General features: G+C 41.9%; 12 protein-coding genes and 1 long non-coding RNA gene across 17 annotated transcripts; 3 read left to right on the forward strand and 10 right to left on the reverse strand.

The window, feature by feature from the left end:
• Positions 1-2343: 2343 nt before the first annotated feature.
• On the forward strand, positions 2344-42323 carry LOC310988296 (sphingosine kinase 1-like; the record flags this gene model as incomplete). Its single annotated transcript, XM_083974841.1, has 5 exons — positions 2344-2770; positions 22107-22256; positions 36188-36282; positions 37113-37228; positions 41435-42323. 5 exons carry the CDS (start codon positions 2344-2346, stop codon positions 42321-42323), a joined length of 1677 nt encoding a protein of 558 aa, XP_083830967.1.
• Positions 42324-49346: 7023 nt separating this feature from the next.
• On the reverse strand, positions 49347-82906 carry ube2o (ubiquitin-conjugating enzyme E2O). The gene is made up of 23 exons (XM_084001405.1): positions 82386-82906; positions 65669-65728; positions 65138-65248; positions 64312-64409; positions 64099-64162; positions 63671-63814; positions 62867-62976; positions 62514-62664; positions 61724-61781; positions 60679-60841; positions 59446-59601; positions 58010-58164; positions 57511-57623; positions 57197-57325; positions 56571-56660; positions 56151-56478; positions 54937-55304; positions 54607-54787; positions 54125-54261; positions 53068-53271; positions 52512-52569; positions 50863-51700; positions 49347-50482 (listed from the first exon to the last, which is right to left on the reverse strand). The coding sequence occupies exons 1-23, from the start codon at positions 82827-82829 to the stop codon at positions 50455-50457; spliced, it is 4188 nt and encodes a 1395-aa protein (XP_083857531.1). The 5' UTR covers positions 82830-82906; the 3' UTR covers positions 49347-50454.
• Positions 82907-86179: 3273 nt separating this feature from the next.
• On the forward strand, positions 86180-88759 carry aanat1 (arylalkylamine N-acetyltransferase 1; the record flags this gene model as incomplete). The annotated part of the gene is made up of 3 exons (XM_084001614.1): positions 86180-86327; positions 86801-86955; positions 88454-88759. The coding sequence occupies 3 exons, from the start codon at positions 86180-86182 to the stop codon at positions 88757-88759; spliced, it is 609 nt and encodes a 202-aa protein (XP_083857740.1).
• Positions 88760-90131: 1372 nt separating this feature from the next.
• On the reverse strand, positions 90132-119841 carry LOC310989735 (inactive rhomboid protein 2-like). Its single transcript, XM_083976882.1, has 19 exons — positions 119717-119841; positions 114327-114399; positions 108866-109012; positions 106272-106423; positions 104680-104863; positions 103843-104061; positions 103265-103393; positions 101388-101497; positions 100862-101080; positions 100513-100624; positions 100032-100106; positions 99589-99750; positions 99032-99117; positions 98843-98906; positions 98617-98711; positions 98193-98268; positions 98008-98108; positions 97223-97376; positions 90132-92655 (listed from the first exon to the last, which is right to left on the reverse strand). The coding sequence occupies exons 3-19, from the start codon at positions 108998-109000 to the stop codon at positions 92224-92226; spliced, it is 2505 nt and encodes an 834-aa protein (XP_083833008.1). The 5' UTR covers positions 109001-109012; positions 114327-114399; positions 119717-119841; the 3' UTR covers positions 90132-92223.
• A 2054-nt stretch (positions 119842-121895) lies between these two features.
• On the reverse strand, positions 121896-137834 carry acox1 (acyl-CoA oxidase 1, palmitoyl). 2 transcript variants are annotated; one of them, XM_083976792.1, is made up of 14 exons: positions 137598-137834; positions 134888-135047; positions 131973-132133; positions 130712-130819; positions 130405-130524; positions 130157-130272; positions 129620-129789; positions 128525-128687; positions 127576-127766; positions 126402-126581; positions 125649-125754; positions 125204-125347; positions 124363-124569; positions 121896-123873 (listed from the first exon to the last, which is right to left on the reverse strand). In XM_083976792.1, the coding sequence occupies exons 1-14, from the start codon at positions 137704-137706 to the stop codon at positions 123823-123825; spliced, it is 1986 nt and encodes a 661-aa protein (XP_083832918.1). In that variant the 5' UTR covers positions 137707-137834; the 3' UTR covers positions 121896-123822. The 2 variants fall into 2 exon arrangements, with proteins under 2 accessions (XP_083832918.1, XP_083832917.1); XM_083976791.1 differs by lacking the exon at positions 131973-132133 and adding an exon at positions 133927-134087.
• Positions 135904-139256, forward strand: ten1 (TEN1 subunit of CST complex). The gene is made up of 4 exons (XM_083976809.1): positions 135904-135948; positions 138018-138115; positions 138459-138616; positions 138779-139256. The coding sequence occupies exons 1-4, from the start codon at positions 135937-135939 to the stop codon at positions 138928-138930; spliced, it is 420 nt and encodes a 139-aa protein (XP_083832935.1). The 5' UTR covers positions 135904-135936; the 3' UTR covers positions 138931-139256.
• A 1437-nt stretch (positions 139257-140693) lies between these two features.
• Positions 140694-155347, reverse strand: evpla (envoplakin a; the record flags this gene model as incomplete). The annotated part of the gene is made up of 22 exons (XM_083983144.1): positions 155212-155347; positions 150343-150442; positions 150086-150240; positions 149802-149925; positions 148850-148981; positions 148701-148742; positions 148275-148436; positions 148028-148135; positions 147848-147943; positions 147642-147752; positions 147140-147286; positions 146873-147024; positions 146685-146782; positions 146368-146540; positions 145835-146010; positions 145571-145709; positions 145265-145458; positions 144838-144988; positions 144596-144679; positions 144373-144480; positions 144196-144288; positions 140694-144083 (listed from the first exon to the last, which is right to left on the reverse strand). Exons 1-22 carry the CDS (start codon positions 155265-155267, stop codon positions 140694-140696), a joined length of 5991 nt encoding a protein of 1996 aa, XP_083839270.1. The 5' UTR covers positions 155268-155347.
• A 5141-nt stretch (positions 155348-160488) lies between these two features.
• srp68 (signal recognition particle 68) lies at positions 160489-168752 on the reverse strand. The gene is made up of 16 exons (XM_083984577.1): positions 168617-168752; positions 168136-168202; positions 167526-167639; positions 166674-166869; positions 166493-166575; positions 166282-166391; positions 166109-166188; positions 165853-165993; positions 163261-163359; positions 162997-163061; positions 162730-162883; positions 162189-162283; positions 161709-161838; positions 161524-161599; positions 161378-161430; positions 160489-161279 (listed from the first exon to the last, which is right to left on the reverse strand). The coding sequence occupies exons 1-16, from the start codon at positions 168690-168692 to the stop codon at positions 161052-161054; spliced, it is 1767 nt and encodes a 588-aa protein (XP_083840703.1). The 5' UTR covers positions 168693-168752; the 3' UTR covers positions 160489-161051.
• Positions 168753-169482: 730 nt separating this feature from the next.
• polg2 (polymerase (DNA directed), gamma 2, accessory subunit) lies at positions 169483-173637 on the reverse strand. Its single transcript, XM_084001775.1, has 8 exons — positions 172819-173637; positions 172394-172499; positions 171845-171950; positions 171202-171381; positions 170397-170534; positions 170220-170300; positions 169969-170069; positions 169483-169857 (listed from the first exon to the last, which is right to left on the reverse strand). The coding sequence occupies exons 1-8, from the start codon at positions 173291-173293 to the stop codon at positions 169692-169694; spliced, it is 1353 nt and encodes a 450-aa protein (XP_083857901.1). The 5' UTR covers positions 173294-173637; the 3' UTR covers positions 169483-169691.
• Positions 173638-173996: 359 nt separating this feature from the next.
• Positions 173997-183029, reverse strand: LOC311005521 (putative ATP-dependent RNA helicase DDX5). Of its 2 annotated transcripts, none has more exons than XM_083997952.1 (13): positions 182793-183029; positions 181316-181496; positions 180928-181024; positions 180688-180821; positions 178826-178891; positions 178113-178254; positions 177792-177952; positions 177328-177500; positions 177123-177233; positions 176910-176971; positions 176743-176802; positions 175075-175296; positions 173997-174805 (listed from the first exon to the last, which is right to left on the reverse strand). In XM_083997952.1, exons 1-13 carry the CDS (start codon positions 182831-182833, stop codon positions 174348-174350), a joined length of 1908 nt encoding a protein of 635 aa, XP_083854078.1. In that variant the 5' UTR covers positions 182834-183029; the 3' UTR covers positions 173997-174347. The 2 variants fall into 2 exon arrangements, with proteins under 2 accessions (XP_083854078.1, XP_083854079.1); XM_083997953.1 differs by having other exon boundaries at positions 182740-183017.
• Positions 183030-192244: 9215 nt separating this feature from the next.
• LOC310990559 lies at positions 192245-193268 on the reverse strand. Its single transcript, XR_014595590.1, has 3 exons — positions 193158-193268; positions 192692-192789; positions 192245-192440 (listed from the first exon to the last, which is right to left on the reverse strand). It is a non-coding gene; the product is annotated as an uncharacterized lncRNA (long non-coding RNA).
• Positions 193269-196768: 3500 nt separating this feature from the next.
• On the reverse strand, positions 196769-205717 carry LOC310991742 (mitochondrial glycine transporter B-like). 3 transcript variants are annotated; one of them, XM_083979637.1, is made up of 8 exons: positions 205306-205717; positions 204369-204464; positions 202378-202502; positions 201791-201875; positions 201198-201377; positions 200214-200382; positions 199886-200049; positions 196771-199774 (listed from the first exon to the last, which is right to left on the reverse strand). In XM_083979637.1, exons 2-8 carry the CDS (start codon positions 204381-204383, stop codon positions 199652-199654), a joined length of 861 nt encoding a protein of 286 aa, XP_083835763.1. In that variant the 5' UTR covers positions 204384-204464; positions 205306-205717; the 3' UTR covers positions 196771-199651. The 3 variants fall into 3 exon arrangements, with proteins under 3 accessions (XP_083835764.1, XP_083835763.1, XP_083835762.1); XM_083979636.1 differs by having other exon boundaries at positions 204369-204467; XM_083979638.1 differs by lacking the exons at positions 204369-204464; positions 205306-205717 and adding an exon at positions 203345-203425 and having other exon boundaries at positions 196769-199774.
• Positions 205718-206969: 1252 nt separating this feature from the next.
• On the reverse strand, positions 206970-230252 carry LOC310994452 (myosin-9-like). Its single transcript, XM_083983155.1, has 43 exons — positions 230054-230252; positions 225217-225407; positions 224860-225000; positions 224542-224698; positions 224147-224174; positions 223789-223882; positions 223288-223308; positions 222033-222125; positions 221646-221709; positions 221155-221253; positions 220669-220812; positions 220017-220112; positions 219806-219882; positions 219415-219609; positions 218465-218638; positions 218070-218243; positions 217549-217663; positions 216995-217185; positions 216748-216869; positions 216403-216472; positions 216148-216308; positions 215854-215962; positions 215300-215431; positions 214703-214909; positions 214485-214622; positions 214231-214354; positions 213969-214140; positions 213584-213796; positions 213184-213328; positions 212883-213089; positions 212655-212759; positions 212356-212508; positions 211971-212219; positions 211131-211343; positions 210749-210961; positions 210476-210637; positions 210149-210277; positions 209368-209456; positions 209036-209159; positions 208636-208844; positions 208333-208441; positions 208059-208231; positions 206970-207807 (listed from the first exon to the last, which is right to left on the reverse strand). The coding sequence occupies exons 2-43, from the start codon at positions 225400-225402 to the stop codon at positions 207699-207701; spliced, it is 5886 nt and encodes a 1961-aa protein (XP_083839281.1). The 5' UTR covers positions 225403-225407; positions 230054-230252; the 3' UTR covers positions 206970-207698.
• Between the last annotated feature and the right edge of the window lie 976 nt (positions 230253-231228).

The raw sequence follows: 231228 nt of genomic DNA on the forward strand, positions 1-231228 counted from the left end.
GTCATCCCTCCACAAATGAATGATTTCCATCCTGCCATTTTCTCCACTTACTGGCGCCCTGTTCTGATTTTCAATGACATATTAAAGGATACTTAAGAAATTATACATATTTTTTTTTTTTAAACCAAAAACCTTTCTTTTCTTTATCACCCCAGTTCACACAAATCAAACTGCATTTGTACATGTAGGTAACTTAATTAAACACTGAGCCACATTCTGTGAGGTCATTTTTTGCTGTAGTTTCTGATAAGATTTTTCATGAATATTCAACGATGATGAAGGGCAAACTCTACCATGTAAGAATCAGAAAAAATCCATTTCTTACTTGTGATATTCCATTTCATCTCAAAAATACATTATCATTTTTCTTCTTTTCTTCTGTCCTTTCAGTTCCAGCAACTGAACACAATGGACAGACTTCATTTTCTCTCAGACCAGCCTAACAAAACACAGATAAATGTGGCAGCACAATAAAATACTAAGGTGCTTAACAGCTGAACATGAGAGCAAGAGTAACCACCAATGCCATGCTTCTCAAAACTCAGGCCAAGTTCCCAAACTTTCTTTATTCTTTATTCGGGGGGGACAAAAACAAGGATCAAGTCTCTTATCGCTTGATTCAAGCCCACTGCACGAGTCAGCGACAGGAAAATGAATGCTGACTTGGGACTTATACTTTCAAGTGGTCTGTCCAGGAAGCTGTGGAGGTGGGATTCAACCACAGAGGCTAGTGGTTCTTAACCTTTTTTGGCTCATGACCCCATTTTGACATCACAAATTTCTGGTGACCCCGGGCCGCCAGCTCAGATATTTTTATATGCTTCATTTTATTTGAACTTGATTTATATTCGAGAAAGTGAAAGTATAGAATACAGTTGTTTAAGATTGTGTGTGGTGTTTTTAATCATAATATTAAAAAGAATAATAATTAGGCTAGTTATTTTTTTTTTTTTTTAATGAATAGACATTTCAGGCAACCCCATTTGAATTCCAGGTGACCCCACGTGGGGTCCCGGCCCCAAGGTTGAAAAACACTGGACACTGACCTGGCAGCAGAAGCTATGGAGACAGGCTCAAAGGATGAAGATTGTCAAGTGGTGGTGGGTTGCAGATGCTTCATTGTGAGTTCAACCCCAAGAGCCAGAGCAACTCAATCAAAGCCCTGGGCAAACACATAAGAAAAGAGCAGTCACTGGCTGAGGATGAAGAGGAAGCCACCTGTGAGACAAACTCAGGGCTGATCATCCTGCAGTGGGCTGCAGTGTTACTGTATTTCACCCGGAGAGACACAACTGCTGGCGTGTGGCAATGGCAGCGCCATCTGGTGGTCATTCAACAAGTAAACTGATGACTACTGAGGGATAGTAATAAATGCTACTTAGTAAATGTTGCAGAAAAAGGAATCTATGTAGCACTCACAGCCACAGCCGTTCTGCCTCTACATTAACCCATGCTATGAACTTCTCAGGCCTAATCAACAGCTACCTCAGGTCTCACTTCAAGAAGACAAGACAGTTTACATCCACATATACATAAATGTTACATGCCTTCATTTCATGATCTTCTGTGGTAATTTCCAATGCAGTAAAAAAAAAAAAAAAAAGTGTAGTTGAGTTGTAGTTGTAGTTAGTTTTTAAATAATATGACGATTCTTATTATATATGCAATGGTCGGATGTGACCATCAGGGGGCAGCACACTACCTCTTTTGGGAAGGCAGTTTAACGTGCAGCAGTAAAGTTCCCCGTAAACTGCAGCGCGGTGGAAATGCGTCAAGCTACAAAGAGACACACAATAACCCAGTGAATATGTACGCCCTTAGAAATAAATGCGTGGAATGCTCTTAACATGACTTCAGAGTAAAACCATAGCAACAATCACAAACAAAAATTTACAAAGTTTACAACGGTCGGACAAACAGTAGGCCAGGTGCTGCTGGTTTTCTATAACTTTGTTAATTTCATAATTAGCCTAACTGAATCCAGCTGCTGTCCTGTGTGACACAGGCTGATTATAGGCTATGCCAGAATACAGACGAATTAGTAGGATGGGTTGTGCCATTAATTAAATGCCTAACCCTGCATACACGTGACAAAAAATACATTGAGTCACGTAAAATACAAACCTAGTGTCAGCTCGGAGTAACTAATGCGCGGGTCTTGTGGCTCTTATTTTGAAACGTCACCGGATGTGGTGTGTTACATTTCGTGTCTTCTGACACCGGTCCGAGCAGCAGAGTGTCAGTCGCAGTCTCACCCTCTCCACTTTACTCGCATCATTGAGGCGGGCAGCGATGTGAGAGTGTGGCTGCGTCCCGGTCTCTCCAATCCGGCTCCCGCTCAGGATGGATCAGAGGAGAGCAGAACCGGACAGTAACACCGGCAACAGCCCGGTTACACTATACGGGGAGTTCACGTTCACTGGTAACCGCAAAGTGAGGTGCGCCGTGAGCCTGACCGAAAGGGAGCTCGTTATCCAGAGGCTCACGTCCGCACCTGTCGGGCGGAGCAAGGTGGTGCTCAGCCTGCGGGACTGTGTCGGCTGCCGGGCGTACTACCGGGAGGATGACACCGCGGACCCGGCGGCGTACTTATCGGTCTACTTCTACCCGCTGAAGCGCCGGTGGATGAGCTCCGGGGTGTCGCGGCAGAGAGCGGAGCACTGCTTCCGACTCGGCGCGCTGCAGGACCCGCGCGCCAACCTGGAGGAGGCGGAGAAGTGGGCTCGCGCTGTCCGAGAGCGCGCTGGTCGGCAACCGTATCTAAGAGACGGTGAGTGTTCGTTAGCAACGGGATGCAAAGTTTACTGTCCTTGAACAAACACAGGTGTGATCCATGTTGAGTTCAGTGAGAGAACAGCCTTTAAGTTTTCACAGTGATGATGATGATGATGATGATGACACAACTGTTTCCTGGACACAGATCATGGCACGATGGAGCACGTGCTATCACATCTGTTCACATCTGTTCAGTGTGAACGTGAAAAAGAAACAAATATGAGTTAAGATCAGCCCAATTTCATTGGGAAAATGCTGCTAAACCGAGCTGTTTTCTCAACTCTCTGTTCAGTGCTGATCACCAGAAAATTAAAGTTTCGAATTGGTTTGCAACTAACCCCAAACTCAGATATTCAGTTGGTCTTTTAAGCCTATTAGCTACTCCAGTGTATAATGTGTTTTAAAACTAATAAGCCCATCAAAATCGTTGTCAATTATCTGTGGGTGAACTTATTTTCAGTACATTTCAGTTGCAGTTTCATAGCCTATACTGACTTGAGGAAATGACCTGGCATCCCCCCTTAATCTGAATAAGTACATAGCCTACAGTAACTGTATTAGGCCCTACAAAGTAACCTATACACTGTAGCTACTCAAACTACAGGTGCCAACGGGTGTTTAGATGTAAACATGATTGGACTCATGCAGGGAAAGGGGGGATACACAACAAGTCACATTGAGCATTTCATGTTTCTGCCATCTCATTGCTATTTGCAGGTCTACTCGTAATGAAAAAGACAAGTGAGTTTAAGGTCATTACTTAGTCATTTGATACTATAACATTTAGTTTGCCTTAGTCAGGTGATTTAAACACCTGTCAACCGTTCCTAGCCTACATCATTTAATAATTGAAACCATAATGGTTGGGATGGTGATATTTTCTTGTCAAGTTTTCCTGAAGTTAATTTTACCTCATTACTATTTAAATAACTAATATTACCCCTTGCTTTTCTCTGTGCAGAACTAGTTTCTTCTCACAGTATCGACTGTGCCTTTGCTGGAGGCTTACTGTTACATTACCTACCCCTACTGATATACTACCGAAATAAATAAAACAGGTGGGCAGGTCTGATATCCAGTCACATTTTTTATTTATCCCTTATTTAACCAGGAGGTCTCTTGAGATATAGTATCTCTTTTACCAAGGGTGTCACTTATTAATAAGAACATTCATCATTAATTTGCAATATCTGAGATCTCAGAGGCATTAAATAGATTAAACTCAGCTACCATAAGGAATCTTATTTTTGAATGTAATGTTAGAGTGATGGATATCAAGGCAGTGTTTCCAGATGAAGTTTATCCTAACTCCAGGGTGGATAACAAGACACTGCATTACAGCAGGTTCTCAGCAGATTCTGAGGACATGAGGGATAATCCTTCTAGATGATCTGGCCTACTAGCTGTGAGAAAAAGGAGAAAGAATTTAACTAAAGTAAACAGGAAGTTTACCAAGAGCGGCTTTAAAGATGAAAAAGGTGCATTTTTGGTCCAGTCCATTCAGTTATTTTATATAAATGACAGTAGCCTACTTCTTTTTCCAACATTCATGATGATGGCAAGAGGACGATTTGCTGCAAACTGAAAGCATTTCTTCAAATATTTACAAAACTTATCAGTGTGAGTAAGGAAAAAAATATTAATCATCGAGCCAGATGTGCATAGTTTCTGGATGAAATCATAAAGGTGAAGTTTCAGCTGGGGTGTGTAAATCAGTAACATCCTGATTTAAACAAGGATGGACTAAATACCTGTACAGTGAACACAGATGCATGATAAACCTGAGGTAATATTCCTGCTTCCCAGAGTTCATATCACATCAAGAGGTATGTGCTGTATAGAGCTGTATCCTTGTCTCTTATCAGCTCTGCTTTGTCATAGGATATTTTATCTTTTCACACGCTGCCTATATGAATAAAACAATAGGACTGACGTGGTGTGGAGAGTCACATTTCAGTAACTCCAGTCTGGAAATAAACCGTGTTAGCATACAAGACACCTGAGAAACATGGGACAGTATTACCGCTATTGAGTTCATGTAATGCTAAGGGGTACAACCACTCCACTGGGAAATGTCCTGTAACTGGAGATTTCTAAAGATAAGAAATCTCATTATTTGTCGTCCTCACCAAGCTGTCCTGGCTGAATGAAAAAACCAAAACGCAATTCTTCGCCTGACACAAACTTTCTCCCCCACACAGCAATGGTTTCACTGGTACACTGTGACCCAGATAGCATTTCCTCATTTGCACAAAATTATTTTTAACAAGACAAAATATGCTGTGATTCTATCCACCCTGTCATTGTCAGAAGAAGAAACAGCAGACATTTGGTAACCCTAGACGGTATTATCTGCTTTGAAACATATTGTGATTCAGCTGCCTGGAGCTTAACCTGAGACAATGAACAAATAAGTTTTCCACAAGAACACAGGTGTCTCCGTGGCTTCACCTGTTCTGTAGTCAGGAATGTAGTGCACCTCTACCTCCGTCCAGCTACTCAGACTGAAACCAACTTTTTTGCTTTGGAAAACCTGCTGTATCTGGAGTCTTTTTTGCATCCACATCTTTTTTTTTTAAATTTAATCCTCATAGGAATGCAAAGAGGAACATTGGAAACAGGAGCTGAGGCAATCTTCATTAAAACTGGGCTTAGACCACGGCAATTTTGATCCAACATAAGGCCTGCTCACCCCTCCAATATTTAGAGAAGTCTGCTCCTGCTCCTTGGTCAGTAACAATATTCATCCCAGATCACGGTGCACAGATTCAGTTTTAAACTGACAAACTGCTCTCAGACTCATAGTTATGAGTTAAAATCAAGATAATTATGATTTTCTTGATGTTTAATAAATCCTTGAGAGTGTTGCCAAGTAACAATAAATATTCTAGTCCCATAGGCTAACTTCAGCTAGCATATCACGGTTGTGTGTGACGTAAGGTTAGCACATTAATTCTTGGACTCTGGAAATGCTGGGCAAAAATACATATACTGTAGGCGTGGCTGCCGAAATATCACATTCATGCTGCAGAGGTCTGTGGTATCTCTGGAATGTGGCAGCATGATTTCTGTCTAAAAAGCAGTCTTCAGTAAGTTACTCATTATGCCAGAGGCCTTGGGAACCATACTAAATCATGTTCAGGGGCTCTGCATCCCAAACCATTAGTCTAAATGAGGTCAGTGCTGCCTATCTGACCTCCCCATCAATACTGGTTGGTGTGTCATTTACTCACAGAATTATTCAGAGAGCCTCAATTTTCTCCAGATCCATTTACCTCTGACAGGTTGAGGCCTGCTGAGTGACAACAGTGTCCAGGTCTAAACAGTGCCTGAATGAAAACCCTTATTCCTAAAGAAATATTCCTAAATGTATATAGACCAATACCATCCTCCTAATCGTTCCTTGAATATTTGGTTGCCAGAAACAGGTGTCGGCCATGTTGGCGCATTATCTAATAGATAACATAACAATGTCAAGCTGTAAGATAAAAGCTTCTCTGCTTCTCTGTTGATAGCATCAGTTCTAGTTTGCATGATAATGATAATTTATCCAAGCATCTGTTGTGGCTCTATCAGACAGGCTGTCAGTTGGCCTCATGGTTTGCTAGCGCAAAGCATGAAAACATTTTACTGTAGCAGTTTTCATCAACCCTGTACATGCTTTATTCCTGAGTTATTGGGCTATTTTTTTTTTATCTTCAATGATGTGAAAATGGTTTGTGTTTTGTCATTAGCTGTCTGTTCTGGCTCTGCTGTTTTAGGTGTGCTCATGTGAAACTGAAGACATAAAATGACCGGAGGTTACACTTCAACCCTGCAGGTCCGTTATCTGCCTGATCTGCCTTATGTGTCACAGCTCTCATTCAGGTTCCACATACATTTCATCCCTCCTCTGATAATTACAATTGACAATTCAGATACATGGTCAAGTATTTCCTAAACAGTATTGATCTGAGGCTGTCAATGAATGGATTCAATGCAGCTGTGGACATATCATTATCTTGAGTGATGAGGTGAGAGTTGCAAGTACTGATTAAATCAGTCACTCTCTAGGTTGTCATCTGGCTTGAGCACTTGGTTGGCTGCCACTTCCCAGTGACTGTATGTTGAAGCCGTTACCTGATAATGAGAATCAATGACTTGTGGTTATCTAAACCATCGGATTAGTGTTTCACTTTGTTACAAAGTGTATCTGGGTCAAGTGCAGTGACATTTTCATAGCCTATGATATTACCATTCAGATGAGTATCCACTGTGACATTTTGAGTAAATTTGTGGCTGTCTAATAGGTTAATGAATTCAGCACCAGTATGAGCAGTATCAGTACCACTATGAATTTGAATGACCAGCCCAGAGGGGGGAAGGACATTCAGGAAGGGCCACTCGATGCGAGATTCGAACCAGGGCCGCCTGCAGTGAGGACTGTAGCCTCAACACATGGGGCGGCTGCTCTACCAACTGAGCTAAACACCACCCCAACCAGGCCCCTTTTCTAAAATCATTCTCTAACATGTGTTAGCCTGAGTTGATTTTAGGAGCCCCAGGGTCTTATAAAACACATAATATAAACTATTAAGCACAATCCAATCCCCTCTATTGTTGTGTCTATTTGAATTGTAAGTTATATTGTACCGAAGCCACAATTATTTCAAACCAAGGTTTTCTCAGTCACCACAGCACTCGTTGCTGCTGTTTGCTTTTAGGCAGTGGACACTAAGTAAAATTGGGTTTGGCCTAATTGAGTGAAATCATGCTGATTGGCTTTTATTGGTACACTGGGCTGAAGTTGAGTTTTTTTTTTTTTCCAAGCAGGGCTCCTATTTCCCACCAGACACGGTGTAAATGGCAGATTCTTGGAGGAGAGACTGGTCCGTGCTCCATCTCTCTTCTATGACAGTTCTGGCTCCATGGCAGTCTTGCTGCATATTTTAAATACAGCAAGCTGGAAGTGTGTTTTACAACCTACAGTGTTTTTTAATTTTTATCTAAATAGTAATGATAATATGTTTTCTTTTTTAAAAATAATAAAAGCGCCCAAGGTCACAAATACAAATCAAACATTTAGAACATTAAACAAGAAGAGAAGCAGCAGCAATGAATAAATGAATAAATACAATGTGTTGTGATCTCGAGGGAGAACAGTCCAGTGGTTATGGACAGCTGCACTAAAGGCCCTGTCACCCAAAGTGCTGAGCCTGGAGAGTAAAGAGTAGATGGTTATCAGAGGAATGTAGCGACTGAGTAGGTTAAAAGGGATGAAGAAGACTGGAAAGGAAGGGAAGTGCTGAGCCACAGAGAGATTTGTAAATGAGAAGTACTTTAAAATGAATGCAGGATACATCTGGGAGCCAGTGAAGTGCTGAGGGGTGGAGGGTGATGAGCTTCCAGGAGTGACAGAGCTCCTGCAGCAGATTTCAAGACAAGTCCTTTTAACCCCTGAGTGGAAACGCCAAGAAAAGTAGCATTGCAGTGGTCAAATTTGGCAGGTAATGAAGACATGGGTGAGAGTCTCTGCAACAGGTGAGGCATCTGAGGCATTGGATAATCGTAATGGTTTAAACAGTCTGGATGGTGTCAAAATGTCATTGGGTTTGGTGTGAATAAATGGTTGTGTGTCGTCAGCATAGCAGTGGAAGTTGAGGCCATGTTGTTGAATTGTGGATGATATTAGGCCCAGTCCCCTTGTCCACCCACAGACTCAGAATTTGTGGCACATTCCTGGTAAGTCCATATGTCAGCATTTCTGCAAACTTTGCTTGAGGGAATTACCCAAAGTTCAAGGATATCACCGCAGGATGCCTGGAGGAATAAAATATGTTAAATAACTACTAAAATCATATTAAATAAGATAGAAGAAGAATGGTTACAAACAAGCAGAAAACTGTTGTTCCAAAAGCCACTACAGGATAAATACAGGAGTACCAGGAGTAGATTAGACTATACAGGTAGATAGAAGTAGATTATTAGTATTTTGGTAGGTACATCTCTGTGCTGTTTTAGTCTAAACGCAGATTGAACCTTTTCCCATACGTCAGTTACACACTGATCATTAACTGAGGATGAAGCTGGAAAACAGAGGGGAGATGTTGCGCTAAATACTCGCCGTGTCCCAGGCGAAAGCAACTGGATTTAGTTATTTGTCTATTTGTCTCATCCAAGAGGCTTCATCAGTTCATATACGGTACGCATCTGACCAGGCTGGGACTGGTCCAACTATCTGGTGTGGAGACTCACTATTTAACCTCTCAGACACCACCTATCTCCAATTTACAATGCTGCCCTTTCATCCCTTCCCAGGAGACTCAACCATCTAGCCTCAAAGAATACAAGAGGTTAAATAGTGAGTCTCCACACCAGATAGTTGGACCAGTCCCAGCCTGGTCAGATGCGTACATGAACTGATGAAGCCTCTTGGATGAGAGGTGAAACGTCTTCCTAGACAAATAACTAAATCCAGTTGCTTTCGATTTAACCTCCTTTGAAAAAAAAAAAAAAGTCCCAGGCTAAGAATTTTCGTAGTCGAAGCTGATTGCCTTTAGTCGACTAATCGTCAAATCATGTTGTTTATCCATCATTGATTCATGATCTCATCAAAACTTGTAAGTCCCATCGTTGTGTGGGTGTCACATGTGCATCAGTGCTCGTAGCTGGTTCAGGGGTCGAGTGTCACAGCACCATGGACAGCGCTGTTTATTGTGTGTAGTAGGTGTATGCAAGGGGGTGGATCTGACTACACGCAGGCGTAGCTCACAGTCGGCCATATGAGGACGGGCAACTTGCTCTGACTCTGGCTGCAGAACAGTGCAGTAGATGTGATCCAGTCATCTGCACTAAAAAAACGATTCATAACTCTGTGAAAAATAAATCAATATGTAGCTATTACTTTAACTATTTGCATAATGTCACTAAAATGTTACTTTTACAAAAAAATATATATTATTAAAATTATCCGTGATTCTAAATATGCTGCATCATAACTGCATAAACGTTCATAAAAATCAAACCGTTTTGAAATCGGACAAAAACTGAGTAAGTTGTGGTCATTATAGCAGAACATGCACCATAGGCTTAATGCTCTGAGGGAGAGAGTTGCCCGTTCCAAGATGGCCGCCGTACTGGCTACGCCGTGTCTTTGGGAAACAGCTGGGGGTGAGTCATCTAGTTCTTATATATATCTATGGGTGTATGTGCATGTGCGTGGATACAGGTGCTCCACAATCGATAGACAGAGAACATGTCGCTCAGTTTAATCTTGTAGCCTAAATAAAACCTGAGGCCCAAATTCAATTTTCCCTCTATTGAAGGGAAATTACCTGAAGTGAAACAGGCAGAGAGAGACATAGGTGGTTCCCTCCCGACCCAGAAACTTCTCTCTCCCTCTGACCCTCTCAGTGTTCCTGGACCTCCTCTTGGATGTTTGTATCAAATAGTTTATATTTATATTTATTTTATATATTTTATTTTAAGAAATCCTTTGTAAAATCAGATGTTCAGCAGCAGTGAGCACCCCCAGATAGGCACAATGTTACGGTCTTTTTTGCGTCGATTCGACAGTGAGATTGGCAGTCGAATCAGACAGAATCAGTTGAATCCACTTTAACGAATTGCCGACTATTCGGCATCACCCCTCCTGATTCACAGCAGAGCTTTCTAGTGTCAGCTACTGGAAATTGTTAAACTTGTTTAAGTATTGTATAGACAGTGAGAGATAAATTAGATTATTTATTATCTTTAAAGGGACAACGAGGAGTTTCTATTTGGTTATAAAAAAGTCTCATGTTAATGTGGATGAATCTACGCTACCCACACTTGTTAATGGCTCCATTTTCAATAAATATATCGTTTTGTCTCTATAGTTATTTTATTATTTTAATTAGTGGCCGAAACGCTGGTCGGCTCGCCCAGCGTTTCCTTACTTTGGGTTTCGTGGACGCTGCCCGGCGAGTCATGGGAATAACGCCGCCGAATCGCCATTTATGGTCGGAACTACGACGGTATGTGATCGTCTTCGAACCTCCGACTTTCATTGTTGATGAATGAAAACATTCTCGGCAAGACGTCCATCTTGCGCCGGTCCAAGAATTTCACCGTGCGCGCGGAGGCTCATGGTAAATGTAGTATGAAAACACTTCCCTTTCCAAAACTCCTCGTTGTCCCTTTAACCTTCTGGCAATAATGGCAGTGGCCCAGTTTAGAGCTTCCTTTTGGCTTGATGATCTCTCAAGGGTAGGTGTGTGCATAGTTTAGCAGGTTTCCTGACGATGGAGTGATATGGCAGAAGGACGGACTGTGTGATCTGTATGGATTCAGGTACCTGAGAGGAGGTCACTATATTTAGAGACCAGGTCATCGGTTGATGAGTTTGCATCGAGCATGACTAATCATTTTGTGGCACCATGGTCCTGACTTGTATCTCCATTATCTGTAGGACAGAGAAATGAGTCACAGATTGATGACACAAGGTCTTTATCAGTTTATTTCATATCGTGAGTGGGTGAAGGACAGATATTCCTGACTTTTCTGTTTTCTCTGTCACTCACTGTAGTCAAAGTTGTGTTTGTGTTTAAGGTGGGGACAGGTGGGGGGTAGTCCCTGGAAGGCGGTAGTGTTGTTATCAGTCGTCCTCAGTTCAGGGTGTTTAGTGTGTGGAGACATAGCAGGTGCCACTTGTTCCATTTCATAAGTTTGTTTTCGCAGTCAGAGCACGGTCAGACTTTTCATCATCTCAGCATGGGATTGTGTTTGTAGTTTTCTCATCCTCCATTATCCAGCACATGATGGAGATTCAGCTACAGCTGTTAGCTTCCTTCTAAATTACTTTCCTGTGGGACCTTGATTATCATTATTATGTAATTGCACTGTAAGTGTAGACCAAACAGAGATTCTTATCCTCTGTAACTCAACCAAGATGTGGCTGTTTGAGGTTGTCCTGCAGTGACACCGTGAGTTTAATATTTGTTGTAAATAGTTTCTGGATCATGTCCCGTGCCAAAGCACTAGAACTGAATAAGGCTGTTATTAAAAATGTGAAACCATGGAAACGGCAGTGATGGTAAGTCAGAAACAAAGCACCTTATGCAGCGTCCTCAGGGGGACAGGCTCCTTTTGGCAGCAAAATCCAGGCTCCTCTCACAGTCAGTGCTATTACTAAGACATTATCTCTGGCCTAGACAGAGTTGAAACTGGGACGATGATCGGGAGCTACTGTATGTTACACACACATTTAAAAAGTGGAAGCAAAAAAATATCAGTTGAATTATGTGATCATCTCTTTTACAGATCTAGAGCCCCTGTTCACATGTTTTTATATCCATGCATTACATCAATATATCAGTAAGTTTTGACCAATACGTTTTTTTATTCAGTTTTGCCACACCACTGAGACTGAGTGACCATGAGTGAAAATGTTAAAGCCCCTGTACAGACTTTTCATTTAGTGTTGATTTTGGTGGCCCCTGTGGACGAAAGTGGCGGAATGAAGACTGCATTTCCCACTGTCCTGAAGACGTTTGTCTGGTCGGCGCGTGTAGATTTGTTTTGGAAACGTCCGAAAGAACTTTTTTTTTTTTTTTTTAGCAGCGTAATGTATCTATTCGTATCGTTTCGTCAGTAGTCCGACCCAACCATGCCTTCCAAAGTAGACTACTTAGAAATAGCGTATCTTCACACTGATGGGCTCATTTGCTGTTGTAGGTAACAGAGACACATCAGCAGAAACCACAGACTTTTGCATATCCAGTTAAAAGCTCCGTACAGGGGCTTTAAATATTTGGGTCAATTTGGTTTTTAATTTTTACCAGTTTCTCACTGTCACTGTCCTCGACAAAATAGAATCTTCAAACTTCACCCCACGAGACGTCTTTAGCAATTGTGATATTTTGAAGCTTGACCTCACTGATATGAAAAAGTGCAACACTTCAATAGCAGAGGAAAATACGACCAGAATACCTTGATTGGCTGTTTGAGATTGTGGTGAGATTTGATTGGTGAACACCTTAAAGCAGAAGTGAGTGATATATTTGTGTTAATATAAGTCTTAAATAGTTATATCTTCCGACAGCAATCACTTACATAGAGTGTTTGGTCTGAAACACGGGTCTCTCAGTCCCTCTGCTCTGCTCTGAGCCGAAGAGAAAACATTTATCGTATCCTACAGTTTTTATCCAATGAGGAGAGAGAACGGCATGCAGGGCTGTGTGTGCAGCCAAGGAACGCCGTGAATGTGGTGACGTAGCGACGAGGACTGTTATGGTGCGTTCAAGGAAACTCGTATTTTTCCGACCGTGAAGTGGTACCAGTTCAATCTGGTACGAGTTCACCGATCGGAAGTTACGAGTGGCCGTTATAGTGACTTTCACCGGTAAAACAGGTCGGAAAAACACGAGTGGGTTGCCTGGAACGCTACAAAGTCGTAAGTTGTGACTTGAAGCTGTAATTTACGATTTCAAAAGCCTGCCTGGAACGCAGCATTAGCGAAAACGACCGGATCACTCACTTCTGCTTTAAGTGATCTGATTACGAGGGATGAGGTGAGAAAACGAGAGTGTAGTGAATCGAAGCAGAATTGAGATCATCATCCTAAATTAAACTTATGCTGCTAAGTTTCATGACAAAGCGCACGCAGCAAAGTGTCGGTCTGTGCGTCTCTGGAATTTGCTGCAGAGGATCCGGGAGCTCAGGTTGGATGAGGTCCTGGTGAAATTGTTAGCTGGTGGTTGAGATGCTGTTATTATAACAAAGGGTGACCTGTGGAATTCAAGTCCTAGAAACTGTTTTCAGCTCTTATACCCAGTTTCATGGATATAAGAGCGCTAAAATCCAGTACATGTACTCTGACTTATAAACCTGCCTGCGGTTGTGTGACAGTGATAAACAGGAGTTTGGCTTAATGGCTGCAACTGTTCCCATAAAGGATCACGCCCATGTGATTTCATCATCCTGATTTTAAGCAGATGAGAATGATGATGAAACTTCCTGTTTGTTCATAATGATGGGTTAGGCTGCTATAGAAGTAAATGAAAAAGGGAATGTGACATTTCACACTCGCAGCCCCATACATATTTTTGTCTGGAATACTACTGTAAAGATGTGTGTGTAGCTGCAGCCGTGTCCCTGAGGACTCCTCCTTATTGGACATGCGCTGTGATGGAGCGTGATGTGCTGTCGAGACATACTCAGGAGCTCTCTCTTCCTCCGGGGGCTCCCAGCAGCTCCATGTCTGTGCTGACAGTGTCCGGCCCTGTCTGTCTTACCGAGAACAAAAATACAAACGATGGAGGATGCCATAGAAGTTTTTCAAAAATACAGTTCAAGTAATACACTATTGGTGTTTTTCAGATCCTGTTTGTTGGAACACAGTATGTCCATCTCAAACTGGAGGAGGTACATTATAGCACAAAAGGACTCACCCACTTTGCTATTCTCAGAAACGGCCTCGAAAGTCATTCTGTGACACGCCGACAACAACAACAACCACAAATTGACCATTCAGCCTACAGTGCAGCTGGTTCAGCTCAGAGAAAGTCAGTCTTTGCCTGGTAGAAGAACATGTGGTTGTGGTTTTTTTTATGGTGGGAAGTCCATTTCCTCCATACGCCTGCAGTTATTGCATTTTTTAATGTATATGACTGTATAAACGTTTTCTCCAGAGTTTGCAGGAAATCCATGTTTTCCTCTATTTTTTTTGTTAAGAAGCGACTAATAGCTGCAGGATAAACATATAGTCAAACCTAATGCCATCTGAGGTGATGTTAATGAAGAATAAAGTTCCAGTTCTGCTTAAAAGAAAACGTACAGCAAACCTTGCATTAGTGGAAATGTTAAGTGGCGCACTTTTGGAAAGTTTTTGCTTTGGAGTTTGTTTTCATGCAGCAGCTCAACCTCCCCTCCCTAATCTGACCCTGCAGCCCAAAATACCCGTACGCACATCGTTGCACAGAGTGACAGGCGGTGGTTAGATCCTCTCCCATCTCAAGCACAAAGCTGAGGATACTGTAGCGACAGCTCCATGACAGACAGCACAGGAAGATTTTAATAAAAACCTCAATGTTGTAAACTCTACCTTTCTTTATATAGATCCACAGCAGGCTAACCACTAGCACCTCCTTCTCCTCCCCCCCTTCCACACCCTTTGTGGTTCTGGCTCAGCAAAAAATTTGCTGCTGTGCTCGAGCAGCTTCCACTCTTTGATTTACAGACAACATTACGGACAAGAGTTATCACCTCGCTGCACCGTGAATGTTACTGCAGCGAGGAGCTGTGAGAGGAGGCAAGGTTTCTTTAGAGGTAAAATCTGTGGTTAGACCATCGCTCCCTAATAAAAACAAAACTTAACGCCTTAATTGATAGATGGTCCTTTCAGAGATTTCAGTGTTTTTTGACACATGTGGAAACTGGCAAAACAGAGATACATGACTTATGATCAGATGAGAAACTAAATTGTTGTTCTCTGAAAATAAAACAAAACAATAAGAACAAAACAAGAAAAAAAGCAGTGAGAGAAACATTTCTCAAGCTCACTTAATCTGACTTTTTTTTTTTTTATGTAAATTTTTTTGGCTTTTTTGCCTTTATTCGATACACAGTATACTGTAGATAGACAGGAAAGGGGGAATGACATGCAGGAAAGGTCTGCCCGACGTGGGATTCGAACCAGGGACGCCTGCGTTGAGGATTGTAGCCTCTACATGGGGCAGCTGCTTTAACCACTGCGCCACGCACCGCCCCAAGACTTTTTTTATGTCATTGTTTTTCATACTTTGTACTGTAAATGGTCTCTGAGTATAGAAAAATATACATGAGCAGCCTGTCATCCCGAATTTTACCTAAAACTACAAGCTACGTGTGCATAGACTTACAAGAATTTGTGCATGTTTAATCAAACTAACAACATTCAAACATGATAAAAATTTGTGTTTACATCCAGTCTAATGCACGTTGATTCAAATTTGGATTTGGATCCGAGCCTTGTGATGCTCCAAATAAAGCATGTTACTTTGAATGACATGACATTAGAGCTTAAGATCATCCTGAAGGGAACCTCTAATCATGACGGATACACCCCAGACTTTGTGCTGTATCTCTAAATTGCTGTCGTGAGGTTACAGCTGGTATGTGGTTAACTACAGTATGCTCTCAGAGCTCGGTTTAGAGGCAAAGCATTGTGCTGCTACCAAATGACAATCACATATCTGCTTGAAGAGACATTTTCAGGAAATCAGCACAGCTGGCTGGATGCAGAAGCTTAAAGATAAAAGATGACGAATGAAGAAAAACACCCAGTAGTTTAAGTTGTATCCTGCAGTATTTAAACAGACTTTGTGGTTTCAGTCTCTAAGTTTACACATTTTATTTCACTCAGACATCAGTTCTCAGCTTTAGCCACTGATCTGAGTTAAGATGTCTTGTTTTGTGATGATATCCTAGTTTTGTTTGGTGCAATGCATCAGACTACATGAGGCACAACCATGGCATGCCAGAGAGTATGCAGCTTTTGCCGTCAGCTGGGCTGTGACAAAAACTAACATTCAGTAGATGGTGATTGAATTTATCTGTCATATTACATGAGACAGGGAGAGTATGAGTACCAGGTCAAATACATGTTAATCCATTTAATCCCTTTAATGTGGAAACTGGATTCTCTCCTAATGGGTGTTTGTCAAGGCTTAGAGCCCACACCACCACTGCAGAAATAGTGGGACTCAGACCTGTTGGTGGTTAGGTTAGACTTCTGTCACCATGATTTGTTAATAAAAAATAATAAAAAGAATTAAGTTTCATTCGAGAAGGATGAAATTTCAGTCTTGTGCCCGTGTCCTGTACAGACTCAAGGAAGCAAACAGCACGAAACCACAAGGTGCCATGAATGTGCCACAAACAGTGCCAAACCCTGTACGCTGCACACATCCGTTCACAGGTGCCAGCTGTGACCATATGTGATTTCTGACTCATTACAAACAGGTATTCTGGTTTGGTTCTCACTGTCTCCCCCTCCTCAGTGATGAAACAGCAAAACAACCTGTTTTCAATGGCAGTAAGAAGCAGTAGGTTTCTGCTGTTTCTATGTTGAAACATCCATCTACAGTGCGTCTTCCTAGTTGAATGTGAGTGTGAAGGAAGACGCGTCATGGTGCTGCATTTGAGCAATGTTGGCAAAATGACAAATCTGTTTTCCAAGATTGTGCAAGTAGTCCTGCCCACTGTTATGTACATAGTGTGACCTTTGACCTCTGTGTTTCTCCTTAAACATCACTGAGTGTTCTCATGTCAGGATTATTGTCTAGTCATCGACATTTCACCCTCGTTTACGTTTATCGCTTGATCGTGATTAATGCTTTGTCATGTTTACTGGTGAAAAGAGGCAGATTTTAAGGAAGTGGAGCCAGACACCAGTGTGACAGACTGACGTACACACAGGTCATCACAATGAGTCAGCGTGAGTCGTCAAGCGGTGATTGTGCTGTAGATAGAAGGGGGCACCATGTAAGGTCATGGAGGGATAAGAGTGACTGCATTTTACTCTTGTAAAACCTAAGAGGTATTGACCTCAATTAATAAAAAATATTTTTTGTGTAAATAGAAGTTCATAATTAAACCTTCATCTCTGCCTGTTTATAAAAGCTCTCATTCTCGTTGAATGTACTGGCAAATCGTCATAGAAAGCTAAGAAGGTTGACTACTCTCAAAAGTCAGACTCAGACAACTTTATTAATCCCACCAGGGGCAATTGGCTTCAGCAGCTTGCATATTGGCACAGTACACACAATAAATACATAGGGAACAAGTTAGAGTAAATAAATAGAATAGAATGCCAAAGAATACAGTGTCTTTATTCAACTTGATCAAGGATTAAGTTGAACAAAGTGAATAAATACATAGGTTGCACATAAGTCTGCACAAATTAATGAATGCAGAAATAAAAAAAAGTCAAAGTAAAAAGATTTAATAGACAGTAGATGTGACTACAAGAGTGTCGAGAGTGCCGATTCGTCCAGGAGCAACTCTGAGATTGGTTGCAGACAAAGCACCTGTGAACCAGTCAAGGCAGTAACAGCAGATCTACACAATCCACCACACTGGTACAACCAATCTGTTTTTAGACTGAGGACGGTCCGCCTACATGGTCACAGAAATAGAAATTAAAAGATAATTACCTAACCAAAAGATAATGAATCACTAAAATGTTTTCATTTTTGCATTTATTTGTGTTTTTATACCTCTGTTGTTTTTTTTGTCATTCATAATAAGCTATTCTAAGCTGAAAAATGTGTTTTTTCCTGCTCTTGGGTTTCTCCCTTTCATTTAAGTTGTCATTTCCTACGTCGAGTACCTCAGTAGTAATTATTCCATTGAGATCTGGGACGGTCCCCTGCTTTTGGTTTGAAGCGAACAGATGAGACGTCTCGCTGTCACGGATCAAGTGGAAGTGGTTGCAATGAGGGGCAGAGCTTTGTTGCTGTAGCTTTGCTGTTGTTTTGTGTTGATGTGCCTCGGCTGATGTACTAGGTGAGGATGGTGATTCAGTGATCTAATCTCCAGCAGTGTCATCAGCTTTATCACTCAATCCAAGACCTTCATTGACGTTTTTTCCAGAATTGTTTTGTCTAGGTAATCATGCTGTTTGTCTCTCTGTCATCCTTGTTTGTCATAATCTTTGGTTCAATTAACACACTGATAACGTAACCAACCAGAAACAGAGTGTTGTCACCAGACTGAAGTGTCCGTGACCTTATATGTTCATCATCAGCAACTTGACTATCAGAAAATAAATAAAATTGGAAAATATAGCAGCATGCTGGGAGATGTGTGCATGGAGATCGGAGAGAATTGTAACAGGAGCTTTATCTTTGTTCCTGTTGATTTTTAGTGTCCCTAATTAGACATGTGTCATAGTTTGGCTCAGTGCCATGACGCTGCTGCAGCCGAGCTAATGATAGAGGAGGAAACCCAGAGCGCGGAGAGGCGAGAGACGAGGGATGAAAGATAGTGCCCTCTGGAATGTTTTGAGAAGGGGAGGGGTGGCACACAGGAAATGGCATGGAGTTGAAATTAGACAATGTCGGTCTGTTGTGTGGGTGGTGGGGGCACACGGAGACAGCAACAGCAAGGTCAGGGCCCTCGGTGCCAGCCGTCATGCCAGTTGATTCATGAGGGGTCCTCGCTGGCTTTCCCTCGGGAGCACAGTCGTTATGGTTTTGAGATGACTCCTTGGAAAGTGGCTGCAACTCTATAAACCTGTCTGAGTCATATACAAGGAAATGTGAAGCTCTATTTATGCAATGTAAAAAGTATACATTATGCACATTGGGGAGCCTACCATTGCTCTTTTTAATTTAGTACTTAATTTCTGCAATTTCTGGAAGCAAAACTATTGAACTTTTCAAGTGACCGGAGACCTTAGAGGTGCACTGGATCAAAAACTGTTGGCTCTGTCCCATCCACTATTGTGCACTTGTACAGAGATTTATTAATGTTTCATTCTCAGATCTTCAGCATTTTCTCAAGACCAAACTGTTTACAAAATGAGTATAAATGACCGACAGTGTGTGTGTGTGTATATATATATATATATATATATATATATATATGCAGCACCATGAGATAAGCCACACACCCACATGGTCGTGTCTGTGTTTTTATTGGACACTGATGTGAACAACATGATGTCATGTCAGACCACACCCATTTAGTTCCTTTTCCAACTTCCCCCAGAGATTAGGAGCTCCTGTCACCCTGAAACAGAAAGTGATCGAAAGAATTGATACAAAGTGATAAAAGAAAGTTGAGTAACTGTGTCGAGTCAAATCTGCTGGTTGTGTGATTATTTTCTCCAAACTTCACCTTTTAAAGAATGTAAAGAAACTTAATAAGAGGAAAAAAGAATAAGGTTGCTACATATCTCAGTGTAATTCATTACACCTACACTTAAACAGGCTTAACACCTGCAAGACTGAGGAGGAGGTTTCCTCAGGTCACACACATGAAAGGAGTTTGAGGTTCATTGATGCGTGTGAACATATTTCTGACCTGACTCACTTCATTCCAGCAGCATCACCTCAACCAGAGTGAATTAAAAGGAAACCTGACAATTAGATTTTGAACCAGTTAGAAATTCTTATCCCAGGAGCGTCTGTACGTCAGTTCTCCCTGCCCGTCGTTACTCATTTAGCAGCTGTCAGACTTGTTTGGATGGTTCGCCTCCCTCCTCTACCCGCGCAACGTTTTGATCTCTGAAAAGATCCAGCAGACTGCAACACAAAATGAGATCAGTCTCCAAGAGGAATATCACTGCAGGATTTTTGCTTATGGGGTCGTAGTTTGTTTTGTTTTGCATGTGCACGTGTGTGTTTATGTACCCTGTATATATGTGTGTGTGTGTGTGTGTGTGTGTGTGTGTGTGTTGTGACAAGGTGTGAAAAAAATGTGTTTGGTGGAGCATGTCGTTTCTACAACAGAGAGGACTTTGTGTACCTACCTGTGAAATCGTCCCTCAGCTGCAGTGTGTCTAATACAGCTGACGGCTTCTTGTCACACTTCTGTCCTCTTTGGTTTTACTTGTTTCCCAGCTGAACTTCTAGAAAATCATTCTATTAGAGGAAAGGGGGATAAGAGAAGACTAATAAGTTCTTTGCTCCTCCAGGAGTCTGACATGGAGTCATTTTCCCTTTACCTTTCTCCTCCTCTGGAGCACATTGTGATCGTCATCCTCTTACTATATCGATGTCTGTTTAGAAAACCTCCCATTCGTCAAATATCGTTAAATATCAAATTATTTAATATTTTGGACTTCGTACACTTGAAGCGATAGATTAATCCTTTACAGATGCTGTGGGAGATAAGGCCAAAACCACTTCCTCTCTTCTCCAGCCCCATGCTGTGCCTCCTAGAGTGGTTTTAAAAGACAGATGATCTTAGTTTGTAAGATCTCTATAACCTCATTTAAACCCTATGAAATCTGTTTGATCCCTAACATATTTTGAACACTAGTTAGCATCAGCCCTGCTGCTTCTGTTCTCGTCCATTTTAGATGCAAGTTAAGTTTAGAGCCCACTGAGCTCTGTTTTTTGTGTGAACCCACAAATCTCCTGTCAATTCTATGTGCGTTACATGTGTGCATTATTTTACACCACATGAAAGTGCATGTGGATTCTTGCAGCAGCAAATATGATATGATGATGAGTGTGCAAGATATGATTGAAAACTTAAATACATTCAACACATCAACTATGCACTAAATACAAAAAACAACAACTTGTTTTCATGAACAGGTTCAAATGATTACGCAATCAGAGAGCAAACTGTGACATGCAGATCCCTCCCAATAAATAATTCACACATGTGCAGAACACCTAAATCTACAATCTAAGCTGCATTCCCTCTAAAACCTAAATGCATGGGTTTACATTGCAGTACAGCATCATCATAACCTCATGTGCCCCTTGTGTGTCCCTGTGTTGGACCGCAGTGGTTTATTTCTTTTTCAGAACCAATAATCCCTCCCTCCTCCTTTACAGGAGCCTTGCCAAAGCCTGTGAGTCCAATGTGTCTGTCCATCATGATATATCCCAGGTCACAGATTCCCCCACCTCGTCTGTAGAAATGTTCAGCGCTGCAGCTCAGTCCTCAGTGTCCATCATCAACCTACTCCCAAAGTGTTTTAGAAAACCAAGCTGTGTTTTCTGATTTATTTCTTACATAATGTAAATGAGAACTGGTTTCTGTAACTTGGGCTGGGAATCAAGCAAAAGGCAAAGATTGTGACGGAGCGGCTCTGTCATGCACAGCGCAGAGAGACACGTTCATTCTCTGTTGTTAATCAGTTCCTCTTGTGCAACCAAGGGTACACACTTGGTAGACTACCTTCATTCATCTGGACTCATCTCATGTTGTGCGTTTTTGTTTTTTGTTTTTTGGTCACCTTGGGACAGTAATTCACAAGAAAAAACTTTTGCCAACTATGCCTTAAACATTTTTTTCCTCACAGTTTGAAACTGAACGTCCCCGTGACACAGGGGAAGCACTGCATTGCAGGACTGTACAAAAGTCAAGATAAAAAAGAAAATTAATCATTGGTTCATATTTTTGGTTTCTATGAATGAATCCAAAATCATGTCAAAACAATATTGAAGTTTGAGGATTGAAAGTTTCCAAAACGGAACAATCATCTGGTGCAATAGTCATATCCCACGCTGCATTTTCATTTCTTCCTGTTGTTCCTGCTGAGATTTGAGTGGTTGTTCAGAAATAAGACTCGTTCAAGAGCTCATAGAGTAACTCAGACAACATTTAGGTACCTTTGTCCTCTCATCTCATCTTTGTCTTTTCTGTCACAGGCGTGTTGATGGACGAGTTGTCACGGCCGTGTCACATGATGCTGCTGGTGAATCCACAGAGCGGGAAAGGACAGGCGCTCACCCTCTACAACAACCACATCCAACGGATGCTCAACGAGGCCGGTGTCCCGCACACTCTGGTTATCACTGGTGAGTTGAAGGCACAAGTCCACACCACACACAGATACACAGGCTAAGAATATCAACATAATTACACAACTTGCAATGGGGAGTAAATAATAATTTATTCAAGAGAGATTAGCTGAACCTCTTCATTTTTTTTTTTTTACACGTAGGGCCTATCTTTATTGATTTTTTGACTTGGTACTGTACATCATTCGTCCAAAAAATATTTTGTTACATCTTTCTAGTCTTTAAACAACTTCCCTCCCTCCCCCCAACCCTGAACTTGGAGCCATCAGTTATGTACAGTACACCTGCATGTCAGTAAAAGTGAATACATAATCAACTAAAATAAATAGGTGAGAGTGAGAGAAAAAAAAGGAAAAAAGAAAGAAACATACATACACTGAACTGAATTTTAAGATTTAAAAGAGGTGCAATTGTTATGATAGTAGTAGTGTAATAATGGGCTCTATGCACAGCTTCACCACTTCTTGAATTTAAGGCAGGTCCTTCATTTCCTGTCTTACATTATTGGACAAACTGATTAATCCAGGTGTGTCCGACCATTGTGACTACTCAGACACACCTGGATTAATCAGGGTGTCCAATAATGTAAGACAGGAAATGAAGGACCTGCCTTACATTCAGGAAGTGGTGGAGCTGTGCATAGAGCCCATTTGCCAATAATCATTGCGCAGTTATATGTTGTTATCAAATTTGTTTGGAAAGTGTGATGAATGTTAAGATGTAGTTTTGCCCTCCAACTATGACGAACCGAAGATTTGTTTTCAACAAAACAAAGTGATCATTTGGTCATGAGTGTGTCTGCAAATAATCCAGTAGTTTATCACTACTGCTAAAAATCCCCAGTGCCCCTACCTGAACCACAGGGTGGAAAGAAACTTAATAACAGCAAAGATGATCAGAGTTTCCTGGGAGTTTTGCTGGTTTTGCCCAATGAAACATACAGAACAGATGTATTATGGATTCCACATAACACAACACATTTGACACTCAGCTCTCACAGATCAGTTTCCCACTTGTAACATGTTTTGAAGTAAATGGTCGTACAAACGGCTTCTCTCACTGTCGTACACACAGCCACAGCAAAGGCCACGATCACAACAGCAACACCTCCCTCCATGTCCTGCAGAATTCCTCTCTATCCCGGTACCCTCCTCTGATTTAAATCCTCTTCGTGTTTTCCTGCTGTCACCATCATTATGCTGATCAGCTGCCTCTGACCCATATGCATGAAGAGATGTTATATAATAAATATGTGTATACAGAGTCGGACGCACATATGGATGAGGACACATCAGCAATGAACACACACAAAATCCCCATTTGCCATGATTTGTTTGGATATAATCTTGAGCTGCCCCATGTTGACGTTATTATCTTATGTTTTATTTTTCATATTTATCATCAGTGTAATCTACATACACTGGGCAAGATTACACAGCGCAGTAGTGGTCACACTCTCTCATCCTATGGTGTTTCAGGGCAGATACAGTGCAGTCTCTCTAGTCTTTCTACATTTTGTTATGTTGTAGCCTTTTGCTAAAAAAGAAAAAAAAAGAAAAAAAAGAAAATCCCACAAAAGCTTGCAGCCAATGACAGTGTTTGTGCAACTTTATTTAAAAATCAAGAACTTGAATATTACACTGAGTTAAGTGTTTACATTTTTGTTATGATTATTGTCATTTGGCTCATTAACGTCTTTCCCATGTTTCTACACTTTGATTCAAGTTCAAATGTGGTTAATTCATCTTATTGGACAGATTTGGAAAGACACTCGTTTATGTGTCCTTTAGCTGCTGATCTGAATCCATCTGGCTTCTGCACAGCTCAGATCGATGTGGTACCTTAGTGATGGTTATAGTCAAAAGAAATGCAAGCAGGTGCAGAACAGCAACTCTCAGACAAGATTTGCATGTCTGATGAAATGAAACTAGATCAAACTGTTTGGCCTCACTTCTAAGCAGCAGAAGTAGAAGAAACACTCAGGCCCTCTGGGTTTCTTTTATTCCTACTCAGGATCTCTAGAGCTCAGAGTGACCGTCAGTCCAACCATGGTGGCTCTGTATGGCCATGAGGACAGTTCAAGGAAGAGTCCAGATGATTGTTCAACATTTCTTCCATTGAAGAGTTACAGAGGCCACTGTGCTCTTGGGAACATTCAATGCAGCAGAATATATTTTTCAAAGCCTCGACACAATCCTGTCTCTGAGCTCGGCAGGCGGCTCCCTCCACCCGTGGCTTGTTTTTGCTCTAATATGTATTGTCAGCTGTGAGACAAATCACATCTAGTCAACTGAATTTTCTAGAGGTGGACTCAATACGGTGTCAAAACACCTCAAAGATCAAGAGAAATGTGAGAAACCTGAACTAAACTGTGTCAAACGGTCTGAGCTGTTGATATTTCAGTTTTACCTTTTTAATACATTTCCAAAAAGAAATTAAATTCTGATTATGTTTTTCCATTATTATATTGATGGATGATGATGATGAATATTGATGTTGGGGAGGAAAACACTCCCTGAACACTCTCTGAATGCACAGTAGATAACTGATCAGCATGCAATGTAATCCTAATCCTGTGAGTTATTCACAGGCGTCTTTTTCTTTCCTCGTCTTCTATTTTTGACTTTCATCCTCTGTCTGGGTTTGTCCATAAATCAATGCAGTGTCAGATAACAGAGAAAAAAACGCAGCTTTCATGGCAGTGGGAAATGCGCAGACAGAGAAAAGAGGGCAGAAAAAGAGAGAAAATCACAGTGAGGAAGAGAAATCCTCTAACCTACACTGTGCTATAAATGTGGAACAAATGTACAAGGGAATGAGCTCTTTGTGACTTCCAAGATTAACTTTTTGATGAGTTAATCCCAGACAACATATTAGAATAGATTGAACCCCCAGATCTACATATGTGATAGAGCATGCATGACCATAGTCAATCTCTGACTGACAGACTTAAAATAAATCTTTCACTATAATCCCTCCCAAATGTCTAAAGCCATGAATGATGTCTCAGTAGAGGAACTTTTTCTCCTGACATGCCATTGAATAACTCTGCAACAATAATGATTATGATTCACAGTATAAGAACACTTACATAATTCATCTTAAATCAAATAATCTCTAATTAAGCTCAATTAGCCTAATATTGTTAAAGCTAAGAAGTGTAACGTTTTTAATTGACTAGACATTATTAATACGTCCTGTGTGGAAAGTCACAGCCAACACAAAGCAACAAAGTTCATCATAAATATTTTGTATTTATAAGTTATAATAACTAATGATTTTGTTGTTAATGATTCAGTTGTAAACCATTAATAATACAATAAGTCTGGTGACTCAGCTTTAAGACACAGTGAAATCAATTTATATTACACAATTTATAGTATTTATACAGGGAACTGAAAGATGATTATTCAGTAAACACTTAGTTCAATATACAGTTGTTTGAAACAGTTCTTGACACCAGTACATGAGTATTTAGTGTCACACAGTGAAAATCTAATTAATAAACTTATTTTGTGAGAGTCTAACTGATGAAACACACCGTGCAAGGGGACAGATGGAGAGGTGCTAGCTGCTGTCTGTGTTGAGCTGATTAAATTAGTGAATATAAAATGAGATTTTAAATTGCTGGAAACCTGCACCCATATGAACTTTGCCATTAATGAGCTTCAATGTTGTGCAGACCGCATTGCTCATGTTTGATTAATTAATGCACATCTGATGACATGTTGCTGTTTTATTCTTCATCTGTGTCACAGTAACATGCTTGGTTTTAAATACAACACAGTTTTACTGAGTAATGCCAACCATGAGAGTGAGATAAAAGAAAATTAGAAAGCAGCCGTCCTGATTTAGATGTTGTATATTGACCCCCTACCCAAATTAACTCCTGGTGACATATTGAAGCTGTATATCAACCACATGAAGCATAACAAAGACAAACACCAACTGTTTTCCTACACAGCAGAGAGTGAGAGCTGGTTTAAGGGCACTCGTGAGAACAATCTTCACTGAAATAAAATCACCATACTCCATTTTGGAGCAGCCAGCATGCAGAGCTCAGATTTAAACTGGCTATTTGCACACCGCTTTCTTCTCAAGTTTAGTTTAGTTGAACTTTATTGTCCACCCAAGTGGAAATCTGTCTTTGACTTCCCACATAAAATCACCATCAAACAGAATTGTTATTGACCCTTTGCTAAGTTACTACTACTAAGACATCAAGCTTACCTCTGTAGCATTGCACACAAGCAGTTTTACATTTACAACAGTGACACTCAGCAGTCAAAATGTGTGGTAAGCTTTTAAACTACAGGATCTTGATTTCAAGCTAAAGTTGTTGTGGTACAGTAGTTGCAGTATGACATTGTTTGCTATGACAACTGTCAATGTACAGAACACCATTCAAATGTGTAATAGGCCTACTGATAATAGTGTGGAAGACGTACTTGGTAGAAGTAAAAGAAGCAAAACATAAGACAATATGTGTAATATTCAGAGTTGAAGCTAATTAAAAATTGTAAGTATTGTTGGTACCATTTATTAAAAAATACATAATTTTTATTAATAGGTTTGGAATAAAAAAAAATCTCAATATGCAAAGAACCAAGTAAATGTAGCTGTGAAATAAATGAAACAAAGTAAGAAATTCAGCTATAAAAAGCTGAATAAAATAGGCTAAAGCTCTGACTGGGCTTCTTTATAAGCAGCAAAGAAAGGGTTATGTTACATGTTTGTTTTATTGTCATCAGTTTTTAACTACGACAAAAAAAGTTGTTGAATATGAGTTGAAACAATGAGTTTACCAACCATATCTCAACTTCTACAAATCCCAAAAATGCAATTCTCAACACGGATAAATTAGCATCAGAACGTGTCTTTTTCCAGCAGTTCCTGTGACAGCCACGTACAGTAATAGCATAAACAGCTAAGAACATGCTAATCCTTGGCCTGAGCTGAGCTGTTGGCTAGTTAGCCAGACATGACTCACTTAAAAGTAGGCTATTTATCTACTGTATTTATTTAAACTTTATTTAAAAAAAAAATTCAGTAAGGACAAGTTCTTATTTACAACAGTGACCTGGCAAAACGAAAGGCAAGGCCCTTTGAGGGAGAGAGGGAAGGGGCTAAAAACATTAAAGGAAATAAAGAGGAAACAGCTCTCTAAACCCTCCACGTGCACCACTTAATTTCGACCAACTGCTGCTCTGTTTCTATTGAAAAATGTGTTTTATAATTACATGTTTGGCCCAAACACTTGGAAAGCAGCATGTCTATTGGCTCTCGCTGGCATCTGCGCCGGCCGTGTGTAAGTCTCCGATTGTGGATGCTAACAGAAGTAGACAGACTCATTATGGGATCCTGCGCTGTGGCAGCTGTGGGCATTGCCATGGGTGGAGGATAGATGAAGGATGACTGCCCTGCTGTGGGGATCCAGCGCAGGAACAGAGAGTGTGTGTTTTTGTGTTTGTTAGTGAGCTTGTGCTCGTGTCTGTGTGTTCCTGAAGCTGACACACACTGATTCCTCCCACGCAGCCCAGTATTGATTTAAACGTCGGCAAAATGATCATTGTCCTGTCTTGCTCATACTCATCTGCTAAATACAAATGACAAATGTTTACTGGGAGGGACAGATATCCCCTCAAACACTTCTTTTTTTCTACATTTTTCTCCTTTTTTATGACAACAAATCACGTGGTCTCTTCTTGCAAAAGTCTTGTGAGCCACGCTGTGCTGGAGCTCCTTTCTGTGTCATGGCCCATGTGACGATGTTAAGACAGTTATTGTAACTGTGGCACAGAGGGCAAGAAGAGGACACGGATCCTGGAAACATCTGAGATCTTACAACCTGAGGAAAAGAATAATGTGATACATTTATCAAAGGAAGTCTCACTGGAGCAACAGAGTTATACAAGACGTCTGATATTTATGTTCAGGTCTGGGCGCTCTCTGAGACAGATTTTACATTCACATTTTACTCACTTCTGGTCTCCTGCTGCAATGATTTGATTTTGCTGTAAAAGTTACAGCCACTCAGTTTCTGTGGGTGGATGCAGGATAAAAAGTGGACTGTGCCACAGTGGTCTCTAACTGCCGGCCCGACGGCCAAATATGGCCCACGAGACAACTTTAGCAGACCTCCCACGGACTGTTAGATCTGGGCTATTTTTTTTCTCATTTTAATTTTAAGAGTTATTTAATATTTGAGCAAGGCCACAGGATCAGTATGTAATCTCTGCTTCTGTATTTCACATTTAACCTCTAACAGCTGTGCTCAGCTACGTGATTTGACAAAATGAATCCTTCAGCTATGACCAGCAGCACAATGATTTCCCACGTTGCATCTGGCAGCAAAATCTCTCTTCCTTATAAATTTAAGACCTAAAGCACAGACCATTTGAAGAGAGACGGACAATCGATCATTTCTTTATGGAGTCTGGTACAACTGCCTCGTGGGCAAAGGGAACACTTGAGTTCTGTACAAATTTCTGCCTGAAAGATTTTAGAAATATATGATGTATATGTAACGGATGTGCACTCACTCCACCCATAAAAGACGTGCTAACCAACCCGCCAAGTGGTTGTCAACCTCTTGGCGAAGAGGTTAGCATCGTCGCCTCCGGTGCGGGAGGTCGTGGGATCGAACCCCACCTAGGGCAGGCCGTGAGAAACACAACGCAGAGGGCCAGATCGACATCGGCTACATATATACACACACACATACATGCATACATACATACTGTACTATACTGACAGACAAAAGGTGTCAAAATATCAATTTAAAAAGTCAGTGTTATAGAAATATCTCCATACATCAGTCTGGCTATATTTTAGTGGTAGTGGACCTGCTGCTGCAGCTGCACTTGTTGCTGCTGTTCCACATGTTGTTGTTATTGTTTATTCAGTCTGCCTCAATCATATCTCAATTTTTGTTTCAGAGTTTTAGCATCACCCTGGTTCTGAAGGACATTATTTAGTCACAGATGTATTTCATTATAATTTACTCAATTTTAAATATTTTTCAATTCAGCTTTTAAAAAGAAAATTGCTTTTTGACAGCAGCTCCCTGTACGGGCACAGGGTTTGTGAAATGCGACGAGTCTTTCCACCGCTGCCACCACTCTGTGACCCAAAAGTATCATCATTTCCAGGATTTTCTTGTTTAATGCGGTTGTTACCACTTTGTATAATTGTAAGTTTGTGTAAATATACTGTCTAAAGTTTAACCATATCTTGATTATAGGTACTTTTTCCACTCTCAGACAGCAAAACATTGCCCATGTTAAAACTCTTACTAGCAGATATTTCCAGAGTTCAGGCCTGGCTGTGGGCAGTGTCAGGACAGGATGTGTCTCTCAGCGCCTGTAGCCATCAACACAACCTACTGGAGTCTCTGTGGATCTGGGACGAGGCGTGTTTCTATTACTGCACTCTGGGAAAAAATATGTCTCATAAAGTCCTACATCTCTACAGTGAAACTAGGTCTTCTTTGGTTTTAATTGATTCGATTTGATTTAAGGAAGATTCGTCTTCACTGACTGTGCGTTACAATGGAGGACAACGTTGTACATCACAAGACAGACAACAACAGTAATTATATACACAACAACAGTGACAACATACGTGACGACACAGTGCAATAGCGGACAGACAGATCAACGGGGCCTGCTGTTCAGGGCAGCTATGGCTGCAGGGATCAGACTTCTCCCAAGGCGAGCCCTCCTAAACTTGAGGTTCTGTACCTTTGCCCTGAGGGTAGTGGGATGATGTATTGGTGCAGTGGGTGAGTGATGTCTTGTGCTATGGTGTTTGCTAAGCGAGTGATGGACTTTCTGTTTAGTTCTGTGAGGTTGGGTGTGGGGAGACCAATGATTGTAGCAGCTGTGTTTGTGATGCGTGTGAGTTTGGCCCGGTTGGTGACGGAAAGCATAGTGAAGAAACATGTGGACAGAAGGATGGGTTGGATGATGCTTTGATAGAGTATAACAGGAGGTGAATTGCGTAAAGTTTGCGAATGGCTGACTGTCTTTGTTGGCTTCTTTTTTTTAATTTCTTTTTTTAATTTTTGCTGATCCAGGCAGCAAAAAGGAGAGAGATGTGTAGAGGAAGAGGAAGACAGAGGAGCTGAGAGGAACAGAGAGGGCAAAGAGGAAGATGTGTGATTTTTTCTTTTTTTAATTGAGTGGCATGAATTTACATTTAAGAAGATACTGACATATAGTGAGACTGGGAAAAGACTCAATAATTGTGTTGCACACTCCAGAAAGTCTAATCACACATGTCACATGTGACTATGATAAAACCAACTTAGCCCATGCAAACTTGCCAGTCTGAATTTGTTTAATTGCATCAGACGTTCATGTCGATGTACTTATGTCATCCTCAGTGGTATTTGAACTTTATTTACAGTTAGAGGTGGTGACCACACATGAAAATCATCATAAACTGCAATGCCACAGCGTCACACCTCAGACACTCCCTGTTGTGTGTGTGAGAGAGACACTGCAAGGTATTTGTTAGTCAGTGTGTGTGTGTGTGTGCATGCAACGTTTTGTGTTTATCTGTGTGGCCACGCCCCTCAGGCACCTCCAGGCAGCTGAGTAAGCTGTCACAGTGTTTGTAGTGTTTCCTGCTGTATTACAACACACACATATATTTAAGAGGTGGTGCTGTTGAACTGTCATCACCCGCTGTCACTGTCGGTGGATGAGCGCCGCAGCTATTAGACTGTGCCGCTTGCACGAGAGCTGCAGCCAGCATGTGCGAGACGGCAGGGTGGAGGTTCGTGTGGAGCTGTCGTTAATGGGATGATACAAGGTCAGCAGGAGGACAAAGCTTCTCATTACCTGTGTACACTCAACCTTTATCCATGTGAACAAACCGGTCGAGGCAGACAGCCGCCCACCCAGAGTCAGGATCTGCTCAAAGTGTTGAGAGGAACCTTTTTTTTTCTCTCCTGTCCCTACAGTATGTGCTTGCTCATAGGGACATGTTGAGTGTCAGTCTTGTATAAAGTACTTGAGTATCCTACCAGAAAATAACTTTGGCACAAGTTAAACTCACTCTTTAGAATATTATATCTATAAGGCATCTGATACTTACTGTACTCAAGTATCAAAAGTACATTTCCAACATTAAAGGTACTGAAGTGTTGAAGTTCTGCATAATATTCAGAGTTTCCACAGTGTCCGAAACATCAAATTCAAATAATTTTTTGGGACTTTCAAGGCACTAGTCCCTTAACTTAAAGGACCAGACTTATTTACATACGTTCAGTTGGCATAAGAGTTGCTTCATCCAATGTATGAAAAGTTCTCCTGTAAATACGGGCGACTGTAGTTCATCACTGTACACTTATTCTGTTTGGTGCATTTACTTGCAGTCTAGGAGCATGGATTCACCAACCTTTATTTTGTAGAAACGAGTAGCAAAGAAGATGCATGATGACAAAATGTGTCTCTCTGTCAGTGTTGTTTGCTTTCATTGCCTGCACACAATGGATCTTGGGACAAGTTCGCCCACAAGGGATCAACTTGTTGTAACCTTAGTCACTCAGGAGAAGAAGGCAGTATTTCTCAGTGGCATTTGAAGGAGCCTCTGAAATGGGATAGTCTTGTCACGCCACTCTGATGCAATAGGTCTCCGAATGTGGACTCTGAGTTGGAGCCCTAAGATAACTTCTGTTGCGATTTGGTGCTATATAAATAAAATTACTGCAGCTTAAGAAAAAGTCATTCATAGACAATTCATCCCCAATATCTGTATATCCGATATTGTATATAAATACAAGGGTAATGCTACATTTTGGTATCATAAACTTTGACAGCTAACACATCTAACACTGACCTGTAGATTTACTAGAGTAAGTAACGATCACACCCTCTTCCCCGTTACAGTAGTTATGCATATTGGATGGTGCAGAGGTTTAGTCATCTCTGCATCCTTCTTAGGAGAACAACTAATTTGGAAACACCAAAGTCCTGTAGCTGCGACCAGAGGCCAGTAATGAAGCAGAGCTCTGCATGACTGTAATGAGTTAGTCACAGTCCACTGCATCTACCCACAGGGAGAAAACTCAGCTGGACAAAACTCTTCTCCTCTCCTCTCCTCTCCTCTCCTCTCCTCTCCTCTCCTCTCCTCTGTCCAGACATCCCTGCTATTTGTTTTCCCACATTGCTCCGTTTTGCCATCATCAATCTGACTGATGAGGGGAGTTGCATACCAAATCTGCTCTCAGCTCTCCTTCCTCCACACTGCAGTGCTCCTGCTTTGTTGCTGATTGGGGCCCTTCAATCCTTTTTAGTGTACAGCCTTTGCATAGATAAGGGAACGTGATGTGACTGGACTGATAAGGAAGAATTGATTCTTTTATTCTGCAGAGTTTAGGGAAGGTAAAGTAAGAAGAGAGGCAGAGAAATCAGATCCTTCCCTAGAGGACTGTGTGCGTGCGTGCCTGTGTGTGTGTGTGTGTGTGTGTGTGTGTGTGTGTGTGTGCGTGCGTGCGTGCGTGCGTGCGTGCGTGCGTGCGTGCGTGCGTGTGTGCGTGCCTGTGTGCCTGTGTGTGTGTGTGTCTGTGCCTGTGTGTGTGTGTGCCTGTGTGTGTGTGTGTGCCTGTGTGCCTGTGTGCATGTGGCTCAGACATTGACACAATGACAACACTTCAAAATGTAGCTACATCAATACACAAAAGAGAACAAGTCATTTTCAGGTCTGCAAAAGATGAAAATGTTTCTGGGCCCTGAAAAGAAACTTGAATTTTTTTTCTCCATATAATTCATATAATAAACAGTTATGAAACAACACTTTGCTTTCTGTTGACATTCAGTGATTGAATTGGTCTCTAGCAGCTATACTCAGGCATAAAATTAAATATGGAATATCAAATAACAGGCTTGACAGCACCTACAGCAAGGTGCAACAAGGAAGCCAACTCCAATATAAAGAGGAAGAGAAAAAAAAGAGAAAGTCAAAACCAAAAAGTCAAACAAGCGACACATTATGCTTTTCTGTACAGATTACAAAAAGAGATAAACCTACAGGGAGTTTCGTGTATCATCCAAGTCTCAGCACAAAAGCAAATCTGCAAAAAAAAGAAAAACAGTTTAGGACCAACTTTATTATCAGTGATGATAAAATTGGAAAAGTATTTCACCGTCCTGACTCCTGCAGATGGTCATTGTTAAAGGACAAACAAATACAGTCCAGTTTTAAAACCCTGTGTTTTGATGAACTCTGATGAGCTGCCTTCAAAACCCAACTCAATTTGATGAAGCGAAGTCAACTTCAAGATAATACATTCAGAGGTCATCAATGAGCAAAAATTGAGCGTAGCGTTAGTTCTGGCAGGCCACGACGTCAAGCTCTTAATCAGCACAGCCTAACTGTCTTCACCTGTGCAGATCAGCTGATGGCTCAGCTGACTCTCCGTGGCTGCTTCCTATTGGGGAACTGCATTCAGAGCGCGCTGTTTAAACTACTCTAGCCCGACATCACCTCCCTTGCTGCTGCTGCTTCCTCTGCCGGCTTTTTGCAACCCACCTCCACCCCAGCTCCTCCTGTCATTGTATCTTGTTGGTTGCTCTGTCTGGTTTTCTTTGCTGCTGCGCTCCCTGCTTATGCCGTTCATGATGGCTCGTGAAGGGCAGGAAGGTGCTCTTCCTGCCTCAGGCTTTCCACGCAAGCGCGTGGAAGAGCAGGGGGTCCCAGAACAGTACCATACCGCCAAACTAAACTGTGCAAGTAAATAAATATTATTTTGACATAGTGGTCCTGACAGAAGTACAGTTTCATACAGAAATTACTCTGCCTGTCTCTACAGCTTCACTACCAGCACCATCAGCAGGTTCCTTAGGTCTCATCCATTCTCTGTGTTTTGTGTCCTGTTCATGTCATCCATCTCCGATTTTATTTTGATTTTTTTTTTTACATCAAAACTTAAGTTGAAAGGATATAACACGAGAAAAAAAGGTCTTTTTCTTCTTTTGTTTTAAAAGTGAAGGAAAAGTAAGTTGGGAGTAGTCGTTATGGACAGGTGGTGTGAATGGTGACTTTGACTGAGCCTCAGCAGGAAAAACAGTGGAGAGTTGTGACTGAAGTTGTGATGCTCCAGTGCACTCGACTGGATTTTCTTCACACCTCACAGCCCTCCTGCTGTCCTTTAACCTTCACACAGAGGACACAGACACTGAGAGACAGACAGAGACGGAGAGAGAGAGAGAGAGAGATGTCCCTGAGGCTCACACTGAACAGGAATATTGAAAAACCAGAGGAACAAACACGTGGCTGGTGCAACAAAAGCTAGATGTTAAAGTAAGACAAGTGACAGTTTGTCCACAACACAGTTATAAACCAGTGCAAACTGAGCTGATCATAAGAATAGAAAGACTTTATCATGACTGTGCATCAAGATGTACACAGTGAGATTTGAAGAGCTAACAGTAAAAAAAATTAGGCCAAAATCAAGAATGGGTTTGTATCACAGTGTTTTGTTCAATTTGTTATTGAACAATTACAATAATTCTACCCAATGGGATGATTCATATTCATATCCACAGTGTCATAGCACAAGGTTTTCACATGGTGCAAGTACAATAGGAGCTCACATCATCTCACCCATAGGCGTCCTTGGGGAGTTTACATGATGATGATAAAAATATAAAGGTTGTAACTTCTCCACACGTCAACAGAAGCTTCGCTAGACTGGAAATTACTGTTCAATTAGGTTCAGCAATCTCACTGCCGATATCCCCCCACAGACCGTGGTCAGCAGGTACAGATTTTAGTGTGAACTGCAAAATAATAAAAATCTGGAGTATATTTCCATTCATCCATCCATCCATCCATCCATCTGTCATGTCCCTACCAGCGGTTTCCAGCTGCTCATGGGGGATCCCCCAGGCGTTCTCAGGCCAGATGAGACGTGTAATTTCTTGAAAATAGATCGACTGGTTAATAGCTCCCTCTTCATCACTGTGGTCTGGTAAATCACCCGCTTTACTGCTGACGTTGCACCGTCTCGCCTGTCACTCTCCCACCCCATCCTCTACACATAAACAAGACCCAAGATACTTTCTACTCTTTATTCTTTGGGTTTTTAATTTCCAAGGAAGGCTCCCGAAGAGACCTGTAATTATAAGGAAAACTGGCCTTTCCTTGAAGAAGCAGTTTAACTTTAACCCAAAGAAATGCTCATGAATGTATTTTATCGTGCTTACTTGTGTCTCCATCTGATCTGCCACTGGATTGAAGTTATACTTAATTAGAATTAAATAATTGAAGTGTACTAATTAAAAGGGCTGTCTACACTTTCCCTATAATTAGGTCAAATCATCTAAATTCTCTCCAGGAAATGAAACATTACTCGAAAAGTCTTGACTCTAATGTGAAGTAAAAAAAGTTGTTTTTGTATTGAACACCTGAGAGCAGCCGGCCTCGACACCAAAGTCCCACTTCATCAGATTACACAGCCCCAGATTAATCTGACAAAGTGCTACTGGGTAATTTAGTTGTTCCGATTTAATCTGCAGTGTGGCAGACACTTCATTTAAGACCATAGACCATAGATAGCTTTCCCTCCCACGGTGATACTTAAATTTGGGAATTGAAGGGGAAAGGAGAAAGAGGATTAGCAGTAAGGAGGACCAGGACTCTTCTGTTACCTCTGATCTGATATTTGTTAACTTCATTTCTAAATGAACCCACACTCACAGGTCAGGTTGTTGGTGCCAAGAGCAAACACCTGCAGTCGGTCACGCCTCCATTAGAGCTGACCGTGACCTCTGACCTCTCTGAGGAGGGAGGAAGCTGACAGGACAAATTTCTCTTTTAGCAATAGTACAAGAGAAATATGGAGCGAGTATCCCTCATTTCTCGGACAGGAAAGACACACCTCCGCAAACACACTCACCATTTCTGTGTCTGTTTTGCAGAGCGGCAGAATCATGCCCGAGAGCTGGTGAAAGAGGCCGACCTGTCTCAGTGGGACGCGTTAGTCATCATGTCTGGAGACGGCCTTCTGCACGAGGTAAAGAGAGACGCACGTACACACACACTTCATATAGTCGCATTCAAACTCAAAGCTCTGACGGTCAGTGAAAGTCAACATCATCACTTCTCAAAGGTTTTTGAATAAAAATATGACAGAGATGAATTCATATCCCATCACTCACCTGGACGTGTCCTTATTACGTAACTCAGACACTGTTATTCCTCCTGACATCACTGATTAATCTGTTGAGTCTATAAACACATCTGCATGCACATTGTCCAAGTGTGTATTTCAGTTTGTATGACTACTGGTTTTATTCTCACCAGGTTTAGACGGTACATAGACCAGAGTTGTTAATGTCACATCATCATTCACCTAAAAGGAGAGAAAATCATCATTCATGCAGCATCGCTTGTCTGTGTCTGGGTTTGAGTGTGACATTAACATAAAGCTGAAGGGCGATGTTACTAATAAGGCTGAAGAAATTGTTCAATTAAATCATAGACAGAAAATTAAACTGCAGCTCTTTTAATAATTCATTCATACTTCTCATTCTAATCAGATTTTTGCTACTAGCGAAATCTCTTTGTGTTTGAGACAGCTGGTTTCATACATCAAACAAAGAAACTTTCAGATGCAGTGCTATACATAATGTGTGTGATGTATTGTGTTATATTTATGAATTAGCCTTTTGTTATTATAGTTCTGGTGATTAGTCGAGTGTTGTTACTTTACTTTCTACAGACACAAAGTATTAAGACTAAACACTCAGTCCTGCCTGCTGTGTAATACTCTTTAAGTCTGATTTCCCTTATAGGGAATATTCATATATATCTGTATCCGTCTGTTTTCTCTGTGTCTGTCAGGTGATAAATGGTCTGCTGGAGAGACCGGACTGGGAGGAGGCCATCCGGACCCCACTGGGAATCCTTCCTGGTGGATCAGGCAATGCTTTGGCTGCATCCATACATAACTACTCTAGGTGAATAAAACCAAACATCAGCGCATTATGTTTTGTCTTAAATGTACAGGTGTGCTTCTGACGTTGTACAGTATGACTCAGGGCTGCACAGACGGTAGATTTACCGGATTAGTTTCAGTCAAATTTAAGGGAGTAGTCGACTAGGAGAGAATGAATTATTGGATGATTAATTAATCGAAAAATTGCCAAACAATGGTTGATTCCTACCTCTAAACTCTGAGGAATTTAATGATAAATGTGAATTTTTTCACTTAATTTCAGAGCAAATCTTCACAATTTTCCTTTTTTTTTCCTAGACCAAACCATAACTTGAGTAATCATTTATGTACCGTAACTGGTGTAAATGTAACAGTGAAAGTTGTTGTTATTTACTGTAGATAATGGTTTTAAAAAATCTCATTTGCATTGTACTATCACTATTCTGACAAGACTAACCCTCCACAGAGCTGCAGAGAAACCAGTCCGACCAGTCAGGTGACATACAGTACTTGTTAGATTATCCAGTGGATAGTTTCAGTCTAAGATTCGCTCCAAAGCTTTCATTTTATCCCCCATCAGACAGGTTTCTGTGCTGCAGGACAGACTGGACCAGAAACAAGAAACTGATGTAAATGTCAGTGAACACACAGTTGGAGCTTTGCTGACAATGACGGGCTGTGTGTGTGTAATGGCCACAGTCCCCTTGCGTCAGCTGTACCTCAGTACCTCAGTGTGGTACCAATGGTGCACTGTATCTCACCTGTCTTAATATAAGAACAGGTATTTTGCTGCTTCAGCTCCAGACAGACCTACTCCTAAAAAAAAGCATCACTATTAATCTAAAATAATCCGATACAGCCTGTTACCAAACCTCAGACACACACAGTTTCTGCTCCCTGGTGCTCCTTAGAGTAAAATGCACTTATCTCATCTGTATTAATTATTGATGATTTGCTCATTTGAGTGACTGTTTGCAGATCATTCAGCCAGAACAAAGAACAGAGAGAAGAAGCTGAAGGCCTGAGAGAAAGGTGGGGAGAGTAAAATGAATGAATGAACAATATCTAATCTGATCAGATTCAGAGGGAGATAAATTGATACCATACAACTAATCATGTTATTATCGCTTACTAAGTAGATTATTTTCTTAGTGAAGTATCTGTAAAATGGTTTGTTATAATTCAATTTGTCAGTCTACTGAAAACTATACCTTCTATAATCTAAGGGTTAGGCCTTCACTCTGGAACAAGTCAGGACAGAGACCTCGTCGTCCTCGTTTCCTGTCCCCTTCTACTATTTTTGCAATAAAGACCTAAAAGTACAAACACATAAACCCGTCAAAAAATAAATAAACCTCAGTTAACCTGCATGATAATCTGAAGTTTAAACAGAATTTAATCGTAAAAAGGTGCTTTACGGTGGCGAGGAGTCTCAGTTAAACACCCTGTGTGGACTCACTGTTTTACCAGGATACATGAAGTCATCAATTCACTGGCTTCTTATATTGTTCCCAACTGGTTGCCCTGACGTGGGCAAGTACAGGGCTGTGTGACATTTGCAATTCGATTTGGAAAAAGAGTTGACGATATACTGTATTTAGGCCCTCAGAAGCTTTTTATTAAACCTGAGTTTTTCTTCGTCACGACCTGTGATGACCAGTGATTTTGATCTGAAGTGGGCCGTCAGTCCATCTGTCAGCAGCGGACTCTGCTTCTGGCTGTGTCCTGTGACCTTCTACTCTAAAGCTGACCCCTGACTAGATCAAGGCTTAGTTGAATAAATTAACAATAAAATGAAATGAAAGAAAACATCTCACAACGACGGTTCTGTCTTCACCAAAGAGCCAGATTCATTCATCCCTTCTACTGCATCTGCCAATCAGCTTCTCGTCACACAATGGTCTTCCAGCCGGAGCGGCAGCAACAATGGGAGGAAGAGACCAGACTCTGTATTGTTTACTCTCCTCTCACTCTCCCGGGGCATCCAGAAAACATCTCTCTCGCTCTCTGTGTGTGGTTGCTGCAGGCTGTCCTGCAGTGGCCCTGGCCAGAGTGTATTTGGTATTATTCCCAGCTGAATGTAGGGTTCACCGGGGCTACGTGGATCAAACGAGTGGCAGCTAGAACGTATCTGGTATTATGCAATGCAGTGAACAAGTTCGCTGAGTGAGGGTTTAATGTGTTTCCGTACACAAACATAATGAGCACGAGCTGGAACATCATCTGTGAGGCTTGAATGCTGATGGTTTCTGAAGTGACAGAGGTGACACTTGGGGGTGAGGGACAGTCTCCCTCCTCTGGCTGTTTACAGGCACCGCAGGAAAAGCTTCAAGTACATAGAGAGGATCTAGAAAAATACGGAGATTATCTCTTTAAACTTTGTGTTCAGACAGAACCTGAAGCTAATTTTGGAGCTGGAGTAATTTCCCAGGGCGGTGTGACCTGAAGCAAAGTCTGCATGAGTTTAGAAAGGTTACAGTCTCAGCAAAAAATCAAGCCTGGAAATAACACACACACACACACACACACACACACACACACACTGGCTCCATCGTGTCTAACAACTTACCAGTTTGTAGATATTTTCAGTAATATGTGGTAATGTGGGCAAAAATTAACTTTGTTTTCAGTTAGAACACACACAGAAGATAAATCTGAGATAATTAGAATAATAATTTCATTTTTCAGATTTGTTTATAATCTTTTCTCTAATCTCTATTTTTTTTTTTTAATAATTCATAATTGGACCTCCACAGACTGTATTTTAATTAAACCATCTGTGATTTTGCGAGGTTCTTGGTAGACCTTTGGACAACTCACTTGATACTTGACAAGATGCTATAAACAAACACTTTTATGAGAGCTCAGTCCAAGACAGTTTGAAACCACTGATTTAATCTTGAACCATTTTAGAAACATATAAAAACAAAGTGGAAACACTTAGGTAAATGAAACGTATATCCTGTCCTTCTAGTACCTTATTACAAGATGATGATTAGACAGAATCGGAGCAGAGGAAATGAGGATGAGGTTGTTTGGACGTCCAGACTGGTGAATTCATTCAGGATGATGAATATGGAGATATCTGCAGGGCCGCAGCCAGAACTCCACCGAGACGTCCAGTCATCACTGTAATTGGCCGTGGGTGGTAACAGCAGGCAACATCTCTCTGTGTGTGTGTTGGCTGTGTTTGTGTGTGTGTGTGTGTGTGTGTGTGTATTGTGGGTGTGCGTGGGGAGGGGTAATCTTGACCTTCCACCCCTGTCTCCGTTCTTCCAGATGGGGTTGTCTTTGTTGTCTGACTGGCCTGTCATGTCTGAAGGCCCATGAGCTGATTCTGTCCCACCTCTGAGATTTGTCCCTGAGCCTCCTGGTTTATTGAACCCAGCCCCCGGTTGACCCCCCCCCCCAAACCAAACCACCCACCCTCGCCCGTGTCACTTCACAGCTCGATGGGGCTCCACCCTCCTGATCTACCTCCTCTCCACCCTCTGTATTTTTATGGTTACATAATAAGGTCACCGTTACTCTGATATTGTATAACACTCCTCTTATAGCTCTCTCCCCAAAACACACACGAGCCTTGACCCACTTCCTAACCCAAAAATATTAAGTGCACCTTCTTGTTTTTATTTTTGAAGCTGGATTTATAACTGTGTCTGCTCCTGGAGGACTGGTGTATGGCTGTAACCATTAGGCAATTAGTTGTTTATGAAGGGAAAGGGCAAAAACTTCCAGCTTCTCAAAATGTGAGAATTACATCCGAACAACATTTGTTTCAGTTTTGAACTGTTGTTTTGACAAAATTGTTCAATGAAAGACACCAGCTTCACCTTTGAGGGGTTGTGATGGACTTTTTTTTTTTTTAACTGTTGTCTGACGAACAACCAGGCAGACCCTGGAGCATTAGAGCTAGAGTCCAGCTCCTATGTCTAATTATAGAGGCTCTAAACACAACCTGTCACACACTCAAGTGCATTTGGTCAGAAATGTGGACTAAATATACCCTGGGATAGAAGTAATTCTGTGGTGCCTGTTGTTTTCTGTTTAATCTGAAGTGTCCTAGCTGCTCAGACACCTCAACACCTCAGTGTCTCCATGAAGTTCATGAGGTGTTTGTGTTGTTTTTCACACCATGGATGTACTGTTACTTCTCTTTGTTTAAACGTTGAAAACATAACTTTTTATTCTTACATAACATATGTATATATAATCTCTGCTCCTCCAGAGCGTCTCCGGTGTCCAGTGAGGACCTCCTGCTCAGCTGTGGCTTCCTGCTCTGCAAAGGACTGGTGTCCCCCATGGACCTGGTGTCCGTCCATCTCTCCTCCAGCCCTCGTCTCTTCTCCTTCCTCTCTCTGGCCTGGGGCTTCGTTGCCGACGTGGACGTGGAGAGCGAGAAGTACCGTCACGTAGGAGCTGCCAGGTTCACCGTGGGCACGCTGGTGAGGCTGGCTTCTCTCCGCGTCTACAAGGGCAAGCTGTCCTACCTGCCCGCCACCAAGGAATACAGCAACCACGGAGGTGTGAAGAACAACAAGACATCGCACTGCAACAATCAGGCTTCCTCCAAGAGTCCAGTTTCTCTGCTGCGCCGTCAGTCCAGAGACTCTCCCTGCCAGAACACCCTTCGCAACTCCTGCCACTCCAACAACTCCCTCAAAGTGCGGCGGACGGAGAGCACGCCCTCCAGGAGCGCCACTAAGGCTCTCCCTGGCCCGTCCGACTCCCTGCTGCTGCCCCTGGAGCAGCCGCTGCCCAGCGACTGGGTGGTGGTCCAGGAGGAAGACTTTGTCCTCATGCTGGCCATGTACCAGTCCCACCTGGCCGAGGACCTGCTGGCAGCGCCGGACGCCACCTCGGACGACGGCGTCATCCATCTCTTCTTTGTCAGAGCAGGAATTTCACGCACCGCTCTGCTGAGGCTGTTCCTTGCTATGGAGAAAGGCACACATCTGGCTACTAACTGCCAACATCTGGTGTACGCTAAGGTGCGGGCACTCAGGCTGGAGCCGTATTCACCCAAAGGGATAATAACAGTAGACGGAGAAGTGGTGGAGTATGGGCCGGTGCAAGCAGAGGTGCACAGAGGTCTGGCAAGGTTAATCTCTGGATAAACAAAACAGCTTTCGTATTTTCTTTCAAAGGCTAATGGCATTTTTTTTTTTTTAAACAACAACAACTCATTTTAGCATTTCAAATCAGGGGTGAACAGGTACAGGAGCAAAGCAATGGATGTAAGATTCATTCACCTTTAACCTCTCAGCGCTGAAGAGGACCCACGTTTTTTATTGAAGATGCTGTGATGTTCAATGAGACATTTCAGCAAATAAGTGCCGTGTGTGGAGGCCCAAAGTGTCTAATATTAGATAAATTAATTAAAAAAAAAAAGATTATAAATCATTTAAAGAAATACTGAAAAAATATTTAATATACTGGAAAATTGTGACACAAACAAATATATTTTTAATTTATTCAATGCCATTTCTTTTCACAATGAGATGATTTATTGCAGGTATGTATTGTCTTTAATTCATCCTTTGTCCAATATTTATTTTTATTTTCCACCATTTCATTTCAATGAAGACAGATAGAACCCACTATGTTCATTACAGGTTTAAAAGACATAAATAAACGCTGACAATGACCTGCATAATACTCTGTCCCTTTGAAAAGAACCAATTCAATTTTATAATGTTTAACTTAAAGATAATTTAAAAACCTCCCTTTATTTAATATTTAACACTTTGGTGACTCCATAGCCACAATGAGCGTACTGTAGTAGATACTGTTAGTCTCTCCTTACAGACACAAACACACACAGAGTCACATTTCATCATCTCATGATGAAGTGTTGAACCTCCATGGAAAATAAACCCATCACCATCTTTAGCCTCCAGTATCTCATCGTGTTTATCGCTGCATGGAGAGCACGTCTCCTCTGTCCTGAATCTGACATATCAGCTTGAATTACTGCAGCTTATGCAACTGCAAAAGGGTTGGATTTATGCTTTCGCTGCTCCTCTGCAGTACGACAGAGACTGTGTGTGTGTGTGAGTGTGTGTGTCAGTCATTGCCCTGGTGCCCTGGTGTTACAGTAACAGAGGCTCTGTGACTGTTTCTTTAAAACACAGGTTTATTGGAGGAAGAGTCAGGGTCGATGATGCTTGTCCACATAGAGGCATTGGCAGGTTATTAGGAACACCAAGCTAAACCTAATGCAGCCTGATACAGGTCTGTACTGATCCGATACAGGTCTGTACTGGTCTGTACTGATCCGATACAGGTCTGTACAGGTCTGTACTGGTCTGATACAGGTCTGTACTGGCCCGATACAGGTCTGTACTGGTCTGTCCTGGTCTGATACAGGTCTGTACATGACAAGTCTGCAGTAAATCTTTGATGAAGGATGATTATATTTATGTTCAGTTTGGAGGCCGTGGTTTGTGCTGCTGTTGACAGGCAGATGTGTCTGTTTTTTAACATTCCCTAGTGTAGTTGGGCCAGAGTTATAGAAACACCTGTGTTTCTTCAGCTCAACAGCAGCACAAGTAGCAGCCCACTGTCATAAAAAACTGTCTCATCTTCTCATCACTTACTGCTGATTATAATTTCAACAACCATCACATGAAGCAGTGGAGGTAAACTGAGACACTAGTTCTTCTGAACAAAGTAGTTTGAGTATAGTGTAGTGTTCACAGTGAGGTCAGTAAATACAACTCTGTTGTTTCTTAATTTATTGAATGTAAATAATTTAGTGCAGCACCAAAAAATAAGACAAAAACATACAGTATATATACCACTGACCGACCTGAGTGGAGTCAGGGCAGAAACCTGCTCAAATAAAACCAAAACTGTCTTCACCAGTGGTTAAAGAAAATACTGACCTTTTAATCCAGCTAGTCATCCCACTCTGTGTAAGCACAGGGTTCGTTTACCAGTTTCTCCTCCCCCTGTGGATCACTGGCCGATTCAGTTACCACTTAATTGGCACTTAAAGAGGAGGAGAAGAAGATAAATCATTGAGGTAGATGCAGCCGTGACAGTGCAGTGTGGTGCGCTAAAACAGGACAAGCTGAACGTCACAGATTGATAACTACTGTGAGAAAGTGTTCTTCTTGCTCTTCTTCTTCCCTCTCTCCTGCTTTTATCCATTTAGCTGCTGCCCTAAGTGCTGCAGTGCTCTGCAGAGCCCAGTCCTGCGTTTCTGGCCTCAGCTGCTTTTCAGACACACACACACACTCACTCACTCACTCACTCACTCACTCATACCGTCTCTGTCTCTAGGGATTTAATAATAAACATCACCTAGGTGTCCTTACCATTAAGCTTAAAGTCACATGGAGGAAGTAATGACTAAGTTTTCTGGCCTAGATGTGTTTTTTTTTTTTATCCAAATTGGAATTTTCCATATAATTAAATTCATAAAAACATGAACACAAATTGTCATTACATTTGTAAACGTCAGCGTAATATGAACTATAGGTACTGCTTTAAACTGTGGGCGTGAAGCTGGTTGAAACAGCACATTTGTGACTTGTTAAATGCTGCATGAGGGAGGCGGGAGGCGTTGTGTTTGTGACAGGTTGCCCTCATTCTTCCTCCCCCACCACAACACACCATCATTTGGGAGCATTAGTGAACTGTTGTGATTCTGTGAGCAAAAAGAGGAGGTGTTTCAGACCAGTGAACAAACACACACAAACAACAACAAAATGTGTAACTCTGTCACAAACCATTTTCTGGTTGTGAAGACATTATTAAACGATGTGTACGTATGTCATTCTAAACACAAAGAAGGAAGGTGAGCTTGTAAAGCCTCGATGTGCCTGTTTTTATCAACACGCCACGACTACATTTGACACTGTAAAGAGAATTTATGAAAGACCAACATTTATTTCTTTTATAGATTTTTTTATATTCTTTTTTTTGCACAATGTATGTTTGTTGACAATGACACTGAGGTCATTACAACAGCTGTTAATTTTTGTTAAATTATGTTTACTTATGATGACATGTATTCACCTGGAAACTGAGAAGCACAGAAGATGGAAACTGTACTTGAAAACTCGCTTGTTGCGCTTTGCTTTTGCTGTCGCTTTATGGAACAAATGTGGTCTGTGGCAACAAAAACTTTGCTTTTTCCTGCTGAGAAAAAAACGTCCAAATATAATTATTGTTATGAAATGATTAAAGAGGCAGTTAAGTAAAATGATCCTTTAATTCAAAAGAAAAAAAAAAACATAATGTGTTGTTTTCAGTTGTTTTCCTCTTGTTTGGGAATCACATACATTTTTTCCTATTTTTACACCACTGGGAGCTACAGACCACTTTCATCTGTTTTCATTTTCTATGCAAAGACAGATTTGTTGAGTGCTGCAGGTCCATTGAACTGTTTGATGTGCCTTGACTGCGCTGCCTCCTGGTGGCTTGAACGCTGCGGTGCATTCACCGGTTTCTCATTTGCAACTGGCTGAATTTCAAAGTGAACTAATTTTGTTGCAACAGAATAGATGAATTGGCTTCCCTCAGAGGAAAATATCAAAAACTAAAGTCTGAGTCAAAAGAAACTGACTCAGACTCAACCTGCCCCATCACTGACAACTGCTGGAGAGACCTGGGAGATATTTTGTTTTGTTTTTTCCATCAAGGAGAAGAAAGTCCAGCTTCTCTCTGCAGCTCAGTGTGACAGGCCGTTCCAGTTAAACCAGACTGAGGAGACAAACGAGGATGAAGGACCTGATGCTGAGTCAGAAAGAAACTCACTCACTTCTTCCGACTGTTAATTTTACTGATTGTCTTCATCTGCTGCTTCTGCACTGTTGTCATCTTGTGTGTTGTTTATGTTTATGGTGAAGGGAAAACCGTTTATTTTTTTCTTGCACACTGAAGATTGAATGATTCTTTACTGAAAGAGAGATCTATTTTTCCATTTAGACAAATGTCTGTAATTTTCTATCATCAAATTAAACATTCTGCTGGAGTGTTTTTCATCAAAGAGTTAAATAAATGATGACAAATAATCTGTCTCCGATTTAGTCGATAAAGCTGTTGCTGCGAATGATTTTGGAAAACAAATGTATTTGTTAAAATTGTTGCTGACACGTTGTTGGCCTCGACATCCTCACTGAATTTTAGAGTCACTCACTGTGGCCGTCAGACGAGGGTGAAGCTCTTCTAACACGTTGTTGGAGCAAAGTCACAAACTCATTACTGCCCTTGAGAAGCTTTTCATTTTCAAGTCCAAAGATGTTCCAAAATAAGAGCTTAAAGGTCCAGAAAGGTATTTGTTTGCATATAAGGTGAACAGATTCAATGCACTAGAAAATCAATGAAAATACTTACATAAAGTTTTCTGCTCATTTTTCCTGCATCAGACAAGAGAGGTGTGTATATTATATTACATTCCTGCATCAACTTCAGGGAAAAAGCTTCAAGGATCATTAATTATTCAATTTAAGTCAAAGTAAACACCTGATGTCCTGTATGTTTGTTGCTGCCAACAAATCCAATGAAAACATCACAACCAAAAGTCTTGGTTTATTTACTGTGGCATTCAAAGCTCATTCATCCCTACTGCAGACATACAATAAATATTAAGTAACATTTTTATTTTGAAAAGGCCAAATTTCATTAAAAAAAAATAGCTGCACTGCTTTTGCATGTTACTAAAAAGACAGTAGATACTGCATTTGTTGGTGAATATTTTCAGCTGTTGTTTACCTCACATTTTGTGCTTTAGCACCAACTTCCAGAGGGGGAGTGCACGTGGGATTCGAGTTAAAGAGACAGTTTGTGTTCATTGCTGACAGACCACCATCAGCCTGAAAACAACAAGCGAGACCCACTGCTGCATTTTTCATTTTTTTTTAATATTTCAGGCTTTGGCTGCACTAACATCTGTCAGTAGGATGGATCAATTGCTCGATTTAGTGTTTTCTTCGGATTTGTTGACAGAATAAACAGAAAGATACAAACTAGCATCAGTTCATACTTTAATATCACTTTGAAGAAAAGCTGCTGACGACACAAAAGCTAACTAGCATCCAAATGAAAAAATAAAGCCAGAGTTATGGTACTGCTTGCAAAGTTTAATACATCACTATACAGTTATCTTAACTCAACAAAAGTAAACCATTAAAAAATGGAAAATCATAAGTACAACACACACTCAGCATTTTGTACATATATGCCCCAAGCATCCACGTGACTTGTTAGAACTCAAGTTTGTGTTAAATATATACTGTATGTATTTATATATTTTTAATATTGTCATGACATCTGTACAGAGGGAATCAGGCTACAAATCATAACTTTATTAGTTCTTTTTTTTTAATATATCAATAACAGGCCACTGTGGAAACGTAGACATCGTACAGTCAAGTCTTGTGTGTAGCCCAATCAAAAGGCTTAAAGCAACATGTTACATGCTTTGGCTGTAAAACAAACTTCTCGCAGGAATAATAATAATGGTAATAATAATAATAATAATAATAATAATAATAATAATAATAATAATAATAATGGTTTCAATCTGAATAATATACACACATACACAGAAAAATGTACAAAGCATCATGTGCTTGATATCCTGTTGGATTTTTGCTTCGAGATCTTGCGAGATAGTTTCACATTTTCTGTTTCTGCGAATGTTGACAAATGAGAGAGAGGGTGACAGACTGAAGAATAATGTCACCTTTAAGTTCTTGGTGGAGCTGCATGTTCGACCTTTCTGAAACACCGTAAGCACGGGTTTTCACTTTCTACGTCCTCAGGTGCAGCGCTGAGCTCTGGGAACAAACTCCTCCAAGAACTGTGAAGGTGACATTTTACAAACAGCAGCGTGTGTGTGTGTATGTTTAGGGGAAAGGGGGTAGTAAAGCAAACAAGGCTACTTGCTACAGCAGCCAGTGAAAGAGACAAAACCTCCTCCCTCTGTAGCATTAAAGGCAGCAAAATAATGACAACGGTGAAGTAAAATCTAGGAAGAGGACAAAATGTCATGGATGCCCGATTGCCACATCTGATACAGGCAATACCAATTTTAAGAGTAGAAAGGAGAAAAGAAATGGAAGACAAAGCAAAACAAGATAACCCTCATTCACCTCTTTTTTCCTCAAATGTTTTTCTTTTTTTTTTCCTTTTTAAAACGCAGCAACTCTTGGCTCATGGTTTTTATCCTCTCCCACCTCTCACTGTTTCACGATGGCACTGTGTGCCCGTTCATTCAGAAACACTCTTCAGCATCAAAGTTCTTTGTTCAAGTAAAATACCAGACAGCCAAGGCTCTCTTATTTATTTCACAGATTATAGCAAGCACAAGGGGTTCATCTGACCTGTATTATTATTATAATAATGATAAGAAAAAGAATGATCATCACAATACGAATCATAATTTCATGAACGGGAAAAGAAGAACATTATGTTAAGAGGTGAGATGCAGTTATTAAATAGATGTAAACAAAGACTGTTCTGGTTTTCCCAGGAAGCACGATTAGACCCAAAGGTGAGTTTCACTTTGTTTCACAGTAAATTACAGCACAATCTGTGGCAAAGCAAGAGCTTTGTGTTAACTTAAATTAAACCATTGTTGTTTTTTTTCCAAGCAGATCTAATATTTGCAGTATATGTAGAGAGAAGAGAAGATAGCGGACAGTCAGTCAGTTTTGCCTGTGTTGCTGTAATTTGTGTCGTTTCCCTCCCGTCGGTGGGGTCGGCAGTCGCCTTCGTAAGGTCAAACATGGAATAAGAGAAAATAATACTCAAGCAGATTAATTTATAATATCAACAAACCTTCAGCATCACACGTACTGCAGTTTGTATTCTGATGTCATTAAACTCTGCACATGCAATTTGGAGAGGAAACTCAGAATACAGCGATGGCTGCAGAGTGACAGACTTATGTTAAGGAACTGATAAAAGGGGGAAACTGATCAGAAATCTGCACTTTGAAAGGAGGAAAACACTCAAACAGGGTTTTGGTGGATTTTAGTTTGTGTCTATGTCTGTGTGGGTTAATGTCTAAAGCAGGATACGAGCAGCTCCGAACACAATGGTCTGAGATCAATAAGAACAATTCAAGTAAGGCAACATGTTGACATGAGATGACGGAATGGACGCTGAATGTGGTTGGTTTTTTTTTTGGTTTTTTTCTCTATTTATTCTTTAACTTGTGTCATTTGCAGTGATGTGGTTCACCTCATGAAGTGGAGCATCGTGGGCAAAGCTCCACTCTGAGAGAGTTTGGCCTCTGTGAGCGTAGCAACCTTTAACACGCCGAAACACCGAAGCACGAGTTCCACTCTCAGTGATCATCTGCTAAATCCTACGGAAAGTGAACGGGGGCTTTCGTACGTCGAGGCAGCAGCTGTGTTAAGCTTTGACTGGAGCACAAACTCCTTCACATACAGCCTCCTCCGCTCGCGTCCTGTGCCTGGCCGGCTCTCTACACACCGAACAGCTCGACCTCCGGAGGTGATTCGTACAGTATGTAAACTTTGTCACTCGATGTTTTGCTGCGTGGTTCAGTGCGAGTGATTGGCGAAGGAAAATACCAGCAAGTATAGTGGACGAAGTGGCGAAGCTGTTGTGGTTGGCAGTTTTACTGACATTCAGTACATTCTACTTGAATATTCATGTGTGAATGTGCGTGTGTGTGTGTGCGTTTGTGAATAGAGAGAAATTTGGCAGAAAGCGTACAACCAGTGACTTCTACTTTTTAAAAAAAGACTCCTCCTGGTCAGTGTGTATTTTTACGTCACCTCTTTCAGACCAGATTGTCCACTCGTTTGTTGTAGTGCAGGATGGTACAGCGATAATATCAGTAGTGCTACAAATAGCCGCAGTTAGCCCGACAGCCGCGAGAGCTGGGGGTTTGCAGTTTTTCAGTGGAACCCGGCCAATCACCAGTCTGCTTTACATTTTCAGGCTGATTGACATGGCAGAGGTCTTCCAGCAAGTCCCCACCCTGGTGGTGGAAGCTTGCTGGAGAATAGGTGGATGAGGGGAGGGGGCAGGTGGGCAGAGGGTTCATGGCACTGATTCTTCATCTCATTTAGTCCGTTTTGCTTCCACATCGCTGCCACTGAAGTCACAGTCCTCGACCGAGAGGGTGGGAACGAACCTCTGCCTCCAGTAAAAGCTCCGTGTTTTTACCTGTGTCCATGAAAAGATGAGGGGTTTCACTGTGACGGGGTCGCTGCCCTACGTTTGTGTAACTGGGTGATCGCATGTGAGCTCCACCCCTCTTTATCCGTCACACTCATCTGAAGAGACACTGAAGGAAAACAGAGACATCGTCAAGTTGCATCCAAATCAGAACTTGCTCACTCTCCTGAATAAAGATGCAGTTCTCCAGGTCGCAGCTTGATCGAGAGGGATTATGGGTGGGGAAAAAAACACAAAAAACAGGCAGAACGTCGTGGAGCAGGAGCAGTACAGACTTGGAGATGAAGGACAAAAATGTGGGCAGTGCTGGGGGCACAGTGCAGCTCTGAACTGTAGTACAGAAGATTGAAAATCGTAGCCCCCTCCCTCCTAATGACAAGGAATGGATCCTCCGCTACAGCTTTAGGCAGATGAGAAGGTAGAAGAGACGGAGGGAAAGAGCGGGAAGCAGTGCAGAGGAGTGTCGGGGAAGGGTGAGGAGGCACTTACTTGTCCTCTGTGTGCTCAGGGACGCCAGCGGCGGCCAGCGCAGCTCGGTACTGCAGCAGCACACCTCGGACGCTCTTCACGAACCCCTTGGAGAGCGGAAAAAGTGGAAAGCCGATGTCCGGGTAGCCGCTGCCCTCTGGGAGGAAGCTCCGGTAGCTCTTTCTCCGTTTCTTTGGTCGCACCACTGGTTGGCTTCCCGCAGAGGCCACGCCTCCTCCGCTGATCGCAGCAGAGCCCGATTCTGACGTCCCGCCGCGGACTACGGCGCCTGGAAGTGTAGAGCCGGCCCTGCTCTCAGCACCCAGAGGGGCGACGCCCTGCGTGCTGTCATAGTCTGAGTTCTGGCTGAGCTCCTGCTGGGAGGCAGCTGTCGTGGAGGGACTCAGCCCTGAATCCTCCAGCTCCTCCTCCATAATACTGGTGACTCCTGCTCCCGTGACTCCCTCCTCGCCAGGCTTACTGGGGCTACTGTGGGCCACCGCCACGGGGCCCGAGCCCAGGGGCAGCTGCTCGTCCAGCGGCTCCGCTGATGAAGGCCGCTCCTTAGAGTGTGAAGCCCTGCAGGACATGTGCGCTGCCTGGCCCCTCTCCGCGGAGTCGTGCAGCTCCAGCCACACCTCCAGACGATGGACGAGCCGCCAGCCGCTGGAGCCGAAGTGCTCCTGGATCTCCTGCTTGAAGACGTCCACGGGATTCTGCAGCAGCTGCGTCATGGACTGGACCATCTTGATCAGGGCCATCTCGTTGTAACAGCGGCTGTTCTCGTATCCCTCCTGGAGGCCCCGGTCGCTGTCGAAGCCAGCCTCGTTATAGTAAGGCTCGTTGACGAGGATAAGGCCTGAGGAAAAAATACACGTGTGCTAAAATGTGAGATCAAGAACTGAACTGCAGATTAATATTTCAAAAAAGTGCAAAGTTGAGAGTCCAGTCAAGCTTTTTTTTCTTTTTTTTTTGGAATGCCATTCTTCGCCTACACCAAGCACGATGAATGGCCTTTTAACTGCGCATAATGTTTTATTTGTTAGGATCCCCATTAGCTGCACTCTAGAGCACCGCTAGTCTTTGTTTGTGTATAATTAAAGCTGCTTTGATTTGCCTATATAGATTGCATAGATTTAAATGCTTCTAAACTATGATGTTATAAAAACACATATTAAACTTTTAAAAAGCCGAACTGATGCTATCATACACATATTATACAAGCTGGGAAGGCAAGTTATTCAAACCCTCAAAAGCAAATTATTTTTAGTCTATTTTGTTAATAATATTAAGTCTATTTCAATTTCACTTAGATTTCAATGAGATTGAGAGCCAACTCAAAATAAACCATGGCAGGAAACAGGTCCAACAGGTTCAGTGGCTATTTCAATGTGTGTTGGAGGGAGAACATGCTCTTCTATGAATATGCACTGTGTTGTTGAAGTCTCATCAGTGACAGCAAAAAGTGAATTAAAATCTGGACTTTCTGTCAGTTCAGACACGTTTCATAGAGGCGGTGTCATGTCTTTGTGCGAGAGTGACATGTTTGGTGGAATGACTGTGCGCGATGCTGCACTCACAGCTTTAAGCAAATTAACACATGAATAAAACATTTATGCGCTGCAGATAAGAGGGAGGAAACAGAGTGGGGTGTGTGTGTGTTTACTGACCTTGTATGGAGATGAGGACCTGCAGCAGACTGGACTTGCTGGTCCACCTCTCGGTGCCCTGTGGATCACATCGGTAACAGAAATCAACAACAAAGTGAGACAGACATGCAGCATCGTTGTGCCCTGTCCTGTAGAAAAGTGCAGCTGTCTGTAAGGTGCATGTTGTACGTATAAGGAGCAGAGAAGCAAACCAACAAGTCCATATTTATGACCAGTCAAGCTCTGTGGTCTCTCGTTACTACATACTGTACAGCGCTCATCAAAATCCAGACATGGCTCCAAAGTAGAGCTGCAGCTAATTATTATTTTCATTATTTATGAATATTTTAGTTCAAGTGAATCAATTAATGTGATTTTAACCCAAAGATATCCAGTAAACAATGACAGAATCTGAAAGGAGAGCCATATTGATCAATTTATACATCAATGAAAAAAGATCGAGAAGTTAAATATCTGAACAGTGAATATTAATAACTGTGATAAAAATCTGTCAAATTAGCCAAACAAAGACAAAATGTGGTCAAATAAAATCAGGGTCACTTGAGTCACCACTCACTTTGCCAATCCAGGTGCCCAGCAGACTGACGCAGACTTTGCCGTTGTCATAGAGATTGGGGTTGAGGCGGCCGCTGCACTGCGACAGGTAGCGGAACAGCGGTGGCACAGCTGGATAGATGTTTGGCAGCTGGATGTCAAACAGGAAGACACCGTCCTCATAGGGCGTACGAGTCGGCCCTTTGATCAGAGCGGAGAACAGGTCCTGTGTCGAGAGAGCAAAGCAGCTTGTGACAGGGTTTCTGGTGCTGGCTGTCAGCGGAGAGACGGTTTGATGTTCATGGAGAATATGATGAGACAAAAGAATAAAACTGCACAACATACTCAAGCACATTACCTTGAACCTTTCACTTTCATTTTTATGCATCACTGTAAATACTAATGTCTTGTTGTTGCTCATAAACAGACAAGATGTAGCTTCGATCCTTCGTTTATTCTTCAACTTTTACTAACCCGCTACAGTACCTCTCATTTGTCCTCCTACTTATTGCTGCTGTGCTGTCCATCAAAACGTTCATAATTTATCATATGAGCTTATGGCATTATTTCACAGTCACAATCTTTTAAAAAAAAGAAGCTTTTTAGCTTTTTTTTTTTTTTTTAATTGTGACTCTGAAATAATGTATGTTAAGTATTACGTGTATGATTATGTATCATCTGTGGAAAAATGCTGCTAGAGAAATTTGTGCGCACAAATATTTGAGTAGAATAACAAGTATGGATAACGAATTATGGCCCCTCTATTCACCTGTACAAGCAGGGCTGAAGCAGTTTTGTGCAAAATCTTATAACTGTTCATTAACCTTATTTGAATCTGTATAATTAGTTCAATAACAACCCAGCAGCAAATTCTGAAATTATAATGTGTAGTTACTTATTAAATCAGGTTCTTTGATTTCATGTCCTACAGAGACAGTGCAGATTCACCACCAAAGATCCACCTTTACTGACTGCCAGTCAGTAAAGGTGTTGTTTTTGTTTTTTTACAGAGAAAAGGACACGAATCATTCAAAATTAACCAGGTGACAATATTGACATGAGACTTGACCAAAACCCACCATGCGATCTTCAAAAGTTTTGACCATGATGCCATCTGGCAGTGACGTCGCTAGGAGAGCCATCTCCTTCCTCACTGTGCTGAAGAACTTCTTCGCCTCTGCCGGCTGAAACTCCATTTTCTTGAACGAGTGAGTGTCTGCGTCAAAGAGAGGAGACACCAGGTGATTGAACAGCTAAACGGGAAGAACAGAAAAGTACAACTCGGCCATCTCCAGCTAAAAGATGAGTGTGCTTGTCTGTCACGGACAAGTATGATTACAGAATGGAGATGGGAGATGGCAACTGTCACTCATAGTAATAAAGAAATGTGGGGTCTTCTCTGTGTGTGCATCTGAATGCACACATGGCAGGTTCACTTGCTGAGACATGAGTTTAACATAAACACAATGAAATTTGAAGCCCAAACAAAGGGAGAGACAGAAAGAAAACGAGGAAGAGCAAGAGCCGCTAACCAGGAATCAAATCCTCAGTCATTTCTCACCTGGTGCCCACTCCAGCACGGAGAACACCTCTCCTTTGGCACTGGTGAAGGTGACGCCAGGTTTGCCACCACTCTGCTGGCACAGGACTGGGGTGTCGCTGAGAAACTCACTGGGCCACTCTTGTCCACCCACCGGTGTCTGAGGCTCCTGCTGAGGCTTTTCCTCTCCAGCTCTCTCCACCTTAAAAGTAACACACCAGCAGGTTAAAACACAACCACAGGAGGTGTCACAATGTCATGCTCGTTTAATTTTATTTAGACTGGACGGGAGAATCTGCGCTGCACAGGATGAATCGACTCTGCAGCGTTACAGATCCATGTAACACCAACCTCTGGCCCTGCTCCCGCGCTCCCCCCCGCCTCCACCACGGCCTCCATCTTCTCCTCCTCCACGATGGCCACGTTATCCAGCGTCTTCCTCAGATTCTCCTGCAGCTTCTTGATGTCGTCCAGGAAGCGTTTCTCCTTGGTGGGCTTCTCGGGGGCTGTGGGCGTCACCGAACTGACTACATGAGCTGTGGATGACGGCTCGGCGGAGGTCGGAGAGGTCGGAGAGCCACCGGTCCACAGCTGCTCCACAGTCATGTTCTTCAGGCTCTCCAGGATCTTCAGCGCCTCCTTCAGCTCCCTGAAGCCCCGAGAGGCTCCGTCTTTACTGCTCTTCTCGGCTCCGTTGACAGCCCCTCCTGGAGTGGTTCCTACGCAGGCAAAAGTAAAAAGCTTAAATTAAAATACTGCACTAGTAATGAGACACGTCAAACATTACAAAGGTGGAACATTTCCTGTTGACAATCCCCATTAAAAGACCAAAATCAGTGTTATAGTATGTCCTGATACTTTCTGAATATTACTACCATTTAAAACCTGAAACCTGGGATTTACATATTTTAGTAAAAGGTTTTAGTAATTTCTTAAAACAACTGGGCAAGGAGAAAATGTTGCATATCATGGGACTATTCAGCAGTGGATTAAGACACTTGATTAACTAATGAATATTTACAACAGCAGGATAGTGAACGTGGGTCTGACTATAAATACACGCTATAATAATAAATGTCCATCAGTGCAATGACGTGTCTCATGGACGTGCTTTTAAATGGCTTTGATTATACAGACAAAACTTGTTAATAGGATCAATTAATTTTTGATATCGGCCTTTTAAATTGTTGACAAGAAGACAACCCGTTTCATAACACAATAAATTAGTGTGATACTGGTAAGTAGATACATACAATAGGAGGCTGATTCACAGTGAGACACCATGCCTACACAGAAATACAAACTAAATACTATATGACGTGTGCAAAAACTTCATTGATTTATCCAGTTCATATTTTTGTAGAAAGATTTTTTCTCATGTTTTATTTTCTTGTACGTTTTATTACATTCATTTATTTCCATCGTCATTTATACTGCATGCAAGTTAATAGCGCGTTGAGTTTTCTTTAATAACGCACATAAATAACACAGTAAAGTTTTATTAGTACTGTGCAGGTAGACGTGACATTATTTATAGTAAATGCTCTAAAAAAAAAAAGGCTCACCTCCTGCAGAGACAGGACTGGCTACAGCCACAGATGCCTCTCCCTCCTCTCCTGGGACTCCTTTAGTGGGGCTGGTGACCCCAGCTTTACTCCCCTCCTGTGGGGTGATGATGAAGGCTGAGAAGCCAGTGGGCGTGGAGGCTGGGGTCGCGGTGTCGATGACGAGCGTTGTATTGTTGACGTGGCTGTCGTCCTCGGTGGTGAGACCGTTATCTGTCTCCCAGCTGTCGCTCTCATCCTCCCACTCCTCAGTGGACAGGACGCTGCTGGTCTCCTCCACGGAGTCGTAGTCCGTCTCTTCGATCTCAGACTCCACATTGTAGAGGTGCTGTGCAGGAGATTTTTTTTAGGAGGAGACCGTCAGCGACACACGTCTCGCAATAATTTCAAAATGTGCAGTGAATGTCATCAAACATTTACCTGTGGCAGGACGATGGTCATGGAGTTGTCGGCCCACACCACCTCCACTTTGCTGCTCACATCCACCCTGGACACCTGACCCACTGAAGTCTGACGGAGGGGAGAGGAAAACATTATACAGTATATCAAAAAACATATTGCATGACAACAAGACCAATAGAACTAAGACAACGATGTTTATAGTCTGACAATATTGTTGGATATTGTCCTCTAGCTACCTCACTGCCGCACTGTAGTTGCACTATACGATATTTTCACAATTGTTATGTTTGCACTTTTGTTGACTGTTTTTATTCTGTTTTTGTACAGCCTTTTGGATAAAATGTTTTTTTTAATTATTAAAAACAACATACTGATTAGTTCAACTGAATATTCTTACAGCCGACACAAGCACAACTTTGACATCTCAGTCTGAGCAAGATTATTGTTATTGCTTATTTACATTTATTGTTATTGCTTATTTGTTGATGAGTTATAATGTTACAGTATGTTTTGTGTCAAAACTGTTAACCTTACTTCATATGTTGTGTCTTACATTTGCTCACAGGCTAGTGATGGCAGGTTAAAAACATGACCACGTTCAGTGCAGTTCATGTGAAAAAAGGATTTTTTAAAGTTGTTCTCACCTCGTTTTCACAGTCGTTCTGTCCGTTCTCAGAGTTCCATATCCTGATGACGATGTCAGTGGTGCGGAAATGAAAATCTGGGTGATCTGCGATGTCGTACACGCTGACGTCCTCCTCCATACCAATAACCTTAATTAAAAATAAAACCACCCAGGTATCAAGACATGAAGACAACTAACGGCACATGATTATATGTAGTGAAGTTACCATGGTTACCACGGACAATTTAATCCCCCCCCCCCCCTCCCTCTCTAACACACTCACAAACACTCAGACCATTAAGCATAAACACTTGTCTTGTTCTCCTGACTCACCTCCACGTCGTCACTGGAGGAGTTGAGTTTGATCCACTTGACGACACATGTTCTGCCCTTGTGATCGCCAGACTGGATGACACCGTACACCCCTGGGTCCTGGAGGGCTTGGGCTGAGGCAGGCAGACAACCACAAAGCACAGCGTCAAGAACAAAGCCAGGCACCGCTTTCATGTATTTCATTCATTGCATGTTTTTGTCTGGAAGAAAATGGAAACTGGCTCTAAATAATTTCTCCAGTCCAATTCTCAGACACACAAGCTCGGCATTGTTTCAGCAAGTACTGTAACCTAGATAGGGAAGGTGCTGCTGTAGGTGGTGGAGTGGCCTCTATATATAAATATATACTGTATATAAAAATATCATCACCGTCCACAAGGACAAAAATCTGACACATGCTGCTGCTTCACTCGTCCAAAAAGTCAAACTGAAGAACTAAATCAACAAATCATCAAAGTCATCATTATGAAAATATTGAATTAAATTTGATTTTCCTTACGTCGTTTGTCTACTACAAAGTCCCCGGGACAAAATTCATGGCTGTCGAGGTGCTGGATGGGGATGAGGTCGTTTGATCGGATCCCCTCCTCCACTCGCCCGTCCTTCCACATCACATCAGCCGTGGTCTTTGTGGACACGACTTCCACTGCCACTCTGCACACACACACACACGGATAAATCAGACTTGTATATTGTGTTTAGTGGCTCAGATGTGAATGTGTATGATTATAAAAACTAGGCCTTGCTTTTTTTGTTATATCAAGGACTGTTCGCCCATCACAAAAGAAAGAAAAGCTACAGTGTAATAGGTCATTCCTGCTGCTATTTTCCCCTCCACTTACAGTCTTCTTATCTACTGAGCCATTTACAGTATCTTCACCCGGCCACTACATTTGTCTCTCTCCTTGGCGTGTGTGCTTCCTCTATCTACCTCACTGCCAGCCTGCTCTGCTCTTTAAATCGCTTGTTTCTGGGTCATTAAATTTCAGCTTGTGGAAAATTAAACTATCAAAAAGGATGTCTGATTCATTCATGCTTGCACCTTAGCCAATGTGATTCTTAGCCAGACAGACACTGACTGTCTCTATCTTGCTCAATGGAGGTGAAACACAATGACAATTGAAAAAAAATATTTTACTTAGGTCTCCTGTTGAGCCTCCTTTCAATTACTCAATGCAAAAAACATATAATTAAATTATGCACTCGCAATCAAGTGACAGTGATGACTACAAACTGTTTGACTGGTAATACACCTAAAATGATCTAGCTCTAGTACTGCCGTCATATTTATTTTGTCTGACATCTTTTCATTTACGGTGAAAACTGAATCATGCCAACTGAAACTGTTGCCATCAACCGACACTGAAGACTTACAACTTCCTGCTTTGGAAAACGTATAAAACATTGCTTTTGAAAAAAAAAATCTAACCTACATGGCAAAGAGCAGAAAACCTGCAGTGTCATGGTGCCTTTGGTTGAGTACAACAGTGTGTGTGACGCAGTGTAGTTGAGGAAATGACACAGTCAGGAGTCTGCTGTGAAAGTCTTGATGTGCGTGTTGTCAAGCTCCAGTGTCACTGTCAGACAGATTGAGACATGAGCCACCTGACAAACAAGAGAGAGCCTGAACAAACAAGACAGGCTCAGCGTTTTCTCCAGGAAAAGCAGCTATTGGCTGCTTTCACAGTCGGTAACAGATGATGTCACTGGTCTAATTTTTACTCCAACTTCCTGACACAGAAGCAGGAGAGGAGGTCACTAAATGTAAGGGAGTGTTGGGAGCACAGGCACTAAACCATCAGTCTTAAAGATCTGCCAAATGTCAAGACACTGAAGTTGTTCTTCAGACTTTTAATTTAACAGGCACTGGTGAGAAAGAAAAGAAAAGAAAGAAAGAAAGAAAGAAAGAAAGAAAGAAAGAAAGAATCTTCCCACCGGTCTCCAGGCTTGAACTCGCGGGAGAACTTGGTCCTCTTCTTCTTGTGCTTCCTCTTCAGGTTGCGGATGGAGAGAGGGATGCTCTTCTTACGGTTTGTTCCCAGACCTCCGCTCTGAGAAGAGGCTGTGGAGCTCGCCGATGATGTCAGAGAGCTGCAGACACAGTCACAGTCACAGGATGATTATTCAGACAACATCACACAGGATGTGTTTTGTGCTACAGGTTAAGAACCGTTAGACTAAAGTAAAAAGTGTTTTGGATCAAATATGCAGCAACATGTGGATCCTTTCCAGGATCAACTGATGAATGTACCTCAAAAGTGTCTTCAAATGATAAGCTTTGTCCAAACAGCAGTCCAAAACCAGTAACAGACAGATATAACAGCCAACATTCACCGCACAGAAATAATTTCTGCTGAAAAATATGATTTTTAACTTTTTCTCTTACAAGTTATAAAGTGTCTTGTTGAGGCGATGTTTAAGAGACGATGATTCAGCTCTTATTTTTTATGCTGATTTTTCTTTTATGCTGAACACACTCACACTGTAACTTTTAGAGATGTGGGTGAGGCACCCAGCCAGGCATCTGCCTTCAGCTGCCAAAGTGGCAAACACATTTTCATCACTCATATTTAAACTTGTCCTGTTTAACTGAATCCAACATTTCAGTAATGAAAAGGTGATAAAGTATAATCAAATATAAACCTAATTAAAGTGTGTGCCGCGTGTTAGTGTCTGTCTCCCTCTGTCTGCATCACACACAAACACCCTCATGAGAAGGATTTCATTAGCAAGTAGCTTGACTTCAATAGTACAAATTAAATTTAACAAAGCATAATTGACATTGAGAGACTAATGTTATTAGATTCCCACCATGCACCTGCAAAGTAACACACAGAATAATGAGCTATCATTCCTGCCAGAGTGGGTCATTTGACTTTAAATAAACCGCTGTGACAGATACACCGGAGACAACTACAGTAAGATTTTAGCCATTGACACTGCAGGTGAAACCTCAAATGGTTACCAGCCTTGGGTCGACTCCCCTCAGAGACAGAAAGGAGAACATTTAATCTTCAAACTTTTTGTTGCTGCACTTTTGCATCAGTTCACATCAAACTTTACAAAATCTCACATCAATAAACTCTTAACTTAATAAACTCTTAATGGCCAAAACCTGTTTCTCATTCGGTGCCTCTCACATTTCCACACAAACAAACACCAACAGACCTGGTGTCATCAGTGTCCTCTGCAGCCTCGTCGTCAGCGTCCTGCTCCGCGTGCTCAGCGGAGGTGTCGTTGGTGTGCTGAGGGTCTGGGGGGTTCTGGATGGCCACCACAGGTCCGTTGTTGTTGGAGTGAGATGAGTCCGTCTGCTCTGATTTGTGTTCACCTGGTGAGAGACAGTGAAAGACGCATTTTAATTTAAGGTGTGGAGGGAAAAAAAAAAAAACGCATGATGATCATAAAGGCGAGGTCATGTAGAACAGCTTTACTGATGTTCACACAGCTGGAAAGGAAAATTTCACATTTAACAATAGAGACACAGTCATCCTCTATTTTCCTGAGTCATGCAGCTAATGTACAGTTGAAGTGCGCTGAAGTTGAAATGAGTCTGCTCCCTCTGTGCTGAGCTCCATTTATGAGAAGGACTGGCCGACGTCTCACAGGAGCTTTGCATGGAGAGATTTAGTTTTCAGCTACTTAAGAGAGGACACAAGCAAAAAGTAATGGTCATTTCACTGACAATGATAAGTGATGAAGTGCTTTGTGTGTGCATGGTGAGAAATGTATTTTAGGTCCTTTTTATACTGATTGTTTGACATTCAAGTGTTCACTTTAACTCCACGTCATCTGCACTTGCTCTTATTTCTGTGTAACTGATGTAATGAGAGATTGAAGGCTCCGACTAAGGACCATGTGTCAGGTGTAATGACCAGGGCGACAGTGTTCACAGAGACAGGCAGGTTCATAACATTCAGCTTTAACAACCCAAATGGTAACAGGATTTCTGAGGCAGAAACTGACGGTTCAACATTTAAGAACAAAAAATACAAACTTATGGGTACAAACTTATACTGTATGTAATAAGTTAGTAAGCAGTCTAACTCTACATTTTTGCACATCTATTTCTGGTTGAGAAACTCTTCAGTCTTGCCGAGTTCATGACAGAGGCAAAACAGAGATGCCGTCAACATTAGAGAGCAGGAGTGTGTCTGTGTGTGTACTATACTATATGTTCCTCTGGTGTTTTCTGCAATGTGTCGCTTGGTACCTTGTGTGTCGGCGCTCTCCGTCTTCTTCCCCAATTCCTTTTTGAACATCCTTTTCAACTGCAGGAAAACACACACACACACACAGAGTGACAGACTGAAGATGATCAAAAAGACAAGTACTGAGAGCCTCTGTAACCAACATTCAAGGAGACTTTCTTAAAATATAACCGACACCATAACCTCTGCTGTTGTGTACAACAGGTGATTTTCAGTTTTAATATTCTCATTGGCTGAGTAGATCGACATTTTTTGAAACAGTTTACAACTTCTTAATGCACAATAACACAAATAAACTAGAAAATTTCCTCTGGGGAAATTTTGAAAGGCCCACGGGGCTACTGCCGGTTTTGCCATCTCTGTCAACATGGGAATCAAACCCACGATCTTAAGGTCAAGACAGAGCTGATCAGACAGACACATGATCATCTTTCTATAAGCACTGATATGGAGGAGCTGTAACCATATTAGGTTAACTGTGTGTGTGTGTGTGTGTGTGTGTGTGTGTGTGTGTGTGTGTGTGTGTGTGTGTGTGTGTGTGTGTGTGTGTGTGTGTGTGTGTGTGTGTGTGTGTGTGTGTGTGTGTGTGTGTGTGTGTGTGTGTTTTGATATATAAATTCTGACTAGTAGCGAATCGAAAATCGTCCGGAAGATGAAGGAGAATAATAAAAAGAAGAAGAAAAAATCCACACAATAACAGTAGTCCCTGCAGCTATTTCATAGCTGTTGGGACCAGTGCCCGGTGCGATTGCCCGTGGCCCTAATTAATCTACAAAGACGCGGTAGCCACACCTTTCTGGCCACAGGGTCTTCTGGCAGGACAGTTGCACCCTCGGGTCCCTCACAGGTGATGCGAGTGGCGTCTCCCTTAGCAGGAAAGACATAGAGAGCCCTCTCTCCCAGCTGCCTCTGGGTGTGGTCGTAGTAGCCCAGACGTCTGACCCTAAACACAACCAGGAGAGTAATGTAGCAAAATACATTTGTATGTTTTCTGTATTTACACTGTGATTCATTGACATCCAGTCAATAAAAACTGATATCTAGGAAGTGCTGAAATGTATATGTATATTTTATATAAATTGTAAGAGCTGCAGGAAAATAAAATGAAAAGCAATTGTTAAAAAGTCCCAAGGACCCCCCCTGACCTGCAGAGGTTCTCCTGTGTGATGGTGGAGGGAGGCGGGTAGACGCTGTCAGAGCCTTTTGGGGAGTAGCTCTTAGTGATCCACGTCACCTTCAGTTCAACCACCTTCACCTGAGGAAAACACAGTGACACCACAGAGATCGATTAGACAATTTAAGATTAATGACTAATGACATCTCCAATTTATTCAACTTTTGATTACAGTGTTGCCCTCACTGGTGTCAATAACAATTCTCTCTACTACAGAGTTGGATATTAGGCGTGGGCTTTGGGATCTGTAAGTAATGTTGCAATATTTTAAGCTATATCGTGATATAGCCTTTGACCCTGTGTGATCTAGAGATTTGGCATTGATTGATCGCACAGGGTAAAAAAAAGTGAAACTGTACGTAGAAACACAGAACTCCAGCAGCAGCAACACAGCTGCCGTGTACACTTCATGTAGTGTTGGATTTGTCTTCCTTCCGTCTCTAAACTTGCTTCGGCACTTCACTTGTTTCACTCTCTCTCCACTTCCCTCCTCTCCAGATACAATCGTACACACCTCCTCACCCACATCACACATGGGGAGAGTCTCGGAGAGGGAGACCAAAGGAGAGAGCACGAGGAATGACACTTCAGACTGTGTCTGAAAACAATGATGTGCCAATTTATACTCAATGTTTCTGATGTTGTTGCTCTACACACAATCTACGTGGACCAAGCTGCGACACATCCAGCATAACAAATTAATTCCCCATAACATGTACGATACAGACGGTAAGTACAATATAAGGGAAAGAGAGGACCACAGTCGTCGTCTTACCTCTTCTACCACCACTCTGAACTTGCACTTCCTGCTGAGGACAGGCTTGACCCCTGACAACCACTGTACATTAGAGAAGACTTTGGCTGGACCAATCAGGACCTGCCCTGGGTAGAAACCATACGCCTCGTCGAAGAACAGACCCTGAAAAACGACACAGTAACAACAATTTAACAAAAACAAATCAAGAGTGCAGAATATTTTATGTATACTTAGAAAAAGTAACTCTGAAACGAATATCTGCATGATACTTGAATAATTGTTTCTAGGAATGGCTGTACTCGCAGTACCGTCTTTTACAGCCAGTATCAGCATTTCCAAAAGTGACCCGACCCCAATTAACAGCTGTTCTGTTTGACTTGCAGCAGCAGTGAACTTATGGAAGTGAATACACCTGAAGTGACAGATGAGCGCTGGTGGCTACGTACCGAGTCGCTGACATGTGGACAGACGTCGTAAAGCTTGGCGCCGTCTTCCACACTCATGGAGCACCTGGAGCGGGGCGAAGACAGACACAGTGGGCCGACGTTCACTGGATTTGGCATTGATGAACGTGTGCCAGCATGCAGACACACTGACAGGCTACGACATGGTCGCAGTACATGCTGGATAATCACAACAGACACACACACACACACTACCTGGCTCCGTTGGAGAGCTTGAGGATGATGTGATTAGTCAGGTCGTACACTTTCCCCAGCCAGAAGTCGTAGGCAATGTAGTCACCGTACATGAAAGACTGAAGAACACAATCAGGAAACAGTATTACATTTTATACATTTATGATGTTCAACATAATAATGAGGAAGTAGATGACAGTTTCCTCTACATGACTATGACATAATAGTGAATAGTCCTGTGAGTGTGGCCGATGTTGTTCTGGCCTGCCCTGAGTGGGTTTCGAACCCGGGTCTCCCGCACTTGGCAAGTGGATTAGCACGTCTTTTTTTTAAATGGGTGAGTGTGTTTAACTTCAGTACCGCTAGCCGCCACACACTGTCACTTCTCCTTACTGGTACCTCGTGACTGTGACTATACCCGCGGACCTCCATTACATGAGGAGCTTGAATCATTATATAACACCTCTTTATACCATGTGATTCATCAATCAAATAGGTAATCGATTACGATTTCCAATGTACTTCGTGATCGTAAAGGTAACAACATAATGTGACACATTTCCTGCCTGTTCTGCTCAAGAACAGACACACAACCTCAATTTTTAAAAATAATTTGCAGGTAATGGTGTAATGAGGGGTACCGTGTAGGTGTTTCTTTAAAATATCCTGGTATTAAGGGTAATGGCAGGTAATTTTAGGAAACCAGGAGACATGTTCGCAGGAAAATTGCAGGAAAAGATGGAGCCTGTTGCAGTAATTTCCTGGAAATCATTTGGTAATTTACTCACTTGAAAGTTTCACATGTGTAAAGTGAACACAGTTAACTGAGATCAATTGTTCGCCTTACCCAGATGTGCTGCAGGTCTTGGCTGTTAACTGGATACATGATACAATTTGTCCCCACGAGTTTCACTGCGCACTCGATGTCAATGTTGGTCACAATACCACACTGGTTGTCCTGGAACGCAACAAACACAGGTTCAGCACATCTCTCACCAGAGGAATTTACATGACAGTATCCTGTCTAGCAACTTGCTCGTATGGTGGTTAATGAAGACAACAACATTTAAAGTTTAATGCTGTGTTAATATTCAGATTGAGCTGTTGCACTGCACTGACACAAAGAGCCTCCTTTCAGTCCTGCGTTAGAAGTCGACCTGCAGTAATATTCCAGTCATGTCTGATGCAGCAAGTAGCACGGAGCGGTGAACAGTGACATGACTGACAATGGGAGAGCTGATTGAAAAAGAGCTGGAAGTAACAAGACAAAATGAAAGAGGTGAAGTGAAAAGCAAGAGAGGGATAGAGAGCCAGAGAGAGAGAGAGAGAGAGAGAGAGAGACGCAACAAAAAAGATAGAGGCTGGGGATTTCACTTACATTTGAGTTGTTTCGTCGCACAATGTCTCTGATGACAATGGAACGATCTTCAAGTTTCAGCTGTAAAAGGAGGAGGAAAAAAGAGGAGTTAGAGAAAATGGAGGCTGACACAGCTGGATGCCCTCACCTTTAAGACACCTTACACCAACACCCACTGAAACTGGATCATGATACACATACACAAAATGCACATCGGTGACCACGTGATGGACCATTCACACTTGGACCATGACAATATAACTGATATGATTTGTCACACCCTCTTTGTGTCCCAGCTCACAGCCATGACGACTGCAACATGCGCAGTCAGCAGAGCCCCAACGCCCCCTGAGAGCAGATAAAACGGTTTTGTCGTCTAAACAGAAAGACACATTTTGCTGAGCTGGCCAGCGTGAGCCTCTTGTGTGAGAATCCAGCAGCCTGATCAACGCTGAAGGTGTCGGTGCACACATTATCACCATCAATTATTTAATCAACACGGGCATAAAAATAGAATCTGGTGAAACAATATGGTTTACAACAACACAACAGACAGATTAATGTACAGATGAAACCAAAACCTGTATTGATCAAGAGCTACACGCCCAGAGAGAGACAGAGGGCACAAAACAGCAGCTGTTGGGCTAAACTTGGCATGAGCCAAACTCCCGGAGGGAAACCTTGTTCCTGACAACAAGCTAGGTTTTGCTGTGTCACACTGTTAGCAAGCATCCACACCTTAAAACAGGCCTCAGTTTTCAAAAAAATAAAAAAGGGGAGAGAGGAAAAATTTGCACGAGGCTACATTATTGGGTTCTTGTTGTTTGCCACTGAGACAATGAAATATAATCCAGGAAATCCAGTTATAGTGACACATGTGAGTTTGAGGGCTTATCAGACACGAAACAGTGCACAGCACTTTATAATACGACCGGATTTTACAACAACCAGGAGGTAAAAAAGCAGAATACAACATCATCATCCTGCAGGATTGTGCACTTGCATGTATTCGATTGGCCACAGCTGCGTCTACCTGGATGCATCGCACTGCGCACCGCTCTGGCAAAATCCTGACAAATCTGTGTTTTTCTGCCAGAACCTGGAGCCTTGTGTTCTCATTGAAAATAACGAAGAGGATATGGGGCTGGATGTGGGTCAAAATAGGGCATCTGTGAGACTAGCAAAGACTGTGTGACAAAATATCTTTAACATTACTTCTGCTGGTCTCAGGTCTGTATCCGAGCATCTTCAAAAACTTTCAGCTCCATCTCACAATCTTAATATGGGGATGGACTTTTCTCAAGACACGTTATGAGATTTATATTCTCCGTTCCCCAGGTCAAAAATGATGTTATATAATAATACTACTATCCTCCTGTGTTCATCCAAATCCATCAAGAGTATAAACCAGCACACTGAGCACAGTGATCGTGCGTATTTGCATTAGGCCTATCTCTTAAGAAAACAATCAGTATATTAAATTCCACCAGCAACACATTTACTCTACTTATCGTACTTGAAATTACAACTGAATTTCACAACACAGCATTTCTTCTTCAGCACCGAGCCAGGAACCAAATTGGACAACGCGTCCAAGCCCTTCAGGTCTCAACAGACAAAATGTAGTGATGTATATTTCTGTTGTGAGGTTTCCCCTCTCCAAAATCCTGCCCAAAGTTTCATGAAGCAGTTATCATCCATTTACCACTCAGGACAAGAAGCTGCTGCTCTTTTTACCTTATAGTGTCTCCAGGATTCAGTCCTTGGTATCAACACTGCTAATCACAAGATAAACATAACCATACCAGTGGGTTTATTGACCAAAACACTGATAGCAGATCACTCATTGAACAGGAATGTAAAATGGTTCATCGTTACAGTCAATATCAGCATTAACAGCTGGAACTTAGAAGTTGAAAGAAATCTTGCAATGTCAACATTAAACCTCTGACAGGGGTAAGAAACGTTTTACTTCCATTTCTATCTCTTCTTTCCTCTTGTCAGTGAAGTTAGCATGTTCATCAGCTAGCCAGCAGGACGATCTTGTCACTATCCATCACTGTAGCATCCTATTTTCTTGTTATATAGAAAGACTAAATCGTTCCATGTTTTCCCATATCCCATTTTGTAAACTGTTTTCTAGTCTGTATACATCATCTACTGTATTCCACTGGGTGAGGGATCCTTCCTCTGTTGCTCACGTTGAGCTTTCTCCAGTTTTCTTGGGAGTTTTTCCTCAGTTGATGTGACGGTCCAAGGGAAGAGGATGTTGTAATGATGCTATGTAAAGCCCTTTGAGACAAACTGTTGGTAAAAATGGGCTATACAAATAAACTTGCCTTGCTTTGCCTTACAGTCTGACAAGTATGACAACCATTAGTCAGATGATATTTTAGTTTTTCTGATTATTCCTCCTTGCATATATTGTGTTTATGTTGTGCTTGGTCTTATACCTACTGAAAGTCCTACAGGCAGAAACACTGTAAAATCAACAGGCCAGCAGAAAGCAAGAGAGTGCTTTTCACATCTAATTCTCCAACCCTCTCTTCCGTCTGACCTAAAACTAATTCTAAACCCTTAAAAACAAACTGGATCTGTGGGGACGGAGGGTTTTAACCTTAACCACCAAAAACTGCTTCATCCCAACTGGACCAACCATCCCCAATGAATTAGTGTTTTATTTTTTCAGTCAGACTCATACAGTACACACATACAGTGTATACACTCCTGGGTCCTTGGCAGTGCTTTTTGCTGTGTCTCACTGTAACCCTACTCCACTGAATTCTGGGAGAGGAAGAGCCATTGAGTGTGTGTGAGAGTGTGTGTGTGAGTGTGTGTGTGTGTGTGTGTGTGTGTGTGTGTGTGTGTGTGTGTGTGTGTGTGTGTGTGTGTGTGTGTGTGTGTGTGTGTGTGTGTGTGTGTGTATGAATGTGTGTACACTGTACAATCGATGGGTCGTCATGTTGCCTTGTAATCTATTAAACAGCAGTCTGTCTGCTCCTCGTGTCTCTACTGCTGGGTTAGAGTCTCACTCACATACACACAAACACACTCCTGTCTATTTCTCTGCATCTAAACCTTTTTGCTAAGAGAAGCTGAGAAGTACAAAACATTTTGAAATTAATTCACACACACACGTAGCTCATCTCATTAATATTCTTTCAGTGCCTCATGCTGCAGGGCACTAGTGTAACGGTAGATTTCCTCACCAGTTCAAAAACGCTACCTTTACAATGTCTTTTCCCTGGGATTAGGAAAGAGCAGACAGATCATAACACCACCTTAGACACACTGCTGCGCAGCACATACACCGACAACCACAACAGAACCTTTACTCTCGGTATAGATTATGACCAATATGTGAATCTGCTCTGCTTCAGCTATTATGTAATGGCTGGTTGTGGTTGGCAGTGATATAACCCTTACACTCATTATGTACAATTTTTGATTCAAATTTAATGATGCATATCTTGTAACTGTATCATCTAGATATGTGTTTTTTAAATTCTGTCAGGGCAGCATGTCCCTGCAGCAGGAGTGATTCCTCTCCGGGAAGAGACAACAAGCAGCCGAGGGGGAATATTCATCTCAGAAATGATAGGGATATGAGGTAGAAAAAAAACTAGAATTACACCACCTAGTAGAGTTTCTTCATGGTACAGATGGAGGAATTTCTCGGGGATCAGTCAGTGAGTGACCTCAAAAGGTAAAGTTCAAGTTATTTTACGCCAGTTTGTGTGAGGTAGTCATCTCTAATTCAGGTTCAATACCTGCTGTAGACACCACTTGGAGTGCTCTCAGTTAAAAGAGCCGACCAGGAGCACCAGCGGAGTAGCAGCTGAGCTCTGCCTATGTGTTGCTATGCACAGGGACATGAGAAAAACATGTTTGAAAAGGCCCACAGAATAAAATCCAATAGGTAATTTAAACTGTGATATCATGGGAGAGAGGTGAAGTCATCACTTTGTACAATCTACAAAAGAAGCAGATGCCCATTGTCCCGCAGGACATTTCAGGCTTCTCCAAGTTCCTCATGCACCTGAATGTGTGTCTCTATAAAACACCTTGAAACCAAAAATCTTCTAAAGCACACAGTCTCTCCCAAACAGCACATGCTCAGACTGCGTAGCTGCAGAGATTTATGTATCTCTTTACCGACACCTTCAGTTTCAGACACAGGGATATTCTACAGAGCAGAGCCCTCATTAAAACAAGACTTAAATCCTCATTTGCCATGCATCCTCAGTCACACATACTGCATAAATGCTAATGCACACTGCAAACTGAACCGATATCTAGGCAGCTGGGTTACAACAAAGCAGCAGACTGTTGCTGCGGCTCATGAACAAGATGAGACAGGAGGCATTAAGGCGGTGGTGGGCACAGTCAGACAACAAAGAGAAGAGACCTTTGCATTAATGGATATACATCTGTGTGCATGTGTCTTTGCTGTAGCTGCTACACATAATTGCCATAAATGCTAGTGAAAAATAGTCAATGTTAATATTTTAAGTCGACCAATCCTCTCCCATACATTGATTTATCCGTGTACAGTTGTCACTGTTGACCTATAGTGTCTCTCTTGGGAGAAATTCAAATCCCTTCACTAGAAGTTCTCTTTAACTTGTATGATTTTATGATTATTCTTTATGCTGCACAGTGAGATCATGATCAGCTACAAACATATGAAGTATTATCTCCTATGCAAGTGTTCATTAGCAGTGAAGTGTGAGAAAATGCTTACAGTAGGTCAGAATTTGGGCTTAATTACCATGCCAGTGGGTCATTCAGATTCAGTCAATAGATTATTGGCTAGAATAGCAGTCGTTAGTGGCAGCACTAGTGTGGAGACAGAAAGCAACCTCCACTGCCTCTCCATCCAGGCTGAAGAGGGAGACAGGGTTGGCATAATTACACGAATCAATGGGGGACAGTATTTGCTTCGACTTCCTGGCCTAATTAATACACGTCATTATTCAGGTGCTGCACGAGGAGGAGGAAGAGGGAGAGAACGAGACACTGCAGAGGACTGCAGCTCGGGGCCACGCCTGTTCTCCACTCTGACAGTTGGTTCACTACGCCAGGCTTTCTCATCCTCATCATGTGTCTCATTTCGAACAAGCGACCCAATTCAAAAAACACAAGAGAGAGTCAAATGGATTCAGTATTAACAGGTGCACATGTGTTTCTCTCCTCACACACCTCCCTTTATGTACATTTATAAGTGATATTCCACCCACAGATACTGTTAAATATCGATCAGTTGTAACAACGGTGCAGTCATCATCATGCAGCGCTACACCCTGCATCTCATCTTTCATCCTCCAGCAAGTCGTGGTTCTGCTCCACAACCAGGGATTTGGGGAATTTTTTTTGTTATTTTCTTCCAAGAAGTGTAAGCAAGGCCTTTTAAGAGAGGCTCTGTTGAGTCCTGTTGATTGTTCAGGAACAATCTATTTTTTTCTGGGAAATATCCCCAATTAGCTTTTTTATGGGGCTTTCAAAATTACATTCACACCAGATTTTGTTCCCCTTTAATTTTTGTGTGGAGCAGCAAGAGCCATCCGCTTCCAGCTGTTAATGGCCCCCTGTCTATTTCACATAGATTTCAATCTGAATCAAATTCTGAGGTTCCTGGAGAGGACAGTGGGGGGCTGATCACTAACACAGGAAATACTAGTTGCTATTGCTAATATCCTTCTTTTGAAACAACATGGGGAACAAATACCTACCATAGCAGTGAAGAAAGGATACTGCTTTGTGGTTAGTACAAGGAAAGTGATGGAGATATTTTAGAAAATATAAAAGCTTTTTTCTAGACCACTGCACACAATAATTCATTCCTCTGAAGTCCATCTATGTGCTCGCTGTGCCCTAAACACATATGGCTCCACAAGCAACAACAAAGTCAATACTCATTTACAAACCTGTCAGGTTTGTATGTGTTAGTTTGCACACACCTACCGCTCTCCTACTGGTTTGGACAACTGCTGCACTTCCTAAACAAAATGGACGTGAGGTCATCATCCTGGACAATGACTAAGCAAAGATGACGATCTTTAGGATAAATACTAAATATAGAAAAACATATGCCCGAAATCCTTTCTTACAAAATTTAAGCAAAATGAGATATAAGAGCATTTCCCTAAAGGTGAGGAGCTAAACATAAAATCCAAATCAGGCCTGGGTTGATGTAGCTATAAACAACTGAAACATCAATCAATCAGTCCTCACACCCTCATACCTTCGTCTCACGGCTGCAGGACAGCGCTGTCTGGCTGAGGGCTATTGATTGGGACGCACAGGAAGGGTGCACAGCTCTATTAAAAAGAGAGCAGGCTCAAGGCCTCCTACCAACTGAGACCACATGGGAATGAGGAGGAGAACTAATAGCACACAGTATCTATTATGGAACAGTCTCCTTACTGAGTAGTTTGAGGGATGAAACAAAACAGGAGCAACCGAGAAAAGACACAGGAAGGGGAGGAAGGCACTAAGGGCTGCAAGACACACAGCCGTACATTAGGAGGTGGGGAAAGAGCATAAACAAGCAGAATGTGAAATCAGAGAGGAAAAGATGTGGTCACAAAGAGGCTGAGAATATAAGATGGAGAAAAAGAGCAGGAGACGAAGGGATGGGATGAGGGATACTCAAGAGAGTCAATCATGAGGATGAAGAAATAGAATCGAAAAACTGAGGAGAGAGAGTGCAGAGGGGAGGAGGGTAAAGGGAGAGGTAGACAACATGTGACGGGGAGAAAATGAAGATGAGCAGCGCACAAGGCACAGAGGAGACAGCAGGCAGCCCAAAAAAAAGTGGGAGATCGAGGCAGATCCCAGGAGAGAGAGGGAAAGGGAGAGAGAGAGAGAGAGAGAAGGGGGAAAGGGAGCAAAAGCAAGTGCCAGAAATAGAAAAAAATTAAAAAGAACGCAGCAAGCACAGCAGATAGGGAGACAGAGTAAGGAGGGGAAGTTAGGAGGGGTAGAGAGAGAGAGAGCAGACAGTCTCCCCACTGGGCAGGGCCAGCACTGCAGAGGAAAGAGGGAGGATGAGAGGATGAGGGAGGGAGAGAGAGAGAAGAGATGGGAGGAAAGATGGCTGGTGGGATGGGTGCAGGCTCCAGCAGCTAAGCAAGTGACTTCATACACAGAGTGATAGCGGATCATATGGGATCCATTATCTCAGGGCAGGAGCTGGACGTCCATCCAGTTATGAGGAGGAGGAGTTCATATGGGTTAGTAGAGAGAGAAATAAGAGATGGTTTGAGGTGAACACAGCAGTGATAGAGGGAGGGTGGGAGGGAGGAAAAAGGTGGAGCTGGCGGGGGAGGAAGATGAGGGAACAGGGAAGCAGGGGGGAGGGGAGTTGGAGCATGGGGGAGGAGGAGCGATACGAGAGGAGACGGGGGTTAAGGGAAGAGCTCACGAGGTGGAGGGAACTGACGAGGGCTGAGGAGGAGGAGGAGAGGAGGACCATCCGTCATGTGTGGCCCTGTCGTATTAGATTTACAGGAAATACAAGCTGCTGACATCATCGTCCAAGTGGTATAATTACAAGTGGTAGATGGAGAGGGGGGGGGTCAGGTGCCGCCAGCCCGCCACTCCTTAAAAAAGTCCTAGTGGAAACACTGGTAGGGTTGTAGATCCTATTCTGGAGCATTTTTTTTTTACAAAATTCACACTCTTCACACTCCGATTTGCAACCTATTAATTACATTTTTTTTTTTTCCTGGGCTCTGGAGGTGTGGCTTCAGAGAGAAGTCTGAGGAAAGGGGGCTTGGACTTTTAACTTATGTATTTTCAAAATGTGGCCTGCTAGAACCGTTTTTCAGGATCTCCAACCCTACCATTAAAAGATAAAGACTTTACATGGTGGGAGAAGAAAGTGGAGATTAAATGAATAGGGAGGGAGGTGATAGAGGAGGTGGAGGAACAGATGAAAATTGGATCGGATTGCCAAGAACAGAAAGTGGATAACGGGACAAAGAGGATCAATGAGGTGACAAGTGCACAGAGAGCCCAGTTCACAACTTGTCGCATTTCACACTTTGGTTCAACAATTTAGTTTCGCTCCTAAAAGCATTGAGCCCCATGAGGGGAGGCTAAGAGGTTAAATAAATGTATTTCATCTCCTCTCCTTTTGTCATTTCGCCTCTTCCTTCACCTGCTGAGCAGACTCATCACCTCTTCACAGGGTGACATCCTCTGTCACACTGGCTCATTGTCTGATGACAGACACACAATCTCAACCGCCTGAGAGGGCACTGAGGTATGAGACGAGAAATATGACGACATGGGTGCAACAGAGTCACGCTCAGATTTAGCACAGCACAGTGATCGCTGTATGATAGAGGAGCAGATGTGAGCAAATCGACATGTAAACAATGTGTTTCTGTTTCATTTCACACATCAACTGCAAGGCTGAAACAACCAGCACATTCTGAACTGCTTATAATAATGACTAATGAGTGGTTCATCAATAACACGTGGACTGAAACAATCAGTTTTTTAGTTTGTTTTTTCTACTACTACGGTAGCCATCTTTCTCACACAGTTCGATCTAGTCGGCTCAGTGCCAAACTTTCTGTTATCATTTACAGTACAGGAAAATAACAGTGCTTTCTTCTTCATTTGAATGAATGTTGTGTACCATCCAGAGACTTACTACAGGAGAAGAGGAACTGCAGACCAGTAACTAAAATAGAGGTTTCAGTCGCTTGTAGCTCCCCGAGTGGGAAATCTCTGTCATACAGTCACTCATTTTGATGAAGTAAATGCATTAGAAATGCAAAGATGTCGGCCATTTCTGATCATCATGACTAAACAACATCAACTCTTACTTTTAGCCGAAGCATGTGGCTGCTGACCAAACCTGATGCACAGTGCAGGTGAAGGGCTTATGGTTGTTTGTGTGCTTTTGTGTGTGTGCTCGCATGTTCCTGCTTGGCACCTGTTCAAAACCATAACTAAGGCCCAGACGCACCAAAGCGCTGTTGGGCGGGCCTTGGCAACGACCCGTTGTCCCGGATTACACCAACGTCTGCCAGCCTACAGTACCTTGAGCACCTGCAGACAACACCTGAGCAAACAGGCTGAAGGATGATGCATATCAACAACCACGCGCTCATCCAAGGGTGTAAGTCCTGCAAATCTGGAGCAGTGTGTGCAGCGACACTACATCAGCCTCAAAAGGTCATGAACTTACCAGTTCCACTGACGCCATTTGTAGCAGGTTAACACAAGCACACACAAGATCAGTGTCATTATGTAAGTAAAAAAAAAAAAAAAAAAGGTGTGCAGATTGAATCTGACAGAATACATGGTGTAGAGGTAATTAGCACGTCTAGACTAAATAAACAGAAATCACTCATGTGATCACTGAGTCAGCTCAGTGGGGAACTGGAGCCACCGCTGACAGACACTTCCACACACAAAACACTCATTTATAACATAATCAGCCTGACAATATATGATTGGAGTTCAGTTTAGTACTTGAAATATTATTCTTAAAAAAAAAAAAAAAACACCTCTTTGCCTCCAACTGTGTTCAGTAATGCTATAAAGAATTTAATTTTACAGCTTTGTGTCTTGAAAGCATTTTAGCAGTAAGATGATCTCCTTCCAAGTGCTTAGTAATCTTGCAGCTAAAATGCTTTTGGAGGAGCCAAGGACTGGACAGGAATGAAAACCATTTCTGCGATCACAATCTGAAGATGCATGCGAGCAGAGGATGCTGACAGAAAATGTGTGCAGTGAAGTGACTTGACTGTTATTCAGCAGTCGGCTCTCAGTGGTGTTTCTATCCTGTAGGTCGGTGAAGGTGTGACGTGTGCAGAGGGCAGGACCGGGCCGTCAGATGGGAGTCGCCCTGCATCACGCACCTGCATTGCTGCCTCCAACTACCACTTATTTGAAGTTTAAAGTTTCTTAATTTAGTAATTGTTACAGCTTTAACTAAATTAAACCATCATGTCTATGTTTTAACCTGATAACTGATAAATTGTTCCTTGACTTCTGTGGAGGAGCAGTTCTTTATCTGCATTCCTGTCCTGCGTATCTTGTTTCTTCTCCTGAGAATTTACAACCACAAGTCTGTGCAGCCTGAAATCACCGACTGTCAGCCAGAGCCAGACACTGAGTCCTGCTTACTTGTTTTCCATCGTACAAGAGACTGGATTGTTCTCATTTCGGGGCTCTCACTTTGTGGGGACTATTGATCTGTGAATAAAGTGCCGAGCCCATTTTGTAAATGGTATGTTTAATAAAAATCACAAAGACTCGCAGGGCCTCAGAGTCTTTATCCTTCTTGAGATTTCCACAACAATGATCAAAAGGGATCCTTGAGAGTCAGAAAAAATGACTGACTGCCTTTACAAACGATGCACAGTGTAGAAAGACTGGTTCCACTTTTACAGAAGCAATACATCTACTGTACAGCTGTTTGGCTTCAATTCCAGTGCAAATAAAACCAAGCAGGGAGAGGAGATTGATTGTGAATGTATGACATCATGCTAAGGTTACAGGACAGAGGGTGGGGTCAAACAGTGCATATAAATGCTCTGCAACCTGCGGCTGTACTGCACCGTATCCTCTGTACAGAAAGCTTCTCTCACCGTAGTTGCTTTTAAAACCTGACTGACAGTGTCTCTAAAACCAAAACAAAGGCTATCAGCACAATAAAAAGCAATGATGAAAGTAGTAAAACCCCAGGAGTCTCCTGCTCACTTCATAAAGCATCAATGGGCTTTATTTAACCAAGCAGTAAACTCTGAGGCTGAGAAATGATGCCAACGTGGAAGTACCAAAAACTGCTGAAATGGCCACTCGAGGCCGGATCCACTGTTACGATGACCAACTTTACAGCAGAAATCAAAGTATTTACGCCCTGGTACAAAAATTCCCCTCTTTGTGACAATTCTGTTGGTTCACTTCACCTTGTGCCACTCTCATAATTTATGATTTCACGTTTTGGTGGTTTGGTTGTTCTCCCTCCCTGGTGCCATTTCCTTTATGGCTTGTTTTTTGTAGGTGGAGAGTGATGGCGCCCACTTTAAAATTACATCACTTTTACCTCTACCCCGGCTGCCTGCCAGCCACGCCATCACATGCTGCTTGGCACGGTCCTGTAGATAGGGCAGGTGTTTTGTCAACAGCCCCAGACTAAAAGACCTATATATTTCATACTAAAATGAAAATCCCTTTATTGGAAATTCAGTTGTATTAAACCACTGAATCTGTATTTGTGAGCACAGAGAGTAGGACAGATGGAAACTGATAAGATGTGAATCCAGGTGGAACCAGGCTGAATGCAAATAGCCTGTGATGAGCCTCAGCCATATACTACCTAGTCTTATTACAGTATATTCTTTTTTTATTTTTTCTAAAATCAACAGTGAGGTCAAGTATCTGCAGGCCTCCGAGAGAAATTATTAAATGTAAATCAAATCAGTGTGATGGTGGCAGTTCTTGGGAAAGTGCAAACCTGAGGGCCGAGCAGCAACACTATATGATTTCATCCTCTGACAGCACGCCACAAGGGGCTGGGAATATGAAGTGGATTAGAGAGCAGAAGGCAGGACCTTACCATTTCAAGGACTGAAAGTCTACACATTATCATAACAGCCATCTGGTACCAAACTGTCTGCCTGTCTCATTACCTCCTTTACAGTCAACATTGTTATTCCATTTCATTTACTTTCTCCTTAGGATTTTGACATCCAGGTTGTCATTGGTATTCAGTCCTTGATTTCCCCATCTTCTCTATCCACTTTGCCCCCAGTTGTTTGCCCCCTCTTCCTCACTGCTTTTCCACCATCACCCTCTTTCCCTCTGTAGGACAGTTCGTCCGCCCTGCTGCACCCTCCCTGTCATCATTATTACCACACCAGCCTCCTCCCCCTCCCACTCCCACCTGCTCCACCCCAACAGTCCCAGGGCTGCTGCTCCCAGAGCTTTTCAGCTGACCTCGGCCCCTCGGCCCCAACAGCCACCTTAACAGCTCAGCAGACCAGAATTGATCACGCCATCATCACACCAAACACTAGGTCAGGGCAAGATGTTGAAGAGTCGTTGAGTGTTTATCCAAAGCCGGACATGTCGGCCGACGGCCACGCACTGCACTGCTACGTCCCACTGCGAGCTACCTGCTGCAGTGCACTTCTGTGCTCGGAAATTTCAAGGTTGTGCTGCAGCAACAGGGCTCTTTCTCTCTCTCTCTCTCTCTCTCTCTCTCTCTGTCTGTTTGGTGGTGCCGACTGGAGACTGAAGCAGGCCCAGACCAACCAACGACACAGTGCGTTCAATTTATGATTTGTATAATTGTGAGCTTTTCTTTAAATCGCAGATAATGTAGAATCCTACCAGTATTGTTAGAAAAATCACCTACTTCCAAAAAAAAAGAAAACCACCTAAAACCACAAATTGAGGGGGAGAAAAATCTAATTGGGTGCCATGGCAACAAAAGCCTTGCAATGCACAGGAATCCTGAAAAACCCCGTGCTACACGTGCTGCATGTTAAAGAACAGTTGATCAAAACCTTCAGCAGAGACATGTCATGTTGGTGTACTCGTGTTATGCTGCATTTCCCTGCACGATCCCTGAAACGTACTAGCTGTAACCCCCTGAATAAAATCAGTCAGATATAATACATTACAGTTATGTAATTCATGCTTTAACTATTGAATACTTATTTTATAGTAAGGTGGAAATTGGGGTCAGGATGGAGTGGAGATCAGCATTAGCCCTTGTGGTAATCTGCACCTGCTGTGAGTGGTTAAGGTCAGCGAGGAAATTTATCATCTTGTTCCACAATCAATCGCACCACAGAGGCAGTGTCCTTCTCTCTGTCCTTACAGGATTATGCATCTATTACTGTCTGATTAAAAACACAGAGGGTTCAGATTCACTGAGCATCTGTGTCCTTCTGCAACACAACAGCATCACTTAAGGTGACAGTTATTTGGTATCAATAAAAAAAAAACGAACAAACAGTGGCTGCACCATCCAATATCAGATATAAATATAGATACAGTATAATCTAAGTTTACCAGACTGTAGATATTGTACGTGGCCACTGTTTCATTCAGGCCCTCCAGGCAACTGCTTCCAAGCCAGCCATGTTCCTGACTGACTCACTATCAAATCATGTGCTAAAGTGCAAGCTGTGCAGCTGACAACAACAACTGAGCTGCAATACCTGCACTGGGACTCAGATCTAAGTCCCATCTCTGCCTCTTATCAAGATTTCCAAGGGTGAAAAAATGTGATATGTTCAAGAGCAGTTGTCAGCTGGTGTAACTTCAGCCAACCAACCAGCCCTTTTTGGAGGTTCCTAATACAAACTAGTCAGAGAGTCGATAGCAGATAGGCGATAGACAGCGACAATAGACTCGATCAAAAGTGGTTAATCTGATTGCAGAAGCAGCTAATTTACTATAAACAGCCGATGTGCAGAGCAGACGTTGTTTTAACACCATGGTGCAGGTGCACCAACATGGTGTGTTTGTAAGCGCCTGTATGTGCAATTGTTTGACAGCTCTAAATGTTCAGGACCAACAGTACAGCTGCCATTTACCTTGTGTCAGGATATGTTTATGGAGTTTTAAAAAAAAAAATAATAATAATAAATAAAAAACTACATTACACTGAACTTACACAGATGCTTAAGTGAGTGATATCTATAAAAAAATACATCAAGCTTTACATCATCTGATAGATGTATACTGTAATATTTTTGTAGAAATCAATTAAACCGTTTATGGATAAACAACACAGACAGACAGGAGTATGTTTTTGGCTAATCCATATTATGTGACTCCTTCAACTGATAAGAACAAAAATCCTATAAAGCCATAAAGCTCTCATGCTCGTTCAAAACAAGGACTGCCTAAAAGGGTGTTATACCCAGATATTAAATATTAAAGCAATATGCACCTATAAATATCATCATATCATCCAACCAAACACAAATGTTACTAACTTGGCACCAACAAGACTGAACTGAGCATCTGTGTCATCCACATCTCTCCACTGACTTTGCAATAACAGTGGGTGATACGAAAACAAAACAAAAAAAACAATTATTACTACTACTAAAAGGTTCTCAAAATAAGTGGTGAGCTACATGTTTACTGGAAATTAGGGAATAATGTTTCTCTCATTTTGCCAACCCATCATTTCATTTTTTTTAAGACACAATTGTTTCTACTTGAGAACTTGTTTGGCAACATTTTTAATTACTTTTTCTATATAACCAACAATATTTTGTGACTTGAATGATTTTTCACTGTCTTTTGTGTTGCTGTTCCTTACGCAGTACATCTCCAAAGGGGTGTGTCCTGTAGCTGTGTGCCGATGTAAATGTTTTTTATGGAGTCTGCAAGATGCAGATAAACTTCACTATCAGCCCCATTTGGCCACACAGCTTTTGAATCAACTCAGCCAAACGTAATGTGAGAAGTGTGTGTGTGGAAGTGATCAGTGTAGCATCGTGCATCTTCAGTGGGTTGGCTACTCTGTTTAGTCCACTTCTGTTTCTAATAATAAAACTGGTGCACATTCCTGGTTGTTATGAAATACACAGGTTCAAGTTTTGTGTTTATTTATGGTCATATGGTCTCCTATGTCCCAGTCCGATGCCAACTCCCTGTTGCAAGAATACAAAGACGACAAAATAAGCAAATGCAATACAACAACGCAAAGAGAAACTATGAAGAATGAGACTAATCACCGTTTATCATTTATAATGACCTAATCACTGCAGATAAACGCCTTCAACAAACTGAGCTTTTTCTGTGAAAATCCTTTTGAGAAACTGGTTTTATTTACCTCCAGAGAAACTCTAACATGGGAGGCAGATTTGAAGCATCCCCATTTCTCTCCACTTATCACTCCTGAGAAAAAAACATTTTAGCCAAGATGCCGCCTGCATAATAAATAAAACTCATAATTTTGTGAAAATATCACGTGGAAGATACGCAACTTTGCATACTGCAGGAAGTAATGATGAATTATTGATCAAAATCTTCACTGTGCTCTCAGGATATAGTACATAACGAAGACAAAGGCTGTGGAGACAGGACGTGTGCCATATGCATATAGGCAAACAACAAATCACATTGTTGTGTGTGCACACACACCGACACCATAACATAACTACTTAAACAACGCAGAGTGAACGGCACATGTTTGACCACTAGCACATACTAGATCCTTTAGGGACACAAACCAGTAATGACACAGCATTACCAGCCCACATGGTACTGGATGTAAACATTGGTGTCATTGTCAAAAAAAAGTCTTTGTTGTGACAAAAGGGTTGAATGATGCTCTGGCCAGAACTTTTCTCATTGAGTCAACAGGACAAAGCAAAGCAGCGCATGTCCCTAAAACTGGCTTCTTCTGGTCCCATCCTGTGTCTCTGAAATGAGCTTGTTCCTGAGCGGTCCTGCTCTAAACTCTGTGACCCTGTTCCACAGAGCCCAGGAGAAATCTAGACAAGTGCTGGAGAATTTGCATGTCAGCAGGTTTCTCATTTCTTCGCCTATCACAGACACATTTGTCATTTGGCTGTAGAAAGAAAAACCAAGCTCAATTTAACACTGACAAACAACAATCGACAGCCAACTGTGTCTCTACATGGAACAGGGTGTGTGACAATGGTCTCTTTTACCAAACAATACCATGAAATCTTGACTCAACTAACACTCTCCATACCACACAGAAAAAACAGCTATGGCCTGTAGCTGCTGTATCCACATGACTCTGTAAATACTTGCTGCTTTTGTTAGTCTGAATCAATTGACAATTGACAAGACAGAGATAGGCTGCAAGTTCCACTTTACGTCTTTGTAGTTTTATGACACTTTAAAGAGCAGATGATTAATCAATAGTGACAATAATAATCATCCTTGGAAATTGTAAAATAATGAGATTGGGGCAGCTACTCAACTAACTTTGAGCATCAACCTTCAAATGGCAGCTAAATGTGCAAATATAATATGAAACAGCATCAGTCAATCTCCACCTGAACAAGAAAATGTTTGTTCTTACACTAGAAAAATGTGTTGAAATGTGTTTCAACGCAGTTTCTGTGAAACATTTGCAGACATCAGTGACCAGGTGAGGTGAGGTGAGCCCTCTCTCCACCTTGTGTCCAGCACCGTCACCAATGATGACAGGTGAGACTGGTTTGAAATAGGTGTGGGTGCATGTGGGATATTGTGTAAATAAACAGAGGTTAATCTGTCATATGTAAGTCTTTGACAATACTTGGTGTCAGGCCAAGTCACACCCAGCTGACAGATTCAAAGATAAAGGTAAAGGGGTTTGCTACCGCGGACCTGCACCTGCCAACGCCTTTGGGTCCATCCCCGGTGCAGGCAGACAGACAGAGAGACAGACAGACAGGGGGCTGGTGCCGTGATGGAGGGCGGCTGGCTGCACGCAGTCAGGTGGAAAGAGGCTGATTAGCCCGGCAGCACCAGCTGAGTGACATGAGGCGCTGAGCTACACCGCTAGTTAGCATGTGTGCTTCAATGCTAGCCAGTTAGCAAACTGGGCTGTGCGTTTAAAGGCAGACGGATTAGGTGAATCTGATCCCCGAGAGGACAGCAACGTGGACTTATGTCCTCAAAAAACAAAACAAAAAAACACACAGAGACAACAGGTAGTGAGAGCAGAGCAGCCCTCATGTCGGGCTCAGTGTAAACACTTCACACATTAGCCGTGGTGTGGTACCTTTGTCTCCCTGATGTCCTGCTTCCCTCCCTCTGGGTACCACTGGACGCGGACAAATCCCCTACCGAGAGGCCGACTCGGGGTGTCCACAGCGCTCTCGGTGTCTGAACCGCCCGGGGCTCGTCCTCCGCCTCCACCGCCTCCTCCTCCTCCTCCTCCGCCGCCGCCGCCTCGCCTCCCTCCGCCATCGTCGAGGTCCGAGTCTGAGTTAAAATCCTCCTCGCCGTGGATCATCCGGACGAGGCCATACCGGACTGAGCCGCGATACCGCCCAGAGACCAGGTCGTGGGAGAACAGCAGCCGCTGGGAGCCGTCCGCCGTGGGGGAGAGAGCCATGGATGGAGGCTCCGAGCCCGGGCTGGCCGCCGGGGAGAGGCCCGGGCTGGGGGATGCTGCTGCCGCCGCTGCTGCTGCTGCCGCATCCGCTGCTACGGGCTCCGCCATCGCTGCTGTTGTCAGGGAGTGATGCTGGAGCGCGAGGATGACGGTGGGATGAAAAAACAGTAACCTGGAAGCAGCGGAGTGCACGTGTTTACGTAGCCACGGAGAGCCGCATTACCAGCGACGGCGCTGTACGTAACTAGCGCAGTGTGTGAGCGTCATCACGCAGTACGCGCCCTCACCACCGGGCGGCAGTGTGGGCCACAGTCTGTGCAGGTAAACTCTTGGACAGGTACACAGTAAACTACAGCACATGTATCCTCAATAAATCAGTGGTTATTACCATCAATCTATCTAGCATACTTTTTCTCAGTCGCTTTGGTGCTTGGTTTCTCACATACTATCAACATTTGCACAACAGAATTAGTAGCTACAAACTGCAAAACCTAGTGGATAACCTGCAAAAGTGTGTCACTTGCTCAAAATGGATCGTTCATCCCTCAAAAGCAAGTTCATGTCAATGAAACTGTCATTGTCATCAAAATGAGAAATCTTGACACCATTGTTTATTAGCAAGATAGTCAAATGGCTTTGTCATTATGACAGTATACTCAGTAGCCTAAGTGTTCAATGCAAAAAAGTCAGATCTTTGTGACACTACCTCAAGACAGCACTATACACTAGCTACTTGTACAGCCATTTGTTTACAGCCAGTAAAGTTATACATTACTGTATTTAGTGGAGTAACTGAGCACAAGACACTGAATATGTATGTTTCACATTTTTACTGCATGCTCTTTGCAATTCTAATTTGTTCGCAGCATTGTGCAAAATAAAAATACACTACAGTCATCTTTTTACAACAAACATAAAAAACACTCTTTGGGTAGAGCTGTGCACAAGTGTAAACAATATTGCAGTACATATTGTAACTGGACATACAGAACTGTAAGTCATTCCTGAACATCCAGACGTTCCTGTCTGTCTGGCCACATATTCATCTACTGTACATCACAGCGAATATCATCCCTTGCAATGCAGCGAGGAAAGTATCTCCTCGACATGTTGCATCCATGGCTGCTAGCATTCATTTGGGTATGTGGACGCCAGTTCACTTCCAGGCAGAGAAAAACTTCTCCATTGGATTTAGGAAGTAAGGAGGGAGATATTCCACAAGCATCCTTTAATTTGCTGCAAACCACTGTCTGACCAGATCTGAGTGGTGAAAGCATAGGCTACATGATCCCAAACGACACCATACTTGTATAAAATTAGCTTGACAGATTTTGACAACTAGTTAAACATTTTTGTAGGTACAATAATGACTCCAATGAAATGAGGACTATTAGTTTTATAGGGTATAGTTCATTTTGACTGACATGACATAAGCAAATGATAACGTTATAAAACAGCAGATAATTATATCAAAGCAATTGATTTATGTCCAAAAGCATTTGCAATTTTTTCAAACGAATGATAAACTGCTATTATAATGTGCACAAATGACTAAATGTTGTAGAGGTTGAACTAATAATTATGAGAATTTTCATTCTGATCTGAGAAATGCAACACAGTGACTGAGAAAAACTGTAAAACAGTTTGCTGACATTACTAAACAGTGAAACTTTCTCATACTCATAGGGAAACTCGTTGACTCCTACTCTGTTCCTCTCAGCTGGAGCCCTGAACAGCTGCTTCCTCTAGTCTAGTAGTAAAGTTGAAGACCTGCTCTCCAGACTGCTTTACAGTAGGCTATGTCTATATACTGTGGATGGTATGGTCGCGTGTGGCAACTGAAGCTGGGCTAGACGCTTCATCTTCCCTCCCTCATTGTCCAGCTGTGATTTGTGACAGTGCTACAAAGATTAGACACTCTAGTGGACTATCTAACACCAATGAGTCAAACATCTGTCTGCCTGTTGCCATGTCTTCTTTCCCTCATCTCCAACCTCCTCTCTCTCATTCTCACTGCTTCCATGTTTGCAAAGTTCTTACAGAAGTTTACCTGAGGTTTATCTGTAGCAGTAACGCTGACAGAAAGATCTTCAGTCTCTGCATAAATGCACATCTCGGTGTTACTAAATTAAGGCAATGATAGCAAGATTAAAGTCTTGAAGAAATATTCTGATGTAAAAAGCATGGGGAGGGCCAGCACATGTTGGAAAACAGAAAAGAAAGTGAAAAGATGAAGATGCGTTTGTCTCTCATGGTTTCTAATAAGTATTTAGGCCTACTTAATATCTTGTTTAAGGAAATTAAATTTGTCATTGTTGTTTAATTATTCAGTTTCTGTTGAGAATTTGTGTTGTATGTCCACTCCGGATTTTAATTTGATAACATACATGACATAAACAGAATTTACGGTTATAGTTGTTGGGGTTTTTCCCCCAGAAATAAAAAAAAAAAGTGTGGGAAGAGCTTTGTACAATTTAAGCTCTTAAGTTTTATCTGGAGGTGGAGATTATTTCCAGTCTTGTGACCAAGAGTGACAAGAGTTCACCTGCCCCTGGTGTCAGTTTGTGTTAATGGACCACAAGCTTATGCCTCTTACCTGTGAGAAACGCAGTGAATCATTAAAATCTGCTAGTGCTAGATTATTAAACAAGGGTTTCATAGTGAAGGGGAAACACGGGTTGATTTTAAATGTCAACAACTTGCTGTCCATTAAACAAAATATGATTCTGAAATTCTTGACATAGCTAATTTAAAGACTGAAGAGGTGACAAACAAACTCCTACACATCCTGTAATCCTCTTACTGATCAGGAAAATAAAGCGTGGAAAAATCGTGGTCTGGACTTAAGTAACAATGGAAAGTCCCACTCAGAGAAATCACATGAAGAGTGGGATCCTTAAGATGGCCCAGATAGACATCAACAGACAGCAGCACCTGTCTCCTCAGTGACACTGCAGGCACTATAATGGTCAGCCAATCAGAGCAGCCCATCCACACCACTCTCCACCGGCAGGTGAGTCACTTTGTTGATTGTCATACCTGGAATTACTGGTAGTAACGACTTCATAAGTTGTTATGGGAACTCCAGCACATGATCAGTCAAGTCTAAATCTGCTGCGGGTGTGAGGGTGGCATGACGAGGATAATTCTCAACACACCATGAGCCCTCCTGACCCCAACTAAATATGTTTATTGTTGTTGTTCAACCTGCTCACGGGGAGCGGAGGGTTTGGTCATCCAGCTCGCTTCAGGATTACAACCAACCTCCGCTGTGCGCCGAGGGTATAAATACTGACGGTGCGCCGCGCTCTGCTCAGTCCCCACGCGCAGACCTGTTACGCACGGATCAGACGCTCGACTTTCAGGAGAGACCAACAGAAAGTAAGACGAGAGTCACATCTCAGCGCCGAGTTCAACCTTTTATTCCACTTTAGGCCGTTCGAGGAGAAAACAAGACCATGTCCGTGGTGAGTGCGCTGCCGTTCATGAGACCCGTCCACATGCGCTCCCCGGTGCCGCGGGGCCGCCGCCACACGCTGCCGGCCAGCGAGTTCCGCTCCCTCAGCCCAGAAGACGCAATAAGTGTGTTTGAGATTGAGAGAGAAGGTAAGATGACTCTTTAATTATATATCACTTCCTATGGCTTTTTAAGGTGTATCCATACAGTAGTAGATTAGACGTTTTCTTTGTTTTGAGGGAAATTCTATAATTCATCCAGTTTTTGTCACAGCACATTCAGGTTCACATTTATTAATATAAAGATCACCCAGACTCAGTGATAAAGAGTCTGTGGGCAAAATAAAGTCCATGGTTTCGCTCTTTTCCAGTTACTATTTGCTTATTGTGAGTTTTAATGTGTTGATTTTAATGTTTTTCACATAAGTGATGCGTCCAATTGTCTCTAAACTTAATAGCATCCGTATCTATGAATTAGTATATCCATTTCATATCACATGTCAACAGAGTATTATGTCAGGTAATACAGTGAGAACCACCCTGCTCACTTCCAGGCTCCTTGATGTGTAAGTTGTGGTTGTGATCACTCTGACCCTCCTCCTTCCTTCTCCTCCTCCTCACAGCCTTCATCTCAGTGTCCGGTGAGTGTCCTCTTCACCTGGACGAGGTGCGTCACTTCCTCACCCTGTGTCCAGAGTTGTCTCTTGGCTGGTTCGAGGAGGGACGTCTGGTTGCTTTTATCATCGGCTCACTGTGGGACCAGGAGAGGCTTACCATGGTAAGATTGAGCAGAGGACACCTGGACAGTGATTTACCTCAGGCTGACTGGCAGGGACGATGCAAAACAAGGTTCAAAAGAGATTAAGTGAGGAGCTTTCTGGTACAATGTTAATTCATCGAGTGAGGGTAAACGTTATTCATATCTCTACATCTTATAGGAAATGCAGATCAATAAGAGTAAACTTCAAATTCCAGTTTAAGAGTATGGTCTCAATATAGCTATACATTTTGGAGCATCCTGGTGCTGCAACAAAACTGAAAGATTCAAGATTTTAAGATTCAAAGGTTTTTATTCCTCTAATGATCCATGTGCAGTATACATGGTGCTCTTGAGACAACCAATAAAGTAGGCCTACAGCATCTAGAAGAAGTGAGAAAAACAATTAAGTTCCATTTGAATAATTATTAGAGCCAGATTTTCAATTAAATTTTGTATTACGATCTAATTGGCAAATGAAAATTCACTGCTTTTTTGTAGTTGACACTAATGTTATTTTGATGCATCACTGATGAATCAAAGATCTTTGTGTCATCTCTTAAGACTCCAAATCATCCTGCTCCCACTGAGGTTCAGTTTGCACTAATGTGATTCTGGTGGCAAAAGTACAAACACTCAACTCCCAACAAGAAAGGATGAATCAGAACTTCCTGTCTAACCTTTGCTGAACACTGCCCACTGGATACAAGAAACTGTTCAAATGTAGTGTAACAATGGCATCAACAGAGACAAAAATCACACAGTCAGCACACCTACTCTGTGTCTGTGATTTGCTGCACAACAAACTCTAAAAGGTTTTAGAAGATTAGCCTCTAGTAGCTGGAGCTCAGACCAGACCAAGTACCAGACCAGCCGGTAGCAGAAATACCCGTGTGTGTACTGGACTAAGTAAAAGTATGTTTTGTTTTGTTTTTTGTTTTTTTTATGAAGTCTACTTCTATCATGTAAGAGAAAGAATGTGTTGTATTTCTGCTTTTGGGTTACACGGCCTTCCTTTAACAGTGGAGTACAGACAGTGAAGTACAGACTCCCAAACAGCAGGCGCTGAGAACATTTACGTCTCCACAATATTGGAGTGATATTTGCTTTTATTTTTGCAGATTAACACTTTAAAAAACTCAGTATCAGTTAACAAATGATCTTGCATCAACACAGACTTCACTCTTAAACATTAGATGAAATTCAGATTCAGATTCTTATTGTATTAGCTTCAGCATTAAAGGGTTTCTTTATGTGCTGATACATTGATGCAGCACAGTAGTAATAATATATGACACTGCAGAATTAGTACTTTTACCTTTTATACTTCAAGTAGCCAATAGTGTGTTAATAACACTTGTGTAGTTGTGCTGGACCAAATCATTTGCTTCTGGTTTAACATGTATCATTATTTTCCTGGTGACACTTCAAACATCTCTGTTCACAGTCAACAGGCCATTTGACGATAAAGTAGCCTACTCACCTGATCTTACAGGTCTGCTCTTCCTCTGTTTTCCAGGACGCCCTGACTCTCCATAAGCCTCATGGGTCCACCGTCCACATCCACGTCCTCGCCGTCCACCGGACCTTCCGCCAGCAGGGCAAAGGCTCCATCCTGATGTGGCGCTACCTGCAGTACCTCCGGTGCCTGCCCTACGTCCGACGCGCGGTGCTCATGTGCGAAGACTTCCTCGTCCCCTTCTACCAGAAGTCAGGGTTCAAGGTCGCGGGACCCAGTGACATCACGGTGGGGCCCCTCACTTTCATCGAGATGTTCTACCACGTCAGGGGCCACGCCTTCATGCGCCGTAACAGTGGTTGTTGAGTGCAGAGAGGGACTTGGTGTGGATTCTCCCTGGTTATCTTATCACTGGTGGTGGTGGTGGTGGGACTCCGACCCTCCTGGAAACAGGACGAGGGGACGTCCGAGCAGCTTTGTTGTTCACGAGCATCCAGAGCAGTGATTGTGTTTGTGATCATCACTGTGAGTGAGATGTGTTCAGCAGACGGCACAGTGTGTGTTTCGGACTGCTAGTCTGCAGAGAACTGAAAACAAAGAGCTGCCAAAAACAGCGATTTGTAAAAGTCATCTGATACCAAGAAAACATTTTTTTGTGTGTGTACAGGATATGAAAACCAAATCATTAGAGAGAATAGAAAAGCCCCTTATTTCAGAATTCTGTTTGTTTTTGTATGACACTTTTCTTTCTTATGATAAATGCTGGACATTTATTATCATATTAAATAGAACGCAGCTGCCTTGTTTCCTCCTTTTCCCTCTTTTTATACTTGTTTGACCAGTCTGACTAAAACTAGAATGTACTCCTTGATCGTGTGTCCTTAGTTTTGTATGAACAGAATATGCACAGCTTTAGTGAAGATACAACTACACAATAACATGCCAATATAAACTCAACAACAGGGGGATATCAGCAGATCAGTCAGATAAGGAAGGATGAAGGACTTGAACAGTACGAGACACTATGAACGGTCCTGTGACCCTGTCCACCTCTGTCAACATGTCCCAGCAGTCTGTGAAGGCTGTCAGGTATTGTAATTTACTTCACAGGATATAACTGGGTGTTGTATAGAATAAGCCTCCTTGTGCAAACCTTGAAGACAGTCACCACCTTTGCCTCCCAGAAGTCTTGAATCAAGACAATATATTGTTTTTTATATTGTTCTGTCTTAAAATAATAAAGAATTTATTTTATAGCACATCTGTTTTTAAGTCTTTTCATTTACCACGTTAGCAATACAGTAGCTATCGCAGTCATTAAGAAAACACATCTCACCAGAGAATGCAGGTTAAAGTTTTCAATCTCACATGATCTTCATAAACAGGTGGATTTTGCAGTTGTTACCCAAGAATTGCTGTTGCCAAACCATTTTTTAGGGACTCCTGTCTCCCATGATGAGCTGAAAACTGTTCTTGACGTTGGAAAAAACAATCCCACCAGAACTATTTAGAAATGATTTTCAATCATATTGACACTGAATTATATTGACAGGAAGGAAGTCTCACGCATTCATACATAATAAGATTTACAGAAAATACATTTTGCACTTACTCAATTTATTGTATGGTCAAAACTCTCACTCACAACTCGATGACCGACAATATGTTAAGTGTACAAGAACAGACATACACACACATACCTCATTATTAATAGAGTGACATTTATTTTTGACTTGACTGCTTTAGCACACATAGGTTTTCACATATAAATCGGAAGCAGAATAGTACCTTCACCATGGTCTGAAATTATTTTTTTTAAGTTTCCCTTTTGATTCCATTAAAAGTAGAAAAAGGTTGAAATTATTTTGGTCCCGTTGCAGACACGGAAGCATAACTGCTGCGTATTGTCACAACTGAAAATGTGGACTGTTGTGGTTCAGATCAAACAAACAACTACTCACATGTCAAAAGGCACAGAAAAGAGGTTTTCCTAAGAAGTAGATGTCATTGTCACACTTTGCCCATTTATGCTGCATGAAGGCAGTGCCGTATGGCTTCAAACAGATGACCCTCACCACTGAAACACAGTGGTTTTAAAAGTTGTTCAAAATATTTAAATTGTCCAGCAAGAACCTACTCCGCATCGTGTTTTCAACAACACCAGGTGATCAGTGAGTCAGACCTTAGGACGAACTCACATAATCTTATTTAGTAACTCCCATAATCCTCCACACAACAGTCATGGCCGTGGCTTTCCTAACAGCTGGGGTCAGAATCCTCTACAACAAGATAACGTTTAAAGCCACGGGCGTGAGAAATGTTTCACTTCAGGCGTCAAAGACATCAGAAATCATAATGTTAAACTTGTCACATTGTCAGGGACCCATGAGAACAGTATCACCCCCACTGTGGGTCACAGACCGCACCCCCCCCCAAAAAAAACAAACAAACAAAAAACAAAAAAGAACGCAGGGGACAAAAAACATTTTCCACATTCCACACAGTCCCTTTCCATTTAGGTTTGAAAATCCTATGTCTGTGGCAACATCAACAGTTAAAACTGTTTAAAACCATCTTTCTTGCATTGTTTTTGTCAATATAAAACATATTAAGGCTCAGACAAACATGAACAACATCTTGTGACATTATTTTGACTCGAAAAGAAAAGAAAAGAAAAAAACAGTACAAAAACATTCTTTGATCTAACAAAAAGGCCTGTTTAGGTTATTCCTCCGATAATAAATATAACTTCTCTGCGGCGTTGTTTGTTTTTTCTGACTAAACCAAGAAAAAGGTTCAGGCCCCACTGTGTTACTGGACGAACGTGGTCAAATTGAGCCAATGTGAGTAGAGCTTGAGTGGAGACTTCTTGTGGCAGTGACATAGAGAAAACAGAGTGATTATAAAGAACAACATGCATAATATACTGTATGCAGCAGGTGAAGTTGCTTTGGTAGGTTAGGGTCAGATATGTGGTCATTCAGTAAGTTGAGCACAAAAGCTTAACAGGGCATCTTTATAAAACGGCATAGTCTGTTTAAGGCAACTAGTGGTTTTTTGATAGAAATCTTACCTTAGTTGACCATTGATGTTTTACTCTAAATACCCCAGCTGCACGGTTAATACTCAGAATATTGACATGCCAAGTGCATACGTACAAAAAACAAAGGTAAAAAACTGTTTTTACATTGAAAGGACTTCATGACTGTTAAAACGGAGAGGCAGCAGCACTGAGTGGCAGCTTTTGTAGTGTTAAACCCTGTGTTACTGAAAACAAGAATAACTAGTAAGAGGCATCTGATGTAGCTGTATTCACTGGGAGACAGGATGCTCGACGATCCACTATGGCCTCAGTCTTCCTTCATTTCAGCTGCTTGATCTGAACGGTGTTAAAGGGAAAGTGATTGTAGGCCAGAGAGGCCCATGTCTTCTTTCATTTGGCTTCTTGAGACTGATGAACAGTCTGTTCTGTAGAGCTTTTCCTTGGGTGCATCCAGCCCTCTGTTTTGACATCCTGAGTATCTTCTTGTCCACTGATACTGATCCTCTAACCCATTATCAAATTAACATGCCAGGTAGCGCCAGACTTGACAGAGGATTAAAAAGGTTAAGTTTTACAGAAGAAAGCAAATCTGCAGACTGATGAGAGGAGACTTGTCCAGCTCCCTTCACATGGACTTTAACCATGTCCCTTGAAGAGCGAATAAAAGACATGATTGCCTCGTTCTTAGAAAGGACGGCTGACCTGGAAACATTGACCTGGCTAGAAACTAGTGCATCAGCAGCACAGACACCGGTGGTCATCCTAGACATCATCGGGAGCCTTGTGACTAGTGCACCACGTGGTTAATATCGTGGTCTATGTCGTACTTTTCGCAGAACTTGCTTGTGAAGGGCAGGCAGGTGAGATGCTCCAGCCAGTGCCAGTTAATGGGGTAAATATAAAACCAGAAGATCAGGGAAGAGAACAGCCCAGTGTAGGCCAGCATGGATGCAACGATGAGGATACGTTTTCGGTACATGTCAATGGTCCCAAAGGTGACGTATGGCAGGAAGGCGAAGGACAGTAACAGGCCACTGAGGAAACCGAAGATGTGGGCGATGTTGTCGATCCACGGCAGCAGGCCACAAAGGAAGAGAAAGAGGACGATGCCCAGCAGTTTGAAAAAAGCCTTCCACGGCTTCTCCAGCATCTGCCAACCTTGAAACAGCTCAACAAACAGGCAAGCGAGGAGACCAAACTGAGACCCTGCTGGACCCACCTGGAGAGAAAAAGCAAGCAAAACAAGGCAAATCACATATTACCGCATGATTCAATCTAAAAAGGATTTCATTCAACAAAGAAAGAACAAATGGTTTGAATCTCGATAAGAAGTGGAAGAAGTTCTATATGCCCACTTATGAAGAAACACACTTTAAACTGTATTACATCATGTATGGCTAAGCAATGGACACATGCATGACGCGCATCATCTCTGAGGTGTACTGGTGATAAAATGCATACATCCTGCTTACCGGTGACGCAGAGCTTTTATATGACCTTTATGATCGTTGTCAGCTTTGTTGTTCATCTATATTCGCGTCTGATACCTGAACACCTGCTCCTTGACAGATAATAAAGGACTTAACTGTCCATGTAGGTTGCTCATATAGATTTGAGCTTTAATGTGTCACATGTGATTGTATTCCTCCAGACATCAATATTGTATTACATTTTTATATTACGTTATATTTAATTTATTCTCCAGTGGTACAGAGAAAAACAGAGTAATATAAGTGATGTTGTTGTAGATTAAACATTTGCCTGATTTGTGTCTTGCCAAAAGTTTAACTGGGTGTTAGCCTGTTTCCACACATTTCCAAGTTGTTTAGTTAAGTGAAAGTGACACATTCAGTCAGATGATGAGGCAAACAAGATGGACTCATGTTTTGTAATTAAGACACACAGAGAGATTTAACCCGATTACCAAATCTTGGCAGCAGGGTCATACCATCATTCTAGGTAACAATTCTTTAGGTTGACTCATGGGAAGCATTGATAAGAGACTTCATCTTGCATTAACTCTTAATTAATGCGATGTGGGATGAAAGAAATAAAATAAAAGTGACAATAGTAAAAGCAGAAGTATTGCATTGATGACAAGTCTGGGAACATTTTGGACCAGTCTGTCCATGTTAATCGTAACAAAGATGTTGCTCTCGCTTACAGACAAAGACCTTATTGGACACACACTCTTTCAATTTTAGATCTAGTTCTGGGGTAGAACTGCAGTTTGTGCCCCCGGGTCAGGCAGTAAAGGTGAGCAGATTAGAGTGACGTCAGGGCTGAGTTTGGAGGCTTGGCCTGGTCGCAGGCAGGTGGCTAATCTCTGGAGACATTAAACTCAAACAGAAGAGAGCATGGCACAGCACTCCACCCACATGCCCCAGACACGCAGGCCGACACGGTGCTAACACGCTTATCGTCACTCACCGTGTGGGTGAGTGGAAAAATAAAACTGAAGCAAGGGGCAGTGATTGAGAGGACACCTATGCTAACCTAGCACATTAATGAAATGAAATTGAAATTGGTTAAAGAAGTTGATGAAATTAACTCAAGTGTTAGTTCAGGGTGTTTAGCTTTCCATTTTACCACTGCTACTTTTACTTCAGTGAATGTTTATCCAGGGAATGTTTATCCTGACACTAGGGAGAACCAAAATCACATCAAACCAGGTGTGCTGCAGCCGACACCTCGCGACACATCGACTGTCCTCACTGGGAAGTGACACGTGACCGCCATCGTTAAAGAGTAACGTTAAAGGTCCAGTGTGTAAAATGGGAGGAAAAACGTGACACGTGGCATTCAGATTCTAGATCAGAGCGCTCACTCGCACAGTCGCACTCACCCCTTCCGTCGGCACAGTGACGGTGGCCTCCCGAGGACAAAAAAACATGTTTACCACGACTGGGACGGCTAGGAGTATTTCGGGAGCATGGAGCCATGAGGTGGTGGTCTAAACCATTTTACAATATGTCTGCTGTTTCCTCCCTCGTCTTCACTTCTGACTTCTCCTTCATTGGTTTATTTATGAACGCGAAACTTTCAAAACGTGCTCTCTGGCTGGCTGGATTTTCCGTTTGGGCTGCCGTACAAACATGGCAACACTCTCTAAAGCAAGACCTTTGCTATAAATTTGTTTGGTTTTCGTAACCTTATAATTCTTCTTTTATATATTATATAAAAGAAGAATTATAAGGTTACGAAAACCAAACAAATTTTATTCATAGCGATTATACACTTATACAAATATATTCACGGGTAGTATATTCAGATTTTGCCAATAAACCTTGAGAAATATTACACAATGGACCTTTAAGGATCTAGGCTTGTATCACTAAGAAGTTGGTACCACTAAGAGTAATCAGAGATGTCTCCTGAGTCCTGTTCAAAAAACTTTTACTAGGGAAAAGTGAAAACTCTTCTCTGAATGTGTGATGTGGCTAGATGGTGTTATACTTATATCCTATCAATGCAGTACATCTCATTTGGATCTTTACTGAAGATCCAACACTCTGCTCACAGCTAGGTAAATTATTATAAAATATATATAATTATTAACTACCGCTATACTAAATTTAGGACATGATTTGAATAGAAAAACTAAACTAACTTAAATTAGTTTGTAGACTAGCAACAATGTAGTGGAGACACAACTTTATTATTATTATTCCAGTCAAAGCTCTTCGAGTCATTAATGCTCAAGCCTCAGGGTCTCCTTAACTCAACAGTTAAAGGATAATCTACTTAAACTGCCTGTTAAAGTGGCTTGACTGCCCTGTGTTGTGCCTTGCATGTGCTTCCTCTGGTTTATTCCTGGTGTGTGAAGACCTGTGAGCCGGTCAGTGCTAAGAGAGCTGGGCAGTGGGATTTCTGGATCGCACGTCAAGGTACGTCACACTGAGGGCTGCCTCATGTCACACCACACAAATATCAGATGAGAGCAATTAAGGTCAGTTTATGAGGAAGATGAAAGATGTCTCGATGACATCAAGACAAGAAAACTGAATACATTTTATATATAACTTGTTTAAGAGGCTTAACATGAAGTAAAATCAAAAATTATTATTTATTTAAAATTAAAAAGGCACATTCAGGTGTGCCTGGATGAAACCTTTGTGTTCCTAAGCTGTTTAGACCAAAAACCTCATCAGACAAGTTTAATCTTTGTAACAATTGTCTTTGTTTAAAAGAGAAAATGTAATCCAATTCAGTAAGTACTGCAGCCTTTGCTAACCTGCACAATGGCATTAGGCTAATCTCTTAAAGGCAAAATTGGGCTTTGCCGACACAATGAAGAAAAGTGACATGCCAATAAAAAAGTAGGTAATCCAGACTGTGTTCTTTTCACTCACTGGGTAATTTGCACTGATCAACAGGTCGTTCTCTGTAGACATTATGAATGATGGATGGAGCCTATTGTGTATTGTATTGGGTGTTAATAGCACGTGCAGACACTACTAAAGTAGTAGTTGGTGCTAGTATTAATAGTAATTGCAACACACACACACACACACACACACACACACACACACACACACACACACACACACACACACACACACACACACACACACACACACACACACACACACACACACACACACACACACACACACACACACACACACACACACACACACACACACACACTTTAACAACTTTCCATCAGCACAGGACAGGATATTACAGTGTGGAATAACTATGATAGCAATGTCCAGATATAAAACATATGCTGTGTGAACAATGGGGTGTCTCAGCATAAATTAGTAAAAGGCTTTAAACTGACTAAATACTTTACCATGGAGACAGGTTCAAATTTCTGACTGTGTTTATTGGTTGATTGTGGCCAAAAATCAACACCGCCTGATCAGTAGTGCACTCAAGGCCTAGTTGGATGACACTGCTCTTTTCACAGGGGTGATTCAGCCACACTGCAGTGGTCTCATAATGTGCTGTCAGATTGAGCTCAGTTTCTCCAGTCAGTTGCACAGTAAATACCATGAGGTGTTTTCCTGTGCTCCTCTAAACCTCTCTAGATGTGGTCGTCGGGGCTGCACCAATAATCCCCAGCAGGAGAAACTCCCCTCCAGTAAGTGAGCTACTGTAAACTAAGCTGAGCTAAGCCACTGAATGAGAACAACAGATAAATGAGCTGTAGCTGCAGTGAAAATATAAAAATGAGAAATGAAATTAATTAAGATGTTTTCACTCTATCAGAATATTTTCTGACAGTATGACTTGAGTGGTAAATGCTGTGTTGGTGGTATTTACATGAGATGTACCTGCTAATAGATACAAAATGAATACAGAGGTGGTTGGTCAGAAGTAAAGTGGAAAAGGCAGCAACAACAGCAGCCTGGGAACTTGGTGAGGGTGGCAGCTCTGGGTCCTTAATTTACACAAGAAATATAACATACATTTTCTTTTTCCACAGCTGAATACCCCAGACACTGGACCAGCTCATAAATCAGCATGTATGACTGCGTGAGAGTGTGCGTGTGTGCTTATGTGCATGTGTCAAGTGTGAGTGTTTCAGTAATAGAAATAAACCAGCTTTCCTAGCAATCCTGACAAAGGTCACTGTAACACAATCATGCTGGAGATCAACACAAAAACTCTACACACATCTGTAAGAAAAGCTATTTTTCCCTCAATATATATAGTCTATTGGCCTGGGTGTATACATACGGATCATCTGGCTCACCTTTTTGTGCAAAAAGAAAGAAGAACTTGTCCTGGTGTGTATGTCCACATGCACATGTCATGAGTTCACGTGAAGGGCTTACCTCAGCTCTGTAGGGCAGGAACAGGGCAGAGGCAAGGTTTCCGGTGATTCCACTCAGGAGGTAAATGATGGAGATGCGGACCCACCCTGCCAGCTTCTCCAGGTCTCTCAGTATGGTCATCTGGAACACCACTGACACCGCACAGTGTAAAAGCCTGCACACACACACACACACACACACTAAAATGACATTTCTGTGCAGTCTGCTGGTATTTCCGCCAGGCATCAGGTCAAATATAAATACATATTTGCAAACACATTTTTGCATGTTTGCAGTTTTCCAATAAGCACTCTTTGTCCATTTGTTTGCTCATTTTAAAGGCAGTCCTGAGGGATTTTCCATGTGCCTTGTATTAGCGCTAAGTATTACAGTTCACATGTGAGTGAACAGTTCACAAGCATGGGTGCCTCAGTTAGAAACATTTCATTATATTTGAATCCTGAATGATGCCGTCAGCACATTTTATAATCCTTCAAACAATTTAGACAGCTAATTGACTCACCATAATCATTTCAATACTTTGCCATGGCTTATAAAGCATTCTCCAAGTGCTATTTAGAAGTTATTAAGTATTACTACAGCAGTGGCTACAGCTATATTTGAATGGCTGAGTCAACAGAAATGGCTTGTTAATGGCTAATATAATGGCAATATGAGTTTCAATGTGACGCAAACAAAGCAAACATATACAAGAAAATCAATAAATAACATTGAAAGCCTCATATAAATTTGAAATAGAAGTTCAGTCTTTGTGTAAGGATGTTTGTGAGTGGTGCAATTTATACCCAGCATGGAGGAAGAGAGAGAGCCAGAGACGATAAAACTGATCTGGAACATCAGGGTTGAGGAAGGGCAACAACCCACACACGTCATCCAGACAGTGGACCTGCAAAAGTGCGGTACATGGGGTCAGACATTTTCAAACACACAGACATACAGTATATACACAAAACATATGCACACATGCTACCTGTGAGCAGAGTGTGGCATCTTCATGGAAGTAACCGTGCATGAAAGTGCAGTACTCTCTGGTGGCGATCTCACATCTACAGGAGGACAAACAAAAAGCGTAACTATAATTTTCTCCGGATGATTTTCCAATTGTAGTAAATGAAAAGATTTTTTTTTAAGTATATTTTTTGGCCTTTTTGCCTTTATTTGATAGCACAGTGAGATAGACAGGAAAGGGGGAGGCAGAGAGACGGGGAATGACATGCAGGAAAGGTCTGCCCGACGCAGGATTCGAACCGGGGACGCCTGCGTTGAGGACTATAGCCTCTACATGGGGCGGCCGCTCTAACCACTGCACCACGCACCGCCCCAGTAAATGAAAAGATAAAGATGACACCTGCAGGCCTTGAATCCAGTAAACAAACAGCAAAACTGTGTCTCACCTGCCCTTGGTTCCTATGCAGCATGGCCGTCCCTTGATATTACAGTCCATGTGTCTGTACCCTGTTTGGTTCCACTTCCTGGGATATGTACACACCTGGAGAAAGGCACGTAATGAGCGACAGCACAGACGCAGGATGATACGTGATGATACTTCACATTTTGAGAGGATCTGATAAAGAAGCGGATGCTGGTGTAGCAGCTTAAGTAGCAGCAATGTCTCCTCACCGGCCACTGGGTGATGTCATCTGGCCACGTATGGGGCTCGGCGGAGGCAGGCTCTTCACACACTCTGGTCACAACATGCAACACGGGAGGAAATGGGAAGGTTTGAAAATATTTACTTGTTTTTATTGTTTCTTAGAAGTGTTCTGCATGTCATGCGGCACTGTAATCTCACACTGTACATATCCTCACCTGGGATCCTGGTGACAAACAGAACCAGAGGATCTGGGGATGTCCGTGTTCTCATTGTTCCATTTAATAAACGTGGCCAGCGTCTCCTGTTTGCACAATTACATTATAATCAGTTTCAGAATTTATTTTATAGGACCACATGGAATTAAAAGCGCTTCCGGATTGAGCATTTTGTACACTATCAAAAAATATACAGACATCAACTAAAGTTTTAAGGGGATAGTTCAACATTTTGGCAAATTGGACAATTGCCATAATCACTTTTCGGCAAGCAGTCTCTGCATTTGCCTCGAAAACAACTCTGTCTCTGGTCCGTCTCTGCTCCGCCGTTCTAAAAACAGCTTGCACCGACAATTAAAGGTAACGAACCTACTCTTAAAACTATAGGGATTATGGCAATGGGCCAATTTGCCAAAATGTTGAACTATCCCTTTAAGAAATGTTACTTGACAAGATATGATTGCAATTTCAACAAACAATTAAAAAAACAGCCACACTGTCTTTTTACACTGATGAGCTAATGTAATAAGCATGAAAGTGCATGATAGACAACATACAGAGCAGCCGGTGCTGAGGGTCTGCACACATCCAGAGTTGTCATTCTGAACGCAGCATCCAGACTCTCTCTCCAGGTCTTTGGCCCTTTGGATCAGACTCACTATCTGTGAGTCCTGGCGGATGCAAGGTGAAAACTTGGCACCCAGGTGGATTAGGTCCTCCTATGGAGAGGTAGGAAATCAGTGTGAAAATACACACATTTGCAACCTAAACAGGAAAAAAAAATCTATTCCTTTCGGTGTACTGAACATGGCAGGAAGTAAAGTAAATAACAAAGGTAATGCCACATCCATTATATTGTGAAAAAGTAGAGAAATGGTAACTGTTATTTATATGTGACAGTGAGACGTTCACAAACATCCAATGTGTGTCCAGCCAGGTGGGGAGTAAAAAACATACAGCATGACAAAACATCTCAACTGAACTGAAACAAGGGACTCACTGAGCTGGGGCCAATCCAGAAGTTCTCCTGTTGGATATACTTGACACTCTCATAAATGCCTTTGTTCTTTAGCACCTGTAGAGGGCGACAGGGGGAGAGAGTTGGCAATGTAACTGCTGAGTGGACATAATCTGAATATTTAATCATTTGAGTGTTTTCTAAGTAAAGAATAATCCATACAATAAATACTTTTTTCTCTTTTAAATTCATCTTTTTGTTTTATGCAAAGTGTTTATGTAGAATGAAAAGAAATGTTTCATCACATTTCTAGTATTTTACTTTCAACCTTGTATCGACTGAGCAGATACAAGTACACTGAAATAATATTTCTCTGTAGTTTGTACTTGTAGTTTCATTTTCAAAAGCCTTTAACCAACAATTCTGACACCAGAGAGTAATACTGTAAAACACAAAAACTGAAGATGAAGATATTTATCAAGAAAAAGTGATTTTGTGAGGATAGACTCGGAGCATCACTCACCAGTTCAGACGTTGAATGTTGCGCGAACCCCACAGGGGCAAAACCATAAGTGCAACAGGCCAGCAATGTGATTACTATATGTACAAATGTGATCCAGTAAGTGAAGTAGGGCCTGAAAAAAACAAAAAAACAAAATTCACTGTAAATCAGTCAAACGTCACCTTACAGGGGAGAAGAATGGAAACACTCAGATCTGTCTAAAAGTCTTCTTAATGCTTTTACTGGTCAAACTGCCAATAGAACAAAACTAAAAAATGAAACAGGTGATTTCAGTGGTTTGTTTCTCACAGACAGAGGTTCAAGTTTCATTTTTTGTCAGTGCACACATTAGTATCTGTTCATTGCCCACCTGTGGCTGTGAAAGTCGTCCAGCTGCTTCTGCACGTTGCTGCTGAGGCTGCGTCTGTAGTGCCGGTTCAGCCACTTCCCCACAACGCCCATGCCGTACTGGCGCTTATGTTTGTCAAATGCAAAGTGCTTAACTTGGGAGGCGATACGACGGCCCCGACGAGGATGGATCTTTTCAGGCAATGCTGTTGGCGTCTTGGGCGTCCGAGACACGTCTTTACTGGAGTTAGGAGGAAGACAGGTTGGTGGAAAGAGAAATGAAAAAGAAGAAGACTTTCAGTGACTTTCACTAACACCTGTCAGATGTAAAATCTCTGATGCTTATGCAATTAAGAGTGTTGATAAAAAAAGGCCCTGCTATGTATATAGAACATAGCTTTGAGAGGGACACAAGGCTTGATTACATTTCTGAGAACTGGGATGCCTTGGTGGTTCACCTGGTAGTACATTACCACAAAGCTCAGTATCTTTCTCGAGAAAATGCTCTCCATCTTTAAAGCATTGTCCATGGTTGTGCATTTACTCACAGGCTTGGGAACTTCTGGTCAGGCTGTTCGCAGGGAGCGAAAGCTGCTGACATGGGAGGAGATTCAAACACATCATCAGCCATCGAGTACAGTTCATCATGGGCGTCGACCTAAACAGCAGAGGTCACAGAGGAAGAGGGAGTGCAACAAGAAAAAAGGGGAGAGCGTTAGTTAATGACCAGGCCATGTTTATATGTTGAGTTCCTGTTTTGGTTGCGGCAGACATCAGTGAGAGAAAAACACAGAGCAGCTTCCAAGGAGTACATGTCAAAACATTGTTATTTTTAAATTATTTTCTAAATAAACATTCATGACCTCTCATGTCCAGTTTGCAGTTTTTAATATTCAGATTTTACAGGCTTTCACACAGCCACTGATCAAGTGGTCACACTAAAAGTCAGGATGAAACAAAGAACTAAGACAAAGCCTAGAGAACGCGTTTAGACGCATGAAACTGAGAATTTTATGGCATGAGAACTGATCATGGTGGTTGCTAATTGGGGTGAAAGTAAGAGGTGAACATGTATGCCAAGTACAGATAGTGCAGCTGTTGTTCAACATGCTGTAAACGTTCAAAGACAAGGAAGGAAGGTAGGAGAGATAGCAAGAAAAGAAAGTAGCTGGGAAAGAAATGAGGCTGATAAAAGACGTAGATAATAGAGTGCCGAGGCGGAAGCAGGAAGTAACGGCCCCATGGGTCCTCAATTCGAAAAAAGGCTCCAGAGAAATGAACGGGAGTCCAAGATTTATTTCGTGATCCGTTTGAATTGTGCCATGACAAAAAAATATGTCCTCTACCTGTTTAAAACATCACGTTTCATGCCGAGAAATCAGCAGTTTATCGTAAAACGGCAACAGAAGAATGTATTTTGTGTGACGACGCTCTGCGGACTACAGATCTGTGTCCCACAAAAAATACGTCACCAACTGACACGGGAAAGGGCGGCATTTGGTGTGTGACGTCACCTACGCCACTTGTAGTCTTTCTGGTTACGGATTCTTCGGAATTTTATTTTACAACAAACTGCTGATTTCTCGGCATGAAACGTGATGTTTTAAACAGGTAGAGGACATATTTTTTTGTCATGGCACAATTCAAACGGATCACGAAATAAATCTTGGACTCCCGTTCATTTCTATGGAGACTTTTTTCGAATTGAGGACCCATGGGGCCGTTACTTCCTGCTTTCGCTTCGGCACTCTATAAGCACTGGTAGCGAAATGAAGTGGTGTGGAGTGTTCCTGCTGACCTTAAAGAGGAAGGAAGTTAAAGCAGAAGTAAGCGATATTTTTGTGTTAATATAAGTCTTAAATAGTTATATCTTCCGACAGCAATCACTTACATAGAGTGTTTGAACCGAAACACGGGTCTCTCAGTCCCTCTGCTCTGAGCTGAGGAGAAAACTTTTCTCGTATTCTACAAGTTTTATCCAATGAGGAGAGAGAATGGCATGAAGGGCTGTGTGTGCAGCCAGAGCCAGTCTGGTGCAGCCAAGGGATGCGCCTGAATGTGGTGACGTAGGGACGAGGGCGGTTATGGTGCGTTCAAGGCAGCCCATAACTCGTGTTTTTCCGACCTGTGAAGTGGTACCAGTTCGATCTGGTACGAGTTCACGGGTCGGAAGTTACGAGTGGCCGTTATAGTGACTTTCACAGGTAAAACAGGTCGGAAAAACACGAGTGGGTTGCCTGGAACGCTGCAAAGTCGTAAGTCGTGACTTGAAGCCGTAACTTACGGTTTCAAAAGCCTGCCTGGAACGCAGCATTAGCCAAAACGACCGGATCGCTTACTTCCGCTTTAAGATGAGAAAAAGAAATTCCAACCAAAGTTGAGGCAGAAAGAAACGAAAAAGAAAATGAGTAAAGTGGATGCTGACCTTGCTGAAGAAGAGCGACTCAGACGTGTCCGCAGAGTCCACCGTGTCCTCATCCAGCCAGCTGGGCCTGGCAAAGCTCCTCCTGGGGAAACTGCGACCTGTCTGGGAGCCTGCCAAGCCACTACGACCCTGAACACACACACACAGACATACAATTTTCTAAATTGAGTGAAGTTGTGAACAAGTTATACACTGGAAATGAGTGTCTAATTGCGCCTATTATGGTACCAAAAATATGACGGATCTGTGTGGCGTCTAAATGCTGTATATTTTAGACCCTGGAATGTGAAGTTAATCACAATCACTATGCTCAAGTTTTCTAAATTCGATTCCCATCCCACACCATGAAATCCTGTGAAATTCCACAAAAATCTGTTATCTGTTATTAAGGGATATGATGGGAATAAGTGGCCGCTGGCTGCAGTGCAGAAAGAAATACTGACACACCCACCGTACAGAGAAAAATAACATGACTCAGAGCCTTTACAATTCTCTGGCCTTCCTGATCTGGCATGCATCCCAACACACACACACACACACACACACACACACATAGACTTTCTGGTACCCCCACACACCCTGATCAGGTTGGATGCAGCTCTAATGCTCATGCGGGCGACGGACTCCCTCTTGCGTCTGGGGAAGCGGCTGTACCCGGAGCGCTGGCTGGTGAAGGAGCTGAGTGAGGTAATCCCTGGTGTGATGGGAACTTGGGTGGCATGTGGCGTCCTGGGGGAGCGACTGTCCATCTCATCTGGGCAACGGAAGGCTCTTCCTCGGGCCAGGGGATCCACAATCTACCAAAAAGAGGATTAACACGAACTACAATGAACAGGAGAGAACAAGTATTTCACTCAGCTGTGATCACCTTTAGGCCTTGCTCAGTTAACAATACTCTGAAAAAGTTGCCGTCTGTGTCAGTGTGCAGTCTACAGTACAGTATGCATGTACAATAAGAGGAAAAACAACCATCTGGACATTTTTATCGCTGGTCCTGTACAGTAGATCACAAGTACAGATGGAGGGAAGTTATGTAGAAGATGAAAAAACTAAATACTGGATGAGAGTAGACAGAGAGGAGTGCCATGATTCATGCGAGACCCTCTGTTTTATTAAAGCCAGACACATTTTTCTGTTTTCCTCCTGCTCCCATCCTTCCAGAGACATCTCTTAGTGTCATAACATAAAACAAAAAAAGAGTTATTACTAGTTGGCTGGTGGTGAAATTGAGTAGAAATGGGAATTCTTGGTGGACAGACCTCATAACACAGAGTCTCCTGTGCTCATCTGTCTCTTTGCTTCCATGCTACGACATTTTAGTCTATTAACGCAATAGGAAAAAATCTCAATCCGGATGTGAATAAATGGGCGGATTAGGATGTGTGCTTGGAACCATGTGCCTCTGTTGACAGTACCTTGGGCAGCTTGTGTGCGGCAGGTGAGTCCGGGCCCTGGTCGAAGCTGGCTGCTGTGTCAGGCTCCCTGTACTGGGCCTTCAGCTTGCCGTATCTCTGGCTGCAGTGACGCAGGCTCTTCCTCTGCCATACCTGCTGCTTGGTCTCACAGTCTTCCCCCACGCCAAACCATTGGGCTGTATTCCTGGAAGTACGGAGAGAAGATAGTGACCTCAGTATCACGTAACAGGGTTTACCCTAAGGCCAAGGCGGGCCGCCTGAGTGAATTTGGTCGCCGCCTTGATTAAAGCGTGTGTACATTCAGGGGGGCGTTCAGAAGTAGCGTCTTTTGCACACATTACTATCAATGTGGACGTATCAGGTTGTGTTTCTCCTACTGTTTCACACGGAGCTTTGCCCCGTTTGAAAGGTGAAGGAAGCCTGTCTGTAGATTGTGAATTATAGAAGAGAAACACACAAACACACACTGAACAGACATGTCCTGTGATTTTTTAAGCCTCCTTTCATATATACTGTAATAGTCGGGGTGGGTTATAAAAAACGAGGTATAAAAACTGTATAAAAACCATTTCAGAGTTCAACTGAAGCAACCCTGCAATATACAGTCAATAGTAAATATTACTAGATATTGCATGAATGTTAATACTGTGCATCAAGCAGTACACCTACTGCAATTTTCATCTTGATGCTCAACTGAGAGACTCATGGGATATGTTGCTGAAGCTGACAATAATGGATCCTCTATTGATTAGAAGGAAAACACTTTTGGTTATGAAAAAAGTTGGGAATATCATCTGAACTGATCCCTCAGGGCAGGGGTCAGCAACCTTTAGCATTAAAAGAGCTGTTTGGGCCCTTTCCCCCTGCACTGTAGGGTCAGCTGCAGCATATTCTCTTTCATTAATAATGCCAGTTTATATAATGTCTATTTCAGTATGCCGTCATTCCTTAATTTCCATGGCATAGAGCAGCCAACCATCAACCTGAATGTGAAACACAAATACATCAGTGGAGGGTCTCATTAAATTATTTCTTTCATCTGTTTAATGTGATTTCTGCCCCTGAACTTCATTGCACAGCGTATCCACATCAGGGTTGTAAGACGTCGCTTTGATTTTCACGATTGCAAGCTCTCATCTATGAGGCGCAAGCAATGTTTACGTTTTATGAAGTTCATGGTGAAAAAAACCCGACATGAGCATGACGCATATTTTGATCGTCAACATGTATTAAAACAAGTTTTATTTTACTGTCACAAGAGCACCTCAATCTCCAAGGAAATAACCATTACAACGAAAAAACAGTAACAGAGCCACAGCAGAGGGATGGAAGAGCCGCAGGTTGACGATCTCAGCCTTAGGGTGAATGACCTGCAGCGAAGAGTACATGTGCTTCTTTTAAAATAACTTTGGTGCTTTGCTGGTTGCTGTTTTTTTTTCTTGGGTCATGACCGCACTGACCATTTGTTTATCCAATGTTGGTCTTCAATTTAAAAACTGTCAGACTTGCGTCCAACTACCAAACCTCAAATTATGGGCAACATGAGCACAATTAATCATTGATTATACCAATAAACAAACTTTCCATTTTACCTGCGAATGCTTTGAGAGAGTGATGTTTGTCTCCCCAACCTTGTCCTTCTGTCTCTGGACAAGCCGCCTCCATCACCAGCTCCACTCACGCTCTCCGACACAGAACCGGCTGCTTGAACACTCTCACTTTTTTTCAGAGACGGCCGCAGAGGCTGAAAGAGAGAAGGAGAAATAATATTTCAGTTTAGAAGTCTAATTGCTGTTACAGTAAAACAAAAAACAAAAAAACATGAATAGTGCCTACACACTGTGTAAAACCGACTTTAATTAAATCAATGTTATATTTCCAATTGAACCGCTTTTAATCTATAAGACTGTCTATTGGGTGGCTGGGTTTAATATAAAGGGCCAGAATAACAACACTAAAAACATTTGACACTGAGCTCCTCCTTCTGGATGTTGTTCAGTGTTTTTCTGTAATGTGAGATGAAGTGATTCCTATGAGACCATTACTTTAACCAACAGTTGCTGAGCCTAATGGTCTGGACAACTTATAACTGTGCACAATAGGTTTAATGGTCAGTGCATAAAACAGTTGGATGCTGTGGGGTATCATGTATGCATGACATGCAGTGGCACATGCAGCTGTGACACACAGCAGTTCCTCCTCTACAGTAAATGTGGCAACTGACAATAATAGCACCTACTTTTTGGTGCATAATGTTTTAAACATAATGAAGTAAAGTTAATGTATAACGGTGAGGGCTCAGGTTTTGAAATGTGCATGTAGTTGTTTCAGAATAGCTACAGTGCATGATGAGGCAAACCTTGGCCAGATTTCATGGTTACTGCAGTCCCTGCTCAAAATGTGTCTGTCAGGGCCGAATGCTTGACCTGCATTAATCTGGAGAGCATCATCAAGTGACACAGCACTTCCTGAGCAAAACACCCTGCAGTGTGTGTGTCGACAGATAATCTTGCCTGTTACTGCTAGCCGCAAAAAAAAAGGAAATACAGAGATTACTTGATTAATAGTTGTAATTTGTCTAGACATGGAAATACTGGTGCAGGGTGAATGTGGGGCCTCTCTCTGCTTCTCTTCTTTTCTGTTTTGTAGCTACAGTTCATGCTTGAGTTCACACTACATTTGCATGTTTATTACACTAGTGGCAGTTTAGCTACAGTTTAACTGCAACCTCCTAAATTAAACTCTGTCTACCTGCTACTTTGTGAAGCTGAAACCATCGTTTGTGTTCTGAGTATGGGGCCCACAGGGGGAAAATGTATGGCCTTGTGCCCATAAACTGCAAGACAGCTGTCCAAAATGCCGCCCTGCCTGGGCAAATGGCACATTCAGAGTCAGAGAGGAATGCCACGCTACCACATTACATGAGTGAAGCCGTTTGAACTTAAAATAAAAAGCGCTGCTTTATTTTCTTTCCCTTCCTCTAAATATGCTTAGTCAAATGATTAGGAGGCATGACAGCTCCTTCCACAGAATCAGCCCATCAATCAAAATGAACTTAAGTGAACTGCTACAAGAATGTTAGGCAATATCAAAAGCCGTTTTTCAAGCAGTTTCAAATAAAACTTAAGTTCCTGTAAGAGCAACCCTCAGTTTTCTTAACATACGTATCAAGTCTATCTCAAGCTAATTGAGCTCTTAATTGATCAAAACGGCAGTTCTGAAAAACACCTAACTAGCTGTGTTTTCTAGGGCGGCTGCAAAAGTGAAGTGAAGTTTATGAGTTCCAATCATCCAATCATGTTTACACCGGTGTACGGTGTATGATACGAAGTACTTTATTAATCCCCATAGGGAAATTCATTCAATTGCATTTGTAACTGCTCAGGCTGAGCTTAATGCCCTGGTTAGATGGCATGCAAGTGATATTGGAGCTGTCTGTGAAAAGAGGAGGCAGCAACACCACACTACCTGTTGTACATTGGCCTCAAGCTGGGCAGAACGTAGCACTATGGAAACTTTAATGTCAGAGAGGAGCAGTACGTCGGCTGTGTGGTACCACTTCGGTTTTAAAACTAACCTAATACTAACTACGACCAGTGCCTCTCAGCATGGTGACCAATCTTATAAATACACTGGATCAGAGGTACAGCGTGCCCTCCCGCATATACTTTAGCCCAGGCACTACACCAGAGCTTTGTGAAAAAAAAGAAAAAGAAAAAAAAGACAGACACGTAACTTTGTTGGTCTTGTATAATAAATAAATGAGGAAAGTTAGTCTGGACCACTCCCATTCGTAAGCTGCACATAGCGTTAAATCAAGAGTTTTTCTCCGCTACAGCCAACATCAAGCCGTGCAGCAGAGACCTGTCACAGTCTCACGGTGCATTTCATTCACATCAACGTCAAGGCTCTCTGTCCTCAGACCGTCTACGTCCCAGACGATCACACAGGGGAGAACATGTAGCTGGCTCACGTGATTTGTTACTCAGTTTTATATTACCGTAATGTTTACATCAGGCTCATCTGTTAGTGCTTTGTTATGTTGTCATGATAATTATTACATGTTAATTAACGAGCCTGTAATTAACAAATTAACAAATAACAGTTATATATTCCTCTATTTTACGTTGTTATTTACACATGTTGATAGAGCATCAAACTCACCTAGTCAGCTTGGTCAGCTTACCTTTTTTGCAGGGTCGTGAGACATCTCTTCAGGCGGAGGGATGGCTATTACAAGGCTGGGCGGCTTCTTACTCTTTAGACGGCTATCCGATGGACCTCTGTTTGGAGAAGGTTCATTCCCCTCCTGCGATGACATCCTGTCAAAGTGCTGGAGACAAGAAAAGCATTAATATAACAGGAACATTTATGTCACCGATTTTATATAGCTATCATACTTATGTAAAGAGAAAGAGCCATCTTGTGATCACAACTAATTCAATATCAATCTTTGGGAGATTCACATCTGAAATGAAAATAGTCCCAATAATCTAAATTCAAAATAATGAAAAATAATTAAGTTATAAGACAGAATATAAAATCAGAATGCAGACTCTTATTATAAAAATGAACAAACTCAATATTTGGTCATCAACATCAATGGTTACAGCCTATCTCTTGTTATGTAGGATAAGTAAAAATATAACAGCCATTCTTTTCAAAGAAAAACGCTTTGGGAACTTACAATAAACATGTTATGGCAAGTCTCTTGTGGGGCATTTGTGGACCAACCCATTTACTTTATAGCCTCAATTTCTCGAAAAGGAAACTATTACAGTCTATGCAAACAAACAGTTTGAGAGCTGGCTCTCTTCCAGTTCAATCTGCTGAAACAAACATCGTTGCCAACTCCCCTTGCTTTTTGATTGCCTTGATTGGCAATATCTTAAGTGATCCTTAAAACGATCTGCATTCATTTCTAGCAGATGAGAAACGGTGTTATATAAAGGGGAGCAAACTTGTCTTTCCACACAGCGCTTAGGTAATTGCCTCAAACTAATGTAATTACTACATAAAAGGAAGAGGGGGGAGGAGAAGAAGTCAATGTTGCTTCATTTTGCACAGTGAGTACGTGCCTAAGGTATAAACACCAAACAGAATAATATTTAAATATAATATCTCTGATAATTAGGATTCATATTGCCTGTGGAAATATACAGGTTTCAACCCAGAGACCTCGAGTGGGTAATGCATGTGTGTACTACTGCATGTGTGATTTTATATTGTGACATTTCATCAGGGTGTAGCACTTTTTTTTTACTCAGTAAACCATTCATTGAATAAATAACCAGATGGATATATACCTTCAGCTTATCCAGTGACTTTAACACATAATCAATCAAAATCACATAGATGAAAAAAATATGATGATAAATGCAGTCTTTACTCATTACTGAACTGCCCAGAGAGATATATTAAAGGGGAAATCTTGGCATTAAAAGCAATACTTTAGGGGCGTTGTTTAGCTCCGTTGGTAGAGCAGGCCAGGCGCCCCATGTGCAGAGGCCAGTCCTCGCCGCATCCAGCCCCGTATCGAATCCCGACTTGGGCGGCCCTTTGCTGCATGTCATTCCCACTCTCTCTGCCTCCCCATTTCCTGTCTCTGTCTACTACTATAGGCTACTATTGATTAAAGGCAAAGCCCCCCTCCTCCCCCCCAAAAAAACAAAAACAAAAAAACTTTAAAAGCAATACTTTCAGCATACATTATTGAAAACAGCCGACACTACAATAATTCAATAATTCAGGGAACTGGTTTGCCAACTAAAACTCAGACATCGATACAGTAGAACCTAATGTAAACACTTGAACCACTAATGAAAAAGCAACTGATACACCAGCTGTTAAGCTGTTGGGAGTGACACCCGATGACATCACGTTACAGGGGTCAATAGGGCTCTCCAATAATCATGTATCCTCGAGGTGCTTAGTAATCCCCTTCCTCTGCTGTATGAATTTAAAACAACGGTGCACGTCCTTTTGTTAAAAACACGATCTGAACACATGGTGATGTGGTGGTTGAGGATTGTTCTTACGTCTGTATTTAATAAAAGTTGTTCCTGAGTGAGATCATCACATAATCATCATGTCTACAATACAAATACACCTAAACAATACCCAGTTCCACTGGAATGATGATCAACTGCATTGTGCCAAACAATCTTCATCTCCAAACTACACATCACATATCTGAATCTGTGCACATACTTTGACCCACACAGACAACACACAAGTTATATCTTAGTCCAGCTGATGTAAAAACTCATTACCTGTCTCTTTGTCTGCTTAGGGACAGAATAATATTGCCAAACTTAATTATCTCTGTCTGCCGCTCTTTACCAAATCATAGTCAACAGCGGCGCAACAACCGAGTCTATTCCTGGAACTCAGAGCGTCTCGCAGCATTGCAGTATTTCCAGAAGACCCAAAAGGCATTGCAGTCATAAACCTATAGTGTCACACTCCTTGGCCAACACATCCATTATGTCATTACGGTCTTGAAAGCCTTGAAGTTGTCCCAGAGTTGTGGTTTTAAACAAAATCAATGCGAGACCCTGAGTGTCTGCAGCAGGAATGGCAGCAGCAGAGAAATCTGACACCACCTCAGTCAATAGCCTAGTTTCCACTACAGAGCCAACACACAGTAACACAGGGCTTTACAATTAGGCTGCGTCACTTACTTTCCCTCACGCCCCAAAACAGCGTTTCTATACTACCTTTGTGCTAGTAGAGGCGCAACTTTCACTTCGGACTCACTGTGTTTTCAATTAGGTATGTTAAATATTTAATGTTTGGGCATAAAGCCTGATTCGGTCCTCGTGGGACAGAGAGGAGGCTACTGGCAATCTAACCTGTGGTTTAGTGGTGCAGTGGGTAGGGGCTGGAACTCATCCACTTAGATAATGAAATAGCAAGGAATTTGGCTAATGGACAGAGCGCTCAAGTGGCAAAGAGACTGCTGCTGACCGCATCTATCGGTGCAGACAGGCAGTTGTTAGCATCTACATGGGAAAACTGATGGGGATGGACTGCAGATTGTGTTCATCAGAGGGAAGATAACGGTAGAATATACTGAACTACAAGCCTATGTGAGACCTTAACCAGGGAAACTGAAGCTTTTTAACATTTTAGCAGTACATAGAAATATATTATTTTATATTACATTATTCATACATCATACTTTATACCCCTACACCAAGTACAATTGGAAGGGTCATGATATGAGACCAAAAACAAATTTCCACACGTGGACAATAAATTAAACTAACTAACTAACTAACTAACTAACATATAGAGCTTGGGTGTCAAACTACAGATTCCAGGGTCCAGATCCTTAACATGCTTTACTCATTCAATTATGTATTTATTGAGTAACAATAAGAAATAGTATGCTAGGTATCGGAGTGACGATGACTGATGGTTCAGCATCAAAGTCTTTGTAGTTGAATTTCATTGTTTTGTGGCACCACTGTACTGTAGGTAAGACCATTTTTCTGTTGGGCTCATATTTAGTATACGGTAGTTCATTGATATGTGATCAATGACAGGTTACAATGGTCCATTTTAAGCAGCAAGCCCACCAACAAAAAGCTCAGTTGTTGAATCCACGTCCATGTTTTTCCTCTGCTACAGTATGTCAGAGAGCAGGAGTACCACAGGGGCATGTTTGCTGCATAAACATTGAAGCTAACCATTAACCATTTGTGCACTCAGATGTATACGTATAGTGTGTAGCTCATGTGAAATTTTACATTCAAATTTAAAATTTTTTGGATAAATTACACACAGCAGAATATGTAGAGCTTCAGTTGTGTTTCTATAACCGTGGGTAGAATGACAAGAAATGAAAAGACAATGAAAAGCCAAAATAAACTCTTTGGCATATGAAGAAAAAAAGACGATTAAATAATCTTAAAACTCAGATATCGGGAGGAGGGTGGGAGCAACATGTGGACTTACTCACACAGATACCAGAGTCACATGTCAGAGCAACGAAGAGGCATGTCATCATCCATAGCTAATGTCATCACATGACATGGAACAAGTGCCCCCGCATATCTATGCCTCACTGTGGTCTATTAATTCACTGGTTCATCTAAACAGGTCCTTACTTGACTGTCCTCTTTGTGTGTGTGTGTGTGTGTGTGTGTGTGTGTGTGTGTGTGTGTGTGTGTGTGTGTGTGTGTGTGTGTGTGTGTGTGTGTGTGTGTGTGTGTGTGTGTGTGTGTGTGTGTGTGTGTGTGTGTCCTCCACCCCCTCGTGTTTAGGGATATCACATACTCCTCTGAGAGTGTGTCACCATGGTAGTCTCTTCCCACAGGGGAAACCTGCCCTGAGAATGTGCCAGTTTGTTTGTGTGTATTCCCATTTCTGTGATGTTCAAGACAGTGTTGTCTTTGTTAAGCCCGACAGGCTGGACTTTGCTCATTAACTCAGAAATTTGTATTTTTATAAATCATATTCATAATCACTTATGATTGTCAACACGTGTTGAATGTAAAAATAGCATAAACAATAATTATACAATAGGTTTTCTTGGATTATACTGTTAATATCATGAGGCCTTTAGGAGATACAGTTTCATACCCGTTGGTATCACATGTCTCAAAAAACTGAGACATCAGCCCGACTCACTCGCTATGTATTTTGGGCGTTCTTCTCACATCTGAGGCAGAGGAACAGTTGAGAAACTGCATTACGCGCCTCCACATCAGTAAAAAGGATGCTGTTGCTGCTTACTGTGTGGTGAGAAGTGTGAGCTGTTTGAGTGCCAGGCTGAAGCTCAGTCTTTCTACTTTTCCATTTTAAGCATTTAAGAGACTTGCCAGAGGAACTTGTACTAGCTCAATAAGCTTCAAATCTACTTGAGAGGTAGAGGAAGTAACAGATATCAACAACTGCAAGTGTAGCCCTTGTCACTGACCAGAGAATACTTGATACAATACAAATGAGAAGGGTTGTGAAGAGGATGAAAAAGTGTTTGTTTGTGTTGTGAGGTGGGGTTGTGAACTTGTGAATTATGTGGGAATTTCTCATTATATCTTACAGAGTAGTTCAAGCATTTGATTCAGTTATGATATTGCATACATTTTTATACAGACATGCAACTGTGTGTGAAACATGTACTGCACATTTGAAAATCACTCCAACAACCGTTCCTTCAGTTTGCAGATCAGGAGTTTTCTTCTAATTTTGTCCAACTCTTTCGCTTTGATTACTTTAGCTTTTAAGATCAAACATTACAACAAGAGATTAGGCTACAATACAATGAGACACTAACACCCCTGGGTTAGGCTGTGATCATAAAGTGTCACATGGCGGTGTTCCTGACACTGGCCTCACGCCAGTGTCACAAAGTGTGTGTAAAGCAATCCTGAGCACTAGACAAGATTACACAACGTCCTTTTTTTGTCCAGACACTTGGAGGCCTATTCACATTTTATTCAACTACAGTATTCATAATAAGCATAATTGACCTCAAGATGACAGGGTCCTGTACACTGGTACAGTCCAACACTAAAACACTGAGTCATTCTATGATGACAGTATTGAAGTGTGTCAACTGTACAGCAGAAATAGCAGTTGTTACAGAGCTGTTATTGGCTTTATTCTGAAACTCTTGGGAGGTTAAATGAGGAACTGACCTTCTGATAAATGCCTCATCACTTCTTCTTCTTAACGTCCACCAAAGTCTACGTAGATCTTCCCTCGTAGATTCTGACGGGGAGATACACAAAAACACGTAACTGTTAGTTTACCAGAGCGTTCATTTCAACAAAAATACCATTTAACAGCCTTTTAAATGAGATGAGTGCTCTTCAGGTTAACCAACACATGTTTCTTAACTTTTGCAATACAGAACAATTGCAATTGGCAACACCATAGCACATTTTCACATGGACACATCAATTGGAAAATCTGTTACATTTGACTTCATACATGCAGTTACTGAGAGGAAGTGAGACTAAATCTATAAAGACATCAGAGACTCAAGTAGTGAAGGATGAACAATGGCGGAAATGATCATTGTTTCTTTAGTACTGTATGAGTAATGACAGCGTTGATGTAATGATGATGCTTACACAGACTTTATGTTTCACACAGTCAGTAAGTGTGTGGACCACTACCGAAGTGTCAGTTTGTACGTGGGACTTGCCCACTGTAGCAGCGTTTACTGGAACAGTACAAAGAGAGACTGTCAGTCTACAGTGGCAGTCAAAACCCAAGGCCTAACACTTTAGCACTTTGGTTAGACATCAAGTATTGTTTCACTCCAGCAACTTTAATTCAGTCAAATAAAAAAAAACATATACAAAATCTAAAGGTTACAAAAAATGTACAGCCACCTAACTTCCTTGACTGCTTGACGCTTACAAAATATCTGTCTTTTGACCAAAATGGCATTTGACTGAATGGCATTCTTTGTCTGCAAGGGATGATTTAAGAATATTATGGTAACACCCTGGCATGCCCAGACTTATTACACTACTGTCATTCTCCAGAGACTGAATGATCACTGGTGACTCATTGACACCTATTTTTGCCCCATTCTCACTTTCATCTTCAGTTTATGGTTTCCATGCACGCTGCAGTAACTTTAGCATCACGCTCTGTTGACGTCTGTTTGTAATGCCTCCTCTGACTGAGAGTGGCTCTGGGACAAGAGTAATGCAGGGAACCAGGACAGGACAATTGCTGTAACACAAAGTTAAGTTGTGGTTTTTTGATTAGCAATGTAAAGTAGAATTTCTCTGTGACAGCACTGCAGTAAAACTACTCAACTATGAATCTTACGTTTGACCACTGGCCAGGACACCATGAGAGTGGATATTCATTGTCTTTATTCTTGTACCCTCCTCCTGGCCACATCGCCTACACACTACTGTTAAAAATTCCCCCCAGTCCCTCTATTTGGAAAACTGAGAGACTGAGACTCAGGCTCACACTACAAAACAGCAAGCCAATGTGGTTGCAGAAATTATACAGGAGTTAAGTGCTTACGAAAAGCTAAATGTCGTTCCCATCTCTACGTTTGATAAACACAGTTTTCCTGAAGGGATCTATCCATCTCGACTAACAGTGCTTTTGTTCCTGTCCTGTGCTGTAACTGGAAGACCAGAAAGGAGCGTGACAAAGCCTTACAATACACAGGCCGGCAGCCAACTCAAGGCAGACCGCCTTGAGAATGAAGGAGTGTGTTGCTTTAACAAGGCCTTTTTATGGCAGTCCGCCTTTATGGTAGAATTGAAATAACATCCAAGAGATAACCTTCACACATGTTTTAAAAAAGGCGGACTGGTTTGATCCGCCTGCACAGTCGCTATGCGTTTAGTGTGCGAACTGATCATAATTATGACAGCAGGACCTTAATCAGCTGAATGTTAGTAAACGTGTAGGAGAGTGTGAGTTTCAGTGGTGTGTGTCTGTGTGTTCGTACGCTTTTGAATAGTCAGACCAACAAACGAAACTGCCCACTCATTCCTCACTTCCAGCCACAATTTCTCATGTTGATGACTCTCTGGACCAAATTATGGTTCTTTACATATCACACTGCCTTTCTTTAGCTTTTCATAATAGCAGTTTGGTGCCTCACACAAATCAATAGTTCCTTCTCAAAGTCCTTCGAAGACAATGATTCAGATGCGTTTGAAGAGGACCTTGGCTTCAAACCAATCATTCCTGAAACAGTTTAAAATGTTCTTGCACCATTTTCCAAGAGCCAGCATGCCCAAACCCGCAAGACAGTGAGCCTCTATTGCAAATACCTCAGCAAGAGTATTGCGCTTGGTCCTGGTCCAAGAGTTCCTCACAATCCACTAATGTTCATACAGTGAGTGCACACGTTGTGTTTTTCTCTCCGTCATTGGTGCAACAAGTGCATGCAGACATGCGTGGAAATGTATCACCCAAAACGGCTAACTCCTGAGGGCTTTGTCAGAGAGGTTCTTCTTGTCAAGAAGCCCAGCGTAACTATTAAAACTGAGACAGACAAAGTAGCATACTGTACTGTCACAAAAAAAAAAAAAAACTGCAGTGCCAGACTCAAGTAGAGACAATTTGTCCCCTCCGGGATCTGGCAGGAAACACAAGAAAAAGCGTTTTCAATACCACAATGTTAACTAGTCTATCTTTGTATCTTGGAAGTTTTACAGCCAAAAACCTTTAAAGGGTTATGACTCTGTGGGTTTCAAAACATTTCCGGAGTGACCCAATATTTTTTAGATAATGTGTCATGCACTGTGGAACGAAGGCTGGCATGGGAGCGCAGAGAAAAAATTCCAGCAGCCCAGCCAGCGGCTTGATACTCCTGTTGAAGTGGGCTGTTGTATAAAAGAAAACGGGCACTGTACTTTCTGGGCGTGTTCACGGCTCAAAACAGATAAGATCATGGAAGGAAAGCTCTAAAGGGAAGTGATGAGCGATTTGATGGTGACAATGTGACGGACTGGAAGACACAGAATGCAAGGGAATAATAAGCCTGGGGTTTACAAATTTCTAATGAAAAGAAAGGGGGGATGGGTTGCATGGTGGTCGAGTAGCTAGAGCTGTACAAAGCAGTGATTACCAGTTCGAATCCCTAACGAGACGACCATTCCCCCAGTCTCTCTCCCTGCTCCCCAGTCCCTCACAGTGTCCTGCCTCATAAAGGCAAAACAAGCCCAAAGAACAACAAAAGTAGTTGTACACCATGCAGCTCCATGTTCCTCTCTGTTACTGGGAAGGTACCGATGAAAAAACACTAAAACCTCTGTGCAGATACACACCCTGTTATTGCATCCTAACGTCTACAGAAGAGGCAACAATCAATCTATTAAAACCATTTCACAGTTTCAGGGGGACTGCCAGGAAATCAATTAAGGGCCCTGAAAATCAACAGACACCATCTGGCAACCTCTAGAGAAATCTGCTAAATTTGTTCAAAACCAGATTTAACAGCAAACAAAACCTTATTTTTGGAAACATGAATATCAAGAACAGGATGCACAAATATGTGCCTTGTCAGTAAAGACAGAGCCTCCTCTCTGATTTTGATCAAGTGTTATGCTTATGGCTGAAATTGTGTTTTCTTACAGACTGTAAACTTTCTGATTTTTGCAGGATCTTAGTCTGACAGGTGTACAGCTGGTGAACAACATGCGAGTTCAACCATGAAAATGTAGCGACTGGGTGACATGACTGCATTTTGTTTAACGTACTGTACAACCTTCAGTGATGTTCCTCTTTTTTCTGGTGTTTCTTCACAGTTGCTGAACATCAGTATGATGCGACTGCAATGGAAAACACCACTAAAAAACACCCCATTACTCGCTGCTTCGGTGCTTCCTCTTGTTTGTTACAGTAGTTCACTGGGGGTGGGTGAAAACAAGATAAAATCATTCAATGAGGGCAGGGAAGTCCTGTTTGCAAACCCTACACCCATAGGTTATATTTAGGACTAGTTCAAGTAAATGGGTAGTCTGATGTTTTGCTTTGTTTTGATATTTTGAAAAGATAACATTAAAAAAATGTGAACAATGTGAGTATTTCTTACTGTATTGTGCAAAGTGAACGGCAAACTGCATTTTTGAAATACTGAGAGATAAATAGAAACGAAAATACACTATAAAAAGATCACTATGAACAAGAGTTCATAGACTTATTATGATTATTTAACATAATTCTTGCTTGTTAAGACAAGTTTTCTGGTATGGCAACTTCCTTTAAATTACTTTTCAAATTGAAACTGATCTGTGTTTGAGTTATCTCAAGTAGTGGTTGTATTCAATGGCTGCGTGTGACAAGCACCTTCCCATGAACAAGTGAGTCAACATCAACAGAAACTCCCTCTCCACTTATTCTAAAAATAAACAAACAAGAAGAAATGAGGGGGATAAGCATGACTTCATGTTTTTATAATCTTACCTTGAGTATCAACAGATATGGTAGAATAAAGACTGCTATGATGTTGTGATAGGCTATGTGATAAGTGTATGTAATAAGTGTATGTAAGTACAGTAAGCTAAGTGAACTGACCTGAACTCCCTGCAGAGTAGTAGCTACTGTTTATCAACTACAGCCCATCATTCAGCACATCAGAATAACTGGTGACAGGAGATAAACTATGCCACACACTGGCCCACAATTTGATCCTGTTTTCACTGTTTAGAAATCATCTGACAATAAAATTCTTCTGACAGGTATGTGAAAACACGTGTTTTTCCATTTTCAGTCCCACTGCTGCACATGCCTCTGCTTCAGCCCAAAGTGAAACATCTGATATGGTTTTATCCTCAACAGACCCGTATGAGAACTGCTGCTAAACAGAAACAGATAGCCTACAGGATTGTGAACTTTCACAGGGAGGTGGAAAGAGACAGCAAAGACGCAAACGTCACTCCTATAACTTACATTGTTTACATTAAGCAGCAGTAGGCTAGTTCAGTGGCTCAGTGGACTGTATGTCTATTTTTGGCAACCACTGAAAATCGATGTGTTTTAAAGATAAGCGACAGTGAAACCTAAACTTCTTCCTATGCCGTGCATAGCTCTGCTGTAAACGTCACTTTCGGTAATGTCCATTAAATCCTCATTAAACTGGGGTTTAGCGCGGCGTTTGAACACACCCTCCTCCATACTCTGGAAAACACATGAGTAGGGTGAAGCAGCAGACCAGAAGGACGGCACATGGTACCCATAATTCCCTTAAAAGGGACAACAGAAAGGAGGAATATGATATGCATTATGGTCTTGGCACGGTCCCGGTAACAAAGGGGCTTGCCGGGACACGCTCGCGCTCCGCGGCTCGGCTGACGTCAGGAGAAACCGTCGGTTATGAGCTTTTTGCCACCAACAGTGTTAATGTGTCCGCCTTTATAAAGCTAACACGGTCTACAGATAATAACACGCTCCCTCTGTCACACAACTTACACACGGTCGTTTTTTATATCTTCAAACTAGATAATTAGCATGGCTCCAAACACAAGTCAACTTCTAGCGGTGCACAAAGAACAACCGCGGGGTCTTTAAAATAAAATAAAAGTCTCGTTTCACTCACCTCCGAGAAGAAACAAGTGGCTTATTATTCATTCGCAGCGGGTGTATGTCCGAAACCCTGCGGTACTGCGGGCTACTTGTCGTCCACCAGCGCCGTCTACTACTTCCCTCTTTCTCTCTTCCAACATCCTTGACTGGCTGCGGCTCGGCGGAGGAGCAGGGGCGGAGCTACGGGCTGTCGTATCCACGGAGGGAAGAGCCAGGCCCGGCCAGGCCCGGCCAGCCCCTCCGACAGCAACTGCAAGGCTGCCTGCCTGGTAAAAATAGCTCAAATATTATTGAGCCGTGCTTTATTAGAAATGTAGATGAGCTGAAATTATAGTTATTTATTTTTACACATTGTGTTTGCGAGTGTATTTAGTGAAATGTATGTATTATCCCACACCACTTTCTTAAGAAAAATAAAGCAAAAAAAAAAAAAAGGTAATTGTTGGCTCCCATAAGAGCTCATAACAGTTTGGCAGCTACTGTGAAATCATATGAAAAAATGTAGGCCTATGAAGTAAGTAAGTAAGTAAGTAAGTAAGTACTTTATTTGTATAGCACCCTTCTCAGTACGAATACACAGAGTGCTTCACATCATAGATAAAACCATCATACACTACATCACAAAACGCAATAAAATAAAGAAAGTACTGTGCATATTACATAGTAATAGTACAGATCACAACATATGAGAACATCAAGTGGCACTTGATCGACCCGAGGGGGTCGAGGCAAAAACAGTGTTAAATGAGAGGAGAGTCACATCCCACTGTATCTAGCACCCAAAAGCCCTTTTAAACAGAAAAGTCTTCAGTTGACCTTTGAAACAGTCTGCCGACTGGGCAAATCTCATCTCCAGTGGGAGCAAGCTCCACATCTTCGGGGCCACTGCCCCAAAGGACCGGTCCCCCTTGGTTTTCAGACGGGTCCGAGGGACTGACAGGAGGCCCTGGTCTGCTGATCTGAGGGAACGACTGGGGGTGTGGTGATGAATGAGGTCACAGATGTAGCTAGGGGCATGGCCATGGAAAGCTTTGTAAGTGAGCAGTAAAACCTTAAATTGAATTCTGAAGGATATTGGCAACCAGTGCAGTGAGGCGAGTATGGGAGTGATGTGACAGGACTTTTTTGACCGGGTGAGAAGTCTGGCTGCTGCGTTTTGAATGAGTTGAAGGCGGTCGATGGATGACTGATTAAGGCAAGTGAATAATGAGTTACAGTAGTCCAGTCTAGATGAGATGAAGGCGTGAGTTGCCATTTCTAATTCCGGGTGAGATACTATGGAGCGGAGTTTGGAGATGTTTCTCAGATGGAAAAAGCAGTTTCTGGATAGTGATTTTACATGTTTGTCTAGGTGCATGGATTGGTCTAATTGCACCCCGAGGTTCCTGATGTCGGTATGGATGTGGTTTTTGAGGGGACCCAGATGTTCTTGTACTTTGGCTGTAACACTGTCAGATGCGATGATTAGGACCTCTGTTTTTGTGGTGTTTAACTGCAGGAGGTTATTGGCCAACCAGCCCTCAATAGCTGCCAGGCAATCACTGAGGATGCTGAGGCTCTGTAGGTTTTCAGGTTTGAATGAGAAATGGAGCTGGATGTCATCAGCATAGCAGTGATGGGAGATGCCTGGAAACTTTCTGATGATATGACTGAGGGGGAGCAGGTAGAGGGCGAATAGGAGAGGGGCCAGAACGGAGCCTTGGGGTACACCACAGTGAAGGGGGGTGGGGTTTGACCTGTGAGGTCAGCCACTGAAAACCACCTGTCGCTGAGGTAAGAGGTGAACCAGGCTAGGGCGGTGCCTGTTACACCCACCCAGTCCCTAAGCCTGTCAATGAGAATGTGGTGATCCACAGTGTCAAATGCGGCGATTAAGTCTAAATTTCAACAGATATTGAGATAACTAGGCTATGCACATCCTGTTATGTTAACCTCATGTAATTGATACATTGCTGATTTACCAAAAAAAGAATCAGTCATCAGACAGTTTGCATTATGATCATACTACTTCAAACAATTGTACAGTATTAACAGCTTTGTTCAGTCTAGATTTGTACTAGAAACCGAATACTTACTGTACAATTTAACAACTTGTACTCAAATGTTTAGGTAAGTTCAGGTGCTTCTTTAATGGGCTTGAAAATCAGTTCAAGCAGATTAACCACAGGATTAAGACAAATAAACAAAATATGAATCATTTAGTTTTTTTATTAATATAAATTACCAGTCAAATCATTCACCAACCATGAAAATGACAGTTTAAGATCATTGTTATTCAAGAAAACACGTTGGCAAAAGTATCAGACAAAAATGCTTCATAAACAACTCAGTCATGACATATGGAAAATTGTGCCAACTGATTAAAAGTCTGTGTAAATACAGAAATGAAATTCTATCAACCATTTGAGAACATTCTCAATTAGTTAGATGAAGGAAAGAAAGCTTCCCCAGGCACCGGATTATCACAAAAATCATCGTTACAGTTAACAGTGTGGCTTCAGAGTGTCTTTACAGTCACAGAATCTCATAAAAGTTTCAGTGTATCTCTGTTGCAACTTTTATTCACCAGCCTCAGTATCTACTTGATTAGCGGCAATAAAAAATAAACTACTGTAGGTTGACTTAAACAAGAAAATAAATCTACCAATTCTGAAACTGTAATATACCAATAAGGAAGCAGTGACATTGAAAAGATCATCCAGTTTTTTTCAATTGCGTTTGAACATTTGTATTTCAGCCAGTAGGATTTAACATCACAGCATATATTAACAACAGATTGAAAGTTTGTGGACTAAAATGAACTTGATTGAAAAGATTTTTTAAAAAGTTCCATGCAGTTGTGGATAGGGTGTGATGACTTTTCTGTATTTAGACCCCACACAGCAGGGAGGGGGAAAACTAATGCACATACAGTGCATGTGGCTTCATCAGATACCCAATAACCTTCAAATATTCATATTCATATGTTCTCACAGGTGCTTCTCACACACTTGACATCCTTACACCACTACAAACGCTTTTTGCACTAAACGCATTCACAATCCATGTGAATGCACAGACATTGTGGAATTTGAAACCTATCACTCAAAAGTGCTCAATTTAGTCCCCTGTAAGTATTTGGATGCCCCCAAATCATTCCACTGTTTCATGGTCTCTTGATCAGTTTCTCAGCTCTCCACTGAATTCAGCTTCTAATAATGAACTACAGTTTACCGTATAACCTACACACTAGCATCTGTGACATGGATCAGTCAAGTAGAACGTGGTTTTTCAATTTACAGCAATACATATGAAAGGTGGCGGGACCGACAATTGAGATTGTTGAAATACAGGAACTGTAATGTTTTAAACCCTGGGGATCATTGTGTAGAAGAAAAGTTCTTCTTGTGCTGAAATATCTTGTTGATACCTCCAGTCATGGGCAAATTAAATCCCTTGACAACAATTATGAAACAGCTCAGTGTCTTTTTAAATAGCACGTTGGTCCTTGTAGTCACGGGAAACAAGCAAAACTGACTTTGCTGTTGTTGTTTGCTTGAACATTACATAACATTCATAATAACATTCTTGTCTTGTTGGAAAAAAATTGGATGGCAAATCCACCCTGACTGGCTCAGACAGAGGAGCCATCAGACACAGCAGGGGGTGAAAAAAGATGGGGAATCATGAAATCAAGAAACTTCAATATTGGGATTTCTCTACAGAAACATAGCAACATGAAACTGTAACTTGAATATTTGATTATTTTTACTATGCTCTTTAAGCTAGTTGTCTGGCCTTAAAATATTGACTTCATCTGTGATTTAACTTCAGATTGCTTAAGATTATACACCCTTGGTTTTACACCATTTATTATCAATCCCCCACGAGAACAAGCCTGCTGTCTACATTGCTGCAAAGCACATTCAGTATACAATGGGCTTTACAGAGACTGATTCACCACAGAGGGATGGTGGGTAGAGTAGAGAAGTCTAGATTCTTTCACACTGTTTAACACCAGCTGTGGATGGTGAGTGAAGACCATCACAGAGTTGATACAATGGGTTAGTACTGCTAGGGTTGTGCCTATACACGCAATGTAAAAGAATCTGAGCCAGGAATGAAGGGTCAAGGGTCAGCTCACAGTTTGGACCGCAGGGGCTTCAGGTACTTGTGGAAGGATTCATGTACCTGTGAAAGAAAAACAGTACTGAGCATTAAAAAGGCTTAAAAATGAGCTGAGGGGAATACAGGAGGGGAATTTGGTCTGTTATGAGATGCCAAATAATTACAGGTCATCATATAATGTACAAATGCAGTAGGGCAATCTTAGACAGTCTAAGAAAGCTATTCATTTTTTGTTCATATACTGTAACTGACAAAGGTAACATGAACCTATCCAGACTGACAATGTAGTAGTTTTGACATATACTAACATACATAAAAATCCACACTCACTATGTACCGCCTTTATAAATATCTTATAATCACTATCAAAACATTAATGATGTCAATCAAAACTCCATACAATTAAATTATCACTGCATACCACTACTGCCCCTGACATATCAAACTAACTCTTGTCAATTGATAACACAATCCAAAAATCTCACATTTACTGACACTGACACAAGAGTAATTTGTCACGACTACTTCTTCACTTCTGTGACTTTCACTAACCTCTGTGGAGTTCAGGGGTGAGCGGCGAGCCCACTCAAACAAGTTCTCATAGACGTTTCCGTCATATCGTCCCAGGACTGAGTTGAGTTTCTTGTCATTGACATCAAAGGCATCTACCAGTGCGACGGCATTGGGCCTCAGCTGAGACAGCAGCTCCTTGATACGAACAGAAATCAGCAGCACCTGAGGCACGCTCAGTAGTCCAGCCTGAAAAAGACAGAGGTGAGAGATGTAGATGAATACACGCTGCTGGACCTCACCCAGCTGTCCAAGCAGTGAGGACAGTGACTCAGTGGCTTGTGTCATGCAGAGGAGGCATGAAGGCATAGAGCCAGCCACTGTGTGGAGTTGTTTTGACCTTGTGAGTCTTTGTGTGTCATCATGACAAAGTGGAGACACCTACTGTAGCAGGTACTACCACAGAACTATAGCAGGTGATGAGTCTGTGCCGGACAGATTATTGTCACTGTGGTAGTGTCACAACTCTGTGCAGTCACAAAATCTAGCTCAGCTCAAAATGAAGGCCTAGTTCAAAGATGGGTGTGGTCCAAACCATCACTATTGAGTACTTAAGAAACTTTACAATGGGATCACACACATGTTGAGGTCTGATCCTTGTTACTTACGTATTCTATTTTTCATTCAGCTCATTAAATAACATTTCATTTTAGCAGAACAGACGGCAGCCAACCAGGCACACAGATTCAACACACAAAGACCCCATTTTGTTAACCCCAAGACAAAGGGGCAATTGAGGCTGGTTTTTCAAAGGGAAACTGACAGTGACACACAATCAGTTTCAAAGTACATGAGTACCAAGACATATTATGATTTTTCTGACCAGTAAGAAGTCTCCAGAGTTTTGTGCGATGCCATTCAGGGCGTAGAGTAGAGCCAAAGTTGACAGCACTGAGTGTATCGCTGTGTCACTGATCTCCCCCAGCTTGTCAGTGAAGAGCTTCACCACAACATAGTGACAGTGAGCCTGGAGAAAAAACAGGAATGCAGAAGAAAAACAAGAAATGAAAAGAAAAATTAAGATAATGTGATCAGATTGTCATAGCACAAGAAGTACAAGGACATTTCCTGATTTAATAATAAGATATAATGATATACAGTACTTATGCAGTAAACATATCATCTTGCATTACTTCTGGCCCTAGAACAATACACAACGGTTGGCTGAGATGATTTTGCCATGCTTGTTAGAGAAGATGGACTTCAGGTTTAAATTTAGGTATAATTCAACTGTACACACACACACACACACAAAAACCTGAACTTACATCTGAGGCCCTGACCAGGTCGATAGCGCTGTTATTCCAGGCGTCCTCCTGGCTCTTCCTGCGCTGCAACTCCTGCTGGATGCTCTTAGCTGCCATCTCTACAAGGCTACAAACATTTATAATACATCATCGGCATTAACATGAAATCTCTGTTTTTCAAAGGAAATAAAAACACAAATCCAAATGCATCAGGGAAGCCTAGTCAGAAACAATAGAAATGACTGCTAACACTTAGTTATCTTTAGCCTTTTGTTCCTCTGATGCCTCAACTGTCAGGCTACAATTTGTCACCCTCTAACAGACTGGTTCAGCCGCTGTTTGTGCTCCAAACACAGATGACACTGACTGCCAAATGAATTTAGATCTTACTAATGCTGACAGTATCCATGGATATAGCCAGGGCAGCATATCATACCAGACAAAGGAAAGGGAGATGGCCGACAGCTGATTGAAGCAGACACTGACAAGACTATCAGGTTCACTAATACTGACGACTGAAGCTTTGGCCAAATTGACACATTAGGGAAAAAACACAAAGCAGCAGCAGAGAGTGTGTCGACCTCTAAACGTCCTGTCTCCTGGCACAAACACTTAAAATTACATTTTAGCAGATGCCCATATCCAAATAATAGTTGTTTTAATTTTACTTTTTGGCTGAAATCAAAAACAAGATTTTTAAAAAATGAAATTATTAATTCAGAATAAAATATTTCACTTCAAGTCATTTTCTTCTCTCTTGTTCTTGTCTCTTACATGGCAGCTCGTAGTTTGTAGACTTCCCCCAAGCTAGCCAGATCATTGATGTCCACCACGGTTGGCCTGGCAGCGACCGGCTGAGGCTGCACTCTCCGATGCTCTGCTTCATTCAGGTATGAGACGATGCCGCTCAGCTGCTGGCCGCTCTTAGCCTGCCGGTAGCTCTTCACCAGGTATCTGCACGGACAAAAGTTGAAGATGCAGGCAGATGAGGGCAACACAATTACACATGAGTTAGCTAGCAATTTGTGTTTACAGATCATCCATACCAAAATATGTTGGGGTTTTTTTTGTTTTGTTTTTTGTTAAGGACAAACTCTTGTGTGGCTTTTGTTTGATTATCGGTGATGAGTTTATAAAGTAAGCTTTTGTGCTACACCACCAAAGCTGATGTTCAACAGCTAAATCAGTTTCAGAAGTATTGTTGCTTAAGGATTGTAGAGAAAGCATTAAGTTACACATGACAACCACATATTCCCATGCCATTCTAGCTGTGTGCAACTTTACAAACACCTAATCCAGGCTTGGTTTCATATATCAAGCTATTCATTAATTCTCAGTCACAACACCTTTGGCCTTACTGCGTGTACTTTGTGTTCGGGAACAAGCTCACTGTGCAATAGATCACTTTAAGAGCTATTCACATCTTTTGTCGTCTCTCAAAATAGAACAAAACAGAGTTTTAGACCCTGGTCTGTTGACCTTTACAGCGCTGATGTTATAAAACTATGACTGCTCTTTTTTCAGTGTTCTAAAATGTGTCCTGTGTTTGTTTTTGCTGTGGGAGGATTGTGGGTGTGTACCACCTGCATTTGTGGTATGGTTAAGACTGCTTTGTGGACGCAGGTTTATGTCTGTATGTGTCCATTTTGGTCTCAGTCTACTCAAGTGTATAACAAAAATTATGGGAGAAAACGCAAACAAATGTACAAGATTTTGAAAGCAGACATTTTCATATGGTGGAGTGTTTCACATTAAAATAAAAGTCAAGTCATTACTAAACCTCCAAAAGTATAAGCACTGCCAGTCACTGACCTACTAGAAACAATAACACAGAGTCATTTATAATGTGTGTTTGTGTCAGCAATAGGTGGAGATCTTAATGGGCTGTGACTTCAGGTCTTTGTAAGGTGTCATATTTGTGGTCATATATTTCTTTGTGATAACGTACCTTGCAGTCTGTAGCATCATGACTGTGTTCTCACCCTCGTATGTGCACGTAGGGGTGAACTCAACATAAATGTCAGGCAAGGCACTGCTGCGAGAGTAGCCATGGCCACCACACGACATGCGGCACACCTCGATTCCAGCGTTGGTCGACCATGTGGTGAAGGCCTTCAGGCCCGCAGAAAGAGCATGGAGCTGTACATAAAAGAGCAAAGAAGGTGAACTTCCTGCAGGCCTAATTATAATTCAAAGTGAACATATGCAAATAAATATGATCTTCAGTTATTAAAATATAGAATGATAGCACACACACATTTATATTTGTGTGCACTACAGTTGGCCAGTAACTGGGAGCTAGAACATGAGACTTTCCCTTTTATGAGCAGAATGACAAGATGAGTACCGATGTCACTTGACTTGATTAAATATGTGTTTACATATATCACATGTGCGAGCTACTTTTAGAACGGTACTTTACGAGACTGAGTTGTTTTCGAGGTAAATTCATGCAAAACCGCTGACGTGCGTTCCCGTCGGGGGCAGTTTTTTGCCAAGCAGTCTCTGCATTTGCCTTGAAAACAACTCTGTCTCATAACGTTCCATTATTATCTCATAGCGTAGTGAATGTGCAGGTCACAACTTGTCCACCAGAGCGTTTTGGAGTTGTTAGATTGTGTATTTGATGAGGTTGATGAGGGAAACCAAGAAATTCCATGAGCCTCCATAGCATAGCTCTGAGCAGCTTGCAGTTCTGCTCCGCCGTTCTAAAAACAGCTTGCACCGACAATTTAAGGCAACGAACCCACTGCTATGACTATAAGGATTTGCCAAAATGTTGAACTATCCCTTTAAAAAAGATAGTTAGATTGAGAGTAATCTGTCCCCTAGTCAGTCAAAAAGCATCATTAACCTTCCGTCACACCGTACATGTTTATCTGCATTGGGGTCAGTACCTCAGGCAGTTCACTGAAGTCCCCCTGGTTGATATCTCCAGTGATGCGGTGGTACGTCTCCCTCATATACTGGCCAACAAAACTGAAGGCATAGGACATCGCCAGCAGAGGGAAGAGCTTGTACTGCTGTGTTTGGTAGTCGAGGATCTGGGGCTCTGGCTCACTGTGGAACAGAAACACACATTTGATTTTTAATTGTTTCATAAAAGGTTGAACTTCCTTTGATCCATGAGCATGTGGTTAGAGGTCAAATAATTACAAAACCAATGCTATTTCTATTTGCAGGTTCTATGTTGCTAAGTGTAACCCAATAACCAAGTCAGAAAATGTGGTTTAACACAATATTATGGTTAAATACGAATTATGAGACTTTTTCTTAGCAATTATGTTATTTTTTCTTTATGGCAACATTTTTGTGGTGCTGCTAAACTTGTATAGTTGTAGAGAAATATAATTTCACACACTGTCACTAAAGCTTGCATGACCTTGTGTTTTTGCTGGCATGGGTGCAAGAGTGGTACCAACCCTATAAATAAAGCCTGTAGTGTTGGGAATTAGCTCATTTATTGCTAAATATAGAGACTTTTTTTTTCTAACAGTGCTCGGTGTAAAACTAATATGGATGCCAACTGCAGTCTCGGGGCTACACCTGTGGTAATGTTCAATCATCTAGCCACCCTAGTTTCCAGACTGCTCTGGACATAAAGAAATATTTTGTTGCAGTAATACAATGATGATTTTAGCTGTTCAAACCTGCAGCTCACTGACATTGTCTGAATGTGACTACTGGTTATTATGTAGACTTAACTGGATGCATTTCAGTCACTATTTCAAACTTGTTTAGCTGTCCGACAACATGAACAGAAAAACATGTAAATGAGACCAGCTTCGCTGTGAGTTCTGCTGGAATTGAATGCTATATATAAGCACAGAGCGTACAAGCCATGCAAATACATAAAGTGTAGGAACAGGCTGACACTACGCGGGATGCAAATAGAGTCTTGTTGTTACTTGCAACTTCTATGAGTCATGCCATGTTTGTGAAACTGTTTGCTGAGGGGTGATTACATATAAACTCAGTTTGTACAGACTGACCCAGGCCGGAGTTCAGACTGGTGTCGAACTGAACTGTAGCGGATGGCGATGGTGCAGGCCTTGGAGAGGGCCCGGGCTGACTCGCCTACAATCATGGAGCGGATGAACACCATGGTGCCGTAGGTCAGCTTAGCACTTGGTGGCTTCACATAGGTTCCATCTGGCTCCACCTAGTGGCCCAACAGAGGAGATGCTTAGGGAGCAAAAGTCACACACACTGCATCAAATACCGTACATAATAATATACTATATAGGTGCTACTCTGTTTCATTTACAAAAATTGATGGTGAATACATTGTAACAATCGCTGACAATTTGTAAACACAATCACCAACAGGCCTTTGGTATAATCATGGGTATACTGTAATAACATAACAACATGTTATAACAATAACATGGCAATATTCATTTCACAAAAGGAGACAAAACCTCAGGAAATAAAAACTATCTAATGAACATTAAAGTGTTTCTTGAACCCAAATAACCCTTGTGAAACTGATGCAGTTTACAGAATAGACTCAAATAATGTCACGTCACCTTAGCGTATTTCATCAGCATGTTATCCCGTGGGATTCGTACATTCTCTAGTTTCAAAAAGCCGTTGTCAACTTCATTAAAGCCGAACTTGGGGCCGATATCTCCAACCACAATACCTATGGAACACAGAAAAGTAAACAAGAATGTACATAAATAAGATCAACGCAGGAAAAGTGACGCAGAGACAAGAAGTTAATGAGGACAGACTTTACCACAGAGACCAAATCCAGAGAAGAGGCAGTGGTTACCTGGCAAAGGTTCATGTGTGCTCATGTCACGGATGGGTACGATGAAAGCGTGCAGACCATGGCACTTTCCCTGAGTATAAAGCTGGGCCAGGACAATGGCATGGTTTGAGGTCTTTCCAACTAAAAAAAACAGGGTTGAAAAGAGTTTCCTCACATGAAGGACACAGAAAGGAGAAAATTGTGTTGCAGAAGATCTTACATCAGATAATCTTATTCATTATTTTATTCCATTTATATACTATCACAACTGAGATACTATCCAAATTCCAGGCTGTAGAGTAAACTGGTCGTATAACAGTGGACTTACGTCCTCCAGGCCACCACTTGATGGAGCTGATTGTGGGACTGTTAAGGACAAACTCCTGTGTGGCTGGATCATATGTGGCGGTGGTCTCCAGTCCTCGGAGGTGTGTTCCTACATAGACAGCATAACAAAGCCCCCCAAGCACAGTGAGCACAGTTTAAAAGCAAAGAATTACTGGTTATATGGCACTGGGGGTGATATACAAAAACATTATTCTTACAGGAATATTTACAAATGACATGGATTACAACTAACCACTAACCTTAAAGTGACATGAACAAAATGAAGATGAATCAGTTAATCACACAGGATATAATGACATCCAGCATACAAGTAAAATACATCAACAGGAAAATGGATTAAAATAAAAAGCCCTCAGGAGTTTGAAATTTACATTAATTGGTATTTGAACACAAACATAAAATGGATGAAGTCACTTCACAACAGTGTTTTGTGTAGGTGTTTGACAGATCTAAAGAATATGTAAGACAAAACAGGTCAGCAGGAGGTTGTGTTTCCTAATCAGTTTTCAGTGCTATTGAAGCTGGAATGCAGGTTTCTATATTGATCTGCAGCCAGTGAGAGACCCCAACCCATGCAACAGAAATACAACAGGAATTAGCACCCCACAGTTTTATGTCTCAATCGACCGGCCCAGTTAATTAGTGTGTGAATTTTGGTCACAATGACGTTGACCTATGATCTTTGACCATCAATATGGAATCAGTTCCCCTTCAAGTCCAAGTGAATACTTGGTCCAAATTTGAAGATATTCACTCATTCCTGATAAATCCAGTTCACAAGAGTGGGACAGACAGACAAACAGACAGATGTCCTGAAAACACAATGATTTCGGCCATGGCTGCTGTCAACACGGTGAAGGAAAGCAAGTCAAGTAGGTCTTTTCCTACTTGACTTCACTCATGTCCAACATGAATGATGGGAAGGATGTTAAGATATTCAGAGGTTTGACAAACAATAAACTTTAACAGAGAAGTGCTATGGGAGTTTAGTGCTAATCCATTCTACTGTAGGAAAATAAACTTGTGTTAATTACTTCAACATTTGTTGTGATAATTATCAAAGCCTTAAAAACGTAGCATCAGTCTACATTTAAGTATGACCTATTAAAACTTTATCATTTCTGCATAATGTTGGGTCTAGTGGCAATGACAAAGATAAAGCCAACGGCTTGGCTTCATGGGAAATATAAAGCTAGTTATGCAAACCAGCCAGATATTTTGGGCTGCTCTGTTCATTTTACCGTGGCCCATCTCAGTCTGAGCATAGGTGCCGATGATCTCTAGGTTCCAGGCGGGCATGAAGTAACGGTCCATTTGCTCCGGGGTGGCCTGGTTGAGCAGGGTGGGCAGGAACATCCCCAGATGAAGATCCAAGGGCTCTGGCCTGTCCGGGTGCACACAGCTAGGCCACGCAGGACAGGGGCGCACGGAGAAGAAGAGCAGGTGGTGGAAAAGTGGAAAAGGCAAGGGGGGAGATGCATAGAGAATTTTTGATGGAGGCCAGATTATGGTGAGTTTAAACCAATGTGAAAGCAGATGAAAAAATGAGAAAATGTTGAGAGAAGTGATTTCAAAATCCACAGGAGATGTTATGGGTAAGAATTGATTCATGTATGAAAGAAAAAAGGACAAGGACAAAGATGTGCCAGAAAAGATGGAAGCGACAAAGACAAATTAACAGCTTGTGAGCATGTCATGCATATTGGTTGGTTGATTTGATCACATGGCCACAATTGATCTCAAAACACCAGTTATTTATTTATTTACGTCTTTCTTTAGAAGCTGCATTTCTGATGTTCTCCTGCTACATGTGATTTATTAAGTCAGTTATGTCCAGCCTGTTTAGGCTCTGTGGTGAAACAGTGTCAATATGATTTAATTACTATGCAGAACCAAAGAACATTACTATGCAACTCTATTGATAACTGAGTAACTGAGTTACTTTTCAAGTAAGAAGTTAACATTTCAAAGTAAAAAAAAATCAAATGTGAGACTTCAACACTGGGTCTTACATTTTGAAAATTGAATATTTGTGTAATTTAGACATTTAATGACATCACCTTGTTCTCTAGTATATCGTAATGAGCATTTTTCACTGTAGGTTTTTACAAGCTAATAATTGTTCGTAAGTCTCCAAACGTGATCAAGGGTGTATTGAATCATGACATGAATTATACTATGTAACTCTAACCTACCAAAACACACAGGTGAACAATATGTTCATTAAAGAAGGACTTGTCAATTCTACACTTTCAGAGTAGTTTTGCAGAAATTAACAGAAATGCATGATAACCACTTGGAGTGGCTGCAGAAAGGCAACGAACAATAGCTGGCTTGGCCTACATTCTTTGACACCCCAGATTTGTCAGCCTCTCAGATTACAAAGACACATTCAGAGCTCGGCCTCATTACGGGCTCTCAGACCACATACTTCGGCAGCAGCACATGATGCAGCTTCTCTTATTTTGATTCATGGCTGCACAAAAAGGACAAAAACCATCAGTTCTGTCTAGTTCCAGTTTCCAGGCTAAATCACCTTCTGATTCACACACCAGTGTTATTTTAGGTCACTCGGGATGTCATCATCAAAAACAAAGACAGGCTAGACAATTAAGACTAAATTAATGATTGGAATTCATCGGAAACTGAGTGCATCATTTGCAAAACAGATGCCAAGCAATCAAGAGACCACAATCAAAATGCACAAGCTTCTCATCAGTATGTTATCAGTATATACTGTAGTAGTACAGGGCGAATGAGAGAGTTGTGAGTAGGAAAGCAGAACTAACTAATGTTGATGGGAATATATTTTGGAACGGATGAAAAGGCCACTAGTGGGGCAATGTTAATAAAACACACAAATCTACACCTCTGTGCTTAACATGATAGAAATCACCATCTCTTGTTAGGACAAAATATTAGGCACACCATTGTCAGAACACAAAGTGAACACATGCAACTACTGTAAAAGTTCTACATGATTTGGATCTGTCAAACACATACAGCAAATCACCATAGCTACGCTTGGTACTGAAGTTTTCAAAACCTATTGAAAGGAGCCTTTTTTTATTCATATATTGTATATTTTTGGCAAAACACTAAAATTGCATACACAAATTTGTGCAATACCAGATAATCTGAGGGCCTTGAACAACAATCTAGTGAATAAAGTCAAGGGCTTAGTCCAGGACTGACCGTGACCCAGCTCAGTTTGGGCATAAGTGCCCACCACTTGGTAGGAGTCTGCCAGAGGTAACCATTTCCTGGACTGTTGAGGGTCACACTGGCTGTACAGGGTCGGGGTGAACATGACAAAGTGTAGCCCCATGGCCTCCTGGTTGTTGCCTCTAACCATACTAGGTGAAGGGAAAGCGTAGGATACACAACTGAGGATCAGACTTGAGGTTACTCAAACACTGTGCAAGTGATGTTTTTTCTGACTCGCTACATTACGAAGGTCCTGAAAGACAATGTGATTTGGTTGTGGTACGTCACCGTTAGAATGAGACAAAGTAAGAGAAGCATTAACAGGATCCATCTTCAATCATTTTTACAAGTAGTCGCAATTTAAATGCTAACTGCGAAAAAAAAAAAAAAAACACTATGTAAACATCATCACACAGACTGAGAGAGAGAGAGAGAAGAAAGCACACTGAAAGTTTGACCAAAGTCTCAAACAGTCCTATAATATAAACACACTGTTGCTTTTGGGTGAATTTAAAGCCTTAGTGTCAAGTGAAGCACTTTTGGGACTAATAAAAGTAATGTGTACTATATCAAAGGGCTTTGCTACAAAAAACATGCCTGAAATGATTATCTGTTAAATTGCACCACATTTTACAACTGGTGAAAGTTGCATTACCTCTGACACAGTTTTAATCTTATGATGAACTTTGCTCTGGCTGAATATGTCTGTGTTTTGAGGCCACGTACAGCTACATAGATTGTTGGTAGAGTATAACATCCACAGTGTATTAAACATGTTATCTTTGTCAACAGCTTTTGGCTAATAATATGTCAAATGTATCTCCTTGTGACAAAACTTTCATATTCTCACATGATGATTCACATTCAAGTGTTCAAATCAACAGGCCATTTTTTTTTTCTTTTTTTACTTTTATTTTTTGACTGTGTGTCATCCGTCCAGTCAACATACCTCTTATAGCAGTAGATCTCCTCTGGGTCTGCAATGCCATACTCTCTGAGCTTCAGAATCATTTGGGCACTTTTTCGAACAGCCTGGTCATAGCGCTCACTGCGGGACAGGAAGTTTGGGTCCTCCTCCTTAAAGTCTGGGTCGCTGAGAACCAGGGACTCTGCAGTGAATGGTGGAAAGTAAATCAGATATGCATCTTTTATTCTGTGCAACTTGAATTTAGGTAAACACTAATATTTCTTAGGTGTTTCAACCAGATATTTTCAAACATTGTTTAAAATGTGTGAAATTGTGGCCTGAATGTAAATATCTGTATGATTTGTTTGTGAGTATTACCATTACTAGACTGACATGTTTCAGTTGCACAAGCACCTAGACTTTGAAGAGTAATGAACAGGAGAAGAAAATAAAACTTTGAAAATATTGTTTCTTGGTCGAGTGCAAAAAAGGTTCTACTTCATAATTTTCTCTAAAATCATCTGGGTCTCCTTATGCCATAAGAGGTTAATGTGTCACAGCAGATCACGCTGCTGGAGACGCCATGCCTCAATCATTGCTTGTCTGATTTTGACCACAGCAAAAATCATATCATCATTTTCTATAACGCTTTCTATAAAACCCGCATTTTGTCTTCTCACTCCTTTTGTAACGTGTATAAGTAACAAATGATTATGCTTTTGTTTTCAATTCTTGTTCACATGTTTGAAAATAAACCTCCTGTAATCCAAAGTACATCGGTTATTTGTTCAGGTAAATGTCACAGACTTCATATATTTGCAGTGAGAGTTTCATGAGTTACTAGTAAATGAATGACTTGAACTTCACAAATGAGTATTTCTTGTTAAACTATGACCACAGATCTATTTTTTGCCACTTGCATGAAACTTTCTTGTGACAAATCTGGAGTCAACTGAGGTGGCGCCTTTTGTCGAGCTGCATGAATCCATGGACCCAACCTGTCCTGTGTCAGTCTGTACGTGATGGTGTAATGGGGAATGTTTTCTTGACACACTTTGAGGACCAAAGACTAATCAGTCATCATCTTTTGAATGCTACAGCTGGTGAGCCCTCAGAGCCACAACTTACCAATGATAACAATAATGTCATGATAATGCTTTTCTTCAGTGATTAAATTGGGCCGCAGCCCTCCGGAGCTCAGCTCCGCCTCCTCACCTCGGCAGTACAGCCAGCAGGAGCTGAGCTCCCTCTGCTTCAGTGTTATACATAATAATCGTGGGTGTAGCTACCATTATACTACTTCATCATATGAAAATCATTAATTTGGACCCCTCACCCCCCACTTTTACCATGTCAGTACATCAGTCTGTTCACTCAGCACTGCTTTCAGAGCTTTTGTATCCGTTCCGCTTCTTTATTGAGATAAAACCTGAATCAATGAAACTCCAATCCACATTTTTACTGCTACTGTCAGCATCTCGGAGCCCCGCTGTAACTCAGAGGGCACGGAGGACTCTGAAACTTCTCCCAGCCCTTAATCGACATGAGGGTGAGTAGATAATGGGTGAACTATCCCTTTAATAAAACAACAAAGATAAAAAGGTGTTACAACCATCCCCACCCCTGTCAGTCACTGTTTGACTAGCTGTACCAGCATGGTGGTTTAAAATAAACACTTATAAAATCACTCATATTTTACCTAAGAACCTGCTCTTTCATCTTATACAAGTTACCCAATTCAAACTTCAACGGTATTGATACTAATCAATTTAGACTTGGTCCAAAATATTAGTTTTTGACCTAAAAAAATGTGTTTTGGCTGTAAAACCTACACACTTATTCACACAGCCATGCAAATTCACATGCAATGTCAGGGAGTGAGTGGGTACTGATCACATAACTCTAATGTTATCCCTTATTGGTAAAAGTGATGCTGATACAACCATCCCCAGTCTCCCCTAAATAAAAATGTTGTGAGCAAAGGGCTCCCCCTCCTTACAAAAGCCTTTTTTATGCCACAAACTGCAAAAGTAATATTAAACCGGTTTCATGAATATGGCAATTAATTACTTTATTAGCCTCCACAATCAATACTACACCTTTTAAATGTGGTACAACTGGAGACCAGCAGGAGAAATGTGCAGCTGACAAATCTGCAGAAATGTTGTGATGCAACAAGGGGCCACAAATCCAGACAATGTGTGTGTATAGGTCATAGTTTTTATATAGCAAGGCCCGTGGTCTTTGCTCCAATACCGACCACACTGCATGTACACTGACTGTGCTCTTGCCAAGTTACCTTACAGTACCTGATGGCGCAGGTGTTAATACAGTGTCACACGTGATTCAATCTATGAAACGTGAATTTGTTTGTACGTGGGGTAATTAACCACGTCATGCAGAGTCGATGCAAAACATGCAACTGTAAGGATGTTTGGGTGAATTTACCAATAGAAACATTTTTTAAAAATCACCCATAACTAACTATAGAGGCTTTAGGTGAGGGTTTCAGATAACCAAAGAGTTTGGTGTATTTAAGGACAACTAGAAAGTTGCGTAGCGGCCGGTGAAAAGCTACGATGTTAGCACCTGTGCAGCTAACAGCCTTTTAAAGTGTTGTTGGGTTGGCTCACCCTCCACCAACAAAACTGTTTTCATAACAAGCCATCATCACTGCCATCAAGTTAAGTTTTGAGTGTCGGTAGTATAAACAACAACAACGCTATTGTCATGGTCGACGATTCAGACTCACCTATTTCTCGTCTTCTTTTGGTCTTTTCTGGGCCTCCGTCCAAAATGTTGGTCAGTTTATCCACGTCAAAAGAGGCATTTTGCCGCTCTTTCATAATATCAGGATTCATGGCTGTGTATCAGATTAAGAACAATACTTATAGCGGGGGAGAATTGCGAATATTGTTGTATAACGTCCTTATAGCACAACCTGACGAGTTGACAGGCTTCAAGGACCGTCCTGTGGCGCAGCCGCAGAGAGGCGGAGGGGCGGAGACCGAGAGTCACGTGACCTGCAGCCCAATACCCGGTAGTTCTCCTACCGGGGCAGAAACACTGGCACACCGGGGTATAAAACACTGCTATAGCCCTCCTCAGCAAACAAGTGTTTCAAACACTGTCTCATTGGGCAGTGTGTTTTTGTTTTTTGTTTTTTTCCTAGTTTACCACAATGCTTCCTGCAACTGCAGTTTATCATTTCCCCTGGGAAGTAAACTCTGGATCAGTGAGAGAAGGAGAATCAGTGAGAACATTTGGCAGGTAGGTTTGATAATAAACAACATATATTTTGTGAGGGAGTCGTTGATCATTGTCAACATAAACACAGACAATTCAAAAGGTCCAAGTTTGACAAGTCAAAACACAATCTGAATGGAGAGAATGCACTTTATCTGGACTTAATCTGGTGTATTTGAATGCAATTTCCCTTATTCCTGGTTTCAAATTATGTTTCACAAAGCTAAAACTGGGTTTTAAACAGTCTTCAGTGCCTTTTTGTTTGTCCTGTGAAGGACTATAACACAAAATGCACCTTGAAAATAAAAGAGTAAATTATATTGCCAGTTTAACATTTTTCCTTTTCAAAATGTGTTGTATTTTTCAGACTTGTCTGTTATCAGCCAGTGGAGTCCAGGGCTACACTATCAGCCCATCATGCTTCAAAAGAGCATCACGTGGTTGTCGATACATTGTTTGTGGAACCTTTTAATCCAATAGTTGGGGCCCAGTATGTAGTTCTGGGTGAAACAGAAGATGTTGAGGGTAAGGGAAAACTTTCTGATTTCATATAGCCTGCTCAGAAAATCTGTTTTATTTATTCTACACAACAGAAGTTATTTCAAGGCACCTAAAGCAAAAAAGGCATCTAGAGCGTACTGCCTCAGTCACCTGCCTTTAACTGTACTGTATCTTCTTGTTTCACAGGGGTTGGTATGATGGTGCATGCCCGTGTGCTGAACTGTGTTGATGGTGTAAACAACGCCCTTCTTCAGAAAGCCATTAATGACCAAAGAAGCTTCTTCAGGGAGAGGGAGTGTAAGCAAGATGGAGCTGCACAGCCTACAGATGCAACCTGATCATGGCATGGTCTTCATTCATGGAGGTTCCCTGGGTGCTTGTTCATGGACTGGGCCACAGTACTGGCTCACAAGCTGGAGTGCTGCTATGTGAGCTCCAATGAACCTTCCTATAAATTCCATGTTCACTTTGAACAGTAAATGCAGAGATCTTGTCATTAACAGGGATGTGTGCTTTAACAGGGCTCACCCACAGCAGTGAACTAGTATATTTTTGGTCAATGAAGAGCTGAGCAGATGTTTTGGGTCTTTCACTCATGAATACAGCAAATGTAGTATTCATGTCTCTCAGTGTTCATGCATCTAACTACAATAGTGGTTTTTCAATGCAGCTTTTTTTTTGTTTGGTGAGAGTCACCAGTCATGACATCCCTTGTGTAGCTCTCTGGTCTGATTTCATTCACAAATACTTGAATAACTTATTACAATAAATATGCCAATATGCCATGCATGGTCAAGATGGAATCCATACAACGTTTATTCACTGAGGGGAAATGGCAGCAATTTAAAACTTTATGCAGCTAAATCTGAAACACTCCAATTTGCACTGACAGTTTAAAATGGTCTGGTCCATTATATGGACTAGGACTTGCACCTGACATTGATTTGAAAAAACAAAAAAAAAACAAAAAAAAATAAAGCATTTTATGTACAGTATGTATGTTTGTGTGTATTGTCTTCTTCATGTTATTTTGTTATTACAAACTAAATACAATGTTTGAATTTTTAATCATGAACATTATGTAGCCTACTGCATAGTCTCACTAATGAACCATTCAGGTTTCAGACGGTATGCTAAAACAGGGGGCCCAGCCTTTTTGGTTTGTAACCCTTTATAACAGGTTATGGCTTTATGCAGAGAAGAAATTAAATGATGATTTTTTTTGTTTTGTAATTGAGCATTTAAAAAAAACATTGAGTACAGTACGACAAAGTTCAAATGGAGTGTTGTTTTTTTTAAAGAGTCTGAAGAGGGTAAAATCCTGAGTAACACACAAAAATGCTAAATAACAAGATTGCACAGTATTGTTTATTTTCTCATCAATGCAATCATCTGCTGGCCCAGACTTGTCTGGATATTTGCAACCAGTATGTTTATGTACACTGGGTGGAGTGATTCCACTGACAATTATTTGTCATGTGATAGCAATTGGGGAACTCACGCTCTTTTCCTGTAGGACTTATTAAAGGTTAGTAAAGGTTAGCCAGATTTTATCTGGTAAAATATGTAAAGGTTGAAGGTTGAATGTGTTTTATTTAAAAGACTACACAGCATTGAAAGTGAGAGAATCCATGCTCTTTAACCATTATAATTTAAATTTATTGATGTTTTCTTCTTCATAAAATATCAAACAAGATTGAGTTTAAAGTGAACAGTGTCAAGGATAGCCCATGAATAATACAGAATCAAATCAATCATGGTAAATAGCATTGCACCTGGTCCCAATATCCCTATAACACAATGACATCAAAGATTGCATTTATATCCTCCGTTTTTTTTAAATTAAATCAAAAAAACAAAAACAGAAACAAACAAGATAAAAACATCTTCCCATTTCAGACATGTTTGGTAAACAAAAGCATCACAGCAGCACTTATTTTGGCTAGATAGAAAGCTTTGCAGTAGAAGACTTTTCCTGAGTCCAAATGTACATTGCAATTAACAATAATGGATTTCATATGGATTTCCCATATCTAATAATAGCACATTTTTATCACCTAACATCAGAGACTAGGTAACTACAAGTATGTTGTAAACACATCTAGAATTTTCCATATCTATGAGGCTTGTACGCTGGAGTATAACCAGAATCTTTGGAGGAGGCAGGCAGCATTGGTAAGCCTGACATTGGGTCTCGCTTACAGCGTTCCAGAGCTTGTTTGTAGTTGATCTTCTCCTTTGTGATTGGGTCAACAATATCCTTGATATAAGTTGACTCAGCCTGCAGCTCCCTCAACATTGTGCTGTCAATCATTTTGCATCCAATGGCATCCATGATGCTTACTCTGCCACCAGTTGTAGGATCAACAAGCCCCCCAGTCAGATGCTGTGCCTCCATGTAGCGAATGGCACTGTCCTTTGGCATCCAGCCTTTTTGAACAGCCTCTCCCACAGACAAACGCTCTCTGGTCATGGGGTCTTCAACACCAGTGAAAGCCTTCTGGGCATTGAGTAGCCTCTGTTGTTGACTAACCTCAATGAGGCCTCTGGTTGCAGCCTTGTGAACTGTGTATTTTCCCTGGTTGGTGATGTCGATAATGCCGCCGGTTGCTGCTTGAGCCTCTAGAAGCTTTTGGGCAGTGATGGGGTCAATCAGTTTGCGCTGGGTGGCGCTGCGTATTGTAAAGCAGGTGTCAGTGTTTGTATCTATCACTCCAGCAATTGGGGGGATTTCTTTGGAAGCAGAGATGGGCAAGGGCTCTGATTTCACTGGTGTGGTGGACTTTGGGATGACTGGCTCGTAGTTAGGATGCTTTTTGTTGTCACCTGCGACCAGCAAGGCAAACTCTGAGATGGGCAGCTTGCCTTCTTTGTAGCGTTTAAGATCATACTCTGTTAGCCTGCCTTCCTTCAGGGCCTCTTTGATGGAGTACTGCTTGCCACTCTTGCGATCCTGTAGTACAGATGTCTCTCCATCAGGTCCCAGGGAGGTAATCTCCTCCCAGTCACACTCCAGCTCCTGCAGATGAATGTACTGATCACGATCAATCAGGCCCTGTAGTAAGGCTTCATAAGGAGACATGTCTTTGCCTGTATCTGGATCCAAAATTGTGATTTTGGTGGAGACGTTGGTTTCTCTGGTCCTTGTCTCTGACTGCTCTTCTTTTTGCAGATTCGCCAGGAGCTCTCGGATGGTGCTGTCTCGAAGATGGATCTTGTCTTTTTCATCCAGAATCTCCCTCTCCGCACGCTGTATGTCAGACTCCATCTTAATGCTCCTCTGCCTACTCTTCTGCGTTCTTTCACTTATCATTCGAGTCTGCTGCTGGAAAGACAGACTTGTGTCGTGTTTCTGGGCCTCAAGTGTCTTGAGCTCCCGAAGGAGGTCGTCCTTCTCCCTCTGTCGGGCATCCCTGTTCACAATCAGGGTAGTCTCCTCTCTAGAAGCGCTTGACTTGTTGTCCTGCAGAAGGTTGATTTTGTCATTGATCCGTCTGATTTCATCCTCAAGGTCCTGTCTGGCATATTTCTGCTCATTCACCTGCTCCCTCAGGCGATCCCTCTCACTTTCGATAGCCTGGTCTTTCTCAACACGGATAACCTCTTTGTACACCGTCTTCTCACCAGACTTCTCTTTTTGCAAGAGCTCAAGCCTTGGAGTGATGTTACGAATGTCTCTCTGGAGACGCAGTATATCAGTGGTTTCCTTGTCCATATCTGACCGAAGACCATTTGTCATCCTATCAAGTTTTGGGTCCCTCTCTACCTTCAGCACCTCTTCAACCACAATACTTTCTTCAACTGGAGGTGGAGCATTTTCCAGCTGTGTAATGCGCTGTCGGATCTCTCTGACCTCAGACTCTGCTTGAATCCTCTTTTGGTGCTCATCACTCTCCCTCAGGATTCTCTCTTTGTCTTCCACCTTTGTTCGTAGCTGCTGGAGCTCTAACTCCAGCTGACGACGACTCTTGACTTCGTCATCCAGGTTCCTGCTGAGCCGCTCATGCTCGACTACCTGCCTTGGGTCCTTCTGAACACGCAAAACCTCCTGCACAACCACTTTTTCCTCAGGTTTCTGTCTCTCCAACAGGATATATTTGTTCTGCAGGTCAAACACCATCTCCTCGATGCTGCGCCGCAGCTGTGCCTCCTCACGCACCTCCCTTCTCAAGCGGTCAGCTTCTTTCTCCAATAGTGGATCAGGTTCATATTTGACAACCTCTCTGTTGACAAGTCGGGTTTCTATCTTGGACTTTTCAGCCTTCCATTCGTCCCTCTCTTTCCTGAGTAGACTCACCTGGTCCTGGAGGGAGTTATAAGTGGTGTGCAAATGGTTCACCTGACTATTTAGCCTCTGGATCTCTCTCTCATTTTCAGGGCTCCTCTCCTCTTTAACCACCTCTTGGAGAACTTCCTTCAACTCCACCTTGGGCTTCTGAGAACGAAGGACATTCAGCTCAGATGTTACTTCGGTGAGCTCCCTGTCTACATCAGAGCGGTGCCTGTCGGAGTCTTGTATGTCTTTGTTGAGCCGCACTATCTCCATCTCTGTATTTGGGTCAATCCGGTAGATTTCATTAACAATTTCCTTCACCTCGACTTTTGGTCTCCAGTCTTGAACTTCTCTGTAGCGGCTGTTGAGCTCCGTCAAGTCTCTGGACAGGGAGTTGTTTTCAATCCTCTCTTCCTCCAGGCTCGTTCTAATCTTCTTAGATTCACCGATGAGTTCAGGGTCTTGTTCAATCTGTTTAACTTCCTTCGTGATAACCTTAGGCTGGATATTAGGAATCATTCTCTCGAGTGCATTAATCTGACTTCTTGTCTGGAAGATTTCATCATTGATGAGCTTGCTCTTGTTTTTCTCATCAGAAATTTCCACGTCAAACTGTTGGACTGCTTTCATCATCTCAGGATCCTTTTCTACTTTCACTACCTCCTTCTTAACCACCTTCTCTTTGATTGTTGGTCGCTTTTGCTGGAGAATCGAGACTTCTGTCTGCACGTGAACCTGTTCCCCATCTCTCACTCGAATTTCATCTTTCATCCTTGCTATTTCATCTTTCAGCTTACTGACTTCTACGTCAAGCTGGGGATCTTTTTCAAACTCTGTCACCTCTTTGGTCGCCAGTTTGGGGGGGGTGTTTTTCAAAGTGTCTTCCAGGGTGGTAATTTTTTTGTTTATTACCTCAACCTCACTCTGAGCGGCGCTATGCTTTAGAGCCTCCTCATGTAGTTTATTCTGCAGATCAGCCAAATCAGTTTCTAGCTTTGGGTCGCGGTAGTACTGCAGCACTTCTTTCTCCTGAATGCGCTCCACTCCTCTGCGACTCTTCAGCGACATCATCCTATCTTTAAAGGTTCTCAGTTCTTTCTCAGCATGATTTGTTCTCCCCTTCTCTTCCTCGAGCTCTTTTGCCAGAGTGTCTAGCTCAAGAGAACTCTTTTGCAGGTTTTGAACCTGTACTTGTTGCTGTGCTACCTTCTCCTCATTCTGTGGTGGAAAAACATAAATGAAAGTGACATAGTTTTAGTTAGTTTTAAACTGATTACATTTTTGCACAGGAGTGCATAGCAACTTGTTAATTCATGTCCTGTTATCTTACTTGCAAAAGGAGATTCTTAGTCAAACCCATCTGTTTTTGGAGTTGGGTGTTTTCAGCTGTTGCTGTAGCGTAACGGTTCACCAGATCCTTCTCCTGTAATAAAACAGTTAAAACATTAAAGATGAGCCACTTATACTGACCAAACGTTGATAATTTCAATATGAGCTGAAGTATTACCTCATTCTGAACAGCATCAGAGAGCGTGAGTACTTGAGGTTTTTTGGGAACAGTGACACCAGCATCCTCAAGTGTACCGTTGTATTTGTTTACGTTGGCATCGTACTCCTGCATAAATGTGAAGAAAGGTAATAGAATTATTCATCTCTGATGGTAACATCAAGTGCCGAAACACCAGTCTCTCATGAATATAATACTGGATTAGGATCCAATAGATTCTTACACTTAATAGATTCTGCAGGTCTTGAGACAGGTCAGACACTCTGTCCACGTCATCTCCCTTCCTTTTCAGGTCCTCCATCACCCTCTGTAGTGAAATGTTAGGATTAGGGTTAGTTAATGATTAAACATTCATCTTGTTTTACCCTTACTCCTTACTATTTACTGTAACTTAATATTTCTTACAAGTACGATCTACTACTCTCATCATGACACTTGGTATGTTTGGTCATGAGATGGTCTCACCTCTTGGGATGCCTGCTTTGCGGTAACCTCAGAGACATCATCGTTGGGGTTTATCTGGTTTGTCGGCAGGTTGTCCAGGAAGGAGTTGAGGGCTTTGCTTGTGTTCTGGAGCTCCTGGTTCTTGGTTGCAGCTTCTTGTAAGATATTTTCTCTGAAAGGATTGATACATTGAGACGTGTAAAAGCTCTGCACCGTGATACTTTTGAAATTCAAATCACTTTACAACTTGAAATCATTTCTGTTATTTTTAGGTACTTGTTTGTAATTTTAAAAAAGCCCTTTTATAATCGATAATGTTTTTATTTACAATATATAATACATTTCAGTCCAGGCATAAGTATTAAGTCGTATCGACTACCAACTGCAGTTTGACTTTTTTAAGTAAACTGAAGTGTTTGGATTGATGTGTCATCAGTTTAATTCTCACCTCTCCTTGAGCTGGTTGGCAACGTTTGCATAGCGGGTCTGCAGCTGCTTGGTTTCTGTTCTCTGGAGCTGGATGTCAGGGCAGTACTCTTGGAAGCCCTGCTGCAGGGAGCTGCACAGCTGCTCTGTGGTCTCCAGATCTTGACTCAGCTTCTTCATGTCACCCTGAGCTACTTCCACAGACTTACGCTGGTTCTGATATCAACAAAGAAGACATGGAATTTAAAACACATACCGGCTGTGTTTCTAAGTAAATAAAATGACCTTTTTATGTGGTAGAGGTAAGATTTTGAGTAGATTTCCTCACCTGGATGTCGCTAACACGGTCTTCAATTGCATGTGGCACATTAGGGATCGGACCATCTTCACTTAGCTTCTTCTCAAACCCAGAGACAAGACCATCCACCTTCTCAATCTGATTCTCCAGGTTGAGAGATGCATTTGCTCTGAGTGAAAAAAAAAGGATTTAGTTCAGTAGCGGAGCAAAATACATTTTAAAAACAGATATTTTCATTGGAGACAAAACCTTCCACCAAGCCAGTGCAACTTTGTAGACAAAATATCTGCTCACTTCTTGGTGTAGAGGTCCGCAAGTTCAGCAATGCTATCGTGCTTGTTGTTGGCAGCAGTCAGTTTGAGTGGGAGTGCAGAGGAGGTGCCGCTGGGATCTTTGGACAGCAGAGGCTGCAGGTCGGTCTGCGCTGCCAGCGTCTGCTGCTCCAGAGCCTTCAGGGCCTTGGTAGCTTCCTATGAGGTACAAACATAGATACTTCCATTAATCAGATCATCCAGAGTTCCTCTTGGATCAACCTGTAAAGATTCACCTGATGGCCCATATGTTTTCTCAGCAGCTTTTCCACAGTTTCTACAATATCACATCTGACAACACAATACCTCTGCTCATGCAAGTAGCCCGAGGGAGTGAAGAACCAGAAATGCAGTAGTATATGTAGAGTGAATGCACACAGGTAAAAACAAACAGAAAAAAGACTGCTCAATAAAAACAATGATACACACTCCCCTAAATCTAAGGAGCTGTGAGACAGAGCAACTGCAGAGAACAACCAAGAGCAGCCAGTGCTGATTCAAATGTATTATTCTCACCTCCTGCTCCTTCAGCCTTTTGGTCAGGTCTCCAGCTGTATCTGTGCGGCTCAGTGGAGCTCGCAGGCGGCTCAGCATGGTCTCCTCAGTGTTGGCCAGGTCACTGTCCAGCTTGTCCAGCTGCTCTTCCAAGGCTGTGACTTTGGGGTCCAGCGGGGAAGAGGACACTGGGGCTGAATGAAGAGATAGAGAAGTTCATTTAATGGCTGGTCTGATTTGGGCTTCTATGTGCAATTGGTGGAGAATAGTTAGTGATTATAAAACCAATGATTCCATACGATTATGATATTTAAAGGTTTACATTTATAGACAATTACCAGATTTTTGGGACTTGGAGATATCTGATTTGTGATTCTTCAGCGATGTGGCCAGAGCAGCTCGTCTTTTCTTGATGTCTCCAAGTTCTCCACCCAAACTGAGAGAGGTAGAAACAGGAACAATATGAGTAACATGTTCTTACATTGTAAGATATGGTTGCCTTGATTACATTGCCGTGGATACTCACAGGTCCACGTTGTCAATAGCATCTGAGTCAGGTGGTGGGATCTGGAAGCAAACTCCTGGGAAGCTTTTGGTTACACCATCAGTGCCGATAACATCCCAGTTCTCACCCGAGTTGGATTTCAAGGTGAACTTCTCCCCCCTTGACAGAGAGGCCTGGAGAATAATGATGAATAAAACACATACACAAGAGTTTAGACAGTTCAAATGAGAAACAGCTTCTCAGCTGCAGATATCTGACTGAATGTCTGAAAAATAAATTAAGCTTCACCTTATCTGTCTCCCAGTCACACAGGGTCTCCACTGTGATGGGTCTGCTGGGGGCGTTGCGTCGCAGCTTCAGAGGGGCGATGCTGGTGCTGCGTCTCCTCAGGTCGGCCAGCAGTTGTTCGCTGTTCTGCACAGTCTTCTCCTCTCCCTGGTGAGAAACAGACAGAGAGGAGAGTAGACCTCAGAAACACTCATCATAATGGGCAAATACAAGGCGTCATTATCTTGAAATGTATGTGTCAGAATAACGTACATGTCTACATTATAATGTGTAGGCCTGTTTCCCCATGTGTCTCACCTCTAAGATACCGTATTAACACAATGTGAAAGTAAACAAACAAGCTTAAAAAAGACATTTCAATCTTTCTGTCCACTCTTTCCCCATTTCTGCTTCCTCTCTTTTCACCTATACTTTCTTCTCTCTCCTCATATGTTCAACTTCCATCCCCTAGTTTCCTCCTCCTCCCTTCACTGGTTCAATCTCTAAACTAAGTCAACTCTACCTCAAGCTGCAGCAGTGTCTCTGAGTTGCTCTTCTTGCTGACGACCTTGGGGTCCAGGTTGTTGTTTAGTTTGGTCAGTGTCTCTGACAGTTGATCAGTGTCCATTTGGTACTGCAACACACCACAAAAGCATTGTTTAACAAACTTTTTTGCTCTTGTCCCCAGACATACGGTACTTAAAAAAAAAAAAGCGACATTTTATTTACCTTTTTGAATTCCTCCACATTGTCCAGGTGTGTCTCTTGACAAATGCAGAGGTTGAGGAACTTCTGCCACTCATTTCGTACAGCATCTCTCTGAGCCTGGAAATGTAACGTGAGGTTAATCAGCCTGGGTTATACAGGTTAAAGCTGATGGCGATGACGCTTCTGGGTATTGACATGTACCTGTATTGTGGCACTGGCTGGGTGCTTCAGTTCAACGAGTCTGTCTCCTTCATCTTGGACTTTGTTCACCTCGCTCTCGTGGGCCAGCAGACTGTTGTTCTTGAAGTGCTGATTGACATTAAATTAAAGTGGACTTATTTATCGTGATAACAGTTTAGAACAAACATACCGCGCCAGTCTGGACGAGCAATTGTTTAATAGTATTCGCATGTTTCACTGCTTTAACTTTACAACCATCAGTCCTAACCTCATACTGCCTGCGGACATCAGGTGGGTCAACCATGCGGTCGCTCCAGTCCTGGTTCTTGATTTTATCTTGTTCTTCTCCAAGGAAAGCCAGTTCCTTGTTACATCCCTGCATGTATTCATACAAGCTGTTCAGGTAGTGACGACGCCACTTGGAGTTGTCCTGAGGAAATAGACCAAAAAAACAAACAAACAAAAAAGACAATGAAAATTCTGAAAGTTCTCAAAGTGCAAACATTTCCTTACACATAAACAGAAGACAGTGCAACGTTAAACAATCAATAAATATACGCATGACAGTTGTCAAACACTGACACTGAGCAAATATTCATCTGTAAACAGAAAGTGACCAGAAATTCTTCAAAAATCATCTTATAGATGTTTTAACAATAAAACATTATTATCACATGTGAACAACTCAACTCACCAGCAGATTGTTGTACTGTTTCTTCAGGGCTGTGTAGTTCTCCTAAAAGACAGATAACAACATGTTTTACAGGCTGATAGCGACTAATGCAAAATAAGTAATAAAGACAAACAGATCATTGAGATGTATGTGATATGTGACGTCTTCACCTTGCTGCCAGCCGAGCTGACACACAGCTGTGAGTTGTAGGCCTCGATCTCCTTGTGTGCGATGTTGTGAGCAGCAATCTGCTTCTTCAGATCTTCCATGGCAGGGCCGTACTCCTCCGAATTCACCTGTTTCTGTAGACACGGCAACCAGGAGAACATCACTCATGGTATGAAAATAACTCCCAAAGGGCGTGTGCGACAGGATGAGGTGCTCTGTAATTAGTTGTGCTGTTAAGTTACTCACTGTGGCTAATGTGTTTACGACAGGACAGTGAGAGCTTACAAAGCTCTGACTGAGCTGACTGACTAATAACCTGTCACCACTGAATAGTTTTCATCTTCTCTATCACTATCGCTGTCACTCTCAGTCCAAAGCCCATTTGTTCCTGATATCCATCTATAGCAATATATGTTTATATCTTTTTATTTTATTTTGATAAAACAACAGGGAGCTGTAGTTTTTTTTTGACAAACGTTACAACTACTGTGATAGTCCCTTTTTTGGGGACTATTCAACGGTGTAAGAGTCAAGATAATTATAATAAAGGAACATGTCATCCAGTACGTGTTTTAATGGACAGCAGTGGTGTTCTATGTCACAGAGGAATGAGATAAATACACATACAGCATTTTAATTAGTAGGATAAATCGGTTTTGTTGATAATTTGCGAACAAATACTTTTATTGTGAAGCAGACAGTATATCAAAAATACATCCATCTTTGGTTAATATGCAATGCTTCAGTATGTTGTAATATAAGTAACAAAGGTGTCCTACGAATAAGTACATAAATTAAAAACAACAGATGGGAGAACAATTTGAGAAAGATAATTTGCTAACAATAAGAAAACTATGGGATATGGCCTGCCTTATCATTTACTTATATAATACTGAATATTCAAACAGATTTTAAGCAGGCTGCCCTGAATGTCCAGACAGTTATTGTACGTACTTGCTTCTCGTTGAAAACAGGTCCCCAGTCGATTCTGGGCATCAGTGACACATCATCAATCTGCTCAAAGATGTCTCTGTAGATGCCACAGTCCTTCAGCCAGCGCTCATGGAGGTGGATAACACTGGGGTTGACAGAGACACAAACACCGATTAACATTCAAGCACATCTACAATCAAACAACATGTCGCACTATGTACAACATATGTGTTGTTATAGGCTATCATTTATATGGTATTGCCACTGAGGTTCTACAAGTGTCAGCTATACTGATATCAACTCACTCGTTCTCTATCTCTTTGGCTTGTGGGTGTTTGAGTTTCTTGGCTCTGTCCACATCGAGGAAGAGGTCCCTCAGCAGACCCTCTGCCTCACCCAGCTTGTCTGAGATCTCCGTCTGATGCTGAAGGGGCTGCTCTTTCTTGTCATTTTCAGCGTCCTGGTGGAAGCAGACAATAGATAAAATGAGATTTTTATATACAGGGTCCCTGTGAATAGATGTGAGGTGATGGCATCGTCAGCACCAGAAGGGTGTGCTCACCACAACCAGCAGCTCTTCCGCCCGGAGGATGTCTTTCTCCACCTGGTCGGCATTCTTCTGCATATGCGCGATCAACAAGGCCAAGCTGCTGGCCTGGGGCCTGCAAGGGTGAGGGGAAGGGTCAGAAAAGATCACAGATTAAACCACAAGCACTGATCAGATGGTGTTTTATTATGAATCAATTCAGTTCAGTTCAGTTGAGCATGTTTTTATTTCCTTTACCCTGTTTTTAACATTTGTAACTCTTCGTTCTACCCTGTTTTTAACTCTACTTTCCCTACCTTGTTTTAACAATTGTAGCACTTTGAGATCGTGCCAATGAAAAGTGCATTACAAATTAAATTTATTATTATTATTATTATTAGTTCTCATGTTCCACATCTGTCTCCTCTCACAGTACCAAATCCTCTGTATCTGAGCACCAACATCCACCCATAGACATGGGATTTACTATTTGCATCTTTTTTTAAATGTAGGTTTGCTTCTTTCTAGGAGCTTTCAAAGATCAATAGTTATCTTGATCATGACATAAACACTTCCTAAACTTATAAACATCACACACGACAACACACAAACGAAACATGAACTTGAAAACTTAATGACACCTAAGGACAACTCAAATTTGTACTGTATCCTTTTGACTGCATTATCTTGCCAATTATCAAGAGCATCAAGATCAAACAACGTGGTAAAGCAAACACTGTCTCAAGGGCTGCTGGGATGGCACAGGGTCGCCAAACCTGGCCACACTTTTATTTTCACCAGGCAAGACTATCGTAATGGTGTGTTCACAGATTTTTGTAAAAACTCAACCAGCTCATCAACAACGCTGCTCACTAACACCAAGAAAGTGGAGAACATCCTCATAAATCACTGCACTGGGTGTCAAACGATAGGTATCAACTTAGCTTCAAAGTGAATGCAAATTGCAAGTTTTAAATGCTTTAGTCTGAATGGAGCAATATAATAATATGCTATATATTTAAGTGTGCCTTGTCAGGCGTCAGTGTGAGGTTTATATAGTAGGAGAGCCACACCTGCACCGCTCCTTAAATGCTAAAAAAATTCCACTGTGACTGTCCCTCCCTGTCACTGTCGGTGCTGCTCTCTGCCGCACAGAGAGGTTAAGCAATACTCAGACAACAGAGAACGGAGGAAACTCTGGAGGCTGATAAACTACACCCACAAAGCTGAAGAAGAGCTCATTTGCAGTTAACAGGTCAAAAATAAAATGATTTGACTGAAAATAAAACAGGATGATACAGTTTGACAGATTTTTTACAAGACTCTCTGAGTAAATAAAGAGTTGGTAATCAATTATAGTGGGTATGAATTACAGTAAATCAAATCATTTGCAAACATGTAAGAGGGCGCGTTTAAACCAAGGACGACAATAAGGTTTTGTGGAGTTATGATCGAGGTAAATTTTTTGTGGTGAATTGTGATGAACTTTTTTTTTTTCTTTAATGGCTACATTACAACAACCTATATAAAGAGACGTTTGAAACCTGAATCTTACACTTTATGTTTCCTGGGGTCCAGTTCTTTTCTTGGAAACTTTAGTGCATAGGCTATACTGTATATATACTATACAAATGTTTTTGTTTTTTCATGAAAATCTGATTACTGCACAGGTTTTGCACATATCATTTTTTTGACAAGTCGCTCTTTAAACACCACAGATGGAAAATGACTCACATCATGCAGCGTTTACCCCCGAAAATCAGCTACCCATCAGCTGGGAAAGTGAAATGAAGTCACAGCTGTGTGAAAAGGAGAGAGTTTTTTTCCTATCTGTGTTTTTGTGCACAGAAAACAGCAAAACTCCTAAACCAGAGGGTTGGCAGAAGACTTCATTCACACATCCCCTGATCTGACACTGGTGTAGAACAGCGGACTGAAGAATGCTGGCAAACAGCTTGTTCATCTGTCCACATACCAGGACTACCGCCGCGTACAAAGTCACGTCTCCTCAGGGTGAAAGCTGGCAAAATCTGTATAGGAAAGATTTACAACCTAAAGGGACATTCAGTGTACTCGACTCTGTAATCACTGTGCAACTGAGGAATGTGAACGGGCTCCTGCACTGACTCACTGAGGTGTGAGCTGAGCTGGTTCTGCTCTGACAATGGCCTCCCTCTTCCTGCTCACTCAGCAGGAGAGACAGGTATGGGCCACATGCACACACACACAATACACACACACACACAATACACATAATAGATAGATAATACATGCAAGCAATATTTCAATTTCCCCCCATTTTCAACAATTTAACTATTTGAATCTCCATGGTTACTTAAGAAGAGCAGTGCATTCAGGTAGTTGTTATTTTTGCTCTGACACAGCAAGTGAGTTAATGACTGGAAGTGAGGGGTCGTCGCTCACTCTGCTGACACATGGGAAGACCCTAACCCTAACCCATCGTATGAGTCTGCAAATCATGGGTTAGTACAACAAATACAATATTATCTGCATGCTTTTAGCACCTGATCTATCTTGACCTTGTCTTTCAGGAGTTGGATTCCCTTTTTTCATCTCATCTTTTGTTCGTTTTATGGTCTTTAGTCTCAAAGGAAAAGAAAGAAGAAAGATCAGTTATTTGTTCCTATAATTTACTTTCCTGGTTCTGTAAATTGTTGGACTGTGTAAACACCAAGGACAATGATAAAGTATTTTAAATAAAGCAAATAAGTCAAAAGCTTTGAAATTACTCAACTTCCAAATCAGAAAAATCAGGTTAAAGTTTAGTTTCTTCTTTTTTACACCCTCTCACTTTTGAAGCGTGGGTGTGGTGAAGAAGCTGGAGGAGAGGTCACACCCACATGTCACCGTGATGACATCCTGGGTGTGTGATCACATGCACATCTGCATCAGGTATCTGGTTTTTGTAATAGTGTGTTTCCACTGATCAGGGATCTTTGATCTGTAGCGAGTTTGAACTCCTGATCAAACAGCAGCTGTTTGTCTTTAATAAGTCTGACTGTTTTTAAAAGACTGATCAAAGTGAGCACGTCTGTAAACAGTGAAAGCTCATTCCTTTTAGGTGTATGTCAGTTTCTGCGTTCGGTTAAAGCCAAAAACTGCGCTCTGATCAAAGGGGTTACAATATAACAACAATATAATGCATTAAAAGTGAGTTTTCATCTACTGTATGAGGGCAGGACAGGACAGTCAAACAGATAGTTTAGTTCACGGCTCAACTGGCTTGAAGGCAGGACAACTGGATAACCCACATAATTCAGAAGGGCTTGTCAACATTTTTTTTGGTGTAGTAATTTATGAGATGACAAAACATGAAACAGAAGCACTCCCTGGTGTGGTCTCACGTTTCCTCCGAGCTCACGGTGTTATGAAATTCAATTGTGTTGCACTCAGCGAGGAAAATCATACCGCCTGTGACGGTATCAGTATTGATGCTTCATCGTCACTGTGATGTGAGCCACAGATCACATCAGCAGAACAAGATGGCCGCTTGTGACATCAGTGCTCATGGGCATCAGGGCATTCGCACCGACACCCACCCACATTTTCTTCCTGTCTTGTGCCATTCACCCTGGGAAATGAATTCACACACTCCAGGTATCAAAACACAGAACTTAGTATGAATTAATCTACCATCTCAAATTAAAACCGAAACTAATTTGATAACAATTCTGATGATCAATTAATCATTCAAGTCATTAATCAGTGTTAAACCTTCATGTTTGAGCTGAATATATTTGAGGTCTTGACAAGAAATTTCAATTATCACCTCTAGCTCAGGAAGATTGATCTATGATTAACTGATCATGAGAATAGTAATTATCAGCCCTGTGTTATACTGTAACTGGCTGATGGAAACTTCCTAACGGCCAAATGAGCTGAGTGACAGGTCTCATGTCGCTTCATGAACGATGGTTTGGAACCAACGCCTACATAACAGAAAGAAACCAGCTGAGCGGTGCGGGCCGCCATGCCCGGTCACACCTCAGCACGCAGACGATGGGACAAGGTGAAACCACAGGCCGGTCAGCACCGACCTGCAGAGCCACTTCCTCTGAAGAGACAGAGGTTCACAGGCTGCAGTTTAACAGCTGCCCTGATATTCATTACTACCATGAAAGAAAGTAATGACTTAAAGGTGAGGGTTCATCATCATCATCATCATCATTGCTCTTTACCCTATAGGAACTGTAAGGCATCTGTCCTGTCATCAGCTCCTATGTGTAAAACAGATCCAGGACGTTTTACATCTCATTTAGCATTAGAATGTGATTGCAAACAGCTCTACACCTCCAGCTGCCAGGTTAAAGCCTTTAACTTTGGAGAAATCTCTTTTCAGTCCAATATGTGTATTTAAACAGCACAGAGAGAATAATACCAGCTGAGAATTGGCACATGAGTCTTTTTTGTTTTTGTTTTTTGCAGGTTTGAGGAATTGAGTATCAGGTGGAAAAGATCTGATAATAACTTCCTCTTGTGTGACTTTCACTTGAACTCATAAACATATTTTCACTGGTTTCACCTGTTGTTTGAAAGCACACCGTCCCACCTAATGTTTACAAAGTAAACCTGACCTCAGGCTCTGTTAACACTCTCTCGAAGGCCTTCACCAATCCTGAGGATTAACCCTGACATAACTCAGCACTTGAAATCAGTGAAGAATCAAACTGGAAGAGAAACTTTCCTCAGCCCAGCCACAGTATAAACAGGAGATCGACCACAAAAAACTCAGAGAGAACCAGGACAGCAGCACGCACAGGAAACATGACACAGTCCTCAGCCCAAGAAGAACAGGAGGAGGGGGGACATAACCGAGATACAGTGTCACCACACACACTTCCATACCTGTACATGCATTCATAAAGTCTTCAGGGAAAAACTCACTTTTTGACCTTGCTCGAGCCCGAGCTCGTGACCGAGCCTTCCTTTTTCTTAAACATCCTGGAGGTTGTGGTGGGTCGAGCAGAGATCCCACTGAAATCTTACGTCGTCTCTCTCTTACTCCTTCTCGGTCTCCGTCTTCCTCACCCTGTGGCTCCCACTCTGTCTCTCCTCTCCCTTTGGCTCCTCTCACAAACACTCGCGTCACGTCAGCAGTGTTTGGCCCTGGCAGCTCCTCCCAGACAGGTTAACAGGTGTGTCACTGCCTAGACATCCACCTTGCAGAGGAAGACTGGACCGACCTGTTCCCCGCACTCTCCCTTCCTCCCACCTTTGGTCCAGCCCTTCCTTTTCATCGGGGCCCTGACACACTCTCGAATCTCATCCAGGCAGCTGCAGGGGCCCTTTGATCACCATGGACCCATTATCCATGGAGTGGCACTGAATTCCTGCAGGGAGAGGTGGAACAAAAATACTTATTATCTGTAGAAGTGGCATTCAGGACAGAGTACATGGCTAGGCTTTCTTATGTATAAGACAAGAGGTTATTCTTTCCATACCTCTTGTCTTCTTACACAAAACATAACTATTGCAATTTGTAGACATAATGAACTACAAGTGAGCACAGTTGATTGATGCCATGTCTGGCTGATAAAGTGCAGAGGAGAAGCGTTGTAGCTCCCCATCTGTCTCCTTGTTATGTGTCTACTCTCACTAATATTGACAGTAGCATACTTCCGCAGCCTATCAGAGGCCCTACCTACCTACACAGAGGGAATCCCTGCTAATTAACAATCGAGAGCAGCCACTACTTCCTCATACATGATTGTCTCTACTGAGCTGAACCACTGATGGTTGAACACTGGAATGCCGTGATAGGTCCTACAGTATACCGACCCATCTCTATGTCATACCAGCTCTCTCTCCTGGTCGCATTTACATGTTGCTGTGCTCTGTAACAAACAGGCCGGTTCACTCTGATACCAGAAAACCACAGCAGGCCGTCTGTTGGCTGACCTACAGCTGTTTGCCACTGTGAACAGGGTTCAAACTCATCAAACAACAAATACTTCACACATCCACATAATGAAAAACTGCAGCGGCACACATGTTACCTGCCTGTTGAAATGTTCCTGTGGTCCGCTTTGTGTCAGACAAACAAAAAGAGCTTTAAACATTTACATATCTGAACATAAGACTGTCACATACACACAATCATGAATTATGCTTTTGGCCGATATAATTACAGAGGCTGACCACAGTCCTGCAATTATATAAAAAAAAAATCTCACCCTAACCCAGAGGGGGGGTGGTAGGGACTGGGAGGCACATGGGATTCATATTGTGAACACTGCGTAAGTTTTTGCCATCAACCAAAAGCAGCATAATTGGGTTTCCTGTAATATTTCACATTTGACAGGTGTTTGTATTTGTGATCTCTGTTATTTCCTTGCAACTGTCAGAGAGGATAGTCATCTTCAGTTTCTGATGTGATGCTAGCCCCCTGGAACAAATAAACTCTTCACATTGTCTCTAAGATGTCATAGGCTACTTGACAAACGTTTCTCTTACTAACTCCAAGCAAGGTCTATGTCTTTTAATTTTCTTTTTTTTTTGGCTCATGGACCGTGTCCCTTGAACAATGATTCATTATAGATTTGCATTATATATTAAATCTGTAGAACCCTCTTCACTTAATAATTCAGTGCAACTGTTTGCCTATATACATACAGTACATACACAAATTGGTCCATTTTTAGGAGTTCATTCTGAATCATTATTCTTTTTTAAAATTTTATTTCACATGGCTTCACTAAGTCAAAAAAAATACACTGATCAGTCGCAGCACTAAAACCAGTCTCCTGTAAACCACTTTTCCAGCAGCATAGAGTTAAATGAACTTAAGTGATAGTTATGAGCGCACGTTTGACAGTACTCTCTAGTTTAGTTTACAGGTTCTTGAAGATGTTTCCTCTCTTCCCTCTGACTTCTTCTTCCTGTTATCATTTATAACCCTTAAGACAAAGGTGTTGTTGGTAACGGGGTCTTTGACCTGCCCTGCTCACCCCCTCTCTTCACCACATGACGCTACACTGCTTGAACACTCAATAAAGGATGAGATCATCTTGATGTTGCTAACACAGATACGTGTATGTACAGTCAACAGTGGAAAAGTGTGGGGCCGACAGGAAGTCTGTTACCTCAGGCCTATACAAGCCATCATGCTAATGATTAAATACACTGCACCGTGCTACAGTATGTGTAGCCTCCACACACCTGCCAGTGATCGAGGACCAGGGCGGCTCTCTGTGGCACATCAACAATAGGGAAACATGGCCAGGAATGCAGCTGGACGACTTTCTTTGCAGTGGAGTGGGGAACAGCATAGAGAGATCACATGTTTGATGTGTCCAGTCATACAGTTTCTCTCTCTGGGTGGGTCCACCTGTCTGGAAAACAGAAACTCTTTATTTTGCAGAGAGGTAATAGAATACAATTTTATAACTCCAGAAACAATCACAAGATCATTTCATTAGCAGCGCTGAAGCTTTCAAGCACATCACACAACCCTTCCTTCATAAATGTAATGTGCCCACTTGTCATACACCCGTAGATGCACTTCAAGGTCTTCCCATGTTGGCTTAGGCAAATCTGGATGTGTTGAACGTTCCAGTTGACTAAATGGACCACATTAGCTCCATGATCTTCTGCTCAAACAAAACTTTTAATAACGCAGATGCAACATACAATTCAAGTGAGTTCAGAAAAATATGAAATCTCACAATTTACAATTAGCCCACAACTTGGCAAACTCATAGATGTTCAAAAGCCCCACAAAAAGCTACTAAATGAACCTATATTGTGTTTCATCAGCTTGCACTTAAAGGTGAAGGGTTAAATGGTGACACACAGTGATGTATCTTCTTCAGAGGGTTTTTTTCTGCTGTAGCTAAAAGTCTGGATTAATCCTGGGTTCAAATGTCTGACATCAGGGCCAAAAGCCTGGACTGGGCCCCCCGACAGACAAGACTGTTGATTCACACGTTTTCTGATTCATAAAATCAAAGCTGAACTTCACCTACAGCCAGACTTGTAGCTGTGAGGCTGGCACACACATTCTCAATCAAAATGTCACAGTGTTCAGGACACTATAAATAAATGACATTCATACACACATTAAATACCAAACATCTGAGCCAAGAGGAAATACGGTCAGGGTGTGTCAGTCTGTTTCACTTAGCAGGTTAACCTGATGTGGTGGTTTGGTAAACAAATTTACATGAATTACAAAGATTCGATCAGGATTTGTGACAGTCAATAACACAATATGCAGCGACAGTCAATAATATGTATGCAGCTATTTCCTGTTCCTAATTGTCAACTTCCGTGATCTATGATGATTCTCTCATCAGCAACGAGACTTGATTTCTTTTTGTAGGTAAAACTTTTATCTCGACCTCATCGAGGCACAAATATGTCCATCCGGGCAGAGCACATTTCTGTCTTCCTAGAGTGACAGAGGTATGTGACGTGTGTGTGTGTGTGGAAGACAGTGATGACAGTCGGCAGATAAGGAGTCGGGTGGAGATGCCGTCTGTGTGTGTTTGTGTGTGTACGAGGGGTGGCAGGGGTTTCAATTATGTCTAATTGGGTGCTACAAAAGGCAGAGAAAAGCAAGTTGTACATCAGGTTTTGTTTGATTGACAAACATTTTTTCATACCTATGCAATATAAACACATTCACACCCACCTGAGGCATGCTACACACTCCCAGGAACACACCTACAACACAACAGAGGTGTAAGTGAGCAGCCACACAACGTTATGCATGAGTATATAGATTTATATATGGTTATAAACGGTGTTTCTGAAAAAAATCAAAGATGATGCCTCAATTAAACCTTTATTTTCAGCTCTATGTCTGAACGACAAGGAGCCTGGTTTTCAGTCAATACCACTGAATTGTCCATACAAGCCTTGAATGAAAAGCATCGAGAAAAAACAGTGTTTGGTGCAAAGCCATTTTAATTACAGGCCTGAAAACTAAATCAAATCGTACATTCCTCATCATTTTACTTATTGATCGTGACTAATCATTTCCCCCAGGTTGTTCGAGGTAGAGTGCTGGAACTACGCCCAGCACCTCCATCTTAACTCATTAACATAAAACACTGAAGGGGAGAAAACAAAACAAGAAAAACAAGACTGATAAAAAATAAAAACAAATTAGTCAGCAGAACAGTTACTACATGTGAGTGGGAAACAGTCCTCTAGCTATGGTTTCACCAGTTATCCCAGGTAAAACAGGTCCCGTACAGATCAGAGGAAATGTGTGGCTTTGGTGTAGCAAGAAGTCATGAATCCATATTTTGACGACAGATGACAACACATTGTTCTAATGCTACAGCTTCGACATACTGTATAAGTGGTGATGAAAACAATGTAGTCCTACTGACAATGGACGAAGAGGCGTGGTGGTGTGATGAATGAGACGACTGCTAAAAACTCCCTCATGTCCTGAATGTCTACTGCTGCTCCACGACAGCCAGTTTGCTAAAATGTAAATGTCAAAATAAAAGCATAGCTGGAAACCATTACAGTCTGACTACGACCCTCACCGTCGTCTGCCAGCAGCTTCTTCTCCAGGAAAGAATTGACCTTGAAAATACGAGTGGTGACAAACTGCTTTTCCATCTAGATGAGTTGTAGCAGTTGGACCCTTGTCTGACATTATAGTAAATTCAGTACCAAATGTCACACAGTACAACATAAACAGTATGATCAGTTTATAGTAATAAATTAAAACAATGAACCATTCATCTTTTCTTTTTTTTTTCTTTTTTATCTTTGAAGACATTTCACGCTTTGATTCATGGCTTCGTCTTCCATCATCCTGTTGATGCACTTCAAACTTTTTTTTTAGCTTTTCCCACTTCTTCCCACAACTCTCATAATCCAGTCTTCTTCTGTATGAGGAGGTAACTTAACTGCACACATGACTCGTATGTGTCAAACACAAGATGAACACAAGACAAACTTACATGTCTGTCTTTTTTGTGCTTCTTCATATCCAGGTTAATGTTGCATTACTGGCCTGTAGTGTTTCCTACCTAAAAATAAATGTATGCAGGGAAGCTGCAACGTTGCATCAATATGCAACCAAAAGGAGGAGAGGTCACGGTAAAAGTGAAGGGAAGAAATGGGATGCAGCTCAAGACGCTTGATAACTGCACCGGCTTCGGTTGGTGAAGCCGACAGGTCACATGGTTGTTTCTGGTATTGACTGAGCACAACAGGTGCTGAGATAAGACTGCACTTTGTATGTTTTTAGGTTTAAGAGACAATGCTGAAACACACACACAAAAAGAATATATTTGAGACAATTAAATGAAGGCGCTTATGTAACACTGAAAAAAAAAAAAAAAAAAGACCAGTGATGCCTCTGATGAGATTGTGAGATTAACGACTTGGCTGTAGGTGTCAAGACCACGGCATGGTTACCTGTAAAACCTTAACGTCACAGACACCCCCATAGCTCATATTAAGGTTTACTCAGGAACCCCATGCAACCTCGTGTTATTACTAAAGGTGGCAGGTGGACTTGGGTCATATTGCTATTTGAAATTAATTTGATAACTTTCCTATAATCTTTCTTCAAAGATTAGACGCACTCTGCCTTCTTCAGAACTGCTCACGTCACTCATCTTGCACTTAGGCATCACAAATTAAACATTAAAATGAACTGAAATGATCCTAATTAATAACTGACCCAAGTCTGGTTGCTTGTGGTTAACTCTGGGCCTGGTGCCTCTCGTGTGGAGGCCGAAGCCTGGGAGTCGGATTTAGCTGCCGAAGCCGAAGATGCCCTTGATGTAGCCGGTCAGACCGCCCTTGCCCTTCTGCTCCACCTTGTCATCCAGCGGGGGGAAGGCCACGTGGTTGAGAGCAAGGTCGAAGAACAGGGGCTTGCAGGGGATTGGCTGGAAGTCGGGGGGGAACTGCACCAGATTGGGCTGCTTTCCAACGAGGGCCGGGTCCAGGCGGAAGGTTTCCAGGCGTTTGCAGAGGGGCTGCGTGGAGGAGGGGAGAGAGAGTGAACATCAACCATCTACTCTGATCTCTTTCTAACCGGGAAAAAGATATTTGCATGATTTTTTTCCTCTCTTACCGTGTTGTCTTTCACCTGCTGCTGAGAGGGGACTTCAGCGGTCTCATCAGTGTCTGAAACACAATCGGTTCCTCAGGGTTATACACAGAACACAAATGGGTTCTCATGAAAGTTACGTGAACTGACATTTCATCAAGCGCCCTCACCTAAAATGGCAGCAGCTTGAAGTGAGTACTTCTCAGCGTTGACCTTGGCAATGAGCTCCTGGACGTCAGGGAGATCCTGCACAGATTCATGATCGACATTAGTCATCATTCTTGAATTTACTTTCTAAATGTGAGGTTGACACTGCTACAATGTGCGTGTGTGTGTGTCCAGGTGTATGAACAACCTTGAGACTGTTGTTGAGGCTCTTGGCCTTGGACTGGACCTCCTTGGCATATTTCAGCACCCTCTCATACAGGACCAGCGCCTCGCTCCACTTCTTCACCAGCACATAGGACTGGGCTATGAAGAAACACCTGCAAGAGCAAGGACAACAGTGATGTGACTATTCATTGTTGAAAAGTCGTGTGTGTCAAATTGTCAATAAAGAATTTATTTTTCCAAAATTAGACATGAAGAAACAGGCAAGACTGGAGTCCAGTTTGCAGCTTATGTTAAAAGAATATCTGGCCACTTCTGAAAAAAGTTTGAAGGCATAAATAGAAAATGACAGCAACTGATAGAGAAATACATAGTGGGTGCAGTTAACATCTGGCAGCACAGAATATTAACTCACAAACACTCGACTGTGGGAGATTTATTGATCTTACAGGATCTTTATGAGTAAAAAGGTGCAGCTCAAGTATTTCAACTGAAAGTGTCTGACCTGTAAGCCTTGTAGACCAGCGTCTTGAGAGACACCTCCTTCTGGAAGGTGTGGTCGTCCTCCAGGCCCTGCAGGGTGGAGAGCTCAGCCAGACTCTGGAGAAAAGCACGGACAGAGCAGATGTTAAGAGACGTGTGGAGAAAGATGGTGCAAGAAATGAAATACACATCAGTTCAAGGCTGATGATTAAATCAGCTCATCACATCTGACGGATACCGTCCACATCCACACTGCTACGTTTTTATTTAAAAACCTTTTCAAACAAAATCTACCACCGCCCAGACGTACACACTTGTTTACCCATACGTACACATGCAATCAGTGCAATTGTGTGAGCCAATGTGAATAGGAAGCAGATCGTCTTTGTCCCTGCAGATGATTAGTTGCAAACATACAACACAAGACAAACTACAATATCTATAGTACAGTTACAAAAGATAATCTAAAGACCACTGAGGCAGTGGTCTTCTAAAAAAACATACATTCAGCCAAGACTAAATGATCAAAACAACAAAGACATACCCAACATCCAGTCATTTACCTGCAGGATGATGTCATAGAGGCGGATGAGGTCCTGTGGGCGGGGACCCCTCTTGCTCTCGTCGGTCTCAGGCTCCTTCAGTTTGTCCTGGAGAGTGTGGGCCATGCTCTCGTTCCTCTTGACCAGAGTACACAGCTTGATGTAGGTCAGGTAGCTGAGGGAGGAGACGGCAGCACATTTGTTTTTCACCAAATGTCAGAGGACAAGCGCAGATAACGGCACAGTCTTAAATGAAGTCCGTGTTTCAAGAGCAACTGGATCTTTTACCTGTGCAGGAACTGCAGGTTGGACACTTTGCCACTGTCGCCATCGGTGCTCCTCTCTCGCTGCTTCTGCAAGGACAAGCAACATTTTCTTTAAGTTACAAGCTCCTCACACATTCCTGCTCCAGTGGCACATATCAGAGCTGTGTGGCTGTAAATCAGACTCATTCCTCTGACCTGTTAGCAGACACCTCCTGACAATAAAAACAAGACCTCACATTCATCCACTTCACTTAAATATGTTCACTCTCAGCCTGGTGCATCTTACCGCCTCGCTCTTCAGTTCCTCTCTCACAGCCTGGATGGTGTCTCTGCACTCGGCCAGCAGGGTCTCATACAGATGCTCTTTGGTCTCCTCATTAGCTGTCTGCACAACACAAACACATCTACATTTAACATCTACAATATATTTCAGAGAATGTATTCAACTGCAAGATATAAAATATGAACTTCTGTGGGTGGAGGTGTTCATTTTGGGGGTGTTTGTCAACTTTCTTAGATGACAGAAAGTAAAGAGAGAGGGGAAAGCTTAACTGATGTTAAGATTCAGACATCAATGATGTTAAGTTTGAAAACAAAATATTCTAGGGTCTTCTCTTCTACAGTGTTGTCAAAGTAATGCAGCATCACACTAACCACGAGATTAAAAACATGTATAAATAAATAATTCTTTAGTGATGTTTGCCAACCATAAATATCATGTTTTCACAGTAGATTATTACTTGTTTCACCTTAGATGCATGTATTGTGAAGCACACCCTGGACTAACTGACTGACGCTGGACTGTTCTGCCTCTAGAAAACTCTGGCCTACATCAAAAATACCTAAATGATTGAGAAGTGCATCGGCTAGATGCTGTGGCACACATCCACAACAACCATCCACCTGACAGTAACAAAAAAAAAAAGAAGTCAATCATGCAAACTCAAGTATTTCCTGCGTATAGAAGTCGTAGTAGTTGATACGGAGAACAACAGTTGAGCAAGGAATGCCACTGTGGCAAACTGCAGGTATGTGGCTGGGCAGGCTGCCGACACATTCCTGCACACAACTCATCAGTAATGAGACACTGTGGAGTTTCAGGGTTCAGATCTTTGTGAATGACAGGATTGTTCTTCACCTTGCCTTTCTTTCATCAACACACTCACACAATAGGCCTGTGTTATTCTACGATATGTTCAGGAGTCTGCAGGACATATTATGTCTGTGTTGAGATGAGGTTATGTGGGATTAGAGTAAAATGTCAGTGATTGACGACGAGGAAGTGCTGATACAGTACTATTGTAGTTTCAACCTCTGGGTAAAAGTATGTTCACACTTCTCTGGGTGGCGTTATTGGCACAGCTTGACCTGAAAGTGGCAGGAATCCCTCGGGAAGCGACTGTTACAAGAAAATACATTGTAGCGAGAGCCGATAATAAATCTGTTATGAAGCTGCCCTCAACCACCCAGAAAGCTGCTGTTATTGTGGTGCCACACGCTTGTGCCAACACCCTGGCAATGCCTCGCTGGACAAGCTCGACCTGTTGAGCGTCTTCCGTTGTTCAGAGGGAGGTACGACTGGATAAACTGATTAGAGGAGGATGTTGTCGACAGAGATACTAAGAGGGCAACGCAGGATCAGGTGCAACACACAGGGAACCTAAAAGTGTTGATTTGACTTTCCTGGTTTCCACCAAGTCACTTAGAGAAGTAGCACCAGGCTTTGTACTTTAAAAACCAACAATGATAACAATTGTTTATTCCAGTTTCAATGTGGTTTCCCATGCTCTGAGCTATAAATATCACTGTAACAATGACATGTACTGCTACAGTTGAGCCCTGAGAGGGTCTACTGGAGAATGACAGGTGCTTAGGGATGATAATGCTAATCTCTCCACAGAGACCTGCTGGGTGTAGTCCTGTATTCATGTGTGGGCTGAAATGCACAGAATGCAGTTGTGCAATGTGAGAGGCAGCATGCCAGAGACCTGAGTGACTGAGGGTGTGGCAGGTGTGTCCATAAGGTGGAGGGTGGAGAGAGGTGGTAGGAGGGGAGGGGGGGCTGTGAGAATGTGAAGAGGAGAGTGCCACCTCCTGAAAGTTTAAAGAACTGGACCTTCACTGGGAAAACTGGCCTTAGGCCCATTTCTAATTCCTACTGTGACACTGTGACATGTCACACATGTAAGTACGAGTGTGACGACTGGATATTTAGGTCTGAGGATGATTTTTAAGATTTGGTACAACAAATGATAAACTGCCGTAATATAACATAATATAACTGCCATTCTGATTACCTCAATACATGTGAGAATGCAAATGTAACATGGTGGCACTGATTCATAGGCTGGTTTGCTTTCTGAAGCAGCATCAACTGGCCATTTCAAGAATGACTCATTTGAGACAATAATAAAAATTAGAGACAAAGAGGCTGCACAGCACGGAGACAGTAGGACCAACATGCAACTACTGCCCCCCCGATGGAAACAAACCACAGAGGTTGTCATTACATGATCACAGAATACGTCTGTATGGTTCTGTTTCTGAGATTTATTCTCTTCCTGTAGAGCATGTCGGATGAACAGATGGTGTCAGAACGCTCCTTCCCTCACACTTTTTCAATAGTGGATGTCTACATCCTACATTTAAGACGGCACATCTTTAGACTGAGCACTGAGAGATCATAAACTGACCCGTGTATTAATTGTAAAAAAGAATTAAAGGGGTGCTCGAGAACCGTCCACCGTGTCCACACTGGTGTGGAAAGTATGATTTAGGTTTGAGTCCACCTGGCCATGTGTTATAATACTGTGAAGTGTTATGCACAAGACTTTCAGCGTGATGGTGGACTTGGACCCACAGAAGAGGAGCTACTTGCCTGAGCGATGGCGGCCTCATTGTCGGCAAGACCCAACAGGAAGATGCGGGCCTTGTCAATCTTGACCGGCACCGTCCGACCTCGCCACTCCACCTCGCTCATGGTGGCGGCCTGCTTGGTTCTTGCCTGAGTGATCAGAGCCTGAAGAGATAAAAGTACATTATCGTTTTTGGATTTCATCCATGATTAGGTGATCAACCATTCCAGTAACACATGTTTTTTTTTTGTGAAGTCATTTAATCTTCTTTATGTTTACCTCCAGTTTCTCAGCCATCATGCCTCCTCCTCCACCAGTCAGTCTCATCTGCATCAAGTCGTTGATGGCGTTCTGGTCACCTGCGTTCAAGAGGGAAAACATCCGAGTTATAGTGTGTGTCTGTGAGTGTGTGTGTGTGTCAGTACGCATACATTCAAGTGTGTATTACTCACCAATGTTGTAAGCACAGTAGCGAATGTTGGGCGATATCTCGTCCACACGCTGGCGGTACAGGACTGCCAGCTCCTCTGTGAACGCACTGGCCAGTTTCTCATAGATGGTTCTGACAAGACAGAAATGACGATTTTACGACTGTAATAAAAACAATCCACAGCTACTGAACACCAGTCTGTTTGTAGAGGCTGTAGCCATGTCAAAACGTACTTGCACTTATTGAAAGCCTCCATGGCACGCTTCCACTCCTGCAGTTCAAACTCCACCATGCCACCGAGGTATGCAGTGTAGGCCTGAAATTAAAAACATTACTTGGTGTTTGCTGCTGATAACGACTTCAAATGAATAAATCTTCATGTCAACGTCCACAGTGATCCACAGTGATACCTACCTGTGCCTCCAGTTTGGTCTTGGCATCGACACGGGGACTTTCACAGAGCTTCTCCAGCTTCTCACTGTGCTTGGCAGCTTTTCGTAGACGGGCCAGCAGGTGGAAGCGTTTGCGTGGCTCTGTATTCGCCTCCTGTTTCAGCTGCATGGCATAGCTCCATGCTCGCTCTGCTTCCATCAAAACCAACAACAGATACCTGAAGGGAGGAGATGGAGCTACATCAGTTCTTCAGCACCATCCTGTATTGTTTTTTTTGTTTTTTTTGGGGGGGGGGGGGGTTTGCACCGATCCAGCTTTTTCAGTCCCAATGCCAATACCGATACCTGGGCTTAGGGTATCGCCAATATCGATCCGATACCACTGTTGGATTTAATAAACTGTACACCTTGCCATGTGGAAGAGAGTGAGGGAATCAGACTTGACTTGTTAGGAAAGTACTCTGTTGTCTACTGGCATGTGCGTGCTGCTGACATGTGATGTAGAAAGCTGAAGTGAATAGATGAGTGTCATGGATCAGCCCCAATATCTGATCTTTATAACGGATCTGTGCATCCCTAGTATTTACATTACTTTAAGTGGACAGTGTATGCAGGAGTCACTGTTTCATAATGAAACTCAAAATCATCACATTTTCAAGTTTTTACAAGGCAGCATTAAAGTCTACTGATGAGAAATGCAATTACAATGTATACCCCAAGGATGTGTACATATGTTGTTCTGTCCTGTGGTTTAACACAACCATCCCTTATGCTTGAATATTAATGTCTACAGACTGATATGCATATAATCCTGCATCAGACACACATTTTGTGTGTCAAAGTGGTATCTGCATGAGACTCTTTCCTTCCCCACCTGCTGTCAGAAAGCATTTCCACTGTTATTTTCTTCCCAATGAACTTGTGTCGGTTTCCCATCTTGAATCCAAGAGTCTTGCGAAGGCGACGTAGTCTGCGAGAACAGTAGCCCCTGGAATTAGTAAAAATAATGAGGTTAATATCACAGTAAGATAGTCATACAGTTTCATCATAGTTTCTCAATATGGACAAAGAAACCATTGTGGTGACACAGTCAGATAGCTGTTACAGACAAGATTAATTTGGAGTTTTCTAACCAACTATTTAAGCCTATTGAACCAACCAATGATGACAGTGGGACTTGATTTGATGAATTAGTTAACAGGCCTAGCCATAGGGATTGATGAGATGTGTGTAAACTGGCAGGCAAAGTGTCACGTGAACCATACGGCAGCAGAAGTGTTGATGTATACAGCTTTGTCTCAGTTTGTAAAACAAAGAGGTCAGTCTCAACATAAATGGTGTATGTCTAGATGGATTGTTGTCTGGTATGGGAATTAAACTGAACTAATGACAGTGACAGACATCAATCTCTTATTACAGAAAAACCTGAATGTGTTAGGTCTAGAGGTGTCCTCCAAGATGTGTTATGACAGGACTCAGCTCACCTGTATCTCTGGTAGTCTCCGTGCCTGAGGCCATGCTGCTGTTGGGACTCCTTGATGATTTGCAAGACTGAAATTCAGGGTTAAGGGAAAACCTAACTTCCTCTAGCAGCAGCAGCAGCGCTGAGTGTGACAGCGGTGTTAGCACCGACTGTAACGTTACAGATGTAAGACCGGCGCTGCTGCTGCTAAAACTTAGAGGTTACAACAGCTCAAAGAAAACAAACCAACACGTCTACAGCACCTGACGCAAACTAGCACTCACTGTTTACCTGTTGTCCACGGAGCTGTCAAAACATTACACGACACGGTGTATAAATCGGCTTCTCCAGCCTGCAGCCCCAGTGACACGTCGTCTAACAACGTTATCCTCTGGGCGAGCTAGCTGGGAAGCTAACCTTAGCCTCGGAGCCTTCACTCAGACTCGCTGCGGCAAATTGATTCAACAAAAACATCGCCACACATCTGGTGCTGACAAGGATACTCTCCAGTCCCAATGAATTTTCTTTGTTTTCGTCCATGGAAGAAAGTTTAGCTTCGTTTTGCTTGTCTGCGGCCATCTCTGGATGCTAACAGCTAAGCGACACCGACACACATGCCCAGTCAGAAGTAGCGTCGGGGACGGGCGGAGCTACATCCAAATCTCGCGAGACTTCACTGATGGGCCACTCAACTGGCCAGGCCAATGCGCTCAATGGTGATGTGATTATCTTGCATGATGCGATTGAGACCTCCTAAGAAGTTTTTGTTCTGAGGTCTTTATCGAGCTTGTTTTTGTTTAATAGCAACACTTATCCTGTGGTCTAGCTGAGAAACCATGAATGTGGAAATATGTTCTAGTCAGTTACATCTGTGCTTTACCAGATTAGTGAGTTAGTGAGTCTTTGTCCAGTAAGATCCATATGGACAGCTCCAATGACCTTAATGACTCTGAGGATGAAATATACTCTGAATTTCCAAATACACTATGATGATGTGAGATTGTGAACAAATTTGTCTGATAAAATGCTGAATCACTGGCGTTTCTCTGTGTTCCTATGAGTGAACATTTTTGTCTCAGGAGCCTATTGACACAGGTTTCCAAGAGTCACTATCCAATTTGCAAATGACCTTGAGGTGATCAACAGAGATCCAGCTGCTGGTGGAGCTATGTGCTCAGAAACATCTGGGCTCATTCACAAGCACACTGTCTCTGAGCAGCCTAGTGAACATCTGCTTCTCCACCACGGAGGGGATAATGCCTCATGATGATGATGGTGATGAACAAAAGAAGGTCCAATGTTGCTTTTTTGTGTAAAAAGTTTAAATGACATGGAGCAGGTAAATAAGTTATTTATACACAGATGGGGAACAAATACATAATGACTTGCGTTACTGCTAACCAGAGTTAAACAGTAACACATAACTTCCCGACTGGGTCACACTGAGCCAAGGATTCATTTTCACTGCTGCTCTGCAGAAATATTCCTCACAATGATGTCCCTGACTTGCAGATGTACAATCGTTTTATGAGTATAGAAGTGATGCAAAACTGAGGCAGCACAGTATTCAGAGTCCATTCAGATTTTGTCAGCAGCAGAAATGTATCTGAAGACAAAGTTCTTAATCTCAGATATGTGCATAGTTTCTTTGATGGTGGTGTCTCTGCTGCGGACCTGAAGGAGACCACTCTCCAAGGTGTTGTCACCGATCACCACAGTGAAAAGCACTCCCATCTCATCGTACCTAAAATGCAACGAGACAAGAGACAAACATGAGTCCACAGCAAGAGAAACACCACTAATTTGCCCCTAGTGAGCAATTCTGCATCCATCACTGCACTTAGCAACACTTTACTTGGCATTCAGCTGCTCCATTGATGTTGGCATTGTCTCCAGATACCCAGGCCACGTAGAGATCTTAGCCTCCAGAAACTCTTGAAGAAGGCCCTCACAGACCTGCAAAATAGTTCATCAGTTCAGTTTGACTGACAGACGCACAATGAACAAGTTCCATTAAACAATTTTGTGCTGACTCTTTAACTTGGAGATCATCATCAACTAGAAAAACGATATTTCCAATCTTCAATTAATAAATGTTTTCCGAACCTGTCTCAGCTCCATAGTGGGCCCCCTCCCGATGTCTAGAGCCACTTTGACTGGAGCCAACGCTGGGTGCAACTTCAGCACCTAAAATTAACCAAGAAATTAAAGTTCGCAATTGAGTCACATCACAAAAGAGTGAATAATTATAATGTTGAAAAGGCGACAAAATGTCATCCTTACATTTCTCTGCTGCAGCCTCCGCTTGCCGTCTTCTCTCCTCAGCAGCTGCAGTGAGTTGGACAGGAACACCATCAACCCACGGTCCATGTTCCCCGTTACAGAGACGACGTGTGGGACTGTCTTGCGCCCATTTCGACTCTGCAACAATTAACACTGCATAAATATCTGATTGTGTTGGTTATGGTCAGTCAGACAGTTTTCACAGACTGATCATTCAACACTGATCAGTCTAAACCACAACCTCAAAAATAACAAAAAGTTGAGTCTCAAAAACATTATAATGTCTCGACGTTTTCGCTACAGCCACTTAGAGGGATAGCTCAACATTTTGGCAAATTCGCCTATTTCCATTATCCTTATATTCATCGGGGTAGGTTCATTACTTTTAATTATCAGTGCATGTTGTTTTGAGATCTGCTGGGCAGAGACGCAACCTGCTCAGTGAACACAGTGGAGGTGAATGGAACAGGTCCCCTGTCCCTCAAAATTCATCAAATACACAATCCAACAACTCCAAAACGCTCTTGTGGAGAAGTTGTGACCTGCTCATTCACCACGCTATGAGATATTATGGCAATAGGCCCATTTGCCAAAATATTAAACTATCCCTTTAAGCTTGTAACAAATGTTTGTGTAGGACTAACAATATAAAACATGAACCAACAGGCATCAACAGAGATGATGTGTTCGTTATCAAGTGTTGGCAGATCTGAAATGAAGCAAATGAAGGCAGACGTGACAAAAAGTGCTCATGTGAGAAAGCTGTGGTGTCCGCATTAAGACAGTATACAACAAGCAGACTGACCTGTAGTTTGACTCGAGCTACTTTGTGCAGCAACTCAGCGTCTCCTCGGCTGCACAGGGTCTCCAGAGGCTCCTGTCCCCACGGGAAGTTGTACACGATCCTCACGCTGCGAGACGTCGGCACCACGAGTTCGTCCTCTGAGACTTCACTGCTGCTGAAGTTGGAGGGAGACAAGGCAAACTGGAAAAGGACAAATGGAAAGACGAAACAAAAGGGAAGGTGAGAGCTCACATGATTTTGTCATTAGTCTAATTTAACCTATTTTGTGTGAGAAGCCAAAATCAACTCAACAACGCTTCCTGTGCTTAAGCTGAAACGGCAAAACTTTAGTTAATAACCTCATGATCTTGTGATCGTTAAGAACAGTAAGAGCTACAAATCTGGCTATAATTTTTGAAAAAAATCCATGGCAATAAAACATTTCCTGTAATGTTCATTTTAAATCTAAAAGCTAATTGACCAATAAATTCCACCACACAGATGAAATGTTTTTCTTTGTCAAGAACTCACTTTACCTTGTACCATGCACAAAAAAGTCAAATCCACATGGGTCTAAAAAACAAAGTCTTTGTGGAGGCCTTGACCCAGAAACATACACACTCCTCCTGTTTCTGGGGGACGGGACACTGCTTTAAATACTCACTTTCCTCCACCACTTCAGCCGCTGCCGTGTCCAGTGATCCAGCCACTGGGAGGAGGTGCGAGCAGAGCAGAACCACACCAGAGACGTCTGAGTGACCTCAGCAGGGCTGCCACAGAAACAATTCATTATTATTGTGCATTTTAGTATAATCAGAAAACTAAATTATACTTGGCTACCAAAAGATATTTTAAGCTGATGACTGTTGTCAAATAGAGCTATTTTGTAGGTGTAACTTGGGCAAATGTGTTTACCTGAGAAAATTAGAGTCAGTTTGCCATCTAGTGGTTAAATAAGGAATAGTCTGCTAAATGCAAACAATCATTGTCACATCATAATCTACTGATGCACATATAATAGTCCTGTATTTATAGAACAAGCATTCAGCAGTCACCCTATGATGTTGTTTAATTAGATTTATTAGGACATATTGAGGTTTAAATAAAGAGTACTAAACCCCCACTCATCCCTATATTACATTGTGAATCAGTTTTTCACGAGCATCAAGCATGTGCAGACAGGGAGACAAACAGACAGCAGATGAAGCCTCACCACCCAGAACCATCTGACCACTGAAAACACAGACCAGTCTCAGCCAGACCAAAGGGCAGCTTCCTGTTCACCAACTTCAGCGAGGGGACGAACTGCTCCAAGGCACCTGAGAGGAGATGCAGATTAAATTCATGTTTTCAATTAAACTATTCCAAATTTCAGAATCAGGCTGGAACATGGTTTTAAGGATGTGTCACCATTACGCTCCCATGCATCATATCATCTGATACAAATAGTATTTCTTTCGTGAGCACAAACTCCAACCAAGTCATGGACCTGAACATATTGCTGTTTTACAGAAGCTTGAACAGTGAAACTGTGAAAAAGGTCTCTTACATCTGTCAGTTTATGCATCAGCTGTGCTCAAAACAAGTTTGTTATCCAAAATCAGACCAATTGAAAACTTTCTCATGCAGCAGTTTTACCTTGCAGTAAGTTTGTTCTCACAGATTTGGACCTCTGAAAGAGCATCTTCTGCACCTCCTGGATGATCTGCTCCTTGCTCAGCTCTTGTTTCTTGGATAGTATTTGTTTCAAGTGTTCAGTCTCAACCACTGCCAGTCGTCCTGCTCCGTCCGTGCAGCTGCTCAGGGTGTTGATCCCAAACACCTGAGCTCTGGACCGGGTCACAGAGAGCCACCACTGCTCCAGCAGGTTCCTCCTCAGCTCCATGCCCAGCGGGCCGTAGCTGCAGCTCAACCCTCGCTGAAACAGCTCTGCGTTGGTCTGACCGGGGGAGATGTAGTGTCTGTCCTGGCAGAGCTGCAGCAGAGTCCGGACCTGGTCCACATCCTCAGCCCCTGATGCGCTGCAGCGTCGTCTGCTGAGCGTCAGTCCGGCTGCTGCACTCCTCTGTGAGCTTTGTAATGTGACGGCGGCTCTGATGAAGCGACTTAACATGGCGAGGAGTTTCAGAGGTGTGAGGTTTGTCCAAAGATTGTCTGTTCAAACTTATGCATCACCACAAGTCAAAAAGAAAACATTGGTCTCTCCTCGCCGTCCAAACACACTTTAAATCCTCCAGGATAGACATTTTAACTTAAATAAACCATTATCAGTACAGTATCGACATCTAGCACATCAACTCTCATAAAGTCAGTTGTGAGTGGAAAAAGGTGTCTGTGTCGTCCTCAGCATGTGTAATGTTCGTCACGCAGAAATATGCACTGACAGGATAGTTGTTGGCTTACTGTTCAATGACCAGTGGGTAAACTTCACTTCATAGGTTCACAGCATGGATGTATTATGGTTTACAGGAGACGCACGTGATTCATGTCCCGGAAGTCGAACGTTTACTTCCGGGTTAGTGCGCATGTCAGGTGGGTCTTTCAAAATAAGCTTTGAACATTTTCACATACTACGTGTATACTATGTCCATTAAAAATATCAACCAGCCTTGGTATGGCTGTTCACGGTTAGGATTATAATAAACAAAAAAAACTGCGAGTTAAATCCTATGGTTTAATCATAGATAGATAGATAGATAGATAGATAGATAGATAGATAGATAGATAGATAGATAGATAGATAGATAGATAGATAGATAGATAGATAGATAGACAACCTTGTACACAAAACAGACAACACAAGGTTTACCATTTCCTCCTTTTTATTTAAAAGGGCTACACAAACCCTTTTATATGATCGTCATTAACATCACTTTAAACATACCACAAACTGAAAACACTGCATTACCTAGTAAAAATAAATTACTGAGGAATGTAACAAAAAACAGTCAAGGAAAAGTGCAGCAATCATAGTTGCACTATAGGAGACACGTCTATGACTCCATTTAATGCTCTGGGTTTACTGAATAATTCCAACCCTGCTGTAAGCAAAACAAAGTTAAACAGTACAAAGGATAATAATAATAACAATAATAATCATCATACTGTAAGATTGCAAGACTAAACAAAAATCATGTTGGTTCCCATGAATTGTGCGTATATCATATCTACTGTGGGAAGGGCGGTGGCATGGGGTAGGGCACCATCGGTGGAGGGGGTGGTGGCTGTTGGGCCTGTGGTGGCGGCGGCTGAGAGTTGAACGGGAACGGCGGGTGGTTCATGCCATTCTGAGCGGCCCTCTGCATGGCCCCGAACTGGGGGGGGCCCTGAAAGCTTTGGTTACCAAAGGCACCCACCTGGTTTGCTGGAGCACCAAAATTACCCTGTCCGTTGCTGTTGCCATAACTGTTGTTGCCATAGCTACCACCCGAGTTAGCACTGTTGCCACCATAGCTGCCACCATTTTGGGCCTTGCTGCCACCAAAGGCACTCTTGGGCCCACCGCCAAACCCTCTGTCACCTTCCCTGTCCCTGTAGCTACTACCACCGAAACCGCTCCTCCCACCCCCAGAATACCTATCGCGACGGTCGTCCTTGTAGCCACCTCTTCCCCCCCTTCCACGACCTGGTGAGATGAAGACAGGAGAGAGACAAAAGGAGCGGGGTTAGGGTTCAGACTAGTATCACACTGAACCTTGACCAACATGGCAGCAAAACAGGGAGGTACTGATTAGATGAATAACCCTCCTGGACCGTTACATTTTTATTTGCTCAGGCTTCACATACACATTTTGTAGTGAAAATTTGTTGCGATAAAAAAAAAAGCCTTTGTTGTAAATAATAAAAAGGAAATCATTTTCTATGGTAATAATGCCAGCATGTATCAGGTTTTACCTCCTCTGTCCTCTGCCATCTGGATCAGCTTGGGGTTAATGGCCTGGTTGGCCTCACGCAGCACAGAGATCAGGTCACTGGCCTGTTTCATGTTGTTGGGGGTGAAGAAGGTGTAGGCTGTGCCCGTTTTTTGACTTCGGGCTGTGCGTCCAATGCGGTGGATATAATCCTCGGAGGAGTTAGGGTAGTCATAATTGATGACAAATTTCACATCCTCCACATCTGTGAAAGTGTTGCAGTGTGGCAAAACAAAACAAGGAGGCCACACAGGATTTTGCACACCACAACAGCCAGATCAAAGGGAAAAGTTAGCAACTCTAAAGGCTGAGGAAAGGAATCGGTCATTAGGCTGCGGAGGGAAGGTGTTAAAACAACATCGTATCGTGTACACAACTATTCCATGGGAATACTACTGTGGGAAGAGAGAAACGATGCACACTCCAATTGCTTACCATAATCAAAAAGATCCAAAAGACATTCAGGCTCCCTTTTGTTACCAAGGGAGACAAAAAAAATGGATTTAGGTCTTACCATAAAGGAGTATGCATTCACTAGTCCTTTCCCAATGCAGCGAAATCCCCCACAAATTGTCAAGTGACATCCAGGAGCTTCTACGCAGTTGGGCCACGATATGCACTGGGGCGTCCTCATGTGCCAATATGGGACCATTGACTGGTACATTTTTGCAGGTCCGTTTTTCCCAGTACACTCTCAAAAGAAGCCTGATATTAAAGGCCGCACTGCATGTCTTGCCAAGACAAAATAGACCAAGTACTAATTTGAGCAGGGGCCCCTTCAAAAAAAATGAAAAGGGCCCAAGCATTGAACCCTGTGGGACCCCTCCGCGCACAAAGAACAATTGCCCCCACACCCTTCATCAGTCTCATCAAGGCAAGATCTTCCAAGAAGCCAGTGTTCACTTGAGAAAATGTCTCTCGTTGGCAGGTCTCGACATGACTATAAAACGCAGGCGAGGGAGGAACTTTGGTTTGAGCTGTCTCTTTCTCCTCTCACTAGGTGTTCCCACTACCCCCCTACACACATGTGCCAGGTCTCATCAATTTTCAGAGACAAAATATTTCAAACTGCTCTCTCCATTTCAAGAAATCCAGCACTTTGACGGGAAAGGAAAACAACTGAAAGCTTAGACAGGCTCACAAGCACCCATGCTATGTGATACAAGCTCCGAAAGGTAACAATTGTTCCAAATCTCAAACCAGTGACTTGCAATACAGCGCTCTCTAACACAACAGCATGCAAGGCAAAAGTCACATCAGCATCAAGCATATCTTTTTCTTTTTTTTATGTTTGAGTTGGAAACAGCTGGATGGCATTTGTCAGGTGAAATCCATGGACAGAGAACAGATGTGTGTGTATTTCAACAACATATCAGAGACAAAGGCTTAGCCACACAGCCTTTTGTAGATCACTGGCACACAAGAGCTTTCACCTCTCTAGGCCCACTGGGTGGCAAGCCAGTTGAGCAATATGTCATCCTTCTCCCTCTCGAGGCCTGGGACTGTCATGCCTAGCGCCTGCCACAAAGACTCCACCTTAAGGTGAGAAAAACTCAGAAAATGCATAGGAAAGTTAAAGAAAGCAAAACCACTTTCTTTAAAATAAGTGTAACACTGATAAGAGAGTGGTGCTAACCAATACCATACTGACCTAAGCCACGGGAGGCCACATCTGTAGCGATGAGGATTGGTGCCTTGCCATATCGGAATTCTTATGGGAGAAAGCCAGTATTTAATCATATCACAGGGAAGTCTGACACACTGATTATTAAATCAGTTTGCAAGCCTTTGCCGGCAATGCAGTTCATTAAATCTCACCATTAAGGACCCAGTCCCTCTCCTGCTGGCTCTTGTCTCCATGAATTCCCATGGCTGGCCACCTGTGACAGACACAGTGAGCATTAAAAATTCCCAGTGGAGTTTAAACAAAATTCAGTGGGTGTCTGTCTGACAAGCAAAGAGCAAAAAGCAGTTATCATCTGACACAACCACAGCATACAACTGACAGATGAATTCATGTTGGGTCTTTACCCATCTCGTCTCATCCTCCTGGTGAGCTCATCACAACGCCTTTTGGTCTCCACAAAGATAATGGTCTTGTTCTCCTTTTCGCTCATTATCTCCTCCAGCAAACGAATCAGTCTAAGAGAGGAGATAGAAGTAGGTTGAGACAAACTCTTTCTCATCACAAGGTCAAATGAAAATGAAAAGAGAGCAATGGAAACATTTTACTGACTTGTCCTCTTTCTCCATGTCACTGCAGACGTCAACTATCTGTAGGATGTTGTGATTGGCACTGAGCTGCAGCGCTCCAATGTTGATCTGGACGTAGTCCTTCAGGAAGTCCTCAGCCAGCTGGCGAACTTCCTTAGGCCAGGTGGCGCTCCACATCAGAGTCTGACGGTCTGGCTGATAAGGACGAGAGTAAAGACTTTTCAACCGCCTGACAGCTTGTAAATTTAACACTTACTGAAGACAGGACCAGTTGGATATAAAAGTGTCAGTAACGGTTCATTTGAGTAGTCTCAAGTTGTTTATTTTGCATTTCAATCAATATGTCTTTACATTCTCCCTCTGGTGCATTTATACTCTTCTTCTTATACACTGAACAGCTCTGCAGTAATAATTGGGGTGTAACATTTTTCTTGAACACGATATCAAACATATGAAATGTCTGTCAAGGGAAAGGAAACAACGTACCCGGATTTGTTCAACTATCTTGCGAATTTGTGGTTCAAATCCCATATCAAGCATGCGGTCAGCTTCATCCAGCACCAGGTAGGTGCAACGGCGCAAATTAGTCTTACCACACTCCAGGAAGTCAATGAGACGACCCGGGGTAGCGATGCAGATCTCGACACCTTAAACAAAAACAAGAGAAACCCAGTCAACTTTGATACTAGTAAACTGTAGTAAACTTGTCTTCAATGTTCTTCAAATGTCATCAAGGCAAAGACACAATAACATAGAAATGTCTCGCTAATTTAGTGTCGTGCACGTGAAAGGTCAAAATAAGCGTACCCCTCTCAAGGTCCCTGATCTGAGGTCCTTTGGGCGCGCCCCCGTAGATGCAGGTGCTCTTGAGCCGGGAGGCCCTGCCATATTCAGCAGCCACTTGTTGCACCTGCTGAGCCAGCTCACGAGTTGGTGCCAACACTAAGCACTAAAAAAGAATTATCAAAAGGTAAAATTAACAACATACATAGTTGTTGGACATATACAACAGCATTTGTGTCCAACAATTCATGGACAACAACAGCCAAGAATGATTCCTGCAGGCCAGGACCCAATTCAACTGGCTGAGTGCTGCTTGTTTTAAACTGCACGAAGATATGCCACGCTGCCTGCCACGGCATGCAGCATTAGACAGCTGCAATTTAGCAGCTCCCTCCCAAATGGGAGCAAACCCTGCCTACTGACATCATAATGTTATGGTACTGCTTGAAAAACTTTGTTCCCTAGAGGGACATTCTTCTTGCAGCCAAGTGAAATGCTAAATGTGCACAAATGATAGCAGCTTCACTGGTTTCTGATTTGTTTGACACATCATATCATAATTCAGCTATACACTATACAGAGCAGTATATTGGCTTTATCAGCATGCTAACCATTGTCTGGGCATTCAAGTAAAAAACTGCAAAGACTTAGAAATCTTTTCTTGTTTCAAAATATCATTATCTACACACCTCATCCTGTGCTGATAGAGACAACAGTGTGTGTTGAAGTGTACTTACAATCGGTCCATCTCCGTGTTCCAAGAAAGGCTGATGTTGGATGTGCACAATCGCAGGCAGAAGGTACTATAAAATACAGACAGTACAAAATTGGATCAATGTTTCTAAAAAGCAACATTTGTCTGCCGAGGAGGCATTTATTTCCACAACATCAGCAGAGTGTATTTCTTAACAGCTGATAGGTGTAACATTGTTTCCAGTTGAAAAAGCTTGTATTTAATGGTCATGTGGTTCTATTCACATCTGAGACATTTAAAGGAGCTGTACGTAATAAGACTGTGGCCAAAACTGTTGCTGCAGTCAAATACAAAACACTGCAGCGCGTTGTTTCCCCTCCCCTCGCCCCCAGACTCGAGGTTGCCAGATAACCACACGCTAACCTCTGCCCTGCTCCAGCTTTGTGGCTGAGAGCAGAGCGAGGCTCACTCACACGGTCTCAAAGTAACCACCACATTTCCTCCTTTCCAACTTTCACTTCGTAATTCTTCCCTTTAGCTTTAGCTGCAGCTGCTCCAACTAACTAGGCTCTGTTCTCACAACAAGAGGCAGTGTATCAGACGACAGAGTGACAAGCTGCTTATTTCTCCCGTGTGATATCAAGGAAATATGACCATAGCCGTTATTAGAAATCGATCAAATTTTTTTTTGCAATCTCAATTGAAGATCGCTTTATCTCCTAGCCGTAGCTGCAGCTCAGTGGTAGCTTAACTGGCAACCCGTAGGCCGAAATACCACTGACTCTGTGATTGCGCAACAGGTCAAAACACAAAAATCAAAACATAAACATGATTTGCAGGCTGCAAATGTTCTGGCTGTACTATTGTTGTCAGTTAAATCAGTACTTAAAATTAACATGATTCCCTAATTTCTGGTGACATATAGAGGGTATGCACATGACGTCACGGTACTTGGAAGTCACTGTGGAACGTCCACTGAGTGGCAGAGCAGCCAAAGTTTAAAAACGATCAAGTAACGAAGCGATTTTCTCCGAGCCCACACAAGTCTGACATGTCTAGCTTTGCCAGCATGTACAGCATGCATGACCTAACAGAGCTGCTAAAAATCTTGATGATACGTCTCACTTTGACCGAGTTACATTCAAGAACCTGTTCTCAATGACGGAATGTAAATTCACTGGAGCGGTAATTTTTTTCGATCGATCAGCTGTGTTTACCGTTTCATGTGTCATAGTTATGATGTTTAGACAGATAAATCAGTCCTCTAACACATCCTACAGTTTGACTGGTCAGAGTTTTTCAGAATAAAAGCAGCTCGGGTTTAAGTGTCGGGAGTCACTGTCAGGACGACAGTAACAGCTGTAATCTCGTCCCTCTGCACAACAACAGTGAGCCTGTCAGTCACTCTGCAGGCACCGCGGCCACACTGTGTGTTACTATGGTTACAGGACTGTCAGTGTCCGTGGAGCAGACGGTTTTGGGGAGCTGGTTGTCGATTCCTTTTGACATCAATTTGTTTTGATATAACATATTTTATCCAGTTTATGAGTCTACCGCTATCCGCCAGCACGTTGAGGGAGGTTTGTTTACTCAGTCCGAACGAACGGGGCGTTACCGAGGGCGACGTGACGTAAACGCATACCCTCTATTGAGTGATTTTATGATTACATACTTGCTGTACATTTCTTACATACAGCTCCTTTAAAGTGACAACAGTGCACTGCCAAGTCCACAAACTGAGTGGTACAGAAAGGTTACTTCTGCAAAAATGCAGAATGACTACACTGGACTACATATAAGATACAATTCTGAATAAATATACAAAACAAAAAACAGTGCTTAGCCCACAGAGCACTGCCAGGATAACCTTCAGCATGTAAAGTAATTTGTAACTATTTCACTTACTGCAAGGGTTTTCCCAGACCCAGTTTGAGCGATGCCAACCATGTCTTTGCCACTGAGGGCAACGGGCCAACCCTGAGCCTGAATCGGAGTTGGATCAGTCCAGTTCTGTTTGACTATGACATCCATGACATAGCCTAAAGAAATATGGTTTGCAAGATATTGAAATTCAACATTTCTGGCAAAGACAGACAGGGGACTTCTCAAAATTACATGCATAGCAGAGCATGAATTTCCACTTACTTGGAAATGCAGCTTCATGGAATTTTATAATTGGTTTGGGGCAATCTCTGCCTTTGACTGTGACTTCTTTGCTTCTCCTGTACTGCTCAACCTCTTGCTGAAAAACACAATGTCCATACACACAAATCTTAACAAAGAGTAGACGCTTTAACTTCACATCATCTGTTAGTGCTTGTCTCTGTGAGAATCAAATAAGTCAAAAAGGTCCTGTTTTTAACAGGTGCATAGGTCTGGCAAACAAGACTTTTATTGCAAGTGCAGACAGTGTGCAGGTATTCTCCTTTTTAACTTTAGAATCAAATAAGTAACCCCCCCCCCCCCCAAAAAAAAAAACAAAAAGAAACAAAACATAAGCATGACAAAGGGAACAGTGGGTCTGCGTTCTTACAAGTGGTCTGCGGGTGGCATCTGGATGCTCCTGGTAGAAGTTCTTCTGAAACTTGGGAAGCTCGTCGAGGTTCCAGTGCTTCTTTCGCAGCCTCTCGCCAGGGTTGCCAAACTTTCCTGGAGGGGGTCCCCCCCTATTGCCTCCGCCACCACCACCAAAACGAGGGGGTCCTCCACCATACCTTGTGTAAAAGATAGAGTGACACACGACATAAAGGACGGTCAGACAGAAGAAATACCCCCGATGATCCTTAGTCAGCAACAGGTTTCAGCAGCTATGGTGTTTGGCTGTTTGTTTGAATTGTTAGGGACACTACTGCCACAACATCCCAGTCTCAGCACCAGGATTTTGTGATTCCCCAACCCAACTGTGCAGTCAGTCACTCCAGCACTAACTTTACTACATAAACCTGGCGTGGGCGACTATTCCCCGAAGAACCGGTGTGGCTGCAGGTTTTTGTTGAACGAAGCAGCTGCACAACAGACTGACTCATTTGATCAACTGACTTCAGTTCAGTCTACTGACAGCTGATGGTGTGCTGTTGACTGGCTGGAACAAAAACCTGCAGCCACACCGGCCCTTTGTGGAAAAGTTGCCCACACCCGACACAGACACTGTCCTGGATTACATTCCTGTGGTCTCACTGCAGCTCTAGCGTCACATACACACAAATTACACAACAGGGTGATGAGATGTCAAGGTGTAAACAAGTAACTCAACACACAGAGAGATATGTGATACCCTAGAGGCAAAACTTGGAACTGAGTATCTGAAAAATAAACACTACGCATCTGTGGCATTTATCACAAGTATTAGGCTACTACTGATGGTTTCCTGCACAACTTGACAAATGCAACACTGCATAGCCTACAATGTCATGAAAGTACCGTAGTTTAAATGTCTGGCGTTTGTACCATCGATTTAGTGACACACACGCACACACAGCAGCAGCAGCAGCAACAACAACAACAAACCGAGCGGACTTTGACATGACAGGTTCAGACAGACCCGGAGCGGGGGCGTTGTGAGGCTCTTCGGTCCCTCACACTGTGGGCGACAGGACCGACTGAAAACGGGCTGGTAAAAATAAACCACCGAGACCGAAACACCTCAAATAGAGGAGACGTCACTGCGTCACACCGGCGGTTTGAAAGAGGCTCGCGCTGCCAACGGCTCAGCAACCGCTCAGCAACCGACACTGACGGAGTAGTCGCGCGCTGCCATTTTAACTCTAATCGGCAGCAGATCTGAGCACATTAAAAACACGTCAAGTCAGGGAAGAAACCCAGGACTACATAAAAACGGTGCTTGTTTTCACAGCCAATACGCTAACATGTCTGAACAACCACCTACGGCAACATAAACACAAACTACGAGTGAAGTGCGGTGGGCGGCGAGCTCCGCGATGACAGCGGCGAGCTAACCTGCTCATCCCGGTTCACAGCGCTCAGAAACCCGCAGCTGACCGCGGACTCACCCTCTGTCTCTGCCACGGTCTCTGTCGGAAAACCCAGGCATCGTGTAGCAGAACACCGTGGGGAGGAAACGGACTTCCCTTTCAGCCGGCTAACAAAACAGAAGAGTAATATATAAGAGCAAGAAAAAAAAACCAGCACAGGGAAAATAAAAAGAAAATGCCGGCAGACAAAAATCTGTCTGGAGAGACGGATGTGAGGTCAGACGAGGCGGATAACAGTGTATCAATGCGCGTCGTCGTCCACTCTGACTGGTACTACTTTATTTCCGTGCACCTGTTAAAGTAAAGCAATGTAAAGGTAAGAAGCTGTACCGAGCAGTCAAACGCCTCGGTGTTGAAAATGAAATGTTTAACGGGAATATTCAACTGGACTTGGTGTCTTGTTGGGCCAAATACAACAGTCTCAGTAAATCCTCCCTTCAACTTGATATTAGGCCTTGATAATGTGGACAAAATAATAGAAACACCTGCCAATATAACACAATATAACCATAGACTGTCTAAGTCCAAGTCAAAAGTCAAAGTTATCTTTATACATTTAAAAAATTGAAAGAAATTTAAATTTAAAGACACAAGCAAGCATAAATAGAAAACTAACCACTGGGGTCCTGAAATACTGCTAGACCTATGCATCATTTAGGGAGAAAAAGGGTCAGCATTTGTTAAAGTTCTTGTTGATAATACTGTCCTATATGATCTGGGAGTAGCCTATTTGTTTGGTCTTTAATGAAGCAAGATGTTGCTGCTGAACATTTAATATAAGCAAAAGTAGATTTAAATCATGTGATGCAGGAGGCAGTCTGTGATGTTTGACAGCATTAAGGTCTTGAACATAGGGATCTATTGTTACTCTGGCATTGCTAGCATATTTAATTTCAGAGATGAGAGGGCAAAGCAACACAACAAAACGGTCCAGTGTCAACCAGTCAGATGACCAGATATAACATTTATTTATTTAAGAAAAATATGCTTATAACATTGTATTACAACAGTAGCCTACTTGAATGTAGAAACTGCATGTATTCAGACAATTCTGTCAAAGAATAATTTAACATATCCAGCTGATCTATCTTCATCTTGTGAACTTCATAGGCTACCAGATTTTTCATTTGGTCGATGTAAACGATGTGAGACTGATACCTGCGGAGACAAAACAGAAAAAAAGTGAGTAAAGTCAGTAAAGACCAAACTTCAGACATTTTAAAAACGTAAAACAAATAGGTAGCTAGGCTACATTCTTTTTCTTTTCTACATTCAAAGTATGCAATCTTTTTGCAAAATGTAGGCTATGTGATTGTAACTTAATCTAAAGTAAAACCAACCCTAGATTTGGAGTTACATTTAGCCTACGTTATCAGGTCATTAATCTGCATTCTTTATTGTGAAAATATTAATTACATTAGTTCATTGGGTAGCCTAATTTCATCAAAACGGCATACTCTGAACATTTTTCCAGAACGCCTGCTATGGCTTGCTACTACTCAAAATAAATAATTCACAGTCTCAGTTCTTACTCTGATCAGTTCAACCCCGGTCTTTATCTGGATCAGTCGACCCAAACAGCCTCTTACATTTGCGAGGCTTTACTACTGCAAGACAAAAAGCAACGAATTAACCTTTTACCAAGAGTTCCACTTCCTGAAACTCCAACTGTAAATGCAAAACGTTGCCTTTACACACAGAAGATACGGTAGCCTATGTTCAATTCATAATCAATGTCCAGAACACACACATTTTAACAAATTAAATGAGGAAAAAGATGATGAATTATGAGATGAAAAAATCGTACTTACGACAAAACTCCCTCTTACAGAGATATCTTTCATGGCTGAGTTTACTGTTATTGGCTTTTAATTCCTCTGTTGCTTTCCTGAGATCAGCTTTGTGCACCTCGCATTGGGTTTTATCTTTTTTCACTATTGTGGCAACACGAACAAACAAAACAAAAAACACAATGTTGTAATATCATTCTATCTTCTATCATCAATATAACCAACAACATGAGAAATGCTTCTACCTTCGTACTTCTTAATACTCTTAAACACAAAACTCACTTTCAACTCCAAGGGAAATGATTGCAGCCAGGAGGAGAAGGCACACTACACCCAGGATCACTGAGGCTCTGACACTCGTCCTCCTTTCTCTGACCACATACACTATAAAACAAAACAAAACATCATGATGGGACTTATTAGGATATTGTAACCTATTAAAATTACATCAAAAACTTGAAATATTATGTGTAGCTCTTCATTAATGGAAACTACAAGCCATAGGATAAAAGAAGATTTAATTGAACACAAAATCAGATCAGATGCTATGATATCAAACTGACCTATAGAAAACTAAATACAGACATTTGAATTGAAACTGAGAAAACAACCAAATTGAAATCATAATCCGTGTCATTCCTGATGTGGTTGCACACACACACACACACTTGTTGTAGGCCTACATTGTTGTTTTGTTCATACCTGGACGCTGAGCCTCTGCAGGTGTTGGTATATTAGGTGTCGCGCCCTCCACCCAGGGATTTTCATACACTCTCAGGCTTTCTGCACTGAGATAGATGTCCGCTATATTCTCCTTGTTGTTCTGGTCACACTGAACCTTCCTGTTGGTGCCTGCCTCGTCGTAAATATGCTCTGACATGTCTCACAGCTATCATAAATCAAACACCCAGTGCAAATGGGCTCAATGAAAATAGTGTTGAATTCCTCTCTGATAGTTGTCTGTTTTCTGAAAGTGGCTGACACTCCAACTGATGACAGCATTAAAAAAAGAAGAAGAAGAAGAGGAGAATGACGGGAAGTCAATGCTTAGGTCTGTTTGGGCATCTGTTGGTTTGTTCCCTCCTGGGTCCACCTGGTCACAACGGCCTCTGACATTTAAAGGCTATTGGTGACCGGGGGGTAAACATACAGGAAATTAGCCAAAACAGGGATGGGAAACAGTGAGTGGGGCGTCTGCTGATGTGGCTGAGTGTGTCACACTCACTAACCCTAACTCATAAACAATATGTTTCAAATATCTGTCTGTAAATATCTCTGAAGCATTATTGTTGTACATTCCTATTCAGACTGTAGAAGACTAATAATTATGAACTTACAAATCATATCCTTTGGGATATAATAATGTAAAGCTTTTAATATAAGTTGGATTTATAATAACATTCTCAATTTCACCGATGTAACTTTATAGTACTATATTACTGCTGAAGTAAAAGATTGAGATTTAGAGTTTTATGTGCGTTTTTACTTTAGGTACCTTCTATGCAGTGGAAATTGCAAGGTGTTCACTATTTGCTTGTTGTAATTGAAAACATTCCAAAACAAAATATATATATTTGAAATGATGCCCCATTTAGAGTTGAAGGGAAAATAACCAATACTGTATATAAAAGCTGATATATTTACTGCTTTCTGTTCCAACTCAATGATCAACATACTGATTCAGACGTTGTCTGATATAAATTAATACACATTTTAGGCTACTTCACAACAAACCCTATTGTAACTGTGAAATAATTACTGTAACTATTTGTGGTGTTTTTTTGTTTTGTTTTTTGCTTGTATAATTAATCACAATGATTTTATTTTCTAAAATATTGTTTCTGTCCAGAGTGTCATGTATCAGCATTGTAATTCCCTTCAGTCAGTTTGTATATCTACCACATCCACCCAGTCATACAAATAATGAAGTCATAAGAAGATAAAAAAATAAAAAAAAGTAAAAAAAAAAAAGAAATGATCAAAATTTAGACATTGCTGCAGGGTTACGACATTTACTTACACATAAAATACATATATTGTACATTATGGAGAGTCAATTAAAGAGAGTAAACACTATTATTCTGACAGACGACAAGAAATTTATACCTATCACAATCTATATCATTCCAGCTATTAAGGCCAGAATATCTAGTGTGAACACAGTGTTCTTTTCCCCGATGATTGTCTGGCTGATCCACTGCCCAGTACCTAGAGATAGAAAAAACAAAAACAAAACAACATTTTAGACACAGTTTAAAACCATTGCTAAAAAGAATTTGAAATTCAAAATATTGACATCTATGAATACATCCTAAGTGGGTTAATTTTGAGGTCAAACAATTATAAATTATGATTATGAATTACAGAACTTAAATGCACATGATGTCTTCATTGTCAGTATGTTTACCGGTAATACAATCAATACATGGCCATCAGTAAAGAAGAAACTGGAAAAAATGTCTTACGTTTTGTTGACCATTGTTCCATCAACCCATTTCCAGACGTCTTCCTCCTCCTCATCTGTGAGACCAATCCAGCTAGGTTTAATTAAGTTTAGAAACACCTACGTAGAGTTGGGAGAGACATTTAGATCACTGTCAATATAGTTCGTTTCAATCCTCTTTTTGATTAAAATGATGAATTCGGAAAAACTAAAAAAAGAAGTAGGCCCTATGGCTTGATATCATTTATCTAATTCTGTTAAAGTGTTTGCTGTGAGTGTACAAAGTGTAAACAGTGATTGTTTAGGGAGAAGATAAATACAATACAGTCAACTGTGTCTATCGTGATATTAACAGGATTGAATGTCTGTTGTTTTTTGTGTTTTCACAACTAAGCAGAAGTCATTGTGGACCTCTGTTCCCCTTTTCAGACAGTTGAGGAAGACTGAACCTGCTTTACTTCGCTGATCTTTTTCCTCTTCTACCTTTAAAGGCCAAATACCTAGGCCTATATATATATATATATATATATATATATATATATATATATATATATATATATATATATATATATATATATATATATATATATATATATATGTTTGAAAGGATTTTAGGTATGATTTAGTTTTCAAACATGTTGCAATACATGTGTACAGAGAACAAAATAAAAAAATATTCAGTCAACAACAGTGGCTTTAAGAGAAAAAAAGAATCACCTGGTCCTCCTTGCTGGATATGATTGGCAGGTGTCCACCTTCACTTTCACAGTACTGTTGGCTCTCATGCCAGTTTTTTTTTAAGGAGGTAATTAAATAACAAGAGCTCTCCACCTTTAACCAATTGGGAGGGCAGGGTGTCTCTGTTAAACAACACAACATATGGTTTAGTACATTACTGTACAGTATGCAAACCCCATGACAAGGCAAAAGACAAAACACTATACAGAGCATGAAGAAGAGATGCAGTTCTCAGCTGCTCTACTCAAGAAAACATGTTAATTTATTTAAACACGGAAAAAGGGGAGAGATAGGGGAGACTGGGGACAGTTGCAACACTTTTTACATTTTTCTCAGTTACTCAGAGACTATTTGGACTAGGCTCACCAAACTTTTACAGATCAAACATACATTTGTCAGCTAATTAGTCATACCATTTAAAGATGGTTACATATGACACATCAATCACAATATTCATTTGAATGGAAGAATCCAGATGTTGCAACTGACCCCAAACGTGGGGACAGTTGCAACACGGATAAGGGACAGTTGCAACATATTAAACATACATTAAATTTCACTAATTAACTTTTGATTTTTGTCTCAATAAGCAGTATTCCTAAAATATGCATTGTCTTACAATAATACTATAGTATTATTTAGTTATTTAGTCATATTTATCAGAGAACAATTTTGTTTTGCGTAGAACATAGGCCTTGAGTCAATGTGCAGAGGTTAACAGTGGTAATAAAACTCAATAGCTCAGTGTGAGACAAGAATGGAACTATTTGCAATACAAAAAACTTTTATAAACATGTACTCTACTTTTGGATGATTTATTCACTGTATGACATCAAATACATTTACTTTTCTCTAATTTTCATAGGAAAATATATGTGGCTACTTCTGTCCCATAGAATAAGATACAACTATAGGCTAAATATACAAATTGCATATTTTATTATAGTAAGTTATCTGGGGAATTATTTTGAAATCTTAGTCTCTCATGGTTTAATATAATTGGCTGTTCTGTTCATCATGAGGAATAAAATAGATATCTTGTGCCTATTTTGAGCTAAAAATGTTTCATTTTATACATTTGCATTTGCATGGTGCTTCCATATTCAAATGGCAGTTGTTGCAACCGTCCCCACCCTGTCAGCCATGACAAAACATCATGTACTAGCTAGACACAATGACACTGACACATCTAACCATGTCATTTGATAGTCAACAAAATAGTGATTCAAACTAGGTAGGTTTGGATTAATTCATATAAAAGGTCAGGACAGTATGACAAAAAAACAGCTCATGAAAAAATCTACTTTCATACCCTTAAAACAACTTTGTCTCAGTACAAGCAGGAGCAGATGCTGAATATGTCTTTTCTATTATTGGTGGGTAGAGGGTCTAACTGTGAATGTGCAGTGTGAGTGTCATCACTCTAGCATGTTTCTGATTGGAGAAATAACTGTCCCTTGTTGCAAAAGTCCCCAGTCTCCCCTACCACTCCCTGTTTAAGTAATCCAGTAAATATAGGCCGACAGCTGGTTAGCTTAGTTTAACATCAATATTAGACACAGTAGTGAATATTAGACACAGTGCAGCTAGTTCTAGTCAAAGTGACCGAATATCACTGATTAGTTTTAGTTTGTTTCATTTGTTAAGAAAAATCTAGAAAGAAAGGTAGTTCTGGTCTGAATTTTAAGGGTTGGTATGTCGTCTTGAATTGATTCAATTTGACCAAAAAATTCTTGGTAAAATGTAAGATAACAAAAAACTTGCATGCAAAATATATTTGTACAACAAAACCTGTACACTCACCAAGCTGTTTTTTAAAATCGTCTCTCTCTTTGGTGACTACAGAAATGTTATTCTGTAGCTGGATTGTGAGGTTTTTCACATCACTGTAATCTGTCTGTAGTTGGTCTCTCTCACTGGTCAGATTTTCATTGAGGCTTTTCATGTCCCTGTAACTGGTCTTTAGTTGGTTTCTCTCTCTGGTCAGGTTGATATTGAGGCTTCGGTCTTGAAACCCTGCCACAGAAAGTGTCAAATATGTAAATGATCAAACATCACTTTTATATACCTGAGTAATTTGAGTTGAGTCAGTTGATTTGAAAAACGTACATAGGACAGTCACAGCAATGACTAGAGCCATGAGGAGAAGATACAGCAGCACCAGCAACACTATAGCAGGTCTGATGAGGTCCCTCTTTGCAGAAGGTGCATTGACTGAAATGGCTGAAAGCAGAAATAAATGACTGACGTTACATATATAATAAATTGCACATTTAAAAAACAAAATGCATTGAGAATATTTACACAAGGCAAATAGACACATACAGTCACATTCATTACTTTTCTGTTGGTCCTCAGTAGTGTCCTGCAATTGCGGTGGCGGACTCTCTACAGAGCAGTTTTCATAAATAAGCACATTTTCTGTCCTCTCTGCATCTGCATCCTTCTTCTCTGTCTGAAATCTGACTTTCTTGGTAGGGTCTATTTTTGCGTACGTATCCTCAGACGTATCCTCAGACATAATTGTCTAACCTTCACTAAAAGATGTAGCTACTCTGCTCGGCTTGGACCAGTCCACCTGTTATATAGCATGTGTTTGGTCCTGAAGCTGTGCCTGCTATTTAGAGATAGAGAAGTAAGAAACTATTCATGTTGTTAGCAGGGGGAAGAAGATAGAGGAAGCCAAAGAAGCACATGACCTAACTGTACCCTCCTACTTTTCCATCTGTATGTACCTACCAACCTCCCGTCCTTGCTATCTACCTACATACCTAAGGAACTTCCTATCTACCATGTGCACATCACATGGCTTTGTTTATGGACTTGAAAGGTAAAATGTTGGAGTTTGCTTTAAAATAATTTGTCCTGATATTATTGAAAAGTTTTGGGATTTTCTATTATTACTGCCACGGTCTTGTGATTTTTAACCTTTGTATGTAGCTGTGTGTCTTTCATATTAGTTTAGAAACTAAATTGACTTGGAAGACACAAGTGGAGCAGTAAATATCAGTGTCTAATAATTCGCCAACATTATTTTGTTACATACAAGGTGAATATTTCACCACATGTTGAAGGTTTTCTGAATGACTAGAGTGAATGCCAGGTGTTAAAAATCTTTTTTTTCCCCATAACATATTTTAGGTCTCAATAGCTGCTGCATGAAACTGATCTATTTTCTAATGAATGCTTAACAAAATCACCTGAGTGCTGAGTATATTGTATCCAATACTTTGTCATTATAATGGTTGGTTTTGGTTCTTCATGTGTAAACATCTAGGGAAATGTGTACCTGGAAATACAAGATCTGCTATTCATAAATAAAACAACTAAACAAAGTAAAATCAATACCCTCTTGATTTCTAATAAGAAAAAGTCATAATTCATTTGAAAGAAAAAAACATAAGAGAATTTATTGACATTAAAAACCAGGCCGGCACAGTGTCTGTCTCAGGAAACAAGTAGCTACAATAACAATGACCATATACAATACAGTCACAACAGAAGACTACAGCAGTCAAACTTCCAGGTGTGAGTTATGGCACATGTATGACAGATACACAGCAAACATGGAGGCATTTAGACATCAACTCCTGTCACAAGCCACTTACGTTCACCATGTAAAAAACACTAATATCTGTTTGTCAAGTTTAAAGCAGAAGTAAGCGGAATATTTGTGTTAATATAAGTCTTAAATAGTTCTATCTTCTGACGGCAATCACTTACATAGAGTGTTTGGTCTGAAACACGGGTCTGTCAGTCACTCTGCTCTGCTGTAAGCCGAGGAGAAAACTTTCCTTGTATCCTACAACCTTTATCCAATGAGGAGAGAGAACGGCATAAAGGGGCGGTCCTCTCTGTGTGTGCAGCCAAGGGATGCGCGTGAATGTGGTGACGTAGGGACGAGGGCGGGGACTGCTAACTCCATCTGCTGACAGGAAGTTAGCCAAAATGACCGGATCGCTTATACTTCTGCTTTAAAGTTCTGGAGAAATGCAAACAGGAAGTAACAACATTACTTGTAACACTTAAGATCTCACCTCCACTTCATCCTGTCATCAGTTGACAAGTTAGAAACAATGATCAACCTTAAGTGTCATAAATATGGCAGAAGCTGCTGCCCCTCTTCTCTGCAGTGCTTTATTGTTGGTTACCTGCAGAGGTACTCTGTCCTCTGATATAAATTAATACACATTTTAGGCTACTTCACAATAAACCCTATTGTAACTGTGAAATAATTACTGTAACTATTTGTGGGGTTTTGTTTTTTTTTGTTTTTTGCTTGTATAATTAATCACAATGATTTTATTTTCTAAATTATTGTTTGTGTCCAGAGTGTGTCATGTATCAGCATTGTAACTCCCTTCAGTCAGTTTGTATATCTACCACATCCACCCAGTCATACAAATAATGAAGTCATCAGAAGATTAAAAAAAAAAAAAAAGTTATTTCAAAAAGAAATGATCAAAATTTAGACATTGCTGCAGGGTTACGACATTTACTTACGCATAGAATACATATAACTGTACATTATGGAGAGTCAATTAAAGAGATTAAACACTATTCTTCTGACAGACGACAGGTAATGTAGAACCACAAGGCATATCATTCCAGCTATTAAAGCCATTATGTGTTAGGCCTATCTGAACACAGTGTTCATTTCTCTGATCATTGTCTGGCTGATACACTGCCCAGTACCTAGAGATAGAAAAAAAAAAAAACATTTTAGACACAGTTTAAAACCATTGCTAAAAAGAATTTGAAATTCAAAATATTGACATCTATGAATACATCCTAAGTGGGTTAATTTTGAGGTCAAACAATTATAAATTATGATTATGAATTACAGAACTTAAATGCACATGATGTCTTCAATTGTCAGTATGTTTACCGGTAATACAATCAATACATGGCCATCAGTAAAGAAGAAACTGGAAAAAATGTCTTACGTTTCGTTGACCATCGTTCCGTCAACCCATTTCCAGACGTTTTCCTCCTCCTCATCTGTGAGACCAATCCAGCTACGATCAAGTAAGTTTAGAAACACCTAGAGTTGGGAGAGACATTTAGATCACTGTCTTTTTGATTAAAATGATAAATTCGGAAAAAAGAAAAAAAAGAACTATGGCTTGATATCATTGATATCATATTATCTTTTTTGTGTTTTCACAACTAAGCAGAAGACATTGTGGACCTCTTTACCTGCTTTACCTCACTGATCTTTTTCGTCTTCCACCTAGGCCTATATGGCTATATATATATTTTTTAAAATCATATACTGCATTAAATCAGTTAAGTTCAAAAGGGTTTTGGATATGATTTAGTTTTCAAACATGTTGCAATACATGTGTATAGAGAACAAAATAAAAAAATATTCGGTCAACAACAGTGGCTTTAAGAGAAACAAAGACTCACCTGGTCCTCTTTGCTGGATATGATTGGCAGGTGTCCACCTAAACTTTCACAGTACTGTTGGCCGTCATGCCAGTTTTTTTCAGAGGAGGTAATTAAATAACAAGAGCTCTCCACCTTTAACCAATTGGGAGGGCAGGGTGTCTCTGTTAAACAACACAACATATAGTTTAGTACATTACTGTATGCAAACCCCATGACAAGGCAAAAGACAAAACACTACAGAGCATCAAGAAGAGATGCAGTTCTCAGCTGCTCTACTTAAAGCAGAAGTAAGCGATCCGGTCGTTTTGGCTAATGCTGCGTTCCAGGCAGGCTTTTGAAACCGTAAATTACAGCTTCAAGTCACAACTTACGACTTTGTAGCGTTCCAGGCAACCCACTCGTGTTTTTCCGACCTGTTTTACCTGTGAAAGTCACTATAACGGCCACTCGTAACTTCTGACCCGTGAAGTCGTACCAGATCGAACTGGTACGACTTCACAGGTCGGAAAAACACGAGTTACGGGTTGCCTTGAACGCACCATAACAGTCCTCGTCCCTACGTCGCCACATTCACGGCGTCCCTTGGCTGCACACACAGCCCTGCATTCCGTTCTCTCTCCTCATTGGATAAAAATTGTAGGATACGAGAAAAGTTTTCTCCTCGGCTCAGAGCAGAGCAGAGTGACTGACAGACCCGTGTTTCGGTCCAAACACTCTATGTAAGTGATTGCTGTCGGAAGATATAACTATTTAAGACTTATATTAACACAAAAATATCGCTTACTTCTGCTTTAAGAAAACTTGTTTACGTAATCCAGTAGGCCTACAGCTGGTTAGCTTAGTTTAACATCAATATTAGACACAGTGCAGCTAGTTCTAGTCAAAGTGACCGAATATCACTGATTAGTTAGCCTATAGTTTGTTTCATTTGTTAAGAAAAATCTAGAAAGAACGTTAGTTCTGGTCTGAATTTTAAGGGTTGGTATGTCGTCTTGAATTGATTCAATTTGACCAAAAATTTCTTGGTAAAATGTAAGATAACAAAAAACTTGCATGCACAATATATTTGTACAACAAAACCTGTACACTCACCAAGCTGTTTTTTAAAATCGTCTCTCTCTTTGGTGACTACAGAAATGTTATTCTGTAGCTGGATTGTGAGGTTTTTCACGTCACTGTAATCTGTCTGTAGTTTGTCTCTCTCACTGGTCAGATTTTCATTGAGGTTTTTCACGTCCCTGTAACTGGTCTTTAGTTGGTTCCTCTCTCTGGTCAGATTTTCATTGAGGTTTTTCATGTCACTGTAACTGGTCTTTAGTTGGTTCCTCTCTCTGGTCAGGTTGATATTGAGGCTTCGGTCTTGAATCCCTGCAACAGAAAGTGTCAAATATGTAAATGATCAAACATCACTTTTATATACCTGAAAATACCTGTAATTTGAGTTGAGTCATTTGATTTGAAAAACGTACATAGGACAGTCACAGCAATGACTAGAGCCATGAGGAGAAGATACAGCAGCACCAGCAACACTATAGCAGGTCTGATGAGGTCCCTCTTTGCAGAAGGTGCATTGACTGAAATGGCTGAAAGCAGAAATAAATGACTGATGTTACATATATAATAAATTGCACATTTAAAAAACGAAATGCATTGAGAATATTTACACAAGACAAATCGACACATACAGTCACATTCATTACTTTTCTGTTGGTCCTCAGTAGTGTCCTGCAATTGCGGTGGCGTACTCTCTGCAGAGCAGTTTTCATAAATAAGCACATTTTCTGTCCTCTCTGCATCTGCATCATTCTTCTCTGTCTGAAATCTGACTTTCTTGGTAGGGTCTATTTTTGCGTACGTATCCTCAGACGTATCCTCAGACATAATTGTCTAACCTTCGCTAATAGATGTAGCTACTCTGCTCGGCTTGGACCAGTCCACCTGTTATATAGCATGCGTTTGGTCCTGAAGCTGTGCCTGCTATTTAGAGATAGAGAAGTAGTAAGAAACTATTCATGTTGTTAGCAGGGGGAAGAAGATAGAGGAAGCCAAAGAAGCACATGACCTATCCACCTATCTTACTACCTACCTTCCTTATCTACCTAGTACCTAATAGTCCAGGCAATCTCATTTTGAACCCAAAAATAGAACTAATTGTAACAGAAGGTTTTTCATCATACATAATTTCTATGAGGTGTCCAGAACAACATACTAAAAGTCCTAAGAAATCCTAGTTGGGGAAATATGTTTAATTCGCATCATTATTTAATGTATAAAGTCTATTGTGCCGACAACATTACACCCCAATGGGGCTATTTTTTTAAAATTAATTATTAATTATTAATTTTTTCTTTACTCCTATCACAATGAAACTAACATAATGAAAGTATCCATGAAATGTAACATTTTTTGTATTACAAGTTTCTTTAAAAATGAATTTGAATATGCACATGAGCCTTACACTAATCAAATATGCCCAAAATACACCGGAATAGGCTTATTTTTTCCTTTACTCCTACCACAATGAAACTTTACACAATGAAAGTAGACATGACAGGTAACATTTTTTGTATTACAAGTTTCTTGGAAAATGAATTTTAATTTGCCAATGAGGAAAACACTAATGGAATACTGTATGGCCAAAATACACCCAAAAAGGCTTATTTTCTTCCTTTACTCCTACCACAATCACACTTCACACAATAAAAGTATACATGAAAAGTAACATTTCTGTATTTCAAGTTTCTTGGAAAATTTATTTTAAATATGTAGATGAGCTCAACACTAACTGACTTATGGTCAAGAAGCCATAAAGCCGCAAGCAGCAAAAACCGGGGCCAAATAACTTAGTTCTTAGTCCCGCTCATGTTGTTGAACATAACAGCATATTTAATATAACATCACACACAGTCGTTGAAATGACTTTGATGTATTCTGACTTTCTTCTGATGTTCTCTGCAAACTGGGAGGAAAGTTGTTAGGTAAGGCTTGTTCGCTAATAAAAAAAAAGAAGAATTTAGAAAGCAACTGGAGACAAGACTGTGTCTGTCACTTAAGGTCAATATAGGTCTTTTAAGTGTGGCAAGTGACGTGTGTATGCATAAGTCAAGTATGGCAAGTGACAGAACTTATTGAATGGACATGAATGTGTTAGTTATTTGACCCCTGTTGCTGCTTGTGGCTTTATGGATTCTTGACCATATGTTAATTAGTGTTGAGCTAATTTACATATTTAAAATTAATTTTCCAAGAAACTTGAAATACAGAAATGTTACTTTTCATGTATACGTTTATTGTGTGAAGTGAAGGAAGAAAATAAGCCTTTTCGGGTGTATTTTGGGCATATTCCATTAGTGTATTGCTCATTTGCATATTCCAATTCATTTTCCAAGAAACTTGGAATACAAAAAATGTTACATTTCATGGATACCTTCATTGTGTAAAGTTTCATTGTGATAGGAGTAAAGGAAAAAAAATAGCCCCATTGGGGTGTATTGTTGTTTTCTAATGAATGCTTAACAAAATCACCTGAGTGTTGAGTATATTGTATCCAATACTTTGTCATTATAATGGTTGGTTTTGGTTCTTCATGTGTAAACATCTAGGGAAATGTGTACCTGGAAATACAAGATCTGCTATTCATAAATAAAACAACTAAACAAAGTAAAATCAATACCCTCTTGATTTCTAATAAGAAAACGTCCTAATTCATTTGAAAGAAAAAAACATAAGAGAATTTATTGACATTAAAAACCAGGCCGGCACAGTGTCTGTCTCAGGAAACAAGTAGCTACAATAACAATGACCATATACAATACAGTCACAACAGAAGACTACAGCAGTCAAACTTCCAGGTGTGAGTTATGGCACATGTATGACAGATACACAGCAAACATGGAGGCATTTAGACATCAACTCCTGTCACAAGCCACTTACGTTCACCATGTAAAAAACACTAATATCTGTTTGTCAAGTTTAACTTCACAGACACATCTCTAGTTTGTTCTCAGCCTGCACTGTGCTTTGCTGATCCTTTTCCATTGTTCTTTTTCCCCCCAGCATTTTTATTTTTTATTCATTTTTTGCTGCACAAACTCGTATCACAGATCACACTAGCCATAACTGAGATCTCTGTCGTGTTAGCAAGGTTAACAAAGGTTTTCAGTCAGATAACATGCTGTTAATGATCCATTTTGTTCAGACAATTAAATCTTTCAGCCCTCCACCAATTAGACCTTCCATTTGGCATATCTATAAACACATATTTTCAATATATTACATCTGTTTTTACACCAACACTAATAAATAATATCTATGAGAAAGGGTACACTGTACACGCAACATAAAAATATGGTCTTCATCTTTTACAACCAATAACTCTCTGCCGAGTCAAGTAGTCATAGAGCCTGTGAGACGCTGGACACAGTCGGTAACACTTGATAATAAGTATTAAGCATTAATAAATACTGAATTCTTCATTTATAACGCATGACTACTGATTAGTATTATAAATACAGTTAGTGCTTATCAATGATGAGCAAAACATTTTAACTGCTTTATAAACTACATACTAATGAGTATTCATGTGTTATAAATGATGAATTTAGTATTTAATGCTTAAAGCAGAAGTAAGCGATCCGGTCGTTTTGGCTAACTTCTTGTCAGCAGATGGAGTTAGCAGTCCCCGCCCTCGTCCCTACGTCACCACATTCACGCGCATCCCTTGGCTGCACACACAGAGAGGACCGCCCCTTTATGCCGTTCTCTCTCCTCATTGGATAAAGGTTGTAGGATACAAGGAAAGTTTTCTCCTCGGCTTACAGCAGAGCAGAGTGACTGACAGACCCGTGTTTCAGACCAAACACTCTATGTAAGTGATTCCCGTCGGAAGATGTAACTATTTAAGACTTATATTAACACAAACATTCTGCTTACTTCTGCTTTAACTAATGCTTAAAAGTGTGTACTTATAAAGTGTTACCGCAGTCTCCATGGTTTCTCCAGCACTGATACTCTGTGTAATCTTTTTCGACATAGTAGCACAATGATTAAGCAATGCTTCACTTGCAAGCTTAAAGTTCTTGGGAAATGCAAACAGGAAGTAACATTACTTGTAACACTTATAAGATCTCACCCCCACTTCATCCTGTCATTAAAATAATTTAATAGAAAAAAAAAACTACTTACAAAAGTGCTTATTAAACTCAGAAAATGATGCAAATGCCATTGCTCATTTTGACTAAAGGCGGCCTGTGGAATTTTCTTGTAATCAAACAAATGTTATGTCTACATTCAGTTTTTCTGAAAGTGTCTCCTTTAAGTCTGACAAAGCTCTTAAATGAATTCCCCTCCTTGTTAAACATTTGCTCAGGCAATCTTTTGAATATTTTTAAATTGTGTGCAGATTATTTCCATGTTTGCCATCTTGCAGTGTCGTGTGAACCTGACTTTAACTTTAACAGAAGATGCTTTGACTATCGTGTTGCTCTCATGTGCACAATAGGAGCAAAAGAGGGGACACACTCAAAAAACACTGCTCCACAGTGCTGCTGCTGCTGCTGCTAGTGGGCAGAAACTCCACAGGATGCCTTTAACCCCTCAAAACAATTATGCAATTAACTACAAAACTCATAAAAATCCACAAAATCCTGATCTGAGATGCCATCACGGGTCTGAATGCATTTTATAATATAGATGTGACTCATCATTACTTTGAAAAGCACATCTGGTTTCATGATGCAAAAATGCCCCACAGTTGTATATACAGTTTAAGTTAGCATAGTTTTCAGAGGTATGGCAACAAAGGCTTTATTGAGATTATTGAAGTTAACCCAGATATTTTCTTATTATCTTTCTTATAGTTATGTAGCTCTATAAGTATTTGTGATTGTCTGAGCTTGAAACAAATAAATCTCTGCTAAGTCTGCTTGTTAATTCAGACTATTTAATCAGTTGACAAGTTAGAAACATTGATCAACCTTAAGTGTCATAAATGTGGCAGAAGCTGCTGCCCCTCTTCTCTGCAGTGCTTTATTGTTGGGTTACCTCAGCAGAGGTACTCTGTCCTGTTTGTCTTGGCAGCGTTTCCAAACAGCTTGTCAAAGGCAACCGAGCTGCCCAGCAGATATACAGGCCCTCGGTCAAGGGCATGTGGTGAGTGGTAGCCATAGCTCAGGGTGTCCAGACATAAATAGTAAGAGGAGGAAGAAGTTCACGTCAGGGAGAGTCACTCCAGTCCAAGACTGACATAAGTGTGTCAGGTGTAACATCACGATCTGAAACGTACACACCTACAGACACGGGCACATTTTCACAAACATTAAAATAAGAATCACACACACTCGTACGCACACGCACGCACACACGCGCACCCTCTCCACCCGGTTCCTCTGGTAGTGCTGGCTCACTCTCTAGAAACTCTTCAGCTCCTTTTTCTTCTCGCAAGCGGCTTTTAGTGAGAACAAAGATCATCATACCCTCGTATTTCATCTTCTCTTTCTCAGTACTGTTGCTTTTCAGGATTTGAGGCCCATTCGAGCCATCAGCTGTTCGTAAACAGTCCAAGCCATAGCAGCCATCAGAGTGCGGCGAAGAGACCTGGGTACAGCCCCGCGAAAAAACCCGGCCATGCCGTGCTCCTGAGGGAGAGAGCAGAGCAGGACAGTTTAGTATGATACCGGTGAGGTAACAATGTCCTTCTCGTCAACAGTGATTTTCAGTGAAAATGACAAGATACAACGAGCACACACCATGTAGATGTAGCGAACAGCATCTGCGGTGCTCCAGTGGGACGGGCTGACTTGAATGTGAGTCTTCACCACATCTGCAGGCTGCGTTACCAACGACGCCATGACACCGGCCACCACCCCACAGCCGAAGTTCACCAGTGGGACGTAGGCCGACGAAGTCACCTCTGACAGAGAGACCAGGTGTCAGGAGAAAGGGCCCGAGTAAGCTGCACTGCTGAGTACAGCAGTTTGCTTTCTCCACGCATAATATAGACATTTTTGGCAAGTTTATTTTTAAAAATAAAATTAGAAAACAACACTAGGTAGCCGGCCTGCGTGTGAGTCTCACCTGGGGGCAGAGCCTTCTTGGCCTGGCTGTAGAACATGACGTAGATGCCAGAGAAGGGAGCGTCTCTGAGCAGCGTGGCGGTCAGCCCGGAGAACAGAGCCCGGACTCCCTCTGTCTCATACACACTCCTTAGAGCCCCCGGCACACTCACATAGTTGTAACAGCCGCTCTGAAACAAAATATGACCATAGAATATGATTATTCGCACTTTATTATCTATATTTACTGTATTTCTTTATTGCTCTTTTAGGCTTTAATCGTGTCCTATAGGCTTTTATAATCTTGTCTCAATGCCATGTCTGTATGTCTATGTTTGTCTGTTGTGGAAGTAAAGAAGTTGCCCTTTTGGGATCAATCAAGTTTCGTGATCTAATCTAATTTTATGATATTTTTGACTGGAAGTGTGTTGACTGTGTTATTACAGAGAACTACCCTGTCACGTACAGATACTTCCGTCGTTCTAGACACTTCCTCTATGGTTGTAAATTGTGGTTATTAATTTACGGAAGCCAGCTGGAACAGTGTCACATTTACAGTTCAAAAGCCACAGTTTATGAATATGACAGTGAAGATAAGAGTTATCTTCCTCTGTTTTCCCTCACAGTTGAAAGTAACTCTGATTATGAAGAGAGCCATCAACTACCTGTGCCAGGGTGAAAAATGTTGCTTTATTCAACCACCTATCTGTTAATTTTGAATATGATTATTATGAAAATAGTAGTTTTAATGTTGCCAAACTGAAAAATAAACAGTACAAACTTAGTACAAACCAGGTATCACGTTGTCCACTCATGTCAAGTCAGCATTCAGCTAATGTGACTGACTGAAAAAATCTGAACAATTAACATCCCACTCAAAATGATTACAAAAACAGGCTTTCGAGGCACACAGTGGGAATGAAAGAAGTGTCATTCTTCCATTTGAACCGATCTTAAATGATTGATTTTAAATGAATGATTTAAGTCCACAACTCCTGCGACTCACCTCGAAGCGTGTCTTGATGACAGTGAATGGCAGCATGCAGACGCCAGCCACAGCTCTTGCCCCCGCTCCAAGAAGAACAGCCTCACCAGCGTTGGGCGCCCGGTCCAGGAAGAAGTGCTGCTTCAGGGAGTAGAAGGTGCTGAAGTAGATGCCGACCCCGGGGATGCAGCGCACAAATGACTGACAGAGAGAAGAAATACAAACAAGTTAAAAAGGTGCAGTTAGAAAATGCCAGCCTAGTGTGTAATATGTGCTACCACATCTAAAACCTTTGTATAAAATAGTCATGTTTCATTTTGTCTGACTTACTAATTAAAGCCAAAGAGATCTGGTTAAGTTAAGTGTTCAGAACCATGGTACTACATGTGTGTTGTTTTCAAAACCCACATAAAAACACAGTTGTGTGGCATCTAAAATGAAAAGGTGACTTATTTTAGATGAAGATCAGAGTGTCCGTCTGATTCTCAGAGACAGAGGTAACGTGAATGTAAGGTGACGGACACGGTCAGCAGGTCTGTGCCTCCTGCCTACAGGCACCAACACAACTTACAGAGAGTAAATGATGAAAGTAATAAACAAGGTCAGACACTCACTGGTGAAACTCCCTTCCAAAGACTGAAGAAATTCTCTGTCCTGACGACATTGACGAGGACGGTAAACATCCCCACCTTGGGTGCGCTGCAGGATGAAGTTAACAGGGACGGTTACAAACACAGTCAAAGATAGAAACATGTTACAACAACAGACAGAGAGATGATAAGTACCGTAGTTCTTATTTTTATAATGGGAGCAAAACACATTTGATCGTTCATCACAATAACTATCCCCTGGAAATTGGAGCCAGTGAATATCCACCACCTGTGGATCATCATTTCAAATAAATATCCACTTGTATCCACTAACATTTCCTCGTCTTGTCCCTAGTGGAGGGGAAAGCGACCTCGCAGCCTGACAGTATGATTACATGGTGCTGCTGGTGTGACTAATTGCTCTATATGGGTCATAACAGCTGATTCAGGCCGACACTGCCTTCACATTTTGTCCTGCCATGCTGTGAGCGAATGCATGCATGTTTGTGCATGTTTGTTATCCTACTAGTGAGTGTGAGTCTTGTGACATTTAGGTAGAATGTGTTTGCATGTTCACACACACATGTTAAGATGTGCACACACACACACACCCCGGCTTGGCGTTGTTCTGGAGAGTCTGCAGCCGTGTCTTGACCAGATCCAAAGGCTGGAAGAGCAGCGTAGAGCAGGTGCCGCTGAGAGAACCACACATAAAGGCTTTGAGAGCTGGGTGAGCCTGAGGACAATGTCAGAGAGAGAAAGAGGAGGGAGGGAGGGAGGGAGGGAGGGAGGAATATACAGAGAGGGGTGGAAGGAAAGAGGGGATGGGGGATAGCAAAAGAGGACACAAGAGGAGAGAGAAGTGACAGGAGGAAGAAATGGTAGGGACAGAGGGAGAGGAGGGCAAATGCAGAGAGGAAGAGGAATTATGGAAAGAGAGGAGACAGACAGAAGAGGAGGAGGATAAGGCACAGAGACATAAAAAGGATTAGACACAGTGTTAAAGACATTATATTAACATGCATCATTCAGCGTCACTCTCTGTATGGATCTCTTCTAGATGAACGCCAGGGAAACATTAACCCAACATGTATCTGAATCCAAAATGGTGACTCAATAGGGATGAGCTCCAAAATAATAAACACACACAAACTGCACATTCATGTGAATCTGCATAATGCTTGAGTGACATTTCCAACATAACAAAAAAAACAAAGCTGCAAAGGCCAGGTTCCCACACACACAGTGGATGATGGAGATGTGTAGAGACAGTCCCCACACACACACAGTGACACACACACACACACAGGCTGCTGGGTTGAATTATACTGAGACGCAACATTATCTGTGTTTACATGCCTTATGGACAAACAGGCAGAGACGGTAGGACACAGATTCAGACAGACAGGAGGACGCTAAAGAGAAATATGTATGTAGAGGAAAATGTATATCTGAAGACAACAAGAAACACATGTACAGCAAACAAATATACTACACACCTCTCATAAACATAAAGCATATACTGTATGTCGCTACCATACACATGCGCGCACATAACATACAAACACGCTCTCCTACCTTCCCCAGGCTGCCCGGGGCTCGGGTCTGAGCATCCTGCTTCTCCTGCATTTTGCCCTCTTCCCCCTGCCTCGCTCTGTGATGCTGCTTTTACAAACAGCATGTTATAAAATAAACCTCCATCTCTCTCATACCTTCCCCTCTCTCCCTCTCTCTCTGACTGTGTCTCTCACCCTCTCCCTCCAACCCACAATGGCTTTCTCCTTCTCCTTCTCCTGGTCCTCCCCCACCCCGATATTTCACAGCCAAAGCAGAAGCTTAATCCAGCCTGCGCTTTTCTGTGGGTTTCTATCTTTATCTTCCAGAGACACACTCACACATCTGTATTTCAGTGCAGCCCCCTCCCTGCAAAGCTCACTGCTAAATTGCATCTTTGTCAAACAACATGAGTCATACAGTGGCTGCGTGTTACTATTTGTGTGTGTGTGTACATGTTGAGTAGGGGGCTTTAAATATAGGTCACAGAAAATATATGAAGTAGGAGGCAATTTGCATAAGTTATTAAGAGGCATACAAAAATATCCATGCCATGTTTCCATAATGCCCTCAACATTATTTCTGTCCCAGCTGTGATCAAGATCAGTCTGTCATGAAACAAGAAGAGACTGTGTCAGACTGTGGCTGCAGGTCAGCTGCTGTTCAAGAGCAAACAACACAGTGAAGAACTACCTGCCCATGAAGCCCTCAGGCTGTGTTAGGTCATTGTGCTTTTGTCATTTTTTTTTTTTATCTGCGTGGTGTTTAATCAGGGGATTGTAATTATACAAACACACTTTTCATAATTTCTTTCCAACACAATTTCTGAAATAGTCGCAGCTGTGGTAGAAATCATCTATGTCTGCATGCAGCTTTGTTATTGGTTATTTTCAGCAGCTGAGCCACCAACTTGGACTGGATGCTCCATCAATAATCAATAATTAGTTGTGAATGAAGTATGGGTGCATCCACAGACTGACGGTCCCCGGTGGTCTGGATGATGATCACGGTGACCTCAGCACGCAGCAGCCGGCAGCTGCACACTCACCGCGGCTAACTCCATCTTTGACTGTGCTGTAGAGCTGGATGAATCCCGTGTCTCCCCTGCTACTGCCGTTTTGACGATGGTTGATTTCAGTCAACGCTGCTACAGAGAGAAGGGAAATCAGACCGCAGACACATTTCAACACATTACGACCAAGGGGGCAGTTGTCGGTCTTAGAAGTGAAGCTCACTTCCGCATTCAAAAAGCTGCAATCCCCTCGGCTGTCGCTGGGGGCTGGCTCCAGAAGGGAGCAACTCCAATCGAGCCCCATGTTAAAATAGCCGATTTTACAGCTTAAAAAAACATATTTACAGCCTGGTACATTTTATTTTTTTGGTCTCAATCGATAGTTTCTACCCCCGCACACACTCTGAGGGGGGTGAATTTTTTTTAAACTCTACCGTTTTACTATTATTAGGGTTAAAGTTCTGGCCAATCAGGGCGCAGAACCGTTGAGTGACAGGTCCGGCGACCGCTGCTACGAGGCCAGTGGGCGGGCTCTCGGCCGGCCAACGGCCGCACCGCTCCAAATATGGCAAGTAGAATCCAACATGGCGCGGTTCTAACCCCCGTAGTAGCGGCACAAAACCATGGATGTATTACAAAACAGACTCCCCCAAACCAATGGGTGACGTCACGGACGCTACGTCCATTCTTTTTACAGTCTATGATTACGACATGAACACAGCAGCAGCAGCAGCAGCAGCAGCAGGGTGTAAACAGGCTGGCTCCAGTTAGCTGGCTGTCAGAGGATGTGCAGATGCAGACATCAGTCTCTCAGGACAGGACACGAACCAGTCCACCGCTCAGTGTATAGTTAAAACTAACACCATACTTTCTAACCTTGAGAGCAGATTTCCCCCTGAAAAGATCCTCTAGCCGAGCACACACATGTTACCTGACCAGCTAGCTGCTGACTTAGCATGTTAGCTCCACTTACCGGACTGTGAGGTCTGTTATGTGTCGGTGGAGGTGATGTCCACCCCTGCCGGCTCCGCAAACACCATGTTTTGCATTTATTCGGGACAATTTTACTGCAAATGGCCCCCGACGGTGTAAACGAACAGCCAGTCAACAAACTCCGCTGCTGTCAGGCTCAACACAGAAGTTTCTGGAGAAGCTAGTTAGCTACAAGGTTAGCATCTGTCAAGTTACTGAACTTCACGCTGGCTCTCCTCAATATTAACGCATGTCCTGACCGCTCATGGACTATTTCCTGACCTGGCCGTCTGGTTTTCTCTTCAGTAGGAAGTCTTAAAACGCGTTAATATCTGTCCTTTCACCCCCTAACGTGGCTGCTACGACTCTGTTAGCAACTTAGCACTGGGCTAGCACGGTTCACCTCCAGCAGCGGTGACACGCGCGCACACACACCGGTAGATAAATATCTGTGACACACACACACACACAGAAACATCACGGGTTGTCAAACATCGGTAATAAGGATTGGGTCCAGGTGTGGGTTGTGTTTCTGCATCACTCGGTGCGATTAAATCTCAAATAAGAACTTAAACTTCACTTTATATTGTATTATTATTATTATTATTATTTATGAAAACGTGTTCAACAAGAGTCCGTGCAGTTTTAGCATTGACCTCACCGTGTCGCTGTTTCCCCGCGAGTCAGTCATTCAGGCTGTAAAAGGTGTAAAAGCTCTTTTTTTTTCTTTTTTTTTTACAGTCTATGGGTGGTACACACTATTTCAACGCACTGCAACCAGAAAACGCACACAATACAAATAACAACAAAGTGTTTCCGGGGACACAAATACCGACTCTTTCTCTCTGTGTGTCATATCCAATAGGGGCCTTTCTTTTCGTTTATCATAAAGTATTTATCACATGATGTGGTGTTATTCCATTTATTTAACTTCTGCTTAGCCTAGTCTTTCTATGGCGTATTCTTTATTTGCAGACATAGGCTATTTGTGTCTTTCCAGGTGCTTTGAGCTCATTTGCTTACTGTGCATAGTATAATGTTAAGACAGTATAACATCTGTGGTACAGTTTCAAAGTTACACATTTAACTGTTCCAAAAACTGCTTGTGTTTCTTGCAGTAGTTCACGGTGGACTCTTTGGTCTGTTTTGTATCATTGTCCTGTGTAGAGGACAGCAGGACAGAAGTTTAAGACTCTTTACATGCTGTGACACAAATAGACAGTAGGTGTAGTATTTCTGTTCAACCATTGTGGAAAATAGTCCCTCTCAAGGTCATTAAATGTCATAAAAAGGGTTATAAAATGAAACAAAGAAGGATTTTTCTGCTCCAACAAATCTCATTATGAAAAAACACATGATTTGTGTTGCTGCTGAAGTGTGTCCACTATCTGTCACTGAAGGAAGGGAGGGAAACATTTTCACAGACAGCCTAGACAGGAGGGACACTTACAGTACAGTGACCAACAACTATTTCAGTGTACATGTGAGTATCGATTTTTTTTTTTTTTTTTTAAATATGAATACTATCCCCAAATTGACTTTACTCATAAAAGATGAAGTGAAATACATTTAATATTTTGTCAATTTATTGCATTAAGGCATTATATAAAATATTGCATAGCCTTAAAATATTGGCATCAATATGAAATGTAATTTCTTTGATAATACAGGGATCATAATGGACCTAAAATATGCAGGATTCAACATTCAGGGGCTATGGAGCCAATAGAAACCACTCTGCTGCTCAAAGCATAGCACATAGCTGCTACATGATAACCCACCACCAATAATCACTTATTGTAAATCCAGTGAGAAATGATACATCAACCAAGCGATTTGTACCAACATTGTTCACCAACTTAGTATAATTCAACCATGTCAACATTTTCCAAACTCGTGTTCTTTTCATCTATGTTGGCAGTGTGTGTTTTGGTTGAGGTAATAACAGTGAAAAGGAAAAGCATACAGTACAGATACAGATTTTTAACTAGTAACTGCACCTGAACTCCCTAAAAGAAGACCCATATTTGTGTGCAAAACAAGCATAAAATAACCAGTGTGTCTCCATAAGCAGTGACAGCAAATAACCCTTAAGTACAGATAAAATGAAACTGCAATGGCTTGTTAGAGGAGCAATTTTCATAATTATACCCATTAAGTAGAAAAATAGACCAAGTGTTGTAGAAAAACATTGCTCACATTTGCCGAGATGAATAAGATTTGGCCAAATGTAAATGTATCATGGGAAGCAACAATAAGGCTAGTTGTAGATTGTCAAGTTGAATAAAAGGCTAAATCCTCTCAGTCTCACACCATAGCTTGCATGACTAATATTTTACTGTTTCTCCATGTTGACTGGTCATTATAATATTTTTCCTCATGGCGCTCCTCTGCTCACTCAGCTGGCTCCTCCTCCTGAGTTGTCTCGGTCTGGATGTCCACATCCTCATCGCTTTCAATGCCGGAGCGATTGGTGATACGGCGCAGATTGAAATCTCCCCGTCTTTAAAAAACAAATAATTTAAGCACAAATCAAGCATTGCACAAACACTGCACACAAGTAGAAAAGAGATTGGATATTATATATTTTAATTAAAGACTAAAATTGAGTGTAAAATCACAATCCAAGAACAAAACATTTTTCAAGTGCACATGATGATTGGTCAAAGTGGTCAAAGTCAAAGCAGCAGGGGACAAGATGAGAGACCACATGCTATCAGCATTCAGGATCCTGAGCTTCTGCAGAGACCTTACCTGAGCTTGCTCTTCAGAGAGCTGACTTCACGGTTCATAGAGTCTGCTGACTCCGTGGCATCGTCAAGCTCCCTCTGAAGCTTCCTACGGTAGGCATTGGCTCGAGTCACCTCCTCCTCGGCCTCTTCCAGCTGGCGCTTCAGCTGACGCATTCGGCTGTTCGTCTTCTCCACCTGCAGAGAGAGACAGAGGTAACCACAATCAGCAGGGATTCACATCCAAATCAAACTACACAACTAACACCTCTTTCCTTTTCAGCAGTCATGACGCTTACCTGGTCCTTGTGTTGATCTGTGTTGCGCCTCTCGTCATCCACCTGTAGTAAAGCTTCTTTCAGCTTCTTCTCTGTCCGTCTGGCTAACCGGGAGGCCTGTTGGCGCTCCCTGAAACGAGTAGAAAAAGCAAATGTGCAGCTGTGAAACACATCAAGTTCTAGGGATTATCTAAAAAATAAGCAACAACATTTACAGCCACTATCAAAGAGGATCATTCAAAAATGGAGCAGACAAGGCAAACACAAAAGTGTTCATTTGAAATGAGTTTGCTTGGTTTACAGACAGAAAACCCCATCACTCACTTGGACTCGGTGTCGAGCTGTTCCTCCAGCTGAGCGATCTTGGCCTCCAGGGTGGCGATGGAGGACTTGTACTTGGACTTGATGGTTCCTTCAAGCTCCTGCAGTTTCAACTTAAGCTCCTTGTTCTGGCGATCCAGCTGAGAGCGAGCCCCCTCCAGCCGCTGGGAGTTGCTGCGCTCTCCAGCCAGCTCTGTGCTCAACTGCTCAGTCTGATGAGGGGACACGCAGGAGAGAGCCCATGTTAAAGTAAAGTGCTGCACATTTTCCTCTCCTGTGGTCCTCATTGTGGCTCTTTCCTAAAGATTTTTTCCTCCTGTTCTGTATTCTCTTGTTACATCTCTACAGGTTTTCTCTTATCCGTTTAGTGATTCAACATATCTGGGGTAACGTGCATCCGTACCTGCAGTGTGGTTCTCCTCAGACGGTCATTGACCATCTCGGTGTTGAGCTGCTCCTCATCCAGCTCCTCCTCCAGCTGTGTGATACGAGCTTCGAGCCTCCTCTTCTCGTCGGCAAGCAGAGAACTAGCAACAGCAAGAGACGACAAGCAGGACTGATGGTTAATATTTACTTTAACTCAACAAAATGAACATCTATGTACTGTATGTACACTGAAACCACGTTTATGTAACTTTCAACTAATAGTTGAACATTTAAATAAATAAATACCCAGTTGTCAATTAATACATGAACTACAACCACACTCTCCAGATATAATTAATTGTTTCATACTTTTTGGAGTTGCTGCTGTTAATCTCGTCCTGGAGCTCATCTCTCTCGGTCTGGGCCTGTCTCTTCAGTCTCTCTGCATTGGCCAGATCCTGGAGGAAGTGGAGGGTACAAGTATATTAAGTTTTTGGAGGCCGTTGGCAGTTACCTGTAAAAATGTGGCAGTTTCTTACAAATTTAGACAATATTCACTGTATGCAATTAACCAAAAAACACACAGATGGTTGTTTTTGAATTGAGCCTTGTTCTAGTCCCTTTCTATAATATGTCTATTTCAGTCATTCAGTATATTACTGTATATATTGTTCTCACTTTGAAGTTTGACCCTTGATGGCAGTGGATAACCATAGTAGAGAGTAATAAATGATATACTGATCACATCCAAAGAAAATTATGTGCATTTATTGATATCAAACAGTAAATGGTTAAAACCACTGCCAAGTTTCTGACTTGAAAGTGCCCAAAGAGGAGAGAAAATGTATTTTCTGAACATTTCTATACTTTTACCTACTCCACTGCTAACACTCAGTATGACTAGAGGTCACTGAGAGCATCATGGCCAAGTTATCAGTTTCATGTTGAAAATGAAGTGGGAGAGCTCTAAAGGCATTTCCTTCTAAGTCATGACCTACATGTTATTTGTACTGATGGTTCACAAGACATTGTCATGTTTACATAATCATGCCATCCTAAAATATTCTGCTTAACATTTATACATCTATGACAAAAGAAAATGCCCACACCAGCTACTTTATCCACACCCTGTCATCCACTCAAGTTTTACCTCCTGGAAGTGCAGGACGTCTGCCTCCATGCCCTTGAGCTTCTTCTCAGTCTCCTTGGCCCCGTTGACGGCTTCATCTCTGGACATACGCAGCTCCTCCAGCTCCCTCATCTGCTCTTTCATGAGGGCCTGGAGAGTGGACACACACAACAGGGCGGAGGTTAGACACCATGCGGAGCATTCAGTCAGTTTAAGTGACCACAAAAGCATAGTCAGCAAGTCTGCTTACTTGGACTGGTCACAGACAGAAACAAGCTGAAGATACTTGTCCAGTATCAGTATTACAGTTGAAGAGTTTGATGTTTTGGTGCATGTGTTTTGTTTTACCTGCAGTTTCTTCAGCTGTTTGAGGGCGTCATCACGGCCCTTGTTGGCAGCATCGATCTGGACTTCAAGTTCTGCCAGGTCCATCTCCAGCTTCTTCTTTGATGAAAGAGCCTGACTTCTCTGCTTGCGTTCATCTTCCAGCTCAATCTCCATCTCACGCACCTAAAAGAGACAAACCATAAACTCAGCATTTTACAACCCTGGAGCAGATGGTGAAGAAACTAAAATGAAACCAAGTGTGTGAGCCAGACATTTTAGGTTCCTCCCTCGTACCTGTTTAACCAGCTGTTTCCTCCTCTCCTCTCCCTGTTCATCTCTGGCCTGCAGGTCTCGGTCAAACTGGGCCTTCATGGCCTGCATGTTGACCTCCAGACGCAGTTTGGCGTCTTCTGTGGCCTGCAGCTCGTCCTCCAGCTCCTCCAGCTGAGTCTTCATTTCCTCCAGCTGCTGCTCCATGGCACGCTTTGACCTCTCCAGCTCATGAACCTGTGGACAAGGAGGTTGCATTTTACATATTAATAAGTGTTTTTCCCTGCAATGAAGAGGACAAATGCTGCCAATGACAAAGCAGCAACCTACTCTCTCGACCCAATTAGAAACAGTTAATCTTACTATAGTTCTGCAAGCAACAACAAAAGCTGCTGATTTCTCTTACACTCTTGCCAACATCATCCTTGGAGGAGACCAAATCTTCCATCTCAGCTTTGAGCATCTTACTGGCCCGGTCCAACTCGTCCTTCAGGTCCGTCATGGTTTCCAGCTCGCGGGCCAGTGTCAGTGCTCGTGTTTCCTTCTCCCTGGCCTCAGCCTCGGCCTTGTCACGCTCATCAGCATACTGAGTAGAAATAGTCTTCTCCTCTGCCAGCATCTAAGGAAAGGAGAGGTTCAGATCAGACAGGGCAGTAAAAGATTTACACACCACTGACCTTTTGAAAATAATGTCCAAAATTTAACTTTTTGATGTAGGAAAAACAGCCATATTTTCAGCTTTTTGCTTTTTTTCAGTAATCCATATAAAAACATGTTCTTAATCCAGAAAAAAAAGGCACAACAAAAATAAGATCCCCATATTTGTGGCCTCAGAGCAACAAACTAAATCTGGGCTTAACACTAGAAAGTTTACCACTGAAGGTTTATTCTTTGCATGATTTCTAAATGCATGGTCCTGTGACAAAGATTACAGTAGCCACACCATCACAGATCTCAGGAAATCCATGAGACATTACCTGGTTTTGTCTCTTCATTTGTTCCCATCTCATACCAAGGTAGGCAGATGGGATTATGTCTTTACACTATTCATAACTGAAAATGTTTTTCTACTGATGTGCATGCATCATTTCATTTGTGCAACAAGAACACATCTACTGTTGCCAGCTCCTCCCCTTTAACCTGTGACATTTACTGCAAACACTTGAAGATCAATCTTTTCAAATGGTTTCTGGGGCTCAATGGGTCTTACATGGTTAAATTAAATATAGCAGCAACAAGATGATACCTGGTCAAACTTCTTCTGCTTCCTCTCCAAGTTGGAGACAATCTGCCTCAAGTGATCCTGGTCCACCAAGAGGTCGTCCAGCTCCTGCTGTAAACGGGTTTTTGTCTTGTCCAGTTTGTCGTAAGCTGCCGTCTTCTCCTCCAGCTGCTGCGTTAAACTGTCCACTTCTCGCTGGATTTTCTTGCGGCCCTCCTCTGCTCCCTCCAAGGTTGAGGCCTCCTGCTCCAGCTTCTTCTTCATATCTGCCAGCTGAAGACATAGAGGAACACAGAGCGAATCAGAGAAAGCTGAGCAGCATTAATGTCTTCTTTTTGATGAATGAATCACAAGTCCTATAGACATTCAATGACATTTACTTTGTTACAGAACAACACAGTGGACCAACCTGAGCCTGCAGAGTGGAAACCTGCCTCTCCACGTTCTTCTTGCCCTCTTCCTCTTCCTCCAGCATCTCCCGCAGGCTGTTCTGCTCATCCTCCATCTGCCTCAGCCGCGTGGAGAGCGAGAGCTTCTGACGAGTTTCCTCCTGCAGCAGCTCCTGAGTTCAGATAAGGAAAAAACAAAACAATTTTGAACCATGAAAAATCAGACCAGATTAGCTACAGGCTAATGAACAGAACAGGTATTTTTTTAAAACATAGTTGACATATTAAGCAGCTTGAAATAAATGCAGAGTGTTCGTACCTGTGCATCCTGCAGCTGAGACTCTACAGAAGAAAAGTCTTTGCTAGATTTGATGTTCTTGCCCTCTGCTTCACTCAAGAGGCTGTTTACGTTGTCCAGCTCCGACTAGACACCAGAGAGAAAGAAGCAGTGGTCATAAACATTTTTTCATCAGCCACTCCAAGAGTTCATCTTCTTTTAGCGCTGCTCCACCCTGTAAACCATCTGAGAGACTCTCTCCATCCATACCTGCATCTTGGTGATCTTGTCGGACATCTCCTGCCTCTGACGCTCACTCTCTCCATGTTTGACCTGCAGTTCTTGAACCTGGGATTCTGCTTTTTTGCGACGATGTTCAGAATCTGATTTGCCTTGTACCAGAGTCTTCAACTCGATCTGCAGCTCGTTCCACTCACTCTCCAAGGCCTGCTTGCCTTTCTCCACGGATGCCTTGTTCTGCAGGAGCAGCACACAAGACATGTTACCGATCACACGGTGGTGGAGTTAAACACTACCATTGTGGTCAGAAGAAAAAAAACGTGACAGTTACCCTTTTGGCCAGTTCCAGCTGTTCGTTAAGCTCATCGAATGCCTGACCGTGCTTATGTCTCATATCAGCCATCTGCTGCTCATGGGTCTTGGCCTCATCCTCAAGTGTCTTTTTCAGATGGGCAACCTCAGTCTCGCGCTTCGTCCTGGAAACAAAGAGGTGTGAGAAGAGGACAGAGGAGAAACTGATATTGGATACAATGTGGGGTCTTCCCTTATCATGTGGATGTCCCCCAGTTTCCAGTATAACCAGATTCATACAATGTCAGTTGGTGAAATGTTGCGTGATGATTTGAGATTGAAATATTCTGAGGATTTTGTCAACTGACCATTCAGGCCATCATTATCATGTTTTTCAGAAACTGTGGCAGAAATTCAGACATCTCGCTGCAGACAGTTACCTGAGCTCCTGCTGTGCTGCAGTGGAGTCCAGTGTGTCCTCCAGCTCCGTCTTGAGGGCCTCCAGTTCCTCTCCCAGGTCCCTGCGTTGTTTCTCAGCCTTGGAGCGCGCCTGCCTCTCCAGCTCCAGATCCTCCTGCAGCTCAGAGATCTGGGCCTCCAGCTCCCTGATCTTCTTCTGGGCTGTGTTTTTAGCGGCAGCCTCCTCCTCAATCCTGTAGGTGAGGAGAGGGAACAGAGACATGAGTCTGACAGACAGGTTACTCCATATGAACTTGCAAACTTGCAAATGACCAAGTTAACTTTTATCATGTTGGGAAAAATGGCCGATCGTTGCTTTTAATAACATTGGAGCAAAATGCAAAAGTTGCAAAGTATGACCCAGACCTGGCCAGTGCACTGAGGAGTTCCTCCTCCTTCTTGGCCAGCTGAGCTCGGAGTTCAGCTATCTGTGCCTGCAGGTCTGCAATCTGGTCGTTGAGCTCAGTGGAGTCTCCCTCGAGTTTACGACGGTTCTTTTCCAACTCCTGACGCACTTTCTCCTCCTTTCTTAGACGATCTGTAGGTGAAAGGTCAAACTTAAGTTGTAATTTAGAAATACAGAACATCAAAAAGCTTGAAAAATAAGGTAAGGTAAACAGATACTCGCCTTCCAAATCTGTGATCATGGCTTCGTGTTTATTCTTGAGTTTCTGCAAACTTTTAGACTTCTCCTCCTCCTCGGTCAAGTTGGTGGTGCATTCAGAGATTCTCTCCTCCAATAATTTCTTCTCCTGAGGTTCAATACAAACCAAGGAACAGTTGTACAAATTTTCACAGGTGCAAACATTTTGTTTATAATGTTCCTGATTATTTCAGAGTTAGAAAGATCAATTCATTATCCAAAGAGTATTTCTTTGAGACCTTGTTGAGTTTGCAGTTCTGGTCGTCCAGCACCATGACGTCCTCCTCCATTTTCTTCAGTTTGGCGTCCGTGGTGACCTTCTCCATCTGAAGCTTCTGTCTGGCAGCTTCCTCCTCGTCAAGCTGCTGCTCCAGGTCCTGGAGAAACAACAACAAAATTATGCCACATTCATGTATTAAAACATTTAATCACAGTTTGGATTCTGGACTTTACTGACTGTGATGTTCTGCTGCATCTTTTTTCTCTCAGTCTGCATCTGAGTGACTCGCTCCTCCTCCTCCTCCAGGCGAGACTCCAGGTCATGCAGGATCTCCTCCAACTCCTGCTTCCTGGTGGCCAGACGAGCTCTCATCTCCTCAGCCTCAGCGCACAGCTCCGTCTCGGCCTGGAGCTGCTCTTGAAGGGCCAACTTCTCAGAATTCAACTAGAAGAGGGAAGGGAGGCAAAGTCAGAGAGAGGCTGGATGATGACAGGTGCATCACATAAGAATGATGATGACTTAGTGACAGATTAATATGAGGCCATCTCAGACATCTATTTTATTTCTGTTAAATATCCATCAGCACCATTCTGACTCTGGTCTCGTCTGGTCGGTCCTTATTCTGTTGGTTGTGATGGGGATTGTCTGTCAAGTGGTGAGTTTTCTGTGCCATTACTTAACGGTAATACTTTCTCACAATAACACTGGAAATAATAGGTGGCCCACAAAGTACTTCTACCAAGCTTTCTTGTGTTGGCTGGACCCCTGCTAGTTCAGATATTATTATAATAGACGACACCGTTAAACTGACTCCATTATTGCAGAGGTTCCTACCTGCTGTTGCTTGGATTCAAATTCTTTGAGCTGCACTTCAGCCTGCACTTGTCTTTCCTTCACTTTGACCAGTTCCTCGTCTTTGGCCAGCATCTCCTCTTCCTGCCGAGTCACTTGCAGCAGTGGCTTCACCTATAGGAAAAAAATAAATAGGTTAAAAAAGCCAACCAAACATTTGTTTTTTAGTTTTCAAAAGGAAAACCTATTTTCTTTTGCTTCATTGCTCCAGCTGTTGAAGAGTGCATTATCCTAAAGCATCTGTAGAGAGTGCTCTACAGATGCACAGATAAATTAAATATTCTTCATATTACATCAAATATCTTTTAACATCAACATTTTGCCTACAGCTTTAAGAATAAGTCTTAGGTTTAAGTTCTAATTTATGTAGCATGTTACATTGTTAAGCTTCTTTTAGGCTTCGTTGAAAATTATGCATTATATTTTGATAGTTACAAGAGTGACCATGACACTAGAAGGTGAAATGCGCTGCTGTCCTGTTACTGTGTTGAGTAAACCTTTAGTGAAAGTCAGCTTTACCTTCATTAATCTCTTACCTTGGTGAAAAGCCTCCACCACTGCCAGTTCCTGAGTTTGAGGTAAGCTGCACAGTTTCTCTGGATAACTTTCATGGCTGTCAGCTGCTGCTGTCTCTTGGCAAAAGCTCTAAGAAAAAAAAGTAAGAAACAGTACAAACAAATAATATTGAGTACAAAGTCTTTTTGTCAAAACTTGAAAGAAGCTGTGTGAAAAAAGACACAAGATGCAAAGATGTTTCCCATATCTATAGATGTTGAGTGAAAGTGAAAAAAAATTAAACTAATATGTTAAAATGACTTTATTCTTCGTACTTGCGCGCCACATATCCTCTGCACCAGGCCTGGAAGCTGATGATGACATCAGTGATCTTGATGTCCCTCTCCTCCTCCAGGTGAGCCAGGACTCCAGCTCTGAAGAACACTTTACTCTGACCGATGCGGTACAGATTGGGGTCCAGCTCAAGAGCTTTGATCTGAGGGAAAAGGGAGTCAGTCACAAGTCCTGACACTTGAATAAACATGGAGCCATTTTCTTCCTCCTCTAATGAACTGGTTTATTGTTATTACCATGAGCACACAGGCTTGTTTTCCATCCATGAAGCCCTTTGGAATAGCATTTGGAGTGAGAATTTCATACCTGAGAGACAGAAAAACAACTTCTAACAAATGACATCATGAACAGCAGCTGCTCATATCCGATTGGATTTTGTAGTTATGGGCACATTCTTTATTGTGGTTATAAATCTGCAGTCTCTATAACTGATGGATCTCATCCATTATGTGTTTATCTTGTGTTATAATGATGTTTGGATGGGTTAGATGTCAAGTAGGTTTGTTCTGAAAATGTTCTAGGAGTGTTAGGTTTATAAAGAGAAGAAAAACAACATCCTGACACTTCTGCTGCCACGTTACCTCTGTCTGAACTCCTGGAAGACGATGCGGTTGGGGAAACCCTGTCTACAAATGCGAATTCCCTCCAGGACTCCATTACACCTCAGCTGGTCCAGGACCAGGTGAGACTCCAATTTACCAGCCTGAAGGAAGGAACCAATACAGAGACTACATTTAGAGACTTGTTCATCTGTTCTTCTCCGAAAAAACAAAAAGATATTTAATCTCTTAAGAAGCTGCAGTGAAGTGTTGTCTCTCTGTGCTGTACCTTCTTCTCGTGGTTGGGGATGATGCAGCGGACAAAGTTTGGGTTGGTGTTCCTGAGTGTGGTCATGAGGTTACTCAGCTGCTCCTTGTACAGCTGGCCCACAGTGCGAAACATGCCTTTACGGGTTTTGAACGCACCGTGCATGGAGTCTGACATTCCTGCCACCTTATCCAGGCCGACAATACGGTCCACTGAGAGGACGTAGAAAAGGGGGGAAATTAATTGTTTTATAGACAAAGGTCATTTTTAATTTCTCAAAATGAAAAATACACATCTATTTAAAACAGACAGGTGCGTAGGAGGACAATTTGTCCAACAACTTTTTTTTTTTATGTGGTGGCGATGAAGGCCTCGTACTGAAACGTAAATAAATTCCCTTGCAAGTGAAGACAGTGTGCGGGAGTTCCTACAAAAAAAGGTTGTCAGACAATTTCTCAAAATAACCCTATACCATATGTCACATGTGACATGGTATATGGTAACTATGGTATATGGCCATGTGTACACTGTTACAGCTGTATGACATTTTGTATGAGTTCAGTTGAACCACTTACTGTCTCTCCACAGGTCAGCAGTAAATTTGTCTGTAGACTGGTTGAGCAAAGTGGCGACACACTCGTTCAGAGGATCCATGTTTTTCAACAGCCACTCGTCTGCTTTGTAGTCCACCTGCACCAGAGCACAGTTAATGATAACAAACTGTAATGTTGAGTTAATGTAATGTTAGCATCGAACCATTGTTATGTGTGTGTCAGTGTATGGACCAGCAATCGGTGAAGAAGTTGCCATTTGTGTTTAGTGAGGTGAATATTGGTACTTTTGGCTGCATGAATAATTTTACGAGCTGAATAACAGCCACCACTAGAGGGCTGCAAACTACCTAAAAGTAAAGGATGCAGGTAAATCTGTTCCCCTCCACCGGCTACAACATCAAAGCATTTTCCATTTTTAGCCCTGATGTTGAATTTTTTTGTCAACATTTTTCCTTTAGGTAGGACTCGGAGGATGCCTGTGTCTAAGTGCAAATGTTCAGATGTCTTGATATTCAAATGAAAACACAGTTATTGCCATTGACCTTTCCAGCGTAGTGCATGATGCAGAAATCAACATCGTCCTTGAGTTTCTTTGGTTTCTGGAACTTGGGGTGTGTCCCCTGCTCCTGGACCACCTTCTCCACGAAGCTCTTGTCTGTGGCTTTGGGGAACCAGCACTCTTCATCCAGCAGAGCCAGAATTCCTGGTGGACCGGCCTTAGGTGGACAGTGGAAAGACAAACAGGTGAACACATGACATTTGCAGTTTTAATAATCCCTGTGCAGTAACATGTCTCAGCTTGTAAAGCAGAAATCCGAACACAAGCGGTAAATTCTGCAGAGAGCTTGTAACTCAATGTCTGCTTTATCTGAAGTGTGATGAGAAGTCAAGATAGATGCCTTTGGCGTTATTTGTTTAAGAATACATAATAACCTACAGGTTTTTCAATGAGTTCAATGCAGGGCTGCAGGTCCAGGCCAAAATCGATGAAGCTCCACTCAATGCCCTCCCTCTGGTACTCCTCCTGCTCCAGGATGAACATGGTGTGGTTGAAGAGCTGCTGCAGCTTCTCATTGGTGTAGTTGATACACAGCTGCTCAAAGGAGTTCAACTGGAGGAGAGAAACACAAAAAGTTTTGCACCGTTATATCAAAATAACAATACATCAATAATACACCAAGTTGGCATGATTTGACAACTTTAAACCATTTCTAAAAGCGTATAGGCAAAACCACTATTTGAGATGATAAACTGTTAATTATATTTGCAATTAAACATAGCTACTAAAAAAATATTACAACACACAATAGGCCTACTTTGTGATTGTCAATCCTCCCTCAGTGTCTCTGCGCTATCGATTGTATATAATTTTTTTTTACATTTTTGGGTTTATCTCATATCGCTCCTCATCCACTTTTTAACCTGCCGCTGAGATGACGACACACCGTGGGCAGATCATTACTATACAAGCTTGTTATGACCAATGATGCAACAACAGTGGGGCTGCAGACTCTTGCGTCACGACACCTACGTACCTGTTCATCAGGTTTTACCAGCTGCGTATGCTGGGGGTTCTCACAGTGCAACATAACTCCACATCACACACTTACTATACTATATACGTACTTATTCTAATCTGTTGTGTCCTTACACTGGAGAGTGGCGACTAATTAGTATACTAATGTTGACAGACACCATTCAAAAAAAGGCAATGTACAGTACATAAGTAATGGAGGGTCAGAAGACCTGGAAAAGCTTAAATAAATGTTGGGTGATGATGAAAGTAGAGTTAAACTGTTGACACAAACACCAGGGGACTCCGTCTGTGATCACAGCACCACAATTACAATTAACACCATCAATCTGTCAAGCTCCTGAACAGCTTACTTCAAAGATCTCAAATCCAGCAATGTCCAGGATGCCAATGAAGGAGGCTCCCTGTCTCTTGGTCTTGTCCAGAGCTTTATTGATTCTCAGCACCAGCCAGCGGAACATCCTCTCGTAAGAGGCTTTGGCCAGAGCTTGGACTGCAAACTCAGCCTGCTCCTGAGTCTGGGCCTTCTGCACATAGTCCCTGCCAACCTGGACACAGAAAATAATCCAATGACATACTGTGAGACTCAGGTCATTATCACATGGAAATCATCTCACTTACTAAATCTTCATTTAAATTGGATTAAGAAATGGAAACCTAAACACCAGGTGGAATCAAAAGTGGAAGAAATAGATTAAACTCGGTGACCGATGTGAAACTTCATGTATTGATAGCTATGCAGACCTTGATTCTGGGAGACAGGATGGCTCGTGTGAAGTCAGTGACATTGATGCTCAGCAGGTGGCACACTTTCTGGGCAGCTGGAGGTGAAACATGGTGGTCACAACGGAAGATGATGGATTATGATGAATTAGGAGGGCTTAAGCAAATGGAATGAGACAGACCACATGCAGAGGAAATGATGATGAGGTTGTGTGTGTATTTAACTGCGTACCAGTGTCGTCAGGCATGGAGGCCTGGTCAGAGTGACGCTCCTTCTTGAAGCTCATGTTTCCCAACTGCAGCACAGCCGACACCACCTTCAACAGACCTGAGCAACAAACAGAGGAGGTCAGTGTCTGCTGTAGAGGAAGTCAGATTAGGAATTGTGTGTAATAAACACACTCCTTTAAAGAAAATAAACGTATTCAAATTTTAAACATCCAAATTTATTGTAAACAGCTCTTCAACTATTAGCAGGTTAATCAGTAGTGAACAGACTTTTGCTGGTTCCAGCTTCTCACATGTGAGGTTTTGTCAGATTGTAGTCATCACAGGAAACAGTAATTATTGTACATTTTCTTTTACCTATTATTTTGTCTGGCTCAATATCAGGTTTTTGAATGGTTTAACAAGCAAAACACATTGAGCTCATCTTTGTGCTCTAATAAACATGTTGAATGCATTTCTTCGTCATAAAACATCTGCAAAGCGGATTTAATCAATCATTTAAATTCTGCATTGTTAAATCTGTGGTTACTATGCAAGAGTCTTCTGCCCCACTTCTGCTAGCTTTACATTCAGTGTTACATGACTGAATAACATGAAAACACTAAAAAAATAAATTGTTATTCACAGCCTAAAAGAGCAAATAAGAGGATAAATACCAATTCTTTCCTCTTCTGGGATGCCCATGATCTCAAAGGCGTCCATTGTCTCAGTGAACATGTCCGTGTCCTGCTGGCCGGGAATCGTCACGTTTCCATTTGACAGGAATTGGTACTTGCTGTAATCCTCCAGACATAACTCGGCTGATTGTGAAAAGAGGAGAGAGCTCTTTATTGAGAATTTATCATGAACAGTATTTCTGTAAGTGGAGATTTGGGCTTTGTATTCTCATGACTCTGCACAAACACTCCAGCTCTACTCAGCTGCTATAATAACTGAACTGAGAAAAAGGAACCTCAGTCTTTAGAGGCCTACAGCAGGCATTTCACATGCACTTCACTAAGTTTATAGAAGTCTTAGCTCTTGAACTATAAATCACGTTCAGTCATCAATACAACCACATTTGCAACATTCAACGTCAGGCCTTTCCTGAGGCCCAGTTCAGTGCATCCATGTTGGAATAAAAATTTGTTTTCAGTGCTCACAGCGCAGCTTGTCCCCTGCTCCTGTCAGCATGTAGTAGAAGATGTGGAAGCTTCTTTCCTCTTTAGCTTGTCTGACGGCTCGAGACTTTTCCAGCAGATCTGACAGCATTTCCGTCAAGGACATACAAATGCAAACTCAGCAGCAACGATCACCATGCAATGCAGAAAGCCAAGACTGATTGGGACAAAGTTGCCAGACTGTTCACTGTTATAATGTGAAATTTTCACAACACATCTAAAATTGTAAGGACCCCAAATCTTCAACTTATGTGAACACCCGTCTGTCACAGAACGGCCTTGTGCTAGGTTGGATAAATGGTGGTGTGGGGTTGGGGACTATTACAGCTCAACAGTAGGCTACCAGCTATTCTCAGTCATTCTAAGCACAAAACGTTGGGAAAAGCTACATTTTTGTGCCAGGGGCGATTTGCAGCCCGCATACAGAAGATCTGAGAGTGTAACAGGAATATTCTTTTGTTTAAAAAGGATGCAAGTTTCAATGTTGGCTCCAACGATGTATCCATTTACGTCAAAGTTGATCCTGATAAATTTTCCCTAAAGAAAAAAAAAAAAAAAAAAAGATAAAAACATTTTGATTTACAGCACTGAAATTAAGAATTATGTTTCACGGTAACACATTAAGTAGTAATTCTTCAGCCTTTTACAGCGAGTGTGTTTCCTACATCTGCTAAACTTGAACAACCTTGGTTATTTGTTTCTCTCTGCCCTTCTCAGTGTTTTTTCATAAGCAGTGCAGGTAAATACATAATGTTTGATACACTCTAATTTTAATTGCTGTTTATGCAAGATGAACTTTCATGTATAATTATTTAGAAAAAAAAAAAGAACTGAAAAAATAGATTTTAGTTTATTCTTACAAATCTTGAGGAGTTATCATTCTTGACGGTCTTGGCGTTACCGAAGGCCTCCAGGATGGGGTTTGCTTGCAGCAGCTGTTTCTCCAGTTCCCCCTGATGGAGAGGAGATGGTATCAGAGCAAGGTGTGGAGACCAACAGTGCTTTATCCTGACTCTGTGCTGGGCGTTGGCAGCAAGCAAGCACAACTTTTGAAAATCATGCATTTTCTTGCAGCGCTACATGTCTTTAATCAGCAGATACAAACACCCCCCTGTCCCTCCCCCTCCACACACACAAACTGCAGCCTGCACATCCCAACACACACTCCCACAGCACGGCAAACCCACAGGGCAACAAAACCCCTGTAAGACCATCCCTGTCCATGCAGACACAAACAAGAAGCACACAGGCAGGTTAGGCAAGATCACCTAAAGCAAATGCTGGAGTGCGCTGCAACACCCCAGACCTATACACACTGCTACATAACAATGACATGAGCTGAGCCTGACCAGAGTGGGAAAAAGGATAGCTGCTGGGTGGGGTGGGACACTTTCACCTGATACTGTTTTACATTAAGCACCAACACCAAGGTGTTGTTCAACATCCGAGTCAAACCTAAGACAACTCGACTGTTTTTCTGAGCAGTTCACTCACACAACGAAAATAATCTCTGATCTCATGTCAGATTCTTTACAATAAATAGAAAACTGACAAAGAATTAAAACAAACAAAAACACTTTTCCTATTGTAGCACTTTCTTAGTAGAAAAAAGCACCCATTCACTTGCAGAGAGCAGAGATATACAACTCATGCATTCACATGAAATATGAGGCTCAGGTCAGTAGTAGAGTTAGTTTGGTCTTGTGCGATGTAAAAGTAAGACTGGTTTTACAGGGAGTTTCCTCATTTGTATGGATTTAAAAAAAGTTAAAGAGTGAACATCAGGTGCTGGTAGGTGGACTCAGGCTCGTCGTATCCTTCTGTTTCCAGTCTGTATACCAAGATAACTGGCTGCTGGCTATAGAGTCATGTTTACTGCACAAACATGAGACTGCTTTCAGTCTTCCAATCTAAATCTCTAAATGCTAATATGCTCATTTCATCAAAATGTTGAACTGCTCCTTTAAAAGCCATCACTTATGTTCAAGTGATTTGATGCATTTCCTTCAATACCCAGACACAGACAAGAATATGTTTCCTGTTAGTAGAAGTAGCGCATGTGCACAAACAAACAGTCAAGGCAGCATGCTTATGGAGTCAGAGCGATGAACTCACATGAGACAACACTGCGCTGCCCTGGAGAGGAAGTGAAAAAGGAGAAAGATCAACACACCAGATACCAGCTTCGGCACACAAATTACATAACTGCAGAGGAAACCTGGTGTCACCTGGCAAATCATTGAGAAATGATTAATGAAATTTCATGTGTTGTCTTGTGAAACAACCTGTATAAAGAATGAGTACAAGTTTGCACACACACACAGAAACACATGCACATCTGTGTTCTGCTCCACTTCGAGTCACCGCGGGGAGGTGCGGGCACGTACAGGCCTGAAAGAGGAATGTTCAGTAGTCGCCACACAGCTTGCTCAGGTAGACAACATCACACACAGAGAGACTAAAATGGAAATCTACAAATGGGAACGATGGGGAGGCAGGAAGGAGCAGAGAATATCCAGAGAGGAAAAATACAGGGGGGGCTTTCCGTTGTAGTCTTTACACATCTGTGGATGAAGATTCAGGAAGTAAGGAGGGAATGAGAAGAGAAAAACTGACCTGGTCCTTCTTGGATTTGAAAGATGAGGCAACATGGGCAAGATACTGAATGACTTTCTTTGTGTTTTCAGTTTTTCCTGCTCCCGACTCCCCTCTGAAAAAAAGACCATATGAAGATTTAGACACAAAGTGTGTAAGAGAGGGGTCAAATAAAAGAAAAAGGAGGATACACCACGCTACATTTAGGATGAATATTGCCACTACTACATTCAAAATAAAAGCAACACTTTACCCTGCAATGAATACAGGTTTTCCAAGGTAAAGAGTGGGTTAGATTTGAACCTGTACTTTCATTCAATATCAACTGAGTAGTTTTTTTGGCATGATTACTGAGGAAGTACCAACAGAAGAGACCTACGTGCAAAGGATGGACTGGTCCTCACGATCTATCAACACACACAAAAAAAACAGAAACGTTTCAATGAAAAAACAAAGCTGACAAAACAGAAGAGGTAAGGCTCAGTGTTAACAGAATAACATGTTGGCTAAGTGTTTGACTCTTAAGGAGAAATAAGTTAATAGATGGTGGGTTATTTGCAATTAAATCAAGTTTTTTTCTCTTCTGAATAAAAATGCTCCAGCTTTTCAATAGGAAGATTTGTTACTCCAATTTGTTGCCATCCTTAACTTAAGTTTAGGTCTGTTGGTTTGACATGTTAAGTCGCCTTGGGCACCTAAACTTTATCCACTGCGAGTTAATAGTCTGGGTGCATGGAGCATATAAAGTCGAATACACCAAAATATGACCATTACCCTGCATCATGCTCCTGTAAGCTGTGTCTGTGATGGCGTAGATGTGAGGGGGCATCTCGTGTCTCTTCTTGCCCTTGTACATGTTCACTATCTCCTCAGTGTAGATGGGCAGGTACTTGTACGGATTGACCACCACACAGAAGAGACCAGAGTACGTCTGAGTAAGAAGAGAGAGACAGTTACTGTCAGAGAAGAGCTTTAACACAGCTAGATGCACACAATGAAGTTCATGTCAAAGACATATCCATTACATGTGGCTCTGTGCAAATACACATTCATTGTGGTGCTTTGTAAACACATGCATACACCCAAACTCACATAGATGAGACCAGAGTAGTATCTCTCCTTGAGGTTGTGCAGCACAGAGGCTTCATTCAGGCAGGTGAGCTCCGCCATGTCCTCCACCTTGTTGAACTTGGGTGGGTTCATCTTCTGAATGTCATCCTTGTTTACCTTCACCTAAGGTTCATAGAGACAAGACATCCTGTCAGATGAGCCTTGTGTACACTGACAACTGAAATGTTTACGTTTACTTGAAAACAAGTACGATAACCATTAACACAGCACATGAAAAAGCTGGTTGGTTGCCAGTTAACGATGCATCTTCCAAAAACTTCATCCTATAACAGTAATGTATGGACAAATTCAGGATCAAGAGAAATGATGTTTTCCCACCTTCTTGCCAGAATCCGTCAGCTCCACCACACACTCGTCTCCATGCTCCTCTTTGACAGACCCGGCCTCAAAGCCCAGTTTTTCAGACGGGATCCATACCAGCTTCTTAGTGGCCCAGTCGGCCTGGGCCAAGGGGTTGTTGATGCCACTGCGGTCCCCATACAGGAATTTGTCTGCGTCCGTCATCGTAGCTTTAAGACAGAGCAAAGGGAATATTGTAATAAATCCGAAGCCATTTTGAGAAGCCTGATGACCAGACTTTAGACATGATAACAAGTCAAGGCACACACACACACACATACACAAATCGTAATGTTTTTAGCATCAATTTGGTGTCATTTTTGGTCATAGGTCAAGAAAGACCATAACTCATTCAATGCAACCTCCAGAAAAACTACTTCATACTGTGGGGGGACGCCTTCAGTGATTATTAATGAAATACAAAGCTTCAATTTATTTAATCAGAAATGGGGAAATTACATTTAAGATTATCTAAATGCAGGAGACAAAAATACTTAAGAACATCCAAATATACAAAGGAAGACTACTGTAAGATCCAATTCAGTTTAGTGCCTTGTAATATTTAAATGAAATAGTCCAGTCTTGACCGTCCTGCTTATTTTCTAGGAGTTGGTGGCCAAGTTCCTCATAGTTGTCTTCAAAAGCCTCAACACAACTAACTTATGACCTCCAGATCTGAGGGCACTAAACTGACGATAATGATGATGCAATGACATTGTAAGTTCATGCAGCCATGAGTCTGACTCACTTCCCATTCTTGTACAATTCATTGTTGCACAAAACCCTTTTATGCTTTTAACTGATTCACTAGCACCATTACTGTACCATCTATGAATGTGTGTCTTTATCATCAAGATTGAGATGAAGAATGTCTGAGCATGAGGAGCCCTGGCAGCCTCAGAGTTTCAGACTCTGAGTAAAGGTAAATATGTGATGTGTAGAGGACAGTGTGATACAGTTTCTGAGCCAGTGTCAGGTGTTTCTCTGTAGTATTTTGAATTGCATTATACTGGAAGGATTATGCCCATGTTTTATTTAGACACAGGCTTGAGGTGAAAAAAAGTATTAAACACCTTCCAGTTTTATTAAACATGTTCAAGGAAAGATAAGTCAACAAATGTTACGGCTGTTAAGACTATTGACTAGACTATACAGGGACGTAATAAGAAAGAACAAACCTGACAGGTTGTGGGACATTTGAACAATCTTTTTTAAATCCTCAAAGCACAATAATATTGTAATTTAAGGGTATGTCGTTTTTTTATTCTCTTCTATTATTATTTGAGATGGTTACTACTTATATATCTGTTCATCAAAAAACTCTGCATGTCACAATCTTCTACAACATCATTATTCCTGCCCGTCATGCAAATCTGTTGCTCATCACATGCAGTGACGTGTTTGTGTGTGACTTTCACCTCTGACATTCAACTGCAACGTTTCACCCCAGTATATAACTGAGGTTTGTGTTCTTACTCGCACAAACTCAAAGATGCCGCTAACACTCTTCAAGGTAATGACATTTAATGCAGTGTCAGGAGTCAACAGGAGGTGCAGCACAGGTTTGGGCACATTGCCTCTGCCACAGCTGTAATTTCATGTCAATTCACTGTGTTATTACAATGAGCATGCAAATACTTTACACATGACCTATAAACCCAACTGTGCACTAAAGCTCTTCATTCACTTCACTCTTCATCTTTTTGTCTCTGATCTGTTTTGAAGAGTATATTAATGATATGAGGGTCGACAGTCGGACAAAACAATTAAGTCACTTTTCAGCTGCGCCCTACAGTACAACTCCCTCTCCTTCTACCTGACCATCCTCTATTCCCTGTGCGACCCACATTCCTTCTTCACCAGCTCATTACACAGAATTCCACAAATTCCCAACTCCTTCTCCCACTGCTCATTATTCACAAATCACTTGACATCCGCAATTTCCGCCAAAGGTAATGAAATGGGTAGCCATTACATTGTCTGTTTTAGGATAAAGAGGCCTTTAGAGGCCTTAGTTGTTTAAAGTTGGGTGAAAGTCCTGATAAAGGTTGGTGGAGGGATGCTTCGCAGTCAGAGAGGCAGGAAGGAATGTCAGGAGCAAGTCTGGGCAGAGAGAGAAATGTCATTACTCCCCAACCACACCCTGGATAAAGACTTGGTGCCTCATTAGTAAAAATGAAAAAGCCCTCTAATGAATTAAAATCCAACAAATGGATGCAATGGCTCATCTTATCTCTCAGGAGGGTCCATCAAATAAATACAGATCACCAAAATGTGGATTTAATGTGCAAATTATTCTAATCAATATTTTCTGTTAAGACTAAGACAGCAATAGAATAAAGTATTGTCCCACGATGGATTGCCCAAGTAACAATCAAGTGTATCTTAATAAAAAAGGAGGAGACAAAAGGAGGACACTTTCACTTGGCGACTCCAGAGCATTATCTTATGGCCTCCAGGTTGGGAACGGTATGGCTAAAGCAACAGAGGAAAGATACTCCCTTATAAAGACCACACTGAAGGGAAAGGGTTGTAAAAATCTCCCATAATCAACTGGGCAATTGAAATGAATAGATCTGAAATTTAATATGAACAAGGCATCCCTTGTTACATACCTATCACTAACCTATATGAATGTCCACATCTTGGTTTACTTTTCTAGACAGGACTAAATGTTTAGATTTCAATGAATGTTTGCAGAGCAGAAGGTGATCAGAGCCGCCCTCTCTCAGGTTGACGATGGATGGTGAACAACAACAGAACAGCACGTGCTGTGTGTGTGCGTTTGTGTGTGGAGAGAGATAAAGACACAAGACTGTGTGTGTGTGTGTTTATAGAGTGAGGGATAAAGGGATCAGTGCACAAGGTGTCATCTGTGTCTCTCTTAAGTTCATTATGTGCTCAGACTCCTGAGGCTCAGTGGGGGAGGAACACAACATGCCCACATTTCTTCAGGTTTGATCATGAAGCACAGTGATTGAACCGCAGCATCTGTAGAGGCCAGGGGAGACTAGAGCATCACGCATTTACAGCAAATATACAAGGGCTTGAATACATCATTAATATTTTAATTACAACTACAAAGTGACTACACAATAAGCCTTCGCAGAAAACTTGTGACATTCACATGTATGTGGCTTCACTGCTAAAAGCTATCCATGGGCTAACTTCCTGAGGAAGTTGCACAAAGTCTGCCTCTGCACATTTTGCCACAGTGCTTCAAAAATGACAACACCACAACTACTTTAATCTGCATGTCCACTCTTCTGCATCGATTCTCCCCTGTTCAAAAAACCATCTATCCAGTCAAAACCCTGTTGAGGATGCACAACATCTTAAGTGACTGGGTTGCAACCAACATGTAAACACTAGTCTGGTCACATCTGCATCTCCTCACCTTGTTAAACTTCACAGTTTCTACAGTACATGTAGCCTAGTTATCTCTGTAGATGCATTCCTCTGGTCTGCATGGACCCATTTCATCCACGCCCCTTGTGCTCTTTGGCCTTAAGATGAACGTTTTAAACAGAACCTGCACTCTGCTGTTCTTGGCTGCCACTCAATCCCAGCTTTACCTGGACTTCACCTAGGCTAACAGAGAGCACGAGCCCTGCCACCTGCAGCCTGTGCCGCTGAGACGGGGCTGCTGGGGTGAGGGACTGATAAGAGATGCACAGTGGTGTGGGATTCAGGGATTAAAGTGTTAGAGCAGTGAACAAGGAGAAGATGTCTAATTTCTTAGAGATTCAGACATGGTAGAAAAAATGGGTGTAATCTGAATATTTACTGTAATAAGATGTTTCCATTTCACTTTACATATTACTGTACAAGCTGATGTATGTATAAGAAATGTAGCCACAGTGCTGCTTGATTTCCTAGTTAAACCAAAAGAGGAAGACTGCATTCTTATCAGTGACTATTGTCACAAGTCAATGGTAAAAATGTGACCTGTGTGAAACTGGCTCAAAAAAAAAATATGTACTGCGAATGTATGACAAGCCAAGTCATCACAAAAACCACAGCATTAACACAGTGTCAATTTCATATCCCAAGGGTAGATGCACACAGGCACACGCACGAGCAGCAGGGTGTGTGCTGCTAAAAAAAAAAAGGAAGGAAGAAGTGTTCATCTCATACAAAACCAATGCATTGCAAGATCCAAACTACGTAAGCATGAACAGCCCTAAACTTGCCTCTGAACAGCGAATATGTGGAATTCAAACATGAATTTCACACTACAACAGAAGCCTGTCGGTCATTTTGGTGTCACTGAACACATCATTGTCTCCTGCTAAATAAAGGAAACATGCAACCTGCAGATGTATTTGTACAAGTGAACTAAACATGAACAATTTTTAGTCAGAATTTTGACTTCTGCCAGTGTAGGAAAAATATACTTTTCACGTTGTGAAAATAGGAAGAACTGGTTCATGTTAATGGTTATACTGGACGCTGTTCGACTTGTTTACATCATACAGAGAGATACCAGTAGCTGTAACTTATTGTCATAGCTATGGCTGCATTTCTTCCATAATTTTAATCGTGATAATCCATATTCTCCAACAAGATGGTGATGATTGGGCACGCGCGTGTTTAAAGGGGTCCTCGGCTTGATGAGCACACCTGGCCAGGTGCGCCACATTTCTCATCTCGAGCAAACTAGGGTGATTCATGTATTTTCTCTGAAATGTAGGCTATAAACTCTGTCTCCATTGCACTCAAAAATATAAAGTTGCACATTAGCTGGTGATCCTTCCCGTCCGCTGGGGACACAGATAACAACCCTCCACCTCTCAAAACGAACTCGAGGACTCACCTGGTTTTCAGCTGCAGGCACTGTAGGTGAGCTCGGCTCGTCTTCCTCTGTCCGTGTTTGCAGCAGCGACGTCCTGCTCGACGACTCTTGGTTCAGGAAACAAGAAGCTGCTCAAGGAGACAAAAAAAAACAACAACAACTTCTTCTCTCTTTTCTTTCCTCCTCTTCTGTCCTCCTCTGCTCTGTCACGCGCTCCAGCTGCTCAGGCGTGGCTCTGCGGGGATGGACGGCTCGCACCTTTGATCCAGGTTATCAGAAGCCCCGCCCCCTCCCCTGCCCCACGACGTAAGATGCGTTCAAGAGCTCCACGTAAAAGAGTTGATGCTGCACGAGCCTCTGAATCAATACATTGGCAATATGTTTTTGTTTTGTTTTTAAATTACACTATATTAAATAGTTTATTAAACATGTGTGTTTTTGTTTTTGTTGTTGTTGCTCTTGACCATTGTCCCTGACCTCTCTGATTGTGATGTAGCCAATTAAACTAACTTTTCAGAAAGGTCAATAAAATTAGACTGTGAATAATCCCCAGATAGTTAAATGAATCTTGCAGCCCAATGCACACTCTGGTTCCACATCTGGCTCTTATCCTCCAGTTTTGGTCCAGATGAGGAAGTAGTAGGCCTATTTGACAGTTGTGCTGCATATTGACCAGACTTGGACCGTAGACCTGGACATAATCAAGGATGTGGTCCAAATGTAAGCCAAGTGCTGCTCGTCAATATTGATGGAAAGATAATCAGTGTCCTTTGTTTGAATATATGATCACAATTAGAGCTGAAATTATTGACTTAACAATTAAGTCAATCAACAGAGAACACATCAAATAATGTGAAATTTTATATACTAAGTGTTGAAAAACCATCAGCAATTCATTAATAAAAACAATACACCAAATGAGATAATGATATAACTGATTCACCATGATTTAATTGCTGTGCTACTTGTTGTTTTAACTTTAGATATATCTGCAGGCTAGTCTGATGATGTTCTGCTATGATTCAACAGGATGTGCTCTTCTCAAACTTAATGAAATATAATATAAAGTTAAACATAAGCCACTCTAGTCTCATTGTGGGAGATTTTAAGATATGATAAACTGCTTCACATATTACAGACAGAAGGATGTGGAGATATGCTGCAGGACTTTCAGTAACTTTTGTATCTAATCAGAT

The sequence above is a fragment of the Trachurus trachurus genome (assembly GCF_905171665.1).
Source record: "Trachurus trachurus genome assembly, chromosome: 1".
In the NCBI taxonomy this organism is placed as follows: domain Eukaryota; kingdom Metazoa; phylum Chordata; class Actinopteri; order Carangiformes; family Carangidae; genus Trachurus; species Trachurus trachurus.

Excerpts from the sequence above, each read along its gene's own strand:
- LOC310991742 (XM_083979638.1), bottom strand. The coding sequence starts at position 203,395 with ATGCAGGAGAAGCAGGATGCTCAGACCCGAGCCCCGGGCAGCCTGGGG. Across the intron at positions 202,503-203,344 it reads CCCCGGGCAGCCTGGGGAAG|GCTCACCCAGCTCTCAAAGC; the intron begins GTAGGAGAGCGT and ends CATTGTCCTCAG. Across the intron at positions 200,050-200,213 it reads CAAGAAGGCTCTGCCCCCAG|AGGTGACTTCGTCGGCCTAC; the intron begins GTGAGACTCACA and ends TCTCTCTGTCAG.
- acox1 (XM_083976792.1), bottom strand. The coding sequence starts at position 137,706 with ATGAATCCTGATATTATGAAAGAGCGGCAAAATGCCTCTTTTGACGTG. Across the intron at positions 130,525-130,711 it reads CAAGTGGTGGCCTGGAGGAC|TTGGAAAGACCTCAAACCAT; the intron begins GTAAGTCCACTG and ends TGTTTTTTTTAG. Across the intron at positions 124,570-125,203 it reads ACTCTGGAGACTTCTTACTG|GCTGGACTACTGAGCGTGCC; the intron begins GTCAGAAAAATC and ends TGTCTTTTTCAG.
- LOC310989735 (XM_083976882.1), bottom strand. The coding sequence starts at position 109,000 with ATGTCATCGCAGGAGGGGAATGAACCTTCTCCAAACAGAGGTCCATCG. Across the intron at positions 104,864-106,271 it reads CTCTCTCAAAGCATTCGCAG|GAATACAGCCCAATGGTTTG; the intron begins GTAAAATGGAAA and ends CCGTACTTCCAG. Across the intron at positions 99,751-100,031 it reads TCTGGATTGGCCCCAGCTCA|GAGGACCTAATCCACCTGGG; the intron begins GTGAGTCCCTTG and ends ACCTCTCCATAG.
- ten1 (XM_083976809.1), top strand. Across the intron at positions 138,116-138,458 it reads TCAGTGAGAACATTTGGCAG|ACTTGTCTGTTATCAGCCAG; the intron begins GTAGGTTTGATA and ends TGTATTTTTCAG. Across the intron at positions 138,617-138,778 it reads TGAAACAGAAGATGTTGAGG|GGGTTGGTATGATGGTGCAT; the intron begins GTAAGGGAAAAC and ends CTTGTTTCACAG.
- polg2 (XM_084001775.1), bottom strand. The coding sequence starts at position 173,293 with ATGTTAAGTCGCTTCATCAGAGCCGCCGTCACATTACAAAGCTCACAG. Across the intron at positions 170,301-170,396 it reads GGAGGCTGCAGCAGAGAAAT|GTGCTGAAGTTGCACCCAGC; the intron begins GTAAGGATGACA and ends GGTTAATTTTAG. Across the intron at positions 169,858-169,968 it reads ATGGAGCAGCTGAATGCCAA|GTACGATGAGATGGGAGTGC; the intron begins GTAAAGTGTTGC and ends GTTGCATTTTAG.
- LOC311005521 (XM_083997952.1), bottom strand. The coding sequence starts at position 182,833 with ATGCCTGGGTTTTCCGACAGAGACCGTGGCAGAGACAGAGG. Across the intron at positions 178,255-178,825 it reads AACACGGAGATGGACCGATT|TGCTTAGTGTTGGCACCAAC; the intron begins GTAAGTACACTT and ends ATTCTTTTTTAG. Across the intron at positions 177,501-177,791 it reads AGATAGTTGAACAAATCCGG|CCAGACCGTCAGACTCTGAT; the intron begins GTACGTTGTTTC and ends CGTCCTTATCAG.
- ube2o (XM_084001405.1), bottom strand. The coding sequence starts at position 82,829 with ATGGCGGAGCCCGTAGCAGCGGATGCGGCAGCAGCAGCAGCGGCGGCA. Across the intron at positions 65,249-65,668 it reads TGCGACGAAACAACTCAAAT|GACAACCAGTGTGGTATTGT; the intron begins GTAAGTGAAATC and ends GTTGCGTTCCAG. Across the intron at positions 64,410-65,137 it reads AAGACCTGCAGCACATCTGG|TCTTTCATGTACGGTGACTA; the intron begins GTAAGGCGAACA and ends TGTGTTCTTCAG.
- srp68 (XM_083984577.1), bottom strand. The coding sequence starts at position 168,692 with ATGGCCGCAGACAAGCAAAACGAAGCTAAACTTTCTTCCATGGACGAA. Across the intron at positions 166,189-166,281 it reads CTACTGTGCTTACAACATTG|GTGACCAGAACGCCATCAAC; the intron begins GTGAGTAATACA and ends TCTTGAACGCAG. Across the intron at positions 161,600-161,708 it reads GCCTCAACAACAGTCTCAAG|GATCTCCCTGACGTCCAGGA; the intron begins GTTGTTCATACA and ends GAATCTGTGCAG.
- LOC310994452 (XM_083983155.1), bottom strand. The coding sequence starts at position 225,402 with ATGACGGACGCAGACAAATTCCTGTATGGGGACCGCAGTGGCATCAAC. Across the intron at positions 221,254-221,645 it reads TGGAGCCAACATTGAAACTT|ATCTGCTGGAAAAGTCTCGA; the intron begins GCATCCTTTTTA and ends AAATGCTGTCAG. Across the intron at positions 216,473-216,747 it reads TTCCAGGAGTTCAGACAGAG|GTATGAAATTCTCACTCCAA; the intron begins GTAACGTGGCAG and ends TCTGTCTCTCAG.